The sequence below is a fragment of the Perognathus longimembris genome, chromosome 18 (genome assembly GCF_023159225.1).
Source record: "Perognathus longimembris pacificus isolate PPM17 chromosome 18, ASM2315922v1, whole genome shotgun sequence".
In the NCBI taxonomy this organism is placed as follows: domain Eukaryota; kingdom Metazoa; phylum Chordata; class Mammalia; order Rodentia; family Heteromyidae; genus Perognathus; species Perognathus longimembris.
This window is the reverse complement of record NC_063178.1, coordinates 31,947,100-32,235,457: the sequence shown is the minus strand read 5'-3', so window position 1 is coordinate 32,235,457 and position 288,358 is coordinate 31,947,100. Positions and strand designations below refer to the sequence as shown.

At 46.0% G+C, this 288,358-nt stretch overlaps 1 protein-coding gene, 1 non-coding gene and 3 pseudogenes across 2 annotated transcripts; 3 read left to right on the top strand and 2 right to left on the bottom strand.

Annotated features, from left to right (window-relative positions):
* Positions 1 to 39,489: 39,489 nt before the first annotated feature.
* On the top strand, positions 39,490 to 39,596 carry LOC125367361. Its single transcript, XR_007214059.1, has one exon. It is a non-coding gene; the product is annotated as a U6 spliceosomal RNA (small nuclear RNA).
* A 65,445-nt stretch (positions 39,597 to 105,041) lies between these two features.
* LOC125366911 (dedicator of cytokinesis protein 2-like) lies at positions 105,042 to 195,086 on the top strand. Its single transcript, XM_048367617.1, is given in 23 exon segments — positions 105,042 to 105,152; positions 105,740 to 105,947; positions 106,527 to 106,656; positions 112,244 to 112,411; positions 112,882 to 112,963; positions 115,456 to 115,616; positions 116,409 to 116,467; positions 116,977 to 117,093; positions 117,346 to 117,465; positions 120,580 to 120,677; positions 122,138 to 122,210; positions 122,471 to 122,550; positions 122,739 to 122,946; positions 123,097 to 123,194; positions 123,609 to 123,698; positions 123,983 to 124,083; positions 124,791 to 124,913; positions 128,603 to 128,711; positions 134,208 to 134,278; positions 134,828 to 134,934; positions 143,345 to 143,490; positions 151,750 to 151,943; positions 194,609 to 195,086. Coding segments are annotated over 23 exon segments (3,132 nt in total).
* A 1,789-nt stretch (positions 195,087 to 196,875) lies between these two features.
* LOC125366820 lies at positions 196,876 to 198,792 on the top strand (annotated as a pseudogene).
* Positions 198,793 to 205,938: 7,146 nt separating this feature from the next.
* Positions 205,939 to 257,062, bottom strand: LOC125366910 (annotated as a pseudogene).
* A 2,569-nt stretch (positions 257,063 to 259,631) lies between these two features.
* Positions 259,632 to 261,052, bottom strand: LOC125367183 (annotated as a pseudogene).
* Between the last annotated feature and the right edge of the window lie 27,306 nt (positions 261,053 to 288,358).

The window sequence follows — 288,358 nt, the reverse complement described above, 5'->3', positions numbered from 1 at the left end:
CTCTATAATAACAATGAAAAATTAAATTAAAAAAAATGAATAATGCTGGGCACCATTGGCTCATGCCTGTACTCCTAGCTACTCAGAAGGCTGAGAACTAAGAATCTCAGTTCAAACCCAACCCAAGCTAGAAAGTCCGAGAGACTTCTATCTCCAATTAACTACCAGAAACCCTGATGTGGTGCTGTGGCTCAAGTGGTACAGCACTGTCCTTGAGCTGAAGAGCTCAGGGACAGCACCCAGGCCCAGAGTTCAAGACCCATGACTGACAAAAAACAACAACAACAACAAGCAAACAACAAACAACCAAAAAAACAGATGCCAAAGCAGGAACTTTTCAGAAAAACAATTCTCACAAGATTTACAGAAAGGAAGTAAACTACTTTGACAGAAAAGAGGCTTTTCTCACACTGATCTGAGATACACTTCACACTTTCTATAATGACTTTAAGTCACAGAATACATCTTAAAGTCATTTCTGGTAAGAGATTATACCTACATCCTTAATCCCTAGAATTGTATCCTTAATCCTTAAGATAAAACTTCAGCTCACTAGAATATTTCACACAGCTAATTATGAAATCTCCAACTAAGGCTAATGAGCCAGTCTAACAGAGAACTAAAAAAATGTTAAGTGAAGATCATTGGATTCATGAATACTCATTTTTTTTTTTTTTTTTGCCTTTCTTAGATACAGAATGCTCTAACTTGGAGGAAATTTCTACCAGTAATACTTTTGGAAGAAGGAAAAAAACAATACAGTAATAATGACATTAAACTTCAGTTGACTTCTTATTTTCCATGCTTCCTCCTTTTCTAAATCAGTGAAAAACAAGTTACTCTTAGCTTTGGCATACTATCATTAAGAAAAAGAACCACCACACAACCCCAAAGATTTCTGATAGTCTGTCTTGCTTTTGCCTATTGACTTACTCAAGAACACCCACAAACCCCCTGTGTCTGTAACTTTGTGTACTTTATGCCTAAAGCCACTAGGGCTTAAGCATGCCTATTCACAACACTTGGTTTTACTTAGGATATTCTTCATTTCTCCAAATCCTACCTATTCCTCAAATGACCTCCAGCTAAATGGCCTCCTGACGCTTTGCCTGAGACAAAGGAATCTTGTTATTTTCCATTGCAACTAAATTACAATAATCCAGGGCATGTCTATGAGTTTAAGCCAGGGTGGAAGGCAGGCAAGTCTAGGATCAGTCCTTAGTTGAACCAGATCACGTTGTTCCACACTATGTACCTTACAGAGTGCCAAATTAAAAAATGAACAGTTCTGGGTGCCAGTGACTCATGCCTGTAATTCTAGCTACTCAGTAGGCTGAGATCTGAGGGTCATGGCTCAAACTCAGCCTGGAAAGGAAAGTCTGGGACTCTTAGCTCCAATTAACCACCAGAAAACCTAAAGTGGCACTGTGGCTCAAGTGGTAGAGCTCTAGCCTTGAGCACAAGAGCTCAGGTATGGCACCCAGGCCCAGACATCAAGCCCAATGACCGAAAAAATTTTACATCATTAAAAAGCAAACAAATAGCCAAAAAAACCCAGAGGGCTGGGAATATGACCTAGTGGTAGAGTAATTGTCTCCTATGCATGAAACCCTGGATTTGATTCCTCAGCAGCACATATATAGAAAAAGGCAGAAATGGTGCTGTGGTTCAAGTGGTAGAGTGTTAGCCTTGAGCAAAAAGAATCCAGGGACAGTGTTCAGGTACCCCCCAAAAAATTCGGGGGAGGGGTGGTGGTGGCTGGAGGTCAGTGTTACAAAAGGGCATGGATAAAATCCCTGCCTGTAATCCTAGCTACTGCATGGCTGAGATCTGAGAATCTCTGTTGGAAGCCAGCCTGGGCAGCAAAATCTGTGAGATGTGAGGCTCTTATCTCTACCAAAAATCTGGAAGAGAAGCTGTGGCTCAAGTGGTGGAGTGTTTGTCTTGAGCAAAAGAAGCTCAGGGCCAATGCCCAGGCCCTAAGTTCAAGTCCTAGGACCACGTCCACCCCCCTCCACCATGAAAAATAAACATGCTGTAAGAAAAGAAGCTGTGGGCCAGGTGCTGTAATCTTAGCTACTCAGGAGGCTGAGATGTGAGGATCATAGTTCAAAGCCAGACTGGGAAAGAATGTCTGTGAGACTCTTATCTCCAATTAACTACCAGAAAACTGGAAGTGGAGCTGTGGCTCAAAGTGGTAGAGCATGTGCTGAAGAGCTCAGGGACAGCACCCAGGCCCAGAGTTCAAGCTCCATGACCGACAAAAAAGAAAAAAAAGAGAAGAAGCTGTGTATGCTGTGGTCTCACATTGAGTTGAAATAATGACAGCCTTAATACCAGTCAAAGTTGTTGTTCTTAAACTCATCCATTTGGCCCAGTTTCACATTTCCGTTTTAACTAGACCTATCAAATGCCAATAGTGGTAAATAGGTATACAGAAATATTGTTTGACATTTCTTAAGGGTGGCAGGCATTATCTGGCATCTGAGAAGTCTTAGTCTACATTTCTGACAACTAATACAGAAATGATGGTTATGATGATGTGACTTGAGAATGTAAAAATTAGATATTTACTTTTTTTTAAAAAGCCTTGTATGCTTATATAGGCATTCTGCCATTAAACTTCAACTCTCCTCTTTTAATGCCATCTCAGCTGGAGTTCTGTCATCATGCTGGTTCCCTCTGTGAGAAAACTTTTTACAGGAGACAAACTCAAAATAAATAAATCTAAGGAATCACTCTTTTTGATAGGTGGTATTAAAGAAGATTCTTGGTGATATGTAAGCTTTTAAAATACTTAATAGCTCATTTAGATATAGAAACAAAATAGGTTTGTTGGGAGCAGAGCCAGCAGCTAATCTCATTCTGACCTCTGGCTGTGTTGCTATCACAAGGATATGCTAAGTGCAAGGACATTTGTTTACTAGTAACTCTGCCCCTACCCGGAATTGCTTTAATATGTCCACTGGAGTCCATTCCTATGATAATCAACCTCATCCTGTCTATACTGCCATCAGATGTTGCGAACTTCAAAGCCTTTTTGTGTTCTTGAATTTTAGCAACCCTATGCCATTCCCTGGTTCCTAAACTGCATATAAGCTGGAAGTTAAGAATAAATGTGGCTGCAGTCTTGAGTTACAATCTCGAGCTGCAGACCTCCCGTACCCCATCTTTGCCTCTTGTCTTTTTTCTCTTGTCTTGTATTTTTCCTTTTTTTTAATCCTCACCCCTCTCATTCAGGATTCCCTTTTCACTGCCAGCTGGCTCCGGCATAGGTTGAATAAACATATTATATTATTGGTTAGATCAAGTCTGAGTAATCAGAGAATAAACAAAAGAAATACTAAAAGAAATTTTAAACAAAAATGTTTGAAGATTATAAGACTATGATATCAATCAAGAACAACATAGCATTGAAATTTAAGTTCAAGAGAACAGTTAGGAGTAATAAAAACAAAATTCATCTGGATTCCTAAAACTTTATAGACACATTAGCTTTTTTGTTGTTCAAGATGAGGCTTCAGTCACATAGGAAACCTGGCACTTGAAGGCTGGCTTCATTGGTAGTTATTCTGAACAGTTCTCTACTCAGGAGAGAAACTTTTTACTGTCACTGCACATGCCAATGTCCATCCTACTCCAACAAACTAGACAGGACTTCACTCAGTTCCCAGAAACTTCTTAACACCTCCACATGAGCTTTGGAGTTTCTAACATTTCCTTCTCTACAATCCACATTTCAGCAAGTGTGCTCACACCACTCCCATGGTTTCATCCACACGGACACACTAAGCACTCTATGCTCTACACTGTGGGAGTAGATAAGATATCCAATTCTACCTGGATGCATTTCAACTCAAAATCATTCATTCTTCTCACTTAATGTTTGTTAGTGAAGAGAAATGATCTAAATCAATGTTTTATGCCAAATCTTTTCCTCTGAGTATGTCTAATCACTAGTATGTCTACTAGTGGTTTTAAGTTCTTATCACCAATCCCAGACACTTTCAGCTCACTACCTTTCAGAGACGCTCTCAATCTTTCAAGTCTCCTGTCCTCTATTCTATGCCTTGAAACAGATCCTTGGCTTCTCTCACATGGACAGGCCCTGAAGCCTCTTGATGCTCTCTATATTTTCTCTCTTCTATACTGAGTCTTTCCTGCAACTGTTTCAAGATTAATCTGTCTGTAGGATAAAAAAGCCAGTACCCCAAATCTCTTCTTGGAAGGGGCACTGTAGCTCAAAGTGGTAGAACACTAGCCTTGAGTTGAAAGGCTCAGAGAGAGTACCCAGAGTTTAAGCCCCACGATCGACCCCCACCCCCCCAAAAAAAGAAAAATCTTCCCTCAAAGTTGAGTATGGGAGTACATGTTTGTAATTCCAGCAGCACAAAAGGAAACATGGCAAGAACATTAGGAGTTCCAGAAAGTAGGAACATAACAAGATCCTGGCTTAAAAAAAAAAAAAAAAAAAAACCCTTCTCAGTTCAGGATGAATAGGCCTTAGGAAAATGCAAATTAAATTCACAATACACTATAGATACATATATTATTAAAATTGCTAAAAATAAAGATAAGGGGCTGGGAATATGGCCTAGTGGCTAGAGTGCCTGCCTCGTATTCATGAGGCCCTGGGTTCAATTCCCCAGCACCACATATACAGAAAATGGCCAGAAGTGGCGCCGTGGCTCAAGTGGCAGAGTGCTAGCCTTGAGCAAAAAGAAGCCAGGGACAGTGCTCAGGCCCTGAGTCCAAGGCCCAGGACTGGCCAAAAAAAAAAAAATAATAATAATAAAATAAATAAATAAAGATAAGACCAAATACTGGCAAGAATGTAGAAAAACTGGATCACTGTTGGTGGGAGTATAAAATGATGCTGCCATTCTGGGAAAGAGCACTGGGGTTTCTTAGAAAACTAAGTATCCACTTACCCAGATGACCCCCAGAAAAACTGCAGTCCTGAGCGTTTATCCAAAGAAAGGAAAATTTGTGTTCACACAAAAATCCCATACACAATGTTAAGAGCACTTTTATTTGTAGTTGTCACGAACTGGAACTAACTCAAATACCCTCCAATAGATGAAGGCTAAACTGTAGTATATTTATAACACAAAATAGAATTAAGCAATAAAAAGAAATATTATAATGTTACACATATAATGAAAGCATTCTTAACAGATAGAGAAAAATTAGAGACTACTAGGAAAAGGTGGCAATGCTATAAGTGGGGTCACAGAAAGATCTCTGCGATGAAACTTTGAATGTCCTGACTATGGTAGTAGTCAGACAATCTAAATAAACACATGTATAAACTGCATAGAGTACATGTGCATATGCCCAAGTGAGTGCATATAAAGTGGGTGGTACTGAGGTTTGAACTCAAGGCCCCCACCTGTTAGGTAAGCACTCTACCACTGAAGCCAAGCTCCCTGACATTGAGAAAAATCTGAACAATGACAATGAACTCTACCAACATCAATTCTGTTTTAATACCATACTACAGTTATTCTACATGTTACCACTGGGGGGAAAATCAGATAAAGGATCTTCTGTACTATCTGTTTATAGCTACATGCAAATCTAGTTATATGAACATGACAAAAAATTTAAATCTCAGAAACTTTCAGAAGTTTCTTAATGCTTATAAAGATTCCTTGTTATGGCATGTAGAAATTTTCCCTGACCAATATCTCCTTTTCCTATCCTACACTCTAGACCACTAGTTCTGAGAGCTAACATTTAGTGAACACTAAAATACTAGCCATGCCAAGGCACTATTCTAAGTATTTTATATATCTATCTTAGTTCTCATTTAATTCCATTATCAGCACCACTTTCACTTGTACATCTATGACACAATGACATAAGGAGCTTTTCCAAGGTCCCAACATGCAAAATAATTTTCCTGTACCTGTGAGTCTTTTATGTCTGTGGGCAAAAAGCCTCACCACCTAACTACCACTCAAAACCCTGCTCTAGTGTTAGCTATGTGACTTTTCCAGACTTAAATGCCACATTTACAGTGTTTTGTCTAGCACTCAAAATATATTCAATAGCTGTTTAATTAACATAAGGTCTAGACAAAAGGACACATAGAAGTTACAGAACTGTCACCAGATATTTGATTTCACTGAATCTGTTTCTCTGAAGCTAAGCTTGAATGCAAAGGCATTCTATAATATACAGCAGGAAACAAAGAAGACATATTAGTGAGAACACATTAAGAAAGCCAGTGCTTTGGGCTGGAGATGGCATACAACTGGTAGAGTGACTATCTAATAAATGTAAGGCCTTGAGTTAAAACAGCATACTGAAACATAAAAAGCCAAAGTTTTAATGTGCTAAAGAGGAACAGGTAATAGATGGCCAATGAATCACCAAGTCTCTCTTTTAAATTTTCACATAGCAAGTATACAAACATAAATCTCAACTTCCTAAAACTAGACACCCTTATTTTGTCTTAGTAGTTACTTTTACAATTCAAGAGAAAGCATACAACTTGACAAAGGGCTAAGCCAGAACTGAGGTTCAATGGGGGTGCGGGGGAGCTTTAAGGAGCAGGGTAAAAAAGAAACATATATATATGTGTATACATATATATATACACACATATACATACATACATACATACATATATATGTATATATACATACACACACACACACACACACACACACACACACACACATATATATATATATGTTTTTCCTGTAGAGGAACTCTTCTAGTTCATTAACATTATTTCTATTGGAGGAAATAGGTTACCAAGGTTGTAAGGCTAGAAATAGTTTTGGCAAATAACAGAGCAACTGCATAGCCAGCACAAGACCCTGAATTCAAATCCTATTATAGAAAAAAACAACTTATTGATTATCTTACAACAATCCAGAATTGTTGCAACCACCTTCAGAAATCGGAGCAAATCTCTCCAAGTAAGACACAGGAACAGAAGGAAACTGACTTTGTCTAAATACATGAGTAAGTTGAATGGTTATTAGACAAATCATACATTGTCTCCTCTTAAGCAAGTGCTTTTTGGGAGGCATCAACATGGAGTAAATGAAAATGACAAGAATACCAAGGGGAAAGCACGTGAGAGGTTGAAGACGGCCACTCTTCCCTTTTATTGGGTGCTTATAAATTACTATTAATTATTTCTTTTGGTGCCACAGATGAAAGCCAGGGCCTTGAGCATGCTCAGCACCCACACTCTACAACTGTGCTACACTACAGTTTCCAGTAACCTTCACAGTGACCTAAAGTCAATATTTTAAACTATGGGATCAGATAAATGCACGTGTGTCTAGTACAACAAACAGGTCAGAAAAAGACTGTGAGGAAAGGAAACCACTACCCATCATGTTCTCTTGAAAGTGGATTCCTCCCTTTCTCTGTGCTGCCCGGAAGTGTTGCTTCTCTCCCTAACTGGAGCACTTTTGTACCCCGAACTGGGGATGATGTATTCTTTTCCTATGTCAATATCCTTCATCTTCACTAAGTAGAGTGACAGGGCACATATTTTCACTTCAGAATTCCTTAAATTAAAATCAAGAACAGGTACTTCAAATAGTTTTAAGGAGGGGATAGAGGGAATAAAAGGGTGAGGTTGGTGGGGTATATAGTAATGCGTATATGGATATGTCACAATGAACTCCCCCCTTGTGCAACTAATACATAGTAGTAAGAAATACGTTAAATAGAACACACATTTTCTATGCTTAGTCACCAAAAATATTAATGCTGTCTACCACTATGGCTATAAAAATATTTTGAAGTACTATTTCCCTTTTTTTTCTTTTTTTTTTTTTAGTTTGTGGGGCTTGAATTCAAAGCCTGGACACTGTCCCTGAGCTCTTCAGCTCAAGGCTATCGCTCTACCACGTGAACCACAGTGCCACTTCCAGTCTTCTGGTAGTTAATTGGAGATAAAAGTGTCATGAACTTTCCTGCCTGGGCTGGCTTTGAACTGCAATCCTCAGATCTCAGCTCCTGCAGATTATAAGCATGAGCCAGTGACACCCACTTAGGCTTAGATTTTTTTTTTAAAGACTGTATTCAAACAATTTCAGTTTGTTTCAAGGATTATACACACTACAATTTTACAACCAATATATTTTCTTTTTCTTTTTTTTCTTTTTTTTTTTTTTTTTTGGCCAGTCCTGGGGCTTGGACTCAGGGCCTGAGCACTGTCCCTGGCTTCTTTTTGCTTAAGGCTAGCACTCTGCCTCTTGAGCTACAGCGCCACTTCTGGCCATTTTCTGTATATGTGGTGCTGGGGAATCAAACCCAGGGCCTCATGTATATGAGGCAGGCACTCTTGCCACTAGGCCATATCCCCAGGCCCCACAACCAATATATTTTCTTCCTACAAAATTTTACTGAATAGAAACTTATAGAAATTTTCTTACCAATGTTATATTCCATCTTTGCATTTTTATAATTCACCAATGGACTAGGTGGTGTTATTTTAAATCTTCATGAAGTTGCACAGCTAAATGCAAAACAATAAGATAACTTTAGATTCCCATTATATTCTAGAAGTTTTACAATACCTACATGGTATTCCTATAAAATTTTTTTTTTTTTTTACAATTTCCACAATTTATTGTTTGTATCACTGGGGATCAAACCCAAGGCCTTACACCTGCTAGGGAAGCACTCAACTCCTGAACCACAACCTCAGTCTTTTCTTCCCCTCTTCTTCTCTCTTTTCCCTACCCCCTACTTTCTCTTCTCCCCTTATCCTCTGCCCTTTCCCCTTCCTTCCTAAAGCTGTTATTAAAAATCAAGTCCCCATTCTGTATATAGTCTTTATGTGAAGCTCTACTCTACGCCATTGCCTGCCTGGCTAACTCTAACTAAAAAGTTTGAATTCTGATGGCATGCCTCTCAAATACTCCCTGACTCTCCTTCCAAAGGTCGACAACTTCCTGGATACAAGACGAGGAAGCACCTTGCATAGCAGACTCAGGAGAATTTAAAGTGTAGCTGTGCTGCCCTTTGGAGTTCATAAGTCCTTAGTTGTGATATTCCTTAAAGACCTCTTCAACACAAAATTCTGACACCTAGTGTTCATTTCATAATATACCAGGAAAAGGAGAAAAATTCTAATCTGCTAAATAAAAAGGACTTCTTGCTTTGCACAATTCTAGTTCCAGTACACATAGCTGATACAGCTAAGTTATTTATCTTTAAAATGAAAATCACCTTACCCAATAACAATGTGCAGCAAAAAGAACATTGGCTTATGAAGCAAGAGCACAGGAGCCACGTCATTGAGACCTCATTAGGGCTAAACTATAAGCAGACCTGGCATCTGCCAGTGTCCCCACTGTGGAGCTGAAGCTGCAGATTAGAGGAATCCTTCTTGTTACTCAACCACAGAAGCCCAGGCCTCTCCTCCATAAGTTCCCTGGCCTCATTCTTTATTGGGAAGAGGAAGATTGATGCTAGCCAGGAGGGTGAAGAGTTTGAAATAGAGGAGGCCAAAGTAACCTGTTCACAATCCCAAACTCCACCTCAAGAAGAATAAGCATCTTAATTATCCAAGAACACATGAGAGCTGCTTTCTCTCAGCCACATTATTTCAAAGGGTGATGAAGAAACTGTCAAATATATGAATAGAGTGGCAGCAACTTTCCTATTAAAACACAAGTAATTTCTGTTTTGCATCTATTGTGGCTGGTTCAACAAGGTACAGACATTAGCAACATATGGTAAACTAACCTATCCTAACAAGTTATCTTAAACTACCTTATCCTAAGAGATCAATTATCAAACATAGGAAGTTTTCCAATCTTGAACACCCTTTTCCCTTAATTTCCTTGAAAAAATAAGCACAGTCAGGAGAGGAAGCAGGCCTGAGTAGGCACCATGTTCCTGTCTCTGGCTTTGGCCATAAGGAGGACACCATAGTCTCAGGGATATGAACAAGGCACCCCACTCAAGGTCAGCTAGCACTAGTAGCTGGACAGATTTAGGTCAGAAACAAAATAACCCCACTATGCAGCAAGAAACTAAGAAAGAATCATTAAGCCAGACTTTTTGGGGGGAAGTTGGAGGAGATACTATTTGTTTCCCTATTTTCTTGTGCTTTCCCCTAGGTTTGATGTGAAGTCTTTTAAATGACTACTACTTAATGGGGCTGGGGATATAGCCCAAGGGATAGAGCATCTGGCTACAAAGTCAGTGGCAGAATAAAACCAAGTGAGAAAAACCCAAAGAAGTATCCAGACCCCAAAATACTATACATCACTTGGCCTTTTGTACAAAGACTCTTATTCCCAGTAATAAAAGGATAATCATTCCCCCCAAACAAGACAGACTAAAAAAGCACATGGGGGAGGGGAGTTGCCTAGAAATAGAGAACTAAGTAGCCTGACTTACCATCACACATTCCCAAAAGAATTTCCAGTGCCTCCAGAACCTGCCCCTATCATCTTTCCTGGTGAGATATGTGTGGAGAATTCTCCACAGGATTTTCAACTATGGACCAGACATCCATCAGGCTATAATATAGAAGACAGGAGGATCTCACAAAGCCAAGAAAACCAGTCTGAATGGAACTTTCCAGAAAAACAAGTCAGTACAGACTTTAACCACTTCCTAGCTATTCCCCAAAATTTTCAAAGGTTTTTCTCCATAAAGATGAGATCTTTGACCTGAAGAGATTAACAACTTTGGTCTACATTAACAATAACTGGTATTTGTGGTTTTGGTGGTTTGGAGTTTGAACTCAGGGTCTCACACTTGCTTGTCAGGAGCTCTACTGTGTGAGCCATGCCTCTAGCCCAACCTTTAAAAAAACAAACAAAAAAAATATATATATATGTATATATTCTTTACGTAGTTGTACAAAGGATTTCCCATTTAACAAAGTAGTTTATAAATACAATGCATCTTGATTAGTGTTTCCCTTTCTATCATTCTCCCTCATCCCTCTGACCATTCCCTTCCCTCAGTTTTCTTAATTTTGTAGGATGTGCACTGATTTAGGATTGCATTCTCCCTTCCCTTTTTCTCATTTGTCGACATCCATTCCCACTTCCACTTTAGAATACTAGTTTGCTGCTGTATATTTTGGTGCACTGTGTTAGCCTTTCTAAAGAATTACACCATTTGATTTCTAGCCCAGCTTCTTTTACTTAACGTCAGTTCAAGAAAAATAAAAATGTATGCATGCTATATTTACTTTTCAGTCAAAGTAGTTTGAATCACGTGTGGGAAAATATATACTTAAAACACAATGTCTGGTCTGGGAATGTGGCTTAGTGATAGAGAGCTTGCCTAGCATGCATGAAGCCCTGGGTTTGATTCCTCAGTACCACCACATAAACAGAAAAAGCAGGAAGTGTTGCTTGGCTCAAGTGATAGAGCGCTAGCTGTAAGGTCTACCCCAGGGAGGGCTCCACGCAAATTCCCCTGACCTATTTAAGTCTGCACCCAGTACCTGAATTACCTAGGTAACTGGAACACCTGGAGGCAGTTCCCTCCTCCTACTCTGAGGTCAAAGCCAATCCACTTGGCCATATCTCCCACCTTTCCTATATAATCTGGCTCAACACAGTCCCTGCTCTCTTTTCTCTTTCACTCTCTTTCCTTTTCTCTCTTACTCTCTCTTGCTCTCTTGTTCTCTTTTTCTCTTCTTCCTTCCCCTCTGTCTCCCCATGCCTCCATCTTGTGTGGGCTAGCAGTTTGCTCTCCCCCCCACACACATAAACTCTTCTCTGCCTGAACCATATGGTGGGTTTTCTTTCTGGCGAACCTTACATCACCTTACATTAGCCATGAGCACTGAGAGGCTCAGGGACAGAGCCAAGGCCCTGAGTTCAAGCCCCAGGATCAGTTAAACACCCCCCTCCAATGGGCTGGGAATATGGCCTAGTTGTAACAGGAAATGGCGCTGTGGCTCAAGTGGCAGAGGGCTAGCCTTGAGCAAAAAGAAGCCAGGGATGGTGCTCAGGCATTGAGTTCAAGGCCCAGGATTGGCCCAAAAAACAAACAAACAAACCAACCAACCGACAAACAAAAATTCCCCCCAACCCCCCACAACTTCTATATATTAATGATTATATAAGAGAGTACCAATGAGGAAAATTAGCACTGCTTTTCAACTGCCAATGTTACTTACTGTGTGGACATATTGGAAAAGTAACTATACCAAGGCATCTTCAGTTAATTTGTTTAGTGGCAGTTCTGAAATTTGAATTCAGGTCTTTGTGATTTCTAGGTCGGTGCTCTACCACTTGTACCAAACTTCCAATCCCGAATGTAACTTCTAAAACTCTCATCCTAATATTAGACCTAGATGGACACATAAAACCTGTATCATGTCATTGATCTAAAGAGAAAGGGGAAAAAAGTTAAACATACCTTTTTGAAGGAGTTTAAGATTATAGTGCTTAAAGACATAGAGACAGGAACCGCCTCCACCGCCCCTGCTGCTGCCACTGCTGCCAATGCCACAGCCCCAGCAGGAGCCGTTCCCGCTGCCTGCTTGCGGTGCGGTGATGATGCCCTGGACCATGATGCCCTTCCCTGCCTCGGCCCTGGCCTGGGCCTGAGGCCCCTGTCCACCCCGGAATTAGCCACCGGGCGCCGGGCACCGATTTTGCACTCCTGCAGTGATGGGCAACACCGTGCAAAGGACCTCACCAGGAGCTGGTGTCATTTGCTGATGTGGCTGTGGACTTCAGCTGGGAGGAGTGGCAGGACCTGGACATTGCTCAGAGGCTCCTGTATAGCAATGTAATTCTGGAGACGTACAGCAACCTGGTGTCTGTCCGGCCCTGTGTTCTTTAACCTGAATTGATTGTCAAGCTGGTACAAGGTGCAGAATTGTGGACAGAAGACACCTCAGACAAGAATTTCACAGGGCTCCCACAGTCGACCAAAGAAGATACTTTTCCCAGGAGGTGGACAGACGCTGAAGGACTGGCATGACAAAGATGCCATCAAGAGGGATACTCAGCGTATAGGACATGGAGAACATGGGAGACCTTATCCCATGACCGAGGCTGAAAGAGGTGACCAGGCATACCGAGAAAATGGGTTTAACATCTACATCAGTGACAAGGTCTTCCTGAATCCCTCTCTGCCTGAAATCCGGCACCCAAATTGAGTGGAATGTCTCCGCATTTGGTATCTAAGGATTTTCTTTTTTTGTCCATGGCTCTGGTTTAAGAATTCATGAATGAAACAGCTACATGAAGTGCTGCTGGTGAGTCTCCCCCATTCCACATAGATGTATGTGATCAGATGCTCCTAGGATTTGGAGTTGGGGTGACAGACACAAGGAACAAGAGGCTCTTGTTCCACAAGGGCCTCAGAAGGATGAGCTTCCTGGAGGAGCAGCTAGTTCTTGGCCTGAGCTTTGATTGGGGCTTCCTCTTAATCACAACTGTCCATCAGCATCAATTCGTCCCTCCCATTGGCCTACATGTCTTGGTGGGTGGTATCTCTGCATGAGATCTGTCTAGTTCTCTCCCTTCAGATGGTCTTAACATTTTTTAAATTGTTCTAATAAAGGTGAAATAGGGTTACAGTTATGTAATTCAGATGGTCTTTTTAAGCACAAACGAGTCTTTTTGGGGTTAGATTTTGTTCTTGGAAATGTGGACCCCTGTTTACTGTGTTAGAGGAAGGTGTTTGCTGCAGCTGGGGTGACTGTCCTGTGGGTCCAGAGTTGGATCTCTTGTGGAGAAAGGCTGCACCCTAGGCCCACAGCTCCCACGGAGGGGTAAAGATGGAATTGTTTCTTCAAATAAGGTCTGTTAAGTCGGGCACCAGTGGCCCTCACCTGTAGTCCTAGTTACTCAGGAGGCTGAGATCTGAGGATCGCAGTTCAAAGCCAGCTCAAGCAGGAAAGTCCAATTACTATGCAATTAGCCACCAAAAAGTCAGAAGTGGGGGTGTGACTCAAGTGGTAGAAAGCAAACCTTGAGTGAAAAGCTAAGGCACAGCTCCCAGTCCCTGAGTTCAAGCCCCAGGATCAGAACAGTACCACACACACACACACACACACACACACACACACACACACACACACACACACACAGATCTGTTAAAATTCTAAGACTTATTGCCTCAGAGTGTGGCTGTATTTGGAAATAGGGTGATTGTAGTTATGTGGTTAAGAGGCGGGTCCTGCTGGAATACAGTGGGTCCTTAATCCCACACAACTCTGCAGGTAAGACCAGCCCTGCAGAGACAGAGGCAGAGTTTGGGGTTGTGCTGCCATCAGCAAAGCACACCGAGGGATCCCAGAGGCAGGGATAACTGTCTTAATCTTGTCTGGCTCCTTCCTTTCCTTTTTTTAATTCTTGGAAAAGATCCTCTCTTCCATGGAGGATTAACAGATCCCACTGCCCGTATGTGTTCTTTAACTAAAGCCACTCGCCTGATTAAAAGATCTCCATCAGTAGTCTTGAATACCAGTCCATGAACATGCGGTCCCTGTTGTTTGTCACTTGACTGCAACATCTCTCATTTTGATCTTAGTTCTAGCTATATTGACTTCAACAATTTTGTTCTGGACCCAAGCTAAATCTTGGGGAGTACTGTGTGAAAAAACAAACAAACAACTGCTGCCTGTCTAATAGAGGAGACAGATGAGTTAACAGCACTGTAGCGTGCAGGGCAGGACATAAGAGTAATTGCCACTGTGAGAGGGGACCAGCCCAATGTTGTACCCATGAGGCACCACACTGGAGATCTGAAAAGGCTTCTGCAAGTGATGAGGATTTTGTTTTGTTTTTGGTGCCAATACAGAGGCTTGAACATAGGGCCTAAGTGCTGTCCCTTACCGTTTTTTTGTTTTTGTTTTTGTTTTTGTTTTTTTGGCTCAAGGCTGGTTCTCTATCACTTGAACCACAGCTCCACTTCTGGCTTTTTGGTGGATCATTGGAGCTAAGAGTCTCATAGACTTTCCTGCATTGTCTAGCTTTGAACTACGACCCTCAGCTCTCAGCCTCCTGAGTAGCTAGGATTATAGGTGTTCACTCAGGCAGAGATTTTTTTAAAAAATCCCAGGACAACAAAGGTTCTACTTGGAGTCAAGATGTGCTCCTTCTCATCAATAATGTTCCTTAAACATTGAGGCATTTTCCTATCATTTCAACTATTTAAAAAAAAATTTCCTAACAATCCTCAGAAGGATGGAGTTCAGAGATGATTGTCTTCATTTTACAGATAAGGATACTGAGGCTCAGAAAGGCTGGGGAGTGCCTGGGAAGTGGGTGAATGAGATTCACCTACGCTAGACTCCTGCTCTTGCTGACCTTGCATGCACTCCCTGCCTTCCATGTAGATGAAACCTTCTTTGCAGACTTTTCTACCTGGATTGACCAGGAACCGTGATCCTCCTGATCTCAGCCTCTCCAGTAACTAGGATTCCAGATGTCGGCATCTGGTGCCCTGCCCTTGAACATAGCAGCCTAATACTATTTGGACCATAATTGCTCCATTTTATAGATGAGAACCTTAAGCTGGCTGCTGAAATGCTGACTGGCCTGCAGAGCCTGGTGTCCTAATCCCAGGATGCATTGCGGTGTGCATGCATGCAAGAGCCAGGCCTCCTGAAGGAGGGAGCCCCGACTGCTCTTTTCAAGGGGAGTGTGATGGTTCTTCCAGGCCCTAAATGCTAGTGATCGGATGGGAAAGTAAGTGATTCTAGGGAAAGTGGGTTAAACAGCATAGAGTAGTCAGGAGCCCCAAGTTTGGGAGAAGCTGGGCCACAGGCAGGGTTGGGTCTGCCTGGACTCCACCTTGCAGTTCATGGAACACTGTGTTCAGTAGCTAATCATGTGGCCAGATTTGCTTTCTCAAGTGTTGACAGAGGGCCAGTTCATTGTTTTGTTCACCTCTGTCATGCATTTGCACCTGGACCAGGCAAGGCAGGGAGAAGCCTGGGACCAGCCTGGGGAGGATGTGTGTGCTCCAGGTCCAGGTCTTGTGGAGTCTCAGCCTGCTGGGGGGCTGCTGTCTGAGTCTATGGTTTGGCTCCATTCACATGTCAGTCATCCATCACTTTCTTATTGAATACTGAATGTGCCCCAGGCTGGCTCTCTGCTAAGTACCTGACATTCCTAGAGGGAAGGATATGGTCTCTGGTCTTGAGGACCTGCTAGACTGTGGCTAGACAGATAATTCTAGCCATGACCTTGAGAGCACGGGAAAGGCCATGCAGAACCTTTTAGACTGCCTACTTTACTGCTACTGCCACCCTCTCCTTGCCTCATCCTGCCTTAACACAGTGTTTGAAGACCTCAGTTTTGTCCAGGCTTCTCTCTGTCCTAGTTATGTGCATTTAGATACATTGCGGGGAGGGGCAGTGCTGGTCCTAGGGCTTGAACTCAGGACCTAAGTACTCTCCCTAAGCTTTTCTGCTCAGGACTAGAGCTCTACCATTTGAGCCAGTTCCACTTGTGGGTTTTTTTTGGTGGCTAATTGTAAATAAGCATCTCATGGACTTTCCTAAGCCCAGACTGCCTTTGAAGTGTGACCCTCAGATCTCAGCCTCCTGAGTAGCTAAGGTTAACAGGCAGACCTCAGCCTCCTGAGTAGCTAAGATTAACAGGCATGAGCCATCAGTGCCCACTTTGGATACATTTTTTGATCTCTTTCTAATTTCTTTCTTGTGTCATTTCTTCAATTTTTGTTTTTGTTGTTGTTGTTGTTGTTCCGGTCCTGGGGCTTGAACTATGGGCTTGGGTGCTGTCGCTGAGCTCTTTTGCTCAAGGCTAGTGCTCTACCACTTGAGTCACAGACAGCTCCACCGCTGGCTCTTTTGCTGGTTCATTGGACATAAGAGTTTCATAGACTTTTTCCTGTCCTGGCTGCTCAGCACTGCCTCTCCCCAATAAAATGGACACCATTATAGAACTTAGTACTTCATGGGATAGTTTCTAGGATTAAATGAGCTTGCGCGCGCGCACACACACACACACACACACACACACACACACACACACACACACACACTGCACTTGGAATAGGTTTCTGGTGCTTAATAATTGTGGTAGAGATGCCATTGCTATGCCCAGTCTGGGATCTCTTAACCCAGATCTTGTGTAGCGGACACATATTAGAATTCAGAGTTTGAGTTCAGCTGGGTTAATGCAGAGGATTTTAAACTATAAAACAGGAGATTAGACTAAATAAACATTGGCTAATTAGGAGTACAAAGAGCTAGTGGCTCAAGCCTATAATCCTAGCTACTCAGCAGGCTGAGACCTGAGGATGGCCCTTGGAAGCAAAAGTAGAGCTATGGCTGCAGTGGTAGAAAGGTAGCCTTGAGCAAAAGCAGCTCAGGGACAGTGTCCAGATCCTGAGTTCAAACCCCAGGAATGGCACCGAAATTAAAAAAAACAACAACAAAAAAAAACAGCTGTACAAGACATCTCTCCCTTCTCCCCTCCCCTCATGGCAAAAATGTACTCAGACAACACACTAAGTGGATAAATAAAGTCTAATAATAGACTCGTGTCTATTTAGGTCAGGCTTTGTTGCTAAATGAGTTATTTTAAAAAGTTATTAGTTTCTTAGGTTTTGGAATTGAGACTAAGGGATGGTTGACCTGTGCTATTTTCGTGACTTTCTCTGCTCAGCAGTCACAGTGATCTGTGCCTCTGGCTCTCCTGGAGGAAACTACACCTGGTTCTGACCTCTCCTATCTTCCTCACCTCTGTCCCCAGCCACATTGGCTATATGAAAGTCACCTGCCTCTTCCTGCATGGAATACTCGTTCTCCCTCCCCTTCCCTGTCTCTCTCTCTCTCTCTCTCTCTCTCTGTCTCTCTGTCTCTCAATGTCGCTGTCTCTTTCACACACAAACTTATAATTGGTCCAAATGGTTTGAAAAACTTCGATGTAGGGGGAAAAGGATAAAGTGAATGTGGGGGGTGGTCACAGCCAATGTTTATGAAGGATATGAAATTATTGCATAATACAAAATTTAAAATTCATTGATTAGAACAAATAGAAGGGGAAAAGGATGCTAGGAGGAGGAGAAGAACCCTCTGTTCTCCCCTCTCTCCCAGAAAAAAAGCAAAGGTCAAAGGACAGGAAGGGTTTCATCCCAGGAGGGCTATGTGGTTGCCAGGGGCTTTGGGACTGGGAAAGGAAAAGTAAGAGGTGAAGGCAGAACCTCTGGTGGAGTTGGCTGGAGCCGAGTGTGACAGGGCTGCGGGGTTCCCCATTTGCTACAAGTTTCCATCTCCCTTCCCCTCTTCTTTCTTCCCCTCTCTGTTGTAGGGTTTGAACTTGGGGCCTGGGCACCATCCTTGAGCTCTTTTTTTGCTCAAGGCTAGTGCTCGACCACTTGGAGCCACAGTGCAATTTCCGGGTTTCTAGTGGTGTTCATTAGAGATAAGTGTCTCATGGTCTTTTCTGCCCAGGGTGGCTTTGAACTATGATCCTTGGATTGCAGCTTCCTGAGTAGCTAGGATTATAGGCAGGAGCCACTTGCGCTCAGCTTCCGTTTTTCTTTTGGTGTCTTTTGATTGCATGAAGCCAGGTCTTCTAGCTGTTTTCACCCATGTGAACACTATAATTTCCTTGTTGTCTGCTTGCTATAAGCATGCCGTATGATTCCTATTTTATTTAGTTTATTTATTTTGTTTTAGCCAGCACTAAGGCTTGATCCCAGGGCCCAGGCACTGTCTAAGGCTGATGTTCTACCACTTAATCCATACCTCCACTTACCTGCTGCTTGCTGGTTGATTGAGAATGAATGGATTTCTGCCTGGGCTGCCTTCAAATCTTGATCCTCAGATCTCAGCCTCCTGCATAGCTAGGATTATAGGTGTGGGCTTCCAGCACCTTCTGTGTTTGTTTCCTGTTTTAGTTATATGTTACTGCCTAACAAATCATTCTAGAATTTAGTGGCTTAATAGAACAAACATCTCTCAGTTTCTGTGGGTCAGGGATTTGCACTTTGCAGTCTCTTGTGAGAATGCAGTCATGATGTCTAGCTCTTCTGCCTTCTGTGGTCTCAACTGGAGCTGGGTGGTCCACTTACAACATTGTGCTGTAGCTTGACTTCCCCAGAGCAAATGATTCAGGAAGAAGAGAACAAGCCAAAGGCTCCATTCCTTCTGTGACCTAAATGTAGTCTCTGAACTTGTATGTGATACTTGATGCCTATTCGCTCAATTAGAAATGATACCTGAAAAGCAGCCTCTGTACAGGAAGAGAACTAGACTCCAGCTCCTTAAGGGAGAAGTGTGAAAGAATGTGGGGACCATTGTTAAGCTAATGGTTCCTGAGAGCCTGTTGTGTGATTGACACCATGAATGAGACAAGGGATGCAAAGTACAGCCTCCCCATCTGCACTCTACAACATTCCATTTGCCAAGGAAGTAAGACAAGCTCTGCCCTGTGACTGATCATGAGAAGGGAGACAGACTGCTTGCAGAGTTCTGAGAAAGGGGAAATCAGAATGGATGGAAACAGAGGGAGGCTCTTGGGACGAACTGGCACCTGCCTTCATGGATGAGCAGCTTTCTCCATAGTTCTTGATCTTGATTATTGACAATGTCATAGAACACTAATGAATAATGATGGCAGCACAGAACAGTTTCACTGCTGCAGATCTGTGCCAGGTAGGACTGCTTTATGTGTAGTACCTCTCCTTTTATAAATAGCATCCCTTGGAATGATACAGTGGGACCATCCTGATCCCTTATGGGATCACTACCACACCCCCTCCTCCTCATTATATGCAGATAGCAAAAGAAGGACCTAGAACAATTAAGAGACCTATGCAGGATTTGACATCATAGTTGTGTCATTAATAAGTGACCCAATAGTTGAGACTACAGCTTCCTCAGAAAAAACATGTAGACTTAAATTTCAGCTGTTTTTACTTCAGAGTTTAGAGCTTTGAGTCCATCTGTATCTCTGTTTCCTCATCTGTAATACATATACAAAACCGTGATCATTCTGGGCATAGGGCCTGGTAGATAGTGAGCAGAAGCTATATTGTTGCTCTCAGTCTATAGTCAGACAACTCTGCTGGCCTCAAGTTCTTCACATTAATTTGTTATCATGAGAAAAGCCAGAGCTAAATGAATCCCCTTCCTGTGTAAGGATTAAGAATTGAAAGGAAGGTACTTATGTGTCTAGCCCACACATTTCAGCAATAAGTGACTCAATCTGTGATCCACAGTTTGTGCTTTCTTTCTGTGATGGGACTACATTCAGGGATGACTGCCTATCCCCTCCTCTGTAGGCCCAGAATGTGGTCCACCTGAGTTTTAGGGAGCTGAACTTGATTTGACATCTTTCTTTGGAAGTCCTTTCCCTGCTGAAAAACAAGGAACAATGACTATATAACTGTATAAGTCTGTGCTATGTGTTTTTGAGCCAATTACTAAACCTTACATGGCTCAATGGGCCATATTTGCTAGAGGCTTGACAGCTCCTCTTCTTCAAAGTTCTCCATCAAAGAGAAGACAGAAGATGCATTTGAGAGGCCATACAACTGTAGTACAATGTGTCTAGACTTGATTTTCCCTCAAGCCATTGGATCCCAGAGAAGTGTTTGTTAAGAAGCAAATTGCTACCTGTTCTCTTTGCTAAAAGATTCCTGAGAAATTTAATTTGTTGTTGTGTTTTGGATCTGTTACCATGCTTGAACTCAAGGAGCCTAGGCATTGTCTCTTAGCATTTTTGCTTAAGGCTGGTGCTCTACCAATTGTGTCACACTTTTTTTTTTTTGGTGGTGGTTAATTGGAGATAAGAGTTTCAATGGACTTTCCTACCTGGGCTGGCTTTGAACCACCACAATCCTCAGATCTCAGCTTCCTAAGTAGCTAGGATTTACAGTATGTGTAAGCCACTGGAAGTTTTCATCTGGATTCTGCAAAGGTCAAACCAGCCCTTTGAACAAAATCAAGAAAGAGATGCTTCTCCTTTTTAATTATTCAAACCTGATCACCAAGTGATCAGGGAGCTTGTCTTTTTTCTTGTTTGATGAACTGACTGACATTTATGGCCTCATGCCTGTTCATTATGGAGTCTAGTCCAGTGTTTTAACAGACAGTAAGCCTCAGCCCTGATAGGAATCACAGCGTCTGCTTTGAAAAAACACAAAAGCTAAGCTGATTCACACTAAAACACTTCCTTTTATTTTTGTGTGTGTGTGTGCTGGTCCTGGGGCTTGAACTCAGGGCCTGAGAGTTATCCCTGTGCTTCTTTTTCTCAAGGTTAGCACTCTTACCACTTGAGCCACAGTGCCACGTGCAGCTTTTTGGTAGTTTATTGGAGATAAGAGTCTCATGGACTTTTCCTACCTTCCCTGGCTATGTTGGAACCCTGAATGCTCAGATCTGTCTGCTGAGTAGCTAGGATTTTTTGGTGTGAACCACTGGTGCCCAGAAACCCTTCCGTGTCAAACCTAAGAAAAGGGCACTGATTTATCTTTTCAAAATTGGCTTAGATATGCATGAAGCATTTTTTAACATTACCAGACATCTCAGTATATTCATCACACTCTGGGGCTCTACATGAGACTAACTTAGTCATGCTCAGCACCGTGGTGGAGGAGGCACATGCTCAGGTCATCACTGCCTCCATCTCCTCCTGGCTAAACTGAACTTCTCCAGAAGCAGACAGGAGACAGGATGAGGAACGACGAGGAGGAGCCAGCCAGGGGGAAGCATTGAGTTGTCTGCTGTCCAGCTGGCTGTCCTCAGAGCAGCCAGTAACTTCAGAATCCCTGCCTCACCTTGAAAGTGGGGGTAATAACAGCAGCCTCTAAGTTCCACGGCACCACTGTGAGTACTGAGATAGGTGTTGTGTGTGTGCCTTGTGTAATTTTGTGTGTGTGTGTGTGTGTGTGTGTGTGTGTGTGTTTTGGTGTAGGTCCTGTGGCTTTAACTCAGGGGTTGGGCACTGCCCCTCTGTTTGTTTACCTCAAAACTAGTGCTCTACCACACTAGCCAGTTAGCCACAGCTCTACTTCCAACTTTCTTGTGGTTAACTTGAGATGAGTCTCCTTGACTTTCCTGCCCAGGCTAGCTTTGATCCAAGATCCTCAGATCTCAGCCTCATAATAGCTAGGATTACAGGTTTGAGCCTCCCACACCACATTATATGATTTTTTAAAAGAACTGTTTTGTGTGTTTATGAGGGTACTGGGGCTTGAACTCAGGGCCTGGATACTTGCTCTGTCATGAGTCAGAGCTCTTCCTTGTAGAGCTTGCTTTGAACCTCCATCCTTAGATCTCAGCCTCCTGAGTAGCTAGGATTACAGGTGTGAGCCTCCGGAGCCTGGCTCATGAACTGATTTTAAAGGCATTGGGTGTACTTTTTGGAATTTCCATGGGAAGGTTCCCTTCAGAGCTATTTGGTAGGCACACTAGGGGAGGACATCTCTGTGTATTCTAGCCCCATTTGATTGGCTCAGGACTGCCCCTCTCCTCATTCCCCTGCGCATCCAGCTGCTAGTTCTTCCAGATGGAGGATACTGGGTGTTCCTTTTAGTTCTGAAGACAGATAATACAGAGCAGCATGCTCAAATTTTCATGTCACTGCCTCGTCTGCACTGGCCCTCACCCAGGGTAGAGGCACTGGATCAGAGGATCTGGCGTGTGCTGTTCCAGAAGCTACTGTTCCAGAAGCTACTAAGGGCCAAGACGTCCATGCTTGGCCAGGAGGAGGACATGGCAGGGCCCTGTTAACTCTGCATCCAAGCCCGTTTGTCTTTGTCAGCTGTGCTTCATCTAGCACTGGGTGTGTAAGGATTTATGTGAGAGCTGCTGTGGGTAACAGTAATTGTTACCTTCTCTCTTCCTACTTCCCCTGTAGAAACAGGAGGAAAATGTGCTTGCCTCAGGCCTGCTGCAGCCTTGGGCTTGCCATTGCTTTCTGTACTGTTCTTCCCTCCCTCCCTCCCTCCCTCCCTCCCTCCCTCCCTCCCTCCCTCCCTCCCTCCCTCCCCCTCCCTCCCTCCCTCCCTTCCTCCCTTCCTCCCTCCCTCCCTCCCTCCCTCCCTCTCTCCCTCCCTTCCTCCCTCCATCCTTTTCTCCTTCCCTCCCTCACTCCTTTCCCTTCCTCCTTCCTTTTGCCAGTTCTGGGGCTTGATCTCAGGGCCTGGGCACTGCCCCTGAGCTTCTTTTGCTCAAGGCTAGGCACTCTACCATTTGAGCCACAGTTCCACTTCTGGCTTTTTCTGTGTACATGCTACTGAGGAATCAAACCCAGGGCTTCATGCATGCTAGGCAAGCACTCTACCACCAAGCCACATTCCCAGCCCCTCAATAAGATTCTTGTCTCCACTTAACTACTAAAAAAGCCAGCCATGGAGCTGTGGCTCAATGGTAGAGTGACAGACTTGAGCAAAAAAGCTCAGGGACAGTGTCTAGGCCCTGAGTTCAAGCCCAGGACCAACACCAACAAAGGAATTGATATCATCAAGGACACCTGTGAGGCTTTGCTTGGTTCTTTTTGACAAAGAATTGACTGTTTTTTGGGTGTGTTTTTTCCCTCTAGTTTCTCTTCGTTCTTCCTGATCCTTTCTTTCCTCTGCATTGTATGCTGTACCCAGTAACCACAGTGCTCTTTTTAGAACAAGTCTGGTCATGTCCTCATCTGCTCAGAGCCCTTTCCTGTCCCCTAGAATAGAATCTAGAGTCTTTATTTTATTTTTTCTTCAGTACAGAAGACTGAACCAGTGGCCTTGACCATGCTAAGCAAGTTCTCTACCATCCTTAGCTCTTATTTAGGTTTTTTAAAATTTGTTATTATAAAGGTGATGTACAGAGGGGTTACAGTTATATAAATCGGGTAAGGAGTACATTTACTTTTAGACAGTGTCCCTTCCCTTGGTCTCTCCCAGTTTTTCCCTCTTGTCTTTTGAGACCAAGTGTCTCTGCATCTCAGATGAAACTGGAAATCCTCCTGCCTCAGCTTCTCCTGGTGCTGGGATTACAGGTATGCACCACTGTGCATGGTGCATCCTGAGTGCTTCATCTGGCTACGTGAAAGCCATTGTCAGCTTTTCCAGCCGCCGTTTTCTGCTCAGCCTCGGTTCTAGCCAAACCCCTTTCCCTCTCCTGGCACTTGATGTGCTATCAGTATGCTGGCCAGGTCCTCGGTGTGCTTCAGGTCTCTCTGATGGCACAACCTTTCCTGACCTTCAGTCTCAGTGAGTTCCCTCCTTGCCCTGTGCCCCTCTCACATCCCAGGACATCTCCTGTAGTTGTATGCACTTCTCCCAGGGTGCCTCCATGTGACTTGTATACTGTGCCCATCCTAGGCCCCTTAGCTTACCTCCTGCCACAGAATGCAGACCCTATCCTGGAATGGTGGTATAGAGCTAAGTCATTACTGCACTGAGAAGCCTGGGCCTGGCAGAGCCACCAGACATTTGCCAAATGGACAGTTTCCGGGTCCCGTCCCTCATCACACCCTCTACAGTCAGAATACTGTAGATAGACTCTGAGAGTCATTTTCCCAGGCGAGGCCAGAGCCCTTGGTGATCTGGCTCCAGCCCAGCTTTTCACCAAATGGGTACCTGATCTACAGCCTGGCAATAAGTGACTTTTTCCCTCTTCCCCTCCCTCTTTCCCTGTCTGTCTTCCCCCCTTGCTTCCTGCCCTCCTCCCCACTTATCATCCTTCTTCCATTTTTCCTCTCTCTCTCTCTCTCTCTCTCACACACACACACAGATTTCATCTATGATGTCACATAAAGGCCTGATGCTTTTTACACTCTCATAGCGTTGACCTTAGAAAAAAACCACAGGAAGTACCAGAGAGAATTTTTGTCTTTCTTCTTAACCTTAGGGGTGAACTAGAAAATATTGGCATATTCTTCCTTTCTTTCATGATTACTTTTATTGTTATTTTAAAGTTGTGATGTACAGAGGGGTTTCAGTTACATAAGTCATAAAGAGTGCGTTTCTTTGGGGACAATGTTACCCCTCCACTCGATTATTTTTTATGAAAGAAAGGACTTAACATCAGAATGGGGCTACTTATTTTTAAAATTCTGAATAATTGTTTTCACACCAAGACTTACATAATTACCTTTTTTCCCCAAACATGGGGAATCTCCTCTGTTTCATTTTTCCTATCTTGGAAATGATTTTCAGGGAGGATGAATTATCTTGCCTGATACCTCGAGGGCTATTTTTATCATTGAGGATGTTGGGACTACAAGTGACAGGACGGATTTACTGTCACTTGTAGAGCTAAGCCACATGGCCTGTGTGCAACTGGCTGGAGGAGGGGGGCAGATAGGAATGTGCGGTCCTAATGCTACTGAATGGACAGACAAACCCACCTGTGACACAAAGTGTAGCTGACCGTGGGAGGTGGAGTGTGTAGAAAGGGAAAGGGCTGGAGAAACTGAGCACTTGTGTTTCCTTGCGGAGAACTTAGCAACCACAAATGCCTGCATGCATGCAGCGGAGCAGGGTCTATTAAAGGAAAGTAGATCCTGGACCCTTGGGTATGAGAGTGAAGTCACTGGGAAACACTTGCCACAGGAATTTAAGGAATTCCCCAGCAAATAGGATCTGCTCCAACGAGCATCCTTCAAAAGTAAGTAAACTGAGCACTGATGGCTCATGTGGGTCATCTTAATTTAGGAGGCTGAGATTTGAGGACTAGGAGTTGGAAGCCAACCTGGGCAGAAAAGTCTGTGAGACTCTTATCTCCAGTAAACTACCCCAAAGCCAGAAGTTAAATGACAGCACCTACGCCCTGAGTTCAAACTCTATTACTGGTGTATGCATATGCATGAGCTCATGTACACATACACCCAAATTCGTTCCCATAGCAGAGGACATGTTTAAGGCTAGGTGCATGTTAGGAACCTGGGAGAGGGTTCTGGATGAAGGACTTCTGGGCTGGACAAAGGCCTAGAAACGCATTGACTGACTAGAGAAAACTGGAAGGCCAGGGCCCATCCAGGACCCAATCGAGTTAACGGCTTGTCTGGGGAGTGGCTTTGGCAGTGTGGGTCTAGCTCTGCTTTTGATTATTCTCAAGAGAAGACAGACTTTTGGGTGTTGCCATAAATTCTTCTGAGTTTTAAATATCTTGCTGGCCAGTAGTGCCATCTGTGCCTGCCAGGTGTCAGACATACCTGTCTGTTTAATCCCTTCTGCTGTGCAGGGGTCTGAGGAGTACAGGCACGTTGATTCTTCTGAGGTCGGAGCATCATGTGGGGACCATGACATCTGGAGGTTAAAGGGCTTCCAGAGACATCTGCTATGGTGTCACAGCAGACAAGGCTGAACCCAGAGAATGTGGAGAGTAGCTAGTTACCTCCCTGCCTATTCTCCTGACGTCTCTTTAAAAAAATTATTTTGGTGCCTGTGTTGAAGCTTGAACACAACGCCTGCAGCTGTCTCTGAGCTTGTTTACTCAAGGCTAGTACTCTCTCCCTAGAGCCACAGCTCCACTTTCAGCTTTTTGCTGGTTAATTGGAGATCAGAGTTTCACAGACTTTCTGCAGGAGCTGCCTTTGAACCATGATCCTCAGATCTCTTCCTCTTGATTGGTATGAGCCACTGGGCACTCAGCCCACTGAAGCCTTTTTAAAGCTTTTCTCCTCAAGTAACATTTGATAATGGAGCAATCTTACACTTTGTGGGGATTGAGCTATGTCGGGGTTTTCAGCCCCCCCTCCCCCCCCCCCCCCGCGCTCCCGCAACCCGCGGGAGAGACAGGCAAGGCCCCAACTCGACGAGCCAAGAGAGGAAAGGGTCAACAGGCCGCCCATACCCAGCCCTCTCTCACCGCAGGACAATCAGACAGCCTGGGAGTCAAGTCAGTGCAAGATCTCGTTTACTGGGGAAGTACGTGCCACTAATATATGCACAGGAACCAATCAGGTCTATGATCAGCAGGAAGGGGAGGGATGAGCTGTCCATCAAGGGTGGAAGAGCCAGGGCTTCACAGCCCACAGAACCGGCTCTGGGTTATAACCAAAGACACTTGTAGCAGCTGCACATTGTTAGGCGCCGCCATCTTAGCCACGTGTGGCCCCAAGACTGAGAAACAGGCGGTGTCACCTAGTTGACTTTCAGGTGTGCCCCACATCTCCCCCTTTTTGTTTTACTGGGGGGGGTGGGGAGAGACTGAACTTGGGAGGGAGTCCTGTTACTGCACGGGGCAGCTGTCCTTGATGGAGCTCCTCAGTGCCCAGCAGCGGGTCGAGTCCTTGAGGCACGCAAACTCCCTTGCTCTTGCTCCTGGGCCTGGCCGGCCCCCTTTCCTCTTGCCCTTCTGGCTGCTGCTTCTCCTCTTGGCGGTCTCCTCCTGGTCCTCCTCCTGCATCTCGTTCGTCCAGCTAGATACAGTGGGCTCTGCACCATTCCTCCAGGCAGCTGGGCTCAACTTTCCACTCTGCTCCTCCAGTCCATCTGGTTCTGCTCCATTCTGCTTCACACCCCTCCTCTCTTCTTCCTTAAACAGTCTTCTTTGTTCATTTTACTAAGGACTAAAGCTTAGTGTGAGATTGCCCCATCTTTTCAGGGATACCCTTACCACCAGTCATCTAAAGCTTAGTGTGAGATTGCCCCATCTTTTCAGGGATACCCTTACCACCAGTCATCTAAAGCATAGTGTGAGATTGCCCCATCTTTTCAGGGATACCCTTACCTCAGAATTCGCTTGGCTTGGTTGGACGAATTTCACTTTTAGTGTGAGATTGACCCTTACCTCGGGTCATATGAAGCCTAAAACTATGCTTCCTTGTGCCCCACATTGGGTGTTAGTTGTCAGGGTTTCTAGTCCACCCGCACGCTCCCCTGACCCACAGGAGAGACAAGGAAAAGCACGCCCAGACTGGATGAGCCAAGAAAGGAAAGGGTCGGCAGGAAGGGGAGGCATGAACTGTCCATCAAGAGCGGAAGAGCCGGGGCGTCACAGCCCACAGAACCGCCTCCAGGTTATAACCAAAGACACTTGTAGCAGCTGCACATTGTCGTTAGGTGCTGACGTCTTAGCCACACATGACCCAAAGACTGAGAAACAGGTGGGGCCAGCTAGTTGACTTCCAGGTGTGCCCCACATTGAACCACAATCCTCAGATTTTAGGACACTGAGTAGTCCCCTTACCAACTCATGGATTCTTATCTCCTATTAACCACCAAAAAGAAAAAAAGAAAGAAAGAAAGAAAGAAAGAAAGAAAGAAAGAAAGAAAGAAAGAAAGAAAGAGAAAAAGAAAGAGAAAGGAAGGAAGGAAGGGAGAGAGAAATAGAGAGAAAAAGGAAGACAGGAAAGAAGGAAAGAGAGAAAGAAGAAAAGAAAGAAAGGAATGGAGGAAATAAAGAAAGAAAGAAATTGGTCTGTGGCCCAGTTGTAGAGCAAGCTAGTTTTCAGAGAATAATAAAGAAAAACTGAGCAAAAGTGGCAAAGCTCTATGAACCATAGAAAATTAAATAAATAAATGAAAAGGAAGGTGAAAGACAAAATCGAGGTAAAAAATTTTAAATGGTGGCTCATACCTGTAACCCTACCTGCTCAGGTCACTGAAATCTGAGGATCATGGTTCAAAACCAGCCTGGGCAGGAAAGTCCATGAGACTTGTTTAGTGTGTGTGTTCTGTCATTGGGCTGAACCTTGAGGTGTTTAATTCATGACTAGAGCTCTACTACTTCCTTCCTATTGGTGATTAACTGGAGATAAGAGTGTTATGGACTTTCCTGCTCAGGCTGGCTTTGAACCATGATCCTCAGATTTCAAGTCTCTCGGTAGTGCCTTGACTACTCCTGGGACTCTAATGTCCTATTAACTACCAAAAATATCAAAAACAAAAAACAGACAGAAGTTGAGCTGTGGCTAAGGTAGTAGAGCCTGCTAGTTGTGAGGAAAAAATAAAAGAAAAACTGAGACAAACTGGCCATGCTGTGAGTTCAAGTTCTAGAACTTCCAGAAAAAAAAAAGGAAAAGTTGAGCTGGGCTCGAGGTGTGAAGCTTGATCTAATGAAAGAGAGAGAGACATAGAGAGAGAGTGAGAGAGAGAGAAAGAGACAGAGAGAGACAGAGAAAGACAGAGACAGAGAGACAGAAAGAGACATAGAGACACAGAGACACAAAGACTCAGAGAGAGAGACAGAGAGGCAGAGACATGGAGAAAAGGAGGAGGAGGAGGAGGAGGAGGAGGAGGAAGAGGAGGAGGAGGAGGAGGAGGACGATGATGACGACGAGGAGGAGAATGAGAAGAAGAAGAAGAAGAAGAAGAAGAAGAAGAAGAAGAAGAAGAAGAAGAAGAAGAAGAAGAAGAAGAAGAAGAAGAAGATTCAGGGTCTATGGCAAGGCCTTTAAGAACAAGTCATAAACGTTGCACTGTCAAAAACAGCAAAACAGGGGCTGGGAATATGGCCTAGTGGCAAGAGTGCTTGCCTCGTATACATGAGGCCCTGGGTTCGATTCCTCAGCACCACATATACAGAAAATGGCCAGAAGTGGGGCTGTGGCTCAAGTGGCAGAGTGCTAGCCTTGAGCAAAAAAGAAGCCAAGGACAGTGCTCAGGCCCTGAGTTCACGGCCTAGGACTGGCCAAAACAAACAAACAAAACAACAAAAAAAAACCCAGCAAAACAATAACCAGAACTCTAAATGAATAAAAAACAAAGGCAAAGGAGAGCCAATTAAAGATTTTAATATTGAGACTCATACTTGTTATCCAAGATGCTCATGTTGGGTGAAATCTGAGGGTCAGGGTTCAAAGCCAGCCTGGGCAGGAAAGTTCATGATTCTTGTTTTAGTGTGCGTGTTCCATCATTTGCCTTAACCTTGAGGTGTTTAGTTCATGGCTCGAGCTCTGCTACTTCCTGCCTATTGGTGGTTAACTGGAGATGAGAATCTCATGGATTTTCCTCCCCAGGCTGGCTTTGAACCATGATCCTTGGATTTCAAACCTCTTTGTAATGCCTTGACTACTCCTAGGATTCTTATCTCCTATTTACCACCAAAAAAATCCCCTAAAAAACCAACAAGCAACAAGAAAAGGCAGAAGTTGAGCTGTGGCTAAGGTAGTAGAGCCTGCTAGCTGTGAGGAAAAAAGAAAAGAAAAACTGAGACAAAGTGGCCATGCTCTGAGTTCAAGTTGTAGAACTTCCACAAAAACAAAAAATCAGAAGTTGAGCTGTGGCTTAAGTTGTGAAGTTTGCTCAAATGGGAGAGAGAGAGACAGAAACAGAGAGACAGAGAGACAGAGAGAGAAAGAGAAAGACAAAGAGAGTGCGACAGAGACAGCAGCAGCAGCAGCAGCAGCAGAAGAAGAAGAAGAAGAAGAAGAAGAAGAAGAAGAAGAAGAAGAAGAAAAAAAGAAAAAGAAGAACAAGAACAAGAACAAGAAGAAGACGAAATAGTAGTAGTAGTAGTAGTAGTAGTAGTAGTAGTAGTAGTAGTTCACGGAATATGGCAAGGCCTTTAATAACAAGTCATAAAACCTGCACTGTCAACAACAACAAAACAATAACCAGAACTATAAATGAAAAAACAAAGGCAAAGGAGAGCCAATTAAAGATTTTAATATTGAGACTCATACTTTTTATCCACCCAGCAGCAGTGATGTCATCCGAGAACTTGCTAGAAATACACATGAGCAGCAAGCCCAGGCCTGCCTAGCCAGGAGCTAGGGCCCTGTGGTTCCTGCTTCAAACAAGCTCTGGATGAGTTGGAGAACCTCCAGCCAATGTGAAGCCCCTTCAGCTATGGTAGGGACTTGGGCTTTATTCTGAAACAGAAGCTCTTGAAGGTTGGAGGTAGGAAAGTGACATGATCTTATTTAAGAAACATAAAAACTGAGTACCAGTGGCTCATGCTTATAATCCTAGCTATTCATGAGCTTGTACTCTAAGGATTGTGGTTCAAAGCCAGCCGAACCAGGAAAGTCCATGAGATTCGTTTTCCTTTTTCTGTTTTGTTTTTTTTGTTTTTGTTGTTGTTGTTTCTTAGTTGTGGGGCTCAAACTCTGGTCCTGGGCTCTGTCCCTGAGTTCCTTGTGCTCAATACTAGTGCTCTACCATTTGAGTCACAGTGCCACTTCTGGTTTCTGGTGATTAATTGGGGTCTAGACATTGGACTTTCTTGCCTGGGCTATCTTTGAACCATGATCCTCAGATCTTGGCCACCTGAGAGTTACAAGTAAAGCCACTAGTGTGCAGCTCCATCAGACTCTTATTACCAATTAACGATCAAAAACCCAGAAGTGGAGCTAGGGCTCAAATGGTAGCGTACCAACCTATAGTTTAAAAAGCTGGTTGCTAGACTTCAGTACTAAAGCTTAGGGACAGCGCCCAGGCCCTGAGTTAGGCCCCAAGTTGGACAAGACCCCAAAAGAAAAACTCTAGGACAACATCCGGGGCCTATTTCAAGCCCTGGTGTTGGCATTTAAAAAAACAATCTCTTCTCGACATTCCTGTGAGAGTTGGGGCACTCCTAGCTTCTTAGGAGGCTCACCTCTGAGGATATAGATTTGAAACCAGCTGGAGTAGGAAACTCCATGAATCTCTTATCTCTAATAAACTACTAAAAACAGCTGGAATTGGCACTATGGGTCAAGTGTCAGAGCAGGAAGCTTGAGGTAAAAACACCCAAGAATAGCCCAGACCCTGAGTTCAAGCCCCAAGATCAAACAAAACCAAACTATGAAACCTACCAGGACCAACAGGAGCGCCTGTAGCTCTCTAGATTGCCAGAGGCCGCTAGGCCTCTAGTAGAGGCCGCTGAAGCTTCGTGGATCATGGAATGACCAGGCTGCTGGAAACTGCTCTTCCACTCCCTGGGCTGACTACAGTCCCCAGTGGGAAACAGCTGGCAACAGCTCCCTGACCAAGGAGGCCCAGCTGGGCTGGCTGTCTCCAAAAGTCACCTGCTCAAATCCAAATCTGGCAGTCCCTGCATATCAGCTGCTAGCAGAGGGGAATGGCAGTCAGGGAGGCGCTTCTGCCAATAACAATATAAAGGAAAATATAACAATTTCCTTCTGTAAAAGTTAAACGTAAATTCCTGAGAGGCAAGGAGATAAGGATCAGGTAAAACCAGGTGCTTCCAAGACTAGCTGTGTAGTGTAGTGTTCATTGTTCAAGGGTACATTTTGGATACATTTATTTGTTTTATTTTTCATACTAGTGTTAAATACAACTGACTCCCTACATTATTTTAAATTATTTATTGCTCACAGACGAAGTCCAATTATGTTTTACATAAATATTATATCCTGTTACTTCATTGAACTCAGTTATTGGCTATCTTAATTTTTAGTGAAATCTGATTTTCTAAATAAAAGATGTTAGCTTTGAGAGCTAATGGCTGGTACTGTAATCCTAGCTACTCAGGAGGCTGACTTCTGAGGATTGCAGCTGGAAGCCAAACTGGGAAGGGAAGTCATGAGACCCTTATTTCCAATTAAATAAAGCCAGACGTAGAGCTGCAGTTCAAGTGGTAGAGCTCCAGCCTTGAGAGAAAAAGCTGAGAAACAGCAGAGTCCCTGAGTTAAAGCCTCAGGATAGCACAAATACAAAGATAATGTTATCTGCACAGAAGGATAATTATACTCCTTCCTATCTTCATAGATACTTACGTTTCAATTGTCAAATTGACCGTGCTAGCAACACCAGTACAGTGCAACTTAAAAGTGGTGAGAATAGGGCTGGGGATATAGCCTAGTGGCAAGAGTGGCTGCCTCGGATACACGAGGCCATAGGTTCGATTCCCCAGCACCACATATACAGAAAAAACGGCCAGAAGCGGCGCTGTGGCTCAAGTGGCAGAGTGCTAGCCTTGAGCGGGAAGAAGCCAGGGACAGTGCTCAGGCCCTGAGTCCAAGGCCCAGGACTGGCCAAAAAAAAAAAAAAAAGTGGTGAGAATAGGGCTGGGGATATGGCCTAGTGGCGAGAGAGCTTGCCTCGTATACATGAGGCCCTGGGTTCGATTCCCTAGCACCACATATACAGAAAATGGCCAGAAGTGGCGCTGTGGCTCAAGTGGCAGAGTGCTAGCCATGAGCAAAAAGAAATCCAGGGACAGTGCTCAGGCCCTGAGTCCAAGGCCCAGGACTGGCCAAAAAAAAAAAAAAAAAGTGGTGAGAGTAGATATGTTTATCATGTAGCTGATCTTAGGATATAAATACACATGGTTTCACCATTATAAGTGGAATATTGGCTATATACGTTTCCCATGTATATGTTTTACTCATGTGCACCCTCACCGTTTTCCCTACCTCTGGACATATTATCCAACATAGACTTTATTTCCTGTATGTCGTTAGCACTATATTTTTTTAGTACTTTCAAGTCCAGTAAGTCTGGAATCTGACACACTGTCTCTTTGCATAGGTGATAACTTTTAATAAAAACAGAACATTTAAAATGACATAGTGTAGCACCTGCTGACAGGACTTGTTTATTTCTCTAGTTACTTAAAGACTGTTGTGCAGAATTCTGCTTTTCAACAGAACTTTTGCAAGGGCCAAACCTGAGCACGTACACAGGCTCGTCAGGGTTTGCCTATCAAGGTGCTACTTCTATTGACCTCACTACACTGAGAAATGCCACTAATACTAGCTGATTATTATCTTGTTTGTGGGAGAAAGATGTGAGCTAGAAAGATGAGACCTACCTGGCAGGCAGACATCCCTACAATTACAGCTATGGGGAAGAGAGGCCTCTGTGCCTGTCTCCCATTGCTCTGTGGACTTTCTGTCCCTCAGAGAGGGAGGATACACTTAGGTGTTCTTTCTGCTTTAAATTATGTTCTTTAAATACCAAAAAATCCTCTTGAAAACTTGGAAGTTATTACAAAGCTTTAGTGTTTTCTTCTTTTCCTATATGCCATTAGGAAGCTTCCAGACTATAAATGCTACATGTGCTATTTAATAAATATTTGGGTATGTCTCATGTATCTCATAAACCCCACAACTACTACTATTAACCTACTATTGCCCATTTTGATTCTTCCCTAACTGGGAAGTGCAGGTTTGAGTCATTCCAGGGTCAATGAATCTGAGGACCTTCATAACCCATAGCTTTGTGCAGGTATAATGGCTTCTTATCTCTTGCTACTCTGAGATAGGCTTCCTGGCCTATCTCTTCCATGTGTCTGTTCTGTCTTCCAGGACTGGAATGGTACATGGTATTGAATGGAAGATTTATCCATATGGGTTGAGTAAATGTTTGAAATAATATTGCTTAATTGGAAACTTAGAGGGTGGTTTAGTGGAAATGGAGACTGACAGAATTGGAATAATTGTTTTCTGAAGTCCTAATGGAATCGTCTGTTGTATGTACAATTTTTTTCCAGTTACAATTTAAAGAAATGGTTCTGTCCAGATTGATCAGATCAGTTAATGGAGCAAGATGAAGAAACCCAAAGTACATGCCAGCACATAAGTAGTTTGATGCTAACAGTGGCATCTCAGATTAGGGAAGAATAAGCAGGGCTTGCAAAGAGTGACATTAGTCCATTCCCATTCTGCAATGTCGTCCCCCCTCCCCCCCCCCCCCCCCGCCCCGGCTCCAGCTGGAGGTGCCATGCTGTGCTGATAGCAGGCTGATGGGCAGCAGAGGTCATTTGTGGGCTGATTCCTCCTGTTCCAAGATGCCTGCAGGGCCTGGCTGGTGCATGGCCCTCCCTCTCCTCATTGAGCGTTTCCTTACAGGATCCCAAGTAACTTACATGGGTCAAGATGCATCTCAGGGGCTGGGAATATGGCCTAGTGGTAAAGTGCTTGCCTCGTATACATGAAGCCCTGGGTTTGATTCTTCAGCAACACATATATAGAAAACAGCCAGAATTGGCACTGTGGCTCAATTGGTAGAGTGCTACCCTTGAGCATGAAGAAACCAGGGACAGTGCGCAGGCCCTGAGTTCAAGCCCCAGGACTGGCTAAAAAACAAAACAAAACAAAGATGGATCTCGATGACAAACTTTTGACAAGAAACATTTAATTTAGACTGAGTACTACAAAGGAATTGCTTGGTTTGCCTCAGAACTCGTATGGGCCAAAAGAAAGCTGCTTTGGAATGCCCAAGACAGTGATCTTGTCAAAGTGCTCAGATCTCTGCAATGTGGACTTCCTACAAAGATGTCTGAAATCCAGAAACCTGAAACAAAGGAAGTTAAAATGAAGTTACTTGAAAAAATTCAGGGAGGGGGACAGAATACAGAAGTTAGGGTTTTATGTGTTACAAAGAAACAGGAAAAAAATGAAGTTAACATTTTGATAATGGACATATGGCTGAGAAGTGCGCAAAGACAAAGCTATGAGAGTACTCAAGGGAGTGCAAGGGGAATTTGGGTGGTCCCTGGGGGGTCTAGGGTAAATTATATGATGTTAGCACAACATACCAGCTTCTGTCCCTCCCAGAGATGTTGGGGTGCATCCTTCCAGGCTAATGTCAGTAAAATATCAAGGCTCACCTGTCATCCTATTCGCTAGGAACTTTGTCCCTTATATCAGGGTCAAAAGGGCCCCAGCACTGGAGCTTGGCTGAATGCTTAGCTCTCTGGAGAGCAGACTCTTCAGACGTTGGATGGATTCACTGCCCCTGGTGATGGCGTTCCAAAGATATCAGGATCCCTGTAACACAGATTGTAATTTGTTTGTATACTTTACACAATATCATTCCTTGAATGGTTCCTGGAAATCTGAAAATAATCTAATTTAGAATTGAAATCTTCAATACAAAGGCAGAACTCTTCTAAAGCCTAAGTTTGGAAATTACTACAGGATGAACTTTGTGGAAGGACCTTTGTGGAAGGACCTTCGACATAACTTTGACTTTCTGAAAAATTATATAACTCACTATATAAAAATTATATAACCCCAGTGTTCGCAGCTGGGTGATATGTATCCAAGTCATGGTTCACTCTTTTTCTTCTCAGGACACAGCAGCTTTTACAGTGAGCTAAAACCACATATCTTGTCATTCACCCCTGAAAGTGGCATTTAAATGAGGTGTAATCATTAGGAGGAGCACAACGAAAGTGCTGCTACACCCATGGAAAGATCAGAGCGAAAAGAGTGTTTCTCCTACATCTATGGGCCCACACCAGAAGAACATTGTCTCCAAGTTCAGACATATGCTAGTAAAACTAGTTGTACCTAGCACATTGCCTCATTCACAGATTAATTCCCCAAACTGAACATGAAACTTCTGACTTGATGTGTGTCCCAACTTTTGGGACAGATCTCTTCAAAGAGGAGAGGCATGGGAGAGGAACACATGTTTTTGAACCTAGTGTGTGAGACTTACAATACTAATATGCAAATTATCATACCCAACAAATGGAAGTCCTCACTTACTGATCTTCTATGGTCTTAAATGGTCACAATTTGATCATTTCATTCCTTATGCTGCCCTTATAAATTATGCGGAAATATTTTAGCCAAATTTTGTGTTGGGGTCTCTCTTCCAAATCATCATTCCAGAATTTACACATGTCTAATAATCCTATTAGTGTGTGCCAAATTAATTCCATTAGCTGAGACAAGGATAAGCATTCTCACGTGGGCCTGTGTTTTGTCCTTCAGTGTACTAGCTGTGGTAAGTGGGTTATTAGTATCACTATGTGAGCTTTACCACTTGGAACACTGAGGCAACAAACCAAACTCCAGGCATATCTCTGGTGATGACTGGATGATAGAATGAATATGCAGTATGTGTAATGTATGTTTGTGATGGTGCATTTTTTCTTTAGGAAGCTATTGAGGTACTTTTGCTTTGTAAGATTCAACTATATGCTAAGAAAAACCATACAAAATACATATTCCTATATAGGTTTGCAATCGCCAAGCGTAAAATGACATCAGTGCCACAGCAGTCCTCAAGTATACAATCTCAAATATACACACAGGGACCAGCACAACCAAAAAGAGAATAGTGGCACTGTGTCTCCAGGTATAGACCATCACATTGAGTGGAAAATGTCAAGGATGCTGAGACCCGGCTCAGAGTCAGGCCAGGCAGAAAAACCATTGAAACTCTCATCCCCAAAATTCACAAGCAAAAATCCAGGCTGGACTATAGCTCTGGTCATGAAAATTCTAGCTGTGCAAGCAAGCTGAGCCAAAGCTTGAAGCCCTGAGTTCAAACTCTGCTCTGTGGAAGATGTTCCCTAGTCACTGGTAAGTCTCTTAGTTTGGGTCTTCACACTTCTCTCTCCTTCCTTCTTGGTAATAAACAAAGATCTTTTCCAATCCTGCCCCAAGAAGATGCAAGGATTTTCCTACTAAGAGAAACGTGTTTGAGGGAGAACTTTAGTACTGATATTAATAACATCAGTAATAATAGTAACATAAAAGTTTACATGTTAACTTAATATTGATAAGATTCTTTGGAGCCCCTCTGTGGGTTAGATATTAAAAACAATGACAGACATATATTCTTGATGTCATTACTAATCTGTAGTGATTGTAATTTATCAATAAAAATGTTCTCTGGGGAAAGAAAAAGAATGCTTACAGTATCATGAAAATAAATGGTTGTTGACTTAGACAAATACAGTGAAGACTTCCGACGATCTGGCAAACACTAGCTCTTGCTCTGCAGTTCTCAGAGATGGTTAGGGGTAATTAGGAGCATATCAGATGAGTGACTTGCCTTGCATTCACTACCTAAGTCCTTTCAGGCCCACAGCCATGCTTTGGGGCTGAGTACTGACATAATACAGAACAAGCTTCAGATCATCCCTGAATTTCAGGCTCATGCCTGCAACCCTAGCTACTCAGGAGACCCATCTCTAAGGGTCATGGTTTGAAGCCGGCATGGGCAGCAAATTCTAGGAGAGTCTTACCTCCAATTAAACACACACACACACACACACACACACACACACACACACACACACACACACACACGCCAAACTGGGAGGGAAAATTGGGAGAGAATGAGGGAAGGGGTGACCTTGTCCAAAAAGAATGTACTCTTTACCTGACTTACGTAACTGTAACCTCTCTGTACATCACCTTTCTAATAAACTTTTTTAAAGAAGAAATAAGTTGTTACTAAGCTCAGTGGCTCACCTATGCAACCTTAGCTCCTCAAGCGATTGAGAACTGAGGATCACAGCTTTGAAGTCAGCCTGGGCAGGAAAACTTGTGAAACTTTTATCTGCAACTAACTACCAAAAAAATCTATCTGGAAATGGAGCTGTGCCTCCAGTGGTAAAGCACTAGCCTTGAGGGAAAAATAAAATAAAATAAACCCCAGGAAGAGTGCCCAGGTCACAAGTTCAAGCCCCACGGGGGAAAAAAAGGATATGAACTAGGTTTATTTGTCACTGAGATGCCTTTGCCTGTGTGCACAACCATCTTCACTCCTCGCTATTCTACACCTGCAAGTTGCTTTATCTTCTCACCATGGCAGAGGCCCCTGTGTTCCCTCTGCTCTGAACCACGCTGACAGCAGTATTTCACCTGAGGAGGCAAGCAGGAAGGTCAGCCAGGCCTTGAAAGGAGGGAAGGTGCTAGAAGTGGTCTCTGTTGACAGGGAGACCCTGGAGCTCATGCCCAGGGCCCAGGTCAGTGTTCCTGTGATATGTGGCCGTTGTCATGGTGCTGAGTGACCTGGGACACGAAGAGGATGCCTCAGCACCTACTGGGGTGGCTCAGACCACCCTGACACAAGCCAGCCACCCTTCCTCTCACTTCCCCAGCGTGGAGTTGGGGGACCTGCCTGGCATGGGGACTCAGGCCCAAAGCATGGATAGCTGTCAGTGCCGCTTGGACCTTTTCACCGTTACTGCACCTGAGCCGGTAGACACGAGTCATGAGGGGCTTGTGGAAACCATTGAGGGGATGGAGAAAAGCGCGTCTGTGTCATCTGGACCAAGCCAGACAGAGATCTCCACACATGTTCCCTTTCAGAGACTCAGCTTCTGTGCAATGTCCTAGAGAACACACAGGAGAATCTCCAGAAGTAGGGGGTATGTATATCCCCTACATTCCTCAACCTGGACCCCTTCACTGCATGATTTCCCAAAGCTTAGGGTGCTGTGGTTTCCAAGAGACCTTGGCCCACATCTGCAAGGAGAGGACTGGAGATAAAATGGCCTACCTACAAAGGGGAATAGCCACGGAGGGCCTCTGTGACATTTCAGGTCATGTGGGAGAGCTTGTGAAAGCCTAACCAATTCCTCTCTGGTGGGGCTGGTGAATCACTGCAGCAGGTGGCACAGAGGTTGGGAAGGCCAGTTGAAGAGCACATGCATTCCATCAAGTCCCCAAGATGTGCAGCTCCACCATCAAGAGGGATGGACATCAAGATGCATATATTGTATGACAGCCTTTTGCTTGTGGACAAAGTCTTAGCTACATGCTGTACTATGGTAGCTCTGCTGTCTATTACCCCAGGTGCATGGAACAGAGATGGATATTTGATTTAGTTGTTGGTGACACAAATAATCCTGAGGGATACTTTGAAATACATCATCTGATTGTATGCAGGTGTTGTATTTTGTGGGGGCGTTGGGCTTCTGGATCCAGGGCTTGAACTTGGGGACTGGGCACTGCCCCTGGGCCTCTTTTGCTCAAGGCTTCAGCAGCACATATACTAAAACTGGAACGATACAGAGATTAGCATGGCCCCTGCACAAGGATGAGACGCAAGTTCATGAAGCTTTCCATATTTCTTAAGTTCATTGGAACTAGGGAAGGGAAGGAGAACATTAAAATGGAGAGACAAAGGGTAAAAGGTGAACCAATGCAGCAGCAATACTTATAGAACTATATGTTGTAATCCAACTGTACAGCTTATGGGGGGGGAGAATTAGGAAGTGGTCAGGGAGGTAAATGAGGGAAGAGGTAACAAGTTTGATAAGAAATGTACTCAATGTCTTACATGTTGAACTGTAATCCCTCTGTACATCACTTTGACAATAAATGGATAATTGATAAAATGAACAAGATGCTGGTGGATCACATTTTTAATTCTTTTTCTTTCTGAATAATTATTTATTGCCAAAGTGATGTACAGAGGGTTACAGTTTCCTACGTAAGGTAGTGGGTACATTTCTTGTACAATTCACGATGTAATTTTAGCTACTAAAAGGACTGGAATTGAGGATCACTTTTCAAAGCCATCCAGGACAGGAAGCCCACTTCACATTTGTGAGTGTGTGTGTGTGTGTGTATGTGTGTGTGTGTGTGTGTGTGTAGTTCTGCGATATGAACTCAGGGATTGAACTACAGCTTTCTGCTCAAAGGTGGCTCTTGACCATTTCTGGTCTCTTGGAGGTTAATTGGATGAGAGTCTCATGGACTTTTCTTAGCAGTTGACATTGAATCAAGATCAGCACAATTCAGGACCTTGTGGTAGCATAGCCTAACATAGGACTCTTATCTGCTACTGCACACACACACACACAAACCCTTCAGCAAGACTGGCAAGGCCCTAAATATAAACTGGAGAATCTACACTTAAGTAAATACATAAATGGTAAAAAGAAGAGAAGATCCAATTAAATGTTTTAAAATCTAGACTCATACCTGTAATACAAACTGTTCCCAGTTGTTGAAATCTAAGGATCGCAGTTCGAAGGCAGCCTGAGCAGGAGAGTCCATGAGATTTATTTTCATGTGTGTCACAAGTGAGCTTGACATTGACGTGTTTTGTTTATAACTAGAGCTCTACTACTTACTGCCTCTAAGTAGTTGATTGGAGATAAGAGTCTCATGGACTTTTCTACCCAGGCTGGTTTTGAACCATGATCCTCAGTTTTCAAGCCTCTCTGAAGTTCACTTCACTACCAATGGGACTCTTATCTCCTACTAACCATAAAAAAAGGCAGCTGAGCTGTGGCCCAAGTTATAGTAGCACAAGCTAGTTTGGACAGAAAAAAAATGTACATGAGTGGTTAGGTCCTAAGAACAACATCCAAAAAGGGGAAAAATAAATTAATAAATAAAAGGAAAATGAAGGAAGAGAAGATCCAGGTAAAGATTCTTAAATGTTGGCTCACACCTGTGATCCTGGGTGTTCAGGTTGCTGAAATCTAAGGCAACCTGGGCAGGAAAGTCCATGAACCTTATTTTAGAGCTTAAACTTGAGGTGTTTTGCTCAAGGCTAGAGTTCTACTACTTCAGTACAAAACCCTCAGAGTGACTCACCGGGGCCTAATTTCAAGCCCTAACAACCATCATCACCGCCACCCACCAAAAATAGGGAGAGAGAGAGAGAGAGAGAGAGAGAGAGAGAGAGAGAGATAAAGATCAGTGACCAGGGACTGAGTTGTAGCCCTAGGAGAAGAAACAAATTAAAATATCCAGTAGTTGATCTGCCCAAGTTGTAGTGCAAGCTACTTTCCAGAGGATAAAAAAGAAACTTGAGGGCTGGGGATATAGCCTAGTGGCAAGAGTGCCTGCCTCAGATACACGAGGCCCTAGGTTCGATTCCCCAGCACCACATATACAGAAAACGGCCAGAAACGGCACTGTGGCTCAAGTGGCAGAGTGCTAGCCTTGAGCGGGAAGAAGCCAGGGACAGTGCTCAGGCCCTGAGCACTGAGTCCATTTGTCTTGTCCTGTAATTTGTCTGTCTGTTTTGCTTTTGCCATTACTTGTAGGGCGCGAGTCAGTTTGGTTTTTGGCCGGACCAGGAGGGCCTCCTAAACGAGACTCAACCCGCCCACCTTGTACTTGGGTCTGCTCCTTCTGCTTATCTGGTAGGAGGTTGTGGGCCAACTTGGGTCCACTCCTCCTGTACCCTGGCAGGAGGTTGTGGGCCAACTTGGGAGATCTCCAACTCGTAACTCGGGTCCACTCCTTCTGCACCCTTGCAGGAGGTTGTGGGCCAACTCGGGTCCACTCCTTCTGCACCCTTGCAGGAGGTTGTGGGCCAACTCGGGTCCATTCCTTCTGCACCCTTGTAGGAGGTTGTGGGCCAGCTTGGGAGATCTCCAACTCGTAGCTTTTCTTGTTCTCAGGTGTGTTTTCCTCCTTTTTTGTTTTGTTTTTTGTAGTCTTTTGGACTTCTGATCAGAGCTATGGATAATGTTCTATCTTGAGGACCTCCATCTAGCCCCCTAGACTTGATCCTAGCTCACTGGAGGGAGGTTAAGGAGATAGCTCAGAACCAAGGTGTGGCCCTTAAGAAGGAAAAGTGGATCACCCTGTGCAAGTCAGAATGGTCCACCTTTGAGGAAATTGAGGGAGCTTTGACATAGGTAAGATCAGGACTTTGCAACGCCTAATCTACACCCCTCGTTCGGGCCATCCAGAGAAATTGTACTCACCTGTCCTCCAGGGAGGAAGCACGGAGGAGGAAATGTTTCCCGCTCCATACTTCCCACCCCAGTTAACTCTACAAGAGGAGGACTCTGAGGAAAATGTTTCAGCTGTGCCCTCCGCTCCGGAGGGTCCTGCCCAGTCAACTCGCCGGCGCCAACAGCCCAGGACACGGACGCATCAGCCCCAAGTCCAAGTCCTGACCCGAAGCCGCCGACGGGGTGGATGTAGGGCCAGCCCAAGCCACCCACAGGTGGCAGGGAGTGACCTTACCATGCTGCGCTGTCATCTCTGTGTTGTTTGTAAGTCTAACAGTCTCTTTTGTGTCAAACCTGCATAGCTCATTGGAAAGATGTACAGGCGATGGTTCACAATCAGAGTGTGAGTGTCCACAGAAAGAACTCTAGGGGGACCCCCACCCAGCCTTCTTAAGCAGAAAATTGTTTGGTGCGCTAAAATGTTTTACTAAGACTAAAAATGTTTTACTAAAACTATCAAGCCCTGGAAAATGAGGCTGGAGAATGCTAAAATCATTTGTTAAAGGTTTTTGTCTTAAAATGTATGGCCGATGCTTATTCAGCGCGCTTTAAGATCTTTTGAAAATGTATGTGTGTGTGCATGTGTGAGTGTGAACATGTTCAAGACTGCAGTATGATGCAAAACTAAATTTAAATTCAAAGGTCTTCATGCCATGCAGTAACTGGGACTGAAGAAGAAAAAAAAAGAGGCTCTTTTTGAAACAAGCAGCCCGTAAGCAAAGGGCGGCACCTGGTTTCAGATTGCCTGTGAGCTTCAGTTTTTCCGATGCAGATAAAAGCTAAAGTGTTGTGTTAGTGCTAGAAAGGCTTTGGAAATCAAGAATACATTTCTAGATAAGAAATTTGGAAGTAAAATCGTCCTAAATAATTATTGCAAAAGTGAGAAAAGGAGAATTATGGCTACCAAAATGTTTAATTGCCATTCCAGCTTCTTTGTAGGTTTTTTGTAACAGTTTCCAGCAGGCCCACAGAGAAGCACAAGTGATTCCTACAAGTTTGTCAAGATCTAATACTGACCCTTAATAAGTTCCAGGTAAGAGCATGCTTAAAAACTACTTCTGTGTGGACCACCTTGTTGCCTCTAATTGGAGTAAAGTGGCCTTTTGTAAGACTCTCTGATCTGAAATCTGCGGTTCGAAGCCAGCCGGGGCAAAGAAAGGTCCCTGTGAGAGACTTGTCTCTAATCAGCCAGCAGAGTGCTGGGAACAGAGTTGTGTGGAGCTCAAGGTGGTAGGGTGCTAGCCTTGAGCTGGAGAGCTGAGGGACAGCGCTCAGGCCCTGAGTCCAAGTCCAGTGGGAAGTCACTTCTCCTGGGACAAAAGTGATGGAGCATCCAGAGGCAGTAAGCCACTGCTTGGATGGCAGAGATGGTGTCAGATCCTAGAGTCACTCCTATTTGGCCTTTCAAAAGTTAATCAAAGCCGGGAAGTCCTAGAAGAATAGTTCATAAGCATGCCTTTCCAATGCCCATGTCTGTCTACTGGGCAGGAACTTGCCAGTCATCTGTGATAGTGGTTAGTAAGGGGAAGTTTGTCAAATGAGAGGATAGATTAAAATCTCAACCCCCCGCATTTACTCAAAGCTCTGACTGGCAGTAAGAATTTTAAGCTGATACATCTGTTTAGGAAAGAAAGCTTGTAGAACTGAGATTGTGTCCTTATCTGTTAAAGACCTGCAAAGGTAATGTAGGCATTTTTTAAGTCATCAGAGATCAGTTCCCCAGCAGTTGTTTTTGGGAAGCTGAGGGCAGGCTTTGGTTACTACTTTGGGCCCTATTGGCCCATGCCTTACCTCTATATCATCCCCTAGACATGCAAGCCATTGAAATGGACAGAATGGAGCCATGATTGGCTCCCAAGGTACCAAAAAGAAAAAGGGGGAAATGAGGTGCCAGACTTTGAAGTCAGGCCCCACCACATGAACCCCATTTTAGAATCGAACCCTGAGCCAATCAGATTTGTACCTGTGTTCTAATCTTGCTTGCACAGCTGATTGTTGTAACCTTGTTCTTTGCCTTTATAAGCCCTGTGTAATCACAGCTCCGGGCTCCCTCCTAACCTCCGCTGTGTCGGTGGGTAGGACGAGGCCCGAGTTGGCAGCTCGTTAAATAAAACCTTGCCTTGCTTTTGCATTTCGGAGTGTCTGAATCTCGGTGGTCTTCTTGGGGGTGGTCTTGCGACTTGGCACAACATTTTGGCCCAGGACTGGCCAAAAAAAAAGAAACTTGAGCAAAAATAGCAAGGTCTTATGAATAATAGCAAAAATCCCCCCAAAAACCAATTAATAAATAAAAAGGCAGCTGAAAGAAAAAAAGTGATCACTAATGATTTTTTTTCATTTTTGTGCCAGTCCTGGGGCTTGGGCTCAGGTCCTGAGCACTGTCCCTGGCTTCTTTTTGCTCAAAGCTAGCACTCTGCCACTTGAGCCACAGAGCTACTTCTGGCTTTTTCTGTTTATGTGGTGCTGAGGAATCAGACCTCGGGCTTCATGCATGCTATGCAAGTGCTCTACCACTAAGTCATATTTCCACCCCAATTAAAGATTTTTAAATGTTGAGTGTCACCTGTTAACTTACTTGTGCATTCCCTGATATCTGAGCATTGCGGTTTGAAGCTTTCCTGGGCAGGAAAGTCCATGAGACTTGTTATAGTGAGTGTATTCCATCCTCTGAGCAAAAAGAAGCCAGGGATAGTGCTCAGGCCCTGAGTTCAAGCTCCAGGTCAGGAAAAAAAAGTAATATGGGGATTATCCTAACAAACTGAAGTCCTAATTTGTTGTTTTTCTAGTGTCTTAAATGGTCACAATTGAGACTTTTGTTTTTCATGCTGCCGATATAAAGCATACTGAAATACTTAGTCAAATTTTATGTGTCTTTTAAGATATCATTCCAGAACTTTAAGATGTGGGCCACATTGTCCTACATAATAACTTGCACCTCTGCAAGGACCTATGAACTAGTTGGAAACATAAAGGTATATATTTATGTATATTTCACATGAATGAAGGTACCAAACTCTGTTTAAAACTCTAGCATTATACTGGCTTACCTGACATTAAATAAGTTAAATTTAGGGACAGTGACTGTATAGGATACAATACTTTAGGCTTATACAGGAATGGTAACTTCTTTGCACAAGGGCTAATGTGTCCATTAGTGAGCCCCAAATTAATTTCATTAGCTGAGACAAACAGTATAGACATACTCACATGGGCCTTTGTTTTGTCTTTCAATGTACTAACTTTGGAGCTTGAGGTATTAATATTGATAGCTTCATTACCTGGAAATGTGAAACAACATACCAAACTCCAGGTACAAGATGACTAGATAATGTAATGTATATTTGGTGTAATGTGTAAAATATGTTTGTGATGGATTTTTTTCTTTAGGAAGCTATTGAGGAACTTTCGCTGTATAAGATACAAATATGTTCAAGAAACATCACAGATACACAATCACATATATGTTTACAATCACCAAACATAAACTTACACCAAAGTCCCATCAGTCTTCAAGTATGCAGCCTCCAATAAACAGAAGGGCACCATTACAACCCATCCAACAACCAAGGAAACCACAGAAATTCTTTATCCAAAGAATCAACTTTCATCCAACGATTATACTATATTTATACCTTCTGGTAATCTAGAATTCGGGTGTCATTTCATTTCTTATAATTGTTTTTGTATATCTTATACATGTCTCCCCTCTGTCACTATCTCCCAAACTTTCCCTCCTATCACCACTCGTAAGGTACTCAGTTCATTTTCTACATAGCGTCTAGTGAGTATCACTGCTGTATTTGTTCATCCTAGTTCCACCTTTTATGTGCCCTCCCTGACCCTTTCAAATGCAAAGTAACAAACAAGGCAAAAGGAAAAGAAAACAAAAACAGCAACAATGGCAACTAAAGGGTGTCTATTTCCTTTTCTTGGAGTTCATTTCATAGAGTATTATTTTATAGGATCATCTGTCCATAGCTATTGATCCTTTGCCTACCACTCCTATGCTTAGCCTTCTTTGGCCTCTGTATGTTAATGACCAGGGACCTATATAATTTATCATGCTCCAATTTTATTTATTTTTGTCATTCAGTATGTTTTACTCATAGATTTATAGGTATATTCTATTTTTACCACAAATGGGGGAAGCCATGTAGCCTATTTGTGTGTGTGTGTGTGTGCGCGCACGCATGTGTGTGCGCGTGCTGGCGTACTTCACTTAATATAATATTTTTCAAGTCTTCAAAAATAAAACACTTAGGAATTATCTTAACCTAAGATGTGAAAGAACTCTATTGTGAAAACTTGAAAAAAAAAAAAAAAGAAAGAAATTGAAGCAGACCTAAGGAAATGACAAAGCAGTCCGTGCTCCTGGTTGGGAAGAATGAACATGGTAGACATAGTAATTCTGCCCAGAGCAATCTACAAATTTAATGCAATACCCATCAAAATCCCAGCAACTTTCTTCAAAGAAATAGAAGTATCAATCCAAAAATGCATATGGAATAGCAAAAATAATCCTAAACAGGAAGAACAGCGCTGGAGGAGTATCAATACCAAACTTTGAGCTTTATTACAAAGCCAAAACCAGCTTGGTACTGAAACAAGAAGAGGCCTGAGGACCAATGGAACAGAATAGAAAACCCAGAAATAAGCCCACAAACATATGGCCACTTAATATTTGATAAGGGGCCCTAAACACAGGTTGAAAGAAAGCCTCTTTGACAAATGGTGCTGGCAAACTTGCCTATACACATCCAGAAAACTGAAGCTAGATACCTATGTATCACCTTGCACCAGAATCAACCACAATGTGAAAATATTACAGGAAGAGGTAGGGGAAACTCTTAGCCTACTCAGCATGGGGTAAAACTTAAACTGAGATCCAGAATCACAACAAATCAGACAGACTAGATACATGAAATGTCAAACTGAAGAGCTTCTGCCTGCAGAGGACATAGCCATCAAGATAAATAGAAAGCCTGCGGAATGGGAGAAAATATTCACTAGCTATAAATCAGATAAGGGCTTCATAGAAAAAATATACTTAGAGCTCAAAAAATTAAAATAAACCTTCAAAAACACAACAACCCAATTAACAAATGGGCTAAAGACTTAAAGAGAGACTTCTCAGAGGAAGAACAAAGAATGGCCAATAGACACACCAAGTGTTCAACATCTTTGACCATAAAAATGCAAATCAAAACAACACTGAGATTTCACCTCACTCCGGTTACAATGGCCATTATCAGGAAAACTAACGATAATAAATGCTGGTGGAGATGTAGACAAAAGAGAACTCTGTTACACTGTTGGTGGGAATGTAAACTTGTTCCACCACTCTGGAAGGTTGTATAAAGGTCCCTTAAAAGGCTAAACATAGAGCTTCCCTATGACCTAGAAATTTTACTCCTGGGCATTTATCCAATGGGCCAAAAACCAGGCCACACTAAAGCACAACCATGTTCATTACAGCATTATTTACCATAGCCAAGATATGTCCCTCAGTGGATGAATAGATCAAGAAAATGTGATACATATATATATACATATACATACATATATGTATACACACACACACACACATATAAATTCTATTCGTCCATCAGAAAGAATGACCATTTGGGTGGCAGTACAAAAGGGAAGGTACTAAGTTTACCACATGCATCTTATTATCTATACTGTTTTCCTCACTTACCATATTCCACTTGTACTGTGGGGACCTGAAACTAGAGAAAGATATAATGATGACATTGTTGTGTTATGAATTTATTGCACATTGTTTTAATTTTTTTTTTTTTTGGCCAGTCCTGGGCCTTGGACTCAGGGCCTGAGCACTGTCCCTGGCTTCTTCCCGCTCAAGGCTAGCACTCTGCCACTTGAGCCACAGCGCCGCTTCTGGCCGTTTTCTGTATATGTGGTGCTGGGGAATCGAACCTAGGGCCTCGTGTATCCGAGGCAGCCACTCTTGCCACTAGGCTATATCTCCAGCCCCCATCGTTTTAATTTGTTTACGAGTATTGAAATGTTATGAGAAACATGGTAAGATAGGGTGCCCAAAGTAGGAAAATGAGCTTTCTTGGAATATGTATCACTAAACTCAACTTTGATCATTACCACCTTGTTTTTTCAATTTGTGCCAGTCCTTCTACTCAAGGGCTTCTACTCAGGGGATGAGTCCTGTCCCTGAACATGTGTGCTAAAGGAACAAAAGTGATCATTCTGTCACTTAAATCACAGCTCCACTTGTGGCAAATTTGATGGTAGTTATTTGGAGATAACAGTTTCACAGTCATTCCTAACTAGTTGGGCTTTCAACTGTGATCTTTAGATTTCAATTTTTTTTTGCCAGTCCTGGGACTTGGACTCAGGGCTTGGGCTCTGTCCTTGAACTTCTTTTGCTCAAGTCTAACACTCTAGAACTTGAGCCACAGTGTCACTTCTGACCTTTTCTGTTTATGGGGTACTGAGGAATCATTCCATAAACCACATTCAAATGCTTGCATTGAATTTTTTTTTGGTGGTCCTGGTACTTGAACTCAGGGCCTGGGTACTGTCCCTGAGCCTCTCTTTGCTCAAGGATAACACTCTACCACTTAAGCCACAGCACCACTTCTGGCTTTTTCTATATATGTGGTACTGAGGAATCAAACCCAGGGCTTCATGCATGCTAGTCAAGCACTCTACCACTAAGCCACATTCCTAGCTCTACACTGAATATTTTAAAGAAATTCTTGTTTGTATTGTTCATGTTGGTGGTCCTCAGGTTTGAACTCAGGGGCTCACATTTGTGAGGTTTCCTTTACCACTTTAAAATCCATACCAGAAGCTCTTTTGTATCACTTATTTTGTATCACTTAGACAATAATTTTCATAATTACATATTACAAGTGGCTGACAAGATAGGCATTGATTACATATCCATCCTTTCTTTGGCCGAGATAACATCTCATGAATCTATTGCCCAGGATGGCCTAGAAACACTTTCTCATCTTAGCTTCCTGAGTAGCTCAGATTACACACATGAGCTAGTGTAATGGCCTCATGTTTAATTGTTTGTTTTAAAGTAAAAGAAGGAAAGGGTAAGATATCACAAGAAATGTATTCACTGCCTTATTATATAACTGTACCTCCTTTGCACAAAACCTTGTCAATAAAATTTAATTTAAAAAAAAAGAAGGAAAGGATATCTTACCAATTCAGCCAGCAATAACTCCTCAAGGACATCTTCCTCCCTTTCAGAAGATCCCTTTATAACTGAGCTTTCCAAGAAATCTAGGAACACAAACAGTTTGACTTTTAATTATTGCTAATGCTAAGCATAATGAATTCAAAGAGCACAAATTAGTCCACAGTGTGGTATGTAAGGTGTATTGTTATGAACTAGAATGACAGATAGGAAAGTAAGGTAAAACTGATGTCTGGGCATTTTGCAAAGGGCATTATTATCATTATTATAATTATTATTATTGTCAGTCTTGGGTCTTGAACTCAGGGTTTGGGCACTGTCCCTGAGCCTCTCTGTGCTCAAGGCTAGTGCTCTACCACTTGATCCACTGCGCCACTTTCGGCTTTATCTGTGCATGTGGCACTGAGGAATTGAACCCAGGGCTTCATGCATGCAAGGCAAGCACTCTACCCCTAAGCCACATTCCCAGCTCCTCACAGAGCACCTGGCTAAGGACTAATTTTCTTTAACCCAGGTGTATGAAACTTACAAAAGTAATATGGATATCATTCTAACAAACAAGTTGAAATCACTTATTGTCAGTCTTGGGGCTTGAACTCAGGGTTTGGGCACTGTCACTGGCTTCCTTTTGCTCAAGGCTAGCACTCTGCCACTTGAGCCACAGCGCCACTTCTGGCTGTTTTCTATATATGTGGTGCTTGGGAATCAAACCCAGGGCTTCATGTATAGGAGACAAGTACTCTTGCCACTAGGCCATATTCCCAGCCCTACTTTCAAGTTTTTATTGTTTGTATTATTCATCTTGGTTGTCCTCAGGTTTGAACTCGGGCTTAGTGCTGCCTCACAAGTGAGTTATATTTGCTTATATTATGCTTCTCATGTAGCAGACAAAACAGGCACATATTACCACAGCCAACTGTTCATGGGTTCAGATGATTTCATGAAGTTTTTGCATAGGATGGCCTAGGAACATTCTCTTTCTCATCTCAGGTTCCTGAACAGCTAGGGTTACAGACATAACCTGGTTTTCCTGGCTCATGTTTTAATTATAGATGTTAGTTTAGTAGAAACAAATAAAGAAATCAAGATTCCTATTTCAGACAAAGAAATGGTGCCTTACCATTTCAGTGAGCAGCAACCCCTCAAGCATATCATCCTTCTTTTTATGTGTCTTTTCAATTGAGCATTTCAAGACAGCTAGAAACACAAATAGCTCAACTGTTACTCATTGCTCATTTGATGCATACTTTACTCAAATAACTCTGATGAGTTTAGTCCACAGGATGGCGTGTGAGTTATTACTCTAAAAACGGTAAACATTTTCTTGATCCACTTGTCCACTGAGGGTCATCAATGTTTTCCCTTGTTTGAGGAAACTAGAATGTGGCTGTAAAGCTACAAGTAAACACACTGAGTGGTGTGTGTGTGTGTGTGTGTGTGTGTGTGTGTGTGTGTGTAAAATGAAATGTGCATCTTCTGAGTGGAGATGGGAGGGAAAAACTGGGAGAAAGTGAGGGAAGAGGAAACATGGTTCAAAAAAGAATTGTATTCATTACTCATTGCCTGACTCATGTAACTGTATCCCCCTGTACATCAACACTACAATAACAATTAAAAATGAAATAAATAAAAACAAAAATAGATTTTTTTGTAGAGGATTTCCCTCAATGAAAGGCACAAAATGAGAGGTAAGAACAAAATGGGAAACTGATCCCTGAACATTTTGCTAGTGGCAATGCAAGCTAACAAGAAATTGACTGTCTGTAAATGTTCACATTAATTGCTTTGGGTTTGGACATAAGATGTTCTAATATGGTGAAGCTCTCCAAGCTATAATTTATTCTGGACAGCAACTAATACAATCTCTTGAAGAGAATCTGCCATTGTGATCCTAAACATTCAAATGACTATGGTTTGTGGAGTGGCATGAGTGAACACAGCAGAATACAAAGTGACAAAAATTTTCTCCTCCTCAATACATCTTAAGGCGGGTCAGAATTCTTGAAATTCTCTCAAACTTTGTTCAGTTTCAAAAATGATTCATTTAAGAAGAAAATCTGAATTCAGTAAAAGCCACATGCTTTGTGGCATATTATCTTGTAGCAACATGCACTCCATGCTTTTGTGGTAATAACTAGAAGTACTAATCACATGCGTGGTGCAAACCAAAACCATTGATACCAAGTGCTTAGGAGCCGGACTTCAATGACACTAACGCAAAGCCTATTTTCAGGAGATACATTATTTGGTCTGTTTGCTTTATATTTGTTTGTCTTTGAAACCATTCAAACTTCCTAAGTGAAAAAATATATTTTAGGCTGAGATTTCATTAAAATAATTATGTGTAATGATGTTCTTGTGGTTTCCTGAGGTAAAGGATAAATGTTGGGACACATAATACATAAAAGAAAAAGTGGATGTTAATAGTGTTGGCTTATAGTTCTACTTATTTCTGTTGTTTCAGGACTTTTCATATATACTGAGCCTGATCAGAGAAGCCTGGGAATTCCTTCCTAACTCAATTTCAGTTGACATGGGAATTCTAAACAGGTAGGAAGGGAAATGTCAGGTAGATTTCTAAATAGGCCAATAGTTGAAGCATTTCTCCAACACAAAAACAGAGTTCCATGACAAGGCTTTGCATCATTACTGGTTATAGGAAATCACTAGAAAATCAGAGGGCTAGAATCACAGCTCAGTGGCAATGTCCCTGTCTACCAAGCATCAGCCCTGAGGTATAACACCAGAACTGCTACTCAGAAATTTAAAATATATATAAAGAAAATTTCAAGAAAGCTCAGTACACTTCATAGACATTAGTAATCTCTCATCACAAGCAGCAATGCAAGGAGAATTCATTTAGTAAAGTCAGGAATTGAAGACTTTAATTCAGAGATACTATCAGTAGAGCAATGCCCCATTAGCAAGTAGACCAAATGCACACCTATAAAGTTTTTAAACAAAATGATTACAAAAGCAACAAGATCCAAAAGCTAGTTCCTTGAGATGATCAAAAAGATGAGACTCTAGTCAAGCTACATATGATGGTTAGTCTAGTCTGTCTTCTTTGCTGAGTTGAGAAACACCAATGAGATTAGTAAAAGATCCCTAGCAGGGGCTGGGAATATGGCCTAGTGGCAAAAGTGCTTGCCTCGTATACATGAAGCCCTGGGTTCAATTCACCAGCACCACACATATAGAAAATGGACAGAAGTGGTGCTGTGGCTCAAGTGACTGAGTGCTAGCCTTGAGCTAAAAAGAAGCCAAGAACAGTGGTCAGGCCTTGAGTCCAAGGCCCAGGACTGGAAAAAAAACAAAAAACAAATAAACAAAAGATGCCTAGCAGTTTGTAGAGAAAATTGTCTCATGAGTGATCTGACCCAATGTGGGAATGATTCACTTGTGGATTCAGATTATAATTGTCATGGGGAGAAGGTCAATGATAAGATCTAGATGAAGGAAGGTCATTTGGGTAAAAAGTAATAAATGTAATGGAGGTAGTTCAAATGACCCCAGTGATATTGAAACTCAAACATATAAACATATTTATGCTTGCTGTAGTGATATCCTTAATGAAACAATTTCTTGGCATACTACATTTCATAAAGTTCACTCAAATAGAAATCATCTGAATTACATCTACTTCTAAATTAGTTGAGCCAGTATTCATTACATTACAAAAAAGAAATCACCAATTCCAGAAAACTGAATTGAAAGAAGCTACAAAACACTTAAGGAAGGAAACATCTGTTAATCATTCAATCTAATAGCTAGGCTCCTACATATTTAATCCATTGACATGAAAAGTTAATTTTATACAAACTGTTCTACCCCAGACTGGAAGCAAATATGTCCAGTGCCAGGGAAATGGACAATTTTCATTTACCCATATGGTTTGTGTTTGAAGACAGAAGCTCTGACATAATTAAAGAAAAGACACAATGGAATCTTAAATGCACACTGATTTATAAAACAGGTTTCTGTTAAATAGCTGGAGAATGTGTGACGCTGGACTGTGAATATACTTCAAGTGGGAAGTATATGTGAATTCAGTGTCTTTTTATTCAATATTTTTTTCAGTTCCAACCATTTATAGATATAGTCTATTAATACTAACAATACTGCACTACAGTTGCAAAAACCTATAAATGGCAAATGTTGACAACTGAGTAACATATAGACATTAGGTAAAAATGTTCTTTACTGTTTTACATGAGAATCAACCTTGTGTTTTCTAAATCTGCCTTGATAGCATTAATGGTTAGGTAAATGGAAAATGTCACATATTGAAAATATTACTTAAACACTTCCTTGTTTCCTCTTTCCTATTGGAAACAGGGAATCACATAAGTATTGTTCTGATGTCAAGCTAATGATTGAATGTCCACAGTACCTTCAGTAGTATCATGTGCTTGTCGCTGTACATGGATGGTGAAGACAACTGGAATTTTGGTCTCTGGGATGACTTTGTTACAATTTCTTTGGAAGCATTTTGTAAAAGTAGATACTGAGAAATATATTTAAAAAGAAAAGAGTTAAGCCAGGCACTGGTGGCTCTTGTCTGTAATCCCAGATACTCAGGAGGCTGAGATCTAACAATTGAGGTTCAAAGACAGTCTGGGCAAGAAAGTTTATGAGACACTTATCTCCAGTGAACCACCAGAAACCTGGAAGTGGTACTGTGGCTTAAAGTGGTAGAACACTAGCCTTGAGCTGAAGAACTCAGGGACAGTGTCCAAGCCCAGAGGTCAAGCCCCATGGCCGATCAAAACAATAGCAACAAACACAACTAGGGCAGGGTGCTGGTGGCTCACACCTGTAATCCTAGCTACTCAGGAAGCTGCGATCTGAGGATAAGGGTTCAAAGCCAGCCCAGGCAGGAAAGTATGTGAGACTCTTATCTCCAATGAACCACCAGAAAACCAAAAGTGGCCCTGTGGCTCAAGTAGTAGAGTGCTAGCCTTGAGCCGAAGAACTTAGGGACAGTGCCCAGGCCCAGAGTTCAAGCCCCCATGACCAACTAAAAGAAAAAAAAAAGTTAAGTCAGCCTAACTGTAGAAAACCAAAGGGAAAATATACGGATTTAACCTTTTGATCTGGGTATCTGTTGGACTGAAACAGTCATTTCAGTCAGAGTGGGGCTTTCCTAGAGTTTAGTGTGCATTTAATATACTCATCGGTGGACAGTAACTCTTTGTAGATGAGACAGTACAGAAAGTCAAAAGACAAAGTGACTGAGAGTATGGAATCTGGTGCCTGATGGCTTGGGCTAAGTGTACACCAGGGGAGGACTCCCCACCTTCTCCTCAGATCTTCACATCTCAGTTTACAGGGAGAAGAAATGATTTCTCGGAGAATGGCATATTCTTTTTTTTTCCTGAATAATTACTTATTTATTGTCAAAGTGATGTACAGAGGGGATACAGTTTCATCTGTAAGGCCATGGGTACATTTCTTGTACAATTTGTTACCTCCTCCCTCACTTCCCCCCTCCCCTTACTCCTCCCTCTCTCCCCCCATGAGTTGTTCAGTTGGTTTATACCAAACGATTTTGTAAGTATTGCTTTTGGAGTCATTTGTCTTTTTATCCTTTGTCTCTCGATTTTGATATTCTCAGAAGGGCATAGTCTTCATCTTAAACCATACTTTCCCTCTAGCTTTCCATCCTGGTTCTCAAATATGGCTGTTTCCTCCAACTGAAGTCTTCTGAGGACTGAGTGTATACTTCTTCCACCATCATCCCTCACTGTCAACTGCACTGAAGTGAGTACTTCTCATGATCAAGTGAAGGGCTGGGAATGTGGCTTCGTGTTAGAATGCTTGCTTAGCATGCATGAAGCCCTGGGTTTGATTCCTCAGCACCGCATACATAGAAAAAGCCAGAAGTGGTACTGTGGCTGAAGAGGTAGAGTGCTAGCCTTGAGCAAAAAGAAGCTCAGGGACAGTGCCCAGGCCCCGAGTCCAAGCCCCAGGATTGGGGGTGGGGAGAGGGGGGAAGAAGGAAAAAGAAAATTGTACAAACTCCCAACCCTTATTCCCACCAGAAAGTCACATCAAGGTTGTGCTCAAGAAAAGCAAGCCAGAGCTGGGAATATGGCCTAGTGGCAAGAGTGCTTGCCTCATATACATGAGGCCCTGGGTTTGATTCCTCAGCACCACATATACAGAAAATGGCCAGAAGTGGCGCTGTGGCTCAAGTGGCAGAGTGCTAGCCTTAAGCAAAAGAGAAGCCACAGTGCTCAGGCCCTGAGTTCACGGCACAGGACTGGCCAAATAAAAAACAAAAACAAAAAAACAAACAAAAAGAAAAGCAAGCCAATATTTACACAATGTATATTACACACTGTATATTTTACACACTGCATATCAACAGCTAGTGATTCCAGAATACATACAAATTCTCCTCTTCCTTGAGGCCACCTGCAATTACAGAAATAAAGAGAGACTAAGTCTAGATCTTGGTGAGTCTTGTTTGCAAAATTCTTTGAAGTAACTGGGATGGAAAAGAGTATCCAAATCAGTGGCCTTGAAATAGTCTGTTTGTTTATTTGTTTTGTTTTTGTTGCCAGTCTTGGGGCGTGGACTCAGGGCCTGTGCACTGTCCCTGGCTTCTTTTTTCTCAAGGCTAGCACTCTACCTCTTGAGCTACAGTGCCACTTCTGGCTTTTTTCTATATATATGTGCTGCTGAGGAATCGAACCCAAGGCTTCATGTATACAAGGCAAGCACTTTACCACTAGGCCATATTCCCAGCCCCCCGAAATAGTCTCTTATGATTTGGTGTCAAAAGAAAATGTCAGAGGTTAGATGCTTTTTAAAGAATGTATAGTTCATCCCTTTGTTGATTCAATGCCCAAGATCAGTTAGCCCCACTTGTTTGGCCTCCTGAGATGATCCCTAACACAATAGCACAACATGGCAGAGAGAATGAAGTGCCAACAGCTATGTAGAGAAATGTCTGAGTATGTGTGGTGACTATGGCTTTATAATGGCCCTTCTTTTGAACAATAACTTATACTGTATTGATGTCATTAGTCTTGTCCTATTCAGTTATTCAAGCCTTCAAGCCTGGGTTGAAGTTCCATAGCCACAATGCTAGCATATTGTGCTATGAAACTCATGAACTTTTGGGGAACAAGGTCAAATCACCAAAGCCCCAGAAGCAATAGTAGAGGGCATCTATGGAAAACATGTGTCTTTTCTATCCAACGAATTGGATTCTTTTCTATTAACCTTGTGGGGATTATTGTTGTTGTTTTTTTTCTAAAAAGTTTGGCTAGGTGGGCTGGGAATATGGCCTAGTGGCAAGAGTGCTTGCCTCCTACACATGAAGCTCTCGGTTCGATTCCCCAGCACCACATATATGGAAAACGGCCAGAAGGGGCACTGTGTCTCAGGTGGTAGAGTACTAGCCTTGAGCGGGAAGAAGCCAGGTATGGTGCTCAGGCCCTAAGTCCAAGGCCCAGGACTGGCCAAAAAAAAAAAAAAGTTTGGCTAGGTGACTTGGCCCTTGGTAGTTACATTTTAGTTACATCTCTTTAAAGCTGCACATTAATGAAGACATCCTATTTGAATCTCCTTGAATTTTTGTGGCCTACTGTTAATTAAGCCATATATCATCCTTTTGCAGATGGACATGAGCTCAGCCAATCTGAGCATCAGGGCAAGCCCTGCTCTGTTAGGCCCACTGTGTTCACTTTCCAGATTTGGAGCTGATGGTGCATCCTTCTGTAGAAGTGGAGTCCCTTTTGAGTACTTTATTCCTAGGCTACACTCCAAACACGCTGAGCTACTTCTAACAAAGGCTAACACTTTTTATGGTTATTCTATCTGAAAACATTTGAGTGGAAATGATGAAACTCTTGGCTTAGTGGTAGAGTGTTGCCTAGCATGCATGAAGCCCTGGATTAGATTCCTCAGTACCACACACACAGAATAGGCCAGAAGTGGTGCTATGGTTTAAGTGGTAGAGCACTATTACTAGCCTTGAGCAAAAGCAGCTCAGGGACAGTGCCCAGGCCCTGAGTTCAAGACCCAGGACTGGCAAACAACAACAAAAAGATAAAACACTTAACTTGAAATAAGAATAAGACTTTTTTCTTTTTCAAATGAAAAGGCCTCTTAATGTGATCCTGACCTCATATCTACAATTTTCCTTGCTCTATTTAGTTGAGGATTGTGTGACAAGATTCCTAATACCCTTACCATAGTAAATGTACAACCATTCTTATTCTTATATATTATGTTAATGAAAACATTTAAAATATGGTAGTAACATTTGTATCTAAAACTAAGAAAGGTCATCTTACCTCTCCCTGTTGGATTGCTGATTCTTCTTTAGGAAGAACTAGAAGAACACAAAACAGGCATGCTCTGTTATGTCCAAAGTCTCAAAATGACCCCCTCCCTCTGTATTCATACCAATTTGCTGAAATTAATTATTGCAATTTATTGAATCTAAATTATGTGGAAGCCTGCATTACTATTTCCAGGTGCTAGTGGCCTAGACATCTGCAATCCTAGCTACTGAGGAGGCTGTTCTAAGGATCATGGTTTGAAGCCAGTCTCAGTAAGGTCTGTGAGACTTTTGTCGCCAATAAACTACCAAAAAGCCAGCAATGTAGCTGTAGCTCAATTGATAGAACACCAGCCTTGAAAAGCAGCACAGGGACAGCACCTAGTCCCTGAGTTCAAGCCCTAGAGCTGCATAAAATAAAGTAGTTTGTCATTTTTTACTTTTTGAAATATTTATTTGGGAAAGCTTCACTAGTGCCGTTTGTATTAGGAATTAATATATATCATTAATGAAGAAATGATTAAAGACAAGGTATTGGATAGAAGATTCAAATACATGAATTGAATAATGAAATAACACTAAAATACAATTTTAAGTTTCTGTTATAATTCAGAGAAACTTTTAGAGTAGTATTTTGAGACATATTAACTAATCCAATTAAAGGGACAACACTAAATGGGAAATACCAACATACCTTTTCCACAGCAAATTAAGTTTCCTATAGTGAAATTATGGCAATGAAACCAATCTGCTACAAAAAAGTCTCTGCTACTTGAGATTTAACAACTCAACAGAGACAGTGGCATTCAATACCAGGAAAATATGTATATGATCACATCACCCTAGTAACAATATGTCACAGAACTTTCAGATTGGACCACAATTCATGCTGTTGGGCCTAACAGTTACTATATGCACAGTATAGTTTAGCATCTAAAAGAATCCCTTTTAAGGCTGGGAATGTGGCTTAGCAGTAGAATGCTTGCATGAAGTCCTGAATTCGGTTCTTCAGCACCACATAAACAGAACAAGCCAGAAGTGGCCTTGTGGCTCAAGTGGTAGAGTGCTAGCCTTGAGCAAGAAGAAGCCAGGGACAGTGCCCAGGCCCTGAGTTCAAGCCCCAGGACGGGCAAAAATAAAAAAAAATAAAAAAAGAAGAGTGAGGGGAAGAAGAGTAGAGGAGGGATGGGTCCGAATATTGAAAGGGGTGACATTGAAAATATTGATATTGTATTGATAAACTTCTTTATCAAATGGCAACTCCTTTGTCCCACTACTTAATGTTACTCCTCCTCCTAATAATAATCATAATGATTATAAAATGAAGTTTTCATTGGTACATATTCTAGAAGTGTTCAGAATTTTCCCTCTCCCAAAGATGCAATTTGGTTATAATATGCCATATGAAGTATACTCTTGACTTCTCAGATTCTCATTGTAAATCTGGACTTGAGCCAGTAAAGATGAGGGTATAGTTATGAAAAGAAGTGTGAAGGAATCCTAGGACCTATTCTTCTCCAACAGATTAAAGGAAACATGAAGGGACAATCTGGATCATTGGCAGCTACCTGAAGCTATAGGAGCTTCTGGGGCTATTTTATTTCATGCAGACTAAAGTTTTGTCCAGTAAAACAGCTTAAGGCTAATGCTTAAAGGAGGATCCGGTTGAGCTGACCAAATGCTATTGTTTCAGTTTTATTCTACAAAGCAAATTCTTGATTTCGGAGTCTTTTTGATTGCTCAGTATAGAAATCAGGCCAAGTTTCTAGTTCATGGAATCCACAATATTAAAATCCCAGTGAGTCCAAAGAATTTATTCGATTACTTGAGGGTATAAAGGACAGGAAATGAAGTGATGGGTTTTTCTGGACTTAAGTGGGCAAAGCCTTTCCTGGAGCTAAAATGTCTCATCCCAATAAAAGGATGAGACTCTCTAGTATGTCACGAAGACATGAGTTGGTCCTGGGGCTTGAATTCTGTATCTATGTGTCTGATAATTCAGATTTGAATCAAAACCTGTACTGTCCTATGGCCAACTGCCGTGTGTCAGCTGCTGATGGTGAGCATTCTACAAGGGCCTGTCACCGTGGGGATGTAGGATGCCTTCCAACCCAACTGTCACTCCGCGTTGAGCTTCCTAGCCAAGGCAGTTGGGGTGCTCTCAGAGTGATACCTACACTGCTGCGAGATGGGAAACTTGAACTGTTGCTGCAAAAGTATGTACATGCTGACTTTCTCAATGCTGCCCTTTGAATTGTCTAGTTCCAATTTACTTACCACATTGTTCTCGTGTGTTTCCATCCTCCCCAATACCAATTTATCTAATGATTTTTTTTTTGCCAGTCCTGGGGCTTGAACTCAGGGCCTGAGCACTGTCCCTGGCTTCTTTTTGCTCAAGGCTACCATTCTACCACTTGAGCCACAGCGACACTTCTGGCCTTTTCTATATATGTGGTGCTGGGGAATCGAACCCAGGGCTCCATGTATACGAGGTGAGCACTCTACCACTAGGCCATATTCCCAGCCCCAAGACAGATATTTTAAAGTATAAGATATACTACCAAAGGCACACTATACACATGGACATGTTCTCAAATATCACACTATACTCCAGCATATGCACAATTATTATTAGGGGCAAAAACAAAACTCAATGTTTTAATGGGAACAAATCATTACTTATTAACCACTGAACCTCTAGCCAAGCAAGATGTCCACCCCTGAATCTACTGTAATATATTTGACAGGTTGTTGTTGCTGTCGTGAGGACTCACCACCTGTGAGAGCGAGATCATCATCGAGTAATCCAGACTGTTACGGCAGGAGGATTCGTCTCTGGCCACCCAATAGTGAAGATCCTGAACTAGAGCCAAATGAAGGTACTGGGGAAATTCAGTCATGTGTCCATTCAGTGAAGACTCTAAGATAGAATGTATTATGTTACAAAGAAAACGATAACAGTGTCAGGCTATGCTCTTCTATATTTAACATGTACAAATTTTAATTCATACAATCACCTAAGTGAAGATACATGTACAACATAAAATGCTGTACATTAAAAATGATTTTCTCGGGGCTGGGGATATAGCCTAGTGGCAAGAGTGCCTGCCTCGGATACACGAGGCCCTAGGTTCGATTCCCCAGCACCACATATACAGAAAACGGCCAGAAGCGGCGCTGTGGCTCAAGTGGCAGAGTGCTAGCCTTGAGCGGGAAGAAGCCAGGGACAGTGCTCAGGCCCTGAGTCCAAGGCCCAGGACTGGCCAAAAAAAAAAAAAAAATGATTTTCTCTAAATGGAAATTGTTTGTCTTCTGTGCAGAAACTTTTTAATTGGATGTTACTTGTCAATACTTGTTTTTAAATTTTCTAGGCAGAAAATAATTTATATGTATATGGTCTACAGTTTTTTTTCTATATTTTACTGTGTCCAGAAAATATTGCCTTGTGTGTACATGTTCTAGTTTTCTGTGCATTTTGCTGTAAAGCTTCCAATAGTTGACGTCCTACATTCAGATCTTTGATCCATTTTGTAATCATTGCTGTCTCCTACAAATTGATAGTGTTCCCTATGCCATTCATTGAAGATGGTGTGTTTTTCTCCTTTTCCAAGAAAGAAATGGCTGTATCTCTGTGGTTGAATTCCTGGGACTACTATTTTGTTTCATAAGTCTTTGTGTTTGTGTTCTTGCTGGTAAAATTCTACTTTTTATTTTATTTTTTATAATAGCTCTGTAGTATAACTTAAAATCCACTATTTTTGTGGTACTAGAGATTGAACTCAGGGCTGGGGATATGGCCTAGTGGCAAGAATGCTTGCCTCATATACATGAAGCACTGGGTTCGATTCCTCAGCACCACATACATAGAAAAGTCCAGAAGTGGCACTGTGGCTCAAGTGGCAGAGTGCTAGCCTTGAGCAAAAAGAAGCCAGTGGCAGTGCTCAGGCCCTGAGTTCAAGCTCCAGGACTGGAAAAAAAATAATAAAATATATATATATATAAAACTCATGGTGCTGTGATTACTAGTCTGATGCACTTCCACTTTAGCTATACGTCCAATCACAAATATGGTATTTTGATAAACTCCAGTATTGTTTATGCTTAGGAAAAGCATTTTTTATGCCGGTCCTGGGGCTTGAACTCTGCACTAGGGCACTTTCCCTAAAAAATGGTGCTCAAAGCAAGTGATGTACTGCTTTGTTCCAGAGCTTCACTTCTGGCTTTTTGTCATTCATTGGAGATAAGAACCTAAGCTGGCCTAGAAGCATTATCTTCAGGTTTCAGCCTCCAGAGTAGCTAGGATTACATGCATAAACCAGCAGTGTCTGGCTCAGTTATGCTTTTGATCTTTGATCTTTTGATCTTTTATATTTCCATGTTAATTTTAGAATTTAACTTTTACTTCTTTGAAGAATACCACTTTGATGGGCTTTTGGCAGGATGACCATGTTCATGGTAGTAATTTACCCACTCTGTGACATGAGGGCTTACTATATTCTGGTGTTTCTTCTGTTTCTTTTATTTCTTCTATATTTCTTTTATTTTTTTTTCAGTTGTGGGACTTGAACTCAGGGCCTGAGTACTGCCACTGGCTTCTATTTTTCTCAAGGCTAGCACTCTGCCACTTGAGCCACAGCATCATTTCTGGTGGTACTGAGGAATCGAACCCAGGGCTACCACTAGGCCACCTTCCCAGCCCCCTTCCTTCATTTCTGAATCACATGGCAATATCCCCTTCTCAGTCTGTCACATCCAGTTCATAAAGGAACACTGAGACTACAGGATGGGTAGATATACTTTTCCAGTGAACCTTAAATGGTTAACTGATCATCTCTGTGATGATGCCATATTATCCACTTTAGAGGTTCTGGCCTTAGGTTTTCAATTTATCATGTATTTTAAGCAACCTATTTGGCATATAACATACCTGTTTAATTCTAATCTAGTCTTGGTTATTTTATTCTCATGGTCTCTTAAGAACTCACAAAGATGTATTCCTGTGTTTGTTTTGTTTTTTGTCAGTTACGGGGCTTGAACTCAGGGCCTGGGTGATGTCCCTGAGCTTTTTCACTCAAATCTAGCGCTCTACCACTTCGAGTCACAGCACCATTTCCAGTTTTCTGGTGATTAACTGTAGATAAGAGTCTCGTGGGGGGTTGGGAATATGGCTTAGCAGTAGAGTGCTTGCTTTGCATGCATGAAGCCCTGGGTTTGATTCCTCAGCACCACATAAGCAGAAAAGGCCGAAAGTGGTGCTCTGTCTCAAATGGTAGAGTGCTAGCCTTGAGCAAAAGAAGCTCAGGGACAGTGCCCAGGCCTTGAGTTCAAGCTCCAGCAATGGCAAAAATAGATAGTTAATTAATTTACTAAGGAGCACCTGGCAGCAATTGAGTCATCTACCTCCACCCCCACAAGCTCTATGTCTATACAGAAGAAGGTCTCTGAATTTTTCTGCCATGAAGCCTGTGGACTGACAGTCACACTCTTTCTTCCTAGATTCTACAAAGGTCATCATGAAAGTAGTGCCTTGTGATTACTCGGACGAAGAAGATGAGGTAAACTTGTTCCATTTTGTCTGAAGAACTAACCTTATTTATTTTATTTTTTCCAATGAATTTCAGGCATGAAACTTACTATATGCATTAATAAAAGCTTAATCTTTGTGTTTAATATGGAAGTCCTCTGCAACTTCCATTGTGGGAGAATGCCAAGAGCGAACAATTCCACAATTCTGATATCTTTTTCTAGATGGTGCTGAAATATGACAACATCAGTTAGCAATTGCTAGGAACACGAGCACTTTTGTCACTCTTAATAACTTCAATGTACTTCATGACACAGACTTGAGAGAACTTAATACTAAACATACGTACTTCCTGAAAACACCACCTAAAGTTGAATATGTGTTATTCTCTCAAACTATTATACCTAGGCAGTTTTGTATTCATGGTATTTTTTATTTATTTATTTATTTATTTATTTTTTTGCCAGTCCTGGGCTTGGACTCAAGGCCTGAGCACTGTCCCTGGCTTCTTTTTGCTCAAGGCTAGCACTCTGCCACTTGAGCCACAGCGCCACTTCTGGCCATTTTCTGTATATGTGGTGCTGGGGAATTGAACCCAGGGCCTCATGTATACGAGGCAAGCACTCTCGCCACGAGGTCATATCCCCAGCCCCTCATGGTATTTTTTATTTGTTTTTCTTTTTGACATAATATGGGTTTGAATTCAAGACCTGATATTTTCTAAGTACTTCCACTTTCTAGAAAACAATGTCCGCTACAGTAACAGGTATTTTTAGTGGATAGTTTTCTCTATATTACCTGTACTTATGCACAAGGCAGACCCAGTCCTTTAGCCTCAGAGTTGTATTACCTGGTAATTTTTCTTTTCCAGGTCAGTGATGAAACACAAGTTCATCCCCTTTATTTTTCTGTCACCGTAGTGAACAATTGACCTGAACATACAGGATTGGACATGAGTGGTTCCTCATAATGTCTTGTCTTCTCTTACTTGCAGGTGGACTCCACAGCCCATGAAAATTGTATGTATTCTCAACTCACAGGCTCAGAAAACAACTTAAGTGCTGAGAAAGGTTGGGCTTTCTTGCCTGTTTTTGTCCAGAAATCCACCTTGATTCCAGTTTTGTGGAGATAAAGAGGAATAAGAGTGTGCTGAGCAGGAATAGTGAAACAATGTTTCACAGTGTTTGAAATGTTTGACAATCTCATTCTTTTTTGTTGTTGTTGTTATGGGTTGTGGGGCTTGAACTCTAGGCCTGGGCACTGTCCCTGAGCTCTTCAGCTCAAGGCTAGCGCTCTACTACTTGAGCCACAGCACCACTTCCAGTTTTCTGGTGGTTAATTGGAGATCAGAGTCTCATGGAATTTTATTCCCTGGGCTGGATTTGAATCATGATCTCAGATCTCAGCTTCCTGAGTAGCTAGGATTACAGGTGTGAGCCACTGGTGCCCAGCAAACTCATTCTTTTCATGGAAGCAGCTATGTCATTGTGGTGGTGTGCAATTTGTGATCCTGAGGGCTGGGAGGTTTCTGTAAGACATTTGTACATGATTCACACTTTTCTCCGCACAGCTGAAGATTATTATCCACACTCTACTTGGTTAGGAGACAGAAAAAAATCTTCTCAAGGTGTTTCCTACTGTAAATGGATAAGGAATATTTGAAGCCAGCCAAGGGCACATTGTTGGTCATCTGAGCAATACATAGATTTGCATTCATCCTTCTGTCCTGGTATCCCTAGTCCCCATGTTAGGGAGTTCCTGCTTCTGAACCTACACAGTCACTACTAAAACTTGGCTAAGTGCTATCTGTCATTTGAAGTTCCACAGTCTTCACATACTACACCTGACACTCAGCAGCAGACTTTCTTGAGGTTAATGTGAAATTCATAAGCCATAGGATTGGGATCACCTTTCTGATATAAGAGTAATAAGAAACATGGAGAACAGTGCAGATTAACATGTGCCAGTGCTGGTGACCCTTTGTTAGAACTTGCTCCTACTGTTTAGTAATCACATTGTTATTTCATTGTATTTATCATGATCTGATGTGTTCACACACCAACTCAAGATATAGTGACAGCACAAGGTTCGTCTGGGTACCATCTCTGGAAACATCCATATGTCGATTCTCAGCACCACATACATAGAAAAAGCTGGAAGTGGGTGCTGTGAATCAAGTGGTAGAGTGCTAGCCTTGAGCAAAAAGAAGACACGGACAGTGCTCAGGCCCTGAGTTCAAGCCCCAGGACTGGCAAAAAAAAAAATCATTCAGGAAACAAAACAATCTTGTGTTAGTAGGAATTATTTGCAAATGTTAGCATCTCAGCAGTGTTTTTGGACCTTGTTTAGTTACAAATTAGCCTTCAAAGGGGGGATTTGTAAATTAGAAAGCGTATCCAGCATAGAATCCAGTGTTACACAAGTGGTAGCTTTTAAGCAAGTAAGAATCCAGTAAAGAAAGAGAGAGATAGATGGGCATGTTGAGACAGAAAAATATCTTGGAAGTGGCCAATGAGATAGTGGAAATACAATTCAATTTCTGAATGAGAAAGGCAGGAGTTGGGCCTAGTCATTGAAGCCAAGCACAAGCCTTGGTGTTCATAAATGTGTTTTATGTAACGGAGAAATTTATCCACTAAAGCTTCTCAGGATTCTCATTTCCTTCCTGATCCCCTCTTTCCTCTCTATTCTTGATTCATGTCAAACCCAACTAATGATCCTGAATAATCCTAAGCAACACTGTCATTTTACTGACACTCTGTCTATTCTCTTCCTAGTTGCTTCGGATACCTCGCTCAATTCTCTGCCTCATCACAGGATAAATGAGGAGGACCAATCAAAAGCAGAAGTAAGTTTTCCTGTCTTAGTGTGAAATACAAGCATTGTTGTTTTTTTTTGTTTTTTTGGGGGGGGGATTTATTTATTTTCCCAATTTATTTTCCCAGTTACATTACGATCACATAAACTTGTATACGATTCATAAACTTTGGTTTCCTTAGTTTATAGTAATATGTAGCCAGAGTTATTTTCCAGGTGAGAACTGAGAACTGACCACGATAAAAAGATTGCTGTCAATAGATTAAAAAGGGTATCCCAATGAGCATATCCAGAATATCTTTTTTTTTCTCCTTAATAAAAATTCTGTTGTGCAACTGCTTAAAGATAAAAAAGGATCAAAAAATTAAATTCTGTAGATAGAATAATTTTTCATTCTAGAATGGGAAAAATCATGTGTTTCTTGACAGCAAGAATTTTATAACCATTAATTTACTGTTAACTTGGGCTTGTTAACTTCCGCTTCTTTCTTTAATTTGTTTTGTTTTTGTTGCCAGTCCTGGGGCGTGAACTCAGGGCCTGAGCACTGTCCCTGGCTTCTTTTTTCTCAAGGCTAGGACTGTACCACTTGAGCCACAGGGCCACTTCCGGCTTTCTTCTATACATGTGGTGCTGAGGAATTGAATCCAGGGCTTCATGTATATGAGGCGAGCACTCTACCACTAGGCCATAATTCCCAGCCCTAGTTTCTCTGCTTTCTTATGCCAACTGCCATGGAACAGCTGAATCAAGCTGTCTCTGAGGGAAGACTGTAAGATATTGAGAAAATATACACAAACACATAATAGGGAAAGCTGGGGCCCCCATGGGCTGTTGACATCCAAAAGTCTTTGAGGCTGAAGGTCAGCACATTTATTTACACACCCATTTGCACAAATAAAGGCAAGTAGAGAGAGTGAGCTCCTGACAAAGATGTTCCAGCCAGGGCAATTTACATGAAGATGTAATGGCTTGTAAATTAACCTATCTGAGCTTTGGTGCTAGCTTCCAAGGCTAAGAGAACTAACTATGCCTTCTAACACAACTACAAAGCCTTGGGTCTGCAGGCAGGGGTGGCATGTTCTGAAGGGTTTGCTCAAGGAACTCATGTCTGTGGCTACCAGCCATCATTCACCAATGAACCTGCGGCATGGGACACGAGACAGCCTGGTGCTTACAGCAGTTCCTTTTCTGTTACAGCAGGGAGATGCAGGAAGTTGTGGAAATGTCTATGACAATGGGCCTAGTTGCATGCACGTGATCAATCTGGATGGTGAGAAGGGGGGAAGTGGCCTGTCTCCTCTCGTGGACAGCCAGCGGTGACCCCAGATTTCTACACAATATCTGCTTGTGCCTGTCAAGGAGAGAGTTCATGTGGTGTAGGAGAAAAACCCAGGGATTCAGAGGCCTGGGTTACATTTAAAATACATAAAACTACATGGGGCAACACAGGGCCTGAGTAATGGCTTAAATCGTTCCTATAGTAGTGTGCCCAAATTAACTTTTGTCTTTGTGAGACCCTACCTTTGAAAGGTTTCCCTGTCTCTCAACATTCAATCTTTGGGCCAAACCACCTTGAAACAACATAGAGCGTATACCACAATCTAGTCTGACCCAGAGTGACTGAGGTACCATCTCCAGGAACTTCATTTGCATTGTTTGTGTCTCTACAGCCTGGAATACAAAACGATATGATTCATCTAGTGAAGAAGAAGACACTGCAGGTAGAATTCTACTTGAGTTGAAACCAATGTTAAAGTGTTCCAAAGGAGGCTGGGAATGTGGTTTAGTGGTAGAGTGCTGGCCTCGCATACATGAAGCCCAGAATTCGATTCCTCAGCACCACATAAACAGAAAAAAGCTGGAAGTGGTGCTGTGGCTCAAGTGGTAGAAGCCAGGGATCATGCTCAGGCCCTGAGTTCAAGCTCTAGGGTTGGCAAAAAAAAAGCATCCCAAAGCAGGGAGAAGAGAATACAAAGCCCAAGGATTAGGGGCTCTCTTCATGATTTAGTAGCATTAGGAGTAACAGGGCAGGTGCAGGATAATTACTGATATCGGGCATGCAGGCTCATTTTCTTGACTATGTTAACACAATATTCTCCACAAGCCTACTCTTTGTGATTCTGCTTTTGATAAACATCCCATCATTTGAAGGTCACTGATTCTCATGTTTTGGGATGTTGATCCAGGTTTGAAGGAATCTAATGGAACAAGCCTGGGTCTCATGTCCTGGGAAAACATAGACAGAGTTAGAGTTCTCACATCTGTGCGGAACTGGCTAATCTGAAAATTTGGGCCCCGTGAAAACATGTTCTATCCTATCCTGCCCTTCTTGTATTCTCCTTTTTGAATGGGCACTGGCCAGGCCAGGCGAGATTCAAAACATTCCTATGGGCATCCTGCACACTCTGGGATGATCTCGAATGGAGTGGAAAGAAGTGTCCCCTCCATTCTTACCCTGTCCCTAATCCAATTCTCACATTTAGAGGACAAGGTGTAACCACTGAGCTCAGCTATGGGATCATGAAGATCTGATGTGTCCTTAGTCATTCTCCTAATTCCACACCTTAAAATAAATCAGGCTACACGGAGACAGACTATAATTCTCTCTGTGTGTGTGTGTGTGTGTGTGTGTGTGTGTGTGTGTGTGTGTAAACAGGAGGTAAGTCTCATATGGACAAATTCATAAAGCCATTGCATTCTTTAAGCAACCTGGCCTAGGCACTAGTTTCTGATACAGTTGCAGAATCTGAGCTACAAAAGAATGTACAGGTCTAGATGCTTTCTTCCCTCCAGCCTAACCTAACTGAAGCCTGGTGAAAGGGGCCCTTGCAAGAGGCAGCACTCAGTTCTGAGTGTCTTCCCTATGGCCCCAGAAGAAACAGGTGTGCAAGTGTTCTCCATGGATTCATTATTTCTATCCTCCTTTCTCCAGATCACACCATCATTGTCATAGCCCAGGTGCATGCCGAATTTTTGTCTCGAGATACTGAAGATGAGGAGATAGAAACCGCCAATGAGAATGTAATGTATTTCCTATTTCTGTCTCTTTTATATCCTTTTCCACATTAACTACTTCCTTATAGCTTTTTTCTGTTGGGTTTCTTCCACATTTACTGGTTTTTGGGGGTCACAATCAGTCTGCACAGAAACTTGATTTTCTTTTTGTATTTTCACTTTTTACTTTAGCCAATGAAAACCTCTTTCACAGTCTTGACTTGGGTTCTTCTCATCTTTCCTTGGTAGTGGAAATTGAACCTGAGCCCTTGCATGTACATGATTCCACCATTATAATATGTACCTGACTCCAGTGAATTGCTTTGATTTGCAATGCATAGTTCATATTTGTTGGTGATGCTGGGGAAAAAAAAAGCAGCCCAGAAAGCTGTTCATGTTTAACCAGCAGGTCACAGAATAAGTCAGTTATGGGGCAAGGGTGGCAGTGTGGACTCAGCTAACTGAAATTCTGTGTCTCCTGGACCAAGAGTACCATTGCTTCCACTTTAAGTTCACCATCACAGCAATAACTTCTAAAGGCTTCTCAGGTTTTGCCCCATAGCAGTGTTCTCATTGAAGACACATAGGGACAAGATCTTTCCATAGAAAGTACCTTTAGCACTGAGCAGAAGAGGCACCTACAATCCTTCACATAGAAGTTATCAGGGCTCAAGTTCATGTCCCAAGGCTAAGGGACTTCTGAATCTTCTTCACCCACTCCTCAGTTCTACTCCCTTCTGTTGGTGTCTCCCCACACACCTTGCCCTTGAGTCCGTGTTGTAGATTGTAGATCCTTAAGCAAAGTGTCCCAAAATAGAGACCTGAATTCTTGAACTTAGAGCTGCATTCTTCCTGGTTCTATCCCCTTGTGAACAGAACCAATTGTAATTATTTATATTTAGCTGGTTTTTAAAAGTATCTGTTCTTTTGTTACATCATATTAAACAGTATTCCTTAACTGTAAATTCTGATTGTCTTATTTTCTAATATGTGAGGTGATCAACCCTTACACAGATATGGAACTGAGTCTTGGGGTTACTCAGTTCTTCCAAATCTCTCCTGTTGGCTTCATTGAACACAACAACTACACACATAGTACTTGCTTTCTATCCATAGGTCTGTGTTTCTTGTGTATTTTGTTGACAAGAGTCTGTCGGTCCACTAGAAGTGATCATAGAAGTACAATTACTCAGGCCAGGGGACCAAGGCATATACACCAAAAGCTATCCCTGCTGGTATAAATCCATGCCCACCATGTCTCCTCTTTCATTCTAAATGTGAAGTTTCTTCTCATTGTCTTGTGTATCATTACTCTTCAGAGTTTGGAAGGATTTACTTGATACCACATGTATTACTTGCTAAGATATGACTTATTCCAATATGACTTGCTGTTGGTCTTTTCCAGTTGTGGGAACTGTGTCTTAACTAATCAATTACAAATCATTACTTTGCTTCCAGTAGAAACTACGGTGCAAGCAGTTTTTATTATTTGCTTATACCTTTGCTTTGGTGTCTTTTCACTTTCTGACATCTCTAGGGTGGTTATCTTCAAATTTTCAATTTTATCTGGAACCTTTGGTTATCCCAGTTAATTTCTTTGCAAATACCGACCTCTTTGCCGCTTTCTTGCAATCCTTAAATCCTTCACCGAGCTTATCTTTGTTTGCTATTGTATTTATTTTAGCGATACCTTAGTCTTTGCTGACATTGATAACCTTAATTCTGAGTTTCTATCATTCTGATAATGTTGCTTGCAGTCCTTACATCATTTACTATAGGGTCTTATCTTTATTTTGTTTATTTATCCAATGTATTTATGTTGTTGCACAAAGGAATTGTCATTTAACTCAGCAGCTTATAAATACAATTTGCCTTGATCAGTGTTGCGCATTTGAACATTTTACCCATTCCTCACAACCTCCCTGTGCTTACTTTTCTTAATTTTGTAAGCTATGCATTGATTTTTTATCCTTTAATTTACATTTTTATTATCTTTATTTTTTGAGTTCTTTTTTTTCAAATTTTTATTATAAAACTGATGTACAGAGAGTTTACAGTTTCATACGTTAGTCATTGGATACATTACTTGTACTGTTTGTTACCTTCTCCCTCATACCCTCCTCCCCCCTCCCCTTTACCTTTCCCCTCCTGAGGTGTTCAGTTCACTTACACCAAACAGTTTTGCAAGTATTGCTTTTGTAGTTGTTTGTCTTTTTTACCCTGTGTCTCTCAATTTTGGTATTCCCTTTCAATTTCCTAGTTCCAATACCAGTATACACGGTTTCCAATATACTCAGATAAGATTACAGAGATAGTGTAGGTACAACCACAGGAAGGTGATACAAGAACATCATCAATAATAGAAGCTACAGATACACATGGGATGATGAAAGTAGTTACAAATGTGATATAACAATCGTTTCCTTAACATGGAACATGTTTCCTTAACATGTTTCCTTAACATTTCACTTAGCATCATCTTATATGTTCGTAAGGGTATAGCTATTGGGCCTTGTGATGCTCTTATGCATTGATTTTTTACTACGTTTCCCCCTCCTTTGTTTTTCTTCATTCCACCTGTTTCCTTTGAGTTCCTTCGTACTCCTTAAAGTATCTGTTTCCTTTGTTTACGTTGATTTAGCTGTTCTAAGGATTATACTACAATACATAACTTCCTTCAAAACTCAAAATTTTCATGCTTTAGTATATTATTCTGTAGTGAATCATAGTTTTCTCTTATAAAAGCTTTGGTTGGAAATGACATCAAGACTTTCCCTTTTAAGAGCCAAATTTTATCTTCTGACCATCTTTCTCAAACTATGATACTTTTGCCTAAGCCATACATGGCTTACATCCTCTTCTGTTTTGTTTTTTTTTAAGGAAGCTTTTATTTTAGGCATACTGTACACTACAATGCCAGACCCCCTCTTTAGTATTGTAATATCACCGTAGTACACAATAGGCCTGTTTCTCAGAGTGTCTTTTCTTCTCTATCTGTAGGTGGATGACATAGTCCTGGAAAACCGTATGTATTCTCAACTCACTTCCAGGCTTAGGAAATATTTAAGTGCTGAGAAAGCTTAGATTTTCTTGCTGGTTTTTGTTCAGAGGCTGGTCTTGATTCCAGTTTCCTGGTGGAAAAGAGGGATGAAGGCACACTGAGCAGGAGCAAAGATACAAGGAAGATGTTTGACCATCTCATTTTGTCCCTGGAAACAACGTGGTCAATTTCCTGGAGTGTGGTTGTGTGAATGAGGGTTGGGAGGTTATCTGTGTCTATGTAGAGTTATTATCTACCTCTCTGTGAGAGTCTCTCTCTTTTCCCACACCCATTTTAGAACCTGTGTAGTGCAATACTAGTATAAATTTTTGAAAAATGATCTAGTCTCAAGATACACTGACCATCATTAATACTCTCCTCCCAACCTAAAATGAATGGTTAAGTAGTATTACCACTTCTAATATGATTATGATGCAGAGAAATATGGTACATAGTTTGATACTGATAATGAACAATAATGTTTTGAAGCCAGGAGTGAGCCCAGCATGGATCCTATGAGCTACAATGTCAGGGTAGTCTAGCTCCAAAGCCTAAACTTTGGCTACAGCTTACAGAGTGCTGTCTGTCATTTGAGTAGTTTGCAGTGGTCACATCCCCCATAGAACACGTAGGAGCAGACTTTTCCAGTCATCAACATCACATTTACAGACTGTCAGGATTATCTCCCAGGTTTGTGTGTGATGAGGCATGGAATAGAACAGTACAGAAGAACATGTGCCATTACTCATGGTGAGGTTATTTGATGGTGTTTGCCTTGCAAACACTCAGATTCAACAGAACACAGAATGCTAGGTATGATCAGATAACAACTAACCCAAAGTACTACTTGATTACAATCCCAGGGCCCATTGCTGGTGGGTTCAATCTCCCGGACAAATTTGTTAGGGAGTATCTATTCCTTCCCCATGCCAACCTCCAAGAAGAAATGTCCATTCTTGGAGTTTATTATGAATTGGGGTCCCTGGCTCTACTAACACTCCTCATATTGTGTCTAGAAGCTCAAATCAGGAAAGAACCAAATCACATGTTGGTAGTGAATATTTGCAAACGGCAACATTTCACTATTGTTATATAGTTAGAAATTATTCTTTAAAAGTGATTGGGGGCTGGGGATATAGCCTAGTGGCAAGAGTGCCTGCCTCAGATACATGAGGCCCTAGGTTCGATTTCCCAGCACCACATATACAGAAAACGGCCAGAAGCGGCGCTGTGGCTCAAGTGGCAGAGTGCTAGCCTTGAGCGGGAAGAAGCCAGGGACAGTGCTCAGGCCCTGAGTCCAAGGCCCAGGACTGGCAAAAAAAAAAAAAAAAAAAGTGATTGGAAGTCAGCAGAGAATAATTAGACTCAAATAAAACTCAATATAAGAATAATGGTCATTTTTAAATCTTATAAAGAGAGAATACATAGGAGAGTATATGGTGAGAGTAATGTATGAGAGACTGTTTGGGGAGGGGAGAGAAAAACTGACCTTGGAGGTGATCAACAAAATAATGAAAATGGAGTTCAGCTTCTGAAAAGAAAGAGGAGATAGATCTGGTCTTTACTGAGCATATGGTCACAGCATGAATCTTAATGTTTACACACCACTAAAACAGTACCTCACGGAGTAGGATTCATTTAGATATAAAAGTGAAGGTTTTCATTTATTCTCTCCTTCCCTCATATTCCTATTTTATGTCCATACCAATGAACTGATCCTAAATAATCCCAAGCAACACTCATTTTACTGATCATTAATCTGCACCTTTCTAGCTACCTCTGAGACTATACAGGATTCTGTTCCTCAAGCCAGGACCAGCGAGGAGGATCAACTGAAAGCTGAGGTATAGGTGTGCTTGTCTTTATGTGACATACAAGTATTGCTCATTTTCTTGGTCAAACCTATTACAGTATGATCCTGTAAATGTGTACGATAAATCATATTCATTTAAGGGACTGTGAAGGGACAGAAATTTTTCCAACTGGGATATGATTGTGGACAACATTAAAAATTGCCTTTAGAAGTGTAATTGTGACTCAGGTGGTTGATAGCTACCCTGGAGTGGAAAGAGGAAAACAACTGGCTTTAGTAATTGATAAGAGTTATCACAATAAACTTTATCCACAGCAGCATTTTTAAATCCTTGAAAAACTGTAATTGCCAAAAAGAAAGAACAAAAATGTCTTCAGTCAAGCACAGCCCATAAAAGACTCATATCTCTTTGCAATGGTACTTTTGCTGTATATCTTTGGACTTTCTCTCTTGGTCATGGGGCTTGAACTCTGGGCCTGGACACTGGCTATCCTTGAGCTTTTCAGCTGAAGACAAATGCTGTACTACTTTGAACCACAGCATCACTTCTGGTTTTCTGGTGGTTGGTTGGAGAGCAGAGTCTCATGGACTTTCCTGCCTGGGCTGGCTTTGAACCACGATCCTCAGATCGCAGCCTCCTGAGTAACTAGGATTACAGGCTTCAGCCACCGGCACTGGGTTTGGGCTCTGTTGACTTGTTCAGTTTCCCATCTGTTTTCTAATGCCACCAAATGAAAAGACCAGTGCATAGGACACAGGAAAGCCTCGTTTTCACTGTAACTCCTTTCTGTCATTACAGGTGGATGAAGAAGGAAGTGCAAATGACAATGAAAATGGACCAAGTCACATGCAAGTGACTGATCTGCATGGTGAGAAAGGTAAGAATGCTTTGTCTCTTCTTGTGATCTGCTAGCCTGATGGTAGATTCCTTCACAATATATACTTGTGAATATCAAGGAGAGAGATTACAGGTTATAGGAGAAACCACAGGGATCCAGAGGCTTTACAGTTAGAGTACATATACTCCAGCGAATGAATCAGGGTCTAAGAAAACTACATTGTGCCAAAGGTGTGTTGGCTGTAATTCTAACCAACAGAACACAACAGGAACCTAAGCCAATACCATATAGTCAGAGCTTTAATAAACAGAGTCGTTATGAATGAAGACATTATATTCCTCAACTTTCATCCTGTGTTCCATCTATGAGAACCTTATGGTGGTGCAGCATCACAAGGAGAAAAAAATTGTTAGGGGTTGGAAGTGTGGCACCATTGGTAGAACATCAGTCAATGAACCAAAGTGTCAGATCAAGTCCACTGGGGGAGGGCAGGAGAAAATGAGGGAAGGAGTAACACTGTTCCAAAAGAAATGCACTCCTTACCCTACTGTAACCCCTCTGTACATCACCTTTTTAATAAAAAAGATTTAAAAAGGAAACTAAGGCAAAAATATAGAGTTCAAGTACTGCTGGGCACTGTTGGCTTATACCTGTAATCACTCTAGAGGCTGAGATCTTCAGGTCAGGGTTCAAAGACAGCCTGGGCAGGAAAATGCATAAGACACTTATCTCAAAGTAACTACCAGAAAACTGGATGTAGCACTGTGGCTGAGTGGCAGAGTGTTAGCCTCGGGCAAAAGATTTCAGGGACAGCATCCTGACTCCTAGTTCAAGCCCCACAAATGACACAAAAAATAAAGAATTCATGTCCAAAATCTCAGATTAAACAAAAGGAAAAAGAAAGAAAAGAAAAAAAAAAAGAAAAATAAGGGCTGGGAATGTGGCTTAGGGGTACAGTGCTTACCTAGCATGAATGAAGCCCTGGGTTTGATTCCTTGGTACCACATAAACAGAAAAAGTCAGAAGTGGGTTTGTGGTTCAAGTGGTAGAGCACTAGCCTTGAGCCCAGAGAGGCTCAGGGACAGAGCCCAGGTCCTGAGTTCAAGCCCCAGGACCAGAAAAATAAAAATAAAAGATTAAGCCAACCAGCCAGATGCCTGTGGCCCAGACCTATAATCCTGGCTACTCAGGAGGTTGAGATCTAAGGACCACTGTTTGAAACCAGTGTAGGCATGAATGTTTGTGAGACTCATCTCCTCCCAACTACCAAAAGAGCTCACAGTGGATCTGTGGCACTAGTGAGAGAATGCTAGCCTTGAGCTAAGGGACAGCACCCAGGCACTAAGTTCAAGTCTCAAGATTGGCATCCTCCCCCCACCCCCAACAAAAAAAGCAAGGAAAAGAAGATGGTTAGAAATTAGGAAAGAAGGGCTGGGAAAATGGTCTAGTGGCAAGAGTGCTTGCCTAGTATACATGAAGCCCTGAGTTCGATTCCCCAGCACCACATATAGAGAAAATGGCCAGAAGTGGCGCTGTGGCTCAAGTAGCAGAGTGCTAGCCTTGAGCAAAAGGAAGCCAAGGACAGTGCTCAGGCCCTGAGTCCAAGGCCCAGGACTGGCAAAAAAGAAAAAAAAAAGAAATTAGGAAAGAGAAAGTTTTGGGTAAGGAAGTGAGAGAGAAGTTAATATTATGAAGGCCAGTTCATAAAGTGCCTATGTCTGTTCAGACTGAGATAAAGCACCGCCATGATTCCAGGGAAATAGGAGTCAAATGGATAATTTGGCCTGTCCCTTATCCTTCCTTTCTCAGATGACACCATCGCTGTCTTTCCTGAGGAACCCTCCTCCAATGCTGCAGACGATGTGGAGAGAGAAACCACCAATGAGAACGTAAGCCTTTACTCTGACTTTTGCGTATCCTATGATCTGCCAACTCCTCTTCCTTAGTTCTCTCTTTTCAGAATACTCCCCTCTCCTTTACCCCAGTGTTCCTCTCAAGACTTTGGTTTGCAATAAACATTTAACTTTCTGAGCTCCTCAAGGCTTATTACTCATATCTATGCTTCTTCATTCCATTTCCAACCAAATGTCACCATCTTTCAGAAACTTGTCTTTAGTTTCTTTTGTCTTTTCTTTGGTCTTGGAGAGTCCACTCAACTCTCAAGGACCATCAAGCATCTACAGTTAGTGTGTCAATTTAGTCCCATTGGTTGTCTGTCATTGAGCTCTACATTGTAAATCATGGGCCAGAATTTGTGGTGGTGTATAGGAAATACTGAGGATACTCAGTGTTCCAAGACACCACTCACGTGGAACTAGTAGGTCTCAGGATGGATGTGTTATACAGCAGGGGTGGTAGGGAAGTGCTATTTCTGGGTGTTATCCCTGAGCTCTTCAAGCTCAAGGCTAGACCTCTACCACTGGAGCCATACTACCACTTCCAGTTTTCTGGTGGTTCATTGGAGATAAGAGTCTCACAGACTTTCCTGCCCAGGCTGGCTTTGAACTGCGATCCTTGGATCTCAGCCTCCTGAGTAGGTAGGATTGCAGGCGTGATCCACGCAGCACCCAGAAGAGACATGAATTCTTGAACATAGAGCGGCCATCCTACTAGTCCTATACCCGTTATCAATTCTTCTAATTTGAACTTGTTTTTTTTTAAAGTTTGTTCTTCTCTTTCATCATATTGTAAATATGTTCATAGTAAACAATATTCCCTTACTGCATGTTTTAATAAAATTCTGATACACAAGTTTTGTAGGACAATCCACTTAAAAAGAGGTAGCACGTTTTTTTGGATTATAAAGCAATACTTCCTTCATAACCCATTTTTCTCCACATTGCTCATGTTGACATATTGAATACAGTTACTACCCACTTAGTACTTGCCATTTGTTATTAGGTCTGTGCTTCTGTAGGTATTTTGTTGACAGAAATCTGTTTATCCCAGTGGAAGGGATCAAACAATAAAAACGACCAGTCTCCAATGGCTTGGATGGTAAGATAGTATGGCTGGTACCTAATTTATTATCCCCATCTCTCCTCATGTGGTCTTCAGTGTTCTCTGTCCCTTTTAGCACACAGGGGTTTCTTTCTCAATGTAGGGTTATTCTCTTCATTCTCTTACATGTCATTTGCTATTGTATTCCCAAACTGCAAAGGATTCTTTTCACAGCCCAGAACTGTACTACGATATGACTTGCTAAAATATGATTCAGTAGAATATGACTTGCTGTCCTTTATCATTTTCAGTTATAAGTACTGTTTCTTGAAGAATTAGTTTCAAATCACCTTATTTTCAGAAGGACCAATTAATAACAAGTTTGATGATTTGTTTGGGGTTTTGACCTTTGTTGATATTTTTCTATTCATTTACTGGCACTTCAATTGTTTATGCATGCAGTCTTCTAGGGTGGTCCTCAACTTTTGAAATTTATCCCAAATCTCTTACTATCATCTGTTTAGTTCTTTGAAAATACTGCGTTCATTAACTTCTTTGTCTTGTAAGACACAGTCTTTCTTCTCATGTCTCTTTGTTTCACTACTGAATTGATTTCAGCATTTGCATATTCTCTCCTAACTTTGGCTCATTTAGTTTCTGTCATGCTGATCAATGATACCCTTTCATGCTTTGCATCATTGTGTGTATATGTATGCCTTATGTTTGAGAAGTGAGATTATCTGTTTTAAACATGTTACATCATATCTCAGGATTCTAATGTTTTCCATGTCACTTACTTGTACTGATTCAAGTTTCCTTATTGAATGAGAGTTATATCAATATTTCACTCTTCACTTTTAGATATGAGATTGATTTAGGAACATTAAGGTTTACGAAGCAATTCCCAACACTCTTGTGCTATTGCCTAATTCAGACTCAGTCTCGTGTGTTCCCAAGTATGATTTGTTGGTATACTTTTATTCCAGGCATACACAGAAGTGCCAAGTCTTTCCTTTTAGTTTCCTAATGTCACTATATTGAAGGAGAGTCCTGTGCATACAGAACTGGACATGATCTGTCTCTCACTGTGTCTTCTCTTCTCTAACTTCAGGTGGACTCCACAGCATCAGGAAACTGTAAGTAATCCCAACTCACTCACTCTGATACACCTAAGTGCCAAGAAACACTGGACTTCGGTTCCAAAATCCATCTCAATGCAAGTTTCCTGGTGCAAAAGAGGAATTAGAGTTTGTGCTGAGCAGTACTGTGGTAAAGAAAAAAAACAAAACCTTTGGCCATCTCCATTTTTTCCCCTCAAAGCAGCTAGGTCATTTTGGTGTATGGTTGGTTGTAAATGGAAACCTAGTCAATATATTTTTGAGGGTCCATTTCACTATAAAATCTACATCCACAGGCAATACTAATGTAAAGTTTTAAAAAGTAATCCATTACCAGTGCATTCTTTGTTTGTTTGTTTGTTTTTTTGTCTGTTGTAGGGCTTGAACTCAGGGCCTAGGCACTGTTCCTGAGCTCTTCAGCTCAAAGCTAGCACTCTACCACTGGAGTCACAGCACTACTTCTGGCTTTTCCTGTGTATGTGGTGCTGAGGAATTGAATCCAGGGCTTCATGCATGCTAGGCAAGCACTGTACCATGGAGCCACATTCCCAGCCCACACTGACGCATGTTACAGTGACGAGTAGCACAAGGTTCATCTTTTTTTTTTTTTTTTTTTTTTTTTTTTTTGCCACTCCTGGGGCTTGAGCTCAGGGCCTGAGCACTGTCCCTGGCTTCTTTTTGCTCAAGGATAGCACTCTACCACTTGAGCCACAGCGCCACTTCTGGCCATTTCCTATATATGTGGTGCTGGAGAATTGAACCCAGAGTTTCATGTATATTAGGCAAGCACTGTTGCCAGTAGGCCGTATTCCCAACCCCACAAGGTTCATCTTGATTGCAATTCCTGTGTATATCCCCCGAGCTTCCAGTCTCTAGGACACCTGGGTTAGATGGCATTCCTGTCTACCTCCTGCCCAATCCCAGGAAAACTTGTGAGTTTGGAGGCTATTTGCTTGAAGTACATGTATACACACACACACACACACACACACACACACACATTTTCCACATCAGTAAGTAACCAAATGACATGTTAATAAATTTTGCTAATGGCATCAGTTCATTTTTTTTTTATTTACCATTTACCCTTTGAAGATGGACTAGGAGGTATATGGAAGAGAAAGACTATTGAGGTTTAAAATAGTTCTCCTAATAACTGTTGCCTTCGATACAAAGTAAGAATTCCAAATGAGTGGACAGATATGACAGCACTAAGATAGTAGAAATCGGCTTCAGCTTCTGAAAGGGAAGGTGTTCATTGAAGTAGAGCATGCATTGTTTTCCCGCCCCCATACTTTTTGTTTTGTCCATTGTGGGATTTGAACCCCAGGTCTGGGCACTGTTGCTGAGCTCTTTTTTTTTCTGCTCGAGGCTATCAATCTACCTCTTTGAGTTACACAGCTCTACTTCCAGTTTTGTGGTGGTTAATTTGAGGAAATAATCTCAGGGACTTTCCTGCCCTGGCTGGCTTTGAACTAGAATGCCCAGATCTCAGCCTCTTCAATATCTAGGATTAGAGGCATGTGCCACTAGTGCCCAGCTAGTGTGTTCTCACACTCAAACCCATTTTTCACTGATGAGGTTTCTTTGCTCTTCTCCTTAACCTTCTTTCTATTCTTGACTCAAGTCTAACCCAACTAATGATAATTGAATAATCTCAAGCAATGCTGTCATTGTACTGACCATCCACCTGTGTCTTCCTAGTAGCCTCTGAAGCCATTCAGAATTCTCTTCCTCAACTCAGAACAAATGAGGACAAGCAGACAAAATCTGCAGTAAGTGTCGTGTCTTTGCGGGGAATAAAAGCATGGCTTCCTGATTTTTCTTTTTCTGTAGTAAAATAGTTTTTGTTTTTGTTTTTGGTTTTTTTTTTGCCAGTCCTGGGCCTTGGACTCGGGGCCTGAGCACTGTCCCTGACTTCTTTTTGCTCAAGGCTAACACTCTGCCACTTGAGACAAATAGGGAGAGTTTAATAGGTATCTTATGGATGAGTAGGTGTATTATGAATGACATTTTCCTTACACACACACACAATGGAATAGCAATGGAGAGGTATTTCCCAACTGAGATCTGATTGGAGACAGCATTCAAAATTGGCCTCCTCCATTTACAATGTATGTCACTATGAACTTTAATTAGAGAAACATTTTTCTTCCAAACAAAAAAAGTGTTATCCATAGTCTGGGAAGGTGGCTTAGTGGTAGAGAGCTTGCCTAGCAGGCATGAAGCCCTGGGTTCGATTCCTCAGCACCACATATATAGACAAGGCCGGAAGTGGTGCTGCGGCTCAAGGTAGAGTGCTAGTCTTGAGTAAAGAAGTTCAGGGTCAGTGCTCAGGTCCTGAGCTCAAGTCCTCTAATGCTCTCACTTTGCCTAGGTCAAGAATATCTTGTGCTTCTTTGCAGCAGTTGTTTTACTGTGAAATTTGGGGTTGTCATGCCTTGATCTCTTTCTCATCTACTCTCTGATGTCACCAAATGCACACACCTGTGCACAGGAGACAGCACAGTCTCCTGTTCAGAGGCACGGCTTTCCTGTCATTGCAGGAGGATGCAGGAGGAAGTGGAAGTGACAGTGAGGATGGACTGAGTCATGTGCAAGAGGATGACATGGATGGTGAGAGACATACAAGTGTCTGGTCTCTTGGTGCGCCTAGCCATTCTGATCCCAGATATCTTTAGCCATATATTCTTGCATATTAGGGAGAGAGAGATGACATGAACTCGGAGGACGTGCTATGGATTTAGAGGCTTTCTTGTAATTAGTGTGCATCATACTCTGGGGAATGAATAAACACCTGGTCAAAGGACATAAATCACCCAGGGTGGCAATCCCACATGGCACTAAGAACTGTGTGAGGCCTTACCCGTGAAAGGTCTCTCCAACTCCCAACATAGTTAACTCTCAGGAACAAGACCCCCAAATGTGCCAGTTTGGGCTTAAACCACATCCAAACAACATAGGGCACATATACTATAAGGTGGTCTAATGTAGAATCAGTAATTGACTTAGTGTCTCTAATAAATTTCTACCAGCTGTTTGTGTCTCCAAAGCCTGGGATATGCAGGAATATGACTGGACTAGTGACGAGGAAGACTATTCAGGTAGGGAAACTCCTTAACAAAAGACCCAATGGTAAAGGTTCCTAGGAAGTATATGGTTTGCATCTGCTCTGAAGACCAAAGCAGGTAGAATGGAATGAAAATAAGAAGTGTGTACCCCCTTCATAATTAGTGACATAGTAATAGCTACCAGATGATTAGAGGTATCCAACATTCTGTCTCAATGCTCCTCTCTACACAATCATGTTCTCCACAAGCTTTCCTCTTCCTGCCTCTGCCTCTGGCAAACATGACAGCATTTGGATCGACATAGCTTGGGATGTTTTTCCCATGATGGGATGAGTCTAGTGGAACAGGCTTAGCTCTGTGATTCAGGGCCACCTGGAGTTTTCCTCAGTTCTGTCAGAAAATTGAGTAACAAGTCCATTTTTGTCCTCTGCATTTTCAGGCCTCAGAGCGTCACTTCCTGTTCATTTTTTTTTGGGGGGGGCGGTCAATTGTGGGGGTTCACCCCAGGGCCTGGGTGCTGTCCCTGAGTTTTTTTCACTCAAGGCTAGAGCTCTACCATTCTGAGCCACTTCATTTTCTGGTGGTTAATCAGAGGTAAGAATCTCATGGGGACTTTTCTACCCAGTCTGGTCGAACCATAACCCTCAGATCTCAAGCTCCCAAGTAGCTAGGATTATAAGTGTGAGCTGTCGATACGCTGCTTAGAATATCCCTTTTGTTTCCACATTCTCTGATTGAAAGGACAGTATCCAGGTGTAATGAGATAGAGACCAATCCTAAGGGGCACCTGGCCACTTTGAGGGTCCCTTGGGAAGGGAATGGTGACACATGTGTTCTCCATTTCTTACTTCCACTCTTGAGCCAAACCCCATCTTCTGTAACCCCAAGGACAGGTAGAGAATTGTGATAATCTAATGTCTCCCCAGTCACTAGCCTTATCTCCTACCTGAGAAAACTCATGCTACCTGTAGTGAATGTAATTCCCCTCAAGAGAACAAAGCGAACCCATGTCAATGGCAGTTACCCCGAGGCATAAAGAATCTGAGTAATTACAAAAGGAGGCATTATATACTTCATTTTTCACTGTGTAAGTGAAACCTAGGAAGGTTCAGGATTGCAGAAGAAAATTCATTAGGAAGGAGGAGAAAAGAGATTAGGTATGCCTGGGGAGTGATGGATAGAAGTGAGTCACATCAAGATAAGTCCATAGAGTGTCTTCTTCTTCAAGCAAAAGAAAAACTTGCACACTTCCTACTCTGGTGGCAGAGTCTTGCACTGGAAAAGCACCAGATCATTTCCTCACTGCCATATAACCCAACTGGTACATGGAAATAGCAGCACAGGGATGGAGAAGAATAGAGTTCTGAGTCAGGTCTCCATGAGACCAGAAGAAAGAGGAGTCGAGGCCCTGGTGTGGACATTTACTTAATCCTTCCTTTCCCCAGATGACTCCATATATCTCAGTTCCCTGGATTCTGATGACACTTCCCCCAGCGAGTCCTTCAGTGTGGATATGGAGAGAGAGACCACTAAGGAGAATGTAATTCATTTCCTAATTCTGTCTCTCTTCAACCATCTTTTCTCAAGTTGGCTGTGTCAGTCTACTGTAGACACTTCATTTTCTGGGTCTCTCAGAGTCAGCCATTTAATCCATCCTCTCAGCAGTGACTTATGTTCCCTTTGTATATCTTTGCTAGTGGAGATTGATTCCACGCCCAGGTACCTGATGGGTTTACACGTCCTATACACACCCAGTCCCATTGATTTGCTTTCATTCTCAGTGTATGGGCCAGATAGGAGGGTGATGCTAAAGAGATAATTACCATCAAACAAAAGAAAACGGTTCCAAGAGTATGCTTGTGGTTAACCAGGTCTCCAGATGGATGCTTTAGAGTGTGGGTGGCAGGGTTGAACCACACATCTCATGCTGCTTAGCACACCTGGTGGTGTGGAGCTAACTATCTCCACCTTACAGACCCAGAGTACCCTTCCCAGCACTTTCAAGTTCACCATCAGATCCACAGCTGCTCACTTGGCTCCTCGGCTGTGGTCCAAAGCAGTTAGTTCCTGGGAGATAGTGTGCAATACTCTCTCTCCAGAAAGAATTCTATTCTGTGAGGAGCAGAAAGGGCTTGCTGCCTCCAATCCTTAACCCAGGAGTTACATGAGGCCAAGGTGTTCCCTTCAAGCATGCGGAACCTATGATCCTCCACACATTCCTTAGCCACCCAAATCCCCATCTCTCATCTCTTCTCATCCATTCCTATTTCTCTGTTGCAGAACCATGACATGAAATCTGAGGAGACTGAGGCCTGAATTCCGGAACTTGGAGCTGTGTTACTTGCCTTACCCTCCCTGCCCCCCGCCCCATAATTTTAGTTTTTAATTGTTTAGAGTTAGTTGTTGTTGTTAGATCAATAATATAATAATATAAATATAATTTAGTATAAATATATAATAATACACTAAAATATAATCAAATATCAACACTACATTGAGAGACGAGCATCCTACCACTAGGCCATATTCCCAGCCCCTCAACACTACATTGAAATATTAATACTGGAATTATTAAGTTAATTTAATTAAATCATAAAATATAAATTAATAATATGCAATTGAATATATTAAAATGCAATTAAATATTAATGTTAAAAGGTCATCCTAAAATTGGCAGATATACAGACACACACACCTAATCTATAACAAATTATATTCTGTAATTAGTTGTCAAGGAAGCAAGCTATTATTAAAATATATCAAAAATAATTTGACAAAATTTAAATAAGATTTAATATAGTAATTTAGTAACATGCAATTGATATATTCAATAGAATTAAACAATGTCAGGTTAAAATGCCAATACTAAAATTGTATTAAATTACATGATTAAATAAGTTAAATATAACATAAGTATAACTTAACATAATTAAATGACCAAGTATAAATAATGCTATTAAAATATTACAACTTTGCTAATACTGAATTAAGAGTAATATTAGATATAGTACAAATACAAATTAATAATATAAATATAATTTCATATAATATTAAAATAATGAAAAATGTAATAGTCTTTTTCTGGGTCAGTCAGGAGGCTTGAATGCAGGGTCTGGGTGTTGTCCCTGAGCCTCTTTGTGCTCAAGACTAGCAATCTACTAACTCAGCCACAACTCCACTTCCAGATTTTTGAGTGGTTATTTGGAGATGAGTCTCATGGGGACTTTTCTGCCCAGACCAGCTTCAAACTAAAATCTTCAAGATCTCAGCCTCCTGAGTATCTTGGCATGAGCCACCAGCATCCAGTTTAGCCATTCTCTTTTTAATCTTATACATCTGTTCATACATTATTATATTAAGTAGTATTCACTTACTGTAATTTCCTATTAAGATCTATTTTATAATATACAATGGATCATAGGACAAATCCTAAACAAATAGAACTTAGTTCATCACCGTAGTGGTGCCCAACGCCTCCCAGGTTCTTCCACTCATTCTTTGTCTTCATTGAACATAGTCACTGTGTAGCTGGTACTATCACCTCTCCCCAAGTCAGCGCTTTTCTAGGTATTTTGTTAAGTGAAATCTGTTTTCCAGTGGAAGTCTTCTTAGGATTAATATTCCCAAAGGTCTTGATGCCGTGTATTTCAGGACCTTAGTATCTAACGTCAGTTTAGCTGGTATCAAATCCTGATCACTTTGTCTCTGTTTTTTTGGGGGTGGGTGGGAGGATGTCTCCTAAGTCCCTTCACCACCTAGCTGTTTTTTTCTGAATGTGAGCAACCACTTTCATTTTCTAGTCATTTGCTCTTGTGTTGTGACATCACAGTTTTAGGAGTATAAGACTTTCTAGTATCTAACTTAGTAGATAGGATTTGTTATTCTTAAGAATTTGGGGCTGGGGATATGGCCTAGTGGCAAGAGTGCTTGCCTCCTATACATGAGGGCCTGGGTTCAATTCCCCAGCACCACATATACAGAAAATGGCTAGAAGTGGCACTGTGGCTCAAGTGGCAGAGTGCTAGCCTTGAGCAAAAAGAAGCCAGGGACAGTGCTCAGGCCCTGAGTCCAAGCCCCAGGACTGGCCAAAAAAAAAAAAAAAAAAAGAATTTGCTATTCATTTGTTATTCATTAGAATTGTATTTGAGGATAAAAGAAATATCCCAAAGATTAAAAAATACATAAAAAACTTCAACCATTGGAACAACTGTAGAAATGGAGATATGTGTCTTGACACTATTAAAGTATAATTGAGATATGGTACCATAGTTTCATAAGATTTACTTTCATCACAAGGATGAGTGTAAAATTTACCTAAGATCTATTTGCGTTATTTCTTATAACCACGTATGCATATACTATTATAAAAAAACCTAAAAGTATAATTGAAATAAAAAACCTAACAACTCAAATCTTTTGTTTGGACATACTACCTTCTCTTTCAATGGACAGCCCTTCACCAATTCTTTCATTACTATATTTGTAAAAGATGTGCTTGCCATCTCCTGTTGTCATATTTAATTGATGAAGTCCTTCCATGTCTTGGCTCATTTTCTGTATGGTGTTTTCCTTATTGGAGAAAAAAACGTATTTTCTAGAAATATGCCTCGCATCAAATCTCAAAAGCTCTCATGATTTCAGTGGCATTGCTCTATCCTTACAGTTTTCTGTTCCATTTTTGACATGAAATCCATCAGAGCTTTTCATGATGAGAACTTGTGCAGCTTCTTTTCTTCCTGTGCAATGATTCCACTTTTTTCCTGCAGTTTTGGCTGCGAACATATCCCAGTGTTTACTAAGACATCTCTCTCATCAGAACTTGTATCTTGCACGTATCTTTTTACCTTTTTCGTGTATCTTGTCCTTCTGCCCTGAAAATTGGTCCTTTACTTCAGGCATCTCTTTAAGGAAACAACTACCACTGTAAGAAAATCTGTAGTCTCTCACTTTGAGTTTACTTATTTCCTGTAATATCAATAATTCAGTTGCTAGCCAATCTATTCTTGTGTATTACATTCATGGAGATATTTGTTCTTTTCATCAGTGGTACAACTGTACAATTTCTATTTATTCTCACTTGTTTTAGTTACAGAAGTAACTGTCTTCAACATTCCTTGTAGGACATTTGAGTTTAGAGAATTATTTCACTTTCATCTTGATATACTATGTCTCATTTTATGTAAGAAAAACTGTATAGCTACTGAAAGTTATTTAGTCTAGATTTCCAGTCAAACAAGGATAGGATTAGCTTTGCCTGTGATACAACTCTTTGCAAATGGCTTTTGCTGTGAACACAGATAACAATTTACTTTAATATCTTAATCTAATAACATTTAATATCTTAGTATGATAACATTTCCCTTAAATTTATACGTAATTTAATTTTAAAAACACTAAATAGTAAATAAAATTTTAAAGAAACATTCTCTAATTTCCCTGAGTTTTTTTTAAATTCAAGTCCCATACAAACATATCACTGTTATTATGCCAAAATGTTACTCCTCTTTAATAACAAGGAAAACATTGGCCTCAGAATTTATGGAGTTAGACAGCATTATGTGGAAGAGAAACAGACTCAGAACAAAGAGATCTGACTTAGAGTGGACACTTACTTAGCTTTATAATCCAAACCATGTGAACTCACAAAGACAAGGAAGAAGAGTAGTTTCCAGGCATGTGGGGTTTCCAGAACTGGGAGTTAGTGGACCAAGACATTAGGTCTTAGTAGTGCAGGAAGAGTAAATTCTAGAGATGTAATGTTCTGCAAGGTTCCAAGTGCAGTATATGGTGCTTGGGATTTGGTGAGAGTAAGTCATAAGAGGTCTCAGCACACATAGAATATGAAGATGTGTGTTAGTGGGGTTCATTAGGTGAGCAAACCAATCACAATTTAGTATATTCTTTATAAAATATCAATCTTACTTCAATAAAAATGAAAACATTTAAAAGTTAAATCTAGGCTCAGAGAATTTTTAATTAAGTTAAATTATCACAGAAATTTGTTTTTCATAACTGTTAATAATAAAATGTTAATTTTAAAGTCTTAAATGTATTCCATATTGTATTCTGTGTGTATGTATGTGTGTGTGTGTATGTATATGGCTGAAACAATAAACATTTTTCAAAGACATAAATCAGTGGTATTTTGATGATTTTTTCTATTTGCTGAAGTGTTGCTTTCATATTGCAAATAAATTTCGTGGAACATGTCATATGTAAATTTACTAATCTTGTTTGCAATTTTATAAGAATAAGCTAGTTTGTAAAAAATGTTCATGATTGAGGGGTTTTAGCTGGATATTTCTTTTTTCTTTTTAGAGTAGTAGGCACTGAAGGCAGAGCCTTAGGCTTATTAGGCAAGGTTGTGCATCGGTGATGCCAAGTAGAGAGCAACTGACCACTGAACCAGCCTTCCTACCAAGCTCCTCCTCACAAGAAGTTATCTACGCCCATTGTAATGGCAACAATCCATTCATGACATCCGGTCTCATGAGCATGTTGCTTCTGAAGTCTCCCAATACATCCCTGTTTCTTTCAGGGCGAATGATCTTTGTAACACATGAAGTATATTTAAATCAGAGTGGCCACTCCAGTTTGTAGATTCCTCATAAAACTGAACACACTACTACCCCAGGACCCAGCAATATGACTCTTGAATGTCTATCCAAAAGATTACAAGCCAGGATACAGTAAAGCTACTGGCACAACCATGCTTACTGCTGCAGTATTCACTATAATGTTCAATGGACAAATCAAGAAATCATGACAATAGATGATAGGGAATTACACTCATTTCACATTTGGCCTCTGACTACAAAAGATGAGAGCTATGACTACTGCCTTTGCGAGGTTTGAGGGCTGTAATGAACCCAGACATTATGATCCACAACCACCTTCAGGGAGCTGGAGAAAGGGACAGTAGTGGTGATAAACATATTCATTCTGCTTTCTGAGAACTTCACACTTTCAACCTCTAGAAGAGTGAGAAAACACAGGCTTTTCACATCATGCACAATGATGTTTTAAGGCACTGAACAGAACAGAATGGACCAGTGATTAATATATAGGAAGCAACAAAGTCATTTTGAGGTTGCTCATCCAAAACCAAATGCTTAAGACTTGTCTTTATCTGCCAAAGAAACCAGACGTGGAACTGTGGTTCAAGTGGTACAGCGTTAGCCTTGAAGAAAGATGCTTAAGGAGAGTGCCTAGGCTCGAAGTTCAAGCTACAGGACTTGTATCAACACAAAAAGAAAATGTACCCCAAAATGTGTTTCCTGTGTTCTCTGAATGTTTCATACACCAGCTTGGGGACAAAACTACTGTGCACACTTTATACTAAACATGTAGTGGTATCTTCCATCATGTTGTTATGCACTGACCACATGTACAGTGAATGGAAGACTTTATGGGAGCCGTGGAGAAACCAATGTTCCTTGGCTCAAATCATGATGGCTTTTCTAATTTATCACTCCCCAAACCACCTTGGAGATGATAGGACTCCAATCTTAAAAAGGGCCAGAACTCTTGGCCTGGGCACTGTCCCTGAGCTACAGCGCCACTTCCAGTTTTCTGGTGGTTAATTGGAGAGAAAAGTCTCCCAGACTTTCCTGCCCTGGTTGGCTTTGAACTGTGACTCTCAGATCTCAGCCTCCTGAGTAGGTAGGGAGACAGGCTTGAGTCACCCATGCTTGGCTGGAGCTCTTACTGTTGATTAATTTATCAAATTTCTTTGAGAAACCATTCCTTCGTATAAAAGACAAGTCAACAACTTAACTCTCATTACTTGTCAAGCACAGAAGTAATTAATGCCCACCACTTATGTCCAAATCCTTTGGATAATACTCAGGTACATCATTCCCACTCAACTCAAGAAGATGAGAAACGTTGGGTCAGTGAGTGTCCAAGAGTAAAAAATGATTTCCCATTATACCTAGCTTACCTCTGCCATGAAGGATTACTCTATAATTTACAGGTGTTTCTTTTTTTTTTCTTTTTTCTTTTTTTTGTTTATTTATTTTTTCCCAGTCCTGGGGCTTAGACTCAGGGCCTGAGCACTGTCCTTGGCTTCTTTTTGCTCAAGGCTAACACTTTGCCACTTGAGCCACAGCACTACTTCTGGCCGTTTTCTATGTATGTGGTGCTGGGGAATCGAACCCAGGGCTTCATGTATACGAGGCGAGCACTTTACCACTAGGCCATATCCCCAGCCCCTTTACAGGTGTTTCTGACAAAGACTTTCCAATTGTGTTTTTTTTTTTCCTGGGTGAGTCCTCTAATGCTTGCTGAAGTTGACTTGTGCTTGAAAGACTTCCTCTGATATACACATTTAGAGATTCTGTTCTGTGTCCAGGTCTCTGATGCCTGTAGAAATGTAACTTCGGGCTAAATGTTTTTCTACATCACACTCAGAGTTTCTCTTGTGTATGTTCTCAAGTGTACTGAGAATGAGCTTCTAATTAAAAGTCGTACCTTTGTTACATTAGTTTTCTTTTCCATGGATGTCAGTTCTTTGAATACTGAGGTATGTCTTCCAGGTGAAAGATCTTCCATGTTTGCTATATTCATAAGGTTTCTCTCGTGTGTGGGCTATAAACACTCAGCCATGCTTTCTTGGTGAAGGACTTACCACATTTGTTACATTCACACAGTGTCTGTCAGATATATGCTTTCCGATGCAAACCCAAGTATGATTTCTTACAAAACTTTCCACATTTGTTTCATGAATGAAATTTCTCTCCTACAGGTAGGTGTTCAAGGATGAAGTATGAGCTGTGATTTCTGGGTGAGACTGCATGTTTGCTACATTCATAATGCGTCCATTCTGTGTGGGTTCTTCCAGGTGACTTTCCATATTTACGTTCCTAAAATTTCTCACGTGCGTGAATTCTCTTATGTGAGCTGGGTGCAGAACTTCCCACATTTGTCACATTCATAAGGTTTCTCACCTGTGTGAATCCTAGTATGCCTGCCGAGGTATGATCTCTGCATGAAGGCCTTTCCACATTTGTTGCATTCGTAAGGTTTCTCTCCTGTTTGTGTTCTCTGATGCAAAGTGAGTAGTGATAACTTATATCTGAAAAACTTCCCACATTTGTTGCATTTATACGGTTTTTTCTCCTGTGTGTATTCTCTGTTGCAAAGGAAGTTCTGACTTCTGTATGAAAAAATTTCCACATTTGTTACATTCATAAGGTTTCTCTCTTGTGTGTGTTCTCTGATGTGAAGCAAGGTATGCCTTCTTTCTGAAAGACTTCCCACATTTTTCATTCATAAGGTTTTTCACCAGTGTGAATTCTCTTATGTGATTTGAGGGTTGACATCGGGTGAAGGTCTTTGCACATTTCTTGCATTCATAGGGTTTCTCTCCTGTGTGTGTTCTCTGATGAACCTGAAGGAATTCTTTTCGGGTGAAAGACTTTCCACATTTGTTACACTTATAAGGTTTCTCTCCTGTGTGCATTCTCTGATGGGAAGTAAGGTGTGACTTCTGGGTGAAAGACACTCCACATTAGTTACACTCATAAGGTTTCTCTCCTGTGTGTTCTCTGATGCACAGTGAGATTTGTCTTCTTGGTGAAAGACTTTCTGCACCTGTTACATTCATAAGGTTTCTCTCCAGTGTGTGTTCTGTGATGCAGAAAGAGGGATGACTTATATTTGAAAGACTTTCCACATTTGTTACATTCGTAAGGTTTCTCTCTTGTGTGTCTTATCTGATGCACAGCGAGGCATGACTTATGTCTGAAAGACTTTTCACATATGTTGCATTCATAACATTTCTCTCCTGTGTGTCTTCTCTGATGATCTGACTTCTTGGTGAAAGACTTTCCAAGGCTGTTATAAGGTTTCTCTCCTGTGTGTGTTCTCCGATGTATGGCAAGTTGTGCCTTGCAAGAGAAAGAGTTTTCAGATTTTTACATTCATAAGGTTTCTCTCCTGTGTGTGTTCTCCTGATGCAAAGTGAGGTATGAATTCTGTCTGAAAGACTTTCCACATTTGTCACATTCGTAAGATTTTTCTCCTGTGTGTATTCTCTGATGTAAAGTGACAAATGACCTCCGTCTGAAAGACTTCACACACTGATTGCACTCATAACATTTCTCTCCCGTGTGAGTTCTCTGATGCCTGCCGAGAGATGGCATGTCAGTGGAAAATTTTCTTGACTCCTCATATTGATAGGGTTTCTCTTCTGTGGGTGTTTAAAGTTGGAAAGTCAGGTCTGACTTCTGAGAGAGAAATTTTGCACATTGTATATATTTATTAGACTTCTCCGGGCATTTGCTCTGAGGTTTTTAAGGTGTATTTCCTTACTAAAAGATTTCTCACATCCACTACCTGTATAAGAATTCTCTCCTGTGTATACTTTCTGATGTGAGGTGACCACAGGTCTTAAGTGGAATGTATTTCCACATACAGTACATTCAGGTGTTTTGCTTTCTCCCAGAAGTACTTCTCCACCAAGGAGAGCTGACTTATCACATTCTTCTCTATATTCATTAGGGTTATAGGAGGGTTCTCCCAAACAAACCTGATTTTGTCCACAAAATATGTTCTTGGAATTTAATACCTCCCCTTCACCACCATATTCAAAATACTGCAGCTCATTTGGATACTTATAATTTTGACTAAAATGCCCTGAATATTTGAGCGATTTTACAATTACAGGAGACACACCAGGCCTATATGCAGTATGGATTTCATCAGACTTACTAGAGAGAAGCATGTTCCCATACTCAACGAGCTCCTCAGTCCTCATCCCTAAGGTATTCCCATTATTTCTAATCAGTTTGAGCTCAAATTAAAAGTTGTCAATAATTTCATTCTTTCCTCCACTGTGTTACTATTTGTGACTGCTACTTCACACAGACATACATCTGGACTTTCCTGGAAGGTCTTAATCACATCCTCCATTTCTTGGACATCTAAAAAGAGTCAGGAAAAATATATAAATGAGATTCAAAGATTCATTAATACAAAGGTAAAGACATTTTCTCCCATCCTAACCATTAGAGATATAAAAATGTCAAAGTAGGAACTGATTTATGAGAAATATATACTTTTCTAACTAGTGTATTAAGAAAATAACTGACATCTTACAATGGAAAATAAAGTTTTTCTGCGTTTCATTTTTCGTCTTTTTATATCAAAGGAAATATTTACTCAATTTACTCAACCATATACTGCTAGAGATTCAAGCTGAGTACTAACCATCTGCCTTTAGTATTCTTAAGGTTATTTTCCAAATATGGTTTAGTTTGATTATTACAGCTTTCACTTCTTTTCTTTGAATAATTTATATATTTTGCTGCTTTGTTTCTCAACCATTAGGTTAGGAACAACATTATTTTCTAGATCTGGAGACCATAAGGGAGTTTGGTAAATCCCTTTACCTTTAGTCTAAACAGGAATGGATCCTGAGAGTAAAGATTTACACTTAGATCTCTTCATTTCCAACTTCTCACTAAGAATTACTTTAGGTATCTGTGGGAACTTTGAAATTTGTTTCTCTCCATCTTAGACAAAGTCTCATCAAAATTCCTTTTTTGACACTGCTGCCCCTCAGAACCAAAGATTCTCTAGCTCACCACCGAGTTTATCATCCTTTCTAGACGAAAGCCTTTGATTCTGAATCCTAATCTCGGCCCACCAGCGATGAGCTATTTTCCTTAGGAGAGGATAGCAGCCCTGGCATACTTGTTACTTCCTCATACCTGCATCTATTTCCTCATGTCTAGTTTCAAAGACAATGAAGTCTCTCACTTTCTACATTTTGAATTACCTTGCCTTTCCCTTGCCTGAGATTTCCTGGTCATCCACCACTCCACTCCCCTCAAACACACTCAGAGCTCAGTTTCTCTGCATTCATTCCTTGGTACAGATATTTGTCAAGCACCTGTTTCCACTGGTGTTCTACTGGATGGGGATGGATAATAAGAAAAATCCAAGATTGTCTTTCCACTCTTAAACTCCCAAATGACTCTACATAAGCAATCAACAATTGTTTGTAGAGTAGGAAGATGGAATTGAGGTTTGAGTGAATTCTTTAAAGCCCCAAAGGTCCCTAACACACAACTACACATCAGTACCTGTAGGTCTAAAATAGGTGGACAGAGACAGGGGGACTCAGTGATATGAATCCTCATCAATCATGCTAAGAAATCAATAGATAATGTCTCCAGTGTGTAAATCAGGGAGCAGAGGTAATCCATCTCTGACAGGACCCACCAGAGTGTGATGATTAAACGTGCTCTCAGGGGTCTGGAATCAGACCTCCCGAGCTAGAATCTCATTTCTATTGCTCATGAGCTGTGTGACCTTGGGCTGATCACTTAACTCTCTGACATCTTGGTTTTCCATTTGTAAAATGAATGTAGGAAACAGTACCTTGGGAGTGCGGGACAAAGCAATGTACACCAAAGGCTTGGCATGTGACAAATATATTTAGAAAATATTAGCCAAGGAGCTGGAAGTATGGCTCAGGTGGTAGAGCGCCAGGCTGTGAACCAATATGTCAGATATCAAGTTGGAGTCCTCTTCTCTGACAAAAGGCAAAAAGGAAATGTTAGCCAAACTGGGTGTTGGTGGCTTCTGCCTGTATTCCCAGTTACTTGGGAGTCTGAAGTTTAGAGGATTATGGTTCAAAGCCAGTCCAGGTAGAAAAATAACCAGATAAAAAGCTGGGGGCAAGGAATGTGGCCCAATGGTAGAGTGCTTGACTAGCATGCATAAAGCCCTTGGTTCAGTTCCACATAAACACAAGAAATAAATACAATTTTTAAAAAGCAGGGCTGCAGACATCTCAAATGATAGAGTGCAAGCACAATGCCCAGAGTTCAAACCCTACTACTGAAAGAAAAAAGAAAGCAAGAAAGGAGAAGAAAGGAAGGAAGAAGGTAAGAAAGAGAGAAAAATGTTAGCCAGGCTACAAGCATTTAGTACAAGATGTCTGTATTATTTCATTTTATAAGCATATGAAAATATCATATTACTAAAAGTAAAATGTAAAAATATACATATAAATTGAGTGAATAGAGAACTAGACCTTCAGGCCCAAGCATCTCTTTTTTCCCTTTTTTTTTTCATGCTGCTCTTAGGACTTGAACTCAGGGCCTAGGTGCTGTCCCTGAGCATTTTTGCTCAAGACCAGCACTACTGCTTGAGCCACAGCTCTAGTTCTGGCTTTTTGGTAATCAACAGGAGATAGGAGTGTCATGAACTTTCCTGCCCAGGCTGGCTTCTGAACCATGATCCTCAGATCTCAGCCTCTTGAGTAGTAGGATTACAATGGGCCATGATGCCTGCATAGTTCTTTTTTTTTCTTACCGAACTCTTAAACATTCAAATGTCAACTTTCTGTGATTTCTTCTACATTACTTCAAGGCAGAGTAAGTTTCTTCCTCTGGTTTTCACAGCAGTAGCTTGTACATTCTTCCAATAAGACAATTATCACATTTGGGTCAAGTTCTGTCTGTTGAGATCCACGTGCTCCAGGACTTGATGGACTAGATCAGGGGCTGGCACATGGTTTGTGTTTGTGCAAGTGTGTGTGTGTATGCTGGTTTTGAGGCTTGAACTTGGGACACGGGCACTGTCCCTGAGCTTTTGTGCTCCGAGCTAGTGGTCTACCACTTGAACCGCAGCTCCGTTCTCAGCTTGCGGTGGTTAACTGGAGATAAGAGTCTCATAGAATTTCCTGGCTAAGCTGGCTTTGAGCCACCATCCTCAGATCTCAGCCATCTGAGGAGCTAGGATTACCAGAACGGGCCACCAGCATCCAGCAGTTCGCATTTTATGCATGAGTATAACTCCTGAATCCTTCTACAGTGGCATGGGCCTGCTATTTTTTTTTGGGGGGGGGGTGTTGCAGAGAAGGAACAGAAACTAATTTATCACTGTGCTGAATGTGGATTAGTCACAGTTTAAACAACTCTGGGGTGGTGTAATATACATACCAAGTTAAGTAAATGCTGAAGAACAATTCCACTTTTAATATTGAATTGTCAGTGCTTCTATATACTCATCATCTCCTGCTGTCTGTTTTCTACTTGAGGCTACATGGGGCTGTGGACTCAGAGTTAGTTATTGGGGCTCCAGGCTTCCCTCAGTTTCTGTGAATTTATGAAGCCTTCACATCTTCATAAGGAAGTTTCACCAGCTCAAATTTCTAAAATCAAGACTGAAATTACTCCTGCCCCAGCTTGTAATTACCATGAAGGACGGTGAACTCAGATCTTGAAAATTTATGCACTGGTCCTCGAGCCTGAACCACAGCTCTACTGCTGCCTCTTTGATGTTTAATTAGAGATCAGAGTCTCCTAGACTTTCTTGCCCTGGCTGGCTTCAAACGTCTGTCCTCAGACCTTCAGCCTCCTGAGTAGCTAGGATTACAGGTGTGAACCACTGGCACACAGGAGATCTTGTAAATGTTAAGAGAAGTTAGAAGTGTTGTTAGGCACCAGTGGCTCACGCCTCTAATCCTAGCTATGCAGGAGGCTGAGATCTGAGAATGGAGATTCAAAGCTAGCCTGGGCAGGAAAGGTCTGTGAGACTCTAATCTCTAATAAACTATTCAAAAAAGCTGGAAGTGGCTCTGTAGCTCAAGTGGTAGAGTGCTAGCCTTGAACACAAAGAAGCTCAGGGAGAGTGCCCCGGCCCTGAGTTCAAGCCCTAGGACCAATACAAAAAAGAAGAAAAAGAAGAAGAAAAGAAGGAGGAAGAGGAGGAAGCAGAGGAGGATTCACTTTCATGCTATAGAACAAGATCTAAACAAAGCTATTGATTCTGGAATTATTTTAATTAGCTCAAGAGTGAAAACAATTCCAAGTAATCTATCCATAGGGGATTATCTGAACTTTGCTCACATCATGGAGTATTTTGTAGCTGGAAAAAAAGAATAAGGCAACCTGCATTTATGTGAAGTGATCTCCAGGATCATTTATAAAACAAAAACAAGGTGTAGCCCAATGTACAGAAAATTGCTTGAAGCTGAAGTCAGAAGGCATTTACACAGCACACTACTGGGTCTGACTTTTGCTGAGGGAGTAGGAAAAACAGAGAGAGAGAGAATTCAGTAACAAAGAACAAGAGGGTCATTGGCTAAACTCGTGTCTTCCTTGGTGAAGAGCTTAGGAGAGTTAGCATAATGGAACATTTTTTCTGAACTTGGATTCCAACAGTATTGGGTTCTAATATGAGATCTGCTCCTAAGAACCATAATGTCTTTTCTCCTTCCTTTTACCTAAGACAACTGTTGTACATGTATTTTATTTATGTAAGACTGGGATCCATTTGACTGCATACCATTATCTACAGCAGCTGCTAAAGAGCCTGGTGTGTGGCAGGTTGGTTTGTGGTAGGTTTGTTGTTTGTTTTTGTGGTCGTACTAGGTCTTACACTTAGGGCCTTGTTTCTTTCACTTGGCTTTTTCCACTTTAGACTAGCTCTTGACTACTTGAGCCACAGTTCCATTTCTGATCTTTTGGTAATGAATTGGAGATAAGAGTCTAGTGGATTTTTCTGCCCAGGATGGCTTTGAACCTCAATCCTCAGATCTCAGCCTCCCAAGTAATTTATGATTTCATGCACGAACACCAATGCCAGGCATTGTAATTTATTAAATACATGTTGAATGGATGAGTAAATGGGTCTTAGAGGGGATGGCTTGGTTACGTTTTCTCATCTGGAAAATGGCAATGATAACAGAACCTACCTTATAAAGGCTCAATGGGTATTAGTGAGCTGGTATCTGTAAATTGCTTCCTTCTTTCTTGGGTGTTCATTGATCTCAGAGTCTGAGACAGTCTAAATGGCTCACCTCATCCCTGATCTCTTGATCCCAGTCAGGTAGATTATAGATCAAAATCTAGCCCATACAGGAGATAGATGCCAGTCTCCAAAACAGAAAATTTAGACATTTTAGAGCAGGGTGCCAATTGGGAATTCTTTCTGCAGACACTTGAAATGTGTCTCTTAGAGTGGGCCTAGAGGGGAATTATAAATTTCCATTTATTAGGCAATAAGAATTAGCATTATTAGGTAATTGTTCAATGTGGGAAGTCATTGGAATAACGACACAGATGACATCAGGGGTTGAATTGGAGCATGGGGTGACTTCTCAGCTCTACTTTGCTCCCAGTGTGTCTCGGAAAATTTTACCTTGACCAAATTAAAGGCTTGGTGTTCTCACCCTGGAAAGTGTGAGAACTGAGTGGAACAACAGGACAAGGTAGCAGTGATCACAAGGGAGTAGGCTAGGCATAGTAATGACTGTTTAGCCCCAGACCTGCCTGGTGTTGAGAAGGGCAGTGATGGAAACTCAGAAACAAGATGACTTTAAGAAGGTTGTGGGACAGAAGCCGGGGCATTTGTGGTGGACATAGACAGTCTGTGGTATAATCCTTCTTAAAGATCTGGAGAGAAAATAACCCAACAACCACAAAATAACACTTTGCTGTGGCTCTGAGCCCATTCTATCCAGGGGATAGCATGACAGTAGGAAAGACTTACAGACATGCATTTGTCAAGTGAGACAGGAGGGGAATTGGGGATAGAATGCTTGAGCGTCTGTCCTCTGCTTTGAATGGGTCAGAGAGGATATGTTAGCCTGAAGTGGTCTCAGTTTATGGATCTACAGACCAGAATCAAGAGATAGATAACAGGGGGTTGGAGATTTAGCTCAGTGGAAGAACACTTGCCTGGTAAGTGCAAGGCCTTGAGTTTGGTTCTTGGCTCTGGAAAAAATAAAAAGCTATCAAAGAGGTAGATAACAAGGAGGGTAGCAGAAAGCAGTATGGATTAGGGATACTAAAGAACAGGTCTTCAGCCAGGCAGTGGCTCCCACCTATAATCCTAGCTACATATGAGACTGAGATCTGAGGATGGCGGTTCAAAGCCAGCCTGGGCAGAAAAGTCCCTGTGAGACTCTCATCTCCAATTAACCACTCCAAAACCAGAAGTGGTGCTGTGGCTCAGGTGGTTGAACGAGAGCCTTGCACAGAAAAAGGCTCAAGGACAGTGCCCAGGTCCAGAGTTCAAGCCCCACAACCAAAAGAAAAGAAAGGAGCTGGTCTTCATGCTTTCTGATCACTGGTGTAATATTATGAACTCAGAGAGGGCTGTGTAAACATGACAGGGAAAATACACAAACCAGCAGTTTTCTGCTGGCATCAGGCTTTCCCTGCATACACTATGCAATCAGTCTTGGCTCCCATGGGGCTCTAGGACCTCCATAGCTCTGAAACCCTGACTTATCCCCAACTCCCCCTCCCCTCCTGCCTCCAAGACTGAACTCAACAGGAAAACCGAGCAAAAAAGCTCACGCATGTATTCTCTATGTTCTCTCTGAGCACAGGCAAAATGTCCTGGATAAGCCTCACCAGGGGACTTAGGTGAAATACTATCCCATCTGACTGGAGAGGCTACTATTTCCTTGACTTTGTCTACATAACACCTGCAGAATTGCACCTCTTGCCTTCTGGTATCCAGAGGATTCTCCCCCTGCCCCCTTGGACCAATCACTGTAGCCGATGAGAATAGAGTGTTCTGATTGGCTAAGCCAGCAGGAGAGGGTGGAGTCAGCTCTGAATGGAATGGAGCTGTCTCCTTTCCTGGCGTCAGTTTTCTAACAAGGACCAGTCTCAACGTTTTTTGGACTCATCAGCCAGTTACTATCCAACAAATTCAGTCTTTTCATCCATAGCAGACCCCTTATTGCCAGCAAAGACCACACGCCCTGATTATGTATATTCCTCGGTGTTAGAACTAAAGCAAGATCTCTCTGGACCCGCTGAAGTTTGCTGGAAGGTGACATCTAGTGGAATGTAGCTGACCTACTGCTTAAATGAAAAAGCCTAGTGGTGTTTTAGAGCTCAGAAAACCATGAATGGGACAGTGATCACTCAAAAATGGTGATTGAGAGGACTCATTGGGTGATAGCTGGGTCAAGTTCCAGCCTTATTGATTTATTAGCCTGGGATAGAGGGGGAACAATGAGGATTTGTTTTGCGTGCGCTGGTACTAGAGCTTGAACTCAGGGCCTGGGCACTGTCCCTTATTAGCTTTTGTGCTCAAGGCTGGCACTCTACCATTGGAGCCGCACCTCCATTTCTGGCTACTTCCTGGTTACATGGAGATAAGAGTCTCAGGAATTTCCCTGTTCTCACGAGCTTAGATCCACCATCCTCAGTTCCTTGCCACCTGAGTAGCTAGGATTACAGGCATGAGCCAAACCACCAATGCCTGGCTTAAAATCCAAGGTTTTTAAAGGCCTTTCTGAATATGCAGGAGCCTGAGGTTCCTCATTTATAGGGATGCTCATAGAAAGGAGAGACCCTTAAAGAAACTCAGGTTGCTAGGAAGATCCCTTTGGTTGGCCTTCCACACCTATCTTTAATTTGTACATTGTGCTTCCTTGTACAACAACAAAAAAAGTAAGTTGACAGGAAACACTCTCAGTTCCTAAGTTCTGACAATTCTGTGACAGGGCCCGGAGTCGGCTTCTCTTTATATACCTAATGTTTGCATCTAACGCGACTGGCTGACGTACCCACTCAATGACACAGTCTATTTATTTGAGATTGGTAGCCTTCTCTGTTTGTTTTTCCCAGAGATTAGCTGATTTGAGGCATCTTGCAGTGTCTTGATTGAATACTTTTCCTTTACAGTGGCAGTATTGGTTGATTTAATTGGCATCTTATTGTAGAAATGACCAAAGTAGACTCCAGGAGAGAAAGATAGATAGATAGATAGACAGACAGACAGACAGACAGACAGACAGACAGACACACACACACACACACACACACACACACAGAGAGAGCAGCAACTTCCCCAATTAAAGGTCATTTAAAATTCATATCCTGAAAGTCTCTTATTTTTATTCAAAGTAAGATCTAAAATGCCACTAAATACAGACTCTTGAGTAGTGCTCTTGGTTTGACCTGACTACTCCCATCCTGCTTTGCAAAACCATGCCCCAGAAGTTTAGATAAAAAGACTTGAAATAGCTGGAGTCGGGCGGGGGGGGGGGGGGAGGGGGGGGTTGGCTCATGCCTGTAATCCTAGCCACTCAAAAAATTGTGATCTGAGGATTATAGTTTGAAGCCATCCTAGACTGGCTAAAGTTCTGGAGATGCTTATCTCCAATTAACCACTCCCCTAAAAAAAAAAAATCCAGAAGTGAAGTTGTGGCTCAAGTGATACAGTGCTAGCCTTGAGTAAAAGAAACTCAGGAACAGTGCCCAGGCCCTGAATTCAAGCCCTAACTCCCCTCCCCCCTCAAAAAAAAGGCCAGAGCAGAGGGTTTTACCCTGATGTTGAGATTATGACCATCCCTTCTCAGTGGCCTATTGGTGCACAACTTTGATTTCATCCATACTAACCAGCGCTCCCTTCCATTAGATAAGATCTGCCATAAACCCTTTATTTTTGCTGGTCCTGGGGCTTGAACTCAGGGTCTGGGTGCTGATCTTGAGCCTCTTTATACTCAAGACTAGTGCCCTACCACTTGAGCCACAGTGCCACTTCCAGCTTTTTCTAAGTAGTTTATTGGAGGTAAAAGTCTCATGGACTTTCCTGCCCAGGGTGGCTGTGAACTGCAATCCTGACACTTCAATTTCCTGTAGAGCTATGATTCCAGGCATGAGCCACCATTGTCAGGCAACCCTTTACTATATATAATCTCATGGTCCCAGTAGGAGGGCTCAGTCTGAAAGTACCAGTCTTGTTTCAGATTCAGTCGGTGGTCAGCTCTGTTTTCCTCCTGGAAGAAGTCTGTGTCTGAGAGGAGGATAAAGTCCCAGAAGCCCCTCTCCCTGCTGGGTGCATCCTATTTTGTAAAAGTGATGAAAGAGGTCTGAGATTAAATCTGGGTTCTTAGGGCAGAGTCCCTATGGTGGGAAGACTGGCCTGGTAGGCCACTTTGATCAACAAGTGACTCTAGGAAGATACGAAAAAAACCCCATGATAAACCTCACATACCTCAAATCCAATTTCCTTCAGAATCCTCTCAGGAGCTAGAAGTGGAGAGGGGGAGGGAAAGAGACTCTAAGTAGATTCCTTCCTGTTAAGACCTTGATTGCTATACTTTGCACAAGCATTAGTTACAGAACACAGTAGTTACAGTGTGCCTAGCCTGGGTAGGTCCTCAGTTTACCTTCCCCTGGTGTCTGAACTAAAATCCTCAGGTCTCAGCTCCACTTGGGGCACTTGGCTCAGAGAAGAGAGGGAATCCTTTTTGCAAACCCCTCTGCTCAGAAGGAGTGGCAATTTTCTGATTCTCAGTAAAGGGAGGTGCTGCTAGAGATAAGAATGCTAGAGAATAAAATGTGAGTTTGGAGCTCACAATCCTATGTGGGGGTAGGCCCAAACTGAGACCTGCTCTGAAGAAAAAAAATCAAGGAACAGGAGAGTAAGGAAGGCTAGTTCATATTTTAGATCAGATGGCTAGGGAAGGGCTTGCTGAGGCAGAACTTCTGGTCTAGCTCCTGGAAGATGGAGAGAACAATGCAAAGGTGTGTGTGTGTGTGTGTGTGTGTGTGTGTGTGTGTGTGTGTGTGTGTGTGTGTGTATGTAAACCAGTACTGAGGCTTGAACTCAGTACTACCCACAAGGTGGATGTTCTACTATTTGAGCCAAACCACCACTTTGAGCTTTTTTGCTAGTTTCTTGGAGATAAGAGCCTGTGAGATTTGTCTGTCCAGGCTGGCTTTGTACAGGAATTCTCCGATGTCCTGAGTAGCTAGGATTGCAGGCAGGAGCCATTGAGCATCTAGGTCTACACAAAGGTTTAGAGGAAGAGGTTTCTAGAGAAGAGCAGAGGAAATCTGCAAAGGCTCTGCCTGATTTGTCAAATTCCCTTCCCTTCCCTTTTAATTTCTTTCCTAAAATAGCAAGATCAGCGTACCTAGGAGGAAAGCAAAAGCTGTAAGTGGATCACATTGAAGTGCCAGACTTTGAAGTCAGGCCCCATTTTACCACGTGAACCCCATTTTACCACATGAACCCCACTTTACCACGTGAACCTGTGATAAGCAGGCCCTGTGAGCAGACCCAGGATAAGCCCATTAGGGCCCAGTCGGTCTAGAACTCTAACGGCTGGGAATGCTTAACTCTGACCACCCCTGGGGTGCCTCGAACCCTGAGCCAATCAGATTTGTACCTGTATCCTAACCTTGCTTGCTTGAACACCTGATTGTTGTAACTTTGTTCTTTGCCTTTATAAGCCCTGTGTAATCACAGCTCGAGGCTGCCTCCTAACCTCCGCTGTGTCGGTGGGTAGGACGAGGCCCGAGTTGCAGCTTGCTTAAATAAAGCCTTGCCTTGCTTTTGCATTTCAGAATGTCTGAGTCTCGGTGGTCTTCTTGGTGGTGGTTTTGCGACTTGGCACAACAACATCATATGGACCCCAGAGGCTGTATGGTTCTCATAGATAGTTAATGTGAAGGAGAGCCACAGGTAAGTCCCCAAAGTTCACCTGGGTTTCTTAGGAAAGGATGCCTCTGGCTGCTCTGTTACAGCAGTGTGCTCAGTATAAAAGACGTATAATGTTTATTCATGACATTCACAGTAGTGGGAAGGTAGAGACAACCCCAATGTCCATTGTTGGATAAACAAAATGCGGTACAGCCCTCCAACGGAATATTACTCATTCTTTAAAGGGAATGACATTTGGACCTATACTACAACATGAATGAATCTTTAAAACAGTGTAAGTGAAATAAACTATATATACAAAAAAAAATACTCATATTTATAATACAAGCTATTCTCAGAGGTCTGAGAACTGAGGGTGGGAGCTTGAAGCCAGCCTAGGCAGAAACATCTGTGAGACTCTTATCTCCAGTTAAGTACCAAAAAGCTGGAAATAGAGCTGGGTCTCCACAGTAGAACATCAGCCTTGAGCAAAAAATAGTTCAACTTTTGAGTGAAGAATGAATGAGATGGCCAGCGCCGATGAGAAAGAGCAGGCTTTCTGGGTACAAAGATCTGCCTGCTCAGCTGAGAAGGAAGGACAGGGAAGATGGGAGATATATATATATATATATATATATATATATATATATATATATATATTATATATATATTTTTTTTTTTTTGGCCAGTCCCGGGGATTGGACTCAGGGCCTGAGCACTGTCCTTGGTTTCTCTTTGCTCAAGGCTAGCATAGCACTCTACCACTTGAGCCACTGCACCACTTCTGGCCATTTTCTATATATGTAGTGCTGGGGAATCGAACCCAGGGCTTCATGTATATGAGGCAAGCGCTCTTGCCACTAGGCCATATTCCCAGCCCGAGAGTTTTGATGATGATGATGATGATTGCCAGTTCTGGGCCTTCAACTCTGGGCCAGTGGGTGCTGTTCCTGAGACTCTTTATGCTTAATGCTTGTGCTCGACCACTTGAGCCACAGCACCACTCCTGTCCTTTTCTGAGTTCACTGGTGATCAGAGTCTCACAGACTTTCCTACCCAGGCTGGCTTCAAACCATTATCCTCAGATCTCAGCCTCCTCAGTAGCTAAGATGACAGATGTGAGCAACAACCTTCAAAGTTTTGTTACAGATGTTGAAACCCAAGCTGTGATGTCAGAAAAAAAACACCAACCGCTGGCTGCTGCTCAGCCTGGAGCTTGAAGAAAGGGGAGGCAGGATCCTCAGGGTGCAGAGCTTAGGGCTATGGGTGGTAAGTCACCAGGATCAGTGGTCGTTTTGGAGAAGCAGAGAATCAAAGAGGGCACCTGTGGAATGTTGCAGAGAGCCCCTGGCATCAGGGAGGAAGAGGTTAAGGGAAGAGCCTGGGGACAGGGGGCTCAGCTTCTCTGTGGTCCAGGCAGTCTCTCTTCAGACCCTTCCCCACAATGGCACGCACACCCCCCCATGTGGGGGCTACTGTGTTTTGTTTAGTGTCTCAGCCCTCAGTCATTTCAACTCCAGCGCTTGGGGCTGCCTGGCACACGTAGGTGTCCAGTGATGGTTTGCCCAGCAAGGGCTGGATGGAGACAGACACGGCTCACAGCGCGCCCGAGTGTCCATAGTACATGTGTGGGAGCGGCCCTGCGTGAGGAATCCCCCCTCCCCCCCACCCCCTGCGCGGACAGGCTTGGGCAGGCAGGTGTTGGGGGGGAGGGAGCGTCGGTGGGCAGTGAGAAGAAACCCAGGGCCCATGGGCGGAGCATGGATCACAGTACAGACCCCCTTCCCCCGACCCCACCCCATTTCACGGCCCGAGATCCTGAGATTCCCAGAGTCAAAGTTGTTCTTGGGGGTCCTCTGGCTCTGGCCAAGGTGAGTGGGGATCCCTGGACTCCGGGGGCTGGCATCAGCGGGCGCCAGCACTGTCGGCAAAGCCGGAGAAGCTGGACTTCTCCTTTCGTCCCCCCTCCCTTCCTCTCATCCCCGACTAGACTCAGCAGAGGAGGCCGGGATCGGATCCTAGGGCGCACTCGAACCCCGCCAAAGCGCGCCCCGTGCACCAGCACCCAGCGACCACCAGTTAGCGCCCAACAACCCAACTCTGGCACTTTCACACCGCCTCTGCAGGCTGGGGAGCCAGGGGCATAGTGGAACGTACCATCGCCACCTGGGAGGGGGGAGAACTAATATCAGACTCCCTCCACCCCAGGTCGTCCCTGGATATACTGGGCAACCCCAGGAGAAGATGGAGATGAACGACTATGAATGTTCTCTATCACGCCTAGAAGAGGGTCTCGCGGGGCTGGTGGCTACCCGGTGCCCGACTTCGGCGGCGACTTTCCCCCCCGCGGCGGCGACGTAGTGGTAGCATCCGGCTCCCTGGCCCGCCAGCGTTGGAAGTACTGCGGTGTTGGAGAGGGGGCGGTGTCTCGGTGCTCCTGCTCGCCCTTGCTGAACAGCTGCTGCGTGTTGAGTGGCGAGGCTCGGCAGGGGGCGGACTGGCCCTGATGAGGCGGCAGGAGAAGAGGCGTCTGCAGGTGGTGGCTGTGGTCTTGGCGGCCCTGGCCTTCCTGCCCAACGTGGGGCTATGGGCTCTGTACCGCGGGCGGCAGCCCGATGGCACCCCCGGGGGGTTCAGGAGCCGCGCTGGTCCCCGCGGCAGGACAGGTGAGTGCCTGAGGGAGTGGGATGTGGCTGGTACATCCCACTCCTCCCTCCCCGGGGTCTGATTTTACTTCAGACCTGCGACTCCTTCCTCCTCCTCCTCCTCCTGTTGGTGCCCTCAGAGGCAGGTGCCCGAAGAGTTGGCGCTTCTTCCCATTCCACCCCAACCCCACGTCCCAAGATGGGGTAAGTCGAGGCTCCAAGGAGGACAGGAAGTTGCCCACTCGGTAAGAGTCAGAATGAGAACCCAGGGCTCCTTGGTGCCCAGTCTGGGATTTTTGTCTAATTTCCACACTTCACCATCAGTCCTGTGTGTGATCCTCTCCTGTCCGGTTCCCTGACCTGCCCCTGGGTCCTCCCTCCTTCTGGGGGAGTTCCCGGTCCGCAAATCTGTGTTCCTGGGTGTGATGCCCTCTGTAAGGTAGGACCAGGTGCCCTCATCCTCTACGCACTCCTCCCTCACCCCCACCTGCGGATCCTGGTGTTTCTACTCAGCACCATCCCTTTCCCAACCGACCCCTGGACTCCCCACCGCCCCTCCCGGCTCCCTATTCACCTTTCCCCATCCTATTTCTTTCTCAGGTCTGGTGGGCTCCTTAGGTAGTGAGTGCAATGATCCTCTTGGAGCTTCAGGTCCCTTGGATGGGGTAAAAGGTGAATTTCTGGTTTTTGAGGAACTTGCCACCCTTGACTCTCCAGGAGCAGTAGAGAGGTGCCCCGCCCCCTCCAGAGGGATCCCCCAAAATGTCCCAGAGCACTGTTGCCTGTGGGTAGAATGCCACATGCTTTCCTTCTCCCCTCTGAATTGCTGGGACCTGGTATTTCGTGCAGCCCAAACTGTGTTCATAATTGTTTCTGCCTCTTTGAAACTCACTCATGTCCGTGCACATGGGTACATGCATTTGGACTAAATTAGCTTTTTTTTTTCTTCTGTGTGTGCTTGTGTGTGTGCATGCTCAGATCCTGGGTCTGAACTCAGGGCCTGGGCGCTGTCCTTTTCACTCATGGCTGGTGCTCTACCCCATGATCCACAGCTCCACTTCTGGCTTTTTGGTAGGTTATTGTACTTACAGAGACTTTCCTGCTTAGGGTAGCTTAGAACAAGGATTCTCAGCTCTCAGCCTCCTGAGTAGCTAGGACTGATTATAGGTGTGACCCCCCCAACCCCCCCCCCCTGGCCTGGCTCGGGCTAGCATTTTCCTGTTCAATCACCTCTCTCCAACTCTCTCATCTCTTGGCAAGTCTATGCATGCTTGAATTGCTTCCTACAGTGGGACATTTCATATTTGCTTACTGGATTTTAGTGGTCCAGTGGGAAGTGGGTAATTTGTGTATCAGGGTCAGACTTAACTGACTGTTGGCTGGCCTCAAGGGAAGAGGTTGACTTTTGGGGGGTGATGTTTTCCTTTCTCCTCTATGTTATGCTGCTGTCTGGGCATTCTGGTATCTTAAGCACAGAGGGCTCTTTGCTACAGGACTAATCAATTGGAGCTTAGCAATTACTCTAGTTAATTGTTACAAACCATCCAGAGGAGTTGGCTTGATCTTTATGGTAGATCTTTACTGTTCAGAAACTGAAGAAAATTAATAAGCTTCTTTCCTAAACCCTGGGTTCAACCCCTGATAGCCAGCCTAGCCTTCTCCCCTCCCCGTAAGTTCTATATCTAGTGTGTTTTTCTTTCTTGAAATCTCTTTCCTCAATTCCTATCCTGTATCAGTGTCAAGGTGAAGAGGCCAGGGTCCTAAGCTCAGCTCTGCCATTAACTTGCTGTGTGTCCCTTATCTACCACCTCCATCTCTGAGCCCTTTGTCCTTTTGTAAAGTATGGTTGTTGCTCAATTGCCAGCCTACAGTGATGTTATCAGTGAGTAAATAGAGGGCTGTTTCTTTTTTCCTGGGGCATTGTCTCTTGCAGCCTCCTTAGGTTAAGGAGCTCTGTATTGGCCCAGCCCTGAGGCAAAGGGGATGTGTCCTGCCCAAATGTATCACTCCTGTGGAATAGCTGTGGCTAGGTCTCTAAGAGCTCTTGACCACCTGCCGCTGCCTAAGGAAAGCTCTCACATTTCAGTTGTGGTAGGTGCTGGACAAGTCCTCATTTTCATTTTCTATAGATCCAGATGTGTAGGGAGGTCAAGGTCAACTGCCAGTTGGGCCTGAGCTTTCAAAGAAAATTACTCACATGTCCAAGAAGGTATTGATTGAGTAAAGCAGGCTTTGGGGCAGAAAGAGAGGAGAGCAACAGCTGGATGCTCCTCTGAGCTCCTAACTATAATGTGTGTGGATAGGCTCATGAGGTAATTTGATTCTTGTTTATTTCCTTTTATTTTTTCTGGAATAGCGTAAAGGTGATGAATGGGATTGGTGTTTCAAGGATTGCCAAGTGGTTGTTCTTCCTTTAAAGAAAATTTCTCCTTTCTGGGTGCAGCAGAAAGAAGCTCTTTTCCAACGATAGGCTTTTCTAGGTGCTACAGGATTCAGCATTCAGCTGCTGCCTTTCAGGAAGATCCTGCCAAATTTCCACACCGCCCTTTTGTGTTCTACTTTCCTGCAGATGCAGAGCCCTGGGCTTGGCCTTCTCGGCCAGTTCCTTGTTTGAATGGCAGCTGGCCTTGAAGGAAGAGGCTGACGTCTTTCTTCCAGTCCTCATTGCACACTGTCCCAGAGCATGCATGCATCAGACTGATGTCCGGGAAATCTGCTATCTGGGAGCATTCAGAGCTGTTATGACAGGTTCTAAGCTCAGCCTGTCACTCTGGTCCTTGTTGAGAACCTTCCCAGAGTACCTCATTGATCTTCTTGGCAGAAGTCACCACGGAGGCTTTGGAGGGAATTCTTGACAAGACTTTTGTCCAAAAGAAAATGAGGTTCCTTGTGCATTTGAGAGAAGTTTATCTGAGGGCAACATACCCATGATTTGAACAGTCCTTTTTAACTCCTTGATTCCTCCACTGACATTAGAAAGAGCACTTATCTATCATCTGCTAGAATGTAAGTGAGAGAACTGCCACTCAGTTCATCCTGAGTGTGCCTCTGGGGCTGGGCAGGACATCTGATTTATAAAGGACACAGAATGCTTCTAGGGTTTCTGCATTCAGCTGGCTTCTCAGAAAGCTGCAGACCAAGCAGGAAAGCCAACCGTGATGCCATCTTTCTTTTAATTTGGGGCTTGCTCTCATTACTTCCTTCTTCCTCCCCCCGCGCCGCCCCCCCCCCCCAGCCCTACCAATCTGCCTAACATCTTGGTTTAATTCTAGAATCTGTTTCATATTTCAGGCTTGAGAACTGGTTATTAAAAGCCCACGTTAGGAAACTTGATGCGGTCCCTCCCCACTTCTGAGCCATACTCTCTGGTGAGAATTGACTTCATTGGATAATAGCATCTGTGGAATGGAAATTGGGGGGATAATGGAATACCAATGACTTTAATTTTCAAGTATCAGGAGTTTTTCTCATGTCAGAGCTGAACTTTATTCTTAGCACATGCAAGAATTAATACTTCCCTCTCCCCCCTCCCCCACCCCCTTTCCTTCTAGTCTTCCTCATAGCGGAATCTTGCCCATCAGAAAATTAAGTGCTTGGAAATGATTTCTATAATTTTCTTCATAGGGGCTGGTGGCCATAGATTGCTAATCACTGTCTGCTTACTCGGGTGAAATCTGATGTCACTGGGGAAGGGTTGTTGATTTATAGCTAAGCAAATCTCTCTGTGTTGTTGTTTTCCTGGACTTGATTCTACCAAGGAACCCCACTGATAATGGTCTGGGGAGGGGGCCTGATTTCTGGTCTTCTTTCCTGTTCTAAATTCATTCAGTGACCTTAGTAAAGTAGTTTATCATCTCTGGGTTCCCCGATTCCTCCTTTGAGAAGTTAGTTTAGGTTTCCAAAGGAGGGAAGGCAAATAGTAGTAGAATGGTGCTTCCCCTCCTGTGGTCAAGACAGACATTACTAACTAATCTCTCCAATCCTGTGGTTAGAGCAGACCTTACTAATTAAGCCTACTAAGCCTAGACTCAGCTGGTTTCAGACTAGTTCTCAATACTGCTGCCCAGGTGAAGTTAAGGATGTAGTAACTCTGGTGATGTAAGAAGTAGGTAATTTGACAAAGAGTGAACCAAAGCAGTGGTGGTACTCACTGGACCCTGTGTGAAAATGAACTGTACAATTTGTGGGTGGGAATGGGAAGGAAAAACTCGGAGTGAGGGAAAAGGTGTGTGTGTGACATGTTAAAAAAAGAAATGTACTAAAAAAATGTACTGTTTATCTGAATCATGTAACTATAACCCCTCTATATATCACCTTTATACTAACAACAACAAAACATTTTTTTTTCTTTTGCCAGTCCTGGGACCTGAACTCAGGGCCTGAGCACTGTCCCTGGCTTCCTTTTGCTCAAGGCTAGCACTTTGGCACTTGAGCCACAGTGCCACTTCTGGCTGTTTTCTATATATGTGGTGCTGGGGAATCGAACCCAGGGCTTCATGTATACAAGGCATGCTCTCTTGCAACTAGGCCATATTCCCAGCCCCCAAAACATTTTTTTAAATGAAAGGTATTTTGTTAGGCTTTTGCAAGTTCCTGTGGTTCTGAGTTTAAAGGCACATATTGGCAAGATCTGGACAATAGGCCTCTGTATGTAACCTCTGGGGAGGCTCTAACTTGAGAGCTTGTTCATATTATAATGCCTTCTTTCAAGCTGTGGTCTAAAGATGTTCAGCCTTCAATCTGTTGGCTCCAGTGACAAATAACAGATAAGAGAATCAATCATGAAAAAGCAAAGGCCTATTGAAAAGATAACCATCTAGCAACAATTAGGTAACCATTTAATTATTCCTTGTCCACCATCAGCTGTTCTATGGAGATAGCATGCAGAATGTCATCCCTGTGTAAAAAAATTACCTGAAGGTGAACTTGGCAAGCTGGAAGGATGTCCTATAGCAGCTAATTGCCCCTGATGATGTTATGTATCAGAGTCAGAAAGAGAAAGACTTATATGAAACTCTTGTTTCTCCAACAGCTACAATGGAGTGGGGAATGGAGGTAGCTTCTGCAGCCAATGTAGCATGGCCATTGGAATGGGGAGTGGGGGCAGGCTGTGCAGTTCCTGTGCCCCAGAAGTGTATTGTGGCCTCAGTAAGTGGTGATGTCTTGAGACAATGTGTTCTTTGTCATAGCACAAGATGTGGCACTTGAAAACATGATTTTCACTGAGTGATTAAGTGTTAAAGTGGGCAGGAGGTGCTTCAGAAGTCATTGGTGGAAACAGGCAGAGAATGGGATATCACTTGAGTTCTCACAGGAGGAGTGCAGCTATGAAGCCACATTTCTGTTACCCACTTTCTCTCCCCATGCCCTCCTTCCCCCCACCATCTGCTTTGGTACTTAATTGGAGATCAGAGTCCCATGGACTTTCCTGCATGGGCTGGCTTTGAACCAAGATCCTTAGATCTTAGTCTCCAGAGTAGCTAGTGATACCTGTTTTGTTTTGTTTTTTTACAGACCCATTTTTGTAGATTTTCTTTATTTGTTTTGTTTTGTTGCCAGTCCTGGGGCCTGGACTCAGGGTCTGAGCACTGTCCCTGGCTTGTTTTTGCTCAAGGCTAGTACTCTACCTCTTGAGCCACAGCTCCATTTCCGGCTTTTTTCTATATATGTTGTGCTGAGGAATTGAACCCAGGGCTTCATGTATACGAGGTGAATACTTTACTACTAGGCCATATTCTCAGCCACCAGATTTTCTTTACAAAATTTTTACTTCATACTATTCCTGATGGTATTGAGGATTGAATTCAGAGCCTTGCACTTGCTCACTTGTTTGCTTGGCCAGGCTCTACCACTTTAGCCATGCCTCTAGCTCTCTCTCTTTCTCGCTCTTGCTGGTTATTTTTTAAGATAGGAGCTCATGAATGTTTCTGCCCTGGCTAGCCTTGAACTGTGAACCTCTTGTCCTTCTTGTCTTCCTTCTCCTCCTCTTTTCCCTCTCAACAACTAATTAGGTTTTTCTTTGTCTGTTTGGCGTGTGCCCATCCCTGGGTTCCCCCAGCCCTGCCATCTGCCTTCTGATCCGCATCCTGGGATCCTGGGGTCCTGGGGTCCTGGAGTCCTCTCCGCAGCTTGCTCATGGGATAGGGCTGCTGGCCATTGCTGTTGGATGGCATCACTGGGAGGAAGGCAGGGTCCCCGGCCACCTTTCAGAACGGCCTGGGTGGTGCCCATGAGTCCCTGCGTCCCTAGTCCTGTCCCCCCCCCCCCACCCAGTGCTTGACGCGGCCTCCCCTCCACCCCTTGCTCCTCCTCCTCAGGATCCTCAAGCTGGACCTGATGGTGCGCGACGAGGACGGGAACACCCTGGACCTGGGCCGCACCAGCGTCATCAGCCTCTTCCACGCTCACGAGGCGGCCACGGAGAAGATCACCCAGTGCATCAAGGAGGAGATGGTGCACATGGGCGCCGGCCGTGGGCTCTGCAGGCAGGCCCCAGGAGGGCACAGGCGCGGGGCAGCCCCCGGGAGAGAGGAGGCAAGAGAGAGGGCAGGAGGAGAGTGGGGGGAGAGGAGGAGGGAGAAGAGGAGAGCAGGGAAGAGGGGTGAGAGGTAGAGGTAGGAAGGAGGAGGGGGAGGGAGAGGGGGAGGAGGAGGGAGAGGAGGAGGGGGAGGGGGCAGGGTGGAGCCATCATGGCTGCTCCCAGTTATTGGAGTGTCTGTCTGTCCAGTGGTGAGGACCCCGGATGGCTGGACACAGCGTTGCCTCCGTCAAGCGAGCCTCCCGCATTTGAAGGATAATTAAAACACCCCAATCCTCATCCCCCCAGAAGGGCAGCGGGCGGGCGAGGAGGACTGTCCTCAGCTCGGGAAGGGGAACTTTTCCCGGCTGCCACGGGTGGGGGTGCGTAGAGTCCTGAGCCCCCCACCAGCGCCCCGCCCCGGCCTCTCCCCTGCAGCGAGAACTACCTGGTGCGCTGGGGCAGCCGCGGCTTTCCGAAGGAGATCGAGATGCTCAACAACCTGAAGGTGGTCTTCATGGTGAGTGAAGTGGGGCAGCCCCTGCGAGCCACGCCAGAGTGGGGGTCCATGGACGCCGGGCCATGGGCCTCCCAGTGACCTCACACATGGAGAGGGGGGCCCAGGGGGACAACGGGCATGGATCCCAGAGCGACCAACACACTCGATGAACCCACCTCGCTCTGCAGCCGCCTCCCGGTGACAGCCCATGCAACGCAGCGTCCTGGGCGGGGAAGTGGTGAGCTGGGGCCCAGCTGACTTGTGTGGTTCATGGTCTCCTGAGAAGTAGGACAGAGACACAGACGAAGGCCACGGGTCTAACGGCTGGGACGCATTCACAGGGGCCACACACACCCTCCTTCCCCCCCCCCCATTTGCTGTTATCAGCTGCATGTCGGAGACCGTTGGTGTCCGTGATAAACAGCGCCCCGGCCCCTGGCTGGACTGGGAGGCCGCTGTCTCCCCAGCATGGGGGGGGGGGCAGACCTGGCGGGAGTGGGAGCAGAAAGCAGCCCACAGGCGGTGGGGGGTTGGAGGAGGGGAACCGACCGGCCTCGCCCCTGCCTCTCTGCACACGGGAACCGGACGCCGGGCTCGAGGGCTGGGCAGTCCGCAGCCGAGACCACGTCTCCATTCAGAGACACAGAGGCCACGGTACTGGCTCGGCCTACACAGAGCCCCGCCCTGCCCTGGGCACCTGCTGAGGGCACACTGGGTGCTGGGTGCTGCCGGTACAGCGGAGCTGGAGGGTCAAGGCAGGTCCCACAGAGGGAGTCATAGTGCGGGGGAGCGGCCTGTGTACCCCCTCGTGTGCTCTGAGCACCGGTGGATATGACGCGCCCCCCTCCTTGTCTCTCTCTCAGGGTGAGGGCAGTGGGGGGTGAGGAGCCACCTGTAGAAGTGCTTCTTTGGGGTACTCGCCTCGCTCGTGGGGAATCCCACCTGCATGAGGTGCCACGTTTCCATCCCTCTCTTCTGCTAGTTGAAAGTGGATGTGGCACTGGTTGGGGCCCCTGGCTCCTGGTCACCTTGCTGCCCCTCTGCATTCTGACCAGAGAAGAGGTGTGGCCCCCCTTCTTCCTCCTCTTCCAGGGCCAGTGGTGTGATGGGCGGGTGTCCAGGTGTGATGTGAACCCCACAAAAGATTGCCCTGGGCATTCCTTTCTTCTCCTTTCCACTCAGCATGTGACAAGCAAATCATTCTGAAAGAAACATCCAGCGCAGGAAATGCAGCGACACACAATGAGTCAGCCACCTGGCATTCCCGCTGAGAACGAGTGCTGGCAAGCGCGGGGTGTGGAGTAGAGGGCCTCAGGTCCAGACTTCATCCCTCTCCCCACACTGAGCCTTGTCCCATCTGGCTGTTACGCACCTGACAGGTGCCCATGCGGAGGTGCTCTCTCTTCCCTGTGGCGTGGCCATTTGATATGCCAGCCTCATTCTTCTCTCTATTAAGATGCACACTTTTAATCCTGAGCTGTGTGTCATTCCCCATGCCCCGTTGCATCTGGCATGCACACCATGGGTCAGGGTGCCTCGGTCTTCCGTAACCCCAGCCCCCGCCCCCCAGCTGACAGGACTTGCATAGCCATGGAGCAGAGGGTGCGCTGTGCACTTGGCCAGCTCCGGAACCCGGCACCAGCCCTGCTGGGCCTCCTTGGGGGGCCAGCATTTCTCCAGCGCCCTAGTTTCACTGCAGATGAAACGAGATGTGTGGGCCTAAGTTCCCCCCAGTGGGAAGGAAGGCCTGGTGCCCACTCGTGTCCGCAGAAACCTGTGGCACACACATGAGCCACATGCTTGCCCCCAAAGCCTTCGTGCAGGGCAGGGGATGTGGCGCTCGGATTGGCCGGATTAGTTAGGTTAGGAGACCCACTGGGAGCCAGGACGGAAGGTCGCCCCACCCAAGGCCCCTAGGCCTGTTAGCACTGGGAGGTCAGGTGCCAGGCAGGCTCATGGAGCACTTGCTCCCATCCCCGCTCCTGTCTGACCCGCCCTCAAGCGATCCTGATGGCCCCCTGGCCAGTGCTCAGAGTGTGTCTGGAGTCTGCTATGTGATGAGCTTTCTCCACCTCCCTCGCCACCGTCCCTGTGATCCGGCCCTGTGCAGAGCCCCTCCCTTGGTGTGGTGCCTTGGGTGGCTGATTTCAGTGGTTCAGAGGCTCAGAATCCTTGGGGGTTCTGTGCTGGGTGGGGGTCTTTGGAGAGCTGGGAGTTCACTGGCTTCTCATGGCCTTTCAGGTTGTGGCAGGTGGAGAGTGTTCTACAGGTACTGCGGCTGTTCGGTGCTCCTGTCAAAGGACACCGTATGCTCAGCCCTCAGACTCCAGCCCAGCCCTGCCTCTCTCCTCTGGGCTCTGTGGAGCCTCAGGTGCCCAGAAGCTCGCTGCTCTGCCCATGGGTGTTTGCCCTGCGGTGGGCAAGGGCCTGCCCCCTCGGTGTGGCCCTTAGCTGGCTTGCCGACCCCCAGGGTGCCCCTTGCCCCCTGCCCTGTGACCTCGACCCCATTGCAGGGCAATCCTGGGATTGGGAGGGTGGCACATGGTGAATCTGTCGTGGGCGCGAGGAGCCCTCAGCCCAGGTCCCTTCTCCTCCCAGGCATGGACATCACAGACATCATCAAGGGGAAGGCAGAGAGCGATGAGGAAAAGCAGCACTTCATCCCCTTCCAGCAGTGAGCGTGGGCCAGGGGGCGGGAGGCAGGGGACATCAAAACTCTGCCCTTCCCACTGGCCCCGCCCTCCCCCAAAGCCACGCCTTTCCCTTCCCACAGGCCCCACCCTCCCCAAAGCCACGCCCTTCCCTTCCCACAGGCCCCGCCCTCCCCAAAACCACGCCCTGCCCTTCCCACAGGCCCCTCCCTCCCCAAAAGCCACGCCCTGCCCTTCCTGCGGGCCCCGCCCTTCCCAAAGCCACGCCCTCCCCGAAGCCACACCCTTCCCTTCCCACAAGCCCCTACCTCCCTGAAAACCATGTCCCACCCTTCCCACAGGCCCCGCCCTCCCCAAAAGCCATGCCCTGCCCTTCCCACAGGCCACGCCCTCCCCCAAAGCCACGCCCTTCCCACGGAGGTGCCTCTGAGCTAGGCAGCGGAAGGCCGGGCCAAGGGCCTGGTGGCTCAGGATTTTACCATAGCCTGCAGGGTACGGGGCAGTGGTGGTGGTGGTGGGGGGGGGTGCACCAGGCCCTGTTGTCCTGGAGCCTCTACATTAGACAACTGCACACAATCAGCAATAGATGGGAGATTCCGTAGGAGGACCCGTGCCGGACTCCGCGTGTGCTGGGCTCCGAGTCTGTCGGGCTTCCTGGGGCAGGCGCCTATGACTTGGGAAGGAGTCCTTTCCTCTTGTGGACCCTAAGCCATGCCCGGGGGGGGGAGGGGGGAGCTGGCCCTCCCTCCCTGTGTGCATCCCCAGGGATGGCCATGCGCAGAGCCCCTGTGGCGGGTCTGAGCCGGCGCGGGCAGGCTTCTACACAGCCTGCTGGGCAAAGTCACCGCCTCAAAGGGAGACAGTGGTGGGCAGGGTAAGGGGGCAGGGGCAGGGGGCAGGGGCAGGGGACAGGGGCAGGGGACAGGGGCAGGGGGCTGAGTAAGTGGGCAGGGGAATCTAGGCGGCCTCCTCCAGCCCAGAAGCCTCTGACTGCTCCTGGCTCCCCCAGGTGACTGACCCCTCCTTCCCAGAGACTGCTTGGAATTCTGGGTTCCCCCCATCCCCCCCAGCCCCCTGCAGCCCACGGGAGGGCCTGGCGCCTATGCCAGGTTGCCAGGCCCCTCTAAGTGATCTGGCCTGCTTTCACCCTCGTGGTCCTGGGACACAGGTGGAGGGCGGCGCCCTGAGCTGGAACCCCTGGGTCCGGGGAAGCAGGGCGACGGCAGAGGTCCACATGGACACCTGACACGGCGGGGTGCACACAGATGTCACCCTGGAGTTTCCCCGGGCCGGGCCACGGGGGCAGGACTGGGGGCAGAGCGAGGGGAGATGGGGGGGCAGATCGACCGAGAGGACACCTTGATGGGCCCCCTCCCCCCGCAGGCCTCTGGGTGACCATGAAGATGCTGGTAGGTGACCTCACGCAGATCTGCAAGGACTACCCGCACCTGGTGGACAGGTGGTGGCCCGGAAGCTGGGCTTCCGAGATCATCATGCCAGGTGGGCTCCGGCGACAGTTCTGCCCCCGGCCAGCAGGTGTCGCTACAGGACGAGGATGAAGGGATGTGTGATGGACGGGAGACGTGGGGCCAGTGTGCGACCAGCCTCCCTTCCTCCTTTGCCATGACTCCTTGGGGCGCCCCTCTCTCAGCTCTCCAAACACTTCTCCCCCATCCCCCGCCACACCCCGCGGCGCCCCACTCTCGCTTCCTGAGCCAACTCCCATCTCTCTCCTGTCTCCCCGGGCCTCAGGGGACGTGAGGAACATTTACATCACGCTCTTGCAAGGTGACTTTGACAAGTACACCAAGACCTCGCAGTGGAACGTGGAGGTGATCACGTGCGTGTGCTCCGAGGATGGCATGACACTAGGCCTGTAAGAGCCTGGAGCGGCATCCCCCCCACACCCCTCCCCACCCCCGACCTCACTCTGATCTGGGAGTTCCCCTTCCTTCCTCTCCCTGACTTGCAGTCACGTGACCGACCTTGGCCAGAAGAGTCCCCTCAAAAGGCCTGTGGTTACTTATTTTCTCTCCAGGAGAACAGTTGTTTCATGTCTAGCCCCCTTTCCCCCACCTCTTCTATTCTCCTTCCTCCTCTCTGCCTCCCCCCTGCTTGGGTCCCTTTCATATGTGTGTGTGTGCATGTGTGTGTGTGGGTGCATGTGCATGTGTGTGTGCGTGTGTGTGAGTGCATGCGTGTGTGCATGTGTACTGCGTGTATGTGTGTGGTGTGTGCATATGCATGTGTGTGCGTGCGCGTGCGTGTGCATGTGTGCGCGTGTGTATGTGTGCACGTGTGTGTATGTGTACGTGCGTATGTGTGTGTATGTGTGCGTGTGTGCATGTGTGTATGTGCGCGTGTGTGCGTGCATGTGTGTGTATATGTGCACATGTGTGCGTGCATGTGTATGTTTGCGCACATGTGTGCGTGCGTGTATGTGTGCGTGTGTGCATGTGTGCGTGTGCGTGCGTGTGTAGGTTTGGCGTCCACTGTCGCTGAGCTTCTGCAGTGGAGGGCTCCTCACTGCAGTGGTGGCTGGCGTGTCAGGTACTCTCTGAGTGGAGGAGGATCGATACCCAGGAAGCTGCTGTCCGCGCGCTTGCCCACCCCCCACTCCCCAGCGCTCAGCCCTCCTTGCAGATTGTCCTCCCGAGGGCTGGCTGTGCACTGGAGTAGCGAGGTGGCCGCTCTGCTCTGCAGCATATGTGCTGCGCGGCTCTCCTCGGTGTGTTTACGTCTGTTTACTCCTGTTTCCTCTGAGCTGTCGGTAGCCCGGGCCAGCGTGTGGGAGGCTTGGCTTCTCCCTTCCTCCCTTCCCAGCACGCGGGCCAAAAATGAGATGATTCTCAGCACAAGTCCAGCCTGGGCATGCGGCCCTTGTCGGCCGCTGTATGGATGGGGAGCGAGGTAGGAAGGGGGTGTCCTCCCCCTCCTAGGACTGGAGGCAAATGACTTTCACAGGGGGCGGGGCCCATGATCTGCCCCGGCCACCCCACCCTTGGCAGACATGGGACAGAGCCCTTGTCAAATGGGACAAATGACCCAGGATCCTAAACCACTTGACCCAAGCTGGGCGCTGGTGCCGCAAGCCTGTCATCCTAGCTACTCAAGTGGCTGAGATCTGAGGATTGTGGTTTGAAGCCATCCTGGGCAAGTACATTTGTGAGACTAAATCGCCAACTAACCACCTAAAATCTGGAAGCAGAGCTATGGCCCATGCCATAGCTCCTCTTTGTGCTACCAACAAAAGCTCAGGCATAATACCCAGGCCCTGATTTCAAGCCCCAGGACAGGCAAAATAAAACAACAACAAAAAACAACTTCACCACAATGCCCATGAAAAAAACGCTTCCCCAATTTAGTCTCCATCTTAAAAAGAAGGCTGTTTAGCTCTTCTATCGAACTCTGGGACGATTCAGAATTATTTTTAAATCTAAAGAAATTCCTATCACTGCCTTTGGCATGGTGAAACCAGCCTCCCTGTTAATTAATATCTACTTGAACAAAACCCCATCCTTTAGCTCGGCCTCTAATGGCTACTACTGAAACCTTTTCTCTGAGAAGTTCAAATAAGAGAGAAACAATTTGGCTCAGAGGAGCACAAAGGAAGACCGCGGGTTTTTATCCCACAGGACAAATTGCATCTCATGAATGTATGGACCCTTGCTTTGAAGCTATTTTTATCCAGCTACCTCCTGATCAGAGAACTTTTGAAGCTCAGCCTCATTTTCAAACATTGATCCCCTCACCCCCCCCCCCCTCCCCGGCTGCAGGAGGACAGAGCCGACGTCCATGGCGGCTCCTCTTCTGGCTGCAGCCAGGCCAGGGAGGCCAGCGTAGCATCTCCAGCACAGAGGGTGCTGGGGTGGAGATGGGAAGGTCACTGAGGGGCCCTGTGGTGATTTACCTTTCTATTGCCTGCGGAAGTTACAGGGAAGTTTAGTTGACTGACGACTGAGCATCTCTGAGGAAGCCTGTGGGAGGCTGCTCTTTCCATGTTTGCAGAAATAAATGTGCCTGCCTAATGAAGCACCCCGCAACACACACCCCACTTCCATGGGGACGAGCCAGGCCCTCAGGTGTGCTGGGGGGGGGCCTGACCGGCATGCCCGGGGGTCCCAAGACCCGGCTGAGAGCTTTGTGGTCAGACAGCCCGAGTTCAAGTCTCCGCATTCTCTCCTAGTACCTGCGGGATCGTGCAGAATTCTTCCCTTTTACTCTCTAAAACGAGATGGGGACTCGCTTCTCAGGGCCTGGGGTTGGGTAGGGCGGTGGCGTGGGGACCGGGCAGGTGGTAAGCACTCAGTGACAGGAGGGAGGGGAGGCCTGTGCTGTGATTTCCAGTGCGGATTTGCTTGTTTTTAGTGACCCTGGGTCTTGAACTCAGACCCTTGCACTTACTAGGTGCCCTGGAATCATGCCTATCGACGCTTCCCCGTGGCCGGGATGACAGGCGTGCTCTCTTATGCTGAGCTCTTGTTGTTCTTGTTGAGAGGGAGGATGGTGGGGGAAGCTCCTTGGATCCATCTTCCCCTCTCAGCTCCCGGGAAGCTGGGGCGAGAAGCGGGAGTCGTGGTATTCAGCCTTCAACTTAGATGTTCAGCGGGAGACCCACCCCAGGCCACCGCCGCCGCCCTGTGGACAGCCAGGGGGCCCAGCCAGGTGGAAAGTGACCGAGGCAGAGCCTGGTCTCCATGCCCGGAGGACGGGCTCTGTCCAGGCCCACGTGCAGTTCACTTGCACTTCACAACCATGTGCAGAGCAAGGCCACTCCTGTGATGCTGAGCCGGGCCCTGGGTGACGGGGCCCGGGTGACGTGGCCCAGGTGACACGGCCTGTCCACTGAGCCCTGCTGTGACATGGGCTCCGTTCCCAGCTCCAGCCAGTTCCTTCAGGGCCTGGCACGGACCCGGCTCCTAGAGTCGGCCTGGCTGGGCATACTGCGGTTCCACAGTGTTTTCCTCTGCTTCCTTTCCTGGGTAGAACGTATCTGCATGGGGGCCGGGGACAAACTGATGAGCAAGTACTGCTCTGTGGTGTACTAACAGGTCAAGCAGCCATGCTGGATGGAGACCGTCAAGGTAAGCGGGACCGTGGCACACACGTGCCTCTCACTTGCGGCCCGGGGCTCGTGGAGTGGCCCGTGGAGTGGCCCGCTTATCCTCAACAGCCCTGTGGGGTGGCCCGCATATCCCCTCGCTTCATGGTGAGGAGACGGGATGGAAGCCCTCAACGGCTCGCCCGCTGCCCCCTGCTGCTGAGCCGTCCAGCTCGCCTGCTTGGTGCTCTTTGCAATGCCAGAGGGAACCGGGAGAGGCAGCAAGGGGTAGGGCGTTTCCAGAACCCAATGCCCACGCCAGCATCCTGCACCTGCTCTAGAATTCCCTTGCTTTCCTTCATGGCCAGCCCAGGTCAGCTCCAGGGCGGTGTCAGCCAGGCTTCCTGTGGGGACCCAGGGCGATGGAGGCATCTGGTCCGGGCTTATCTGTGGGGTCCCTGACCTCTGAGGCCCCCAGGGGCCTGGCTCGACGCGCTCACGGGGCTCAGATTCCGCTTTGTAGAGGTGCGGCCACCTGCACAACCTCATGGCTGTGGCTTGTACAGTGTGAGCTGTCCTTTCCCACACTGCAGTATCGCAGAGAGCTGGTCCGACAGCATCGGTGCTGCACAGCAAAAGTGGGGTGCCCCAGGGCCAGGCCCAAGGACCCCAGTGAGCAGTGCCGCCGACAGCTCCTTGGGCGGTGTGATTCTGGGGTGACTGGGGTGATCTGGGGTGGTGGCTCTCATTGAGTGGCTTCGGAAGGAGAAACATCTGGAAATGTGTTCAGCCAAAGATGAGCACAGGAGCCCTAGGATTCCCCAGACATGACTGGATTCCTGGGTTTTGTTTTGGTTTTTTGTTTATTCTGGGGCTTGACCGGGCCTGGGCACTGTCCCTGAGCTCTTTTTGGTCAAGGCTTGTGCTTGACTCCATGAGCCACAGCTCCGCTCCCAGATTTTTCTGAGTAGTTTATTGGAGGTAAGAGTCTCACAGACTGTCCTGCCTGGGCTGGCTTCGAACCCTAGTCCTCCGATGTCAGCCTCCTGGGTAGCGAGGATGGCAGGCGTGAGCCACTGGGACCCGGCATTATTTCTGATTCCCATGGATGAGGTCCCCAGTGAGCCCTCCAGTGTGGCTGCAAATCCGCGGAGCCTGCCTTCTGTTCTGGCACCCCGTGCAGCATGCGGGGGAGATGTGCTAACATGATGAGACTTTTACACCAATTCAGGGAGACTGAGCGTATTATTACTATTTTTCCTCCCTGTAATTTTCAGGCTTCTTTTCCTTGGCTGGAGATGCAATTTTCCAGGTGGATTACACTGGTGATAGTTCTTTTGTGATTTACTTGCAGTTTGTCAGGCTTGGGGTGTGTGTGTGTGAGTGTGTGTGTGCGTGTGTGTGTTGGGATAAAGTGGCAGGTGGTGTTCAGGCTGCTTGTTAGGGGGTGGGGAGTGAGGGGCACCCCGCTTGTCTCCTGAGCTCTGGTTTGTGTCCCCAGAGGTGGCTGTGCCCATTGAAGACATGCAAAGGATTCACTTGAGGTTCATGTTCTGCCATTGCTCCTCCCTGGAATGTGAGTGCCCACTGTGGGGCGTCCGTGCCCTCTGGGGGAGAGGGACGGGGCGTCCGTGCCCCTGGGGAGAGCTCTAGGGCATCCGTGCCCCTGTGGAGAAGGATAGGGGCATCCGTGTCCCTAGGGAGAGTTCTAGGGCATCCGTACCCGCCCACCAGGGACACACAGGGAGCGAGCCAGGGCATCCGGGCCCCTGGGGAAAGGGCTGGGGAGCGGGCCCCCTGCCACTGTCTCTCCTGATGTCCCAACACACGTTCCAGCTAAAGACAGAAGCGAGTACAATTTTGCCATGTCCTATGTGAAGCTGATGAAGGAGGAGAGGACGATGCTGCAGGACGGTGCCACGACCTGCTGGTCTTCAAGGTCGGGGGGGGTGGTGAGGGGAGGGGAGGGCAGGTGGCTGGCGGGGAGGGTGGGGCAGGACAGGGGGCAGGGTGGCAGGGGATGGCAGCACCCCCGCCCACCTGTGCCATCTCCCTGGGCCGCTCTGGGTGGCGGGGGGGGGGGGGGCTGCGGGCTCCACTCCAGGGGTCACCCAGGCTCTGTCTTCCAGGGGACAGCAAGAAGATGGAGGACACCAGCACCTACCTGACCCTGCCTTCGGGTCAGCACCATGTGGAGAGCAAGGGGGCCACCCTCAGCAGGAGCGCCAGCAGTGTCGGGGAGCTGTCCGTGAGCTCCCGGGACACCTTCTGCATCTCCACCCTCGTGTGCTCCACGAAGCTCACCCAGAACCGTAACCCTTCGGAGGTGTGTGTGTGTGTGCGTGTGCATGCACTGCCCTAGCTGCAAAGGCCCCATGGAGAGGGGCCGGGGTGGGGGGGTGGGGAGAGGGAGTGGGGACAGGGCTGGGGGTAACAAATCACCCTGTCCCGTCCCCTCCCAGTGGGCCTACTGGGCTTGCTGAAGTGGTGCACGAAGCCACAGCTGCTGCAGGAGAACCTGGAGAAGCTGAAGATCATGGACGGAGAGGAGGTGGTGAAGGTGAGCACATGTGGCTGCCGTTGGATTCATCCACCGGTGGTGGAGCTCAGAGCTGACCCCGGGCGGAGGGCACTGACTCTTGCCACCTCTGAGCGGAGACAGGGCCCCAGGTGACCCAGAGAGACCTTAGGGCGGACCCAAAGGTGGCTTGGTTTGAGGGCACCGCGTGCAGGTGTCCAAAGCTGCAGGGTGTGCTGGGCGCTGGGTTGACAGCCCTCCGTGCTCTGCCTGAGTCGTGGCTCTTGGACTGCCTGTGGACGTGGGCTTTGATCTCCTGTGCTGGCACGGGACCCCCGCCACCTTGCCCAGGCTCCACCTCTCTCTGCCACAGAACTGCGGTGGGGTCCTGGGCATGCAGCCCCCGGGGGCCGGGCCACCTCCTGCCCCTCAGGATCATCGTCTCCTCTCTCCCAGTTTCTGCAGGACAAGCTGGGCACGCTCTTCAAGATCATGATGGAGCACTCGCACACCACTGAGTACGACATCCTGGTCTTCAATGCCCTGGTGAGCGGGGGAGTCAGGGGGTCACCCCCGCGGCTGGCGTCGGGGGAGAGGACAGAGCCCCGGTCCCCAGGGCTCCCTGAGACCCGAGAGTGTGGGGAAAGGCTGGAGATGCAGGGCCAGCACAGGGTGTCCCGCCCTGGACCCAGCACCCGTATCGCAGCCACAGCCCCCGACCTAGGGATGGTGAGAGGTGCTTAGCAGGGACAGAGGGGCGGGCGGGGAATGGGAGCCTCATTTCTCCGCCCTGCATCGCCCCACCCCGGTCCCTCTTGAGTCTCCCCCAGATCTACATCACGGAGCTCATTGTGGACCAGAAGTTCCAGCACTTCAACACCATCCTGGAGGCATACATCCAGCAGCACTTCAGCGCTACGCTGGCTTACAAGTGAGTGACATCCACGTGTCCCCCGTGTGGGACCTCGAGCCCCGAGGGGCCCCAGGTGCAGGGGGCCGGACCCGGGACCGCTGCACAGACTTCTTGGGGGGGGAGTTCGAGCCCTTTTCTCACCCCGAGCGTGGGTTATTGGGGTACCCTGGAAGTTACGAAGGATGCAGGGGCGGGGTGAAGGGCGACAGCAACGCGTGGACGTGTCCCGTGTTTGAGCCGGAGGGAGCGCGGGCCCAGCCCTGCTGCCCGGGGCCCAGTTTGGGGGCCACAGCCAGCGAGGGCACCTTGGTGGGGGGGCAGGCCGCGTGTGATGATGAGGAGTGAGGATGGCTACTGTGACATTTTCTACGCAGAGAGAAAGCTGAGCAAACCCCGTAGCCGCCGCAATTCTGCCTTATCCTCGCTCGCCCCGTTTTTCTAGTGGGAAGATTCCCTTTGTTCCTAGCTGTTGTTTCTCTCCCTCCATCCTCCAGGGCTGGGAAGGGCTCACTTTGTCGCTTCATTAATATGTTTTCCAGCTGTTATCATTGTGTGTGTGTGTGTGGTGTGTGTGTGCGTGCACGTGTGTGTGCATTTGTCATCGCGAGCTTGACCCCTGGCTCCCTTCCACCTCCGCTTAAGTGCGTTTGTGATTTGCCAAGCAACGCCGTGGCCACTCTGGGCAGAGACAGAGACCTGCACTGATGCTTTCGTCCCTCACCAAGGAAGTTGATGACGGTGCTGAAGACGTATCCGGACACCTCCAGCCGAGGCGAGCAGTGCGAGCCCATCCTGTGCACCCTGAAGGCGCTGGAGTACGTGTTCAAGTTCATTGTGTGCTCCAGTGAGTACCAACCTCGTGCCCGCGGGCAAACCTTGCTGTCCTTGTGACGGGAGAAACCCTCTGCAACAAATACAACCAGGTTCTAATTTAAACACAAAGTCATAAATCTTGGAGATGCCCGTCCATTCCAGCTATGGAGCTGCGACGATAAAGCAACTTGGTACCCGCCAAGTTCATGTGTCACAGCAAGGGATCGGTGGCTCCCAGCTCTGCTGATGCATGTAACAGCTGTCATTCGATGTGAGATAATTTCAAGAAAAACTTACGAATCTGTAGCTGGGTGAGAAGGGCAGAGGGCGGGCGAGGAGAACTCAGGGGTCACCTAGGCAGGGTTGGGGCCAGTGAGCAAGTGTCTGTGTTCTCAGGAGGCCTGGAGATCCCACAGCCACTGGGCTAATGAGCAAGGGCAGGTGTCCCGGGAGACATTCAAGGTCAGTTTGTATCATCCTCACCTGAGGCCAGGTAGGCTAGGCCTGGCTCTCTGTGTGATTAGATGGGTTGTGTGCGGCAGGAACTAAGGAGAAGCCTTTGAGAAGGAAGGGCCGGGTTCTTACCGGTTCAAGCGAGCAGAGAGAGATGCGGGGAGATGTGGGACCTGGTGTTCACCTCACTCAATCCAGTCCAGGCTTCGAGTGGCCGTGGGAAGAGCAGGGTCTGGTGCTCGGTGCTGGTGTTGCTGCTCCGTCTAGATCTTGAGGCCTGCACAGCTCAGTCTAGGATGAGGTTTCTGAGCAGCCCTGCTTTGTAAGGAATGCCCACAGGGGGCAGCCTCCTTCATCCCACCTACCCCCCATCGGCCTAATCTCCTGGTGGGGGGAAGGCCAGGGCAGCTCTAGGTTCTGCATGCACACAGTAGGACATCAGTGGAGGAAGCAAGTAGGAAAGGTCTGCAGATAATCAGGCCTCTACCCTGGTGCCCCAGGAAAGAATAGAGAACCTGGCGTGAGGCAGGTGGGCCAAGGTACAAAGGCCTTTATGCTGTGAGTCCTCCTCCCTCCCCCTCATCCCCTCCCCATCGTGGGCAGTGTGTGCACAGTGCCTTTGCACAAGTGGCCGCCCCTCCCCAGAGCTCAGTGCACAGCCCACACCCCCTGCCTAGCGCACTGTGCCCAGGGCTGGAGGTTCCTGACCCTTTCTGGAAGGGTCTATGGCAGTAGTGCGTTGAGCCTTGCTCGCGGGCGTTTTCTGTCTGGCATCTCTACTATTCCGCCCACATCCTGCCTCAGCTCCCCTCCCGGGCTTTGTGAATGGCAGCCTCTTCCAGCCCGCCAGGGTCGGGAATGAGTGGCAGGAAGGCTGTGTGGGTGACGGCCGGCCCGCTGCAGCCACTGTCGCATGGAGTGAACACACAGCCTCTGCCTTGTTAAACAAAAGCGTGTTCCACTTGGCGCTGCTTGACAGCCGGCGAGGTTTCTTTTCATTGTTCCTGCGTGAATGAATATTCACACGCAGTCGTCTGTGTGTGCAGAGCGGGGGCTGGAGTGCCCGGCTCGAGGCTGTCCCTGCTTCTCACGCTGCTAATTTGTTTGCATGTTAGTATCATTGATTCCCACGTATACCTGTTCCGGAGCGCGAATATAATTTCAGCCTTGGATGACAGTAGTAGCTTTGTAAACAGCACCATTGCCGTTCGTGGAATGATTTTAGGGTGATTTTAACGTGTGTCACGTCCACATGGGTGAGAACACCGTCATCAGGGCCAGGTGACAGCCAGTGGCTTCTCTTTACTTCAGTGTCTCTTTCGTGGTTTGCTGCCCATCTGGTGTTGGCATGTTTCCACTGGCGTCCCGCTCGCTCCCCTCCCCTTGTGCCTGGACTGCAGTGTGGGCTTTCCCCAGCCGTTCAGTCTCTGCAGAAGTGTTTCTGCACTTCTTAGGGAGGCACTTGTAACAGCTGTACTTGTGGACATTTCTCCTTTCTAATCCTAACTCTTCCTCTCCATCTTCCAGCACCGGCTAAGAGTCCAGGTCAGTCAGGGCTGCACTGAAATAGGGTTTTCATCATGGATGCTTCTCAGCTGTCGAAGGAAGCGCCTTTCTCTTCGTAATTTGCTGCCGACGGCATTCGTTATAGAGGATGGGTTTCCCTGTAACCTTCTGAATATAGTCCCACCAACCTCATGGTTTCTCCTCCTGGTTTTTCTGTTCTTTCCCCCTCCTCTCCTTTGGAATTCTTTAAAATTTCTCCTTGTCTTCTTCCTCCCTTAACTAGTTTGAAAGTTAAGGGGTTTTGTTTGCTTGTTTGTTCTTGTGTGCAGGTCCCAGGGCTTGAACTCGGGATCTGGGTGCTGTCCCTGAGCTTTTGGGAAAAGCAGAAATAAAGAGCCCAGGAGAGTTCTCTGTGGAGAGGGTTTTCCTTCCCCACCCGGCCAGGCTGGGCTTCTCTGCCAGGGTGTCTTCCCGTGCGCAGGGATTTATTTCTCACTTTGCTTCACAAAAAAGGCACAGTGTGAGGCTGGATCTTCTCTTTCTCTGTCTATCTGTCTGTCCGTCCGCCTGTGTCTCTCTCTCTTTTTCTTTTCCCAACAGCAGCAAAACTGAGGTGTCAGGACTGGGATGTGCAGAGGCCTTGAGGCAGAGCCAGCTTTCTAGACTGGAAGCGCCCGCTGTCTGCCTTGGTTGTGTGTCTGTCTGTGTAAAGTCCTCATTCTCTCCACAGACAGCTTAGTCACTGAAAATCCCCCCTTAGTCCGGGTTGGTGGGAAGTAACCTCCCAGGGTCTTTGCTCCACTCTCCTGTTGGAGATGGACATCTTCCACCTCGATTCTGTGCTGCTGCTGGCCAGGCCCTTTCCCCGCTCCACCTACAGGCTCCCTGCCAGTGAGCACCAGAGCAGAGCAGAGCGGAGCACAGCCCACCCCTGTCCTCAGAGCCTCCCTCCACACGCCCATGGTCACGGTTCACGCTGGCTACTGCACCAGCTCAGTCCCGCAGCACACTCGCTCCTGACCTTCCTGCCTCTCAGGGAGGAGGGTGGGGACACACACCGGGCATGTTTGAACCCCATGCCTCCTTGGCTGCTCCCAAATCTCAACACAGCTTTACTGCACAGGTACTGAACAAAAACCATAATGGCAACATGGCAAATGTGACAACTTCTCTGTAACGACAGCGAATGTTGGGGCTCTCTGTGGGTCCCACAGGAAGCCTGGGGCTCAGTGTGCCTTTCAGGCAGGCGGGCCGGAAGCTCAATGCCTGGGGCTCCTCTCAGAGAACCAACCCCCTGACCCTTCCCACGCAATTGTCCTACTGGCTCTAGAACTCTCCAGACACCAAGGTGCAGAAGAGAAGGCCTGGTGGTAGGGCTTGAACTCGGGGCTTGGGTCCTGTCCGTAAGCGTTCGTGCTCAAGGATTGCCTCCTGTTGAGCCATAGCTTTCTGTGGCCATTCATTGGAGATGAGTCTCACGGACCTTCCTGCCCGGGCTGGCTTCAACTCTCTACCCACAGATCTCAGCCTCCTAAGTAGCTGGGATTACAGGTGTGAGCCATCTGTACCTGGTTACTACTTCAGATATCGGGGAAACTTCATCAATTATTAGAAAAAAAAAATCACCTGGGGGCTGGAATGGTGAGAGATGCAATCAGCAACAAATTATTCTAGGCAGGTCTCCCGTCCCCATCTTGCTCAGAGAAGGCTGAGACTGACGCCTGCGGGCTTGAGCAATGACGTGCGCACACTGTCTTCCATGCAGGCTTTACAAGGGCAAAGAACAGACAGAGTTCAAAGAATCCATGAGGCAGCTCTTTGAATTCATCAACAACCTGATGAAGAGTCAGCACAAGACCACCATCCTTTTGCAGGTGCGTTGCTCGGGTCTTCCTCAGCCACAGGTGTTCTGGGAACGTGTCTGCTTTACCCCAAACACAGTCTGGGCAGGAGGGAGGCCCGGCCTGCGTCTGTGCTGGAAGGATCGTGAGGGAGGATACAGAAGGAGGATACATGCTTGTCATGGGGCTTGAACTCAGGGCCTGGGAGCTGCCTGGGAGCGTTTGTGGTCAAGGCTAGCATTCTACCCCTTTGAGCCACAGCACCACTTCCAGTTTTCTGGTGTTTAACTGGAGGTAAATGTCTCACAGACTTTCCTGCCAGGGTTGGCTTTGAACCACGATCCTCAAATGTGAGCCTCCCGCATAGCCAGGATTACAGCCGAGACACTTACTACTTGCTCTCCAAGGCATGGTGGCGCCTCCTCTTCCATGATCTTGATGTCATAATGGATCCCCTCCCAGTGGTGCACACAGGTGTTAACCAGGGCTCCCACGTAACGTTCACTCCCACTGCCCGGCTCTGGCCCCCTTGTGGACTGAGAGAGCCTCTCATGAGACCAGTGGTATTTGGGAGGGAACAGGCGGTCTCGTGTCACCATCCACGGAGCCCATCTGCAGCCTGTGAGCAGTGAGCCCCCTGTGGGGCTGGCCCTGAAGGGAGACAGCAGAGCAGCAGTGGTGGAAGGGAGCCATGGTTTGCGGTGGACGCTCAGAACCTCTGGCTGCCCAGCACGAAGGTGCTCCAGACGTGAGGAGGGCTGGCACCTCCTCCGTGAAGAAACTCCGAGCTCACTGACCCACACACGCTTCAGACAATCCACACCGTGATTCACGCCAGCTGCTAGTTAGAGGGCGCGTGGGGGTCTCTGGTTGGAATGGATGGGGAGAGGAGAGGGGCCAGCATGGAGGGCAGAGGAGGCCTGTCCAGGAAGGGTTTGCTTCTGAGGCTGGCCAGTCAGAACTGCTTCAGGACCCCTGATTCTGATGCCGGCCGTCGCCTGCTTCCTAAGATCATCAGTTGGTCAGGAGGGGGAGCGGGGCCAGGGAGCTGTGGAGGCTCCCAGCTGGGTTTAATGTGGAGCAGCAAAGTCTGGGGCCCACGCTGCTGCTGGCATCCCCAGGCTTGCCAGCCACCAAGGGCCGGGATGCGCATGCCTGTGCATCTCTGGAAGGGGACTGGGTCCTGCTGCCAGTTACCATGGTAACCTGGAGAGTCCTGACACGAGTCTCTGCCGGTTGCACGCACACACGCACATCCCGGATGTCAGCCTTAGATGAGAAACCGAAGCTGTTCATGTGGCCTCTGGAAATAGAATGGTGAGAGGTACGGCCCGGTTCACAAAAACTGCTCCAATCAGTACCCTTGAGGAGGACTGTGCTCCAGTCACTGCCCTTGAGGAGGACTGTGCTCCAGTCAGTACCCTTGAGGAGGACTTTGCTCCAGTCAGTACCCTTGAGGAGGACTGTGCTCCAGTCACTGCCCTTGAGGAGGACTGTGCTCCAGTCAGTACCCTTGAGGAGGACTGTGTTCTAGTCACTGCCTTTGGAGAGGACTGTGTTCCAATCACTGCCCTTGGGGAGGACTGTGTTCTAATCACTATCCTCCTTGGGATCTGCACATGTCCCTGAGCAATGGCTGCCCTGGGATTGGATTAGCTGGGACTGTGGTTTTTACAGTTCCACAAACCCCCTTTCTTAGTGCTGACTTAAGAAAGCCTTTCCCCCTTCCTCGTACAGTAATTCTGGGATACCTGGACCCACTCCTGTTCTGAAGGGCACTGGGGACGCCTGTGCTGGCGTCAGCCCCCCAGGGAGCCACACGGCCGTAGGGGGTGCCGGAGCACCGGGGTTGACCAGGACAATGCAGCGTGGAGAGGTAGAAATGAAGAACCAAGAGAGGAAGAAGGGGCATGGGGAAAAAGGAGCAGTTACACCAGAGAGAGAAAGGTGGCGGGGGGTAACGCCATCTGGGAGCTACTTGGGGCTCCTCTGCTGCCTCACTGTGTGGACGACAGGTGTCTTGGGGAGACAGGAGGCAGGGGAAGGAGGGAAGAGGAAAGCAGGAGGCACAGGGAAGCAGAGATGCACAGTTCCAGCAGTCCAGATGAGCCTGGTTAGCATGATGCTCCCCCCGCCCCCATCAGCAGCCGTGGGATGCTACGCACCTTCCTACCTGGCTAAGAGAGGGGGGTTCCGGGATTCATCACACATGGACAGGGATGACGCGGTTATGAGGGCTAAGTCTCTTTATCCAGTTTCCCTCTGCCTGGGTAACCGCATTCGTCGTGCCTGCCCTGCCCAGATCAGGTGCTTGCTTCTCCTGGATTTCCACCCCAGAGCCTTGGAAAGGGTTTGATCTCTTGTATAATTTGCTTGAAGGATCAAATTTAGCCTGGAGATTTACATAAAGCCCAGGATGCTCTCTGCTGATTTGCATGCCTGTTGCTGAGTTGTCAGGGAGGGATTTCGAGACCAGCGTTACTGCGCTCTTGGACGACGCTGGTGACAGGAGGTAGGTTGAGGTCAAGAGATGTCAGCGCACAGAGGGGTCATCTGTGCTGCCCAGGGGCTGAGCCAGGCCCCCCACAGGCTGTGTGGCCTGGGCCTTGCACTTCCGTTCCTGGGCCTTGGTTTATCCTTTGGCCCATGTCGAATTAGAGGACTAGAAGAAGTAGCTCAAGTAGTGTCAGAAATGCACGAAGGCGTTACTTCATTTAGCTCAAGTAAGTGTTCGTTGTTTATCCCTCCCTATTACAGAGGAGATTTGGGGGCCATTTTACTCCTGGGGGAGCCTTTGTGGTCCTGGACCAGCCATGCAAAGCCACTTAAGACATTCAGTTATTTGGTTCAAGGGGTAGATTTGCATTTCCAGGAGGATAAGCTTGCTGTGGAGTTTCACCCAGTGGGGGAGCAAATCCATCCCTGTTTGGAGGCTGTGTGCAGACCAGGGAGAGAGCCCAGCATGGCAGGTGGACAAGGCCCCCCTGGGGCTGGGGCTGGGCCGGGTACCAAGTGGGAAGCCCCTGATTGACATTTCTGGTTCACAGTCACTTCTGGCACTCCTTGGTGTCTGCGTGGTGAGTTCTAAGGAGAGCAGGTCAGGGTCAAATCTCAGCTTTATCCATCGCAAGTTCTGGATCCCTGAGCTCAGTAGCGAGTTGTTTTCCCACTTCTGAGGCCCAGCAGGCCTTGTGAAGAGCCTCCCGTGGTTTTCTTTCCTGCCCTGCCTTGGTGAGGCAGCAGTGCTCTCAAAGCTGGAGAACTGAGAGCCAGTAGTTCAAAGAAGGCAGGAAGAGCAGCTGCTTGCCTTCCACCGAGCTCCCTAGGCTCCTAGGAACAGTGTTTCCAGTTCTGCTGGAGAAAGGCCAGGAGGCCAGGACACACTATCCTGAAGGTTCCTGGTGTCTCCTGGGGGTGGAGCCTGACCTTGAGTCCACTCAGGCCTCTGGACTCCAAGGTCAGTGCTCTTTACGCCCCAGGAGTGGGTGGAGCCTTGTGCTCTGAAGTTCCTGTGATCCTGCGCTAGGGGCACTGACAAGGCCTGTAGCAGGGGGCGGCGGTCAGTGGCCGGCACTCTCCAGCCTAATGTCAGCGGATGGCAGCACCGTGCACCCGACTTTGCTCTGATCTCTGCTAGACCCCTGGGGTGCCCTGCGGGATGGCGTGTGTCCAATTACATGGACACGGAGGGCCTCCTCTCCGCAGAGTCCCAGAGGCCGGGCTCTGCCTCGTGTGCTCCGGGGCTGGACGGTGAGGGGGAATGTCTGCTGGTGGATGGCAAAGTGGATGGAAGGATGCATACTAGCGGCCCCGTTTGGGGGTTTTCTTTCCTTCCTTGCTGGCTGCTGTGTTTTATCATCGGAGAAGAACAGCTCGTTGTTCAGGAGGAGAGTGGGCTTCGTGCTCCTCCCTCCCGCACTGGGATTGCCACTTCCACGTGGCTCCCAGATAAAGAGGCTCCCTGAACCCACCGGGAGAGGAAGCGCCCAGCACGGGCTGTGCGATGGCACCGCGGCAGCCGTCTCCATGAGTCCTGCATTCCACACGCAGGACAGCAGCCTGCCTTCACCCTCACCAGCCATCCCCATCTCCCCTCAGCCCTACTTCCCCTGCCCTGCCCGGAGGGGGCTCGTGGACCAGCTCTAGAAAGGTGTGTGTTCTCGAATTGTCCTGATTTGAATGAAGCATGACTAGATCTCTAGACATGAAATCCAATAGCTCTAAAGAAGAGGCCTGACAAATTTGACAGCTTGCAAATTAAAATCTTTTTGCGCAAGGAGGGAGAGAGGTGAGAAACAGAGCCAAAGCAATGCAGAACCAACCAGGGAAGCGAGAGAAGATCCTTCCTGCTCATGATGCTGAGGAAACTTCACAAAGCAGTGAGAAAAACCACCTGAAAGCAGAACAAGGGGAAAAAACAGTTATGAACAAACCACTTAGGAAAGGCAATCAAAGAGCTGCAAAGTACAGTTGCAAGTTATTCACTTAAAAAGATTGTATGTGCCCTGCCCAGGTCCCCAGTTGTGTGGGAAAGGATAGTTGACAAAGATGAATTTGCTACCACTTCCCGTAAGGCCATCTGACCAGACCAGCTATGATGCCCGTGCCCATCCCGTGCCAACATAGCAGCTCGCCTAAGAGAGCCTGACAGTTATACGAACACCAGCATCTTCCTTCTGCGTGCTCTGTAATTAGGAAAGATGTGAAGCCACGTGCAGCCACGAGCAGGGCATGGGGTGGAGGATTGCCCTGCGCCCGGGCGTGGCTCAGCAGTGGTTAGGGTGAGGTGGCTGGGTGAAATGGTCCGCCAGGACTTGATGTCAGGGGTCTGGTGCCCAGGGCAAGTGGAACTGTGCTTATAAACATGCTCGTGCTGCTCAACCAGGACTGGAGGGAGCTCAGGGGGGTGTAACCGCCCCCTCTGGGGGATTTGAGAGTTCATGGGTGATATTCACCCCGAGAGCTCCTTGCTCAAGGCCTGGTGAGACCTGTCATTTGGCTGCAGCTCAGCTGGTAGTGGGGTCTGAGGGACTGGGTCAGTCTTGGGTGTGGATGGATGAAAGCTGGAATCTGCCATGATGTTCTGGTACTTCTGTTCAGCCAATGAACTTGAACACACCGTGGTCATAAAACATCAACACCTCAGCCAAGCCTTCCACGTCCTGCATTGATGGGCGCTGGGGCGCGCCGGGCTCTCCACTGGTCACTTACACATCTGCATTGTGCTTAGTCCTGGGGTCCCTGCAACACAGAGATCCATCCTCCCACTCTGTAGACACAGATTCAAGGGGCTGTCTGGTGTCAAGCCACACGGCTGAGCAGGTATGGGAACAGACGAAGTGTGGACAAATACAGTGTCCGGGCTGTGGCTGCCCCCTTGAAGGTGGAGACTGAGCACTGCGCACAGAGCCTCTGCTCTCTTCTCTGAGTCTTGTGCTGTTCCAGGGTGTCAGGGTCTCCATGCGCTGAGCTGTATCTGCACCGTTCCCATTGTGGCCATCTCACCCATTTCTTTCACCTCCCACCCAGGTGGTGGCTTTGAAATACATTCCATCTGTCCTGCACGACGTGGAGACTGTCTTTGACGCCAAGTTGCTCAGGTAAGAACTTCTCACACCTTGTCTGGCTGCTAGTTCAGTGAGGGTGTCTAGGTACTACAGGGTGGAGCCAGGGAGGGGCAGGCCAGGGAGGGCAGGGCTGGAGCCCCCACCTGCCCCTACTGCCCCCAGGAGAGCTACCACCTACCCCCACCAGCCCCCTGAGCCCAAACCTCAGTATTGATCTATATGTTTACAATCTGAAACTTTAAAGGCACAGACCACACATACATTTATACACATATAAAGACACATCATACGAACACTTAGATACATATAAAGACACAGATCTCATGTGTGTTTATACACATATAAAGCCTGGCTCTGCTCCACAGTCAGCGCATAGGGTTGTTGGTTGTGTTTATCCTTCAGATCTTCACATCTCTGAGTACCATTACTCTTCATCACTCACAACGTGTCTGTGTATTTTCTGAAGCTCCTATGAGCCCGATGCCATCAGGATGGGTTCTGGAGCTCTGGGAGCCCCTGGTCCAGGACTGGGAGGTGTGGCGGGCGTGGCTGGGGGTGTAACCGCTCCCACTCTGCCCTCAGCCAACTGCTATATGAGTTCTACACCTGCATCCCTCCCGTGAAACTGCAGAAGCAGAAAGTGCAGTCCTTGAGCGAGGTCGTTCAGAGCAACCTGTTCAAGAAGCAAGGTGAGTGCTGCAGGCGTGGCCTTGGGCCTCCTGGGAAGTCTGGAGACAGTGGGGTGGTGGGGGGGTTGGGGGAGTGTGGGTACCTAGCGGACTGGTGCCTGGATACAGGGCCGATACTGGTGTTAGGAAAGCTCCGGCTTGTTGTCCTTGAGACAGTTGAGGGAGATGGTAGGTTTGGCTCCAGGCACACGGAGCAGTTGTGTGCTTTTCCTCCTTCTGTGGTCTACCGTCTCTGTCTCCAGCCAGAAGGTTTTTTCCATACCGAGCCTTCCTACTGAGTTGTGCAGATTTTGAGTGTGAGAATGAACTGGAGAACTTATTAAAGTGCAGGTTTCCGGGTCCCACTCAGACATTCTGATTGAGGAGGCATCAGCAGGACTGATTTTAGCTTATAGAAGAAGTGCAAATGGCTCTTGAGTGGGTAATGTGTTGAACGGGCCATGTGGACCTTGTGAAACATTCCTTAGGAGAGGTCCGCCCCCCCCAGCCCCTTTTCCCTGTGCAGCTAGCTGACAGGTGGTGCCCCCCCTCCCTTCACCCCTCCCCTCTCCCCCCTTCCCCTCCCCTGTCATTTCTTCCCCATGAGGAGGGAAGGTGGCCTTTGAGCCAGCAATACTTTCTGTGCCTGTACCTAGGTAACCCCCTGGTTCATGCGATGTTTCCTGGGTGATGCCTGCTGTCCCCAGATTGGGGGGTGGGGGGTCTTAGCATTTGGAGGCTCCGCCATGGCCCACGGATGGGCATGGGGGGCAGGGGTGAGCAGTCCTGCGCAGGGGTGCAGGGTGGGTGGACTGGAACGGGGTGAGCATTGGCACAGGGTCAGCAGCCCACGCAAGGGTGAGCCATGTTGCATGAGTCAGTCATGTTTGCGTCAACATATCGAGACAGAAAAGCAAAACTGTGTGAAGAGGGATGTGCGCGGCACTGCTATACTCAGCAGCATGGCGGTGTGCTACAGTCTCTCCTGATTATTATGGCCTTGGGAAGGCTGCCCAGCTTTGGGACAATGGAAGTCCCTCCCACCTTCTGGCCTCCACCCCTTGGGAGGTGAACACGTGCGTGCCACCATGATGTGGTTGTCCCGCCCACAAAGGGAAGTTTTGTGAGGTCACTTGATGAACGTGATCCCTAGCCTATGACTGGCCCTTTGGCCAGCCCCCTTTCTTTCCCGCCATTACTTCTATATAAGTGCCCTTCCATATTAAAGTCTTTGAGATGCTTCCCACCACCGCAGCGTGTCCCTGATGCCTTCCTTTTCGCCTCCGCCCTTGGTAACATGTGGGGGGACTGGGGGGAGGGGAGGCTTCAGCAACCCTTCCTCAACTTAGCACAGGTCCATGTGAGCACGCCTTTGGCCTTCCGCTGGCGGAGGGCCAGGCTGAGTGCTCTTTCATAGAGTTTGTGGTTACCATTCTCCCCGTGGGGGGAGAAAGGGGTTGTCCAAACCCCAACACTGAGGACTTTGGGAAGAGGCCCTCGCCACTCTTTTCTGTGTGCCGCTTCCATACGCTCTGCTGACTGTTCACCACAGGCTGGATCTCTCTCTCTCTCTCTCCCTCTCACTACCTCTTTTCCTAAGAAGAGAGAGCAAAAACAGATCCCCCGAAATCAGTACCCTCTTTCACTCGGCTGGCACACGTGGTGCTTTCCTGGAGTGAGTGATACTCCCCTTCTATGCGGCCATGTTCCGTGGACCCAGGCCGGTGGTGAGGTGTGCAGCCCACTTGAAAGGAGGCTCGGGGGGCTCTGCGCTGAACCCTGGTGCCCATAGCCCTTGCGGAGCCTGCAGTCAATTTCATGGATTTCTTTTATTTAAAGCACACAGCAGCGTCCGATCTTCCCATCCCCAGCAGATCCTTTTCAAAGCTGTAGTCTTTTTTTCCCAGCAAGTCTGCCCTGTAACAAGGTAAACGCGATTCACAACCGTGTACTGGAGATGATCAGGGGAGACTTTGGGAACCCGGTGTAAAGATGACACATAGCCCAGGCAGAAGACCTGCCTGTCCCCTCAGCTGTCACTCTGTCCTTCACCTGCCTCATTTCACATCCAAGGGGGATGTGACCTTGGCAAGGTCAAGGTCACAGCGCTGCTCATCCAATCCCAACAGTGACTCTGCCCTTCGCTAGGCTCAGTGGCCAGTCCCTGCAGGACAGGCGGTCCCGAGCGCAGCCGGGCAGAGTAGTCGATGCAGGGGAGACCACAGTCTCTCTGCTCCCTGGGATCTGTCCCGTGCTGTCGCTGTGTAGACCTGCACGGCCCTCCTCTGTCACCGGGAGGGAGCTGACCTCTGGCTTCCATCAGAGCACTTTTCTTTCCTTGCATCTGTTGTGGCTGTCTCCTTCCGCTCATGGAGAGCGATTCTGGATGGCAAAGCTTCCTTCTAAAGTAGATTTCAGCGGATGACAAGGCAGCCATTTCATGCAGAGCCCTAAGCCATGGGGCGGGCTGTGATCCGAGCTGGGCGCGTGCATGGTGGTTCCCCCCGTCAGGAGCCATGACTCATCTAAATGGGAGACTACCTGATTCCTCCTTGTCCCTGATCCTTTAGAGAACAGCCCGAGACAGGACTGCCAGAAATCTGAGAGGGAAACATAAACACAGAAGCCAGATTGGGCCCTTCTCGGCTCAGGCCCCCACTCGTGAGATGCCCCGGGGCAGTTCCAACCATGGGCCCCAAGGTGCCATGAAAATGTGGTGGTGATGGTGGGCCACAGGAAGGGAGACACGTCATGGACTGGGCAGCCACGAGAAGAGGCAGAGCAAGCACAGCCCCAGCTCCAGCCCCATCTGCAGGGCACAGAAATGAGCACTAGGTTTATTTCTGTCATCATGGGGCTTGAATTCAGGACCTGTGCACTGTCCCTGAGGTCTTTTGCTCAAGGCTAGTGCTCTACCACGTTGAGCCACGAGTGCCACTTGTGGTTTTCTGGTGATTCATTAGAGATAAGAGTCTTGTGGACTTTCCTTCCTGCGTTGGCTTTGAACTGTGATCCTCAGATCTCACCCTCATGAGTAGCTAGGATGACGGGTGAGCCACCAGACCTGCTGAGCTGTAGGTTTAAATAGACAAAGAATAAACTACACTCTCAGGCATGGGGGTGGCCTGGCTGACCATGATCTCTTCTTTCACTGTGTCTTTCTAGAGGGTCAGGTGACTGGTAAGTGGTGGCTTAGAACAGGAGAAAAGCAGATACAGACACCAAACATCCCCTTGCTTTTAACTAATTTATGGGCCCAAGGACGGAGTTCGTACTTTTCAGCAAAGACAGTTTAGGGACCCACCACGAAACTGCCCAGGTGCCATGATAAACTCAGATAAGCCAACAATTTTACAAGTGATTTCTTTCTGGAAACCTGAAGTTGAGTGAGCATGCAGCGTAGGTCTTTTTGCTGATGTTTTAAATGATAAACTGCTTGCTGTTGCATTGGGTGGCAACCGAACCTGACTTTTATTCCAGGGATTGGTGTTGTATGATGACCTTATGTCTTGGACCTTCTTCCCATCTTCTCTTAATCTCCTCCTGAGAAGTGGCTCTTCTTTCTGATAATCTCGGTTCTCAATTAGGGGACATAACTGGGAGGGACAGAGGACAGCAGAGGACAATACATCACCCCCTTTCCTGCTGCTATAGCAGTTTAAAGCTAGCATGTGGAGAGTAAGTGAGGCTGTAATATTAAAGTTATTCATCAAAATAGTTCCCCTAATTTGGATGACTGCATGGGAAGAAAGACATACTAGCTTGCACATCTTGGTGATTTTTCCCCCGTGACCTCTGTAACTCTCCCGATATTGCTTAGTTTATTCCCTGTTACCCAAAGCTGGCCTTTCTCCTCGGCTGTCACTGTGCCGTCCGTGGCTCCCAGAGCTCTGAACACCACATGCAGTCTCCTGGCCTGAGGGTGCCGTTCTTGGGTGTCTCTTTGGCCCTGTTCATTCGTGCCCCCTGGCTGTGGGCCTCCTTCTGGTAGCCTGGGTGTCTCCCACCCCCAGCTCCACCTCTAGAGAATGTATCAGCTCGAAGGAAGAGCCAGGGAGGTCGAGTCAACTTCTGGTGACTTACAGGCTGTTAGAGTCAAGCAGCTGAGAAATGGGTTCCTGAATCCATGGACAGGTAAGAACTTTGAGACCCCAAAGAAATAATGCTATTTCTTTTACTGTGTGTGTGTGTGTATGAGAGAGAGAGAGAGAGAGAGAGAGAGAGAGAGAGAGAGAGAGAGAGAGAGAGAGAGAGAGAGAGGGGAGGGAAGGAGAAAGGGAGAGAGAGGGGAAAAAAACCTGTATGGCTAAATGCAAGGCTGGCAGGGTTAATGTTGACACATTCTCACTCAGCATCAAAGATTAACACGATAACTGGCATATTAACGCTCGTTCAGATACCGCACTAATGGCGGAGGCATGCAGAATTGATTTCCACAGCAGCTCGGATGTGCCGAGTCCTCCAGCTCCTCCGGCAGAGGCTCCCTCTCCACAAGCACTGCCTCAGGGTTGCTGGGGCCCCTCGGGCCTGGGGAGGGCGGGCTGCTCTCTCCTTGGTCACTGTGGCTGCCGCCCTCCCCATTGGCCTCTCTCAGTGGTGGGGATTCTCTAAGTGTGTTTCAGACATGTGGCTGGTAGCTGCTGTCTCTATGGAGGACCAGGGTTCCCACTGTGGGGTGGGGGGGCACCTGCTCAGTACCTTCTAGAAGCAGACTGAGTACTTGAGCCTCAGTCCTGGGGCCCGCCCTCTGGTGAGGACCCTGACTTCCTCAGTTCTCTGCCATAATAACAGACATGCATGCACAGGTGTGGTTACGTAGCACTTTCGTGCACAGTGTAGGCACCGCACACGCTTGTGCTTAGCTATTACAGTGCACATACACACACACCTTCCACTAGCACATAGATCCTGCTGCGGGCCTGCGTCGTCCACCCATCTGCTGGACTTTCCCAATTCCCTGCTGTACCCCCCAGCTCAGCATGGGGCCCCGCTCGAGGGTGAGCGCGTCGTCGAGGTTCGAGTTATATGGAAATGGGATTTGGTAAAAGCAAGAGCTTGGTCTGCACTGTAAGCAGGATTCGGGACTCCAATTCGGAAAGATTCCTTGCTTGATGATATTCTCTCCCCCCTTTACTCTCTCTACCCCTTCCCTTCCCTCCCCCCCCTTGTCACCCCCTCCCTGAAGACCCCGCATCAGTGGCCTTTGTGCACCCAGGCAGCCCTGGTTTAGCTCCCAGGACCAGGGCAGGGGTGCGTGGGGTGGGGCAGGCGCGGCTTTGGCTTTGTGACTCAGTGAGACGGGCAGCACTGGGAAGATGGTGAGAGGCGCTGGCAGGGCTGTGACTGGCTCTCCCCTGACCTGAGTGGGGCGTCCCTGCGTAGTGATGGATCGCCCCGAGGGTGGGATGAGTTTTCTCCAGACACCGGCTGGGGGAGGGGGTGGTGATAGCAAATGTCCGAGTGTCCACGAGGGTCCTCCCGTCGCGCCCCCAAGGCGGGCAGCTGGGCGGCCGCTGTTGGGCCTCTGCCTCAGTGCTGGACGACAGTCAGGGACGATACCAGCCGTCCTGTGCCCCGTCCCTGTGAGGCCCACGAAATCATTCTGCCTGCTCCGCCCGGGGAAGCCGCAGGCAGTGCTCCAAATCCAACAATGTAAGGAGCTTCAGAGACACCCGACTTGCCACAAGGCCCCTGCAGACACAAAGGTCCCCACCACAGAGAGGCGACACAGGGGCTTCTGGCCTCTCCAGAGACATGGAGCGACTTGTGCAAGGGAGAGCTGGGTGCCAGGAGAGCGAGTGTCCCAGCCGAGTGTCCAGGCAGAGCCGACCGCTGAACCAGGACCTGGAAGCAGAGAGTGAGGCAGTTAGTGAAAATCACTCTGGAACCAAGAGAGATGTGTGCAAAGATCCAGGAAGTGGGAGGGAGCACGGGGGCCCTGAGCAGGGCAGGGGGTAGCCAATCCGGAGGGTGGGCAGGTGCGGAGGGACACAGCAGCCAATCCCCCCCAGGGCACAGAGTCACTGGAGAGCCCCCTGATGGGTGCAGGGGGGTGTGGGAGCTGGGGGGGGGGCTGGGTGTGTAAGAAAGAAGCATGTGGTTTGAGGGCTGAGCCAACGTGGCAGGGAGGGCACCCTGGGAGGAGGGATGGCATCTGTATGGGGGGAGGGCATCTGCCCTGGAGGGAGGGGGTCTGCCCTGGAGGGGAGGGTGTCTGCCCTGGGGGGGAGGGTGTCTGCACTGGGGGGAGGGCGTCTGCCTCAGGAGCAGCAGAGACCCTGGGGAGACGGGCCCCGTCCTCATGGGTGTGGGGCTTGGCGGAGCTTTCTGGAGTTGCTGGGACTGCTGTGCAGGAAGCTCTCCATGGTGGCTGCCCACGCCTTCTGTGGCTGCTCCCAGGGCATCTCGTATGCAGTCTTCTCTGTGGGCCAGGAAGTTGCTACAAAAGCACATGGCACTTGGACAGGGCCATGGTGTCCCCTGCGGCCAGTCAGAACTTCCTCAAGGAAGGAAGCGCTCCCCTCCCCTCCCGTCTAGTCACCTGGCATAGTTCTGCCGATCCCTTCCCTTCCCTTGGCTGGGGACAGAATTACTATTCCATTTGTGGCTGAGGGCTGGTCTGCTGGCCTTTGTGAGACCCGGGACCGAGGCAGGCGCACGCTGGTGTCCTAGTCTCCCGTACCCGTGACCTTTGGCTATGAAGAGTGAGTTGGGTCTTGGCAATACTTATTTTTGAAACCGTGTATGCCTGTTTGCTTGACAGTCGAGTGGCCATTTGCAAATGCTGCTTTCTCAGGCTTTCCAGCTCCACTCACAAATGACAGAAATTATTTCATCTCAGAGCAGAGGAGCCAGAGGTTTCTGAGAAATCATGACTAAAGAGGAGACAAAGTACTTTCTGAAAGAAAAAAAAAAGCAGGCTGCCTTATTAATGGCTTTCTCTGTGAAAATCTTGCTGATTCCCATAACCCAGAGCTTCTTCTTAAGGGGCTGCTGCCCACGTTGCTGAGCCAGAGAGCTGACATCTTTCAGGTTGACACACTGCTGGTCTGCAGCATCGCGAACATCCACGCGTGCAGCAGGCAGCCACACTGTACGATCCCAGAATTCTGCCATCTCAGTCGCTTGGTCCAGCCCCTCCATGTGATTCCCTCCCACCCCCCACCTCCCATCAGCTCTCCCACTGGGACAGAGGATCTGGGGAGTCGACCTTCCTTCTCCTGCTTTAGTGTGGTTTTAAGTCGGTCCTGATGCTTTTCAAGGCAGCCAGTGCTGTCTAGGGTTTGCCAGCACCGTTTCCTGGGACCCAAGGGGGCAGGAGTTGGTGGAGCGTGGACTGGTGTTAACTAGCTACCCAGACTCCTCATACCCCAACCACAGCTCCGCAGCTCTGGGAGCAGGGATGGGGGAGGAGGGGCGGCACGGGGATTTCCTCCTCTGCACAATCCTGCTGCCTAGCTTCTAGGCTTTATCTGTGGTCCCCCCTGCCCCCACCCTTGCACCCCACATCAGTGCCCATCACGCAGCGAACGCCCAGGAGGTGACTGAGAGAATGAGGGAGGGCCAAGCTCATGAGTGCAGGGCTGTTGGTGGCATCTCTGCCTCCTTCTGCCTCTTGACCTGGCTTACAGCTGGAGGGAGCAATCAGCATGGAGGCTCCAAAGCCAGTTCCAACCCTCAGCACATGGTCCCATCTTTGTTTTTGTTCTGTTTTGTTATTTTGGTGCTGGGGATTGAAACTTCCTCCCCCTCTCCCTCCTCCTCCTCTTCCTCCTCCTCCCCCTTCTCCCCTTCCTCCACCTCCCTCCTCCTCCTTCTCTTCCTCTATCCCATTTCCCTTTCTTCCTTCTCTTCTCCCTCTCCTTCCTCCTCCTCCTCTTCCTCTTCTTTCTCCTTCTCTCTGTTCCCCCCCCCCCCATACTTTTGGGCAGTACTGTGGTTTTGAAGTCAGGCTCTGGGCCACCGCTGACTTCCCTCTGCCCAGCAAGCTGTGAAAAACAAAAGCCAGTGTGGTGTTTCCACCCTCCCTTGTTAGGGTCTCATTTGCTTTACACACTCAGTGCATTTTTACTCGTTGCATCTGGGGAGTGCGGATCCATAGAGGGACTGGAATCATGACTGGTGTCTCAAAGAAATCCTAGCCTGATCATTAATATCTAATGTTTTCGCAAGGGGAACACCTTTATGAATTGTTCACTTAATGAGAAGTCGCCATATAATCATATCACACAGTTTCCACATCAAATTATAGAACACACTCAAACTTTGTGAACAGATGCTAGGTGTCTACTGACGCCTGTGCACAATCAATGCTCAGGTGAGATTGTAATGTGAACATTGAGCTACAGCAGTAAGATAGAGGTAATCGCCCCCCACCCTCTGCCCCCTGCCCCGCACGCCCTCGCCCCCCACATGCCATGTGTCCCCGCAGAGTGCGGGGATACCCTGCTTCCGGTCATTACGAAGGAGCTGAAGGAGCTGCTGCAGCAGAAGGAAGAGGGGCACCAGACCCTGGAGAAGAAGTACTGCATCGAGCTCCTGAACAGCCTCCTGGAGGTGCTGAGTGGCCAGGACCCGGTGAGTCCTCAGAGCTGGGGGCCTGGGGGCCTGCAGAGTCAGGATGTCCGGTGGGCTGAGCATGGGCGAGGCTGGCTCTGCTTTACCAGCCCAGCATGCAGGGAGGCAGGGTGGAGGGCGTCTCATGCCTGACGTCCCATCTGGGACCTGGGAGTTTGCTCCTGCAGTTGGATCTTCTTCCTGAGCCAGCGGTGCCCAGGCCCCTGGTGCAGAGACGGGTCTGGAGGGCTGGGGTCAAGGGGTGGGGGCAGGACAGGGAGCCTGCGGAGGGGGAGAGCTGGGTGGTCTCACTCCCCAGCGGCTGTGCTGGGGGCAAAGGTGAGGCTGCCTGAGGGCAGAATCCGAAGGGAGCCAGAGCTGATGGGTGGAGCTGGCTCAAGCCTGCCTTTCTTGGGCAGCCTCCACTTGTCTGAAAGTCCACACAGTGGTCCGTCCTTCTAGGCGCCTGGTTTCAGAAGGCTATGAAGATAGAATAACCAGTAAACCTTTCCTAAGCAGGCGTGGAAGCAGTGCCCCTGTCTCCTCCTCTCTCTCCTTCCTAGAACATGCTCCATAGAGCTTTCTGGAAGTCCTGTGTCAGTGACTGGATAGCATTAGACAACTGTGGAATGGTATTTCCTATCGCCTGGATCCTATAGTCAGCCACTAGTGTGAAGTCCCTGTGTGTGGTCTCTCTTCCTTCTTCTTCTTACTGCTGTAAGAGACATCTTTTCTTATTACTGGGTCAGTGTGCTGGCTGGGTTCATTCATTCGTTCATCATCCATCCTTTCATTCATGAGGCAGTGGGTGGATGCGCAGGTGTGTGCTGGCCATCAGGGACATCAAGGCACTGCCTGTGTCCTACAGAATGTCCTCACACACCCGTGTCAGCGGTCACGATCTGTGGGACAGCGTCACTGAGCTGACACCCAAATCTGGGCTGTTCAAAGGTCTGCCAATTCCCGGGTACTAGTGTGACGCCACGGTGGGCCATTTCAGTCCCCAAGGCCTCATTTCACATCCAGGATTCCCAGAAGCCATACATACACTGCTTTCCGGTGATGGATGGATACAAGGAAATGAATTTCATGTCCAGCCTTGGGTCGCTGGCCCGAGATGCCTCCCCTTCCCCCAAAGCCGGTGGACGGCGAATCCCTCTGATCTCAGGTACTTAGAAGGGGAGGGTCCGTCTCTATTGCCATCCTATCTCCATGCACAGTGAGGGTGCTGGAGTTACAAAGGCATGTACGTGTGGGCACAGGCATGCGTGTGCAGGCTTGCACGCTTGTACATGTATGTGTGCACGACATACACAAACATGCACACCTGCCCATCTCCGCGTGTGTGTGTGTGTGCGTAGGTAGGGATGTGTGAGCCCACGTGCATGGGCGTGTGTGCGTGCCTGTGTGCGCAGGTGGATGTATGCACACTTGTGTGTGTTCATGCTCTGTCTTTGCTGAATGAATACGTGCTGCTGTCACTGCTGAGTGGGGTGGAGGATGCTGCCCTCCTGGGGGCCTCTGTGGGGGGCACTGCTTCCACCTCTGCTCTCTCTCTCTCTCTCTCTTGCTCTCTCTCTCTCTCTCTCTCTCTCTCTCTCTCTCTCTCTCTCTCAACAGCTTCTCCTTTGAGGTATAGGCCTCATCCCGTGGTCACAATCACTTTGAACCACACTGAAAATGACAAGTCCAGAAGCGTCCGACCCAAGTCCCTCCCGGCATCGTGCATGGTGATTCTCAGCACTGGTCCCCCCGCGCCTGGTCCTCCCACCCTCCTGGGCCGGAGGGCACTGGGCCAGAAGGTGCCAGCGCCGGCAGAGGGCCCCAGGCCTGGAGCCAAAGAGCTGCCCTTGAATCGTGGTCCTAGGCCAGAGGGTGGGTTTGAATTCAGGCAGGTCTGTGGTGCTGCTCTAATGAGCACACGCTGACTCTGACAAGCTCCGCTGTACAGGGACGCTGACCTAGGGGTACTATTCTTTGTCCTTCAGTATTTACAGGAAATGGAGGAACAGCTGGGTGCGTTCTCAGTTCTTTGCCTTCTTAATTTAAGAGCCCTCTCCAGTCTATAAAGCTGAGCACTTTCAAATCTACATTTTATAAACCACAAGATGGCTGAATCTCCGGCACATTTGTCTACTCAAAATTCCATTATCTTTGGGCAGTGGTTGTGTGGTGTGTGCAAAGGCTTTGCACATCCGGATCTCTGGATGGGCTGCTGCGGCGAACGAGCCATCAGTCCCCAGGTCCTGTCAAACCTACCAGAAACCAGAGATCCACAGCACAGGCCTTCCCAGGGGTCTCCCGGGACAGGGGCCTCGGGGCGGAAGCTTCAGCAGGGTTATTTATCTCAATAAGATAAGATAAAGCAGGCAGAGTCTGGGAAGAGAGGGAGCTGTTCCTGAACTTCACCCCCAGGGCCCAAGGGGTGTGGAAGGCTGCAGCCATGGCTTTTTGGTTTTGTTTTGTTTTCTCCTTCTTCTAAGCCACTGTATTTCTGGAAGATTTCATACTGAATTCCTATCTAGACACCTGGTTGAGTTACCTAGCAACCCCTAATCATTATAGACCTTGGGTTCCTGTGGGCGGGTCCTGAAGCCTGTCCAAGGTGGGTCACATTATCCCTTCAAACCATGCCAAGGGAGGTCTGGACTCTCCCCAAGCCCAGACACAGCAGACGAGGCTCAGAGCTTTGTCTCTCCCCCAGCCCCTCTGGGAAGGCAGAGGCAGGTGGAACCAGTGCCTGTCCTACTCTTATAACCTCAGGTCTTCAGGGGGGCTGTTAGAAGTGGGGGGACAGGCAGGGGGTGGGGCTCACCACTCTTGATTCTTCTGATTTCACCTCTGGTTCTGTTGGAATGTTTGAGTGTGGTCCTTTATTATTTCTCACATCCCGGGTCACCTTTATCTATCCTGCCTCATGCTATTTCTCATCATTAGAATTCTAGATGAAAACAAAGCAAAACAAAACAACTTCCAAGCGTCCTGGCTGTTCCCTCTGGTGGTTTGTAGCTGGTACCGGCACATGGTGGATTATTCCTGGCTCTGGGCTGGCACGGTACTTCGGCCCTTGCCATTCCTGACTACAGACTCTGTCCCCCCCCACCCCCAGGCCCTGCCAGACACAGCCCAGCTGAGCGATTACAGCAATTACAGCCCAGGATACTTCCAGGGGGTGGGGTGATAGGGACAGGGTGCTGGTCACAGTTGTCATTGTGTGGGGGTCGCCTGGGTGGCTTGGGGGGAGGTGGGGGGGAGGGTCTGCCTTGGCGTGGGTGAGCGGTTCTTATTGATGGTGTTGAGTCCCTCCCCCAGCCCGCCCCCCCTTCCCAGTGAGGGGCAAAGGCCTGGCTTCTGCCTCCGTGGATGGTTCCCCGCCCCCCCCCCCCACCGGCTGGCCCAGCAGGGAGCTGCCCCCGCCAGGCCCTTGGTGTTGTGTCTGGTTTTGCGGCAGGCTCCACGCTGGGGTGTGGACCTCCAGGCCGGGCTCTGAGGAGGAGCTGACTCCCTTGTCTGAATGAGAACGCAGGGGTGCCCCGGCACGCAGTCTGCTAGCTAGGCCCGTGTGCGGCCGGGTCCTGTGCCCATCCCCAGGATGCCCACACCACCACCCGGGACCCATGAGCTTGACCTCCTGGGAGGGTCAGCGCGGAACCCCTTCCTGGTGTCGCCCAAGTTCCTCTCCCCCTTTCGCCTGCACCCCGGGGAGAATTAAAGGTCAAAGGCCCTGGGAACAACGTGAGAACTCAGGTTTTTTGGTCTGTTGTTTTAAAATTTAATAGGCAGGTGAGCGTGAACTAACCACGGCCCTGAAATCTGTGGTTGAACTGTAGTAAAATCGGAGGTAATGGTTCCTCCAACCTCAGAAGTGGCCTGATGCTCGCTCTTATGGGGCTTGGCCCTCCCCTCCCACCCCCTGGCCTGGGCTTTGGTGCCTCTGTGGTGTCTGAGTGGCAGAATCACTCCAGAACACCGCTGTGGGGGGACCCAGCCCAGCATCTCCCACCTGCAGCCTGAGCACGGTTCGCCTGTCTGTCACGGCCTGGAAGTCTGCTTGCACCCAAAGGAAGGAATCTCTGGGGAGGGGGGTCCTCAGCGTCCCCCAGGGCTGGATGCTGGCCATCAGCGGAAGGTTCTCATGGCAGGAGGAGGCTGAGCTCAGAATACAAGGATGTGAGCCCCGCCGAAGCACCCTGCTCCCCAAGGCAAGAGGGGACGGGATAGCGAGCTGACCAACAGGGTCAGGAAGAGACCCATGGTGACTTGGTTTCCCTGTGTACAGGCAGCTCTGCACGCTGGCGGCCTCACCCTGTAATTCAGCACTCCACCCCATGCACCTTGGCGTAGGCGCTTGTTACATGAGGACTCCTGGAGAGACAAGACTATGCTTCTTTTCTTTCTCTTTTCGGCTAAGAAGTTATCTTTCTGTCCAAGAGGCCAGTCAGTGCCGGCAGGCACAGGGGGCCAGCCAGTGAGCATTCAGCCCCTTCAGTGCCCGGATGACGGAGACGAGAGGCTCTCCTGTGCTCACCGGCACTAGGCCATGGCACCCGCCATCCTCCCGTCTAGGCCGTGGCCTTGGCGGTCCGCGCCCCCGAGAGCCACCTTGTCATGGACTCCTGACCATGGCAACAATGCGCGTAGAAGAAGCTCAGCTGTCTTTCAGTTTGTCTCTGATGCAGCCAGCGTAGTCTGCAGACACGTGGCCAGCCCTGTCTCTTGGAAACTTGGCGAGCCAGGTTTTATTGACTGAGACCCCTCTTCTCTGGCTGTCCTCGACAATGTTCCCAGACGTTCCCAGTGCAGGGCCCATCCCAGCTTGCCTTCCTTCTGTATTTCCGCACATCCTGGGCACAGGGCCCAATGCTGAGTCAACACTCAACAATAAATCTCTGTGGTCTGATTGATTCTCTCATCTTCAATTAGTTGACTTTCAAGAAAGACAAGCTGACGCGTATTCTATATTATGTGTATGCTCAGCAGAATCTAATAAAAAAGGTCAGCTGCAGTTGTCCTGAAATCTCACAGCAAAGCATCGGGTGGTCTTGGTGTTAATGTTGTTTATGCATCTGTGGGGACCCCAGTGTGTGCGTCTATGGGGAGCGACACACCAGGCAGTGACCATCAGGACCTCAGGCCGGCCTGCGTGGACAGCCTTCGCCGCCTACTGTGTGACTGAATGCTAGGCTCAGATCAGAGGTGTCCATCTGCTTCTCGTGGCTCATAGAGCTAATGGATTGGGTCCACACACCACGGTGCTGATCCTGTCTATTTTCCCAGAATTCCAAGGACAGCCTCTCTCATTCACTGCCCACCCTAATGAACACCCGGTGCACGGGAAGCACGACAGGAGGTGAGAAGTCAGAGGCGTCGTCAGGACCAGGCATGGAGCCCATGATTTAATTTCCCTTTCTGGTAGTGGCTGTGGAACAAAGCATGGCTATTTGCAAACAACCCTTTACATCCATTAGAAGAATCATCTGAGTGCACAGAGAGCTAAGGTGACTTTTGCTCGAGGTTATAGTTGACCCGACACATTTTGTGAGCCATCCCAGCCGGCTTTGCTTGTGTCTCCTCTGGCTTGAGAAGGTTCCCTTGGCCACAGGAAGGGATGATGGAGAGATAGGACGTAGGAACTCTGCGGTGCTGATTGAGTCGACCTGTGTGGAAGTAGAGTGCTTTTTCCTATGAAGAAAGCCGGCCTCAGGAGCAGAAGGAGGCTTTCCTGCCTGGGTGTAAGGAATTACATGCTTCAGTGAAGGTCTGACCAGAGTAGTTGTAATCTTCCACAGACACCTCCAAACTAATTACTTATATGCATGAAATCTCTCCTGGAGGACTAGTCTCAGTGGCACGGTGTCCTTATGGAAGGAAGAGGGATGGATGCAGAGCAAGGAAGGAAATGGGAGCCTGGCAACTTTGGTGTGTGGAGGACGGACCACCTAGCATGCTATTTATATTTTGTGCCACACTCTGTGAAGTGCGAAGAAAGGAAGTAGATTCAGACAACATCCGCTCACCTTTACTTTCACCTGTCCATCCGTCTGTGTGTCCGTCCATCCAGCACACTCATGTCACCCACCCATACACCTTGTGCTTGCTCAGGACCGAGGGGGCCGTTACAATGCTGGGCTTGTGAATTGAAAGCTGTGGTCACAGGAAGGACAGACGATCTTCTCTGAGACTCGAGGAGAAGGCTGCGGAGTTGCTGGCAACTCCTCAGAACCTGGCCAGACAGCCCTCCCCCCACGGACTTCCCATCTCCTCCCTGCATCCACGACACGCGCGTGGGCTCTGATCTGAGGCTGTGCACAAACACTGACCTCCAAGGGCAGGAACTGAACAGACCCCTGCTGTCCCTGAGTCTCCAGCACCATGATGGAGTGGAGGCATCATGCGTCATCCATCAGCCCTGACTGCCTACTGGAGGAACTTACATGCAGAACGTTCCAAGGGAGGCAAAGCTGAGAGCCCCCCCCCCCTTCCTAACCAGAGACTTAGACTTAGCCGAGGCCACCTGCTGGGTACAAAAGGATTTCTGTATGCAGAAGCCCCTCTACCCAGTTATTCTTCAATGTGTCCCCTGCTAGATAGCTCAAGATGTTCAGAGAATGTTTCTCCAGGTCCTGATTGTAGCCACTGTTATCCTGGCTTCCTTGGGATTGGTAGGAAAGGGGAGATGGGAGGAATACTGAATTATATATAGCAGATGTTATTGTGGATTTAGGAGCAGCAGCTGACTGAGTTTTCAGCAACTTCCCAAGGCACCAACTTCATCCCGAGTCTCAGGACACTGGGAGCAGACAGCAACTTCATTTCAACAAAGCCTGTGGCGTGGATCCGGGAACGGCATGCGGACTAGGGGCGAGATGAGTTAATTACAGCACTTGACAAGGCGGGCTGCGTGCGGAGAATCAGGTAGCTGAGCCTCCCAGGCAGGGCTTTCCTGCTCGCTGGCGGAAGCCGAGGATTAAACACGGGGTCACAGAATGCACTGTGGGAATTGAGAAAACGAGGTGCCTGTCTTTTCCTCCGCCAGGAAGCAGAAGCCCAACTGGAAATTCACATCCACCTCTGCCACACTGATCATGGGTGACATGGGAAGGCACGGCCCAGGCTTCCCAAGAAGGGGGTCACCATGAGAAAGATGGAGAAGCCTTAAAATAGATCGAAGTCACTAGTGACCGTCGGTTAAAAAAATCACAGATTTTTTATGACCATTATCATGGAAACACACACACATGGTGGGGACTAGAAAAAGGGAGATGCCTCTCAAAACGAGAAGTCCTTTTTTGCAGGCGGCCCTGAGGTGGGGCACCATGGTGCTGGTGGAGCCAGGCCTAGGCGGCCCCCGCCCCACAGGGATCTGACTTTGCTATGCCCAGGCAGATTCCGCACGGCTGCACGAGGGGCACGTTTGTCCCCCTGTTGCTTGGCGCTTCTCAGCCCGATTCTCTAGCACCTGAGACGGACAAAGGAGAAATGGGAGGACGGGATTGTGCTGTTTCTGAAGTTGCTCATGCAGCTGACCTGTGGACATGCTGGTGATTGAGAACGGTGGGGTTCTGTGGTGGAGGACAGGGAGGCCAAAGTCTAAGTAAGCCCTTTACTGCCACCTCACGCCCAAGAGGGCTCGTGGAGTTTCCTTTTGTGTGTATGCTGGTTCTGGGGCTTGAACCCAGGGCCCAAGCTTCTTCACTCAAGGTTGGTGCTCTACCACTTGGGCCACTGCCCCATTTCTGGCCTTTGGGTGGTTCATTGGAGATAAGAATCTCATAGATTTTCATGCATGGGCTGGCTTTGAACTATGATCCTCAGATCTCAGCCTCCTGAGTTGCTGGGATTATAGGTGGAGTTTCTGGTACACAAGGCAAAGTGCTGGGCAGAGTGAGGGTATGATGATGACAGAGATGAAGTAAGGGCAGAAAAGCAACAGCGGTAGTGAGAATGGCGGAAGAGCACTGCTAACGTCATCGGAATGAGGATGGGATGTCAGCCGTGATGGCGCCATCGTGGCAAGGGTGGTGATGTCATAGTCATGGTGACGACGCAGACGTAATGGTGGTGACGGTGATGATGTCATCCCAGTGGTATCACACTACCACGGGGTGACCATGGTGTCACAGTGGTGGTGACAGAGTAGCAGCGGCGATGCCAGGGTAACAGCAGCGGTGACAGAGAGGCTGTTGGCCGTCACTGCATCTGACCACCCTTGTCTGTGTTCTGGCGGGCGTGTGCAGCCCATGTTCTGCCGGTCACGTGGTTCCCCTGACTGTGTTGCAGGCCTTCACCTACCACCACATCCAAGAGATCATGGTGCAGCTGCTGCGCACGGTGAACCAGACGGTGATCGCCATGGGCCGGGACCACCCTCTGATCATGAGTAGCCCCTTGCGTCTCGTGCCCATGCACCCCCACGGTCCGATCATGAGCAGCTCTCTCGTCTCCTCACACCCGTGCACCCCCACGCTCCAATCGTGAGCAGCTCTTCCCTCCTCACACCTGCTTGCCCTTCAGAGGCTGGGGTGGATTTGCCAGGAGACCTGGCCATGTGTCTTGCTGGTGTGCGCGACTGATCGGCTCTGCAGTGGAGAATCTGGTCTTTTCTCTCTGAGTCGGGGAGAATGTAGGCGCTTGTTCTGGGTGTCTGGATGAATAAGATCAAGGACTCCTGTGACACATTGGTCTGCCCGCCAGCAGGGGAGGAATGCCACTGGGAAGGAGAGATGAGGGAGAGGACTCTCTGTAAGGGAACATAAGGTAGAATGTTTCAGAGGCATGTCCGCACAGAACCTCAGCTTCTAGCTGAGGGTGAGTCGTCCCCAGGCTCAGGATTCTGTGAGCGTGGATTTCTGGGTGATTTTGTTGTGTGACTGCTAAAGCGGTGAGGTCGTTCAAGGTCACTGGTATGTGGTGTGTGTGTGTGTGTGTGTGTGTGTGTGTGTGTGTGTGTGTGTGTGTGACTCATCTGCATGGTTGCTCCTTTCTGGAGACCAGATGATTCCTGCGCTCATTTTGGTGAGTTACGGTAAACTCGTGCTTGTTCCAGCACACGCGGGGTGACCAGGGTAGAAGCCCTACAATGCTCTGGGGTGGACTTTCCCTCACTTTCCTCCACTGTAGGAGGAGCCCCTGGTACAGGGTGGAGGGGCAGCATGGGGAAGGCTGGGTCCCCCATTCCCTGTGGCCTGCCTGTCCTGCCTGGCACACCGCCCTCAGCCATTCCGGAGCCCGAAGCGTCATTCACCCGGTGGTGGCAGTGAGGGAGAAGAGGGGGTGTGGGGGAGGGAAGGGGCGTGAGGGAGGGGAGCGGGGTGTGGGCGCAAGCGCACCTCACTGGGAGAAGGGGTGGGTGGGATGGGGAGGCAGATGGATTGGTAGGAACTGGAGGAAAATCCCAACAGGGCTTTCTGAAGATGACACAGCTTCAATCCCACGCATCCAGCCTTCCTAACAATTTCCAGAATATAACAGCATCCTCCAAATTAAAGAGGATGATATCGGAATGTAATTACTCGGGGGTCAGGGTCTCTGTCTTAGTGCTGAGGGCCACAATTTAATTTCAAATTGAAATCTGACAAGGAGGAAAGATCCTCACTGCACCTGTCATTTTTAATTTTCCAGAGGTGGCTTTTATTGGTTCATTTCCACTGCTTGGGAATATTAAACAATCCGTGTTTATGGCAAATACCAGACAGAGAAGGTACTTGTGAAATCCCTGCCCGGACCTGCGTGGGGGCCGGCAGCAGCCTGCAGCCATCTTACTGTGTGAAGCTCCCCCTCCATGCTTCTCACCTGAAGTAGTAACTACGCGGTGCTAACAGGGGCTGCAACCAGAACTGCAGGAACCACCCAGGCTCCCGTGGTCACGCCTGTGAGCGCAGCTACTCAGGAGACTAAGATCTGAGGATCGTGGTTTGAAGCCCGCCTGGGCAAGAAAACCAACGAGGTTCATAAAAACCCAATTAACCAATAAATAATCCTAAAGTGGGAAATGGTGCTTAACATGGCAGAGCCCCTAGCCTTGTACAGAACAAGCTCAGAGACAGTGCCCAGGCCCTGCTCAAGCCCCTGGACTGGCACACACACACACACACACACACACACACACACACACACGCGCGCGCGTGTGCGTGCGCGCGCGCACGTGCGTGCACATACACAGGCGGGATCTCTACAGCTGGTTGCCAACTTCCTGCGCTCAGCCCCCTGTCATCTGCATTTGCCGGGTGTGACCTTGGCTGGCTCTTTCGCCGTGGGCCACAGCGGAGCCGGACTTGAGTTGACGTGGCGTCCAGGACGCTTGACGTCAGCTAGACAGCTAGGCGTGGGAAACGGGGCATTTCAGGTCAGGACGAGGCTCTGTGATCCCCTCGCAGAGCAGTGCTGGGCCCAGGCGTTCCGCCGCTCTCGGTGTCTTCTGAGCACTGAACTGTGGCTGGGCCCCCATCTCTTCCACTCTCCATGTCCCCCCTGATTTGGTCACTCCTCCCCCATCTCCACATCCCCCCCTGCCCCGTGCGCCCTCCCCTTGCTTGTCCCCCCATCCTCACTTCTCCCCCTTCCCCTCCCCCACGCGGGGGCCAGCAGTCCCCAGGGGATACCAACCTGGGGACTTGCCCCCTGCTTGGAGTTCTTGGAAGGAAAGACCTGGTGATGTGGAAGGCAGGAGCTTGCTTATCTTTTTTTCCCCTCAAGTAGTTAAAATCAGCCTCTGGGGGATGTATTTTGGGCCTAATTACCCTGATTTTCATAGTTGAGTCTATGCAGTGATGAAACAGAGGTAAACACCGCAGGCACCAGGCCAGCTGTGGAGCCTCAGAGCAACCTGAGGGGAGAGAAAGGGGCAGAGGGGAGGGGGGGAGAGGGCAGGGAAGTGAGGGAGGGGTAGAGGGGAGGGAGGGCAGGGGAGGGGAGGGGAGGAGAGGTCTCCCGCCTGGTGCATCTGGGTTGTGGGAGGCACGAGTCCTGGGCTGCATTGCGCTGGGGACTGGGTGGCCGCCTCCTGGCACGGTGGTGGATATACAGGGGTCTTGCCATGCGGGGCCGGACAGGGTCCCCACAGAGGCCGCGTGCTTGCTGCTTGCTGGGGGCTGGTGGGCTCTGGTTCAGAACTTTCCACTTAGAGGATGTAGGATGTAACACATTTCCAGATTTCTTTTTTCACTTTCCTGAGATGACTTTGCTTTCTTTTTGTGATCAGAAGAAGAAAGACCTCAAACACAGTGTCTTTAAAAATAGGAATTAATGAGCCAGTGGAGCTTCCTGAGGCATTTTCTGAAGCTACCCTCGCTCTTCTTCTAAACAGCCCCTGAGCCCAGAAGTAGACGGCTTCCTCTGTAGGGTGGAGTGGAGACCGAGGGGTAGAGGCTGGTAGAGTCCGGCTCATGCTCAGAGAAAGTACATTGTGAGGTTTGGTCAGGAGGGAAAGGACGGCTTTTATTTGAGTAGAATTTAACATTGTTCACTCCTGGATTCTGAGAATTTGCATAAAGCCTTCCACAGACAACAAGGCTTTTCTTGGTTTTGGAGCAAATAATCCTTCGGTGCGATTTTCATGGTTTTTTCACTTTAATCATCATGGACGCCAAGGCAGACCGCTTTGCCTGAAAACACTCCGCTCTGTAGCAGGCAGACCCTTCGCCCTTTCCGGTCGTGTTCAGCCAAAGTGGGCGAGGTGACATGTAACAATAAAAACATCAAGGTGAGATAGTTAATCCGCTCTAATTTCAGAACCCGTTTTCTCAAGTGCAGAGTGGGGCAGGCACTCTTTTGGTATCATGTGCAGAATGAATTTGGGGTTTAATTACAAAGGTGGGTTATTCTGAAGGCAGTTTGAGGCAGAGGTCGACCCTTCTGGACAGAGGTGTGGGGAGCGTCAGCAGCCTGGGGGAGGGGGTTCTGGGAGCTTGGGGCATTTGCCTTGTTGGACAGCCTCACACCTGTCCAGAGCCAGTGCACACCTGGGGCATGGCCTGCAGGTGCCATCCTTGGTGGGGACATTGCAGAAGGAAGGGGCCGGGTCCTGTCAGCCTCTCTCCCCCGCAGGATCTAATTTCCTCCTTAATTTATCCCTGCAACCTCGATTTGCGCCCCATGCATGGGAAGTGCTGGGCGTGTGGAAGGCAAGCAAGGAGAAGCCGGCTTCCTGTCCCAGGAAGATCCAGGCTAGTTGGAGAGACACAGAGGGTGTGGAGGGACAGCCAGGCCACCCACTCTGCAGGAGGCCAGGGCCCCATCTCTGGAAGATAGCCAGGGGGCATGAGGTGTGACTCTGGCTGGATGGGGGTAGAGAAGGGCTGCTGTGGTGTGTGAGCCCCACCCAGGCAGGATTGAAGCCCAGAAGGCTGAACGGGGCCTGAGGGCCTGCAAGGAGCTGAGGTCCTGGGCCAGGTGTGTGTGGGGGAGGGGGAAGTGGGGTGGATTCAGCTGGGCCTCCCAGCGATTCATTGGCCCAACCATCCTGGATTCCTGGGTTCATGGGGGAGGTTGTGGTTGGCGAGCTGGGCCTGCATGGCCGGCACCAAATGCAGTGTAGGTTGGGATGGGAGTCCGGCTCTTTTCTGCTTGATGACATCACCATCCTAAAATACCTTTGTTTCTTGGAACTTAAGAGAAAAAATATGTTCTCAGCACACTGTACTGAGCCACTTGCCCTGGGCAGTGCAAACCGAGAGCCTTTCCACTCTCAGATTCTATGGAGAACTCTGCTTAGCAAAGAAGCTGGGGAGGGGGTTCAGGAGCAGCCTCGTCCAAGGGCCAGGCCAGCTGCCCTGTGCCTGGGGCGCCTTCTGCTCAGGGGCCCTGGGGTGTTCTCTGCAGGGGCGAACCCCTGGTCTCTGTCCTCATGCCTCTCTCTGGCACTGGCTGCAGCCCAGGTCTCTCCACTTCAGCCAGCAAGTGTGTGTGTGGGGGGCACCTGCTGTATGCTGCAGTTAATGGGCAGGACACCCTAAGGGGGAGGGAGCCGATTCCTCATGAAGGGGGGAGTCAAAGGCTGTGTCAGCCATCCAGGCCCCGAGAGGAGAGAGGGGAGAGGAGGGAGGAGAGAGGGGAGAGAAGGGAGGAGAGAGAGGAGGGGAGGGAGGAGGAAGGGGAGGGGAGGGAGGAGGGAGGGGAAAGGAGAGGGGAGGGGAGGGAAGAGGAGGGAGGGGAGAGGAGGGAGGGGAGAGGAGGGGGCAGGAGGCCCTCAGCTCGGGGATTTCTGACTTTCTGTCCCTGGTTCGATGTTGTCTGTCTTGGTGATATTCCCAGCATTCCCGGCATTTCCCAGAGGGGAAGTCCAACTCTCTGGTATAAATCAGATGGTTTGGGAATGGCTCAGGGGCGAGGCAGGATAAAATAATGGTTCACATGAGAAAGCAGCTCTCAGCTCTCTCTGGAAACATCCTGGTCAGGAAGGGGCTCAGAGCTGATGCGCGTTGGGACAGAGTCTGAGAGCCTGGCTCCGGCTCTGTACCCCCGAACCTCTAACACACCATCCAGTGAATTTTATTTCATGGAAGGTTTGGGGATGCGATGCTGGGTTTCTTGGCATGTGCGATGCAAAGGCGCCTTTTAGGGAAAAGGAGGGAGTGGAAAGCAATCGTAAAAGAGTGTTGAATAAGCCAGCCTCGTGGTAAAAACAAATCATGCTGTGTATCTGGCTGCACGGAGCTGGGCTTGGCTCTCGGTGTGAGCACTGAGTGTGCAGTTCTGACCCGGTCCTGCATCCCCGGGAGAGGGAGGGCTCAACACCATTGCCCCAGCATCCTCCCTCCCCCCCCCCCCCCCGTGTGACTTTTCCACTGAGCGGTCCAGGCTGGTCTATGTTCACAGCCCCCTGTGTTCCCAGTGCCGGGACGACAAGTGTGTGCTGCCACACTTGGGGCAAACACCCCTCTGGGGTGGAAATCGTTCCGCCCAAACCAACCCACGCTAAGAATGGAGCCTTCGAGCCTAGGAAAAAATATGTACGTTTATTGCAAAAGATAAAATCCCATTTAAAACAGTTTAGAATTTTACAAAACCTCAGTGCCTACGTTATCTTTGAGGAGGAGCCGAGAACGGAGGGCTGGCGTGGGGGTTGGTGGGGTCCCCCTCTGCCTCTCACCCAGGGAGACCCCGCAGCCCGTCCCCCTTCCATTCCAGGGAAGTCACTTTTGCTAAGTGAATCTCTCCCCATCAGACCACACAGCCTCCAGCAAAGCATGTCTGCAGACTATGGAGGTGGCAGGTGGCTCGTGTATTTTACAAAGAAGAGTGGTTTTACACAGCGGTGGATAGATAGAGAGAGGGTCTGGGTGCACAGGTGTGTGCTTGTGTTTACACGGGGAGACCCTCCTCACCCAGCCTCAGGTCAGCAGCTACAAGTGTGAACTTGTGCTGGTTTTTGCCTTATCCTGTGTGTGGCCTCAGCCTCTCTCCTCCCCCCTGCCTCCCCCTGCCTCCCCCCACCCCCATCCCATCCCAGGATGGGCAGCTCTCTCCAGCTGCCCAAGGTTGGAGGGAGGGCTGCCCGCCCACCCAGCCCGCCCTCCCTTCCAGACCCAGGCCAGGCCAATGACAGGGTGGAAGCTTGGCAAATCAAGGCCGGGCTCCCTGGCAGCACAGACTCTTGCCTCAGACCCACATGGTGCTGCTTCCTGTGGATTCGTCGTGCTTTTCCCATGGACGGGCCTGTGGAGAGCGGGTTGTGCAGACTCGGGAAGGGGCTCATGGCTCTGGGCCCGAGGCCGCTTATCTTATTGAAACGTGGTTTCTCCGGGATGACAAGTGTGTTTGTCTTTATCCTAATGTGGCGGGGTGCATTCCACTCTCATTCTGCGGGTTTAAAGACAGTACCAGAAGAAGCCCAAGAAGATGTTGAGTGACAAGCTGAGACTCCAAAGGTGCGGAGGGGGGGAGGGGAGGGGGGAAGATGACTGGCCCCCTTTCCTCTCCAAATCCTGCGCCTGCTGTGGCTGGGGGGGGCAAGGGGGCCCTACTGGGGGCAGGGGGACCCTGCTGGGTGATTCGCTCTGTTGGTCTCCATTTGCAGTGGGGTTGGCTACCCCCTCCCCCCTTCCTCCCCCCCTGCTCTGCAGAGACTCCCAAGGACTCATGGACGTGATAAAATGCCTCCTTGCTCACTGGGACCAGTTTTTCCCTTCAGGTGGTGTCAATCCAAGCACAGGCTGGACTTGGAGGAGATCTGGGACAAGCTCCCTCCCCCCTCCCCACCCAGCCACCCACAAGAGGTGCTGCAGCTAGGTTCTGTTACCCTGGGGGTTTGTTCACAACACCCCCACCCCCCCCAGCTGTAGAGGACTCCTCAGAGCAATGAGCCAGACCTCAAAGAACTCAGACTTGGGGAGGGAGAGGCCTTGGATCCTGAAATGGAAGGGAGCCAGGCCTGCTGCCTGTTGACCGGTGGCTCTTGCCTGGGTCTGAACCTGTGTGTGTCTGAGCCTGTCCACAGGCTGTCCCGGGGGTGGGGGCAGAGGGGTGGATGCATGGCAGAGGGGTGGATGGAAACACGTACAATTCTAATAAAAGACCCTGTGTTTATGTGGAGGAGAGCTCAGGGAGGAAAGGAGAAACAGGGCAAGGGTTAAAAGTGCTCAGACACAGGATGACTTGGAACTTAATGAAATTTGCAAAAGATGAACCTCTAAGGATCCAAGAAACTAAACAAACACCATTCAGGAAAAAAGGAAAATCCACTACAAGAACAAAATTAAGTTTCTGAAAAATGAAAATGAAGAAATGACTTTCTATATAAAGGGAAAAGTAATGTGAAGGATAATAGATTTCCTATCAGAAATTATAGAGGCCACAAGAGTGAGTGCATTACTTTTAAAGAGCTGAAACGGAACAACTGTCAATCTAGAACTCTACAACTAATGGAAATACTTCTCCAGGGAAGGAGAAATCAAGAAATTCTCAGTCAAGAGGAAACAAAAGAATTTGTTGCCAGAGGACCTACTGTACAAATGTAGCTAGTGAGATCAATCTAATCACAGGGAAACTTTAACAGAATCTTCCATATCAGTGGGAAAGAATATGACAAGCAAATATGTATTTCCATGAGTTTTGTAAATTTTGTCTGAAAATGGCAAAAAAAAGTAAAGATACAGTACAATGAAAGGGGAAAACACATATATCCCTATTTATAATGACGTGATTTTATAGTGTAGAAAATTGGAGAAATCTGCCAAATAAAAAGGAACCTCATACTTAATAAGTGAATCTAGCAGGGTCAGAGAATACAATGTTAAATACTCAAAAAACAAAATACACGTACAACTAAATCTAGTAATAGGCAAGTGGACAACAGAAACACTATTTTAAATACTAGTGCAAATTTAACAAAACATCTATGGTGTTTACATGGAGGAAACTATGCAGCAGTAATTTAAAAATATCTAAGATCTAAACATATGTAGGCACATACTGAGTATTCAAAAACTAAAAAATGTCAATTTTTCAACAATCATTACATGCTCATTGCACTATTCCAGTAAGTTATTTTTTGTATAGACAAGGAAGCTATTTTAAGAAATGATAAGAATCTGAAATTTCAAAATAAGTTTATGTTGGTCATGGGGCTTGAACTTAGGGTCTGGTTGCTGTCACTGAGCTCTTTTTGCTGACGGCTAGCATTCTACAACTTTGAGCCAACATTGCCACTTTCAGTTTTCTGGTTGTTAATTGGCGGTAAGAGTCTCACAGACTTTTTTTGTTTTTTGCTCAGGCTGGCTTTGAACCACAATCCTTGGATCTCAGCCTCCTGAGCAGCTAGGATTACAGGTGTGAGTCACCAACTTGCTCCTGGTGCAATTTGATACCTACAGTAATGAAGGTTGTGTGTGATATTGACAGGGCGAAAACCACAGACCACTGAAACAGACAAGATTACTGTGTGGCCACACTTTTTCTTCTTAGGGCCAAAATGACCTTGAATTGTAGGTAAATGCCACATTTTGGGTAGGACTTCCAAGCCTTGAATACAGGTGGCAAGAGGCTGAATATTTTCCTTGCTACTGATCTTAGAGGAAGAAACTTGTAGTTTCTCTCCAATGACATGGTGTTAGCTATGGGTTTTTCATAAATGATATTTATTGTGTTGAGGTAGTTTGTGTCTATTCATAGATTGTTGAATGATTCTCCAATTGTGTCCAAGTCTGATTTATATATTTAGGAGTTCTGAAATTTGGTGCATTTTTTTTGTAACATTATATCTTCTTGGTGAATTGACCCTTCTGTTGTTGCTTATCTTTGTTTCTTGGGTCTGTTTTATTGGATATCATCAACTTTTTCTGCTTTTTTCTGTTTATCATTTGCATGGAATATCTTTAACCATCCTTTGCAGTATCATTAGATTTAAAGTGAGTTTCTTGTGCCAGAATAGTTAGATTTAGTGCAAGTCTCTATAACCAGAATAATGATGTAAATTGGTTTGTAAATCTATATGCTAGTCTGTCTTTTGCTATTCTATTGACTGCATTTCAGGGAATGACCAATAGCAAATGGTTTACTACTGCAAAACATTGTTTTCTGAAGTTGTTCCCTCTAGTTGTCTTCCATCGTGTTTCAAAGACTTTTTGTAGTGACATGATGCCATTAGCTCTTCATTTCCTTTTTTTTATAAAAAAAAATTTTCTGTAGATACTGTTTTAGTAATTGCAGTGGTAACCAAAAAGAAAATACCAAGCTGGGCACTGGTGGCTCACATCTGTAATCTTAGCTACTCAGGAGGCTCACATCTGAAGATTGCAGTTTGAAGCCAACCCTAGCAGGAAAGTCTGTGAGACTCTTACCTCTATCAAAAAGAGAGAAATAGCTGTAGCTCAAATAGGAGAATGTTAGCTTGAACACAAAAAGCTCAGAGGTAGTGCCCAGGCCCCGAGTCCAACCCTCAGCACAGAAGTAAATACAGAAACTATAAAGTTCTATTTTAAATCAGTCCCAACTTAATTTCATTGCATAAACTCTATAAGCACACATTACATCTCATGTGTCACATGCCGGACACACGTATAGGTAACTTTGGTTTTGTCATTCAAATTTAATACACTAAGATGACTCTAGTATGAGTTACAAATTTGCTTCACGTGTTTCCCACTACCACAGAACTTCCTAAGGCCATTCACGAGGAAACCCGAGACCTGGTTAAAGGTGACAAAGGAGTTTTATCAGTCAGTTCTGGGCCTGCAAGGGGGTGAGTTGGGTTTTTTTTCCTTTTCTTCCTTTCCACAGGCTACTCCTTTCTGAAGGCTTCAGGGCTCTCCTTAGGCCTCTTTTTCTCCACAGGCTTCTCCTTTCACAGGCCTCTCCTTTCACAGGCTTCTCCTTATCCACAGGCCTCTTCTTATCCACAGGCCTCTTCTCTGCAGGCCTCTTCTTATCCACAGGCCTCTCCTTTCCACAGGCCTCTTCTTATCCACAGGCCTCTCATTTCCACAGGCCTCTTCTCTGCAGGCCTCTCACTTCCACTTCACAGGCCCCAAACTCCAGCCCCTCTGCATGGCAGGCACGGACTTAGGCCTCTCCTCAGGCCTGAGCAGAGCCCAGGTACTGCTCAGCTGCAGGAGGCTCCTCTTCCAGCCTTCCTTTCTCCTTGTGTCTCCCTTGACTGGAACCCCGCCCCCTTACATCCAGTCTGACCCCCTTTGACACCTGTTCCCCCAGGGGGCGGGACTTCCGTCCCCCCAGGTTATCACATTCTCCATTCTTTCTGCTTGAAGGATTTCCTTTAGTAGTTTTGTAGAATAGGCCTATTGGTCGTGAACTCCCTCTGATTTTGCTTACTTGACCTTGTCTTTCATTTCTTGAAGGATAATTTGGCCAGATGCAGCCCTGATATTCATGGTGAACACTTCTTTCTTCTCCCATTTTGAAAAGATTATCCTATGCTAGTCTGAAAAAAAAAATCTCTTCTGAGAAACCTGAGGATACTCCTATGGGAGCCCTCCCTTATATGTTACAAATTATCTGCTGTCACTGACTTTAGATATTTTGACTATATTGTCTATATTTGACTATATTGTATATTACCTTTTGTCTCCTTATTTGTGTACTTCTTAGCCATTATTTCTTCAAATACACTCTCTTCTCTTTCTCCTCTACCTGAAAGTGCCATAATAAGCACACGGATTCACTTGAGACTATCCCATGAGTACTTCTTTCTTTCTTTCTCTCTCTCTCTCTTTCTTTCTCTCTCTCCCTCTCTCTCTTCCCCCCTTGTCTTTTACTCCTATGACAATTTTTAAATTGCTTGCCTCCAAGTTTATAGATTCTTTCTTTAGCCTGATCAATTATGTTGTTCAACTATTGTATTTTTCAGCTAGTATTGTTTTGTTCCTTTTTATAATATGCATAGTCCTTTGTTAATGAACTTTTTAAATTAATTAAAATTTTTTTTGGCCAGTCCTGGGCCTTGATCTCAGGGCCTGAGCACTGTCCCTGGCTTCTTTTTGCTCAAGGGTAGCACTCTGCCATTTGAGCTACAGTGCCACTTCTGGCCATTTTCTTTTTTTGTGCTAGTCCTGGGCCTTGGACTCAGGGCCTGAGCACTGTCCCTGGCTTCTTCCCACTCAAGGCTAGTACTCTACCACTTGAGCCACAGCACCACTTCTGGCCATTTTCTGTATATGTGGTGCTGGGGAATCGAACCCAGGGCCTCATGTATATGAGGCAAGCACTCTTGCCACTAGGCCATATTCCCAGCCCGAGCCATTTTATATATATGTGGTGCTGAGAAATAAAACTCAGGGATTCATGTATGCAAGGCAAGCACGCTTGCCACAAGGCCATAGTCCCAGCCCCTAATGTACTATTTAGTTGGATGCCTTTGGTGATGATTTTTTCAAATTCTTTTATTAGGCAGCTCACATTCTGATTTAATATTGATGAATTTCATTCCTTTGATCTGCTATCTCCCTATTGTTTTTGAAATACATATGTATTTGTCTGGAATTTTGTCACTTGAGAAAACTACCACCACTCTTGCATACTGATTTTGTATAAGTTAAGGTCTTCAGCTAGATATTCCTGTACTGGTGAGACATTTTCTGATCTCTCCTTGGCATTTCCCTGTGGCACTGTAGCTCTAGGATGCGGCTTGGCTCTGCTTTCAGCAGGTCCCAAATTGTAGTGCAAGTCTCCTCAGTACTGATTCAGGGGAGATAAATCATAGCTTTGGGTGGCCTCAGAGAAGTCAGAATTTGAGGCTGACAGATGATTCCTTTGTTTCTGCCCCAGGGGTCTCAATATGGTTCCATTTTACAGTTACTGAGTTACAGCTTTTTAATGGTCTCCAAAGTTCCAAAGTGATTCTGGTTCAGACACCATTAAACCAGAATTCCACTCTTTATTTGGTGGGTGGTGGATGTAGGTTCTTAGTCTGCCCTTTTATTAATGCCATTTAATGAATTAACTTTTGTCCAAGTTTTCAAGGGAATTTAATGGAGAAGGGGTAGTCCTGCCAAGATACTAAATTTTATAAGAGGAAGCTTTACTCATACCTTATACCATATAAAGCAAAAACTATGTATCATAAACATAAGAACCTCAAAATTCAAATAACTAATTTCTATAACTTAAGAGTTTTTATGAGGGAATAAAATGGTTCTAGGAAGATCAAAATAATTTTAAAAGAGATAACAGTCCATAGCTTAATATAATACTACTAATATAAATGTATATCCTGGTATAAGTATAGAGAAGTAGGCCAAAGAAAGAAAGGAACATGCCAGATACGTGCTACACACTCAAATACCTTTTTGAATAATGTTGCTATCACAATTCCATGTGGAAAGAAGTCTTCTCATTACTGTTCCAACTGGATATCATTTTCAGAAAAAAATACACCTTGACCTATATTTCGTACTATATAAGAAAATCAAGTCAAGATTGATTATAACCTAAATGGAAAAGCTAGAAATGCAAAGCCCTTTGCTGCTTGGAGAATATTTTTTCTATATCAGAGGAGATAGATTTCTTGGAATGTAAGCATTACTAACATTACAAAGAAAACTTGAAAGAGCAAGCATCATCAGAATTAAAGACATGTTTCCATGAAAAGAAGTTGTGAAGAAAATTAACATCAAAGTAGCAACATGAAGAAGAACCTTGACACATACTGCAAATAATATAAAAATTTTTGTAAATCAATGACAAAAGGCAAGAAACTCATGGAGTTCTGGAAATACCTGAATAGACTCTATAAGCTTCTTATAAATGGCTAATAAATGTTAAAATGCACCTGTTTAGTCACTATAGAAACGAAAATTAAAATGACAGTGAGATACCACTACTGACCCATTAGGATTTCTAGATTTAAATCTGCTACAATTTCCAGATATTGGAGAAAAATGCAAAGGTGGTATTGTTCTCATACAGTACCACTCAGAATATAAAGTAGGATTACTAGAGAAATCACTGGCATATTTTCATAGGGTTAAAAATTTATTTCATAAGTCAGTAATTTTATTTCTAAAATGTTTTCACTGCAAAGAAATGAAAACATGTCCACCCCAAAACTTGCAACAAATGCTTATTGAATCTTTGCCCTTTAAAAAAAATCATGAGTAAACGATACAAATGTCCACCATTAGGAGACTGTACTAACAAAGTGTGGTATGTTTACATGGTGTGTGTGTGGGGTAAGTATCAAATGGTAAGAAGTGCCAGATGCATACATCTCTGTAATAAGACCCCCCCAAACAGCATGCTAGCTGGGTACTGTTGGCTCACATGTGTAATCCTAGCTAATGGGGAGGATGAAACTGGGAGAACAGTGGTCTGAGGACAGATTGGGCAGAAAACGTTTTGAAATTCCTCTCCACAAAGCACAATGCAGTGGCAGCCATCTGTTATTCTAGTTTCTCTGGAAATTCAAGAGGCAGACTGTACCCAGGCATGGGCAGGAAGCAGGAGTTTGTCTTAATAACAGCCAGCAAAAATCTGAGCTGAACATCTGGCTCAGTGGATATGTGGCTTGTATGAACACCTGCCTAGCAAGCTCAAACCTTGGTACCACGCTGTGCAAAGGGAATCAGATAACAGTACATGTACTAGAAGAGTCCATTTTTGTGATTTGTGTCTATGGCTGTAGAAACCTAATGGCAGTGCTGGATGCTTTGGTTGACTCTTGGTTATACATAAGCACTTCCAAAAACTTATCAAACTGGTACCTTGAACAATGGGCATGCAAGTTTACCATACCACTATTACACCGCCAAGGTATAAATGAATTTTAAAATGTGGTGTGGTTTGTTTGTTTTGTATTCCCTTCCTGTGGTTGTACCCCTGTTGGGGATTATTATGGCCTGGGAAAGGCTGCCCTTCCACCAGCCTTGGGACAATAGAAGTCCCTCCCACCTTCTGTCCTCCACCCCTTGGGAGGTGAACACGTGCGTGCCACCATGATGGGGTTGTCCCGCCCACAAAGGGAAGTTTCGTGATGTCACTTGATGAACGTGACCCCTAGCCTATGACTGGCCCTTTGGCCAGCCCCCTTTCTTTCCCGCCATTACTTCTATATAAGTGCCCTTCCATATTAAAGTCTTTGAGATGCTTCCCACCACCGCAGCGTGTCCCTGATGCCTTCCTTTTCGCCTCCGCCCTTGGTAACATGTGGGGGGACTGGGGGGAGGGGAAGCATCAGCAACCCTTCCTCAACTTAGCACAGGTCCATGTGAGCATGCCTTTGGCCTTCCGCTGGCGGAGGGCCAGGCTGAGTGCTCTTTCATAGAGTTTGTGGTTACCATTCTCCCCGTGGGGGGAGAAAGGGATCGTCCAGATCCCACATAATGGCGCCCAGACGGGGACCGAATCGTACGGCCGAGAAGTTCGGGGTACAGTATCCCCACAGATTGTACTAAGTAGGGTTTTAGAGGAGGGTCCTGCCCATCCAGACGGGGCAGAAGCATGGAGACAAGACAGGCCAGACATGGGCTCGCGGGACGCAGCGCCAGAGAGTTGCCCCGCCGTGGCGATTTGGCACCAGGCGGCGGAGGGAGCGGGGCGCGCCTCCCGTGGAAACGTGTCAATGCCGGAGTGAGAGGACGGTGACCCCGGGCTGGGGTCGGTTCTGCTCTGCGCGCCCCGGGCCAGACGGCGGCAGGCACCCGCAGTGGTGCTTGAGAAGCAGTGGGTGGCCGAGCGCCGGAGCGGTTTGGCTTGCGCGGGCTGAGCGTGAGTACACTGGGCTCTGCGCGGCCCCGGGTTTGCGAGCTGCGTGCGTGGCCCCGGGCGGCACCAGGCGTCTTTTGTGGTAGCATTTGGGCAGCCGAGTGTGGCGGGCCGAGCATGGCATGGCGGAAGCGCGGTTCCGCCATGTGGGAAGCTGTGGCATGGCGGCGGCAGAGCGTTGGGGATCGCTGCTGCTTTGGCCAGGCTTGTATTTACAGTGGCTGGGCTGGAGCCAGCAGCTTGCCTGAAGCCCCAGCCTGCGGATAGAAAAAAAAAAAAAAGGCGTGGCGTGCAGTTTAGGCCATGGGCCGGTGTCCCAGTTGGGGTGTGTGGGCGGCAGCAGCGGCGGCAGCAGCGGCGGCAGCAGCCCCGGAGTGGCCGGACCTGCTGCAGCCCGGCAAACTGCTTTATGCCCGCCGATGGTCGTTAAGCTCAGAAATTAGGGTGAGTTGGTTGAATCCTGATTTCTCTGACTTAACACACACGTGGAGCACAATGGGGTACGCCATATTGGGGGCGGGGCCCCACCCATTCCCCCCAGGTGAGGGGCGTGCCAGACTCCCCTGGGCTGGGCGATTGCGCTGCAGCTGAGAGAGGCAAGCACCCCGCTGTGCTTGCCTGCACGTTTTCTCTCTGTGTCAGACTTACAGCTGCAGACGGGGTTGGAGCCAGGAAAGTCTCAAATTATAAACTAAAATGGAATATTGAAAGGAAAACAAAGAGTTTTGATACAGCAATAGGTAATTTGATTGAACTTCCATGTTTACCAGTTCAAAGATATGAAATCAACTGGAGGTTTTCTAGATGGATAAAAGGGTTTGCTTGTCCACTGTGATTTTAAAACTGTCATGTTGGGAGTGTGTAATTAACAGGTTTCCCTTTTGTTTTTTATTCAACCACGTGGTTCTATTATGGGCAAATTAATATCATTTGCCGCTGGAATTCCAGAAAATTTAATGGCCAATCAAAGCAATTTTAAAGAGCGCTCAGGTATTTTTGTGTGTTTGTGTGTGTGTGCATGCACGCGTGTGGTTGTTGGTAAGATTTAAAAGCATAACAATAGGTTTCCATCCCAATGTTCGATGCAGATAAAGGTGCCTATAAAAATTTCCATAAGGTTCAAATATGCAACATGTGGTAAAAGTACACCAGTATGTTATTTTATATTCAGTGTGTTTCCATAAGGTTCAAATATGCAGCATGTGGTAAAAGCACAATGGTATAAAATCAGCATGTTATTTTATACTCAGTGCGTTAAAAGTTAAGTGTGCATGTAGCCTTAACAACTCTTGGCATAAATTAAGATTTTACCTTCCCATTTTTCTCTCCTGTGTTCTCATAAACTCTCAAGATCAAGGAATTGAGATTGCTTCATACAAATGTGACTATTAACCTCAACTTTCCTGACCCAGGATTAATATATTGCTTTATAGGATACAGGTGGACAGATGTGCTAGCCGCATGGACGGTGGCAGCCCATGGATACGGGAAGCTGCCACCACAGTCTGTTCCCAAACTGCCTGGTTTCACTACTAATGATTCTTTGCTCTCTCTCCCATTGGAAGCTGCTCGAATGATTTATGAGCCTTGTGAGGATGTGAATAGTTCCATCTTAACAGTTACTCCGGGTTAAATCACCATAGTTATGTTAGTGATCACAGCTAGCCAGGTAAATTTTGTGATTAAGAAAGTCTTTGAATTTTGTGATTAAAAAAGTCTTTTCACCCTGCTTAAACCAGAAGGGCATCGATATACCAGAGCCAGAAATGCTGAAAAAATTCTAAACACCCTAACCAATCTATATAGAAATCTTGCAGGCAACCCAGAGCAAGACGTGAGTCTATCCAGAGATGCCACTGCAGCCTTGCCTAGAGTTCCCCATCGCGTGGCATGGAACTTGCCAAATGGGGATGAGGGACGCAGCCACTGCCGAGACTGAGGATTCCACAATGCTTTAACCCTTTGCCCTTGGTTGTCATTTATCTGTGCTCTCTTTCACTTGCCAGTGGGATTCAACGGCGTGATTCAAGTTGATGGCATGTAAATCTCATGTTCTCTAAGTGTTATAGCCAAACCTTCACAAGCAGTTTTTGGTCAGTTCTCAACGAGTTACAAATGGATTATCTCTGTTGTGTTTTTTCCTTGTTGCTCAATTGGGAATAAAAAGGGCTTGTAGGACTATGACTCCCTGGATAGTTCAAAGCCAGCCCGGGCAAAAGGAAAAAATCTCTCCAAAATCCCACCTCCCAGTTAAACAGCAAAGAGCCAGATTGAGAGCTCAACCACAGAGAGCGAGCAAAAGGCTGAAGCAGCACCGTGACTCAAGTGGTAGAGCACTAGCCTTGAGCGAAAGTGCTCATGGACAGTGCTCAGGCCCCGAGTTCAAACGCGGATGGGAAAATGCAATTCCAGCCACAAACGTTAAAATTCCTGGGACTTAGCCAGTCCAGGAGACGGAAAGGTGGAGTGGAGTGAGAGGAGAATGGTGCCATATTATCCTAAAGGGAGCTGCCTTGTTTCACCCTTTCAAAATGGATCAGAGCCGGGAAATCGAGAGAGATAATTCCTGTCCATTTTCTTCTTTTCTGCCAGTTGTATATAGGTGTATATATATATTTATTTTTTTTTGCCTCTGACTGGCTATGCCAAACCAGTTTTCTATCATTAAACACTTCTTTCAGTTGTTTCTCCTTACTCGTTCACTTTACAATTGGGTTTATGCTCCAAAAGGGAACTGTTCCTGGCTTATGCCCAGGGTGTGTTCTATGCCATTCATGCCAACCAGCTCTGAGAACTTGTCAATTCTTTGCCTGACCTTTTCAAAAGTGTTTTTCGACAGAGTAACATCTCTTGCTGAGATCACTAATTGGAAATTTGCCGTTCACAGTCGTCACCCTAACACAGGCCTGGACCCTGGAGGCACTAGCCTTGGAAACTTCTGGGTATGCCCAAAGATGCAGGAGGGGCTGGAGAGAACCATAGCGCTCTCTGGCCCTAGTGACCATACTCATGGTAATGATGGGGACTTTTTGCCAGCTACACCGGACTGCCAGGCTGACCAGGGACCCTTGATTTACGTCGCCCCCTTGACAGCAGGAAGTAGCTACAGAAGATGAGACCTCCACCCATACTCCCTGCCTGGTGGCCGCTGGTGTTATAATTTAAAAAAAAACAAAAACAAAAACAAAAGGGGGGAGGTATTCCCCAGGATTAATTAAGGATTCCCTAGGATTAATTAAGGATGGTTATGCTTATGTTAATCATCAAGAAATTTTAAATCATCCCAAATCAGTGTGGGATGGAGTACAGTATATGTGTTTTACCAGATTGGAAAATTAAACCCAGAGCACCCGCTCTGGAGAAATGTTTTCTTGTTCTCTCCAGGAAAAGGAGGACCATGTTGGACTTCTGCTCTCCCATGAAAATATGGAAAGTAGGACCGCCTACGGTAGGAGGCAACCAAGCTTCCTTTCCTTGTTTGCTTTCTAGATTCCTTCTTGAGTGTCTCATGGCTCAATGTTTTGCTGGGGCAATACTGCCTACAGCGTCACACAAAGAAACTAAAGGAATTTTGCACCATGCTTCTTCCTTTCCTCTCCCCCTGCTGCTAGACTTGGGGAGTCCCGTTGGAAAGAAAATAGGAGCTGAGGGTATTGACACTCAACCCCAATGTTTTATGATAGAAATGTTTAAAAAAGTAAATGCAAAGGTTTAACACCTTGGCTTCGATGTTTATATAAAAGAATGTTCCACTAATCACTTATGTTTGAGTTATCAGCTACTGTGAACTGCCGGGAATGCCAGAGTTTCAGCTTCTACCTCACCAGCAAAAGAGGGCACCTTCTTGCACTTGGCAGAAACCAGCGGAGGATTCCAACTTCTGGACATAGCCAGATGGATGGACCCTTACCCCTCACCCCAGTTTTGTGGAAGGGGCCCCACAGATCTTATGTCAGCATTTGCCTTATGCCCACACATGCCATGTGTTTACAGCATCCCCTGCTCATTGAAAAAAACAAAAAGGGGGAGATGTTGGGGATTATTATGGCCTGGGAAAGGCTGCCCTTCCACCAGCCTTGGGACAATAGAAGTCCCTCCCACCTTCTGTCCTCCACCCCTTGGGAGGTGAACACGTGCGTGCCACCATGATGGGGTTGTCCCGCCCACAAAGGGAAGTTTCGTGATGTCACTTGATGAACGTGACCCCTAGCCTATGACTGGCCCTTTGGCCAGCCCCCTTTCTTTCCCGCCATTACTTCTATATAAGTGCCCTTCCATATTAAAGTCTTTGAGACGCTTCCCACCACCGCAGCGTGTCCCTGATGCCTTCCTTTTCGCCTCCGCCCTTGGTAACATGTGGGGGGACTGGGGGGAGGGGAAGCATCAGCAACCCTTCCTCAACTTAGCACAGGTCCATGTGAGCACGCCTTTGGCCTTCCGCTGGCGGAGGGCCAGGCTGAGTGCTCTTTCATAGAGTTTGTGGTTACCATTCTCCCCGTGGGGGGAGAAAGGGATCGTCCAGATCCCACAACCCCTGCTACCACTGTATCTCATCTGTGTACCATGGATACTGTTGATACAAGTATTAGAACTGGGGGCGAGGGAATATCAAAATTGAGAGACAAAGGACAAAAAGACAAACGAATCCAAAAGCAACACTTACAAAACCCTTTGGTGTAAAACAACTGCACAACTCTTGGGGGGAGGGGAAGGAGGGGAGGGAGGAGCTGGGGGAAAATGAGGGAGGAGGTAACAAGTTGAACTAGAAATATACTCACTGCCTTACATATGAAACTGTAACCCCTCTGTACCACACTTGGACAATAAAGAAAAATGTTTAATACAAAAATGTGGTGTATGAAAAATGAAATCAACGACTTTACAGAGAAATGGATGAAACAGGAGGACATTATATTAAGCAAAATAAGCCAGATTCACAAAGACAAGTGTCATGTTTTCTCTCACAGGTGGAATTTAGGGGGAAAGAAAGGACATAAAAGTGAAAAGGTAGAAGCAAGATGTAGAATATAATAAGAAAGGGAGTATCATCAAACTATTTATATGCACATATGAAAAGTCATAATGAAACCAAAATTAAAATAGTTGATTTTTAAATAAAAAATTTAAATATGCATGTAAGTTTACCTTCAATTTTTTTTAAACAAAGAAGATAGAGAAAAATGTTTTCAGTTAAAAATCTGGCAGTATAGTCCTAGTTAACAAGCACTAGTAGAAACACTAAAGGTTACTTTTCAGGTTGAAATGACAAGTGGTGATAGGATCTAATGGGAACTCTCATAAGATGCAGGGAGCCCTGTAACTTGGTTTGACCTTTCAAAATTGGCCTGTTTGTAAAGCCTATGACCCACCTTGGATGACAGTTTGTATATTCTATGTTCATCTGCCATTTGGTAGAAAATAAGAACATAAACATAATAAAAGTGAAACTTCTACTGAAATGAGGAACCTGATAGTAACAGATTGTACACTGGGCTCTGCATTGGGCTGGGAAGTCAGAGGAAACCAACGCTGTATGACACTGCATGATGTTTCTTCATTACTTTAGCAGCTTTGCCAGCATGCACATAGTCAGTGCTCTGGACTGCCCACTGATCAATTTCTGCAAGTCTAAGGCTGCAGAAATGCCTTCTAAGAGTCTTATTGTTTTGTTTTAATTAAAATTAAGTCTGCTCCTGGATTGTTTTCTTTCCAAAAATCACTTTGTAAGTGGCAAATTTCTCCTTGCAATTTTTATCCCCAAATATTTGTCTTTCATTTCAAAAGCACTTAATCAGCAGTCACTGGGTTCCTCTTGCTTTTCTGGCTAAGGAGCCTGCACAGAAGGGACAGGGAAGGGCATTTCAAACCAGCAGAGCAACAAGGCACTGATATGGATGAGCAAAAACAGTAACATGGGCTTGCTGGACTGTTGGCAAAGGGAGACAAGGCAAGAGGCTGGTAAAGCGGGGTACTCCAGACTGATGGTTCCCACAGATCAGCTTGGATTTTTAACTTAAAAAACTTGCCATGAGTTTGATCATTTTTCTCATAGGTGTAAGGATTGAAGACTCAAACCACCTTTTGGTCTACCTAAGGTTTTAAGGATTCTCTCTATACATCTGCTCTTGTGAGGAATAGATCATTGAATTGTGGAAAATGTTTTGCTTTGTCTTAACTGACACAAAATAGTGAGAAAGCTTCCAAATTCCCTCCATTTGTTCTGGTTCCCATACCATAAGCACTGACCTACTTACTCCTAAGACCTCTCTCCACAGATTTCCTTATCTACTTCCTCTGTGGGCTTATGTTGGCATGTTTAAAAAACTACATCTAGAATTGCTTGAGTGAAATGAGGGAGTAAGTCGACCTAAAAGCTGAAAAGAAAGCACTCCTGAGTGCCTTCTTCAAATACAACTTTAATATCCTTAGAGATCAAAGTATCTTTTACACCGATTATCCTTGTTTATGTTTGTTTGATTGGCTGGTTGTTTTGCTTTCTGCAAGTAAGATAAGACCTATCTATCATCCTTTCAAATTTTCTCTTGGTTTTACTATTTAGATTCTTAACTCTCTGATATTTCTACAGTAAAATCCAAATGAACATCTTCAGATGCAGGGTAGAGTAAAGGGAGATGGGAAGAATGAAAAAACAAACAACAGAAACAATTAAATGAGGTCTAGACCAGAAATACGGAATCCACCGTGATAAGCTACAAAGAGAAGTCTAAACAATGGCGTTGGGACATAGAACACAGATCAGACTTGAGAAAATTGAAAGGTTTTCTTTCTGGTTTGTGCAGCTGGAGAGTAGCCAGCCAATCAGGAAGATAGGTAACACAGGAAAAAGTCTTAAAGAGTAAATACTAGTCTAGCAAACAATTTGAGACCTAAAACCAGGCCTTTTCAGGGGCTTGGGAGAATGTTTGGGGATGCCTATGTGACTTGGGAGTTAATAGCATATAGGCAATAATTAGAGCCTTGGGACTCAATTAACTTACAAAAAGGAAAATGCATTGAGAAAGAGAAAACCCAAAGACCAGAGCAGAAGGAGCCAAGAAAAAGTGTGGATCAAACTAAGCAGTAAGCTCTGGAGATGCTTTCAGTGGTAGAGCACCTGCATAGCAAGAAAATACCAAACCCTAGTACCAAAAAAGAAAAAAAGCTAATGAAAAAATTTAAGCATGCCAGGAGCTGGCAACTCACACCTGTAATCCTAGCTACTCAGGAGCCTGAGATCTGAGGATCATGGTTCAAAGCCAGATAGGAAAATCTGTGAGACACTTGTATCCAATTAACTACTACTCAAAAAAAAAAAAATAGCCAGAAGCTGCACTGTGCCTCAAGTGGTAGAGTGATAGCCTTAAGTAAAAAGAATCTCAGGGACATTGCCCAGACCCTGAGTGTAAGTTCAAGACCATACAATATACACACAAACCTTATTCATGAGCAGAAAGAATCAAATGCTATGGGGGGGGGGGGTGGGGGCGGGGAAGAGAAAGGGAGAGGGGGGAGGAAGGGGGAATGAGGGACGAGGTAACAAACAGTTCAAGAAATGTATCCAATGCCTAAAGTATGAAACTGTAACCTCTCAGTAATTCAGTTTGATAATAAAAAATATATATTAAAAAAGGAAAAAAAAAGAATCAAATGCTATAATGAACATATAGAAAATTACAAAGTACAAAATGGCAAACACCAAGAATTTATAAAGGCTGAGATCTGAGGATCCCACTTGAAAGCCAGCCTGAGCAGGAAAGTCCATGAGCCTCTTATCTACAATTAACTACCAGAAAACAAGAAGTGGTGCTGTGACTCAAGTGGTAGAGCCTTGAGCTCAAGAGCTCAGGGACAGTGCCAAGGCCCAGAGTTCAAGCCCCATGACTAACAAAAATAAATAATGTAATGGATAATAAGTAAATAAAATGAGTAAACAACTCATTTCTACTTTACAACCCCAAAGAGGTTGGTTTGTTATGAGCAGAAATGTGTTTCACAAGCTTCCTAGGTGATTTTTCTCCCCCACAGTATTATGGATAAAACCCTGTACCTAGAGCATGCCAGGAAAGTGCTACACCCCTTGCCCCATCTCTGGGTAACTTTAATCCACCATTAGAGTCTAGAAAATATTACTATGATCCCTTTGACTGTGTAAATTGTCCCCAGTAGGACTCCATATGCTAGGGAAAGAATTCTGATGAGGCAGAAGGGTACATTGATTTTAGAGACTGTCTTTCATCAAAAACTGATGCAGGATGGAGTGGCCAAGGAGTGGTAAGAACGTGCAGGAAAACCAAGTGATCGAATTGAACAATATCAAATCTTATGATCACCTAAATATACCCCTTCGATTTTATAACCTTGAAAATAATTTTTCAAACATCAACAGAGCAGTGATTATACACTACCTGAGTAGCAAGTATGGGGCCCCAGCTTTGACCTCTAGTACTGCACAGTAGTTTTTCTTTTCAAAGGAGTGCAAATCTATAAAAGGAAAGAGTTTGTGGAAAAGAATTAGCGGCTAAAACAATGCTGAAAGGTGGGGAGCAAAATCAAGAGTTTCTCAAATGATATCAGATTGAAGAAAAGCATTATTCATTAAAATCTATATAGTGATACCAGGTATAGTGGCACACACCTGTAATCCATACACGCACACACACACACACACACACACACGAGACACATATACGAATAATATGGATATATATGTATGTATGTATGCCCATATAGACTACATGTGTAAATTCATATGTGTATATATGTCTTTTCATGTACCTTTATTACAGGACAAGTCTATAAGTATACTTAGCACCACAGGAAGTAATGTGAGCATTCAAATTTAATGGTTAGAAGGTGTGCTATGATTTTGAGATCATCTCTGCTCTGTAAGTACAGATGTGATTTCACAGAATTTAGAGACTCTGTCTATATTATTAACAGAATGATCTTATTCAAGTCATCTGCATATAATATGCAGTTTTAAATACTGTAGACTTTAGATGAATGCTATATAGGCACAGGCACAAATAGATGCCAACAAACAATCCATTTTATTCTATATTTCTGTGAGTCTAGGAGAAAGTGCAAAGGATTGTTAACAGATAAAGTGACCAAGTGGGGAAAGGAGCAAAAGCCTTCACATCCTGCAATGACACAAAACGAAGTCCTGACAACTGCCCAGGAAGACAAGAGAAAAAGTGAGTTCTAAGATCTCTCCCATTACTTCCCCATGTAGAGTCTTAGAATCCGGACTGAACAGTATTCATTATGTTTCCTCAGTGTTCTCACTCCAGAAGACTGGCCTTGTTTTATCTTTCTCAGAAACTGTTTGAATTGTAGATTCCAATGTCCTTTGAACTTTGTTCTTTGGTAGTAGCAAGACAGAAAACACATGCTACCACAGGCAGCTGTGAACCTGTGATTTGGGACTTGTGATAGTTCCTGGGATAACTTCTTGACCTATGCCTATAAAGACAACTGTTCAAACTTACCAAGAGGCAAAACAGTTCCAGGGCTAATCATTACTGTTTACTAAATGACATCAATCAACTACAAGCTTCTTGGATTAAAGGAGCTAAAAAACATTCCTTGACAATCCTTATTGGAATGCCAAGGGCAGGAAGGAACAGGCCCAGGATTGGTCTCCATTTAAGGCACTTCCTCCCTCGTGGTTTCAGGAAAAAGCAGTCTCTCTTCTACTCACTTCCCCTAAAGAGAGTGCCTTTTGAGGGAGAATTGATGGACATGTGCTTTCAACTTCCTTTCCACCCTAGGTTTCCCTCACATGTTTTCATCTTCCTTGCAAATGAGTGAGTGACTATAAAATGTAGGCATTGGTGATTTAGAGCTCACTGTGATTTGCACACTTGGATAAAGATGATAGTTTAAAATTATTGCAGTCAGTATTTCTCTGCTATGACCCCCCACCCCCCAAAACAGGCTGTTTCTTGGCATCTTGACAAATTTACCACTCTATCAACTGGCTGTTTGGTATGGTATGCCTGTTGTCCACATTACTCATCACTAAAATATGGTGCAAGAAATGTCAGTTAGATCTCTGATACTTGATAGGAATTTTTAAGCACAGAATTCAAAGCCTATCATTGTTTCGGGGACCAGTGATAAGAAAAGAGACACAGGTAATTTTCACTTCTGATGTTAAGAGAAACAGGGCTGTTGATGTAAGGAGTTGGATCATGGAGAAGGATGGTGTTAGGACCCAGGCTAATGCGCTCCACTCCACCCTTCAATGCCGGAAGTGAACAAATCATGAAGTGAAACATAATGGAAGTAAGAGTGCAATTTGCACAGCTAGCTCTCCACAGGAAAGTGGAGAAAGCCCTCCCTTCCATACTTTCCTGTCATATAAAACACTGCAGAGATATACTACACTGACCAACTATTAACACACCTACACAGCAAACACAAAAGAGTATGTAGTAGGTTTCATTTCTATATAGCTCCTAGAAACACTTTCTACTCTAGTCAACGCAAGGAACCTAATAATTGCCAAGTTTATTGACTTGGTCAGAGGAAAAACTGGGATTTAGAAGAAACACCAAAACCCCAGTTAAACTTTGTTTCAAAAAATACAATATACAATATGACCATTATTGTTGTACTTAGCCAAATTGGTGGATCAGGACATGAACTATACAACTGTGCCAATATTGTCTCTAGAGTTAATAATCACTGTCTTTCTCTTGGTGCAACTACTGTTGATGTCAAAGGCCAGATGGCATTCTGTTACTGAAAGTGGAGAAGAACGCTGGGCATGGTGGTACATTCCTGTAATCTAGGACATAGGAAGCTGTGGATCTCAAGTTTGGGGCCAGTCTGGGCTACACCATCCAGTCTGCAAAAAATAAATGAGTAAAACAGAAAAAGTTGAGATAAATGCACACTTATTAGAGCTACTAAAGTGAAGTGTTTTGAGAATAACACCTGGTGGCAAAAACCTGGGAAAAACCAATATGTACAATGCTTGTTCTGGGAAATAATTTGGCAATTTCTTAAATTTTTAAGCACCCACAAACCAAATGATCCAGATACCACATTTCTGGGAATTTATTTTTTTTAAAAAGGAATACTTATATCCATGGACACCTGTTCACAAATATTTACAGCCATTTTATTTGTAACATCCCCAAATTAGAAACAACCGGATGTTATTCAGGGAAAGAAAGCTTAAGTGATGGCATATTACTCAACAATAAGAATGAATGATGAATTCCTACTACCACTTAGATATCGTTCATGGAAAAAGTGTTGGGTAAAGGAAATTGTGCTGAGTAAAATCTCCATCTCCAAAAAATCATGTAACTACATTCTGAAATGCTTAACTCTGTATTGTGGAATCAAACTCAGCAATAAGAGCTGTCTGAAGTCTACCCCGAAGGTATAATGTTCAAAGTCTCCTGTTCACAAATGTGAACATTTGGAGAGGGAATCATGTCAATGTCTAGACAGTCTTCTCTCCTATGTGATCTGTTGCTTGCTGCCTTTGAGCCAGACCTTCCATACAGCAGAACCACAGGGCTGTCACCTGATATGGCACACAGGTTACCCAAACTTTTTGATCTTCACTTCCTTATCTGTAAGCAGAAAGATCCACATCTGTGCCTTAGGGTTGTTATGAAAATTGAGGAAGACGTGATTTTGCATGTAGTAGTAGATGTGCTGTAGATAGAGCACACTGAACACATGTGTAAGACCCCATCCAGCTGGAACATTTATTCTAGGAAGGCCCCAAAATGGATTTGCTGGTTTGTTCCGTGAAGTGCTTCTAACACTCAAACATCTCTGCAGTCCCATTTTTCCTTATAATGTTCACTAGATTTTCTAAGCCAAGTGTAGGTATGGGTTTGCTTTAGAGAAGTATATCTCAGTCTCTGTCTCTCTCCCACTTCACCCCTTCCTCTCCCTCACTCTCCTTCAGTGGTTAATTCAGGAGCATTAGAAAGCAGATACTAGAGTAAAATGTAAGCTGAAATTGTACTCGCAGGAGGTTCTTTGATGTTAAGTGCTTGCAATGTTCATTTATTTTTTATTTTATTTTATTTTTTGGCCAGTCCTGGGGCTTAGACTCAGGGCCTGAGCACTGTCCCTGGCTTTTTTTTTGCTCAAGGCTAGCACTCTGCCACTTGGGCCATAGCACCACTTCTGGCCATTTTCTGTATATGTGGTGCTGGGGAATCGAACCCAGGGCCTCATGTATATGAGGTAGGCACTCTTGCCACTAGGTCATATCCCCAGCCCCGCAATGTTCATTTATTTTTAAACTACCCAAACTGCATATCTCTACTGAGACAGATTTTCTTGTTATCTGCTGCTTCGTAGCTCAACTTTTCTTCTCTTCCTCCTCCACAGCATAGTGGAAAACTAATGTGAGCCTCAAATATTTTGGTGCTATTTCCCTTCTTGTGAGCTGTCACACAGTCTCTGTGGAGAACCGGAGGTTACTCTATTCTCCTTTCATTTTTAAGCAATGAACTACCTTATAATTACTTTTCTCCACATGCTACTCTACATTAGACTTCCTGTGCTTCTATTTGATCTGATTGATAAGAGGATAAAATATGAGGTAGAGTATTATAAAGACAATTTTTAACAGAATGAACAGGCTCCCAAATGTTGTAATTAAGGCTTCAGAGTGAGGTTGGGAAAGAGAAAAAGTATAGGGATCTTTAGTAGGAGGTTACAGAGTTCTGCCATAGTCTTTTATTCTATGTATTCATTCAGATGCTCTAACCAAGACATTAAATTTGTTAATGAAAATGTGAAGAGAGAACTGGGAGTAAAATTATGCTATTTCCTTGCTGATCATGAACTAAAATGAATCAGAATAAGTGAACTTAGAATAAATGCAAATCTGATTTTTAGTTATTAACAAAGTGTGTGACTGTAGTATAAGAAAGCAATGCAGCATTGAACAACAATGAAAAAAACCCAAACCAAGATAATAGGTATATGTTTAAGGAGACTGGAAGACCTCCCAATGGCCAAAGCTAGACAATTACAATAAAATGAATAAATTATTAGATTATAACCCAAATTATATAAAGTCCATGGGTCTCCATTGATATAAATAAGTCAGTAATTAGAGAAGAGAGAAACCCACTTTATAGAATTATAAGTGATCAATGCAGAAACCCAATCCTTAAGATATCACTCCTTACTTGTGAGTTTTTCACTTACCCAGGAACTCTTTCTTACAATGAGTTAAATATGGAAAGGAGAAAACAAGAAAGGCAACTTTGCAAAAGATCTTTGACACTACCTCTACCTGGTGATTAAGGCCAACTTCAACTCTGACAAATTAGGTCCAAAATGTGCCCTGACATGACAATGTCTTTCCAACCTTTGGTGGGAGTCCTGAGCGCTGTTCCTAAGCTACTTTTACTTAAGGCTAGCTCTGGAACACTCCATTCCTGGCCCTCTTTGTAGTTTTAGTGGAGATAAGAGTAATCCAGACTTTCCTGCCTGGGCTGGCTTTAAACAGTGGTCCTCAGCTGTCAGCTTCCCGAGTAGCTGAGATTACTTACAGGCACGAGCCCTAAGCATCCCGCTATGAGAAAGCCATTTAAGTCTGTGGTCTTTCTCCTCAGAAGACATCAGAAAAAAACACCATGGGAATCCCAGGAGAGCACATTCTAAAAACCATTTAGTACCCCTCGAAATGAAATCAAACAAAAAAAGTCAAAAGTGCCCTCACAGTCAGAGGTGGCGAAGAAGACCCTGAAACTAAAGGTAACCTGGTGCTCTGGATGAGATCCTGAACAGAACAAGGAAATTAGGCTAAACCCAAATGAATCTGATCAAGTATGCACTCCAGTTAATAGCCAACAACACTGACTCATGTATTGCAAAAATACATTGTACTAATGCAAGAACTCTACTATAACTAGGTTTCCTATCTAAGCTAAAGTATAAAATATAAAAAGGCATCTTAAAAATCAACATTTAAAGGTGAAAGAGAATGTACATTTTAAATTGTAAGAAGATCTAAAGTAGATTTGAAAGCATTAATCGGTGTGAAATAATCTGACAAGGAATCAAAACTTTTGTCCCCACAAGAAACAGCTCCATTTTATTGTGTGTTCCTTCTGAGATTAAATCCAGTGGTAAATTCACTCCTAGAAAGTTTCAGAGTTCTGATATTAAAATGTTGGCCACCTATGTGAGCTTAGGAAGAAATGAAAAGATAGCCTACAAGCAATGTCATCTTAGCTTGGGTTCTCCCAAGTAGAACCTAGCATAAGGAAAGGGAAGTATTGGAGACAGTCATCTAGTAACAGACATAGAAGGCCTAAGAAAATGAGGCAGGAAAGGAATGAAATGAGATGACTGTCATAGGTGGCTAGAATTTACTTAGGCCCATGAGGGACAGAACATTTATGGATATGCTTGCATCTCTTGTTGGCTAAGTACTGCTGAACGAAGTACTACTTCATCCTTTCAGGCTGTAAGTGGGAACTCATGTCCGGTGCTGTGGAAGCACCAGAGCAGGGAGAAAGGCAGTGGAAAGAGGGGATGATTGCTGATTACTGCAGCAATAGAGCAAATAAAAGAGCCAGAGGATATGAAACTTGACAGTTTAGAAGCAAGCATGAGAATCTCTAAAGGAAGTGCGAGGACTTTAATCTCACCAGTCTAGAGAAACAGACAAACTTTTTGATAGGTGTGGTAGAGAAGCAGCTTTGAACTCAATCTCCTGCCTCTGTCCCTATTAGCAATCGAAGGCAAACCAACAAAAATACCCAAATAAATAGGAAAACTACAAAAAACAGAACAAATTTGACTTGATGCCAAACTCCAATAAACCAGCTCTTAAAATAAATGCAACCATCTTAAGTTTATCGGTTATAAGAGATTGGCATTAAGAAATTTTAAATGGAACCAGACAGAAGAAACACTAACAAAAATAATACCAAAGGCTGGAACATCTATGAGTATGATAAAAATCAGATTCTTAAAAAAATTAATTCAGATAGCATTAGTTTTAACTGCTTACAACAGCAAAGCCCAAAATAGTACTACATAGCTCATAAATTGTATTTCTCCATGTCATATATTGAAAAATGGGCCCAGTGTAGAGGGATCCAAGCTTTACTGGCTCAAACCATGTTAAGTGGCCAGCCTTCAACAAAGACGTAGTCCTCAAACTTCCAGTGAGAATGGGAGTCGGTGGCTCATAATTGAAATCCTAGCTACTCAAGAGGCTAAGATCTGAGGATCATAGTTTGATGCTATCTCAGGCATGAAAGTCTGTGAGACTCTCATCTCCAATTAGCTACCCAAAAGCTGTAAGTGTAGCTGTGTCTCAAATGGTAGAGCATCTACCTTAAGCAGAAAAAGCTAATGAGCAGCTCCCAGGCCTTGAGTTCAAGTGACAGTACTAGAAAAGGGTGAAGAGGGAAGGCCCAGTAAAATTATGCAGCCCTGAGTCCAAATCCTACTAGTGGCACGCATTAAAAAGTATTTTTCATGTTGTGACTAAACAAAAATCCAAACCATTACATACATCCATAGAAGAAAAAGGGTTAGGGTTAAATGTCCTAGAGGGCAAAGATGGAGGCAAATGCCAGGCAAAGGGTAAACCGAGTTCTAACAAATTACTTGTACCACACAGAGGAGGCGGCCAGTCCCAGGTCTGTCCACCATGCCTGAAGAACTGCTGATCAGACAGAGCCCTGTCTCCCCTGTTATCTGCTGCTGCTCCATTGTTGTATATTAGACACATGTACAGGAGATATACAGTGTTCTATTTAGCTCATAAACTATGAAACACAGAGCCATTCAGATCTGAAGATTATGCATGAAACACAGTCATGGACTTTGGGGTTACAAGGGTCAGTGGACAGGATCTGGAGGTATCTACAGCAGAGAGGGGGTTGCTTTTCTGTGTTGCAGAGAAGGTGGGCTCTATCAGAGACTAATCATTTGTTTATGGAATCTTCTTTCCCACCCCTGGCCACATACGTAAACTCAATTTCCCATCCTTCCTTGCCATTTAAATAAATGTAAATCATGGCGATATGGAAATAGGTACTACTTTCAAGCCTAAACCAGAAGACCTGGCAATCCACAATTCTCCATCCTCTTTCATCTTTAGCTAGCCTGATGGACTGACACACAGTGAGTACAGAAGCCAACTGTTAAAAGGGAGGAGTCTGGAAACCCAAATCATCACATGGAAGAGCCAGTCACCCACAGCTGTATTTGAGATTTGTGAGAGCTAAAAATTATCTTCCCTCTCAGCTAGTGTACATTAAAAAATTGTCACAGCAGATAAATTATCTTAAATATTTCAACACAACCAAATTATAAATTCTTGTGGAAAACTAAATTTTATCTTTCTTAAGCACCTAATCATTTGTTTAGAATCTATATTCATCTCCATAATAAACTATTCTTACTACTTACAATAAAATATCATTGCTTGCTTTTGTGAAGAATCTAATCTATGAGTCACTATGTTCTGAATCACAAAGATGTTCTCCTAAAGTCTCTCTTCTCCTCCCTGAAACCACACTTCGTTATCTGCTATACCCTTCTCAATCCAGATATATACAAATCTAGGACCCATATTTTTCTTTCCCTCAAAATTCTCTTCCACTGTTAGGGAAAGAATGTTTATTATCATTTCTTCAGCCTCCATTGTCTACTTGAACCACAGTAACAGAACTCTATATTTTAGGCTAGATACAGGGCCATCCAAAATAAATATTGCACTTCCCAACATGCCTTCTAACAGGATACATGCATTTTGCTAGGGACCTTACCAACTGGATGGAAACAGAACTTTGTGCAACTTGCGGCAACTTCTTAAGATATAACTGCTACCATTCTAGCAGACATCTTGGACCTTAAGGTGACCTTGAGAACAAAAAAGAAATATGGTGAAGATATAAGGTGTAGCTCATGTGGGAGGGTGAGAATGCAGTCATAATAATCAATGTACCTCCTATAAAATTAGAAAAATTGAAGGGAGGGGTTGGTATGGGAGCAAATGATAAAAAGGGTGATATTGATTAAGATGCATTGTACCTAGAAACTGATTTGTTGAATGGTAACCCCTTTGTGAAACTAAAGATAATAAAAATATAATTTAAAAAGGGGTTGCATTAGGTCAGAAGTGGAAGCCTATCATTTCTAAACATGAGAGAAATACATTTCTCATGTAGAGTTGGCTTTAGATTTCTCCTAATGCTCAGACAACCACAACAATTCTAGTAGTAGGCCTAAACTATCTTATCTAAAATTGTCCATTTGATTTTAGTTGGACAATCATTGTCCCAAATAATTCTTCAGGAACTATTGTATTTGGAGATACTTTTCCTGGAGATTATTTTCCTGGCTGGAAGGAAATAGTTCTTTCTGCATTTCTTATATGATAAAGTTAGGTAAAATTCAGCCATTGAGGAAAGTGATAGGATTTGAGGATTCATTTGTAAAGGATCAACATCAATCCCAGAGCTATAGATTCTGCCATAGTTAGCAGGTTTATGAGCTGATTCTTTGACATTGATGCTATATGTAAAGAATGAGAGGCAGATTTGTTCCTCCAACCAGTCAAGAGAACTTTGAATATGTAAATGGAGAAAGCATGCATCATGTGGGCTCTCTGGCTCTATTTGCTCTATATTCTATCGGTTCTTTTCTGTAGGCAATACTAACAACCCTTTTTTTTGTCCATTGTCATGATTTCCTATATTTGCATTTTTGTCTTTACCCAGTATAGTCCAAATGTCAAGGATAATATAAAAGAGCACGGGAACGAAACAGACCTGGGTTTACCAACCACATGGCCATCGTGCATCATTTCATTACTAATTTCATCAAATATTCATCACCTAGTCTTAGTTTATTTCATCTACAACGAGTGAAAATTTTCTATCACAGAGCTGCTGAAAGAACCAAATGAGAAAATTTAGTTATGCATAAGGACACATCGAGGCATCTTATAGAACTTGTGCTAAATAACTGCTGAATTCCTTCTTTTCAACTCAACATTCTTCTTGCTTTGTTTTGGGCCTTTATGTTTTTGAAGAGAAAAATACACTAGGAAAATCATTTAAGTGAAGAAAATGTAATGAATGGACTCAAGATGGCCTTGAATCTGTACGAGTCCCAGTTGCAGCAGTATAACTGCACTTTGGGATAAGGAATCCATGGGGAATGGCAAGACACTGGAATCTTAAGATTCAGAGAGCTGGGATGACAGCACAGAGAGTGACCTGGAACTTCCACCTGGCTCCATGCTATGGGAAGGGGAAATCACTCTTTTGCAGTGGTAAGAGTAAACAGAAGATTCTACCAGCACAAATGGTGGCAACTCTAGCAACTGATTCGACCAGAAGAATCTACCAGCAAAATGGTGGCAACTCTAGCGACTGATGTTTCACAGTCCTCATTGGCTTATCACTCATGTAGGCCAGCTGAAATCTACACAATAGTTTTGCTTTGGAAAATGATCTCATATCGTCTCCTACAAAATGTGTATCTTGAACCATCTAGAGAAGTAAACTGTAATCTGAGCTTGGGCTGCTTGAGGGGGGCACTGAGGCCTCTATATATGAGACCCCTAAAGACATTTTACTATACCAGCTCAGGGCTCTGGAGCTTCATAAAACCAACTTAACCTAATAGAGTATAATTCACATTGGCTGAGTATGCTAAACTGTAAGAACAAGTTATAAAAATAAGCATATAACATTTAAGGGAAAGGAGGACTTTACCCTCACTAGCCAGGTGAGGATACTTATCCTGAGATTAAGCCACATGTAGACCCCATGCTAGAATCAGGAACGAAGGTTTGTCTAGTTCTGACTATCCTCAGTGCTATTCTATATACTAACATTTGTTGACAGACACAGGAGGCATTTCTGTAGGTGCATCAAAGAACTCTGAAGTTGGTGCTGTCAACTACAGACAGACAGGCATACATGATCACTAGGGTCAAAAGGAACTTTGCCAAAGTTCCAGTGGTTGCTCTAAGGGAATGCACCAAGGTGATATGTCAGGGAAAAAGAGACAGCTCCACCCAGTCCTGTATACACAGTCACTGAGCTAGCAAAACAGTGCATCAGTTCTCCTGGAGGCATATCTTCTTCCAGGCTGCTGTCAGGTGTGTGTGTGGGGGGGGGTGTACGCACACATGTGTGTGCCAGCACACTACATAGGGGCTTCCACTCTTCACACTCTCTCATCATATAGCATTTAGGCCTATACCACAGTTTGGTCAGAGGGTAGATGCTCCAGGTCACTCCCTACTGCTTTGGCTACCAATACCAGAGACCCTGGCTCGTAGCCGACCTAGCATGGAAAGTGCCACCATGCAGTTGGGCCAGCACTTCTATTACAGAGTAGCCATACAATGAGCAAACCACACCCATTGATATGTACACAACAACGGCCTGAGCCACGAGAATGCCCCCACTTTTTCATGGCCTGCAGAGACAATTGGTGCTTCTGACTGTACCATAGGCATGTATGATGCCCCAGTCACTAAGTCCAGCCAAAGAAACTATTAGGGAAATTGCACTACAGTTTCCAGCTGGAAACACAGCCAGAATACATCGCGGAATAAATGAACATTCTCATTTGGAGAGAGCTGCTTACCAAGATCACCACATAAAACTACTAGGTAACTGATCTACCAGATACATATGCAAGAAGTGTGTAGGATCACATACAGACATGAGCAAAATAGATTTTTCACTATCAAAAGTACAAGACAAAGGAAAAGTTTAAAGTCATCAAGGTTAGCAGCACCAACTCACATCTAAGTATATCTAAAGATATGCTTTACAGAATAGCACCGTGTCACATTTGAGTGTTTCCCCACAAGAGTAAAAACAGCTGTCTCAGCAGAAACCTTAAATGCCAGGAGGGAATGAAGGATGCATTCACCATCCTGGAACAAACAAGATTACTAATCCTAGCTCAGCCTGTACCATAGGCTATCCTTCAAAAAACTCAGGGAATTCATGACTGACATAGAAAGTCTGATACAAGCCAGGCACTGCGGGCTCACACCTGTTTGAAGCTAATTATCTCCAAATAATCACCAAAGAGCTGGAATTGGAGCTGAGGCTCAAGTGATAGAACACCAGCCTTGAGCAAAAGAAGCTCAGAGACACTGCCCAGGCCTGAGTAAAAGCCCCAGTACCACAAAAACACAAGACTCTTAGGAGAATCCTATACTCATTAGTGAAAGAGAACTACCATCACAAAAGCTTCAAAAGGTATAAATACCACCTGAAAAAATACACAAAAAATAGTGTCCAAAAAACCATCCATCAGATAGACAGGAAAATGGTAATATGCAAATCAACTACAGAAAAATTAACTATAGATAGTAGTTAATCCTTGTCAATAACCTCAAACTAAATTATCCAGTTAAAAAATACAGTCTGGCTGAATGGATAACAATGCAACCAAAGAAACAAAAGACCAAATGTTCTGCTTGCAAGCTTTAAGACCAATAAACATTGAAAGTGAAAGAATGGAAAGTGATATTCCACACAAATGGAAGCAGAGTAACTTCAGTTAGCAAGAGTAGCTGTACTTATATCTGACAGAACAAACTTTTAAGGACAAAAAGGTTACTTATGATGATAAAAGGATTGATCTGGGTGGGAATATGGCCTAGTGGTAAAGTGCTGGCCTTGTGTGCATGAAGCCATGGATTCAATTCCTCAGCACCACATATATAGAAAATGGCCAGAAGTGGCACTGTGGCTCAAGTGGCGGAGTGCCAGCCTTGAGCAAAAAGAATCCAGGGACAGTGCTCAGGCCTGAATCCAAGGCCCAGGACTGGCCAAAAAAAAAAAAAAAAGGATTGATCTGTAAGACGGTTTAATGTCATAAGGTTTAGTGATATGAATCTACACACACTTATGTGAGAGCACCAAGATTTATCAAACAAATGTTACTATACAGGGCAAGGATGTGGCTCGGTGGTAGAGTGCTTACCTAGCATGCATGAGGCCCTGGATTCAATTCCTTGGTACAACATAAACACAAAAAAATAAAGTGAAAGAAAATTTTACAAAATAGTTATTAAGCAAAGAGAGGAAAAGAGAGACTGCAATAATAACACTAGCAGCTTTTCAATGCTTTCATTGATAAAATCCTCATACACACAGAGAAATCAGCAATGAAACAGGTAAGGCATGTTTTAGATCAAATAGACTTAACAGGCTTTGAAAAATATTTCATTCAATAGCTGAATAATACACCTTCCTCTACTTAACACATCATACTTCAGACCATATATCAGGCCACAACAATCAAGGCTTAAGAAATCTTTAAAGAATGAGATCATATTCCTATAAGTTTGGGTCACAACTGAATGAAAACAAAGGTCAATGACAAAACAAATTTTCGAAATTATACAAAGACATGGAGATAATCGAAGGTAACAAAAGGAAAACTTGAAAGTTTCTCAAAACAAATAAAAATAGAAACAATACACACCAAAATACACACAGAAAAGGCCATATTAAGAGGGAAGTTTACAGCTATAAGTGCCTAAAATATTAAAAATAGATATTTCAAATAAATGATCACCAATAGATGTACCTCAAGAATGTATAACAGTAAGAACAAAAAAGACCCGTACAAATAGAAGGCAAAAAAAATGGATCCCATTAGAACTAGGAAATTAGAAGGGATTACCAAAATTGAGAGACACAGGGTAAAAAAAGACAACTACAAAAGCAGTACTTACAAACTGTTTGGTGAAAATGAACTGAACAAATGAACAACTCATGGGGGGAGGAAGGGAAAGGGGGAGGAGGGAGGGGGGAATAAGGGAGGAGGTAACAAACAGTATAAGAAATGTATCCAATGCCTAATGTATGAAACTATAAACTCTGCAATTCAGTTTGATAATAAAATAAAATTAAATATATATATAATATATATGTACATATATATATATATATATATTCATCACCTAGTCTTAGTTTATTTCATCTACAATGAGTGAAAATTTTCTATCACAGAATTGCTGAAAGAACCAAATGAGAAAATTTAGTTATGCATAAGGACACATCAAGGCATCTTATAGAACTTGTGCTAAATAACTGCTGAATTCCTTCTTTTCAACTCAACATTCTTCTTGCTTTGTTTTGGGCCTTTATGTTTTTGAAGAGAAAAATACACTAGGAAAATCATTTAAGTGAAGAAAATGTAATGAGTGTAATGTAATGTAATGAGATCCCCCCAAATAACTCACTTAGTGGAACAAAGAGCTCATTCCTTGAAAAGACAAACTTGACAAAGCTGTAGCTATATTAATGACAGAGTGGGGCGGGGGAGGGTGGGACAGAGAGAGACAGAAGGAAACACAGAGGCATATGTGAGACACACACATAGAATTCAAATATAAAATGAAAAATGAAAAAAAGGGCCAGGCTGGGAAAGGGGACCGGTGCAGGCAAACGTGACCACAGACCATCACCAACCAGAGAAGCAACAGCCGAAAAGTCACGCCAGGAGCACAGAGTCCAGACAGCAGGAGCTCCACGGACCCCAAACGGAGCGCAGACCAACCGAGACAGACGGCGTCATGGGACAGGAGGTGTGGGACCGAATGGCTGGGACCAGACAACAACAGCAGGGGAACCAGGTGGTGCAGACGGGAGAGCTGAGCGGATGGGGAGAGCCAGGACCGCCACCACCAAACGACTGATCACCACACCCCAGCACCCCAGCCCCGAAAAGCCCACAGCTGCATGGGATGTACACACAATCCAGAACCAGTAAATTCCCCATTGCCCCCCCCCCCACACACAATGGGAGACCAGCTCTAGCAGAGACCCAAACCCCACAAAGAAGCTAGAACTCCCTCCCTCACCCTCCCCATCCTGAGGGAACAAAGCAGCCCCATATCTGGCAGCTCTTGGACCCTACAGCCTCTGGGGGAACACGGGAGCTAGCAGAGGCAGAGCAGCACCCAACAAAGTGACTGTGAAACAGCTTAGACAGGCATCCCCCAAAGTCCCAGCTGGAGGGCCTCAACCTGTCCACACCAGCCCCGCCCCCCCAGCAGGGTCCCGGGGACTGGTAGGCATTGGAACGCCACCTGAGGCATCTTGATCTGTGCAGACTTTTTGAACAACAGTCACAGGAATGCTGGTGAGCAATACCAGCCCACCAGGGACACCTGGGCCTGAACACACGCCCCCCCCCACTCACAGTGCAGGCACAGAGAGTCTGTGGGCACCAACCCATGCCCAGACACTTGACCCTCCTGGGGCTCATGCATACCACCCCCCACAGCAAACTTGCGAGAGGGCACAAGTACCCTCCAACAACTCGGCGCAGCACGTCCCCAAACAAAGCACTAGAGTGCACATGCACACGCTCCTCCCCCGGAGGGCCAGCGTGCTAGCCCCCCAACAGGAGGATCTCCTGCCCAACCACCCACGGGAGTGCACAAGCGGGCAAGCAGCAACACCCGCTCTGATAGGCACACTCCGCAAAGGTGGGCAGGGCACCCCAGCGGCAGTGCCCGCTCTGATAGGTGCATTCCTCACAGGTGGGCAGAGCCCCCAGCAGCAGCACCCACTCTGATAGGCACACTACACACAGGTGGGCAGTGCCCCCCAGCAGCAGCACCCGCTCTTATAGGCACACTCCGCACAGGTAGGTAAGCTGCCTCTCAGTGGCAATTCTCAATCTGAGAGGTGAGCTCTTTTGACCACAGCAGCTAGTGGGAAAACAATCAAAGAAGAAAAAAGTCTCCACACCATGCTGAACCAGCGACCTGCAAACCCCCATCAGGGACACACTAGGGTCAGCACAACACAGCGACAGAGCACAGTTCTGTAGAGAAAAACACAGAACCCACCCCCAAGTGCAGTGAGGGTAACCACCCTGGCAACAACCAAGACAGTCATACTCACCCATTGGGCAGTAAGGTTCAACAGCCAAACTCAAACCCAGAACCAGGACAAAAGCAAGTCTCCCACTGAGAGACCAACAGGAACGAGCACAAAGCCAAGCCAAGGTCGCCACCTACAGATCTCCAGATGCGCAAATCATGAAGAAATATTACAAATTTCATGAAAGGTCAAGCCAACTCGCCAGCTCCAAAAAGTAGTATGACTGAAGAGGAGATGGAGAATAAAAAAAAACAAAAAACAATTGAGACTAAGATGGAAGAAATGATTGAAAGCCTCAGGACCAAATTCAGAAAACAGATACAGGAGCTTAGAATGTAAGTCTCAAAAAATATACAGGAAATCAAGAAAGAAATGGAAGCAAAAATGGATACAGTGTACTCCTTCATTAAAGAAGACTTTAAAATCCTAGAAATGAAATGCATGCAAAAATAGATACAAAACACAACTCTTTAAAAGAGGAAATCTCTGATGCTAAGTGAAATGAACTCCATGTTATGGAAATAATTGTTATAACACTGTTGTAACTACTTTCAACGTGCTATGTGTAACTGTAGCTTCTATTATTGAGGATCTTCTTGTATCCGCTTCCTGTGATTGAACCTACACTATCTCTGTATCTTATCTGAGTATATTTGAAACCATGTATTCTGGTATTAGAACTAGGAAATTGAAAGGGAATGCCAAAATCGAGAGACACAGGGTAAAAAAAGACAAACAATTACAAAAGCAATACTTGCAAAACTGTTTGGTGTAAATGAACTAAACAATTCATGGGAGGGAAAGGGAAAGGGGGAGGGGGAGGGAGGAATGAGGGAGGAGGTAACAAACAGTACAAGAAATGATCTGGCAACCATAAAACAGCTCACTGGCATATATAAACACCACACTCGAAGCCACATCACAAAGAATTGATCATATCAAATCCTGAGTCTCTCTTTTGGATGATGATGCAGCTGATAAGGACCAGAAGATTACCACACACCTAGAAACTGTCAAACTCCAGGGCAGACTAATCGAAGACCTAGTGGACAAGGACAAGAGATATAATCTGCATATAACTGGAATAGATGAAAGAGCAAAGTACCACAGCAGAGGGCTAAAACATATTTTCAATAGAGTTATTGCAGAAAACTCCCCCAATCTCACAAGCGACCTCACCAAAGTAAAGGAAGGCTATAGGATGCCTGGCAGACCAGATCCTAGAAAATCCTCGCCAAGGCACATAATTATCAAGACCTCAGAACTCAAGAATAAAGAGCAAATTCTGAATGCAGCCAAAATGAAGAAAGTGCTATATTACAATGGAAAAAAGATCAGAATCACAGCAGACCTCTCCACACAAACCACAACACACAAAAAGCTCCAGTTAGAATGGCCTATACTCTGAACTCATGTAACAACAAATGCTGGAAGGGGTGCGGGGAAAGAGGAACCCTTCTCCATTGGTGGGAGTGCAAATTAGTACAATCACTTTGGAAAACAATATGGAGGTTCCTCAAAAAGCTCAACATAGACCTACCCTATGGCCCAGCCATACCACTCCTAGGCATCTATCCTGAACAACAGGTCTCAGGTCTCAGGATATCAAAAGACATCTACACTTCCATGTTTATCGCTGCACAATTAACAATAGCCAAAATATGGAAACAACCCAGATGCCCACTTCAGATGGATGGATCCAAAAAAATGGTACCTATACACAATGGAATACAACATAGCGATTAGAAATGGTGAAATATTGGTATTCGCAGGGAAATAGTCAGAACTTGAACAAATAATGTTCAGCGAGACAGGCCTAGAACACAGAAAACCAAGGGGCATGATCTCCTTGATATAAGACTGTTAAGATGGGGGGAGGGGGAGACAGTAGAGACCAGGTCTGTAAAACCAAAAACTTCTTGTCAAATGGTATTTTCCACAGGATTGGGTCAGTGACTCTACATTATGTAACTAAAACCAAACAACATATAAAGGCCAAAAATAGACCTCTCAGTGGATCACAATAGCTCAAAAGCTATGTATGTATGTTCATATAAGACAAGGATAAGCAAAGTCTATTATTAATGTTACATTTAAAGTCCTAGGTGAATGTCCTTTGGCATATGCCACGTAGATACTGTATATAATTTTGGTATACTGTATATTGAGTATATGTCTACCTGATCAGGGAAGAGGAAGAAAAACAGGGTGTAAGATATCACAAGAAATGTACACACTGCCCTATTATGTAACTACCCTTTTGGACAACAAATTGTCAAACAATTTTGTTTAATTAATAAGTAAATTTTTAAAAAGAGATATTAGAAAAAAGCTTCAATGGTTAAAAGGTATTGAAGCGAAGGTGTTGTCTGGGTTGGTTCAGTTTCCTAGTGGAAATTTGCTAGTACAAACACTCTAGAAAAAAAGCAGTTTAAAAGTTGGTTCAAGATTTAGCAGCAGCCATAGGACAGGGCTCAAGAGACGCGCAACATAAGCCATTTCCAAAGGGCAGTAGGTAACCTATGGATGAGACCAATTTGCTTATAGCCAGAAAACTGGAGAATGACATTGGAAAAGGGAATGTCGAAGGAGGAGAAAGACAGAAAATGAAAGTGTGTGTGTGTGTGTTTGTTTGTGTGTTTGTGTGCTGTGTGGGTTAGCATGTGCTTGTGGGCATGGTCAGCAGTGTGTATGTGGAGAGAGGGAGAGAGGTGGTGTGCGTGGGGTGGAAAGGGAGAGAAGGAAGTAGCAAGAGGTGTCTGTGGGAGGATTCGGGCAGAACAGCTGGGCAGATCAGATCGCTGCCTGCCTCTGCCAAGGGGCCCGTGGGGAGACAAGGCCAGAGGCCTGCAGAGAGGCCTGGAGGCCTTAAGGAGGACTTGGGAGAGGGGAGAGGCATGAGCAAAGCCAGGCCTGCGGGAAGGAGGAATACTAGCAAGCTGGTTTGGAGGTATGGAACTTTGGAGTTTGAGATTGGTGGAGGTTGGAGAACGAGGCTGCTCTTGCTTCTCTCTTCTGGCTTCTGTGTATTTAGGCCAGAAGAAGGGAGTAGCAGGTCAGTATTTGGACGTGGACTCCGTTCTGGTTCTGGGTTTGGGGTTGTAAATAAAACCCCTTTGCTACCTTTAGCCGAGCCTCCATGGATTTTCATGCTCTCAAATCCTTACATTGATTCAACATGCAACAACATTTGGATGTGGCTAGGTAGTTGGTTAGCAGATTGTTTTCAGTAATGTGCAAGTGATTCTTTTTGTGATGGAGTAGATTTCACATCCTCCTGGTTCAATGCAGCACAGACTTCTCCAAAATTCTCATTTCTCCTACGATTGTCTTTCTGATTCCTCTGAGAGCACCAGACCCAAGTGTGTAAAACACATGCTACACTAGGCATGGCCAAGGGGTGTAACATAGCCAAGACTCATGGAGAGGATCCCCGGACCTGTGAAGTATCTGAGCCCTCCTGTCCCTCTGGGACTGGAAGAACAGGATCTACCACGACTGTTATGACACTCAGTGACTCAGAGACACTCGGATCATGAGCATGAAGTGAGAACAGCAAGACAACAGATATGGTCATGGAGCTGTGTTTCTTGCTGCCACTCCCTGGAGGACAATTGGAAGCCTGGGGAAAACTCTGGTGGGCACAGTGGTTGTGTGAGGGAAGTCAGGCAAGGTAGATTTGAAACGGAGCATCTATCCAGCTGCAGCAAGTTCCACTCTTGCCTCAAACCAAAGTGGACAGAGTTAGATGGGGATTGGGCTGCAGGAGCAGCTGTCATCATGACCCCACCGATTCTGCCTGCATCACCAGATTCTGGCCAGACCCTGGGGATTCCACATTTCTCTCTGACCAATGGGATGCCAGCCTTGGGGCCACGCCCACATGCTCTGCTGCCTAGTAGCAGTGGAATTCCCTCTGTAGGCCTACATCACTACTGGCAGTTGAGGCAGGAGGTAGAGGTGGCTGAGTGGTGACTGTGAGAACCGAAGCGAGTGAGGAGGTATAGTAGAAAAGAGACATTCTTCGGGATTGGAGAGGTGTCCTCAGACTGCCTGGCAATGTGGCGCATCCATCTTTCCCGACCCAGTGCTGGGAAGTCTGAACAAACCAGATACAGTGAAACAGCTGCAGGAAAGAAACTCCTGCAAGAACACCAGCAGCAGCAGAATTGTTCTGCCCTTAAGGGCCTTGCAAAATTCAAGAAAAAGAAGAAAAGTCCCAAGGGAGGTGACCCCAAGGCAAACACCCCTGGGCATGGTCGTTCAATGGAGGATACAGCCCAAGATCTTGCTGACCCTGAGCCTCTGGTGCCTTTGCGTGCAGTCGGAGGTGACACTGTCAGGAGTGTCCGAAGTCCCAATAACACCGAGGATCTGCAGAGGCAATACCAACACCTGGTGCTTGCCCTGGTCTCCATCAAGTTAAGAAACCAGCAGCGCTGCAGTGAGATCCAACACCTGAAGCAGGAAAAGGAACACCTGCAAGATGAACAAGCAAAAGAGAAAGGGAAGAGGGCCCATGTGCAAGATGCGCTGCAAACGCAGCTGGAAGTCCACAAGCGGTAGATCCAGAGGTTGCATTCTGAAAATTACAACTTGCAATCTGCCCGGGCCCACATGCAGCAGGTGGCCAAGGAAAGCCAAACGGAGCATGAAGGTCTCAGCAGCCACCTGCATGCTGCACACCAGCACATTGGAGAGCTCGAGAACGCACTGTCTGCAGTCACCACCCAGCAGCATGACACCGAGAAGAAAAACCTACAGCTCATCCAAGACCTGAATCACGTCACACTTCAGCTGCAGGAAAAGACCAGGAGCTGTGAGGATGCGCAAGCAATGACCATCAATCTGCAGAAGCAGCGGGAAGTGCTATGGGCCCAGAAGCTCCACATGAAGACCAGAATTCACAAGCTTCAAGGAGCACTAGAGGAGCGGGCGGTGCTGAGAAGGCAGGGAGACAACCTGAGAAGCCTGGTGAAGTTTGCGCAGGACCTGAGGAGGGAGAGGTCCATGTGGGAGGAGATGGCCCAGCAGCAATCTGAGGAGCTGAACCAACTGAGAGAGGAGAGAGAACAGGCACTGAACCAACTGAGAGAGGAGAGAGAGGATTGGGAGTGGCAGGTGCTGGAACTCCAGGTCAACCTGGAGGAACTTACACAGCAACTGGCAGCACTGCAGCCCCCTGCGGGACCACGTCAGGCTGAGCAGCAGCTGCAGGCCCAAGCATCCCAGATGCAAGAGGAGTTAAAGAACCTGGAGCAACAACTGCATGGTCAGGAGCAGGCAAACCAGAGCCCCGTCTCCAGAACCTTGAGCAGCAGGAGCAGCTGTACGGACGGGAGAAGAAGGGCAAGGAGCAGCACAAGATGGATGAGACCCCGAGTTGCACACCTGGGCATGACGGAGAGCTCAAAGCTCAGCTGGCCCATCTTCAGGAGGCCTACCACAGGCTGAGTGGTGAGCAGGAGGAGCTCGCCAGCATCCTTACATCAGAGCAACACCTGAAGAAACATCTGCAGGAAAAGCTGGAGCAGCAAGAGGATTTACAAGAATGGAAAGAGGTGGCTGAGACAGCGAGCCAAGCAGCTGAGGATCTGCAGGAGCTACATGACCACTACCTGATCTAGCTGAAGGATCTCAGAGCCACCTGCAATCGGCACACAGCCTCCCATCAGCAGCTGATCTTAGAGAAGGAGGCCCTGCAGCAGCAGGTACTGAGGCAGACCCAGCTGCTGGAGCAGCTGAAGCAGGAGCAAGTAGAGAGCAAGTTACTGGCCCAGATGGAAAGTGAAGAGTCGCAGGGCACTCGGATGTGACTAGAAGCAACCAGGCAAAGGAAGGAGCAACCGCAGGCCCAGCATGGTTTCCTGGCTTTCCTTGGAGAAGGGGAAGGAGTGAGCACCGGGGAAGAAAACGGAGAGGAGGCCAGCCCCCTCCAAATGAGTGTCCCCGAGGATGTAGAGAACCCCAAGGTCCTGAGGGAGTTTCACCGCCAAGCACTCTCAGCTGCTCAACCTACAAAGGTAAAACTCTGCCAGCAGCTGCAGGAGCAGCAGGCCCGCTGGCAGGGGCCTGGCCAACCTGGTAGCCAAATGCCAGACCAAGCTGGAGTCACGGCCTCCCGGACTGCCTCTGGGTTCATCACCCGCCGCCATCTTAGCCCAGTGCTAGACCAAGCTGGTGCACTGGGCACTCTTTGCCACCTGGCGGAGCCATGGCCTATTTGCGAAGAGGAGGCAGGACACACAAGTGCCCAAGAGGAAGCTGTAAATCTGCTTCATTCCCAACCTGCCTGATAGAGCAGATTTCCAGAATGAAGCTGATGACCTGCAGGATCAATGCAGCCAGCTGAGGAAGAGGATGAGGTTGAGCCAGTAGTGATGAAAACAGCAGCTACTGCTGCTGCCTCTGAAGATGAGGATGAGGAAGAGGAGGAGGACGACGATGAGGAGGAGGAGGAGTCTGAAGAAGAAGTTATTGATACCATACCAGCAAAAGGAAAGAAAGCACCTGCAAAAGGTGCTCCTGTGAAAGCCAAGAGTGTGGCAAAGGAGGAAGATGAAGAAGATGAGGATGATGAAGAAGATGAGGATGAAGAGGAGGAGGATGAAGAGGAGGATGAGGAAGAAGATGAAGAGGAAGAAGAGGAGGAAGAGCCTGTTAAAGAAGCATCTGGCAAACAAAAGAAGAAAATGAGCAAACAAAAGGAAGTTCCTGAAGCCCAGAAACAGAAAGTGGAAGGCTCAGAACCAACCATACCTTTCAATCTCTTTATTGGAAACCTGAACCCAAACAAATCTGTCCAAGAATTAAAAACTGCCATCAGTGAACTTTTTGCTAAAAATGATCTTACTGTTGTGGATGTCAGAACTGGTACAAACAGGAAATTTGGTTATGTGGATTTTGAATCTGCCAAAGACCTAGAAAAAGCCTTGGAACTCACTGGCTTAAAAGTCTTCGGCAATGAAATTAAACTAGAAAAACCCAAAGGAAGAGACAGTAAGAAAGTTCGTGCAGCAAGAACACAAGAACACTCCTGGCCAAAAATCTCTCATTCAACGTTACTCAGGATGATTTAAAAGAAATATTTGAAAATGCTATGGAAATCAGAGTAGACAGCCATGATGGGAAAAGTAAAGGGATAGCCTATATTGAATTTAAGACAGAAGCTGATGCAGAGAAAGCCTTTGAAGAAAAGCAAGGGGCAGAAGTTGATGGGCGAAACATTGCCCTGCATTACACTGGAGAGAAATGACAAAGACAATAATTGAAAGGTGAATCAAAGACGCTGATTTTAAGCAATCTCTCCTACAGTGCAACAGAAGTAACTCTTCAGGAAGTATTTGAGAAGGCAACTTTTATCAAAGTGCCTCAGAACCCAAACAGCAAGGGTATGCATTAATAGAATTTGCTTCGTTTGAAGATGCTAAAGAAGCTCTGAACTCGTGTAACAAGAGGGAAATTGAGGGCAGAGCCATCAGGCTGGAGCTGCAAGGACCCAGGGGGTCACCAAATGCCAGAGGCTATGCATCCAACACATTGTTTGTCAAGGGTCTGTCTGAGGAAACCACTGAAGAGACCTTAAAGGAATCATTTGAGGGCTCTATTTTTGTGAGAATAGTAATTGACCGGGAAAGGGGATCCTCCAAAGGATTTGGTTTTGTAGACTTCTACAGTGAAGAGGCTGCCAAGGAGGTCATGGATGCCATGGAGGATTGTGAAATTGATGGAAACAAAGTTATTTTGGACTGGGCCAAGCCTAAGGGTGAAAGTGGCTTTGGGGGTCGAGGTGAAGGCCTAGGTGGCTTTGGAGGTTGAGGCAGAGGAGGCCGAGGCAGCTTTGGCAGAGGAGACCGGGGTGGCTTTGGAGGTCGAGGAGGTTTCCGGGGAGGCAGAGGAGGAGGAGGTGGTGGTGGAGACTTCAAGCCACAAGGAAAGAAGACAAAGTTTGAGTAGTTGCTTCCATTCCTGTCTTTCCCTCTTCCATTTGAAAGAAGGGACTCTGAGGTTTTTACTCTGTTACTTGTTTAATGACAGAGCCTTCTGAGGACATTCCAAGATGGTGTGCAGCCTGTGGTCTACTTGGAATCCATATAGCTTACATTTCAAGAGAGATACCCTGTTGGTTTTGACTGAATATTCATATAAACTTTTAAAAGAGATGAGTGATAGAGCTAACCCTTATCTGTAAGTTTTGAATTTATATTGTTTCATCCCATGTACAAAACCATTTTTTCCTACAAATAGTTTTTTTTTTGTGTTGGGGTTGTAAAAGAAAGAATGTTTTATCATGAAAAAAAAAGATCTAAATTAAAATACACCAAAAGTTTATGCAATTAAAGATTCAGTAAATCTGAAATCTAGGAGGCAGCTGCCTTAGTAACAAGGTGTTCTGTGTTACAGAGAGCTTTTTTTTTCTCTCCAAAGCAGTAGTATACCACACAATAGTGATAAAAAGACTGGTTTATACCTTAGGGGTTCGGTGCTTGCTTAGAAGGCACAAGGCCCTGGATTCTATCCATAGTATACATAATAAATGAATGACTCGATGATGGATATATAAACAGATAGATAAAGAATAAGTAGCATAGCCCTATATGTTCATGATGATCAGTGCAGTCATTTATTATCATTACCAAATATTATGTACCGTTCGCAATGGCATCTGCCACACGGGCATGTGCATAGGTACATTTACTCCAGCAGCACCACGAATGCACAAATAACACACTTGTCTCTAATGTTAAGACACCTCTGATATCACTAGGGAGTAGGAATATTTCATTTTCATTCTCATCCATTTGACATGTATCTAATATTTCCAATATTTGAAGCCAAAGTACTACAACTTATTATGAATCTTCATCCCCCAAACCTTTTCTTTATGGAACTTAGCCAAGTTCATCCAGCCAGTACTGTAACACTGTGCTTGTGCCATCATCCTAAAAGGTAAAAACTGATGGCCATAGCTTTGCTTATAATGGAAGTGGCCAGTAGCAGTGATATAGAAAATATATGATGCAGGGGCTGGGAATATGGCCTAGTGGCAAGAGTGCTTACCTTGGGTTCGATTCCCCAGCACCACATATATAGAAAATGACCAGAAGTGGCACTGTGGATCAAGTGGCAGAGTGCTAGCCTTGAGCAAAAAGAAGCCAGGGACAGTGCTCAGGCCATGAGTCCAAAGCCCAGGACTGGCAAAAAAAAAAAGAAAAGAAAATATATGATGCAGAAAAAATTCAACTCTCTTATCTCTCTCTTTCTCTCTCTCTCTCTCTCTCTCTCTCTCTCTCTCTCTCTCTCTCTCTCTCTCTAGTTTTTTTTAACTACCAACCTTCAGTTAGCAATCTTCTTAACTGAAATTCCCCATTCTATTGCCCAACTCTACTGCTGGATTTAATTTACAATAACTGGGTAGCAATGTATACACATTTTAATATAGGAGAAAACTCATTTTCATACCTTTATACAGAGTAATAGGAAGAACATCTAGAAGCAGTCTAAGTTTGATTTTCTTGCTTTATAACTATCAGTATAGGCTAGACTTAGGTTACTTGAGAAAAAAAGCAATAGAATGTTTATACTTTAGAGTATCTCATTTTTACTTCTAGATATGAGAATAGAGTTGACACTTTCTAACTGAAATATTGAAGTATTGCTGTGTTTTCAATGGTTCCCAAACATGAAACATATAAACCTAATTTCTTTAAACTCATCTGAAGTGCTTTTTCAACCTCCAAACTGCAGAGGAGGCTCAAATACAGGTATAATGAACATATTTTACTTAAGATTTCCAGTGCAATTATCTTTGCTGTGGCTATTTGATATAAGTGTCTTGTCTCAAGTATATTCTTATCTCAAGTCTTTTGTCTGTGAATAGGTCCTGCAATTCAAATTCATCCATACAAAATGCCAAATTATAATCCACTTTTCATTTTCAGTAATGGGTTTCCCTGCTTAATTTTTACTTTGAAAGAAGAAACATAAACAAATCAGAGCATAAATGTGGTTAAAAAGAGATGCTTGAAAATATCTTTGACAGAATCACAAGGTAGACGTCTGGAAACCAGGTACCAATAGAGGGAGGAAACCAGAGAGATGTACAACTGGTAGGAAATTCCAATTATGCAAAACGAAGAGTAGCTGTGGATATCTGCTTTTCAGAATAGTGCTTGCATTAAAAACATCACATTTACAAAAGTGTTGGCAGGATGCATTTCATGTTCAGTGTTCTTACTAAAGTCAAACTATAAAGGGACATATGGAATCTTTTTGATTTAACTGATTAGACAGGTAGATGATAGATAAATACATGATAGATGCAAAGAAAGAGAGAGAGACTTTGCAGTGATAATTTCAAGGTTCTATACCTATATTTCAGATCTAGCAAACTGCATACATTAAATGTTAAGTTTATTGTATATTAATTGCACTCCATGAAAACTTATACAGGGTAGAAAGTGTGGCTCACGCAAGTAGACAGTCTGCCTACTTGTCCCTGAGTTCAAACCGCCGTACCATAAAAATAGCTGCGGATTTCAATCATTGACATAGCAGGATTGCAAACATTTGGGCTTTTGGCAAAGGGACAGCAATCAAAATTTAAAATCGAAAATGTCTCAACCTCTCCCTTTTAAATGGAGAAACTGACAATTTTGTGACTTATAAGTATTTAAGCTGTCATGGGCCACATAGTGTCTTGCTAATGATTTTTTTCTTCTTTAGATGACAAATCCAACTGATTAACTGTCCTATTGCTACTGTTCACATCCAACCTTATCAGAAGTCTGACTCATTTAGGAGATATTTTTAATGAGACATTTGTTTGAGACTTTAAGATGCAGACAGAAATTTCTTTATAAATATATTCATAGTACTTAAATATTGTTTGTGCCTTGGTTAAAAAGATAAATAAACTCAGGTGTACACAGTAGCTTGTAAGTAGTAAAAGTGTGTTAAGGCTTAGGGAAATTGTCTAATTTCTAAGACTGGGTGAAGCTCCCAGGACGGGGTCTGTTCAAGGTCAGAGAGGTGGACACATCCACAAGGGGTTCTAGAGCCAAGGAGAGGGATGAGTCTAAGAAGACACATGGATGTCAGGAGAACTATTCCAGGACTGTCCCCAGTGCATCCCGGGCTGCAGAACTCCACCCAGGAGAGGGAGCTGAACAAAGGAGAAACCTGGAGGAAAACAGGCATTTCCAGAAGGCCTGAGCTCTGCTGCGTAGCTGCTGCCCTGGGGTGGGGGGAGGACAGGTCATTAGAGCTCCCAGCTGGTCAGGGCACTGTTGGGTTGTGCAGGAAGGAGTGACTTGAAACTGCCAAGCTCAGAACCCGCAGGGTAGGGCAAGGGAAGAGACTTGACGAGGCATGCGCACCAGGCCGAGGCTCTCGAGAACACCTGCTTGAGGACAAGCAGTGTCCTGGGCAGCTGGGTCTGAAAAGTGTAAAGATGGTGCCAGGCCTTGTATAACTTCAATTCCCACAATCCCACTGTGCTGTATCAGCTATTATTTTTGCATGTGGGACTATTAAAAACAAACAACAAACGCAAAGAACACAAACCCTAAATCATTTCCATTAGACACTGTCATCAATGCCTTCTACTAAAAGCAAAGGTCGAATGCGTTTGTTTCCCTCATGAACAAAATGACAGTTACAAGCCAGGCCATCCATTGGCGTTGGTTTTACATTGCTACTCCTTGAGGACTTGAACCTTGGCTTCAATACATGCAGGGAGTTTTATTTAAAACACTTTTCAATTACTATGTGTGTTTGTTTTAATCATGCCCAACGTTGGCTGTCTTCTGGTTGTGTATCTTACTCCTATGTAATGAATGACCCAAGAAGTGCTCAAGCCATCGTAAGCATTGTGCTGTTTGCTTGCTCCGATTCTTCTTCTTTTTCAGTGGTATGTCGTGGGTTTGAAGCCGAGGCCACAAGCTTACTATGCAGGCAACCTGCCACATGATGCAGAGCCCCGGCCCTTCCTTGCTTGGGTTGTTGTTTGCATAGGGTCTCGTGCTTTAGCCTGGGGATGGCTTCAGAGAGAGATGCTTCTTCCAAGCTTCCCATGCTGCTTAGGTTACAGATGGGAACCACTATATCTCGCTTACTTGTTGCTTAGATTATGGACGGGAACCGCTATATCTTGCTTACTTGTTAAGATGGCATTTTACTGCCTTTAGGTATGGGCTGGTCTAGAAGTACGATCCTCCTGATCTCTGCTTCCTGACTGGCTAGATTATGGCCATAAACCACTGCATGCTCCCGATTCAACTTTCAAGAGTGGTCATCTAAGTACTACTCAGTCTAAAGGCAAGTTTTGTCTTCAAACACGACAGATGTCCCTTAAGAGAAATAAACTCAACCATTTATTTTGCCAAGATTACAAGCTATATATTTGCCCTATATTTTTAACATTTTTACTGGGAATGGTGCTGGGGGGTGAATCTGATCTCTCTCACCCGTGTGGTCTTATAAAAAGATCTGATATGAGCCTGTAACCCCTCTGTACATCACCTCCATAATAACAATAAAAATTAAAAGGAAAAGAAAAAATTCTGGATGGCAAAAGCTGTGGCTTATATTTCTAGAAGCAGGAGGTGGTGAGGAAAGGAGGGGGGGATTCAGTGGGGATCAAACTCATTGCAGGGGCAATGGCTCCTGGGAACCAGTGTACTCTATGCCAGGGAGCCAGCCATTAGTGGAGGGGGATGAGAAGGAGGAGGGGGAGGAGGAAGGAGGAAGGAGGGGGAGGAGGAAGTGGAGGAGGGAGGAGGAGGGAGGAAGGAGGAAGGGGGAGGGAGGAGGAAGAGGAGGAAGAAGGAGGAAGGAGGAGGAGGGAGGAAGAGGAAGGAGGAAGGAGGAGGGGGGAGAAAGGAGGAGGAAGGAGGAAGAAGGAGGAGGGAGGAAGGAGGAAGAAGGAATGAGGGAAGAAGAAGGAGGAGGGAGGAAGGAGGAGGGAGGAGGAAGGAGGAAGGAGGGAGGAGGAAGGAGGAAGAAGGAGGGAGGAGGAAGGAGGAAGGAGGGAGGAGGAGGGAGGAAGAGGAAGGAGGAAGGAGGAGGGAGAAAGGAGGAGGAGGAGAAGGAGGAGGAGGAAGGAGGAGGAGGGAGGAGGAAGAAGGGAGAAGGGAGGGAGGAGGAGGAGGGAGGAAGGAAGGAGGAGGGAGGAAGGAGGGAGGAAGGAGGAGGAGGGAGGAGGAAGGAGGGAGGAGGAAGGAGGGAGGAGGAAGGAGGGAGGAGGGAGGAAGGAGGAGGAGGGAGGAAGGAGGAGGGAGGAAGGAGGAGGAGGAGGAAGAGGAGGAGGCCACCTGGGGAGGGGGAGGACCTCACAGCTGATCCTGAGCTTGAAGCCCCAAAGGACCCAGGGGAAATCATTCCCACTGGCTTGCTCCGTGGTGTCTTGGGGCTGTCCCCCAGAGGGCAGCAGACACCAAGCATCACGATGTGGTCACTCCCCATGTGGCCACACTTAGGATCAGAACTCCGCTATACCCCATCAGCCCCTCTGCTCTGCTCTTGGGAACACAAGCTTGCTCTGCGGCCACACTGCCGGCCTCCTGGCCAGAGGCGGGCTGTGTCCACAGCCAGAATTAAAGTAGGTGCTGACATTTTGGTATTCAATTGCACTGGAGGGCTGGGAATATGGTCTAGTGGTAGAGTGCTCACCTCGTGTACATGAAGCCCTGGGTTTGACTCCCCAGCACCACATATATAGAAAAAGCCAGAAATGGTGCTGTGGCTCAAGTGGCGGAGTGCTAGCCTTGAGCAAAAAGAAGCCAGGGATAGTGCTCAGGCCCTGAGTTCAAGGCCCAGGACTGGCCAGAAAGAAAAAATAGCAGGAGATTGCATTGGGGCATTTGAGACCTGAAAGTGGACAGAGCCTTCACCAGGCAGAGCGGGGAAGGCTGGGACCCAGCTCAGGTCTGAGCTGACACAGCTGCCAGGTGGATTCTGTTCCAGATTCCTTGGAGCCCCTGGGAGGAGGGGGCAGGACGGGGCGCATTTTTCTGTCTTGGAGGTGAGTGCTGGGCCTGGGATTGCTGTGGCACAGGTTCTGCCTGCATGGCTGGTCTGGCTCCGGCTAGCCTTAGCTTTGAAGCCGCTACCAGGCTGCCAGGCATGGAGAGAGCAGGCGAAGCGTCGGAGCATTCTGCTGGGAGGGGGCCGAGTGCACGGAGCCACTTCGTAGGGGCATTGGACGGCCGGGGTGCACGGGCCCGGTTATCCCAGGTGGGCAGCTTCCTAATCCACCCAATGCTTAGCTCTTCGGACTTGAAATTCTGCCCTGAAATAACAGAGCCGGCTCCAACATGGTGGGTTCTTGTTTCTTCACATGACTGGGACAGATGTGCCGAATGATAACTCTAGTTAATCTGTGGTGGGGGGGGTCCATTACCTCGCACCCCACCTCCAGCGGCTCCCACAGAGGCTCGGGGCAAAGACCTCTTCATGTGTGACAAGACCTGGGTCAGAAAAAGAGTTATTAGCTCCTGTCATTGTCAAGCAGCAATCCAGAAGGTTCTGTGAGGGAAAATAAAGAGGACAAGCTGGGAGCCTGCCTCAGGTGTGTGGAGGTAATGCCTAACCACAGACACGTCACTTGATTCTGCTCAGGTTCATTAAAATAATGATGAAAAACCTCACACACTAGGGATACAACAGTCTAAGAGGTAGCTAAGGGTGGGTCCAGCAGAACCCTGAGCCTTCTCCTATTTATTTAGCATATGCTAATTAGAAGACATAACTAACCACCACAACGTCATACATTATACGTGGGTAGCAGAACTTTAGAGCCCGTTCTACTGAGAGCTTGTTATCTGGTGAGACGCATTCTTGATAAAATCTCTCATCATCAAATACAGGGCTCTTTAGGGTGTTTTTATGCTAGTACTAGGACTTGAGCTCGGGACCTTATGCTTTCACTCAGGAATTTTACTCAGAGCTGTCTCTCCACCACTGAAACCACACTAGTAGTTCCAGCATTTCCTGGTTATTTGGAAACAAGAGTCTCTTGGATTTGTGTGCCTGGGCTGACTCCTAGCCTTGATCCTCAGAACTCAGCCTCCTGAGTAGCTAGAATTACAGGCATGAACCACCAGTGTCTGTCTTTTAAATTTGGTTCAAAATACCTGTGAGTCACCTGAGCTTCCAGCCACAGAGACCTACGTTTGGAAATCAAAACTGGTGTGATCATTGTATTACAACAGTGGTGCTGTGCAATGAAAAGGAGGAGTCGTCGGTAACACTGAGAAATGTTTTTAAACAATTTACATACAGTTCATTCCACAAGTATTCATGGAGGCCTAGTTTGTGTCCCAGATACATGCTACACGGAGTGTAAACATCTGTTACAGTTTTTATTTCTGTGGAAGGTGTTGGGGCCTCTTTGACTAAGGACAGTTCTGGAATGTTTTCATGTGCAGTGATGAGTCTCCCGCTTGGCCTCTGAAGGAGGCGGGCAGGGGCTCACCATGCCAGCTGCAGGGCCGGTGCCCCCAAAGGCCAAGGGCACAGCGGAAAGCCTGCGGCGCCTCTCTAGACAGGAAGGGCGATAATGAATGCAGGAGAGGGAACGGGCAGGGATAGAGGACGAGATGAAGCAGTCCAGATAGAAGCAGAGAAAACAGAGACGTGAGAAGGACAGGACAGCCGTCCATGGTTGAAAAGTACAGGCTGTAGGTGACCAGCCCTGGTCACATGGGTTGACTGGACACTGTGTAAACTCACATCAACTGCTAGAGCAGACCTCCCAGGGTGAGAAGCATTGGGCAGCGCGACTGTTTGGATCACGGTGAACCCAGGCTGCAGGGCGGTGGGGGAGAGCACCTGGCGGGGTGGGGGGGGTGGGGAGAGCACACGCAGGGTGGTGGGCCTGGTGCTGTCGCCCTGTGTGCTGCTCTTCAGCCTGGTGAGCACGGTGGCCCCGGGCTGGCGGCAGCTGTTGAGCTTCCTGAACAAGCCGGTCTACTTGGTGCTGTTCCAGGGCCTGTGGGACCTGTGCCCTGTGCCACGAGGGCAGCAGCCTCGAGCGTCTCTGTAGGCAGCCAGACGCCTGGGGCTACCTGGAGGCTACAAAAGGGAGCCTGCTAGTGACAGTTGGTTGAAGTTCATCTAAACATAGAAGGCCAAGTTCAGTGTACGGCTGTCTGCCATAGGCAGTTAGCTCTGTATTTTAGATGTGGAAAAAATTGATATGTAACATGGAGGTAACCCACAACAGAAAACGTTTACAGTGATGTCATTTCTACAAAGACATAAGGTTAAGACAATGACATGTAAAAGCCAGCTTAAGTTGTAGAGACAGCTAAAAATCGTTAAATATAAAAATGTTCAGTGTCCGTTTATGAAATTAAGTCCTTCTGGTGAAAGGACATTCAATAGGTTTCGTAAATTTTTGAATGAAAAAGTAGTATATCAAACTAGTATGGTTGTCATTTTTGTTAAGGAAATAAAATCTGCAAGGAACATGTATTTTCTTTCCACAGCAATGGGCCTGATGACACAGACTTTTATAATCCCATTTCTGGTACTGAGGATAAAGATTCAATACCAAGTGATTTGCCAAGTTTGAGACTAGGCTCTTTTGCTTTGTGGCCTTATCTGCTATCACGAATTTAATGTTCTTCACACTTTCCTTGGCTGTAAGCACAGTAGAAACCTGGGAAGACAAGGAAAGCCTTAGCAGGCAAAGCCATGCATGGTCCCTAGCAGGTCCGAGCTAGCTGAGATCAATGCCGGAGTACACCGACTCCACGCTGCTAACTACAGCATCACCGACTTCATTATAAACGAGACTTACACAAATCATCTTTCCATAACTGTAAAGTATACTTGCTTGCTCTTTTAAATGCAGGATTTAATGATAACATGAGAAAGACTTTTCATAAATTCTAAGTGCCAATGTGTACTAACTTAGCAGTAATAATATGTGAGAGAAGAAGTAGAGAACTAACGAATGATCATGTGCTACTTTGCAGAAACTTAGCTTTTATCCTAAAGACAAAGAAATCACTATGTTTGGAAAAAGTAGGAAAATAGACTCTGCAGTTTCACTAGCTCAAATTTGGTTCCAGAATCAAACATTCAATTCCAGAACGTCTAACTAGTATTAGGGTAGACACCGTGCATTAGAAAGCCCTGTGGCTGAGTCCTAACCTAGGCTATGAGGAGACCACTCTGGTCACCTCTGTGAATATTCAGTTTTCCCAAACTCACTAACAAGCCCAGACAAACTTGTCCGATTTAAAAAAGTGACAAGTAATTACCATGTACCACCAACTGTTAAGGAAGTTAAAAGAGCACACAATAAAATGCATAAGCAGGTTTTGTTTTTATTTAATTGGGGGTTCAGTTTCAGTTCCTTGCTCATAACATCAGTCCGTTTGTGAAGAAGTTAGCAAGTCCTGTGGAAAAGAAGAGTGGAAGTTAGAGAATATACATTATTTTAAAACAAAACAAAAATACAGAGACGGTGCCAATGATTTGAAGCTGGCTTGGGCAGACAAATCTGAGAGACCCTTATCTTTAATTTGACCAGTAAAACAACTGGAAGTGGAGGTGCGGCTCAGTTTGGTTGCGCACTAGCCGAGAGTGGAAAAATCTCTTGAGGCCCTGAGTTCAAACCCCAGTATTGGCACGCATGCGCACATGTGTTTGCACACACACACAATTGTAGAGATGACAGTAGGACTAATATTTTAGGGTAAAAAAGCCTACCCTACTCTCCCATAAGGTTCAGACCCTGGAAACTCCTATAAGACATGTACTAAAAGCCAAAGTTCTTGCTTCTAGTAGATAAATCTCCATTTCATACATGTCTCACTCTATTTAGCCTTCAGTTCTTCAAACCAGACCCTGAAGAAAGAGTTGCCTCACAGTAGGTCGATATACAAAATAGAAACAGTCAAGGTTAAAATGAAAACATTACCTACTTTCCAATAGAGTTACTGTTTAACTGCATCCAAGAATTCATTTTCCTTACAGAGATTTGCCCAACTTCCTCAACATACCTGTTCATCATAGGCTTCATTAAAGAAAACCTCACTATTCACTAAAGCTTTTTCTTCTTGCTTATTTTCCTCATCACGGTTCAAATTTCTTGCTGATGTCCTAAAAAATCAAAGAAACAAAGGCAAAAGTTGCCATCTAAGGCAGAAGCTGAGATCGGGGTATCTTACGAAAGGTCAATTTACCTCATATTAAAGGTTAATGTTATAGAAATTGTGCCTTGTTTTAATAATCTCCTATCAGAGCAAATAATCGGGAATGGGCAATACTAGAGTAGATTCCTATTTGTTACTAGGCATTTAGTTAGCTTCAGAAATGGTCTCCTTTCTCAGTTGAGGAAACCTAAGTAACAGAAGACCAAGAACAAGGAAGTAGTAGCTGGACCCAACTGAGTTAGGAAAGCAGGGAATGTAGCAGGAGAAGAGGCGTGAAGGAATGCGACCATAGCCCAGGGCTGACCGCTTCACTACTAGCTAGTGTGACTCAGGAAAAGACAGGCCAATCCTCCTGGCCTTTCTTTTAGTTTGTGAAGCCCCAGAAGTAGAGAAATATATCTTCTCGACATGCCACATCCATATAAGTCAGACTGCAACTACAGGGTCTCTAAAAGATGTGAGCCCTGATACATTATGGTAAGCCAAGTGCCAGTAATGCTACCCAGAAAGTCAAGAGTGGAGAATCACAGTTCGAAGCCAGCCTGAGCAGACAAATTTGCAAGACTCTAATGTTCAAGTAATTGGAAAGTAGGGAGGCATGGCTGAAGGGGTAAAGCGCCAGCCTCCAGTGCAAAAGCAAAGGAAAAATGCAAGGCTCTGCGTTCCCAACCCCCATACTGGTGCCACGAATAAAGAAAAGAAGAAGGAGGAACAGCAGGAAGAAAGAGAAGCTGGGAAGAGGAAGAGATTTGAACACATGTGAAGGCAAAGGAGAAACTGGCCATCTACAAGGCAAGGAGAGAACCTACAAGAGACAGCTATCCTGCTGGTAGCCTTGGTCTTAAACATCTTGCCTTCTCTGAGGAAATGCATTATGTTGTGTGTGATGTCCCATCTCTGGACCTGTGTGATGGCTCTCCTCGCTAACAAATGCTCATGCTAACAGACCTCTCCTCCCATTCCCGGCCCTGGACGCGCTCTCTCACCTGAGGGGAGCTCTGAGCTTCTTTCTTGAGGCTTTGCCTCCGCCCAGAAAGCTCACACCGCACACAATATTGTCATAGGCCTGAGGTCTCACTGGAAGAGTGCCCCCATTCCTTACTAGGTCATCTAACCAGGGAGACTGACTCGTCATCTAAATCCTGCCTCAGAAGTCCCAGTTTTAAGAGGCATTAGACACCAATCCAACGAATCTCGTGTGACAAGCCTGCTTTGGAATACTCTTGTCCTGTGAGGATGTGAGTGGGGGCTCACCTTTTCAATTTCCGCTTTCTTCTGCAGTGCACCAGCGCGCCCAAGGCTATGAGAATGGCGACCGTGAGAGCGGTGGAGCGGGGCAGTCAGGGCAGCCAGTCTGGGGGCGCGAGGGACGCGCGGGGGGTGGAGGGGGGTGGGATGCGGATGCTGGCGGCGCTGACGCTGGGCCTGGTGCTTTCGCCCTGAGGGCTGCTGCTCAGCCTGGTGAACAGGGTTGCCCCAGGCTGGCGGCGGCTGGCGGGCTTCCTGGAGGAGCCGGTCGACGTGGTGCTGTTCCAGGGCCTGTGGGACCTGTGCTGCAAGGGAAGCTGCCGCAAGCGCTGCTGCGGGCAGCCCGAAGCCTGGGGCTACCTGGAGGCGCGGCCAGTGCGGGCGGTGCGCGCTGATGTGGGCCTCGCCGGCGGCCGCCGCGCGGGGGCTGCTGCTGGCCGCGCTGGGCCCGCGCTGCTCTTGGCCCTAGCCGCGCCTGGCGCCCGCCAGCCTTGCAGGCCTCGCGTTGGCGGCGGCGGGCGCGCTGGGCCTGGCGGCCGCCTTGTAATATACACACTTGCTTGGGGACCACGCGGCGCTGCCCGCCCAGGCCAGCCCCGTCTGCGCGCAGGCCGGCTACGCCCTGGTGCTCAGCTGCCTGGGCAGCTGCCTGCTGCTCCTGAGCTGGGCGCCCTGGTGCGCAGCCCAATGCCGCAGCAGCAAGGCGCCCCCCGCCGGCCCTTGCCGCGTCAGCCTGTGCGCCGAGTGGGTGGAGTGGCCCGGGCCCTCGCCCGTGCCAGTGCCGCGCCCCCTGCGTGGGCTTCCCCATGCCGGGCCCCTGCCCTGTGCCTACACCAACCCCGCTGACATGCTGGACGGGGAGCGCCCACTGTGCGCACCCGCCTCCAGGGGCGCCTTCTCCCACACCACGCTGGCCTGCGGCGCGGGCGATGGCGAACCCCCCTCCCCTGCGACTAGGACCTGTAGACGGGGCCCGGCCCGGCCTGGCCCCCCGACCCCAGTCCCCCGACCCAGGCCTCCCGGACCCGGCTCTGTCCCAGACTCCCGGCCCTGGGCAGCGGGTCCTGGGCCGCCATGCCCGCGCCTGGCTCGAGGTCCTCTCCCCCCCGTGCAGGCCCCCTGTCCGACTGCTGGGCGAAGCTCCCTGCTCCCCGCGGTGCAGCGGAGGGAGAGCCGGGACAGGGACCCAGCGCAGTCCCTGCTGTGAGGCCCGAGCAGATGCCAGGGTCACCGATGGCGATGGCCTGGGGCTCGGGACCCAGGGGCGGGAAGTCTGAGGATCCGGGCCCCAAGGCGGACCCAGCAGGGAGCCTGCGAGCCTTGCTTCTCGGCCGGAAAGACGGGCAAGGAGTCCTGGTTCAAGGGGCGGAGCACAAAGGAGAGCACCCCCCGGAGAGCACCCGGACCGGCCTGCCCAAGCCCAGGCCTGCACACAGCCAATGCCCAGAACCTGCAGTCATCCTCATGGATCCCACGCTGCTGCTGTGGCCGCCTTTGCTCTGCTCTGTCACTCAGGAAACTTACAACTTTACAACTCGGAGGCCAGTCCACACCCGGGGGCATGCGGCTTCTGTAAAAACAAGAAGCACCTTGGTTAACTTGGATATACATTTCCTTATGAACACACAGAATGAGGTAGGAGGACAAACCCTCGAGGATTTGACTTTTTAAAAATCATCTATCTGGTTGAGAAAATGAAGGTGGATTCAGTTTCTTTTCTAGGAACCAAAAGAATGAAGACAGTAACACTGTATTGTTCCATTCATGGATACCTCACAGCAAGCAGTCGATTGAATACTTTCTACAAAAGGGAGCCTGCTAGTCACAGTTGGTTGAAGTTCATCTTTGCACGTGCTAATTATAAATAAAACTTTTAAAACCTCATTTTCTGTATGCTCACAAAAGCTTATTTATCTCCAGTCCCACCTTGGGGAGTTCCAGCATTCATGACCAGTAATTTCCTGGCTGTCTGGGCACTCACTGCTTCTGAAATCTGGCACTCAGATCTTTGCACTTCTTCGCCTAAGATTACTGAAAAGAGCCAAGGGGCCCCACTTCAATACCTGGTTGCTTTTCTATGCAAGCCAAGTCTATTGTCAAAAGAGAAAAACTAGGAGCACCAGTTGAGGAGAGAGCAGACATCTTTTCCACTTCTTGCCCTGGTGCTCAGAGTCACAGCTGGCAGCCCTGTGTTCCATGAGAGACAAGTCTCCATAGGATTGGTTTTCATTCCAAGCCATTGACTTTAGGGTGCTTTAACCGAGCTGAATCTCACCTTCCAAACCTACACTGCAGACTTACAAATAGTGCAATAGGTCCTAGCAATCAAGAGCTGTGAAAGAAAGTTATAACTGAGCTGTACCTGCTGCTTGTGCCGTGGATGGTGTAACACCAGTTCATGCCTCCTGCTATTCTGCAGTACAATCACCTATTTTCTTTTTGGGACGTAGCTCTAATACGCAGGCAGATTGACCGTGTGTGTGTGTGTGTGTGTGTGTGTGTGTGTGTGTGTGTGTGTGTGTGTTGGTACTGGGGCTTCAATGCAGGGCTTGGGCCCTGTCCTCTAGCTTTTTTCTTCGTGAGTAGAGTTTTACTGCTTGAGGCGCAGCTCTACTGCTGGCTTTTTGCTGATTAATTGGACAGTCTCATGGGCTTTCTTTCCCTGGTGGCTTTGAACCAAGATCCTCAGATCTCAGCAAATGTGGAATCTGCCTCCCTGGGTCTGGAGCCCTAAAACTGATTTGCTCTGTGGCTCCCGGCAGGGGACACTGCTGCTGGCTTTGAACCCCCATTGATGTTGGCAGGTCTTAGGGGGTCCTCTGGTGCACTGAAATCTTAGTCCCAACTGGTGATGACTGTTAGTGTGACCTTGAGCCCCTGATACCTAGGTGTTTTCAGGGGTTTGTTATGTGGAAAAGAGACAGAAGGCAGAAGGATCATCAGAGATTTCAGCTAGCACTTTGAAAGATAGCACTTAGGAGCTCGAGAAGTCAGAACTCAATCTTTTTGCCCTATCTAAAGAAATGTGCCTTTTGAAACCTCTTTTTGCTCTAAAGACAGCCTGAAGGAGCCGGAAGCCCGTGTGGGTGGTGGGGTCATCTCTGCAGAGCACACTGGGAGTGGGCTGGAGGTGGAGACTCCGGGCGGGGTCTCCGGCGTGGGTGAGACACTGGCCCGCCAGCAAGCACCCAGCACCCAGCAGCGAGCAAGCCCACCCCCGCGGACAGCCCTGCTCTCTTGCCTCCACCCACGGGGCTCCATCCCACCCATTGTCACCCTCCCAGTCAGCGCAGGACCTGTGTGTCCCCGCGTCATCTGCAGACTCCTCCTAGCAGGGCTCCAACTTCGGGAAGATGCCAAGGCCCAGGGAGCCTGGCAGGAAGCTCTCCCTGCACCGCTCTGCCTGCTCTCGACGCTGGCTTGTCTCTTCCATGGGCCTCACTGAGAACGGGGGGTGGTTGGTCCTCCCTGGACGCCATGCTCCCAAAGCACTCCTCTTCCCCGTTGCATAGGTCTCTGCTGCTCACCATGGGTGACATTTTGCCTGCACTTTTGTGGACACGAAACACTCTGGGGCTCTACTGTCCCCTAGTGCAAGAGATGACGCACAGAAGGGCAGGGTGCCGGATGAAAGGACTGAGGAACAGGGCCGTTCTCTTAGGAAAACTGGTCAGGACAGAGGTGAACGTTGAATAGGAAACTGAAAGGAGATGCAAGCAATCTGGGCAAAGAGAAGAGCAAAATACACACACAGGCATCTGCACACACACACACACACACACACACACACACACATACACGGGGCTGGCCTGGGCAGGCAGCGCCGCGTGGTCCCCAAGGAAGTGTGCATACCATGAGGCAGCTGCCAGGCCCAGGGTGCCCGCCGCCGCCAGTGTGAGGCTGGTGATGCCAGCGGGCACCAGGCGTGGCTCGGATGATTGGGGGCTCACCTTTTCAATTTCCGTTTTCTTCTGCATTGCACCAGCGCGCCCAGGGCCACGAGAAGAGGGCAATGGCGACCGCAAGAGCCACGTAGCCAGAGACTAGTCCCCGCACCGACTCCTTGCACACCTGCCCTCCGTACTCATCCGGCAGCTGCATCGTCTCAGATTCCCTTCCAGTGTGCACACGCCCTGCCCGCCGCAGAAGCCGCTGCTACAGGGTGCGTGCTTTGCCCTCTGTGCATCCTCGGGGTGAACACATTCCCCCTTTCCCTTCGTGTTGGGGGTCTTTCTCGGGCGCGCAGACCTCAGGGAGGTTAGGGTTTTCCTGGCTGGGTATCTCATTTCTTCTGGGTCTGGGTATGCAGATGTGGTAAATTTGGTTTAAGGCGACTGTGGGAGACCCTCTGGCACTTTAGGTAGTGATGGTGAATAGGTTGTACCTGCAAATACAACAAGGTATATGGCGTCAGTTAACTCCTTCAGAAGAGTACGACTTTCAATTATCTTAACCAAGGGATTTGAGTTTATGAAATTACAACCACAATCATTATTTGTGGTCAAACAGGAAGAGCATTACAGGTTTATACACACATAACTGTATATTTTAAGGGCAAATGCGTAGGTTTCAGGACCACTGTATTTTACTGACCATCCAATCCATTTCAAAATCAAAGTATGCACTGTTTTTTTTTTAAACCAAGGCATATATTATAATGGCTCTATAAGTCACAAATTAAGTTCTTTAAGAAATTGAGATCATCAGGATGAACTCTAAAATAATCTATAAGGTATATCAAAGAAGTAAATATCTGGACTAGAAAGGTTTATCTGTAATTATTTCAGTGTTCTGTGTCTGATTGGGCTGTAAGACTAGCAAGGCCTACAAATTACAGATGCAGATTCAGATTTGTTGGAAATGATAGAAGGGACACACATAAGCAGAGAATGAGACACAGGGTGCTTCAGACAAAAGACAAATCCAAAAATACCATTTTCTTTCCTATTTAAGATAAGGTCACTAGGAGTAATCACTCTTCGGTCTTCCAGCTATTAGATTTTAGGGGGGAGTGAATTTGAATTGACAAGGAGTGGCTCATCATTGTAAGATTCCTTTTCCAAATATTTTGCTGGCTATGACCAGTCTCAGTAGCTGCCTATACTCTCTTCAGTTCTACCACTGTGGGCTTTGATACCACTAAAGTAGCCTAGAACCAGAGGGTGGGTATTACAGCAGAATTAGATATCATGGCGATTAGAGATGACTGACCACCCCTTTTCCTAAGGATATTATTTGTCTTAGTGTTTTTATGATAACCATTTAAAGCTAGTATTTAAAGTATGTTGAGTACTAGCATGACAGATATGTGTATATATATATATATATATATATATATATATATATATATATATATTCTATGTTCCTTAATAATCCTGAAAGACACCTGAGACAGAAAGTGCTGTTTCTAGCTCAGTGTCTTATAACAGATATGTGGATTAAGAAAATGAGATTAGATGTCCAAGAATTGTACTCTTCCAGAAAGGAAAAAAATTACTATATCATTTTCAGGTAAATGGATGGACCTAAAAAAATTATCTTAAATGAAGTAAATCAGAAAAAGGGTGCATGTTTTCTCTCACACATGGAAGATAGCTCTAAATTATAGACATACATGAGAGCATATTCAAGACCATATCCATATATACATAAACAAATGGATTAAAGTATGATATGTGCAGGGGAGAATTTTAATGGTATAACTCCTATAAACAACAAACAAAATGAGTACCAGGAAGCTGAAACACATTTTGTCGGGGGAGAGGCCAATTGAGGGGACTGAAGAGAGAGGTTGGGTGGACGGGTTTAGTCACAATGCGCCCTGTCCACTGTGAAAGTAGAACGAGGTCGCTTGATGGTGTGGGTGGGGGGTGGAAGAGATGGGGAGAAGAATGGCAGGAGTGACGCTGGTTATGGTTCACTGTACTCATAAACGGACGCACGAAATTGAAATTCCTGTACAACTGTGTAAAGATAATATAAATAAGTAAGAGAGGAAAGGAAGGAGAACGAAAGAAAGAGAGTGGAAGAAGGAAAAAAGAAAAAGAGAGGAAGGAAGGAAGGAAGGAAGGAAGGAAGGAAGGAAGGAAGGAAGGAAGGAAGGCTGTTTCCTTTTTAAAAGAAGGAACCAAGCAAATTGTTTACATAAACTCCTTCCTTTAGGTTTGGTGACTGTGCTATTCAGTTTAAATTAACCAAATCTAATCTAGGTTGAACAAATGCCTTTTCAGAATATACATGTACATATATACATACATATATTCATATAGACATACATATATACATACATATATACATATATATATATATATAACTGCCTATTTGCTTGGAGCTCACAATCCTACTGCCTATCCTACAGTCAAAGGAACATTAAATTCCACAAGAGACACCCACAATAATTTATATCCACTTACCCATAATTACCAATTTTGTATTATGTAGCTTAATGAATCTACGCTAGCAAGACAATGACTCAGGAGACACCATTTTGGTTAAGGACGGAGTGGGCTATTGCTACCAGCGTGCACTCTCACACACAGGGGTTCAGGCTCAGGTTACTTACAGTCTGCTTCATCGGACCCGTCCAGACAGTCCGCATGACCGTCACACACTTGCTCCGTGAAGATGCATTTCTGCCCATCCTTGCAGGGCCGGGATGGCACCGAGCAGTGGACACCTTCGGCACATTCGTTAGCATTAGCCAAGTAGTACCCACAAGGGCACTTGCAAGTCTGTCCCTCGGGGTGTGGCAGGCAAATATGGCTGTATCCGCCATTGTCTTTGGAGCAGCTGTTGTGACCTGTGGACCCCCATCCACACCCCGAAACATATGGGATTAGATTGGGTTTGGGGAGAACCTTCTGCAAACTTTTTGCAAATACACTATTAGGGCTGCCTGACCTAGATGTCTCCCCAAATCTGATAGCTCTTCCACTTTTTTTTTCCTCTGTTAACTAGGCCCTGAGTAGCTAGTGGTTCTTCAAGGATGAGGAAGGTGTTAGACATTTAGACAAGGAACCGGCTTAAGAAATAATGAGGGAATCTCTCACTCGTCCAAGATTATAATGCAAATCCTTTTACACAAAGCCACCCTCTATCAGAACTGGAAAGGCCTTGAAAATAAAACATGTTTTAGATGAAAACATGAAGGTTGTGATGTTTATTATCCTGTTGACAATGTGGTGGAGTCAGCCATTTATACTTTAGCATTATTATTCGAGACTTGTGTCTCACTCTTGAATTTCTAGTGAGGTTTTTTTTTTTTTTTTTTAACCTCACTAGAGCTACTCCAGGCATTTGAGGTAAAAGCCACATAGAGTTAACAAGGACACTCCTGGCTATAGAAGTAAGCATCAGACCATTTGAAGGACAGATTATCACACGGAAATGTGCTAAGTACATTCTCCCCACCAAGCCAACGCAAGGAGTCTAAACATGACTAAGGCCGTTTGCTGAAATCCAACTTTCAGAAACAATGCAATGGAGCAGCTTCTTAGTCTCAAGACCAAGGTGCTCATCTTGCAAGGAGGTGTGGATAGTTAATTAATTGAGCTGTGTTGTCAGTATTAAATCTCATCAAAGAACAGATTTTTATCTACCACTACTTTATGAAGCCCATCATTACATACCCAAGAATTAAATTCAAGATTCCAATTATGGCCATGAAAAGGATGGAGAAAAACATCTAAGTATCCCGAAGTTGCTATTTTAAGGATCAGCTAACACCAAGGTAGATACAAATGATATTGGGTAGAATGGAGACTGGTGCCACTTTAGAACAAGCTAGTATTCCAGTTTTGCTATTTGTGTAGTAATTCAGCCTAAAATAATAAAACAATGATGAACCCATGTGTTGGCTTGCATCATAAATGGCCCCCATAGGTCCATTGGACAAAAGTATGGTCCCAGGGTGACATTCCCATAAGGTGGCAGAACAGTTTGCGAGAAGTGGCCTAGTGAGAGGCCTTCAGGTGGCTTGGGGAAGGCCCTTGGAGGGGAGGATGGGACGCCACTCTTCCTCTTGTGCTTCCCAGTCATAAGGTGAGCCCACATTTTACCACATGTCTCTGCTATGACATGCTGCCCCCCACAGGCCCAATGAGATCAAAGCACTGAGATCCATTGGCCACCGACTAGAGTATCTAAAGCTGTGAGCCAAAATCAATCCTTTATCTTTACAAGTCAAGTATCTTGAGTATTTAGTATAGCAACAGATATCTGACTAACACACTTGATCTATCTACAATTCCTGATGTACTTACAATGCTATTTTTTCTGACAGATTAGTAATAGGGCTAATGATATACTTCAACCAGTCTGTATATAACCACATAAACACAAAAGGATTGTGCGAATCTAAAGAAATTGCCAGAGAAACACTTGAATGTAATGGGAAGTTCAAAAATATTCCAAGGAGATAATGCATGGTAGAATATCCCCTCCATGGCAAATCAGTAGACTTCAGTATTGTTAACACCATTGCGAGCTTACTTGCCCTCTTGACTAAACTTGCTATAAACTTTTAAGTCCACAATCTTCTGTTCTACTTGGAACCACTGTTTTTCTAATGCATCTGCTTTACTGTACCAAGCTTTAGTGATCTGGGCTAAAACAAAAGCCAGTACATAATCATTATCCAAAATTAATTTGTAGGCAAGGAGCTTGTTCAATACAAATATTCCCACTCATCTTTTCTAAACTCCACTTGAGTAACAAGATTTTTACAGAAGAGATGTATGTTTTTCTAAATTTTATTTCTGAGAAGCTCCAAGAGAAATTCAAAAACACATTATAGATTTGCCTCCCTAAGAAAGTCACGTGTTAGTATGTTGTAGTATTCACCGTGCCTTCCACCCCAATGAGGGTATTCAGTTCGTGGACTTAAGGAGCAATGGTCTTTAGATTCATTAGGACAAAATTTCTGGAGATGGTTTACCTGCAGCAAGAATTCCTAGGAGATGTTAAGTAGATGGGAAAGAAAACTCTTACCACGTACCCAATAAACTAGCATTTCTGGGATAAGATCTAAAAAACTTGTTGTTTTTTTTTTGTTATTGTAATGTGCCCAGTGAACTGGCTTTTGAAAATGTAGAGGAATAAATTTATTTAAACCACAATATAAAGTCTAGACAGTAATCAGAAATCTATGCACAGAAATCTAATGTGTATATAATAACGTTCTAAAACACTGTGATTTAGGATAGTCCCTTTGAACTATTAGAAAGGCTACATTAGAAGGCTTTATGATCCATTTAGTACTTTTGCATACATACATTTACTCAACGAAGATAGGTAATGTCTGCATTTTATAGACAAGGTGCTACAGCTACTAAGTGACAGAGTAGACATACCATTTAGTTCCAATGACTGGTCAACTCAGCTCTGTACTAAGCAATTGCTAGGATTTGGGAAATAACCCCCAAAGGCTCATGTACTGAAGGATCAACCTCAGCCCCAGGCACTACTGGAGGATGATAGGGTATTTAGGAGTTAGCGCCTCATGGAAAGACCTGAGATCATTAGTGGTATGCCATAAAAAGAGATACGGGCTCCCTAAGGAAGAATCTTGGCCCCTGTCTTTCCTATCCTTTTGATCTTGGCCTCCATGAGATATGAAAAGCTTCCTTCACCGCTCGTTACCACCATGACATCTCTCCCCAACATGAGCTCAGCCTCAGTGGGGCCAAGTGACTGGATCGGAAGGTATGAGGCCAGTCCAAATAAGTCTTTTCTCCTTATAAGTTCATTGTCTCATGCACTTTGTCCGAGAGCCACCCAGCCATGGTAACTGAAAAGCAGGGAGCTTCATATGAAAGCTAGACATTTTAAAATATAAAATATCACAGTGGGCATGAGGCCCTGAGTGTAAATCCAAATGGCATAAAAGAGCCACAGAATAAATTAAAGCTCCACACACATGACTAAATCACGGTTACACATTATTATTTAGGTTAGGAATATATATCTCCAAAGCAGGACATTGCCCAGGACAAGTGCTAGTGCTAGCAGCAGCAGCAGGGGATTTCTAGGTGTAAGTTCAGTCCAGTCAGATAGCTATCTGCTGCAGACTCACTGTCATCCGCAGTTGTCCAGAACAGCATGCCTTGACCACACATGAAGAGGCTGAGGCCCTGAATTCCGCAGTGCTCCACTCTGTGTCCAGAGCCATCCGGCTGAATGCTCTCTATGAATCCTTGCCCTAGGAAGAGAGGGTTCGCTAGTTTCACTTAGCTTGTCAGTGGCGTGATGCCCTGGGACTCTGGCCTGAGCTTCTCTCCCATGAAGGAATTCGAGCATCACCAAAGCCAGGTCAGCTGCAGTCATTTTGAAGAGACAATTTAATGGGTGGGGAGGGGCGGAAGAAACCCACCCAAACTTCCTCTCCCTCTAAAAGTGATTGAAACACAGATTTGTTCATGCGTATTTCTTAAGTTCTCAATTTTATGCTTCACCAAAGGGGCCATGGCGTGTCTCCGTGGGCTCTCAGGACACTACTTACGGCGGGGAAAGATCATATTGTTTTAGAATGCAAGCACAGACCCCAGTGCTCTCTGCAGCTCTGTTTGGAGAGCAGTGGGCTGACCTTCTCTCTCTCCTGGCCTCCCCCGATGCAGGAACAACAGTGGCGCACCAGTGTCCGCCCAGTACAGCCGGGCTCCAGAATCCATGAAGGCCAGGCCTACGGGCACCTGGGATTTCCGCCACAGCACTCTCCTGCTGCCGCCATCCATGGAGGCGCACTCAATGCTGGAGCCAGGCCTGCCCCCGACCTGGGCACCCGTGCCCACAAAGCACATGACCGTGGAGGACGGGTGCAGCGCAATGGAGGTGGGCTGGTATAGGCGGTCGCTTAGCAGCACCCCGGGGTACTGGGCTTGGAGGGAAGCCACGTGGATGCAGGGAGTCTCACTGTCAATCCAATAGATGTTCCCACTCAGCCAGTCCACAGCGACGTCAGTCACAACCCCCTCCAGAGACAAGACTTTCCTCTAAGAAAGCGCCCCTGATGGGCTGGGGATATGGCCTAGTGGCAAGAGTGCTTGCCTCTTACGCACAAAGCCCTAGGTTTGATTCCTCAGCACCACATATATACAAAATGGCCAGAAGGGGCGCTGTGGCTCAAGTGGCAGAGTGCTAGCCTTGAGCAAAAAGAAGCCAGAGAAAGTACTCAGGCCCTGAGTTCAAGCCCTAGGACTGGCAAAAAAAAAAAAGCGCCCCCGAGTCCGTGAGTCTCAGGAGCCTGACGGCACCGTTATTCAGCTCCGACAGGTAAAGAGCCTTTTCCTGGACCAGATAATCCAGGGACGCCAGCAGGTTCACACTGGTAAATGGGAGCGTTCTGTGCTGCAGCAGAGTTGCTCGTTGGGGTGAAGTTTTGATACTTTCCAGATAGATCTATAGGAAAAAAAATAGGTAAGTGGCTCTGGTTGAACGTAGTCTAGTTCTTCATCTTGGTCTTGTATTGCTGTATTGGAATCTTAAGGTCAGATTTTTCAGATATTCTATCATCTGGAAGTAGAGAGCAGTTGTGTTGCCCTCTTCCTGCAGCGTTAAGCAGTAGCAATTTCTAGAATCTCAAAATCTTTGTCAAGAATTGCTCCCTGTTAAAAAGCCCTCCTCCGCTGTGTATCACCGGTGGTAGATGCCTATAATCCCAGCTGAATGGGAGAAAAGGATGAGAAGATGGATGTTCAGGACAGGTGTGGACAAAACCTAGTAAGATCCTTCAAAAACTAAGCTGGGCCTGGTGGGGTTTCTCTGTGATCCCAGTGGAGAAGGGAGAATCCTGGTCTGAGGCTAGCCTTGCAAAAAATTTAGAGGCATAGTTCCATGGGAGAATGCTTGCTGGACTAGCAGGTGTGAGGCTCTGAGCTCAAATCTTAGTACAAAATTTAAAAAGCCATTAAAAAATAAATGATACATATATGTCTACATAGGAAGATAGATGATAGATAAATAAAATGCTAAAGATAGACATGTCTAGCTATATGTATAGATATCCATATGCATTTTATCCATCTGTATCTACCTATTTATCTACCAATCTATCTATGTCTCATTGTGTAGCCCTGGCTGGTCTCAAACCTAGGGTCCTCTTACCTTACTTCCTTAGCAATGAGTTTATAGGTGAGCCACCGAAGCCTTCTTTTTAAACTGAGACTCCATTAATTAATACCTTACTGATGCTGAAGTCAATCTGGCATCAAAAACTTTTGTTTGCCTTTTTAAAATGCCAAAGTTTACAAGTCTTCTAGATAGTAAAAGAAGGGGGTAATCTGCTTGTTAGTACCTTTTTTCCGCCTATTAATTTAAAGCAAGTTTCCTCACAAACACACTTTGATGTATGCCAGCCTGAAACCCAGCATAGCCACTGGTATTTGCAGTGACTTTATTTCCTCAGCTAGGTACTTGTACAACCAAGCAAAGGCAAACACACCTCAGGAGCCCTAACTTCACTGTGTTCTAGGGTGTGAGCATGTCTTGCCAGACTTAAAGTAGCTCTGGTTTCATTTACTTATTTAAAAAAATATTGATGTTGCTAGTTCTTTTAGCATGGCCAGGATACTTTATGGAAGTTACGGTGGCACCCAGCGCAGAGGAAATGCTAAATGTGTCACTGTATTTGTAGAACATGCCAAGGAAAAGAGCCCCTAGCATACGCTGCTGTCCATGGAAAATTCAAATACTGGAAGTCTGAAACAGGACATATACCAAGCACAGACATACAGTATGAGGAAGGTTCCAGAACAGTACTTGCATGATAATGGTGGACAAGGCCAGAAGCATGAATGCAGAGTCCTGGGGCGAGACACAGGTGACCCCATCATCTGCCAGCAGGAGGCCGACCAGACAGCAGCAGCGGCCCTGGGCTCGTGGGCTCAGGAGGCACAAGTGGAAACAGCCCGCATCCAGACAAGGGCTGGGCGAGCAGGGCTGGAGCAAGGCGTGCATGATCTGGAGGAAAGGAGCGAGTACCTTGAACACAGGACGTGGCTTTCCTTCTGCAGTGCTGGGAACTGAACGCAGGGTCCCCTGGTGCTGACGGAGCCCCCGCCCCTCCACCACTCAGCCACATCCTCAGCTCAGCTCTTGCTTCTGAGGGAGATTGGGTGGCTACTGCTGGCAGGCAGCTTGCCCGGTGCATTCCAGAGAGAACGCCAGGACGGCTTGGGAAGCCCTGCATACCTTGAGTCCATGGGGTGGCTCAGATAGCTTGATGAGCATAGCCCTGTTTCTGGCCATCACCTTCTCCATGCGCCCTACCATTCCTGCCTTTGGCTCAGTCCAGAAGACCTCGTCTTCAAACACAGCCACTGTGAACGGGCTCCTCGCCTGTGCCAGCCATATCACCTGCAAGGGCAAAGGCGAGCTTTCTGGGGCAGTTTTTGTAAGAGACACGGGACAGTGTACACGAGTCGAAGGCCAGCAGGACACTTACACGCACACCAGTCCCATCCAGGTTGGCAGAGCCAATACAATGGAACTGGTCATCAGACCAGAATATCCTCCAGCTAGGCTCGTTGGCCAGCCAAGACCTTGACCAATGAGTACTTTCCTGCTGCTACCATCCATCCCAGCTTGTGCAATTCGAGGTTCATCCCCACTTCCTGTCCAGTACATCAATCTGTGTGAAGAGGACTCCACTTTAAGATAGTGCATCACTTCACTGAAAAAGAATACCAATGTCCAATTATGTTTCCTCAAATGTTAATCTGTTCCCTATGTATATTAAAAGAAGCTTTTCTTGAAATTTGATGGTCATTGTTTAATCCTTTTGTGAGGGTAAACAATCTGTAATGACAACTGTACAAAAATACTTGGAATATATTTGTCTCCAGCTAGAAAATACCCAGGGAACCTGACTACATTTTTTTTCTTCCTTATAAGTAGGCAAGCTCTATGTGCTGATGTGAGCCTCAGACCTCATTAAATTTTTTTTTGGCACTGGTAGTGGGGATTAACCTCATCATCTCCTCTCACGCTCCTTTAGATTTTTCCTCTGAAGTCTGGCACTCTACCACTTAAGCCATACCTCCACTCTGGCCTTTTGCTGGCTAATTGGAGATAATAATATCTTGGGTTTGGCTGCCTGGACTGGCTTTGAACCTTGATCCTAGATCTCACCCTCCTAGAATTATAGGTGTAAGCTACCAGTGTCTGGGTTCAGACTTTATTCTTGACTATATGCCATTAGATATATCAAAAACTCCCTTTAGTTTCCCAAGGACCTTGTTGATCCATTCCTAATTGAATTCAGTTCAAGGTACCAAATGTGGGCTGTCTTTGGATCCTAGGATTCCTGTATCATTTTCATACATTTGAGACACATATGGTTATCTCTATGAGGGAATGGAGTGTTAACCTTAACTTCCTTTGCAGAGAAAAGACTCAAAAGAACTCCAACCTGTGTTGTCACAACTTAGATCTTCCCTTTACTTCCACTTTCTATTCCCTTCTTATTTTAAAGCCATCATAACTGCACCACTGAGGTGTATTTAGTTACCAAAGTGGCAGAAAGTGTAAGTGGACCACCAGGAGTGTCACACTAATTTCTCATGTTAATGGTATAAAGAACCTGTCCCAGGTGGGTTTTAGGCAACTGTGTTACAGTTGACTCACATCTTAATAACATTAAAGTCAGCTAAATTTCCTATTCATTCTTCTAGATCAAGAGAATTCCCACAAGCAAAATAGAACTAAGGAAGAAGAGCCAACTTATAGATGTTGACCACATGAGAAATCAGAAAAACTAAGATGTTGACCAGATTTTTAACACCTTGATTCACCCACTGAGGGGACACAAAGCCAAAGACTGGGGTTGAGTCAAATCATCTTCCAGAACAATTGTGTACTCAGATTTTCTGCTCCAGACAGCAAAGAGCTGAATGGCTAAAATCTGGCCAGCTGTTCCATCAGTCCATTAAAGATTCCTTCCAATCCAGTCAATTGGGATACAGTCTGGTTTTATCCCTAAAAAAAAATAAATTCAATAGGTGTACTTATGCTATTTGTGTGTGTGTGCATCCATTCATACATGCGCGTGCACACACACACAGGCACACACACTGGGATTCATATTCTGCACCTTGTCCTTGCTAAACAGCCACTCTACAACTCTAGCCATACCCCTAGGTCTTTGGGCTTTTGTTATTTCTTTTCCAGTATGATCTCCAGCTCTGACCCGGGCCATCCTGACCCATGATTCGCCAGTGACTGACTCATCCTCCCACATAGCAAGGTGACAGGCGTGAAATGCCGTGCCCAGCTTATTGGTTCAGAAATGGCATCATGAACTTTCTTGCTCAGGCTGGCCTTAAACCAAAACTATTCTTAATCTCTAACTCAGGAACAGCTGGGATGATGAGGCCCAGGTGGATATTTTATAGCTTTTCTGTGTTTGAGCTCCTAGGCTGTAGGCTTGCATGCCATATGAATTCACTTTCCAACAGCTGTGTGCATTTCTAGATGTCCTCGAGGTTAAGATGTTCTACTAGACAGACAGAACAGCATTACGAACAATGGCTGGTGGCCGGTACATTGGCAGAAAGATAATAACACAGCTTTATACTTCTTGTCAACTAGAAAGACTCAAGGATAGATAGCATCTGCCACTGCTCAGAATGCTAATGACCACTGGTTTTATTATGTTATGTGCTTTTAATAAAGGTAGATTAGAGGCTGACAAAGTGGAATGCATACTGTTTTGCCACAGTCCCTTTCATCTTGGTGTTCATACTTATCCACCTTATACTTTCTGTATTCAGATCAGCCCAGAAGACTTTCTGATCCACTAAGTCATAGTCAACAGAGACAATCATCAGGTTCTTGTCGGTAGTTGCCAGAATATCTTCTTTCAAGCTTCTCAACCCATACAAATAGGTTAAACTGAATTGCAACAAGTAGGATTGGCTCAGAACCTGTCAAATAAGAATTGCCTTCAACATAGTCATAGAGTAGACAGTGGAGCCTGTTGGGATTCTGCTTGGCCTTGAGTGGGGAAGGGTGATGAGAGTGCTCCCGAGATGCTGCCCTTCCCCCAGCCCTGGGGCAGTATGGAAGTGAGCCACACCTATCTCCTTCTGGGTCCGGAACCAGTAGGGATAGCTTTGAGACCATCCCTCACCTTGCGCCAGCGAGCACGTGTGTTCCCTTTTCGCAGGCTTTACCCAGAGGGCGGTACTATGGGAAGTGACGTTAGCCCATGAGGGAGGTCCTTGGGAGCTGCTCTTGGACGGACAAGCTCGCCAGCCTATCGCCAGCTCCTGCTCAATCCTCGTCATCATTATATTACTGTGAGCCCCTCCCAAATAAACCAGATTGCTCTCTGAAGCATCTCCGAGATCCATGTGCACCTGGCTTCCTTGGTGGGTAAGGAGGGAGGAAAAGGGGATCTCGTTCGGCCACATCACCTTAGGCTTGCCTGTGTCCCTTCACTCCACCTTGGCCGCCCGAGGGTCGGGTGCCCAGGAGAGAGGGTGAAAAGGGGAGCACTGATAAGGGAGTAAGCTTAGCATCCCCGAACGAGGGGAGGTAAATCTAGCCCTGCAGGAGCCTAGCCCTGGCAAAGGAATAAAAGGACACAAAAGTCACTTTTTTTCTCACTGGAAGGACTAAAATAGTAACTAGCTGAAGTCAGAGTAGTTGTCGGTAATATAACGATTGGAATCGCAACCATAGTTGAATGTTACTTAAAATAAAGGGATGAAAACAAAGCTTCAGTGGAAAGTATTTGAAATTAATATTTAGGGGAAGGAAGGTAGAAAAGAAATATCTGACCAGACAATCCAAGGTCGAGTCATGGATTCAGAGCTCAGAGTTATGGTTTCATTACAGTAACCCCATGATACTAGAGCCACAGGTCTGGAAGGTAGGCTCTGGGATGTGCTAGGCTTTCTCTAAAAACAAGCAAGTGGCAGGAGCATTAAAAGGTAAGGAAGAAAGAATGTTCTGGTATGGCCAGAGGCCTTAAGAACTCAGAGCACGTGAGCAGCATACCGACTGCTTTACAGGTGTGGCTGTCGGGCTCCAACCAGTAGCCGGGGTGACAGGTGCAGACATAAGAGCCGTCGGTATTGATGCAGGTCTGACTCCAAGGCCATCTGCCCGGCTTCACGCATTCATCCACATCCCGACAGATCGCACCACTGCCATCCAGCTTGAAGCCTGGCTCACATGCGCACCCCTGGAGATACACGAGAAGACACTGACATTTCCCAGAGCCAGCGATGACAGGTGTGGGCGATGCACAGGGGGTGGATTCCCCACTGACGCCGCTAGTTCAGAGTCTGCTTGTCTTGTAGTCACTTCACTGGTCACCTCTGTTACTCGCCCGCTGGACTCCCGTACACCAGCACGGGTCCTGATTCACTGAGGGTAACCAGGCCCAGCGCAGGGTGACCAGGCCCAGTGCAGGGTGCCCGGAGCCCCGGTGGGGTCAGTGAGAAGATCCAGATGTGGTCTTCATGGGCCTGGCCACTTGCCAGGAGATGCTGGTCTAACCCGGGAGTAGAACCCTTTCCTGGGCTGTCAGGGACCGAGACCCTGACTTGAGCCTCTGGCTGGAAGCCACCATAGAAACCAGCTAAGAAACCAACTATTGAGCCAGCACCACCCCGGTTACACTAGATGGCCCAGTTCATAGAGCAATAATAATAGATAATTCTTGAGAATAAACCTACCGGAACGTCCTACAGTTAAGTCTCTTTGCAACCCCGGCTGCACCCAGAGTTATAGGAATATTCTGTGGTCAGGTCACTAAGCAACCCTCCCCTATAGCATGACCAGTAACCTTTTCACCCTGCCAACGTCCTGCTACCCCAAGCCAACTTCCTTCAGGTGCTGAAGAACTGCCCCCTCCTGGTTTAAGAGTATATAAGTGTGTGAAAAATCAAAATAAATTGGCAGCTTGAACAGACTCCCATTTGTCTTGCTGTCCTCTTTGCGTCTCCCTTTCCCTTCATTCCCTCTCGTAGGTGGTCTCCCCTGTTGATGTCCTGTGGGTCCGGACACTGGGATTGCTTGTGACATGGTAGTTCATTGCATTTGGTCACCTATGGCTGGCCAGAGTCAGGGCAGAGGGGGTTCACATGGAGCACGGCTGGGAAGTAGAGAGTCACCTTCCAGATCTGCAACCTGGGGAAGACACTGGGCTTTCCAGACGTTTCACGGCCTTTCTCCAAGTACCCCTAAGGGTGACCCACACATCACCGTAGGTGTGGGATAGCTTTCCCAGGCACTGGGAGCGAGTGGGGAGCTACCTGGGGGGCACCAGGAGCAGGAGAGGCTCGAGCCCGCCCCAGCAAGGGGTCAGGACAACTCTGTCCTGTGCCGCCCTGGGGAGGACCGGGAGTTATTCGAATGTGCGGCCCCCTTCCCCCGGGGAAAGCACGGCGGCGCGAGCGACTCACGGGCCCAGCAGGGACTGGTAGCAGGCATTGGAGCACCGTCCTGGGGTGCACTCCATCAAGGCGCACCTTCTGCCCTCGTCCAACCCGTCGGCGCAGTCCTCCTTCCTGTCGAACACCAGGGGGAGGGGGAAGCAGGCAGGGGCGTCGCACCAGAACTCAGAGCCCTGGCACCTCTGTGGGAGGCCTGCAGGGTGGGGGAGGACCCTGGACTTGGACAGTGATCATCCCACCCTCCCCCAGCCCGCCTCCCCACGGGCCTCCCTATGGGTAGTCCAGACCCCCCCTCCCCCATGGGGCAGGAAGGGCAGCAGGTTCCCTCTTTGCCCAGCACTCACATGTGTCCCCACAGTCCTTCCGCCTGTCGCAGGGCCATGGCCATGGGCCACAAGGAGCCGGCGCAGGGCAACAGTCCTGGGGAGACACAGCCCTGGTCAGCAGCCCCCCTCTCGGTTGTCTGGGGATGAGGGGGGAGTGGGGGGAGCTAAAACACATGGTAAGACACTTCCCACAGCCAGGCTATGGGTAACAGTTTCTGCACGATGCCAACGCAGATGAAAAACTAGGATGAAACATTATCCACACACACACGTATCTATCATAACTACCCTACTGAGGAGCTCCGATTACATCAAGGAAACAAAAGCAAAACTCTACATTACAAACACTAACCTGCCATGTCCAACACAGACCCCAGCAAATGAACCATCATCTCCCCGCAACTACTCAGAAGAGGGGAGGCGCATGGATGCACCTGCTTGCTCTTTTGGATAAACTCATGACCCCTCCATACTGAGTGGTTTCAGGTCACATGCTAGCAGTGGGTTCAAGTACAGGATGCACCATAGGTGATGCGGCAGCTTTTGTAAATGCCACAGTGCCCACCAAGTGAGCTGTTCAGCTCTTCAGAGCACGTGTTCAAACAGGACGTGGAAGACACAGCTATCACGGTCCAAGTCTGGTAAGCCTGCTCCTACAATGGAAATAGCTGGTCACAGTTTGACTTTCAGCAGCCTCCTATAAATAGATCTGTGTCCAATGCAGCTAGGAGCAGCTTTCTGGACCATGATTATATTCATGTTTTTTCTTCTAGTGCTTTCTTGGTGTTTCTAGAAGAAGCGTGTGGTATGTCTGTGACCCGCAGTGAGCTCTCCATGCCTTCTGCAGCCACAGAGGCGGCTCTGACCACGGAGCAAAGTGATCTGAACACCAGGAGCTGGTGGCTCAGGCCTGTAACTCCAGCTACTCAAGAGGCCGAGAGCTGAAGAGCCGGGTTTGGCATTAGCCAAGAGAAAAGCTCCACGAGACATTGATCTCCAATTAGCCAGCAAAAAGCTGGAAGTGGAGGTATGGCAGCTCAAGGGGTAGAGTGCCCGCCTCGAGTGAGAAAGTGAAGTGATAGCTTGAAGCCCTGAGACCAAGCTCCAGTACCAACACACACACACACACACACACACACACACACACACACACACACACACACTGAAAAAATTAAAACTGCATGTTTGTTCAATGTGCGTGTGTTTCGATCGGTTGCATAGTATGCGCATTGTATGAAGTATCACAGGTAATTTAAATAACGTGCAAAGCAAGAGGTGGACAGGTACACATAAATCCCATGCATTCCACACAGAGGACTTGAGCAGCCCCAGGTTCAAGACTCCCGAAGGGATGCTGCACCGGGGCTCCTGTGGGCGCTGAGGGCAACCACGCTCAGGTGGTTTTCTGAAAAATGCGTGTGCTACCTTCTCGTCGGTGCCGTCTCTGCAGTCTGGGTCTCCATCACAGAGCCACCCCGTCAGGATGCATTCTCCACTCCCTGGGCAGCTCTCCTGCCCGGGCGGGCACTCTAGGGACCGGGCTGCAATCCCGGCGTCCATCACAGTGCAGAGAGGAAGAGATGCACTGGCCATTCTCGCAGTGAAATTCAGAGGGGCAACATTTTTCATGAACTGAAAAAGGTAAAGCCCTAGGTAAGCGCATGGGCGTGAAACAAGTCCACAAGTCCATGATGAAACGATTTGGCCCCTCCCAGGTGGCGGGGGGGGGGGGGAGGGGGGTAGTGAGTCCTGGCAGGTGGCAAGGCAGGAGCGAGGTTCAAGGACCTCCACAGGATCCCATCTCCCACCGAGGAATCAGCTCTCACTCCAACTGCAAAATCCACTCTGTGTACCCAGGAAACAGGGATTGAAAGACACTGAGGGGAAGAGGTGCAGAAGAGCCCTGGCAAAGGAAGAGTAAGGACTATCCTCTGAGATCATTTTTTACCTATAAAGTAAGACAAACGTCCACAACAGCCAACACATCCTGCAATGTAGAGTCTTGGACTCAATGCCTACAGATGGATTGATTTTATTTAAGGGGGAAAGAAGAGGCAGATGCCAGAGGCTCATGCCTGTCACCCTAGCTACTCTGCAGGCTACGATCTGAGGACCAAAAGTTGGAGCCAGTCCAAGTGGGTCAGTCCATGAGGCTCTTATCTCCAATACCCTTCCAACAAAAGCCAGAGGTAGAGCTGTGGCTTAAGCGGTAGAGTGCTAGCCTTGAACAGAAAAGCTCAGGACAGCACCCAGACCCTGAGTTGAAGCTTCAGGATGAGCAATAAAACGGAAAGGGAGGGAGGGAGGGAGGGAGGGAGGGAGGGAGGGAGGGAGGGAGGGAGGGAGGGAGGGAGGGAGGGAGGGAGGGAGGGAAGAGAAAGGGAGGGAGGGAGGGAGGAAAAGAGAGAGGGAGGGAGGGAGGGAAGGAGAGAGGGAGGGAGGGAAGGAGAGAGGGAGGGAGGGAGGGAGGGAGGGAGGGAAGAGGAAGAGAGGGAAGGAGGGAAGGAGAGAGGGAGGGAGGGAAGGAGGCAGGAAAGAAGGTGGGGAGGAGGGAAGCAGGGGAAGAGGGAGGGAAAAGAAAAGGGGGGGAGGGAGGGAGGGAGGCAAAGGTCAGGTTTTGGAAAAGCTATAAACATATATTTAAAAAGAAATGGTACCTTGAACTCCCCCCTCCTTTGCTCTTGTATCTCTTGCCTCTTCTACCCTGGCCCCACAAGGTAATGCAAGCCTTTGAAATATATCATCAGTAAGAAGAAAAATAAGATATGTTCTATCAAGGAGGTGGTGCATCATGTAAAAAGACCGAGGGCCAACATTTAACTCTTCATGATGTGGCCTTCTAACTCAACAAGAAATAATTGTGGAAAGAAGACTGGTTTTCCACTCATGGAAATATACGTTCTTTTTCTTTTTAAAAGTAATTTCGTTTTAATCAAGTAGTCGTACACAGGGGATCCAATTCCAGAAGTCAGGTTATGAGTACAACGCATCATGGCATTCGCTACCTTCCCATCATTATTCCTTTTTCCCAATTTCCCTAGTCTCAGGTGTTGTATTCTCAATTTTTATATCATGTCCACTGGATTGAGTGTCTGTACTTTCCCTCCCCAAATCCCTCCATCCCTGCCCCTCCCTTTCATCACTCCTACCTTCTAGTACATGTTTCAGCTTCCTGATGTGCAATTTTCTTAATAGTTGATGATTTTTTTCCATTCTTGTGTTAAAAGGGCTGTTGTTTGGTGTGATCTCTAAGAACTCTGTAATTCAAATCCTTTCCTCAGTGGATCTCCAATATCTGTGGGGTCCCTATTTTCATATTCAATTGCTCACTAACATTCCTTTGTAACCCCAAATCAATACACTGCACTGTCACGATCATTTGCAGGTGAACCTAAACTACTCAAGTCACTCAGTGTGTGTGTTCCCAGGTAGAGTCAAATGAAGCCTCCTTGTGTCAGAAGATGGTAACCAAATGTCCCTTTTGTAATCTGTTTAGGACCACACTTTGGGTATTTTTGCACTGTTTGGTAATAATGCTGTGTAAAATGGCCTCTACACAACTGAAGTGTTGTCTAGTCCTCCCAAGCACAGGAAGGAAGTGATAGGTCTTAGGGGAAAAAAAACCCCCACATTTTTGTCAGATAAGCTATTAAGCATGAGTTATAGTTTTTTCAGTTCAATATTAATGAATCAAGAGATACACATGGGGGCTGGGGATATAGCCTAGTGGCAAGAGTGCCTGCCTCGGATACACGAAGCCCTAGGTTCGATTCCCCAGCACCACATATACAGAAAACGGCCAGAAGCGGCGCTGTGGCTCAAGTGGCAGAGTGCTAGCCTTGAGCGGGAAGAAGCCAGGGACAGTGCTCAGGCCCTGAGTCCAAGGCCCAGGACTGGCAAGAAAAAAAAAAAAAAAAGAGATACACATGTATGTGACATCCTTAAAGCAAAACACAGATGTATACAATTGGGTGATCTATTCAATGATTAACAAAAACATTACAGCCCATATCTCACATGAAGCAAGCCTTGAATTTTTCAAGAGCAGTGGTTCAATATCTGCTGACTCCGCATTCACTATCTTTACAGAAAGTAAAATGCCACGAATGCCACGAATAAGAAGAGTCAGATATAGAGGGGCTTGAGCATGCCCAGGAAGCCCAGCGGAACTTATGGCATCCGTGCTCGTCGCTTTTGTCAGAACAGTCGTGGTTCCCATCGCATAGCCAGCCCTTGGGGACACAGCGGGCTCGGTTGTCGCAGAGCAGGGAACATTCTTCGGTGGGCTTCCAGCAGCCCAGCTCGTCAAACCCATCCGAGCACTGCGGAGCCCCGTCACAGTGCAATTTCTCCACGATGCACCTGCTTCCGTCCAGACACTGGAAGACCCCTGACCCAGAGAGGCCCCAAAGCATCAGTCATATGGAAAATTCAATACTAGATAAACTAACTTTGTTTTTTTTGTGTGTGTGCATGTGTTTACTTTTCTTTCTTGTCAGTCATGAGGCTCGAACTCAGGGCCTGGGCGCTGTCCCTGAGCTCTTTTGCTAAAGGCTAGCGCTCTACCACTTTGAGCCACAGTGCCACTTCTGCTTTTCTGGTGGTTAATTCTAGATAAGAGTCCCATGGACTTTCCTGCATGGGCTGGCTTTGAACCGTGATCCTCAGATCTCCTGAGTAACTAGGATTGTAGGAGTGAGCCACCAGCACCTGCCGATCAATGCACTCTTGTTCCGGGATCTCATGATCAAACTGAAATCATTGGATCCCAATGGTAGCACCGAATCGATTTGTAAACTAGAAACTTAACTAAGTCATTGAAATGAGGCCCCATGTGTGTGGTTACCCATTAGACCACTGCCCACTGCTAGAAGTGAGCTCCGGAGGAAAGTGCGGCTCAGCCCAGAGAAAGGCAAACACTGAAACACTTAGCAAGCCTGACGGAGCCAGAAGGCAGGAGGTAAGTCCACGGCTCGAGTGGGAGTCGTGGGTATTCACACCTTGCATTCTGACAGGATGTGGCTCTTGCTAGCGCTGATGAGCTGGGGAGAGTGGGTGTGACTGGGATTAAGTCAACACTTGCATGTCTTACCACACACCATGTTCTTGGCAGGAGGCTGGGGACCCGGGGGGAGGGCGACAGACCTGGTCGGTGGCAGAGCTGGGACCAGTGTTCTTCATCGGAGCCATCCTGATAGTCTCGTTCACCATCGCAGAGGGACTCGTGAGGCACACATCCAGTCCCATTTCCACAGAGGACCATGGACCAGGTGCAGACCACAGGAAGGGGAGGAGGGAGTGAGGGAGGGGGGAGGGGGGCAGGGGCTGCTTCCACATCCGCAGTGTCTAGAGCAAACTGTTGCTTCAGCAAATCAGTGGAGGATGGTGCCCACACCGCGCGTGCTCCTCCCCCCCCCCCCGTCCCTCTCCAGAAAGCCTGCGTGTGGCTGTGTGTGGACGTGACTCCACTGTATAAGAAGAAAACGACACCAACCCGAACATCCTGACCTGTGCTCAAACTGATACATTAGGCCACTGGCTGGGAATGCAGACGAGTTGCCTTCACACTGCTGTGTGGCTCTGCCATGTGACCCCCTCTGCCGTGTGACCCCTCTCTGCCGTGTGACCCCCCTCTGCCTCGTGACCCCCCTCTGCCGTGTGACCCCCCTTTGCCATGTGACCACCCTTCTCTGCTGTGTGATCACCTCTCTGCCATGTGACCCCCCCTCTGCCCCGTGACCCCCTCTCTGCCCCGTGACCCCCCGCTGGCTCTGTGCTCTCTCATTCTGTGGTGGTCTAGGACAAGGCATAAAACACACTCATTTGTTGCGATGCTTAAATTGCACCACTGAATGTTATCAATTAGTGCCTCTCCCCTGCTTTACAGCAGCTGGATAGATGGGTTAGAATAATTAAAGTAGGGTTTATTCACTTTATTAACATACTTTACTAAGAAATGCACCCTTATACCTAAAGCTTACCCAACTAGTGAGCCAAAAAGCAAGGCCGTTAGACAAGAATGAGCCGGGAGAGGCTGATGGCATCTTAGGTACCGCGCTCTCTGGCTTCTATTCCTCCTGAGCATGGCCGGCTGCTTCTGCCAACAAACACGCTGGCACCTGTGGTATGGACACCTCTTTCTGCTCATGATCCAAGATTGGATGCTTTGGGTTCTGTGCCAAAGGCTTATATGAAAAGAAGATAAGTAAAGCCAGCTTTGAGCAGATTCATCTGAACTCCTCTGACACAACTTCAACAGATGGGAGAGTGCTACTCTTCCTTGGGTACAGTGAGTACCCCTAATCCAAATGTCTAAAACCCCCTAGTACCCCCAAACTAGAGACTTTGTGGTTGCCTGCTTGAAGCTACAACATAAAATTCGACTCCTGATTTCATGGAACAGGTCACAGGGAAAAATGAGAGCCCAAACTATTACACTGAGATTGCTTCAGGCGGAGTGTATGCAGGGTATAGGAAACATAAATGAATTTCGTGGCTATACTTGGGTCCTAGCCCCAAAATATTTCATTGTGTGTAAACAGATAGTCCCCAATTCAAAGCATTCCTGTTGCCAAGCATTTTTGGAAAATGACATAGCTGTACCTAGAAGTGTCACCGAGTTCCCTCCAAGAGGTAACTTGCTATGTGTTCCATGAAAAAACAAACAGGGGGTAGGGTTCTTTTGTAAACCAAGTGAGAAACTTTCTTATGTGCGTTGCTGCTAGACCAAGTGCCTTAGAGTGTGCTAATATGCAAAGCAAAAGGTGCTGTGATGTGAAAAGTTCTGAGAGTCCTGCCACAAGCCACATCATTTGGCCACCTTGAAAAATGTGTTAGGTTCTTATATTTCCAGAATATGGGCAAATTAGGGATACAGCCTGCTGAATTATGGCATGGGACAACTGCAAAGACAGACTTACAGATGCTCAGTATCCTATGGTTCGAAAGACACACTGAAAGGGTCACTGCAGAGCAGAATGGCAAAAAGTAACCCAACAAAGGAAGACTCGCCTCACACCTCCTGGTCCTCTGCCAAGAGGATCATCTTCCTGATGTTTGGCTCCTTTAACACAGACAAGGGCTCCAGCGTCTTCCTGCTCCACAGCCCCAGATCTGTCCCGTCCACTGTCACCAGGTAGGGCTCGTGGGCCGCCACCACCCCGATGCTCCAGCTCCAGGACTTGCTCAGAGAGTACATTCTGTTCTTCAGAAGACTCAGACTTTGCAAGCCTAAGGAAGAGCCAGGTCTCAGAAAAGGATGCTGAATACAGGGCCTGGGGCTAGGATGAGGGTACACTGGAATGCGTGTGTGGGTTCCGGCTAAATGGGGTTCAGAGACCAAAACTGAACAGAAGCAAAGGCTCTTCCTCGGCTGGGAATATGGCCTAGTGGTAGAGAGTTCACCTTGTGTACATGAAGCCCTGGGTTCGATTCCCCAGCACCACATATATAGAAAATGGCCAGAAGTGGTGCTGTGGCTCAAGTGGTAGAGTGCTAGCCTTGAGCAAAAAGAAGCCAGGGACAGTGCTCAGGCCCTGAGTTCAAGGCCCAGGACTGGCAAAAACAAAACAAAACAAAGGCTCTTCCTATCACACTTTGTAGATTTTGGTTATGTATGTAAATAAGGCTCAGTAAAGTGTCATACACCTCAGAGAAGAAGGGGCCGTGGACTGCCATTCGGCTATATAAGATGTGTACTAAACACACAGGGTCACCAGCATGTAGCAGCAGGCCTCCAGGATGGCTTCTGGGGAAGAAAATAAGCAAATTCACCTGCACAGGTGTAACCTGTTCCAATGGTCGAGTTCTAAAGGCAGCTCTGGTACCTTGTTTGCCACGGAAGTTTATTCCCATTATTCCTCTTTGTAGAAGTAGAAACAAATTCTAAATATAACAAAAGCGATCAAGTACATTCAAAAAGTTTTTTTAAAGTACATTACTTACAAGGTTTTCTACATTATGAATCCCATAGTAGACTTTTAGACAGGAGATGAGTTTGAGTTAAGTGATTTATCTAAATGTTAATTAACTGATTTGATAATTACATATTGTATGCATGTGTCAAAATATCATGCTATGCCCCATAAGGACGCATGGTTATTGTGTCAGTTAAAAATTATATAGATAGATAGATATGCCCAGCAGAGCCAAAAAAAAGTAATAAGAAATGTGAAAGGAATGATTAGAAGTCCCACACTAAAATCAAGGCTCTGTTCGGAGCTCGCTCAACTTCCATACTTCTGCCTTCTGTACTCATAGTCCAGCACTTACCCAATGTTTTGGTGACCCAGAGGAGACTGGCTGAGCCCAAATCTAAGGCCATCTGGGGGTCTGCCATCCAGGTGCCCCTCTGGCCTGTGTCTGCCGTCAAGCGTCATGCTCTGTAGGGGCTTCCTGCTCTCCACCCAGTACAGGGCCCTCATGGGCCAGTCGAGCAGCAGCTGCAGTATACTGCCACGCGTGCCATAGAGGGGCTGTGTGTTCCCGCCAGGCATCCTGGTTTTCTGGATAGTACCTCGATCACAGGGCAGCCAGTACAGGTTCCCAGTTGTTATGTCCACATTTGCTGAGCAGACTGTAGGAGGATCAGTAGCAGCTCCATTAGTAAAAGGTTTCAAGTGCCTTCCCACAAGAGCTCAAACTGGATCAAGGGGAGAAGACAGACAAGAGAGGCAGAAAGGACATGAAAGCCAGTAGCTCTCCTTGATGAGATGCTTATGGATGGTCCACTCTCTTGCCATAGGCATTCCTTAGATCCTCATAGCCACCTACAGATGGATGTTCACATTCAGGGAAAGCTTGCATTTGAACACATATCCACTTTCCTCCCTCTTACGGGTAAATACGGAAACCAATCACTTACATGCCAAGCAAGTAAGAACTGAGATGGTCAGAGGAAGGCCGAGAGCAGGCCAGTGACCCCACGACAGTGTGTGGAAGGTCACCCACACAGGCAGTGAGAATATTTATGACTAGAAGATGGGAGTATAATAGGGAACAAGTGTGTGAAAAACCAGGGAACCATTTTCAGATGTGAAGAATTGAGTCAGGCACCAACCTTTAAACTACTCTTACTGCTCCTACTATGCCTGCTCAGCTACTCCAGTGCCAGCTGGAACCGCGGCCATCTTGCATGACGCTTGAGGACAATACCAAGCTGTCAAGCCAAAGTGCCTGCTCCGTATGGGAGGCGTCAACTTCCACACTTATTTCTTGAAATGCATATTCAATACACAGAGCTTTGCTCTTGCCGATTGTTTTGAGGATTAGTGTTAGAACACATAAAATACTGAGAAAAGAGTCTGTTGTTTTCAGCAAGGTATTGAATCTAAGCTGCACAGTACCCAGTTACTAAGTTCAGGAATGCTATAAGCAGGCTGGGCAACAGAGACAATTAAATAAATTATACTGACTTACTAAAAGTACTAAACATACAACTTGTAGCTTGTTTTCCTCTATGTTTCTAATGTAGGTTCACTAGTCCATACCCAAAATCCTTGGGACCATACGCAATGGGAGGAGGGATATTTGCATGTACATAATCCAATATCTTTACAAGATGAGATCAATGGTTAAATAAAAACTTCATTTGTGTCTCATCATTAGCCATACAAATAGGCAGAACGTGTTTTTATACAATATTTTCAACACACTGGTACTTTGCAGCTCAACACAAGTTCAAGGGTGGCATTTCCCATCTATCACATCCGACGGGGTTCATAGACTTTCAGGTTGTGTGTTTTTGGAGTACAGGGTTTTGGATTTGAGCTGCTCAATCTGCTGCCCATACTCTAGTTTTTGGTATTAATTGAATCTATACAGTAGAGCTCTGCGACCACTTCCCAACTCAGTATTTCATCATGCCACACCTGAGCTTGCAAGCTGACATTGTGCGACTATTTACACCATGAAAGTTGTAAGTACTGCAAATCAAGGGGTGGTTGTTTTGTGTATGTTTTTTTCTTTCCACATCAGGAATTGGCAAGTAATTGCCCTTGTGCCAAATCTGGATTGTTGCCTGCTTTTAGATATATGTTTGGTGGAACCTATCCAATTATGTATCCATTATCTCTGACTACTTTCTTGATACAATAGCAGAGTGGCGACCACAATGGAAATAATGACTATTGAGTCTTTTATACAAAAAATAATTGCCAATGCCTAGTCTTGACATACAAAAGTGATGAAATGTTACAGATTAATCATAATGTGTTGTGTGTACAGCCATTGACTTAAATACCACAAAAAATCAAGGGCATTTTTTCTAGTATTTGAAATGTATTATCTCATTCAGAAAATAAGTAATTTATGCCATGGATGGAGCAATTCTAACAAGTCTTCATCACTTTACCTTTGTATGACTTATATAAGCAAAAGGATCAAACTACACTGCTGTCAAAACAACAAATAGTTTATTATTGTTGTTGTTATTTTCAACATACTATGTGATATTATTCCTTTTGCTTTTGTTTTTCTTCCCTATGGTATAACCCCTGTTGTTTGTCACTGTGTTTGATTTTGGTACCCTGGGTATTGTATATTCATTTATCTGAATTAGGGAAGGGAAGAGGAATATCAAAATGATGAGACAAAGGGTAAAAAGCAAACTAATGCAACAGCAATACTTACAGGATAATATGTTGTAAACTAACTGTACAACTCGGTGTAAGGGGGAATTGGGGAGGAGGGAAGGTGGGAGAGAAATGAAGGAGGAGGTAACAAGTTTGACAAGAAATGTACTCACTGCCTTAGGCATGTAACTGTAACCCCTCTGTACAGCACCTTGACAAAAATGCACTCATCCAATGACTTCTCTACCTGATTCAATCATGAGGAGATACTTACTCGTAGATTGTTAAATTCCAACTATATATTAACTTCCAATCCAAGAATTCAATATAAAAAAGGATTTTGACCATGGAGTGGTGGCACTTGTAATTTTTACTCAGAAAGCCGAGAGCTGAGGATTGAAGTTCAAAGCCAGTCCAAGCAGAAAAACCTGTGAGACCCTTATCTTCAATTAACCAGCAAAAAACTAGAGGTGTAGTTCAAGTGGTAAAGTGCCAGCCCTAAGTGAAAAAGCCAAGCGAAAGCTTGAGGTCCTGAGTTCTAGTCCCAGTACCAGAATAAAAACACAAATAAAAAATATGTTTGTCAAAAATCATCTAAATAGCCAGGCACTGGTGGCTCTTGCCTGTAATCATGATTTAAGGCCAGCCTTAGCAGAAAAGTCCACTCAACGCCGTCTCCAAAACCACCAACAAAAAGCAGAGCTAGCTAGGGATGTCACTCAAGTGGTAGAGCATTAACCTGACAAAGACGGGGTCCTGAGTTCAAACCTCCCTGCTGCCAAGAACTAAATTGTTGAAACAACAATGAAGAGTTTACAATAAAAACAATCATGTGTTTTATTATTTGCAGCAAGTGCTTACCAGCAGTAAACCTTATAATAAGCATATGCCAAGTTCTAGGATCTGGACAGGTTACGCTGCACGGGACGGTGGCTCAGGGACCTGCAGGCCTAATGATACTCCTTGCCGTAAAGCCTGTCCTTCACATTTGGCAGACTACCCAGGGTACAGATACCTAGGAATCCAAGCACTCACCCCAGAGCTCAAGGCTCAGTTTTCTTTTCTAAAGAAGTTTGCATTTTGGATGAGTACAGAAAATGGAAGGATGGGGTGTGGCTTTTCATAGCGTGGGAGGGAAGAGAGAAAGTATATATTAGCATATTAAGAAAATGTTTTTGCTAGTTCTCTTTGAAATCTGCATTGCAAACTGTTTCTATATTAGTGTAAGAAAAATCTGCAATGCAAAATTGAAGAACGAAAGGCCCTTTTCCATCCTCCCCTGACTTAAAGCCAGAAAAACTTTCAAACCTATTACTACATCTCAAGGAGTCTCTAAATCATAACCTGATGATCTGCACTAGCCACCGAAGAGAACCGGTAAATCACGAACATTTGGCATTTAAGTGAACTAAGGCCATCCTTTGTTATGAAAGATTGTTCAGATCAGAGTAGACAAAGTTTCTTAGCACTAGTTATTTTAGAATCAGAAAACCAAAGAGATGGGGAAAGAAGATGGCCACCGTGACCTACCTGTATGCTCAGTCCAGATCTCCCGCATTTGTCCTGAGTTCCCAGTTGAGTAGACCAGATGTACCTGGGCATTTGTCCAATAAATCAGGTTCTTTTTCCAGTTAATATCCAATAAATAGATGGTCTCAGGATGCTCTTGAATTAGAGTTTTTTCTATAGCAGATCCCATAGAGCCAACTTTCAATAAGTACAGATGTTTACCTGAGGAAAACACAAGTTTTAACTCTGAGAAGGAAAAGGAGAGGTTTTCCAAACAAGCTGATAGTCCCTTCCTTTTTGTTTTTATTAATTGCATAAGGGGGTTTCATTGTGACATTTCCATGCACGTACAAATTATTCCAGTCAATCTTACCTCCATCATTCTCTCTTACCGCTTCTCATATCACTCTCTCTTATATTCTTAAGACAAGTTCAACATGTGTAATTGTTCCCTCCATTCAACCTGACGGTATTCATCTTCATCCCCTACACTTTGGTAGTCCAACCACTCCCAACCCGCAGGTATAACCTCACACCCACAGAGCACATTTTAGTTTACTGTGAATCATTACTTTGTGGTGTGTACTAAAATTGTACTGTAGGGTTTCGCCATGGCATTTTAGATTTACATATATCATGGATTGCTCAGAGTAAGCCTCTATATTGCTTTCTTTTTCCCTGCCCAACCTTATTGATCTACAGATTTTGAGACTGTTTATATCCTTACATGTATTTGCAATTCATTATACAATTATTCACCCTCTTAAATTTTTTCCTCTCCTCCTCAGCACCTCCTAAACAGTTACATAGCCACAATCCCCTCTGGAAGAATGGCCCCAAGAAAAGGTTCTTCTACTGCCTGTGCCTGAAGCAGACACAAAACCTGATTGCCATTGCTCTAGAGGAGGGGATTGGTGAAGCAGAGATCAGTGAGGCTCAGCTTTCCCAAGGCAATGGTTCATTTGGATTTTTGCTGAAAGGCTAAAGTGGAATCATGAGAAGGAGAGCTAAATACTCCCTTGATCGAATACCATTTTGGTATGAGAGAATTTTATGTACTTTATCTGAATTAAGGAAAAATACTCAGATATTTGCACTGAACATAACACAATATATAGTCCTCAAAATAAAATAAAGGAGACAGATGAGTTTTCCAGTACAGCTTATTATACCATGATTTCCTTCAGAGATACTCCTGTAAACTCTACTTAAATTTTAAAATAAAAGGTAGTTTGAAGCAGGTGCCTTGACTCATGGCTGTAATTCTGACTATGCAGAAGGCTGATATCTGTGAATCACAGTTCAAAAACACATAAGACTCTTATTTCCAATGACAAAAAGAAAAAAAAGCTGAAAGTAGAGCTGTGTTTCAAATGGAAAAGTGTTGGCCTTGAGCAAAAAAGCTCAGGGACAGTATCTAAGGCCTGAGTTCAAGCCCCAGGACTGGTACACCCACACAAAAAAAGTTTGAACATAAACATCAACTACGGACATGGCTTAAATGACAGTGTGCTTGCAAGGCAAGCTCCTAGAGTTCAATCTCCAGTGCAGCAGGAAAATTTAAAGCAATGAAAATATTTAAATAATTTATTCCTTTTAAAATCTCAATATTGTATAGATAAAAGCCAAGTATGTTGGGTAAAGATGTTCAAGTGGTTTATGTATGTAGCAGTAGTCTTTTGAAGGTAAATTAGTATATAGGGAATTCATATTAGCAATATAAAAGACAAAACTGAAGATCAGAATGTCTTATACCAAAAAGCTTTCAAAATTTTTACATATAACTAAGTAGTAGGAACTGCTTTTTTCCCTGATTGAAAATTAACCCATGTCAATTACACAGCAACATATGAATAAAGTGTGGTATACTCATATTATGGGATATCATTTACTCTTACTCAATGAAAGTATGACACATGCTACAACAAAGACAGACATACCAAACCCCAAAGGCATGTACCCAAGGTCTTAAGGAATGTAGTACTGAGAATAGGCAGGCTCCAATGAACAGAAAACAGACAGCTGACAGGGACTATAATAGGGGAAGAAATGTGGGGCAATGCTTAATAGGGTCTAAGTTTGGTTGCACAAAGCACAAATGTACTCCGTGCCTCTGTTCACTGAAATATATTACTCTGGACTTTGCTTCCTTGGATTCAGCCCATTTTACCTGGTGTACTTACCACTGCAGGTTCCGGAAGGTAAAAGAAATAGTCCCTCTGGACAAACACACTTATAGCCACGGAGGTGGACTGGGGATAGAAGGCATAAGTGACTGCACGAACCCGGAACACACGCTGTGTCTGCCTATTTGAATAGAGACATTTAGAGAATATTTCAGATTTATTTATCCAAGCCACTTCAAAACTCAATACAGAAAAAGAGGTCGTCATTTTTTTGCCTTAAGAAAAGTCTGAATATACTGTAAGATCTTTTGGTTATAGGTCTGGTCTTTGAATCTCGGTGGTCTTCTATTGTCTTTCAGATAACTATTCACCTTTCTTAGGCTAGAGACAATAAAGTTTCAACCAACAGCACCATTTCCCTTGGAGTTAAGATAAAACGACTGTCTCGCTATATTAGTGGAAGGTTTCCTTACAGAGGGAAATTTTCTGATGAGTTTTTCAAATCCACGTAAGAACCATTATCTGAATTGAATATGATGCAGAATTTCAAGTTACAAACAATTTTATGAGTTCTTCCTGCAGGCAGGATAGCAGCCATCCTTCAATTTTCCTTTTGTTAGTTAACATGAGAAGGCGTAAACTAGCCCAGCCACCCTGCAAATAGCTTCTTGCCCTGGGTTTTCTGTATGTCAGATCTTAAAATCTGGCTGATGCTCTAGACAGACAGGAGGCAAATAACTTGGGATGCATCTCTGAGGATTGCCTTTGTTGAGTTCATCCTACTTAGGCATTCCAAGTAAGTCTGGGATATCCAGATCCTAGCCTTTCCTCAAAAGAGCAAGTACCCAGGAACTGGTGTAGCACCTTAGACAGATACAGCAGTTCGTAGTATTCTGGTGCATCAGCATTTCAAAAGTACGCCTTGTACTTACTCGCAGGCTGCAGTGACTTGTGGAGGACTGAAAATGCAGACACAGGGGCATCCAACAACATCTCTCTCGCGCTTGGACTGTGGGGTGAGGTACGAAAGAGCTATGTCTTATTTGCCCAGAAGAAAGAGTTCTCGAACACGGCTAGTCCTGCTGGGGCTTCATAGTCCAAGAAGAGCTTAGGAAAGGTGTGCCTCCCATGGCTGTCCACGCTCACTGTTTCTATGGACTGAAGGAGAGCGCGTGAGAGCCGGAGAACATTACCAATGCTGGTGGTGTTAGTGTCACCCCCAACAGCTTGGACATTGATTCATATCTGTACTGGATATCGACTTGATACAGATGAATAAGAAGATTCATGGATGTTCATGCTAAAGCCAACAGACTGAATTGCTTCTTGTACAAATGTATTGGAAAAGAAGTTACTCTAACTTAGAATTCCAATGCAGACATTGTATAAAATGCTTATTCTCCAACAGCCTTAGGAGGTTCAGATTCTATAATTTTCAGAAAGGGCAAGACAGAGGTTCTCCAAGAGGCAATGTAGCCAGACACAAATCTCAGCTAGGAAATTCCAGGCCTAGCAGCACGACTCCCAGCCTGTGATGTGACGCATCCTTGTCTTTTAGTTTGGCATTTCTAAAAACGGGATACTATGAGCTGCAATATTAAACCAACTGAACAACTCATGGGGGGAGAGGGTAAAGGGGAGGGGGAGGGGGTAGTGAGGGAGGAGGTAACAAACAGTATAAGAAATGTACCCAAGGCCTAACATATGAAACTGTAACCTCTGTGTACATCACTTTGACAACAAATAAGGAAAAAAAAAAAGCACCTCTAGATTACCTAAGTAAGTACTCTTTGCTTTGATGGGTTTAGTGAGCAAATCTTAAAAGATTTTTGTACCCAAGATACAACATAGCCCATGGTTAGCACTACGGGGAACTTCCAATGGGATTTAATATGGAGTGTCAGAAAAGCACATGACATCTCCCAGCTGCCTGGCCCGGGAATGCGGTGCACTGACCCCTTGTCCGCCCTGCCCAGAGTGTTGTGTAGTTACTCTTCATCTTCTTCATGCTCGCCATCAGAATGCAGTTTAGAATCAGTGCAAGGTGCAAAGGAATGTTGTACCTAGCCGTTTGCCTATGGAGTCCCGACAACCCTCAACCCTTGCAGCTTTCCCCCCTCCTTCGGCCCTCATGTACCTTCTTGTAGCCACTGATCCAGTAGAGGCGGCCATTCAGGTGGTCAAGAGTCAGTCTTAAAGCTTCCTCGGCGGTCACCACTGCCAGCACCTTCCTATCTGAGCCGTCCATTCCTGCAGCCTCAATAGTCCTGGCCTCCTTCTCGCCTCCGTTTACCTAATACAAGTACCTGCCACTGGGAGAACGTGGTGCTGGAGGGTCTTGCTCACTTGCACGTGTGTGCACATTATTCCACACAGCCACTGACCACAGCGGCCTTTCGCACAGGGCTTCAAATCGCTGCACAGCTGGTGTTGCTAAAGATGGCTGCTTCCACACTCACTGGGCTCACAAGAGTTGGCCTCCATAAAACTCAATTTGAAGAATTTGGGGGAGCAGGTGACATCTAGTTTTAAAAGCTTATCTTATTTCTGGTTTAAGATGATGAGATTTTGGATATAGCACCCCTCCCCCCCCCCAAAGAACCCCTACTTACTTCTTTTCAGGAAACACAACTAGCTGTTCCGGCACAACATCTTTTTCCAAGACTTTGACGTAGCCTCTGCCATCGCTTAGGCCAGCCCCGATGACTCTGGAGGAGTTGATCGCCCAGTACAACTGCCCCATGGGCCAGTCCACGGAGATGCTGTTCACCAATGTCAGTTCTGGGGACACAGAAGACCGCATAACATTCCCGCATTCCTTATCACAGTCTCGCCTAGCATGGAAAGGGGAACTTGGTCCTGACTCTCCTAGGTCTTCTGATTTCAAGTTCTAAAGCAAAGGAAAGGGACCCAAAGAGATGAGTGGCAGCGCTTCCAGGGTGCACAGCCCCATGGAAGGAGGGAAGCGCGCAGGAGAAAAATTGAGGGATCTGAGTGTCTCCAGCTGCAGCTCAACGGCAGTTGATGGGAAAGCTGCTATGAGCTCAGCCACTGAACTGTAGCCACGCATTTCTATGCTCCCACCATTTGGCCAAGCCCTTCCTAGGCACTGTCTAGTTTAGGTCCCCCACTCGCCTACTGAGGCAAGCACTGGCTAGGATGGAAGGCAAATCAAAGGGGGTGAGAACTTGCCCATGGTCACAGAACTATATTTCAAGACTTAATACCTTCACATCACAAGGAATGCTCTGCGACTGTATTCTTGTGCTAGGGGAGCGAGAGGAGATGGTCCAGATGGCCAGTGTTATAATTTGGATGTGGGATGTTCTTTAAAGTTCTGTGTGTTAAAATCTTGGTCTCCAGACTGAAACACTACTAGTAGAAACCTTTAAGAGGTGAAGCCTCTTTGAATGTTTTCGGTCCTTGTTGGTCTTCCTTGATTAGAAGGATGGGACACCAGTCTTTTCTTCCTTCTCTTTGCTTCCTGGCTACCATGGAGTGAGAAGCTTCCTCCACCAAATACCCTCACTATGATGTGCTTATCTCATCACAAGCCCTCAGTTAACAGGGGCACCGACTGTGGACTGAAACCACCAAAAATGGTAAGCACTTTCCCTTTTTTTTCAAGTGGATGATTTCAGGGATTTTTGTACCACTAACAGGAAGATGGTTAACACATATAGCTTTAAGCAGCTAAGATTCATAACCTGGGTAGAGGGGAACAGAGTTTGGCTTCCCAAAGGCAAACACATTTAAAACTTCATCCACCCAGAAGTACATGCTTCTTTCTAGGTCATATGCGACGACAGCACAAGGCCTTGATTTGACAGGTATCAGAGTCTCATAGATGCCTGTCTTTCGATCCAGAATACTAAGCTCTTGCTCTGATGCAATAAGAATTTTAACATCATCATCTGCAATAGAAGGGAATAGTGACGTGTTAGTATGAATCTTTCTTCCACATCTTTCCTGTTAATTAAAGATGTTACCCTATTTCCCATGTCCAGATCTACATCTCCCAAACATTGACACTAAGCGCATTCATAGAATATCATTTAAAGACACTTATTACAACTGACATCTTGAACAGTGAATATTATAATGACTAATCTTTATGGAAAGAATAGGGTCATCTCTAGTACCAATGGCATGTGTCACTTTCCTCTGTAATTATGGCTAAGAATCAGCAGAAGGTAGGCTTTGCTTAATTAACTTACCTATCACTCGACAGTCAGTGCCATTATAAAGCCAGTAACCTTGAATACAGTCACAGGAGTAAGAGCCTGGTGTATTGTGACAGAGTTGGCCACACGGACTGTATGCCGTAGAGCACTCGTCTACATCTGAGGACAGAGAGGTGTAAGTCAGAGATAACCTAAGAACAACTTCTTCAGTATTATAGTTATAGTACTCTTTTGTTTTTGGCCAGTCCTGGGCCTTGGACTCAGGGCCTGAGCACTGTCCCTGGCTTCTTTTTTGCTCAAGGCTAGCACTCTACCTCTTGAGCCATAGCATTACTTCTGGCTCTTTCTATATATGTGGTGCTGAGGAATCGAACCCAGGGCTTCATGTACACGAGGCAAGCACTCTACCACTAGGCCATATTCCCAGCCTGGTATTACAGTTCTGTTGAGCCATTTCCATATGCTTTCTGAACAGGTAGTATGTGGAAATGATAGTGTCAGGAGCTGGAATAGTATATATTTATTTATTTGTAGTTATAGTTATGGTTATGGTTATAGTTAAATAGTGAATATAAGGTAACAGAAACTTTAATATAGGCACACATGATATTTAGCTAGTACAAAATACTCATATGTGTTATCCTAGCAAGATTCCTGGGAGGTAGCCTTTGCCAAGCCAGCCAGAAATTGTTTCATAATGACAGTGGTAGTTCTGGAGTTCACTGGGTTCCATGGAATAACTCACCTAAAATGATGGAAAAGGTATAAAGCTCTTAGGTATAGTTAGTTGACCTTAATAAGGTGCAATTGATTCTCAAAGCCTGATCATAGAGACTCTTTAGATTGTGAGTTACCAAACTATTATTTACTATTAAGGAAAATGGTTCCTGAAGAATTCTTTTTGGAAAATGTTTTTCCTTCCAGAGGTACAAGATACCTAAGGAGAATAATACCTTCCAATTCTAGAAAAATAACCCGTGTAGAGTTACTGCCAGCTCAGTGGCCAACAAGTCCTAGCATGGCTCAGAAAACCAAGCATGGGCTTCAGGATCCTGGAGCAGGGGATGCACAAAACCTACATCTATCTGAGTAAAATCACCAGCTCTAGGTGAAGAAGCAGTGAATGGAATAGATCAAGTTATTGATTTTGTTTAGAGAAATTAAGTTTAGATATTAACATTCATTAAAATTTAGTTAAAATGAATAAACTTTAGATAGGCTCATAGAAACTCTTGATAAAGTATTAACATAAAAAACGATTGTAAACTTAATGCTGCTTAGTAAATCTGTTTTCCTCTTATCCTGCCGAGCCAGCCGGCAGTGAATGGGAATCCTGACTGAGGGCGGCGAGGATTAAGGAAAAGGAAAAATACAAGACAAGAGAAAAAAGACAAGAGACAAAGATGGGGTACGGGAGGTCTGCATTGAGACTCAAGACTGCAGCAACAGTTTATTTTCAACTCCCAGCTTATATGCAGTTTTGGAACCAGGGAATAGCATAGGGTTGTTAAAATTCCAGAACACAAAGAGGCTTAGAAGTTTGCAACATTTGATTACAGTAAACACAAGGTAACAAAGCAATTCCGGACAGAGGCTGTGGACAAATATCTTTGCCTTTAGCATATCCTGGCGGTAACAGCACAGCCAGAGGTGATAATGAACCTAGCTGCAGGTTTGGCTCCCGAAATCTTGGCGACATCAGCACAGCCAGAGGTCAGGATGAGCTTAGCAGCTAGCTCGGCTCCCGACATCTTATAGTCCTCCCAGGTGGCTAGGGTTACAGGTGGAACAAGGAAGAGAGAAGGCATTACCAAGTAGGGCTAATCCTTGAGGCTCAGTGGTAGAGCTGATCTCCCCTTTAGGTCGGGGCATCAGGACAATAGATCCTTTGTCCTGCCCATCACATTTTCATCTAAAATACCACCCTGGATTTTTTTTTGTACACAAGTGCAACAGGGCAGAACCGAAACCTTTTCTAATTATTACTGACTGATAAAGATAGGTGAAATTTATTTATCATTTATATACCGTAATCCTATTTGACAGCCAAATGCAACTTAAGGACAGTGAAACTTGGAGGTCAGCTAGCCGGAACAGTTGGACATTCCGCAGACTCTAAATTTAAACACTTATTCCATGGACATCAGGGATGAAATAACAAATCTATTTATTCCGGGACAGAAACCCTTTAAGCCCTGTAAAAGAAGGATACAAAATCTGACATATTCTCAGTAGGCAATAGTTGACCTAAAATTGCCACAAGAGGATGAAAGTCAGCATTGACAGGATATGGTGGGAATCTTAAATGGCATAGCCTCTATGGAAAATTGTTTCACAATAACTCAAAAAAAAAAGTCATTCTGCTTTTGAAATACACCCAGTGAATTGAAACTAGGGATTTAAACAAGTACTTGTATACCAATGCTCATATCGGTATTATTCACAATAGCCCAAGGGCAGAAACAACCCAAATGCTTCACCCATAGATAAATAGATAAGATATAGTCTATCTACATAACCAAATTGTATTCATTTTTAAAAAAGGAATTCTTGACACATCCTAAAGATAGGCTTTGTGACATAAACCAGACACAGAGGGACAAACGTTGTATGATTCTACTTAATATGAACTTAGAGGTCACAAAATCACAAAAGGCAAAAAAGCAGGCGAGGTTACCAGAGGACAAGGGAGAAAGGAGTGAAGACTTACCATGCTGTGGAAAGACAGTCTCTACTGGCAATGATGGAAAAGTCTAGAAATACGCAGTGAGGATGGTTACACAACACTATGAACATACGTGAGGCTACGAATGATACGCATAAACACGGCTACACAGGGTCGGATCCATGTTGCCACAGTAAAAGATATCTGCGAGGAGTGGGGACCAGGGGGCTCTGACCTCCACAGCTCTGCCCGTCGCGTTGCAGCTGCCACCCGGTGGGGCAGGAGCAGCGGACTCCCCAGGACGTGTCGCCGCAGGGCCCCTCACAGCCCCAGTTCACCAGCACACAGCTTCTGCCAGCGGGGACAAGGCAGCAGACAAGGCAACTGAGCGCCATGGAGAAGCAGCACAAGGCAACTGAGTGCCTTGGAGAAGTGGCACTACCTCTTGAGCCACAACGACACTTCTGGCTTTTTCTTTTGGCCAGTCCTGGGCCTTGGACTCAGGGCCTGAGCGCTGTTCCTGGCTTCCTTTTGCTCAAGGCTAGCACTCTGCCACTTGAGCCACAGCACCACTTCTGGCCGTTTTCTGTATATGTGGTGCTGGGGAATGGAACCGAGAGCTTCATGTGTAGGAGGCAAGCACTCTTGCCACTAGGCCATATTCCCAGCCCCCCCCCTTTTTTTTTCGTCCAGTCCTGGGGCTTGGACTCAGGGCCAGAGCACTGTCCCTGGCTTCTTCTTGCTCAAGGCTAGCACTCTACCACTTGAGCCACAGCACCACTTCTGGCCATTCTCTGTATATGTGGTGCTGGGGAATCGAACCCAGGGCCTCATGTATACGAGGCAAGCACTCTTGCCACTAGGCCATATCCCCAGCCCTGGTTTTTCTATATATATGTGGTGCTGAGGAATAGAACCCAGGGCTTCATGTATACTAGGCAAGCACTCTACTGCTAAGCCACATTCCCAGCCCCATCTTTGGCAACTTTTAACAGAACTAAATAGGTTCCAACAAAAACATGTGAGGGAAGATTTGGTGGGAGGAAACAGATGACAAAATAAAGAGGTAAGATGCCTGCTCTCCCCTTCCCCCTCCAAACCAACAGAGATTCTACGAAATGAGAATGGCCCTCAAAGTTTTACAGTTTAGGTACTGTTTTCCTGTCAAAAGTCTAAAGCCAAGTGCTAAAACTTATACCCTGTAAGGGAACCCATTCGTGGAAGATAGTAGACTAAAGTATGAATCTTGGTGTGAGTACTCTCTGGAGGAACAGCCTCTATGATAGCTGAGGCCTTGGCCGCTCTGTCCTACTTTCTCACCACCAGCTAAGCCACTGGTTTCTTACCACATGAAATGGGCTTGTCCATGCCATCTTTACAGTCTGCTTCTCCATTGCACATCAGAGATTCTGGGATGCACATGTTATCACACCCAATGGTGTCTGCTGGACAGGAAGCTGTGTGGGGAGTTACGCATTCCTTCGTTAGTGCTTGTGGGGAGGACAAAAACAGACAACTTTCTCAATGAGTAAAGTGTTCATATTTCTATAACCCAGGGGAATTCTAAGCAGGAACGAGCATTTCATCCTTTCCAAGCTATGTATCGAGGAAGTACGCCTCTACGTTTGATCACAAAGGTGTTAAAATACCCAGGTCTGTATCGAAAGAGTTGATGGATCTAGAATTAAATAGTTATAACTGGGATGGTGTGTATAACTTGTCTTCTAAAAGCATTCTCTTAAGAAACCGGACTTTGCTTCATTGTAAAAATGTTGGAATCTGAATGCATTAGTTATTACCAAGTTAACTCTAGGATAGAGAGGGTGGGATTGTGGCTTATGAAGTCAGAAGAGGCAGTACAATGAGCATGCGGCGTCTAGGAGAGAGATGCAGGGTTCAGCGAGCTCTGGGGAGTGTTCCTCCTAGAAGGAGGCATTTCCCCCTTCTGTAGTCACTGCACGAGATTACAGGTCATCTGCCATTGGGCTTCCTCACAAACAGGCACTTAGGTGTCCTAAGATCGTGCATACCGGGACCTTTTCCATGCAACATTGAGAGCATTCAGTGCCGGTGTTTCACTTCAAGCACGACGGTACAGTTGATTGGATACCCTCATGCTAGCTATTGCTAGGCCGCATCCCGCATTTAGCTATAGGAGGGCAGTCTTGGTGTTAGGAATGAACGTGCAAGTTTTATAAAGCAGCCCCTGCAGCCCAATCTGCCTTTGAGAACCAGAGAGGAAGCCAGACTCACCGCAGGCCTCCTCATCAGAAGAGTCCCCACACTGGTCGGTGCTGTTGCATTTCCAGTCGTCCGGGACACACACCTTGTTCTGACACTGCCACTGGCCCTGCAGGCAATGGCTCTGGGGACCGTGAGCTTTGTCAGACTCATCTGCATAGTCCTGGTGGACTTCACAAAGTTCCCAGGCATCCAGACACAGAGGCTTCCCAGGACATCGGACCTTGGGGTGCGGACATGCTGTAGATCTCTCTGCAAGGCAGGAAAAGGGGGCTGGGTGAGGCAGGGGTGGACCACGAACCGCCATCCCCACATGGAGGACGGTGTGCTCATGGACTCAGTCTACAGAAAAGCAAGAATTAAATGAGATGCAAGCCACTGGGGACGTGGTCTCAATGATGTCTACTAACATTCCACTCCAAAGATGTGTTCGAGAGTGTGTAAGCACGGCTGGGAATGTGGCTTAGTGGTACAGTGCTCGCCCTGCATGCGTAAAGCCCTGGGTTCGATTCCTCAGCATCACATATACAGAGAAAATTCTGGAAGTGGGGCTGTGGCTCAAGTGGTAGAGTGCTAGCCTTGAACAAAAAGAAGCCAGGGACAGTGCTCAGGCCCTGAGTCCAAGGCCCAGGACTGGCCAAAAATATAAAAAAATAATAATGAATGAATAAGGCAAAGTAGTCACTTACTTTGCATCAGTTTGGAGAAAAAGAACTAAAAAGAAGAAGTAAAGGTAAAACTCTCTCATAAAACCCAAGCTAGCATAACCTCTGGCCTCGTGCAGGGTGTACGGCTGCCTAATGGCCTCCTGGCTTCATGAGACACTGGGGATGCTGACAAATGCTGATGATCAGTGAGGCGGCAGAGGGGCAGAGGGGTAGAGGGGCTGAGGGGCAGAGGGGCAGAGGGCCAGAGAGGGGCAGAGGGCTGAGGGGCAGAGGGGCAGAGGGGCAGAGGGCAGAGGGCAGAGGGGAAGAGGGGCAGAGGGGCAGAGGGCTGAGGGGCAGAGGGCAGAGGGGCAGGGGCAGAGGGGCAGAGGGGCAGAAGGGCAGAGGGGCAGGGGGCAGAGGGGCAGAGGGCTGAGGGGCAGAGGGGCAGAGGGTCTGGCACCTACCTCAGCGGGCCTTTTCTGAGCTGTCCCTGCAGTCCCCTGTGCCGTCACAGAGCCACCCGATGGAAATGCACTTGCTGTAGTCACACTGCCAGGCCTGGGGGTGGCCCCCACACGCCTCTCCTGAAGAACAGAGGCGGTGGGTTCACAACAGCATGCCAGAGACAACGCTTCCCACCTGCTCCGTCTACCACGGTAGCAGCTGGTTACCTGACCACTCAGGACTCGAACTACGTGGCTGGCATTACAGAAGAATTTAATGTTATTAAATTTAGTGTATTTAAATAATTTCAAGCCCCCATAGTTCCCACTATGTTGGCCGTTGCCGTGCTGTAGTTTTCATCTATAAGTGTGTGTTCTGTGTATGTGTGTGTGTATGTGTGCACGTGCAGGTATGCACGCACATATGCCAGTAGTGAAGCTTGAGCATTGAAAGTGGAACAAGTTGATTGTGTGCAAAAGCAATTCCGTGTACCAGGGTTGGCAACAGTTTTCTGTTCTTTGGACTAGTCTAGTTTGAACAATAGTTCTACCAGTGATTGAGCCTCCATTGAAGACCTTGTTAGGATAATGGCGACTAACATATTTGAAGACACATCCCTGGCTGACCTGCTGACAGCTCGCAACAACCCGTTTGTTAAACGTGAAATCAGAGGTATTGCAGGGTCCAGATTACTCAAATGTTTTGAATAGTTGCATTAATAAGATATCTTGATGATGAGACCCAAATATAAACACAAAATTCATAGATATTTCATCTACACCATATCCAAAGATAATTTTGACATGGTTTTAACTGCTCCTGCATCTTGCCTGTAACCCATCATCAAGGCCGGGATGTAGAATTTTTATTTGTGGCATTGTGTCGGTGTTTACAAACTTTGTGCTTTAGAGCAGTTCTGATTTTCCCATTAGCAATGCTCAGGTCTACTTCCCATCAGGGCCAGATTCCTGGGACAGTCTTGTTTTTGTTTTAAGTTATCATCTTTCAGTAGCTGTACCAAGGAGTCCCATTTAATAGAGTGGTTTATGGATATGGTGTGTCTTGATCAGTGTTACCCACAGTCTGGAATCGTGCTTACCACACTGCTAGTCAGTCCCGTCCGGGCACTCCTGCTGGCCATTGCAGAGCCAGGCCACAGGAAGGCATTTCTCTCCGCAGGCAGCTTGCCTTGTCCGGTTACACTCCACTCCGCGTGTGTTAGATGACCAAGAGGCAGAGGCATGACAATGTCTGGCTTCCTTGGGTACAGGGGAGCCTGTTTTTCATGGTAAGCCACTGCTGACAATCATTTTGAAAGACCTTCCTTCAACGAGGACTCATCCCTCCCAAACCCACAGAGCCGCCCAGTGGCATTCCTCAGACACAACTTCTTGCTGGTGTTGTGGAGTTGCTGTTGGAGACTTGTTGTATGCTGGTTTGTTTACCTGGTAGAATGAGGGCTCGCTCATAAGTGTACACCCGGAGACACTAGTCTGGTACTTTCCTCAGCTCTGGCTAAGTGTGAACACTTACAGCATTGGACTCATTTACTCTTAGATATGTAGTGACATATCTTAAAATATAGATGTCAATATGTGGTCCTAAATAACCACTTTCTTTATAAGAATACTTCTAATAGCTGGGGCATAAGTATTTCTGAGTTTTCAGTTACTTACAAGAAATTGGTTTTTTTTCTATTTTATTTAAGTCCTGTACTTGTGTCTATAAGCCTCAAACATCTAATGAACAAAAATAATTCTAAACTGGGCTTGTCTGTACTCAGGAGACTGAGATCTGACGATCATGGTTCGAAGCCAGCCTGGGTAGGAATGTCTGTGAGACTTTTATCTCCAATTAACCAGCAAAACTCCAGAACTGGAGCCATGATTCAAGTGGTAGAGTACTAGCCTTGAACAAAAAAGCTCAGGGACAGCACCTAAGCCTCAGGAATGGCACAACAAAACATTCACACAAAAAACAAGCCCAGTATGCAGAGTTCATAGAAAGGATCCACAGAAGACCTGAGTATACTTAACTTACTGTACTGACATAGCATTCCCAGAAAAAAAAGCCAGTCATTGAGTTCCTAGGAAACATAAACCATGTGATATAAGCCCACTGAAGTCTCTGCATAATGCAAGGAAGCAGTGTCAAGTCCTACTCCGAGTGACAAATTTTGCATAATGGTGGGATTGAAATGGACCGCAAAAGGCTGCTGTCAGATTTCATCTCTTGGTTTACTCTCAGGAAATAGTATTTGTTATTGGACATCTAACCAGGTGAGCATCGCTCGCACCCTGTCCAGTCTGTCTCAATGAACTGGGACAATACTTTTGAGACCGCTTGATGTGAGTAATTACGAGTATGGGAGCAGGCTCAGTCCACAGGCCACCTGTGTCAGAGCTTAGGTTGGACCACTTACTGACAGTGTATCCTCGAGAGAGTAAGTTCCTCTCTTAAGATCTCAATTTTCTTGTCTATTCAATGAGACTGGCAAATAAGGCATTACAGGAGGGATGAATTCCACGAGCCCACAGAGGCTTGGCTGCAATGCTTGTTAAACAAAGGCACTAACCACTGGTGCTTCTTCCAAATGGGTCTCAATTAGGTTGAGTGTAACCCTCGAAGACTGACCTCCATTAGGTGGGCTACAACTTGAACAACATTTTGTCCTACAGATGAATTCTATGCATTATTATCTGCAAAATGGTCTCAAAAATTGCATGTCCAATATAGATAGCTACTTGCTATATGTCTGTGATGTGTATTGGTTAATGTACTGGCATATGAAGTTCGCTTGCTAATATATCGAGTGCAATTATCATATGCTGCTGCAAAGCAGATATCAAGATGTCTTCATAGCAGAAAGGGGATGCAGGGTAACTAGTTAGTAGGGAAAAAAAGAAAAGGACAAGGAACTTGGGTGGAGTTTCAGAAGCTGTGTGTGGAGATAAGTCACAGCAAAGATGCAGCACTGGATAAGAGCAATGCCTGGGATTCCTATTCCCCCATCCCCCAAAGATAAGCTATGCCCTGACAGCTCGGAAAGGAGCCTGCCCGTGCCTGTGGCCGAAGCCCCTTGCTGGTCAGAGGCTGGGGGCTGAGGATGCTGAAGCCTGTGCTCAACCCTGAGCTCCTGGCTCCAGCTAACCTGCAAAGCCACAGAAGAGGTGTGACTCTGAAAAAGGCCCTGAGCTCGAGCTCGAACACATGCACACACGCAAGCACACACCCACACGCGCATGCACACACACCCATGCACACACGCACACGCATGCACACATACCACAACATGCATGCACACACGTTCACACACCTCACGAGCGCACGTCACATACGGCCCCCCCACACACACCACAACGCATGCACACGCACATGCCCACACCGCATCCCTTACTTGCTGTGCGGGAAGCACTTGCTGGTGGGATCCCTGCCCTAGGCAGGGCAGATGGCGTCCCTAACGCGGGCCATGCCACCCGCAACCAGGAGACCCCGACTGGGGACCTGCTCCCGGTCCCATGGGGACCACGGGGACCAGGCGGCTTGGCCCTCCCTGGGGTCTGCTTCCACCCAAGTGGGATCAACAAGTGCCCATAGCGACCCCAGCCCCAGCGCCTTCCTGCGGGCACATGCATCAGGCAAGGGCGCCCAAGACAAGGGCTCCCCAAGACGAGGGCTCCCCAAGACGAGGGCGCCCCAAGATAAGGGCGCACCAATCAAGACAAGAGCCCCCAAGATGAGGGCGCCCCAAGACAGGGCGCCCCAAGACAAGAGCCCCCACAAGACAATAGCTCCCTATGACAAGGGCCCCCCCCAAGACAAGGGCTCCCCAAGTTATCCCCCTCCCGCCCCAGAGGCCAGCAGGTAGGCCGCGGCCTGGCTCCCCGCAAGTTCCGGGAGCGGCCCCCTCCGAGGGCACCCCGCAAGCCGCACTCAACGGCCACGGAGCCCCAAGCGCGGGTCAGGGCCGCCAGCGCCGGGGACACGAGGAGGAGCAGTGTCCCGAAGTGCATGGCGGAGGGGGGTCCTCAGGACGCGCGGAGGAGCCGGGGATCGCAGCTCATGGCGGGGACCTAGCCGGGCCCGGGAGCGCCGGAGGGCAGAGCGAAGCGGGGCGGGTGCGCTGGGGGGGGGGTGAGGGGGCTGAGGACAGAGAGGGCGGCTCCGGGTGGTGGGTAGGGAGGGGGGATGTGGGCGGCTCCGGGTCTGCCGGCGCGCGTCGCGGGGGGTGGGGGGGGGGACGGGGAGTGTGGCTCAGGGTCTGCCGGGACGGACCGGCGGGGCGGGGCGGGGTGTGGAAGGGCGGCTCCGGGTCCTAGGGGCGGGCGGGGTGGGGGTGGGGGGTCGGCGGCTCCCATCCGGTCCGCTGCGCCGGGAAAGTGGGTCAGGAGTGCGGTGGGCGGCGGGCGGTGGGTGGGTGGGCAGGTGCCGTCCTCGCAGGGACCCGGGGCTGCGTCTCCCTGGCTCAAGGAATGTATGGCTTAAACACAAGTCAAAAATTGTCCCAGCATAAATAATACTCCAAACCTTCCTTACAAGAACTTAACAATTCTCACAAGGAATAAAAAAAAAAAACAATTTTTAAGTGATCACATTTAACTTGTTATAAAGTGCCAGGTGCTTTTTAAAAAAGTATAACCCGCTGAGGAATTCAACAATGTAAGATTCACTTTATCTACTATCCCATAAAAATTAGTGGACATAAAAGAAGCAGAATAGATCATAATAAAAGAAAAAGTAGTCCAATGGGAGTGATGTAGATGATAAAATTCAAACTCTAACATAGCTGTTATAGACGTGTTTCATATGCTCAAAAGATATATAAGAAGACATTGACACAATGAGTAAAGAAAATAATATTGTTTAAAAGATCCAAATGAAACTTTTGGAGATGGAAAACTTTATTATAGTAGAATCATAACTGATTAGACATGGAGACATAAAAATTAGTAAACTTGAAGAGGTAGTAATAGAATATATCAGAATAAAGCACAGGGAAACAAAAGTTAAAAATAAGGACAGTCTCACTAATGTATGCTGTCATTTCAAGTTTTACTACATGTACAATTAAAGTCATAGACAAAAGAAGGGAGTCAACAAATACTTGGTGAAATAATAACTGAAAACTTTTAAAATTTGATTGAAAAATCATAAACCTACATATTGAAGAAACTCAATAACTCAAACAATATAAATACAAAAATATCACATGAAGGTTTTCCACAAGCAACTGAAAAACCAATGATAAGGCAAACATGTTAAGAACCATAAAGTGGAGAGACACTTGTGCATTGAGAACAATAAGATTAACAGCAGAGTTCTCATGTGAAACTATGCCAGCCAGAAAACAATAGAGCAACATCTTTAAAGTGCTCCAAGAAAAATAAACCCACTAAGGAACAAATGTCAGCCTCCTATTCCATATTTGGAAAAATTAAACAGGTAAAATGAAGAGAATGTAAAATGATAAATCTGTCAGATAAACAAATCTGAGTGAATTTGTCATGCCAGATCTGCACTATGAGAAATATTAAAGGAAATTGCTTCTGTTGAAAAATAATATCAGATAAAAGCTGATTCTACATAAGAAACAAAGAGTTCCAGAAATGTTAAGAGGTAAACAGCAGATTTTATTTCTCATTTAAAATTTTCTTAAAAATATAATCACCTGTTTAAAGAAATATAATGGTGATGAACTGTAGGCTTTATAATATACACAGAAGTAAAAAATATCTAAAGTGTAACTCAAAGGAGAGATGGCATTAAACGGTTGCAAATGATGCTATGTATGTTGTTGTATATGTGAAGTGGTATAGTAACTAGAGTGTGACAAAGTCAACATAAATATTGTCACCCTAAAGCACCATTGAAAAATACAGAACAAGGCGGTCAATAAGCCAGTAAGTTAATAAGCCAATAGTGGAGATACAAGGTTAGCAAAAATGCTTAATAAACCCAAAAGCCACCAGAGAAAGTGGAAGGGAAAAGTGAAGCCAAGAGCAGATGGGACAAATGCAAAACAAACAGTAAAATGGTGGGTCTCAGCACACAGATTTACATCAAGCTCGCGGAACGTAGATGTTCCAAACACAGCAGAAAAAGGATGTCAGAGACTGAAGAACAGGGATATTTAAAGAAAGAACAGTGCAAGCCAGCGGAGGAAATGAGGACAAAGACTCCTGGGAATCGACATTGCTGCTCCAGAGGCAGAGCAGGCCCAGAAGCTAAGGGAGAGTGGGTGGGGAGCCCGGAGGGAAGGGCAGAGGCGAGGAAGAAGCTGACCCTGGAGGGCTTGCCGGACATTGGCTTTTACTCAGTGACCCAAAGAGCCATCTGTGTGCTCAAAGCCACAGGTGGCTAGCATCGTTGTGTGGCTACTGGCGGTCATTCTGGAGAAGACAGACAGCATTCCCTCAGCTAACTCAGCTCCACTTCGCGGGGAGGGTCTTGAAGAGATGACAGATATGTGATATTTCAATAGGATGACAGCTTCACAGGTATGGACAGATTGCATGAAGAAGGGTGGAAGGAGTGCTAACACATTTATATATATATATATATATTTTTTTTTTTTCTCACTGCATCTTTGATCGGGTCTTTATTCAACTCAGCTGTCCCATACTATGGCCTTTATATAATTAAACAGATTGTAATTGTTTATGCAGCAGGCTTCTTTTCTTCTGTGGTAGCTTTCTTTTCAGCTGTTGGTTTCTTTTCAGCTGGTTTCTTGGTAGCAGCTGCCTTTTTTCCCAGAGGCTGCTTCTGCTTTTTAACATCAGCAGCCTTCTTTCCTTTCTTACTCACCACAGGCTTCTTCCCTCCAGCCCTCTTTTCTGCAGCTGCCTTCTCATCTAATTTGGCTGCCAATGCTGCTGCTTTCTTTACTCGGATTTTGTGATTTCTTGACTGACGAAGGATGGTGTTTCGGCGCATGGTCTTTGCATATAGGTTCAGTTTCAACATGATTCTCAGGTTTTTCAGTGGGTTCTTCTTCAGAACTCTGCAATGAATCTTCTTGTGTGGTGCTCTAAGGGCTCTTTGGATCTCTGGGCTTTTCAAGATTCTGCTGAGGTCTGTATTCATCACCTTGTGCATAGAAAAGTTATAGTTACTCTTGAGGGAGGCAACTTTATGCCAAGTGCCATACAATTCATCCAACTTCCGGAAAGCACTTTCAGTCCAAATGCAGAATCGACCCACATGACCACCAGGAGCAAGTTTAAAAATGTTCAGTTTGCTGACATTAAGCAAAGTAATTCCAGGGATGTTTCTGAAGGCCTTGATGATTCCATTGTCTTCATTATAGATGATGCAAGGGCCCTTGCGCTGGATACGCCGATGGTTTCTCATTTTGCTCTTGCCAGCTCTCATTCGCTGAGAGACATAGACCTTTTTAATGTCATTCCAGACCTTTTTAATGTCATTCCAGGCTTTCAGCTTCTTAAGAAGCAAAACAGCCTCTTTGGTCTTCTTATAAACCTCAACTTTATCTTCGACCACCAAAGGAAGTTGAGGAACTTCCTCAATTCAATGACCTTTAGACATGACCAATGCTGGTAAGGCTGAGGCAACCAGGGCAGAACAGATGGCATATTGTTTCTGGGATGTGTTCACTCTACGGTGCCAACGATGCCAGGTTTTGGTTGGTGCAAACATGTGACCTCGACACATGTTTCCAAAGGCACCCTGGCCAGAACGATGAGTCCCACCACCTCAAACTCTGGGAATACGAGCCACAGCTCTGCCTGTACCCCAAGACTCAGCACTGGTCTGATGACCTGCTAATTCACTGACAGCATAGGGCTGCCTGTTGTTTTTAACGCAAGTTAGTACGAACAAAGTTCACGATATCTGGTCGAATAGGAGCCTTGAACATAGAGGGTAAAGTGACATTTTTGCCAGATGACTCCTCCTTTTCGGAGTACACTGATATCAGGGGACAAGCACACGCCATGGCAGGGAGAGGAGAGGGCCACGCTCCTCTCGGCCTGGCGGCTCCCACAGGAAAAAACATTCATATATTTTTAACCGAAATTGCAAAACCGAAGAAAAACTATCATTAGATTCTAAAACAACCAGCGATGATATAGAGAATAGGAATATTTTGATATTGAAAGATAAATATTGCTTTAAGCTGAGTGCCAGTAGCTCATGCCTGTAATCCTAACCACTCAGGTGGTGGAGATCTGAGGATCACAGTTTGAAGCCAGACAGGATAGGAAAGTCTGTCAGAATCCTATCTACAATTAACAGCCAAAAAGCTGGAAATGGAGCTGTGGCTCAAGTGGTAGAACACTAGGTTTGAGTAAGACTGCTCAAGGACAGCACCCAGGCCTTGAGTTTAAGCCCCAGGACAGACATATAAAAGAAAAACTTACTAAGATTTGTCCCTCCTGAAGAAATATTTATCAAAATATCTATCAATGTTTTCCATAACTTAAAACTAAGAATTTTTAAAAGTAGTTAAAATAAAAATAACCCGTTGTTATTGTAAATGATTTTATTTAAAAAATCTTGTGTTTAGGGGCTGGGGATATAGCCTAGTGGCAAGAGTGCCTGCCTCGGATACCCGAGGCCCTAGGTTCGATTCCCCAGCACCACATATACAAAAAACGGCCAGAAGCGGCGCTGTGGCTCAAGTGGCAGAGTGCTAGCCTTGAGCGGGAAGAAGCCAGGGACAGTGCTTAGGCCCTGAGTCCAAGGCCCAGGACTGGCCAAAAAAAAAAAAATCTTGTGTTTCAAAATAAAATGTGAGAACAGTAACATTATTTTACATTTCCCCCAAATCAATTTACTGATATTAATGGAAGACAGCTGTATTGTCATATGTCCTTTTAAATCCCATCTGTTATAATGTGTTGTTGTGATTTCAATACATGAAGAAACCTCTATCAGATAGGTGGTTAGCCACAGGAAAAGTATCACCTTTTCAGGCAATGGTAGATATTCTTTGGGGGGTGGGAGGAGAGGGAGGGATGCTATAGTTTGAACGAGGGACTTTTTTTTTCCATAACGTGGAGTTCATTTCACTTATCATCTTATCTGTTCATAAGGGCATGCTGTGACTTATCTAAACCTGTGCTAATTATTCCCTATGAGGGAGACCTTGGAGTCCATGTTTCTTTGGGTCTAGCTCACTTCACTTAGTATAATTTTTTCCAAGTTCTTCCATTTCCTTATGAATGGGGCAATGTCATTCTTTCTGATAGAGGCATAGAATTCCATTGTGTATATGTACCACATTTTCCTGATCTACTCATCTACAGAGGGGCATCTGGGTTGGTTCCATACTTTGGCAATGACAAATTGTGCTGCGATGAACATAGTTGTGCTGGTGGCTTTAGTGTGGTCTTAGGATTTATATTTCCCATCATAGCTGGGATGAGAGGTTCATATCACCACATCCAGCCTTTTCTGCTTAGGTAGATAGTGTAAACATTTTTGTGTCCAGTCTGGCTTTGAATTGTGATCATCCTGCTCTCAGCCTCCCGAACAGCATATATTTCCTTTGCTGCTGTTATTGGTTGGAGTACGTCCCCCCAAAATGACATGTTGGAAGTCTAACTTCTGGTACCTTGGAATCTAACTTTCTGTGGCAAGTGGGTCTTCATAGATGTAACCAAACTCGGATGAGGTCATTAAAGTGGGTCCAAATCCAATAGATGAAAAGCGGGAATGTGGAGGCAATAATAAGTGTACCTGGCATTATATCATGTTCCAGGCTCACCTTGTATATTTCTAACTCCAGTCATGGAACAAGCCCTTTCACAAGCAGCCCCAATTCCTACTGAGAATGGCTCTGGGAATCAAGATCTGATGCTGAAGTGCAATTATTACTGCTCAGGATGATTGGTCCTAGTCCCTTGCAGCTGATAGAACAAGAAAATATATGTGTATATACCAATACACACACACACACACACACACACACATACCTATCTATCTATATTTCTACCGATCACCATCTATAGCTAAAAGAAACTACCATTAGTTTATAGCAGTGTCATGCCTCTAATCCATTATCATATGGATTCTTTTAGCATTTTCCTCCAGCATGTCTATGACCTCTTTTCAGCACATAGAAACCTGGCCCCTACCATCTGCCAGACATTTACACAAATGTTCAATTCCAGTGAATATGTAGTGGTTCCAGATTTATTCATCTGAACCCCTGCTTGAGCTTATATTTTCTCTTTTTCCCCACCAGAGGACACACACAGAAAGTGAGTGATAAAATGAGGAACCTAAATTCAACCATGCAAATGAATGCTGTAGTCTGCCAGTGTCATGGCCAAAGTTTTATACTGACCCTGATACCAATGTAATTGTATTAGGAGAGGGGGACGGTGCCTCGTGAGCGCATCAGTGCAATTGGAAAGGATGTTGGGGTGCAATCTTCACTCTTATGCCACATGAGATGGAATCAGTCATCTCCAAACACCAAATGTATCGGCACTTTGATCTAAACTTCCAAACTTCCAAAACCATAAGAGAAACTTTTGAGATATACATATATATATATATATATCACACATATATATGTGTTATATATGTACATATACATGTGCATGTGTATATAACACTATGTATATGTATATATGTAGGTATAGGTAAATAACAAATACATCACTGTTTTATTTTATTATAGCAGCTCTAATAGACTAAGATATGATCCAAGCACACTAATGAAATTGGACTTTAAAGAAGATCTGATTGCATGCTGCCTAAAATAAATCCACTACAAATATGATTGTGTTGTAAGTATTTCTCTTTATCCCTATTGTTTTCATTCTTTTGACATCTATCTTATCTGATCTACCTAAAGCATTGCAGCTTTAATGTTTACAGAATAGATCTTTTTCCTGTCCTTTTGTTTTTAATCTGTCAATATGTCTGGCTATATGCACACCTAGCAACAAAACTTCTAAATACGAAGCAAAGGGCTAGGAATATGCCCTAGTGGTAGAGTGCTCGCCTCGTATACCTGAAGCCCTGGGTTCGATTCCTCAGCACCACATATATAGAAAAAGCTCAAAGTGGCACTGTGGCTCAAGTGGTAGCGTGCTAGCCTTGAGCAAAAAGAAGCCAGGGACAGTGCTCAGGCCCTGAGTTCAAGCTCCAGGACTGACAGAAAACAAGAAAACAAAACTAAATATGAAGCAAAAAGAACTAGAACTTCAAGGCAAAACAGAAATATCTGTAGTTAGTTGGAAATCTCAATACCTCTCTCTCAATAATGAGCAAAGCCAATAGGCAGATAATTAATAAAGCAAAACCTTGATCCTCTAGCAAGTGCAACATCCTGGTTCAATCCCCAGTAACCCTTCCCCCCCCAAAAAAAAGCAAAAGACAAAACCTTGATCCTCACTATACACAACTTGTTATAGTTGGCATTTCCAGGATATGCCAGGTAGCTGCAGCAGGATATTAATACATACAGGACAGGATATTAATACATACAGGACAGGACATGTACCAAGAGGAACCGTAACTTCCACTGGAAAATAAATCACAATCAATCCAAAAGGTTTTAAGTCATAGGAAATTTGTTCTCTGACCACACTGGAATAAACTTCAAATCTTGTAATAGGCATCTGGAAATCATATATTACAGTAGACAGTTGTACGGAATAAGCAGATCACCTCAGGCTGACTATTTATTGCAAGGAGGAAAACTTAAATTGTGCTTTCAAAGTAAAGAAATGAGTCCAAATCCAAGCAGGTGATTAAAAGCCATGTCTCTGATGAAGGGAAGATCTAGTACAACTCTCGTGAGTAACTGAGAGAAACACGGCATCCTTTGGTTAAGAATGAGCTGAGAATGCATAATATGGCTGTAATTACAATGGAATAATTAGAAAAACAGAGCATAAATAATATTCGATTTTAATTCATTTTCCCAGCCCTGAGTCCAGTTCTGACACAAAGTGGCCAGCGCTGTAAAATTGACAAAGCCTGTATCGGGGTTGTAGAAGAAGGCATCGTATCTGTAGAGATGGATGAAATTAATCTTTCTCTGTGTAGAGTAGGTCCATGGTTCACTGCAGAGGAAACCTGTGTAGGCTCAGGCTGCTGACGGGAGCTCTGTGCTGGGTGAACAGCCAATTCCTTCTTCCCATGATGCCACTCCACTTCCACTCAAGACAGCAGCCTCCCAACAAACCTCAAATCCAGCCAACAGAGCCCCATCATGGCGCCTAGCTCTAGGGACTCCATGGAGTTTTGAGGAGGTAGGACAGGGAAACTCTGAGCAGGTTACACAACGGTTCACACGCAAACTAGGGGTAACTCAAGCCTGGCTGAGGGGGTCTCCATGCACAACGCAAACTAGGGGTAACTCAAGCGTGGCTGAGGGGGTCTCCCCACGCACTCGGCTGCATGAGCGAACACAACAGCCATTGGAAACATTTGTTTTTGAGATTTATTCTGATTTTTCAAGAACAATTTTTTTGCCAGACTTGATCAAAAGCATTTGAAACCAATCTGTGAATAAGGCAGGCTCACTGTAGCGTTCTTCACGGGGAGTACATGCAGAAATGTAGGGAAAAGAGTTATGATATACATTTTCACCCTGAAAGCATTCAGGAAATAAGTGTGTGTGTGTGTGTGTGTGTGTGTGTGTGTGTGTGTGTGTGTGTGTGTGTGAAGAGAAGGAAATGAATAGAACAAATGGAATAAAGTACTAATAAGTAAATCTGAGCGAAGAGTATTGTGGATATCCTTGGCCTCATTTTACATCCCCAATTATAAATTACTTTTAAACTACCCATAACTACAAATTCTTAATTTTATTAACAAAATACAGAAGTTCAGAATGGTACAGTGAATAAGAAACTAATAAGCACTCTAAAGGTGTCAACTGGCAGAGACTTGGAAGAATGAAGTCCTCAAGGTACCAGAGTGGGTGCTGAATTCTGATTGATTCGCACAGGCTTTTGTCTCATAAGCATGGGGCAAAATCTAGAAGAAACATGTCTTGCCATTTGTGTTGTTTCAGAAGAGAAGATTTAAAAAATTGATGTCCTGCTTAATCTAGAAGAAATCCTAAAAGTAGAAGAACACGGACAGATATAATAGATATAAAAATATATAATAGACAGATGTAACAGACTTAATAAACCACTAAAAAATGAAAGAAGGAAGATGTGAAGTCCAACAGCAGCCAGCAGTATGAACCAGCTGACCTCCAATATCAGAAGCTAAGGGCTCTTATTTTGGGCTAAGAAAATAACTAACTCTCTGCTCTACAAGAGACACAAAAGTTTTCACAGAAAATTTGGCATTGAAGAAATAGATAGGGGCTGGGGATATAGCCTAGTGGCAAGAGTGCCTGCCTCGGATACACGAGGCCCTAGGTTCGATTCCCCAGCACCACACATACAGAAAACGGCCAGAAGCGGCGCTGTGGCTCAAGTGGCAGAGTGCTAGCCTTGAGCGGGAAGAAGCCAGGGACAGTGCTCAGGCCCTGAGTCCAAGGCCCAGGACTGGCCAAAAAAAAAAGAAAAAAGAAACAGATAAAGATAAATCAAGACCAGGCAAAGCAAACGATATTAAGTAAAATGTGAAAGCAAGCACTTAGACGTCGCCAGGAAGTCTGCACTATCTTGTCACCAACCCAATTCAAAGGAGAGGCTCAATCACCTGACAGCTGGCCTGGCTGTCATGAGCTCGCTGTCTCACCAACTGAGCCTAACAACTCTCCATTGCTGGCATTCTGACTTTTTTCGACACATAGAAACACAAACATAGTTTAGTGGAAAGTGGTGGCTTTAATGCCATGTCCAATCCAACTAAATGATAGCAGCATATAGCTTCTGGGGTTTTCCTTGTCAACCATACAAGGCAAAGCCTAGAGCCCCAGGGTGTAAGGCGACTGGCTTTGTGGCGAGCGGCTCTCGTGCCTGAGTGGCTGCTGCCATCTACACACTCTGTGTGGTCACGACATGTTGTTTGTTCTCTGGGCTAGTTTTCCTTCACACACATGGAGGAATTGCTTCAACATCTGTAGGTGGTGGCATGAACCCTGAGAGCCAATGTGAGCCTCTGGCCTCCACAAGAATAAAGAGGAGCCCAAAAACTCTCTGGGTACACACCTCCATCGCCATGGAGAGTTAAGGGATAATGAATTCACGCCAGATAGGCCCACTTGCAGGCAGGCTCTGGGGGGGGCCTGGGTAAGACGCCCCACCCACTACCCCCGGCCTGGAAGTGCAGCTCATCAGCCGGGCCTCCTCTTTCTTCCCTGTACTCCTGAGCCGAAGATACTAGAGCTCCACCAGGCAATCATAACCATGAGGCTCAGGCATCTTATCTCTGAGGCTCTCTCTCATTTATTCTGCTGTGCTCATAATTATTGTGATAATTATTCCCACCGTCTTTATTAAGAAACGGACAAACAGCAGTTCTGAAAAGATAAAATAGCTTGTCTAAAACACAATCTAATTTCTAAGTAGTAAGGCCTGAGTTGAATCCCAAACCTGGCTCAGAGTCGACCACATTGTACAGGACTCAGGCTTGACTTACTCAAATGCATAGAAAGTTCCATCTCATAGCTAAGTAACTCAAATGACCTGCCCACATGCAGGATAAAATACATTCCTTCATTGTGATGTTTTCCCCTGTGAATTTTCCTTAGGGTACCCATGTCTAATTCTCAAAACTCTACAGTCATGTAACCACATGCTAAATGTTCATGAAGAAAAATTAGTACAATAGTCCAACTAGATGAGCATCTGGAAACACTTATCTGGTAGAGGAGATGTCTGTGGTACATTTGTTCAGTTGTTCATTCATTCCCATACCAATTTGTTTCTGGAACTATTGGCCACATAAACCAAACCATGTTACAAGGTAGCAAGTTTCGTTGAAGTGTTGTCACCTAACACAACTCTCGCACTAGTTCTGCTTTTCCTCCTTTAGAACAGCTTTTTCCCCAACCATAAAGTGTACCTGATGATGATGCAAGTCTTCCTTTCTATTGCTTTTTGTATATGTTTCAAAGTTCAAGTTTCCTTGGTGTGTGTGTGTGTGTGTGTGTGTGTGTGTGTGTCTGTGTCTGGGTGTGTGTGTGTGTGTGTGTGTGTGTGTGTGTGTGTGTGTGTGTGGTCCTGGGGCTTGAACTCAGGACAGCATGTCTTCAACTGGCCCTGGGAGCCACTTTTTCACTCATGGATTATGCTCTAATTTAAGTTATGCCTCCAATTCTAGCATTTTGCTGGTTACATGGCGATAAAATTCTCTCAGAGCTGTCTTCCTAGGCTGGCATTGAACAGAGATCCTATGGCCTCAGCCTCCTGAGCAGCTGGCTTATAGGCACAAGCCACCATACTGGACTAGACACAGGGTTTGAAACTTGATCTTCTCTCAGGCACCACTTCTGGCTTTTTTTTTTTTTTTAATGTGGTGCTGAGGAATCGAACCCATGGCTTCACGCATGCTAGGCAAGCACTCTACCACTAAAGCACATTCCCAGCCCTAAAGGTCTTTAAAACATCATTGATGCAATCTAGGAGATTGCACTGAAATTATCCAGAACAGTAAGAGCTCAGCCCTCTGACATCTTTCAAGGGCTTTCCAGATGCTGCCCTCTAGTGGAACTGTGGTTAATTGTTGCTCTGTTCTATATAGAGATCTGCTAGAAATCACTGAAAGTCAAAATGATTATTTCTTAAAGACATTCCGACATGAAAATAGGAAGTTTTCCAGGTCTTCGTCATTGCTACAAGAATACATCTCTCTCTATAACTTGTTCTCTGTCCCACCCATTCGTCTCTGTCTCTCAACAGAACTGTGGTCTTGCTTTTCAACAATACCATGTAGAATCATTTGTTCACAAACAACTAGAAATCACAATCATATAGAAGTCACAATCATCTTGATTGTATCTTGATATTCTCTCTTATTTATCACTAATGAGATTTTCAAAATTATACTTTAATTAGCTTGCCCATTTTAGAGGGATTTCTAATAGCAGTTAATTGGTTCTTACTACACGTGGAAAGTACAAGGGAGTTTGAAAAACAATTTAATAGTGGAGCATTATCAAGTATTAGCTTTAATTATCTAATGGAACATTTAAAATTAAACTTGTCACAATGGTAGTGGTGTGACATGCTTCAATTTAATCTGTAAAAAGAAAGAAAAAGAAAGTCTGTGAGATTCCATTTCCAATTAACCCACAAAATACAAGACTAGAGGTGTAGTTCAAATGGTAGAGCATCAGAGGTGAGCAAATAGCTGAGCAAGTAGGTGGCCCCTGAGTTTAAGGCCAGATTACACACACACACACACACACACACACACACACACACACACACACACTCATGGTGCATATAAATATTTCATTCAGTTCTCCCATCATAAACCTAGAGGGCAGTGCTTAGCAACACGTTATTTCTTTTGTAGCTCAGCTGTGAGATTTAGTTGTAGATTGTAATTAAAATTGAGCTGGTTCTACTTTTCCATTTTTGCTCTACCTGAAGCTCTTAAGCTAATTGAATCATAGCAATTATGTTGAACCATATAATTAAAAGTGTGTATTTACTTCTATTGATCTTGACTTCTCATGTTACTAAATTTTTTCTGGTTTGTATATTAAAAATAACCTGTACTTAAGTCTAAACTTTTTGCAAGTCTTTCTCTAAGGTAGTCCAGAAGCTTGTCATGTCCTTTATTTTTTTTACATTTATTACTTTTTTTGTTTATTGGAATATTATAGATTAGTTAACGTGTTCGGACTGCTTCATAAAGAATAACAAAAAGCAAATGCGTAACTTTACCATTTGCAGCATGCATTATAGCATTCATTTCTTCATTTGCTATGCATATAGGGGTTTCTTTACAAAATTGGAAGCATATTATACATGGAATCATTGTGCTTAAACATGATTAGCGCCATAAAAAGGATAAAAATATTCCGAATAAACATGCCTTTTAATTTAACCATTCTTTTCCATATAGCCCAAATGTATTGTTTCTACTATACAACAGTTCAATGCATATATTATATGCAAAGTTATGCTCATCTGGAACTAGATTCAGAAGGAACTTTTAGACATACAATTATTATATCAATAGGTAGGAACATTTAAACTTTAGTATTGTTTGACCAAATAATGTTTTGGAAATCTTTTCCGGATTATTTTTTATCCACTGCCCAAATTCCGCACTAAGAAAACCCGCCAAATGTCCTCCACAAATGCTGTTGTTGTTTTTCCTTCCTGCCCACCTCCTTAAGGTATGTCCTCTCTTTCCTGAGTGGTCTCCAGGCCTTCCTGTCCACAGGAAGGGGGGCATTTCCTTCTGGCCACAGGCCCTGCTCTGCAGCTCCTCAGGGCAACTCTTCTCCTGTTCTTCAGTTGGGCTGATTTCTCCTCCAAATATTTTTTACTTCTCCATTTTCCTTGGCATTTCCCCTCCTTTTCAATGAGTAGACAGATGTTGGTTTCATGGGAGAGAGCTTTTAAGAATTGGCTAGGGCAGCCAGCAACATTCTTTGTTGTTGTTGTTGTTGTTGTTGTTGTTGTTGCCAGTCCTGGGCTTGGACTCAGGGCCTGAGCACTGTCCCTGGCTTCTTTTTGCTCAAGGCTAGCACTCTGCCACTTGAGCCACAGCACCACCTCTGGCCGTTTTCTATATATGTGGTGCTGGGGAATTGAACCCAGGGCCTCATGTACACAAGGCAAGCACTCTTGCCACTAGGCCATATTCCCAGCCTGCAACATTCTTTACTGCTTGTTAACCAGTCGGGCCTAATAATGTACTCCTGTAACCCCAGCTACCCATGTGGTAGAAAGAGAAGGGTCACATGTTTGAGATCAGCTTCTGCAAATTTAGCAAAACCTATCTCAAAAGCAAAACAAAAGTGCTAATCGTGTAGGGGCTGTGGTGGAGCAGCTGTTTAGCGCGTGGAAAGCCTTGGCTTCCATGCTGAGTATTGGGGGAGAAATGTTCATAGCGTCATGTGTGGAGCCTGACTTCTCCTTTGTCCCTACCCAGTCAGGAGGCCCAATTTGTGATGGGTGCCTAGCAAAGCTGACAAAGATAAGTTCTTTACGCGATCCATTGAGTCTTTGCTTAAAAAAACCTAAAGGCCAACCTTTGACTCCTTTGTGGAGCAAACCCCCATTTCTCTCTATGGTAACCAAGACGGATCCACTGGTATCCCGGCTTCTCGTGTCATCTCTCCCTGCGTCTGTCATCTGTCCCTGCATCTGTCGTCTCTCCCTGTGTCTGTCTGTCATCTAGTCCTGCGTCTGTCTGTCATCTCTCCCTGCGTCTGTCACCTCTCCCTGCGTCTGTGGTCTCTCCCTACATCTGTCACTTCTCCCTGCATCTGTCACCTCTCCCTGCATCTGTCATCTCTCCCTGCATCTGTCACCTCTCCCTGCATCTGTCACCTCTCCCTGCATCTGTCATCTCTTCCTCTGTCTGTCATCTCTCCCTGCATCTGTCATCTCTCCCTGTGTCTGTAACCTCTCCCTGTGTCTGTCACGTCTCCCTGTCTGTCATCTCTCCTGCGTCTGTCATCTCTCCCTGCATCTGTCACCTCTCCTTGTGTCTGTCACCTCTCCCTGCATCTCTCATCTCTCCCTCTGTCTGTCATCTCTCCCTGCGTCTGTCATCTCTCCCTGAGTCTGCCTCATAAACACTCCAGCCTACTGCTTTATTGCTTCTGCCACAAGTTCTATGATCTCAGGCCCTCATGCATCTTTTCTTTACCGTCCCTCTCTGTCCAAACCCTGCCTGTGCTTTCAGAGAAGCGCCAGGGTTCCTACAAGGAACCTTGTCAGCTGCGCTAAGACTGGGCTACGGTCATCAAAAGCCCCACTGGCTCCCGCATGTCTGGGGCTTCAGACGAATCATCAGCCTCTGCCGTGGCGCGCCGAGTCCTTGCAATCAGGGCCAGGAGCTCTGCCTGCCACATCTTGCGCCCATATCTTCTACACCGCGAGCACATCACTGTGTTCATGGATGGATGGATGGACGGATGGATGGATGCTGAATGGGAGACACAAAAATAAAGGCGATGGGGAGACATGGTTGGGGAGTCCCTCCAATGCAAGACTGATGTTCACTACGTAAAGCCAGAGGACATCAGGGCAGTGGGTTAGTACAACCAGAGGCAATCTCCAAATGGTTCCAATCGGTGATGTAGACTTATGTTTTTGTCCTTTCTTTCTTCCTTCCTTCCTTCCTTCCTTCCTTCCTTCCTTCCTTCCTTCCTTCCTTCCTTCCTTCCTTCCTTTCTTTCTTTCCTTCCTTCCTTCCTCCCTCTTTCCTTCCCTTCCTTGCTTCTCTTTCTTTTTTACTACCTCTCCTTTCTTCCTTCTTTTTTGTACCACTCAATGGCTTAACTTAGGGCCTAGGCACTGTCTCTGTGCTTGTTTTGCTCAAGGATAGTGCTCTACCACTTGAGCTACACCTCCATTTGGGGCTTTTTGGTAGATTTTTTTAGTGGAGTTAAGAGTCTCACAGACTTTCCTTCCTGGGCTACCTTTTAACCACGGTCCTCAGATCTCAGCCTCCAGAGTAGCTAGGATTATAGACATGAGCCAATGGTGTTTGGATTGTCTTTGTTATCTTAAAAGAGGTCCATGGTGGAGATGGAGAGTCATGGGATAGCACTATTTGGAACCCACAAGATGAAGGGCTGATTAGGGCTGCTGAGGGCGGGTAAGCCTCTGAGGAAAGACCGGTGAAAAAGACATTGGGTTATTGGTCAGAATACTGTCTTCTCTGCTTGGCATTTCAAAGATGCTCCTTGCTGCGGGGGACCTGGGGTAATGAGCTCAGTGGGATACAAGAACTTGTTCTTTTATTCTCATCTTTTTTTTGGTGGGGGGCAGTCCTGGGGCTGGAACTCAGGGCATGAGCACTGTCCCTGGCTGCTTTTTTCTCAAGGCTATCACTCTGCCACTTGAGCCACAGCAACACTTCTGGCTTTTTCTATACATGTGGTGCTGAGAAATGGAACCCAGGGCTTCATGTATACAAAGCAAGCACTTTACCACTAGGCCATATTCCCAGCCCAAGAACCTGTTAATTTATTAATCAGTTGCACTTTGGCCTGATGTTTGGGAGTGTACTTTAAAGGTACTCTAGGAGATTATAAATGAAGAGTCTGGGCTGGGGATATGGCCTAGTGGCAAGGGTGCTTCCCTCGTATACATGAGGCCCTGGGTTCAATTCCCCAGCACCACATATACAGAAAATGGCCAGAAGTGGCGCTGTGGCTCAAGTGGCAGAGTGCTAGCCTTGAGCAAAAAGAAGCCAGGGACAGTGCTCAGGCCCTGAGTCCAAGGCCCAGGACTGGCCAAAATAAGGAAAGAAAGAAAGAAAGAAAGAAAGAAAGAAAGAAAGAAAGAAAGAAAGAAAGAAAGAAAGAAAGAAAGAAAGAAAGAAAGAAAGGAAGGAAGGAAGGAAGGAAGGAAGGAAGGAAGGAAGGAAGGAAGGAAGGAAAAGAAAGAAAGAAAGAAAGAAAGAAAGAAAGAAAGAAAGAAAGAGTCTAATGGAAGTCTAGCCAGTAGCCTGACACGCTAGTGTGCAAAAGTGAAAAGAGCCATAAAGCATAAATGCAAGACAGCAGCAGAGGATAAAGCAGTTGCTACCACTAGGTGGCGGAGCAGAGCAGGCGCCTCAGCTGACCTGGGCATGGCCGGGAATTTGTGGGTAGAAAGGCCAGAGTCAAACACAATGGAGTCTGTAAGCTACGACTTTGATTTCCCTCTTGCTCAAATTTCACACTTCTAGAAAAATGAATTGTCTGGTAGGATGCTAAATATTCAAATATTAAAAAAATTAATTAGAATTATAAATTATTTATATAATAGATCAGTAGTAACAGTAACAAATATAAACATTTACAGAATAGGTGACTGAATTATTATATCCAGGGTAAAGGTAATAAATACTCAAGAGCAATCATTTCACAAGTCTCTTATTCATTTCCTTATGATCTGTGCTCTCGAAGCTATGTACAGTGCTCTTGTGTATATGACACACATAGCATATAATAGAGTGCAACAGAAGGTCTCTGCTCGATTCCACATTTCAAGTTGGGAACCTGAAATTGGCTATGAGAGGCCGCCGTACACCACGGCACTGGGAAGAGGTTACAGATCAACTCTTCAATAGGCTGGTTGGTTGTTAAACATTTGCTGCACGTCCCTGGGTGAGGAATAGGCAGGCTGCCCTGTAGATTCTGCTGGGAGGTGGAGGAGGAAAGCTGAGCCTTATAATTTGGCTCTGCTCACAGTTCAGACACACACACACACACACACACACACACACACACACACGCAGGAATTGTAATCTTGGACTCTATGGTGAGACTCAGGATTTGAAACTGTTCTTGGCTATTTATTGGCCCTGTTACACCTTAGACAATGGATTCTTCCAACCACAAAAAGGACATGAGGGTTAGTACGTACTTGATCCAATTATTGTGAGGATTAAATGAATTTGTGTGTCTGCTGCCTTATGTAGCTATGTAAGCTAGTTATTAGTGTTAATATTAAAAGGAAAATGAATTACCAGTACCATTAAGTTATGATTCTACAAACAAGAGAGACACCCTGAAAACCAAGACCCTCAATCCATTTGCCCATCTTGTCATAGTTTTATATTTAATTTCGCATCCTTATTTAAATTTCTTTTCTGGCAAAAAAAATCAAAACATAATGTTAGATTTACTATTCTAACTTGACAAAATAATAAATTTGACTGTCATGCATTCCTATTCTAATATTTAGAAATTAAAATTTAAGAAGTTCCAGAGTCTAGTTCTAAAGGTGTTTTTCCTACTCTGTTAAATAATTTGTAAATGTCAGAAAACCCTGTTGAGTTTGCCCTCCCAAAGCACATCATTTAACACAAACAACAGGGTTTTCATTGTCTGGTTCCACCAGAGGGTTGGCTCAGAAGTTGGGTTAATACACATTCAAAGGCTCTTTGCTCAAATGAGGAATCAGGAATTTGTCTCTGTGTTTGAAGGAGGCAGTTTGGAGAAAAATTCACAGAATGATCCCTGGTGGTAACAGAGGGAATGTAGAATAATCTAGAACAATCAGACCTGTGACTTTCTTTGGAGCCACTAAGAAATGAAAGATAGCTTTGGGACAAGTGCCAGTGGCCCACACCTATAATCCTCGCTACTTTGGGGAAGGGGGACTGAGATCTGAGAATCACGGTTCAAAGCCAGCCCAGGCATGAAAAGTCTGAGAGACTCTTACCTCCCATGAACCACAAAAAGCCAGATGCAGAGATGTGGCTCGAGTAGTAAAGTGCAAGAGTACTTGAGCGAAACAGGTCAGAGAGACCACCCAGGCCTGGAGTTCAAGCCCTAGTATTGGCCAAAACAAAACAAAACCCAGCTTCAAGATATGAAGAAGTTCATGAATCAGGCATGAATGTGGATTGATATGAACTCCACAGTGTCTACTGGAAACTTGTGACCTCGCCTTCTGGAAGTTATAGGAAAAGTGGGGGGTAGACCGGCCTGTGCGATCTGAGGAGGGGAGCAAACTCCAGCAGGCAGACACTGGGACAGTTGTGAAATAATGTGCTCAAGGATGAGACAGTTGCATCATCCAGACTTTACAAGTCGACCTTCAGAATTTCCTAGTTGTGCCAGCAACTCCCATCTCTGTAATTCATTTATTTCAACTAGCTCAGCAGACTACTACTGTATTTATTGGCTCTCTATGATCCCTTACCAACACTCTGAAAGGTGTGCTTTGAAATTCATTTCAACAAGTACAGCCAAAGCTGCGTGCGGCGGTGCAAACCTATAATCCCAGCACGAGAGACGCAGAGGTAGGAGGATCGTGAATTTGATTGTAGCCAGCCTGGGCTGAAAAGAGAGGCCCTGTCCCAAACTAATCAAAATCCCCCAAGCAAAACTATCACCCAAAAGCAAAGAATCATTTCCTAAAGCACCCAAAGGCGCCATCCAGGTGTGATGGACAGGTTTTCCTTTGAAGCTATCCAGTGGCACTTCCACAACGCCCCAGCTCCAAGCTCCTTGCTCTGGAACTCTTAAGCTACAAAGTGGCAGAGTGATTCTGCACTGGAACAAGCACATGGCCACCTTCAGAATTCCTTATGGCCCAGAGTGGGGCCCAGTGGGGACAGGCATGTGACACTCATGTCATTTGAACCTTCAGCTGTCCTCTGGTCGCCCTCCCATTAATTCAGTACCTCATGGCCCCCCGCAGCTGCTGGGGAGCCACACAGTGCAGATGCATCTCACAGACACACCAACAGACAAGTGACACCAGAACGTGGCAGACCAAAGGCCAGAGACCCTGAAGTGCTTTTAACAATTAAGTACATGTGTATTATAAAAAGAAACACATGCTTGTGACTGGGTACATATAAAATACAAAGGCAAAAGAAACGATTAATTTGAAATGGAATGTTTTAAATCATATAGAATTCCTCATGCAGATGAGAACCTTTAAAAAGAAACTTTTGGTCATACCTGTGTGTGTCTTTTGTGTTTTGGTTTTCTTCCTGTTTTCAACAGTAGAGATCAAACCTTGGCTTTTGCACTCACGGAGCAAATGCTCTACCACTTGGGCCATGCCCCCAGTTTTGTTTTTGCATTTAGCTTTGAGATGAGGTCTCTGGCTCACGTTCCCGAGGCTGGCCTCAAAACCGATTCTCCTCCCTTCATCTTCCATGTAAACGAGACCACACCGTTATGTACCAGCAGGCCAGTTGGAAATAGGATCCTGCCAACTTTGTGCCCAGGCTGGCTTCAAACCCGCAGTCTTCCTGTCTTCACCTCCATAGTAATTGGGTCTACACCAGCATTTACCAAGCCCGGCCTTCTTTGCATCTGCTGATGCTCATGGTGTCTCTGAGCTATTCTTCCTCTTGAATCGTCTTCTGCGTCATTCCATCCTTGCTGGCCCATCCCTGAGCACTTCCTGACGTGCACAACAAGGTGCTCCGACATGCGGCCAGATGTGCAAGAACTTCCTGCTCCTGGTGAAGGGGTGGAAGGTATCCACACACAAGCATTGGGTGCTACACATGCTCATTACTGGGGATGCCATTGCTTTTAGACCCTCCCAGTGCACCACATGGCTTCCTGAGATCCATCTTTCTCTCTGTACCTCAAGCTCTAAAACCATGTGATTGTATGGACGTCTCTGATTTCAGAGTAACAGCACAGGGTGCTGTCTAGCCTTGTCCACTTGTGTATTTATAACCCATCTTTCCCTAGTGAAAATCTATTGTTCATTATTGTGTGATCGTTTCAGAGTTGGTAATATACACCATTTCAAGACATAAGCCAACTGGCTACACAATTGTTTATAGTTTTGTCTTTAACCTCAAGCCAAATTCTGGGTTCACCACTATCGGGTTCATTCCTCTGTTCTCTTTTGGGTGGCTACTACTTATTTAAATACTGTTAGGAGTTTTGTTTCAGCCATCCTCCTTAACCTATAGTAATCTTTCAGCATGCTGTCTTCCCATTGTTTATGCATTTTCACTCTAAGAAGTTACATACTAAACTGCAATTTTTATTTGGGTTTGTATGTTATTATAAACATTTTTATGAAGCATCATTCTAGTAACATTTTCTATCATTTATATTTTTGTGCCAGTAATGGGGCTTGAACTCAGGGCCTGGGAGCTGTCTCAGCTTTTCTCAAGGCTGGCATTTTACCATCGAAGCCACAGCTCTATCTCCCGCTTACTGGAGGTTAATTGAAGATAAGACTTTCATGATTTTCCTGCCCATGCTGACTTTGAACTGAGATCCTTGGATCTCAGCTTCCTGAGTAGCTCTGATTACAGGTGTGAGCCACAGGAGCCCAGCTCCATGAAATTATTAAACCTTTCTGACTCGTCTCTCCGATAATTGCTTTAACTTTATTTATTCATTTATTTTTATTTTTAGTACTGATCCTAAGGCTTGAACTTAGAGCCTGGACACTGTCCCTGAGGTTTTTTTCCCTCAAAGCTAGTGCTCTACCATCTGCATCACAACTCTACTGCATTTTTAGTGGTTAATTGGAATGAGAATCTCCTAGATTTCCTTGGGTAGGCTGGCTTTGAACCTCAATCTTCAGATCTTAGCCTCTTGAGTAGCTACGATTACAGTGTGAAGCACTGATACCTGGCTATTGCTTAAAATATCTGTGAGAAACATCCTTATTATATAAACTTTGGCCCAGTTTATCTGGTGCTGGTATAGAATCCTATGAGAAGCATGACTTAATAAAGGACTTAGTTGGCCTTCCTAGTTGCATTCCAGAGTAATGCAACTGAACTCCTCCCCTCGAGGATGGCAGAACGGTGGGGGGGCCCATCCTGTTCCTGCCAAAGGCACAGACTTCAAAGGGATCATGTTTGGGACCATGCAGAACACAACATTGCATGGGATGTCTAACATAAGGGGGATTTACTGACACGATCCTTCCTCACACCCTTATTTTACAATTCTAATAATAGATACAAGTCTGCTACTTACCGCCTGTGGCCTCAGACACCCACCACTTTAGAGTCTTACCCATCTGCATTTCAAAACCATGGGTTCCGAGAACAGCATTCCTAGGCTCCCAGACTGTAAACACTCCTCAAGAGGCGGGATTGACAGTGTTCTGTCAGCTTCATGCAAGGTCACGCTACTTTCCACAAGTGATCATCACTCCAGAGAAAACACCGTCCATCCAACCTCCCCACGTAGGAACTTGAACCTTCTGCTTTTTGCACTTGAGTTTAAAAATAATGCTCAGATGAAATCTTTGTCGATCTCGTGAATTGGTTCGTTAGCTGTTAGAGAAAGCAGCCAAGGAGGTAGCATTCTAGAAGCTGCCCCCTCCTGCCTTGAATGGGCAAGACCCCATTACAACAGATGCAGGGGGGTCAGCAGGAGAAACAGGTCACAGGGCGGATGCGCAATTAGGAAATGACCCCGATCTCGGTGGATTGGCGCCAGGAATTTGGAGCCCGTGGGACCACAGTCTAATGAACCGGCATAGATTCAGCTTCCTTCTGTGAAGTGGACCTCGGGTGATCACCAAGCTCGGAGAAGAGCAACCCTAGGCCCAAAGCAATCCAGGGACTTGCCCACACTCTCAGGGCTACTCACTGGCTCTGTGAATCTTGTTTATTTTAATTTTTATTGTTCTTATAAAGGTGATGTACAGGGGGATTGCAGTTATACCTGTTGGGTGAAGAGTACATTCCTTTTTGGACAATGTCACCCCGTCCCTTGCTCTCTCCTTGTTTTTCCCTCCCCCTGTCTCCACCCACAAGTTATATCATTCAATTTCAACATAGTAGCCAGGGAGTACCGTTGTTGAATTTGTTCACCCTCTGTCCCCCCATTTCTATATCTTTCCTTACACTCCTAAAGACATATAAACAAACAAACAGAACAACAAGGAAAGAAAACAACAACAAAAAACCCATTTGTTTTCATCCCTTGGAATTTATTTCAATAAGTATTCTTTTGTATGACCAGAGGCTCTGTGGGCTTAAGCAGGCCTCCTGATTGAGAGTTCGGGGTTCTTTCCAGTGCTGCGTGTCTCCTCCACAGCCCGGGCCCCAAAGCTGACAGGAGCGGTGGGAAGCGGGAGAAGACAGCCTCGGTTACTCTGTCATGGCCACCTGTACCTGCTGGAACTTTCTGGTGCAATGCAGATGCCAACTCTATTCCTTTGCACATTTATCGCTCAGAAGGAAGTCCAATCCACATAAGAACTCATCTCCCCAGCCCTCTATTTTTAGCCTCTGTGCATACATCTAACTCCAGAGCAAGAATCCTCCCCAACGCGATGGAAACGAATGTGCAGTGAAATAAGGAGCCGGAGAACTGTCATTTCCTGACCCCGCACCACTAACCCCACGCTTCCCCTCCACCCCTCCTCCCCCAACCCCACCATTCAGCCCTGAACTCTCAGTGCATTAACCCACTGGGGTGCTCAACACCCTGGTGAGCCGATCACATCCCACTATAAATGTGCTGAGGTTTGGGGGACACCTCCCATCCAAACCAGAACACAGGTGCTAAGGAAGCATTAGTGCCAGATGCCAGTGGTTCACACCTGCCATCCTAGCTACTCCGCAGGCTGAGATGTGAGGACTGAGGTTCAAAACCAGCCTGCGCAGGAAATCCACAAGACTCTTATCTCCAATTAACAACCTAACAGTTGAACGTGGAGCTGCGGCTCAATTGGTAGAGCATTGTCCTTGAGCAAAAAAAGCTCAGGGACAGCACCTAGGCCCTGAGTTCAAGTCCCAGGAGTGGAGCACATGAGGAGAAGGAGGAGGAAGAGGAGGAAGACTTACGTCCTATTTTTGGATAGGGAAGCTGAGAGTAGAGGTGAAAGGTCAGAATCCTCACCATTTCCTTCCCACCAGGGTGTGGCTGCTGCCCAGTCCTTCTCCCCCTCAGCCCGTGGCTCGCAGCCCGCACCCAGAGCTCTTTCCTTCCAAATCTTCCCCTCATTTCCATCTTTCACGTGCACCCGAGAGAGTCACCTCTCTGTTCTCACTTGCCGTCACCCCACTCAGCCAGTGTTCCCTGTGGCTTGCTCTTCAGAACCTGTGCTCTGCCCTTCCCAGGTGGAACGTGGGAGACAGAGCTTGGCAGGCACAGGGATGAATGGCCTGGAGGGGGGGCGGGAGAGGGGCTGCCTGCAGGAGTCACAGGAGTGACCTGGCCAGCGACATCCACTCTCTGTACCTCCAACACCTCCTGTACAAACTGGAGAGCATGACAGCACTTACAGGATGAATTCCGATCCACCTCCTCCAACACCCAGATGTCCCTGACCTAATCCCAGAGTATGTAGAGTATGTGCCAGTCGAGACAGGGTCTTCTTAGGGGTAATTAAGATTAAACGAGATCAGTAGGGTGATTCCTGATCCAGTAGGACTGTGCTCTCTGTCTGCCTGTCTCTCTTTCTCCCTCATGCTCCTATGTTTGTTTTTAGCACTATTCACAATAGCCAAAATGTGGCATCAACCCAGACACCCTTGAGTAGATAAGTTGATAAAGAAAAATGTGGTATTTCTATGGAGTGGAAAAGAATGAAATCCTGTCATTTTCAACAACATAGATAAAACTAGAGGTCGTCACATGGAGGGAAGTAAGGCAGACACAAAAAGACAATATGGTGGGTCTTCAGACACTTGTGGAAACAGCAAGTCAACCTTGCAGGAAAACAGAAGGGAATGGAATAGTGGTCCCAGAGACTAGGAAAGGAAGGGGAATGAGAAAGAGAAAGGAGTTTCATAAGAGGCACGAAAAGATGGGAAGAATTACTTTTTTAAAAAAATTTTAACACAATAAACTTCTAGCTTAGAAAAACCTGACTTCAAAATGATTAGAAAAGATGATTTCAAACTTCTTAACACATAAGAATGATTTGGTTTAATTTCTAGTACTTCACAGAAAAAGATACATGCCTTAAGATGGAAGAGGTAATTACATTGCTTTGACAATTACATCTTGCATTCCTGTGTGGAATCACCGTAAGGAGCCCCATAACGATGTACAGAGAGTGTGCATCGTGTGCACATTTCCTTACTTCAGTACACATCTTCCTCCAGCCTCCTTGGTGCTTGGGTTGTCCCTGTCACGCAAGGCTTCTTGAGTAGGCTGTGTTCACAGAAACGCCTCCTCTGGTGATCGCATTGCTATGTGACTGTTACAGGAGGGACAGGCACAAACTGAGAACTGCGACATCAGTGGCCCACAGCTGCTGATGGTGTGTGCCGTTGACAGGACCTGGCTCATGACTGCATGTTACAGTTGCACATGTGGTAGGACCAGCAATAGAACTCTGTGCCGTGATGTTTCCAATCAATTCGGAAAGGTGAAGCCTATGAACCTGTGCAGCTTGCATCCCTACCGACGCACTCTCCTTTTCTGTGGGTAGCAATGTCTCCAGTGAGTTAGCTCCCCTGCACCCCACCCCACCCCATCACCTCCAAATGTCTTGTTTGTCACTTTCGGTCTAGCAACCGCAGGATTCTCCTGTGTGCAGCAGTCAATTCCGCCGTGGTTGCGCTTGAGTCCTTTTCCCTGGTCGCGAGTGTCCAGCTCAGCACGGCTCTGCAGTGACCACGCTCCATGAAACGGAGCTGTCCTTTCCTTTCATCGTGGGCTCTGCATTCAGCCACACAGGAGTGTACAGTTCCATTTCTGATCCCTTCAGAGGGAGTGTGACCCTGTACACACACGCGCACACACACACACACACACACACACTCATCCAGCCAGCCAGAACCCAGTGTGATGCCGTCGAGTTCACCCTGGCTTCCTAGGGTTCCCCTCTGGGTTGGAGGTGCTGGTTTTCGGTGGCTTTGCTCAGCAGCTGATCCAGCTGAGTTCCACAGGGCTTCTGTGCTGGGTGGCTGGGTCCCCAGGGCCGGGGTCCGGGAGCTGGCGGGCACGGCCTAGCTGATCACATGACCCCAAGCTGCTGCTGCTCTCGGGCCTGTTCTCCTGGTCCGCCCTGTCCAGCAGTCACTGCCTCACCCTTCTGCCCAGGCAGGGCGCTGACAGCTGGCTTCTGTCCCTTTGGGCTTTCCTTTCCTCGGACTGAGTCCTGCACTCAGCCCTGATGCCCAGAATAGCGCCCCTCCTGCCATACGGTGGGCTGAGGAGGGGGGGAGGGCTTCGTCCCCTCAAGGGTGCAGATTCTCCACCCAGTGAGGGGGCAGCAAGGGGGCTCGAGCTTCTGGCAGCCCTGTCCCTGGAGGTGGCCTCAGTGTCCTGGTGCAATGCTCCAGCAAGAAGGGACTAGGGAGAAGGAAGCCCCAGCAAGCACAGAGGGGCCTCCTCAAGGTGGGGGAGGGAGGACACAAGGCCACTTGCACTGGGCCACATTCGTCCAGAATAAAAGGCTGAGGCAGAGCTTCCAGAAATCAGAGCTCAAGGAGAAACGTGGTGAAGGACATTGCAGTTGGGTACTGACAGCTGCCTCCTCCGTGTCCACGAGGGGTTCACACCATGGTCCCTTGTGGACACCCTAACCCGGAAAGGCTCAAGGACAACACCCCCCACCCATCTTCCCGTATACTTTCCATCGTCTCTGGACCACTCACCTAATACCACGTACCTGCTACGTGAATACTTAGGAAATTCTTTAGGGGATAATGACAATAATAAAAGAAATATAAAAATAAAAAAGAATAAAAAAAGAAAAATAAAAGAATAAAAGTTCAGCACATTCGATTTAAAAAATAGGTACAGCCAGACACTGGTGGCTTACCTCTGTAATCCTAGGTGCTAAGGAAGCTGAGATCTGAGGACAGTGGTTCAAAGCCAGCCTAAGCAGAAAAGTCCCCATGAGCCTCTTATCGCCACTTAACCACTTAAAAACCAGAAGTGGCGCTGTGGCTCAAAGTGGCAGAGCACTAGCTTTGAGCCAAAGAGCCAGGGACAGCACCATGGCCCTGAGTTCAAGCCCCACAGCTGACCACAAACAAAACAAGTACTTTCACTTCAGGTCAGCATCATCACTTTTGCTCAACTTCCATGATGTTGTTTTTCTGTTATTTTTTTTTTCTTTTCTGAAACATACCATACTGTTTCTTTCTTAGGCTGGGGTTCAGCTCACTGGTAGAGCCCTTGCTTAGCACACACCAGATCCTGGGCTCAATAGCAGGCAGTAGTATTTCTTTTTAGATGCATTGATTGTTTTTGTCTTGTGTTTTTTTTTTGTTTTTGTTTTTGTTTTTTTGTTTTTTTTTTGTGCCAGTCCTGGGTCTTGAGCTCAGGGCCTGGGCACTGTCCCTGGCTTCTTTTGCTCAAGACTAGCACTCTGCCACCTGAGCCACAGCGCCCCTCCTGACTTTTTCTTTGTATGTGGTATTGACAAGTAGAGCCTAGGGCTTCATGCATGCTAGGCAAGCGCTCTACCCAGCCTAGATGCATTTAACACAAGTATTTTTTAATCACTAGTACAAATAGCCAATACAATGGAAACAAAACGCAAACTCTGGTTAGTTATTGTGGAAGGCTTCTGAGTTTGTGGCTTATTTTCCATACCAAAAAAGAAGTAGAGAACGCTTTTTCTATATATGGTGAGAACTTCAAAGAGTAGCTAACTTAATATCCACAATAACTGGATGAGGTAAGCAGTTTCCCCTGTTTCACGCACAGGGAAAGTGAGGCACCTGATAAACAAAGGGTGGAATCAAGATTCCAACAGACAAGGGTGCATTTTTAGGGACACATGCACCCCCATGCACCATAAGAGAAGCCACAGTCCTGACACCCGAGGGTTGCTGAAGCAGATTTCCAGACTGTGGAAATCCTTTGGGACAGCCATAGACCACTCTCGAAAAAGCTTCCTTCCAAACCCTGCACATCCTCCTCTGCTTTTGGAGATTGCTCATTTATATCAGCATCTTCAATGCTCTCAAAGATCCACAGCAGGGACTCGGTGGCTTTGATTAATTCAATGTTCCTCACACCTACTGGTCATTTGCTTTCTAAAGCTCCCAGCCAGTCCCCATACAACCCTTCCCCATGGAGAGCAAGGGCAGATCCCGCCCCAGGCAAGGCCACCCCAGGCACTGTTGCTACCATCTAGGGGCCTTTATTTCCACCAAATAAAGAATTATGATGTAGGAAAATGGAGCAGAGGTGAAGTTTATTTAAAAGTGAGAGTAAGGTGCCAAGAAAGGTGAGGATGGACTCTTGGCTATTGGTGGGTTGGCATAAACCCCCAACTAAGAGTCCTGGCTGGAAGGGTTACCTTATGCCCTATACCCTAGGAAGAGAAGAAACAGGAGGAGGAGGAGAAGGAAGAGGAGGAGGAGGAGGAGGGGGAGGAGGAGGAGGAGGAGAAAGAGGAGGAGGAGGAGGAGAAAGAGGAGGAGGAGGAGGAGAAAGAGGAGGAGGAGAAGGAGGAGGAGGAGAAAGAGGAGGAGGAGAAAGAGGAGGAGGAAGAGGAGGAGGAGGAGGAGAAAAAGGAGGAGGAGGAAGAGGGGAAGAAAGAGGAGGAGAAAGAGGAGGAGGAGGAGGAGGAGAAAGAGGAGGAAGAAGAGGAGGAGGAGGAGTAGGAGAAAGAGGAGGGGAGGGGAGGGGGGAGACTTCTTGAGGCAAGAGAGTTAGACGTGGGGTCTGGAAACTGGGAGTGTGTTGCAGCACTTGTGAGGTCTTCCTTTGCTATCCCTGTGGGTGCCTCTCAGTGGTTCTGGCATCTGTTGGGCCCCTGTCCCCCTCACCTCAGGGGGAGGACACCTGCCCCTGTACAGGTCTGCTCTAGGGTGGACAGAGCATCATCTGGGTCGGGCTTGCTCTCTCCGTGCTCCAGGGTCTTCGCGAAGTAGAGGCGCTGTCTCTGCTCACCCAGGCCCCACTGCCTCTCCCCATCGGCCTTGTTTACTCTTTCTTTAAATTATTATTATTAATTTCTTTATTGTCAAAGTGATGGACAGAGGGGTTACAGTTTAATACTTAGGGCAGTGCAGCTACTTCTTTCCCAACTTGTTACCTCCTCCCTCGTTTTTCCCCTAACTCCCTCCTCCCTGCTTCCCTCCCCACCCCCATTTTCTCTTTCTGCCTCTCCCTCATGGCCATCAGCATCGAAGGCCTCCCCGTGTTGGAGATGCAGGTGTCGAAGCTCAGAGAATGTAGAATGTACTTTAAACACCCACAGGAGATAGGGAAACGGCTGTAGGAAGCGGCCATGTGTGAGATAAATAATGCGCTCCTCATTGTCACTTCCTGAGAACAAAAAGCCCCAAGTGGACGACAGATGCTGGAACTACGCCAGTGTGAGGCGCTCCACGGTACCGGACACCACTGCATGGGAGAGCCACGCCAGAGCACACCGGCCCCCAATGCATGGGGAGTCTGCTGGTCAGGTGCTTTCTCCACCAACAGAGGTGAATGGCGCCCAGGGCCTCCAATCACCCACCTGCCTCTCCAGGGCATCTTCCCAGAGCCCCTCCTCATCCCAGCTGCTTCCTTCTTCCTTGGACCCAGGACCCTCTTGCCTCTGGGCACAGCTTGTCTGGAGGACTCATCTTGGATTCTGCATATCTTATCAGCCTTTTCAAATAACATAAATAGAAACAAAAGAGATGGAACAGAGCCTGGTGGGGGGGCAGGGGTGAATGCAGGTAGGTCCCCCAAACATGGCACTTATGAGCATGAGAGGGCCTTTTGCAAAGAGCTCCTGCAGAGGAGATCTGGGAATGGGAACTTCCAACCCCATCACAAGTCTGTGAGTCTGATTTAGGAATCTAATACCTCAGTGAAGAAGTCTGACCTAAATCACATGGCCAGTGTTGGGCCGAGAATGCGTAAGGCTAGCCAGCAGGTGCAAGGTCCTGGGTTCTAGCCCTAGTCCCAAGGGGCATGAGAGTGTGCCAGAGGCAGAGTTTTTGTTTGCTTGCTTCCTTTAAAAAAAATTGTATTCTAGTTCTCGGGATGGAACTCAGGGTCTTGAACTCTCCCCTGGGTTGTTTGCTCACAGCTGGTTCTATGCCACTTGAGCCATGCCTCCAGCTGAGATTTTGGCTGCTTACTTTGCAGATGGTGTCCCATAGACTTTTCTACCTGGGATGAGTTTGATTCTTGCTGCTCCCGGCCTCAGCCTCCTGAGTAGCCTGGCTTATAGGCGTAAGCCACCAGCACCGGGTTCAGGGGAAATGAGAGTTTCTCCTAGGCTCACCCTTCATCTCCTGAAGCTCAAAGTTAAGAGCTGAAAATACAATGTAGCTACTCTTTCACTGATAACACTGAAACAGAACAAATAATTAAACCAGCAATACACTGCTTAACCATTTCTTTGTACTTTTATTGACATTATTTTTTCTTTAAATTTCTGCCCCGTTAAGACAATGGAGTGAGAAATCGCAATTACAATTCACAGACTGTGGCATGAAGAACACATTCCATCCAGAATCACAGCAAACCTGTTCCTCTTTATTCAGACAGAAGAGTCCAACACACAAGTGTCAATAGGAGCAGAGCTGTTTTTTTCTTACAAGGGGGAAAACATTTATTCTGGCAGCGCTTTTACAATTCTAGGAATTGGTTTTGCAGGAATAGAAACCGTAACAAACTTGGAGGGCATTTGTTTGAGAGGCAAGGGACTCACTGGGTGGAACAAACTCCTCTTATGCTTAGTGAGTGGTCTGTCAGCCTTGGCTGGTGGCTGAGTCTTTCCAGGTGTTGAGAGACAAAATGGAATTTCCTATATAGATGGCAAAAATTCTTCTACAGCAGTGCTTTCTGTCTCCTCAACCACCCCCACCCCATGCTGAATCAGGTTCTCATGCTTTTCTGGAGCTTCTTGTGGTCCTGCACTGCTTCTCTAGGGTTTTGACATCACTTGTCAAAAAAAAAAAAGGAGTAGATATTAAGAACATGGGCATACGGGGCATGCAAATAGCAAATCCTTTGCAGGGGTTCAGCCCAGTGACAATACATTCATTCAACAGAAGCTCTGGGGAGTGAGCCCAAAGTCATACATTTGGAAGTCTTTTGCAAAGACTGGACAAAGTTGGTTGATTAGACAGCTGAAGAACTGTCCGGGGCCAAATAAAAAATTCTAACTGCCAATGGTCCATAAAGCAATTCAATGTTATCATTCAGTATACACACACACACACACACACACACACACACACACACACACAGAACTGTGACAAAAGGATTAAGTAAATTCATCTTGTGACTATGTTCTATAGGAAAATGAAATTTTCCTTTTCCATCAAGTGTCATATTCGATTATTTTTTTTAAAAAAACATCTACACATAGACTACACCACTTGACTTTATGACTGAGTTCTGAAGGAAGTTGACTGTCTGTCCCTATGCAAACTGATTTGCAAATTCTCTAAGTGCAGTTGTGTATTCACTCTCCAGGTTTAAGTATGTGGAGACTGCGCTCTATGGCATTCCGACAGTCAATACTTTGTAAAGGAAGCAACCAAGTCATACCAGCTGACTCACTTTCTTGTCTGACACTAGCTTTCTATCCACACAGGGGAAGGCAGATGTAAACAGAGTCCTTTACATTCCTCAAACAACGTGTTACTATTACAGCATGTGCTGCGTGGCCCCAATTAGGAGGCAGAGTAGTTTGTTGGGTTTGCTTCTAAGTTTTACCTCCTGTAGATCCTAAAACAAGGCTTTTACTACTTCTTGGCAGTGGATGTCCAACAAGAGGCTCTGTGTGAATAAATAAGCAACGTGGGACAGCATTCTCCAGAGCACCTTCTCAGCCAGATGTGGAGGAGCTGGCAACGCATTCATTCTGCTAATTGTTGAACTCTGTTCTAGAACAAAAGGGACTTAATAGCAGAAGCTCTCCCAT